This window comes from Oncorhynchus mykiss, chromosome 28 (assembly GCF_013265735.2).
Source record: "Oncorhynchus mykiss isolate Arlee chromosome 28, USDA_OmykA_1.1, whole genome shotgun sequence".
Classification (NCBI taxonomy): domain Eukaryota; kingdom Metazoa; phylum Chordata; class Actinopteri; order Salmoniformes; family Salmonidae; genus Oncorhynchus; species Oncorhynchus mykiss.
The window spans coordinates 467,104-710,896 of record NC_048592.1 but is presented as its reverse complement, the minus strand read 5'-3'; the positions used below and the strand labels follow the sequence as shown (position 1 = coordinate 710,896).

The following is a 243,793-nucleotide window of genomic DNA, read 5'->3' as shown; positions in this document are numbered from 1 at the left end:
TGCACAAATCTGGCCTTTATGGAAGAGTGGCAAGAAGAAAGCCATTTCTTAAAGATATCCATAAAAAGTGTTGTTTAAAGTTTGCCACAAGCCACCTGGGAGACACACCAAACATGTGGAAGAAGGTGCTCTGGTCAGATGAAACCAAAATTGAACTTTTTGGCAACAATGCAAAACGTTATGTTTGTCGTAAAAGCAACACAGCTCATCACCCTGAACACACCATGCCCACTGTCAAACATGGTGGTGGCAGCATCATGGTTTGGGCCTGCTTTTCTTCAGCGGGGACAGGGAAGATGGTTAAAATTGATGGGAAGATGGATGGAGCCAAATACAGGACCATTCTGGAAGAAAACCTGATGGAGTCTGCAAAAGACCTGAGACTGGGACGGAGATTTGTCTTCCAACAAGACAATGATCCAAAACATAAAGCAAAATCTACAATGGAATGGTTCAAAAATAAACATATCCAGGTGTTAGAATGGCCAAGTCAAAGTCCAGACCTGAATCTAATCGAGAATCTGTGGAAAGAACTGAAAACTGCTGTTCACAAATGCTCTCCATCCAACCTCACTGCGCTTGAGCTGTTTTGCAAGGAGGAATGGGAAAAAATTTCAGTCTCTCGATGTGCAAAACTGATAGAGACATACCCCAAGCGACTTACAGCTGTAATCGCAGCAAAAGGTGGCGCTACAAAGTATTAACTTAAGGGGGCTGAATAATTTTGCACGCCCAATTTTTCAGTTTTTGATTTGTTAAAAAAGTTTGAAATATCCAATAAATGTCGTTCCACTTCATGATTGTGTCCCGCTTGTTGTTGATTCTTCACAAAAAAATACAGTTTTATATCTTTGTGTTTGAAGCCTGAAATGTGGCAAAAGGTTGCAAAGTTCAAGGGGGCCGAATACTTTCGCAAGGCACTGTATATACATTTTACAGATCCCGTATGCTTTACATTGTTTATCTTGTTATTAGTCCCACCCTTCAGCTCCACTCAACCCCTCACATCTGTCTCTCAACATCATCCATTTCGGATTTCTACTTGCCATATATTTTTCAACTGTGCTGTGATGCTTCACAAAATAATTGAACCTTCCTATTCTCATAGCTTCTAAAGATTGTAAATTAAAAATAAACACTTTTGCTAAAATAATTATTATATTATTGTTTGGACTATGGCTTTTCAAATCACCCAGTATTGCTATCTGTAGTGTTAGTTCTAGGCAAATGTTGCAATTGTTCAGCCATTCCTGGACCTGTGACCAAAAATGAGCTACAAATGGACAATACCAAAATAAATGATCTAATGATTCTGCCTCCTCACAGCAGAATCTGCAGAGCTGGGAAGATTGTATCCCCCATATATATAACATTCTATTAGTTGCAAGAATTTTGTATAGTAATTTATATTGAAAAATTTGAAGTTTTGAATCCGGCGTTGTTTTGCGTATCCATTCATAAACCATGTGCCATGGAATGGGTACATCGAAAATCTCTTCCCAACTATTTAGCAATTTATATGGCACAGCTGTCAGTTTTTTGGTCCTGAAATGAAATTGGTATATGTTTTTATTTATCCCACTTTTCTTTAACCATTTACGTTCTTTAATACAGGGCCGACATACAAGTTCCTTGGCTCCATTTATTTGAGGATTGTGTGTATTAAAGTAAATTCACAGTTAAAGCAACAGTTTGTTTTATTAGATATTTGAATGACAAAAAGGAAGTCGGCAGACCTGCAACCTTCTGGGACTGTGTGCAAGTTTTGTCATCTGGAGCTGAAACGGGGCCCCAACAGCCCTCACATGTGTACAGCGTTCCCAGGAGTGGCAAATATGTTTAAAAATAAAAATAATGTACCAAGGGCATTTCCTGGCTACCCATCCACATTGTTCAGGTCAAACTGATGTTTGTTCTCCACAGTGAATGTATGTAGCGACAAAAATCAGGGTGATTCATCAGGCAACCAAGGCCAAGGAATTGCAAGAGAGATGACCTGGAGGAAGTTCCAGACGTCAGCTTTTTATGTAGCAGAAAATCACAGATGGGTGGCTAACAAGAACAAATAAAACAGTCTGTAAGTACATTATAATTACTCATTCATTTTATGCATGCTCCAATTTACTTTAGGATTGGAGATATTTAGGCCTACAGATTGTGTTATCCATTTCCCCACAACAGATGTACAGTTGTGCTTACTCACAGTTGGTGGAGAGTGCATGTTTAGGAGAGATGGTGGCTGACAAGGAAAAATAAAACGCAACATGCACTCACACGGTCTCCCACACACGTATGTGAATATGTACAGTGCATTCGGAAATGATTCAGACCTCTACTTTTTCCACATTTTGTTATGTTACAGCCTTGTTCTAAAATTGATTAAATTGTTTTTTTTGCCTTCAATCTACATAATACCCCATAATGACAAAGCAAAACAATTTAAAAAAAAGTTTATTACAAATAAAAAAGTTAAATCACATTTACATAAGTATTCAGACACTTTACTCAGTATGTTGTTGAAGCCCCTCAAGTCTTCTTGGGTATGACGCTACAAGCTTGGCACACCTGTGTTTGGGGAGTTTCTCCCATTCTTCTCTGCAGATCCTCTCAAGCTCTGTCAGGTTAGATGGGGAGCATCGTTGCACACCTATTTTCAGGTCTCTCCAGAGATGTTCTATCGGGTTCAAGTCCAGGCTCTGGCTGGGCCAATCAAGGACATCCATTGTCTTGGCTGTGTGCCTAGGGTCGTTGTCCTGTTGGAAGGTGAACCTTCGCCCCAGTCTGAGGTCCTGAGAGCTCTGGAGCAGGTTTTCATCAAGGATCTCTCTGTACTTTGCTCCGTTCATCTTTCCCCTCAATCCCGACTAGTCTCAGATCCTGCCGCTGAAAAACATCTGATGCTACCACCACCATGCTTCACCGTAGGGAAAGGGGCATACCTAGTCAGGAGTACAGCTGAATGCATTCAACTGAAATGTGTCTTCCGCATTTAACCCAACCCCTCTGAATCAGAGAGGTGCGGGGGGCTGCCATCCACGTCTTAGTCGCCCGGGGAACAGAGGGTTAACTGCCTTGCTCAGGAGCAGAACAGATGGTGCCAGGTTTCCTCCAGGCGTGATGCTTGACATTCAGGCCAAAGAGTTCAATCTTGGTTTAATCAGACCAGAGAATCTTGTTTCTCATGTTCTGAGTCCTTTGGGTGCCTTTTGGCAAACTCTAAGCGGTCTGTCATGTGCCTTTTACTGAGGAGTGGCTTCCGTCTGCCCACTCTACGACGAAGGCCTGATTGTTGGAGAGTGGCAGAGATGGTTGTCCTTCTGGAAGGTTCTCCCATCTCCACAGAGTTACTCTGGAGCTCTGTCAGCGGGACCATCGGTTTCTTGGTCACCTCCCTGACCAAAGCCCTTCTCACCCGATTGCTCAGTTTGGCCGGCGGCAAGCTCTAGGAAGAGTCTTTGTGGTTCCAAACTTCTTCCAGTTAAGAATGATGGAGGCCACTGTGTTCTTGGGGCCCTTCAATGCCACACACATTTGTTGGTACCCTTCCCAATATCTGTGCCTCGACACAATCCTGTCTCGGCACTCTACGGACAATTCCTTCGACCTCCTGGCTTGGTTTCTGCTCTGACATGCACTGTCATCTGTGGGAGCTTATATAGACAGGTGTGTGCCTTTCCAAATTGTGTCCAATCAATTTAATTTACCACAGGTAAACTCCAATCAAGTTGTAGAAAAATCTCAGGGATGATGAATGGAAACATGGTGCACCTGAGCTCAATTTTTAGTCTCATAGCAAAGGCTCTGAATACTTATTTAAATAAGATATCTGTATTTTTTTGGAATAAATTCACAAACATTTCTAAAAACCTGTTTTCACTTTGTCATTATGGGGTAGTGTGTAGATTGATGAGGAAATGTTTTAATTTAATCAATTTTAGAATGTTTTAATTTAATAAATTTTAGAATAAAGGTATAACTTTCCGAATGCACTGTAAATAAATTGTAATTAGTTGTTTATTTTATGTAAGCTCCATTTCATATGTGGATAGTTTGTGGGGAAATTTAGTGCTTTTGTCTGAGTTACAAAACATGACTCTCACAGACCCAATGTAAATAAATAAAATAAACACGTTATGTATGTTCCATTTTATTTGAGGAAAATTTAATAATATAATATGCAATAAAGTACATTCACAGTTAAAGCAATGTCTTTGGTTTATTGGATATTTCTCCAAATAAAACTTGTGATCAAAAGGAAGTCGGCCGACCTGCAACCCTCAGAGCATGTGCAGGTTGTCATCTGGATCTGAAAAATAGAGAGATGGAGGGAGGGGAGGAAGAGTGGAGTTCAAATGTTTATCATTAATAACTGACAATAGAGTGATCACTAGTTACTGTTTTGTGATTGTTTAGTGTTTTACTTACTCAACAAGTAGTGCCCCAAGGTGGGATCGAACCGTGTCTCAAAAGCAGCAGAAAATGTCAAATAAGGTCACCAAAGTTTCCTTGAAGTCTGTACAGATCTGTCTTTTTAGTGCAGGCCGCCTTTAGTCTTGGTGAAATGGAAGAAGAAAGACTAACTATTGTGACCTCGAAGAAATAGAGAAATAAATTCAGTTCACACTCTATTGCCCTTTCTACCACGATATACACTTGTCCTTATTCCAGAAAGCTCACCACATATACTCTGGCATTAGGTGGCTGAGCGATGAGGAGAAACTGATTTTTTGTTGTTGTCCATGGTGTATTTCCTTTTGCAGAATTTGTAGTTAAAGCCTGCAATAAAAGATAAAGGGAGACCTATATAAAATATATATTTTTAGCTCCTCTATAGCAAATGCCATGTATGTATATTGTGTGTAGGCCTGTCTCACACTTGAATCTTCTCTTTGTGCCAGACTGGGTTCAAATGCCTTTCCATATATTTTTTTCAGCATTTATCTGTATTTTTTTATATATACAAATTTTTTACTGCTCTATGATTATAGTTATTGCTTGGATAACCTTATTTACTATTATGTATTGATTTCTTATTCACTGGAAGAATGATCACTGAATTATCATAGTGAATAATTGTAATCCTTGTTTGTGTCAATTAATGGGTTACCAACTGGTGATTTGACACAAAAATAAAATGTCATTAATTCCAGTTTGTCAACAAATTAATAATTGATATGTTGGATTGATATAAACCACACATCTAGGTTAAAGAATAGCACTAAATCAAATTTTGATTTAGTCATATTAACTTAGATTTTTGGTTGCGATGGAGACACAAATCCAACATATACATTATTAATTTGTAGACAAACTGAAATTAAGGCCCGACTAAGTCAGTGGAACAGATGGAACTATCCAAGCAGAAGATCCAAACATCTCCTTCAATATGTTGCTATTTGGTTGCTTTGACAACCAAACATAATTCAATATCCAGTTTGTCTTTAGGTTACCACTAGATAAACTGTCTAAACTAGCTAGCTAGCTGCAGTGTAAACCATGTAACTAGCTAACGTTAGCTAGATCAACAGGTAGGTCCACCGCAGCATCATAATAACAAGAGGCCTATTGCAACCATCGATGGCACTATATTATCGCCAATTGAGAGCTCGTTATGTGCCATCAATACCATCAATATGTGCTAAATTCACTCCCACAGCTGATCTCAACTGCAACCATTATTGGTCACCTCTAACGCTCCCTAAAATATGTCGGTTTCGCCTAAATCAGAGATCCATTTCTAATGACGAGATGATCATGTCTTAGCCCTAACCGTGAGAGTCGTCCCAAAGGCAGGAAAGCAGGCAACGAGTTTATATCTGCATATTAAACCTATAGAAACGCATTGGGCTTATTTTGGCGAGAGAGAGCCTTCTCGCTTTGCCTCTTTCTGTCTGCCTTAGTCCTGCTTGCAACCAAAGTCTTTCAATATATGTTCGCCCTCTGGTTGGCATTGTCTTCGAGCAATTTAGTCCTTTAAAAAAATAAAAAATCAGACTAAAGGCAATTTATCTATTTTTACAAGCATTCTGAACAACTCAACTTGTATTGGCCCTATTGTGTGAATTAGGGTTGTGTGTGTGTGTGTCCTGTCCTTCCTAGTCTCACATCGTCCGTGGGGTTGGATGAGGGATTGAGTGTGTATGTGTCCTGTCGTCACTGGTCTCACCTCGTCTGTGGGGTTGGCCATTTTGGGCTTGGGTTCTTTCCCAGGGCTGTCTACTGCGTCCAGATCAGTCAGCTAAGAGTAGGCTAGATCAACATTAGTTTTTAATTCGTAAACAAGGAAATAAGCCTACTTTATTTCAGTTATACGGAATGATTGTCAAATAGATAAAAATCGCCGTTAGTCCGCCCAAAAAGTAGGATTAAGTTGTTTCCGATGATAATACCCACCAGAGGGCAAAATTATTTAAAAAATGCTTGATACAGTAGCAAGCAGGATTAAGGTAACAGAGAGCGGTAATGAGGTGACCAATAAAGATTGCAATTGAGATAAGCTGTGCGGGTGAATTTAGCTCATATTGACGGTGTAACGAGAGATCTGCTGGCCATAATCTTGTGGCCATCGATGGTTGCAATAGACCCAAAGGCTTTATAGGGCATTCATAACACCTTCACAAGGACGAGATGAACGCTTCAGAAATCATTTATAAGCTCACCATTGGGGTTGAAATCTTTAGAGCAAGTAGCCTATACTATGCATTGTATATTATATAGACAAACATTTCAGATCTGAAAAAAATAGGGACAATTTCTGATTAGGGCAGTCTTATATTGGTATGTGGTCGTAGTAGCTCCCCCTGCTGGTCTGAGTCTGCGTTGCGAGACAGGATGGCACTAATAGCTGGGAAGGTGATGCTAGACACCGCTCCTGCTGCCCACATCATCCTAACGGGAGAGAGAAAACACAATTCCATTTTCCCGACCATTTGCATGTGTGTGTGTGCGCTGAGAGACACCTCAGCTCAAACCAAACAATCGCTGTAGAAAAATGTGGTTTTCATTTGAGGTAATTCTTTAACAAAGTATTTTCCAACTCCGGAGAGGAATCAGCAGGCAACAAATCAGACTGTACACACACAGTACACTGAAAAGGTCATATAGTCAGGAGGTGGAAACATGGAAATCCTCCTCACAGACTGATATCACAGAGACAGGATTAATCTGGCCTGTATTCAACCTCTCTTCAATGCATCTATCAGAGTCAACACTAACAACAGTAACCATAACAAGACAACATTCAGAGCATCAGGACTGCATCAGGACTACTTTCTTTCCCCTGTCCTCTCAGTCGCCTGGTTCAAACCATTAACAGTAGATTAGTGTTAAAGCCAGAACAATAACGTCAAATCAACTGTCCTCTGCTGACCCCATGATAAAGGATCCTCGCAGTGTGACCTGTTCAGTGCTGTGGATCATTGGGGTACACTAGATACAATGCTCTGGTCAGTGAACTGTATTCTTGTTGGTGTTCTGCTGCGCTCTAATGGCCTGACCAGGATAGCGCCGTTTAATGCAACACAATATACTTTGTCAACTCATGGAAATTGTATTCCCATTTCATTTTGAGTTGATTAGAAGAAAAGAAAGCCATGTCTGCTCACTGTCTGCTGACTGCTCCACAAAACGTGGTGCTTAAAGGGGTTATTGTGACCAATATGTTATTGTAAGGCCTGGGTCAAGATTAGTGATAGGGACAGTACATTAAAAGGTAGTTGGTACTGACCATGGTTGTGATCCGAAGCCGTACCAGGCCAGCTGTAATATCTGGAAGCCCAGGCCCAGTAGGATGGTGTTCTTATTCGCTATGGAGCGCATCAGGATCCCGAGAACCACCGTCTGACACAGAGAACACAGCAGGTAATCTATCGATCAATCATTTATTTATTACAGATATGTCAACAACTCTAGGACTTCCGAAAAGACATCACAACCTAAGTCAAAGAAAACTGTATAACAAGTATCAAAAGGTCACCAACCTGAGCCATGATGGAGAGGATGCCCACCACAGCGATGAAGGCTGCAACTGTCTCTGACCTGACCCTTATCACCTGGGGAGAATATACAGTTTAGAGGAGACATACAGTATATACACTGAACAAAAATATAAAACGCAACATGTAAAGTGTTGGTCCTATGTTTCATGAGCTGAAATAAAAGATCCCAAAAATGTTACATACGCACAAAAAGCTTATTTCTCAAATTTGTTTAAATCCCTGTTTGTGAGCATTTCTCCTTTGTCAAAATAATCCATCCACCTGACAGGTGTGGCATATCAAGGAGCTGATTAAATCAAATCAAATGTATTTATATAGCCCTTCGTACATCAGCTGATATCTCAAAGTGCTGTAGAGAAACCCAGCCTAAAACCCCAAACAGGGCTGTGCATTATCATGCTGGTGACGGCGATGGATGAATGGCACTACAATGGGCCTCAGTATCTCATCACGGTATGTCTGTGCATTCAAATTGCCATCGCTAAAATGTAATTGTGTTTGTTGTCCGTAGCTTATGCCGGTCCATACCATAACCCCACCGCCACCATGGGGCACCCTGTTCAATGTTGACATCAGCAAACCGCTCACCCACACAACGCCAAAAACGCTGTCTGCCATCTGCCCGGTACAGTTGAAACCGGGATTCATCTGTGAAGATCACACTTCTCCAGCATGCCAGTGGCCATCGAAGGTGAGCATTTGCCCACTGAAGTCAGTTACATGCCTAACTGCAGTCAGGTCAAGACCCTGGTGAGGACGACGAGCACACAGATGAGCTTCCCTTTCTGACAGTTTGTGCAGAAATTCTTCAGTCGTGCAAACCCACAGTTTCATCAGCTGTCTGGGGTGGCTGATCTAAGACGATTCCGCAGGTGAAGAAGCCGGATGTGGAGGTACTGGGATGGCTTGGTTACAGGTGATCTGAGTTTGTGAGGCCGGTTGGACGTACTGTCAAATTCTCTAAAACTACATTGGACTTATTGTAAAGAAATTAACATTCATTTCTCTGGCAACAGCTCTGGTGAACATTCCTGCACTCTCCCTCAAAACTTGAGACATCTGTGGCATTGTGTTGTGTTAATTTTCCCGAGCACAAGGTGCACCTGTGCACCTAATGATCACGCTGTTTAATCAGCTTCTTGATATGCCACACCTGTCAGGTGGATGGATTATCTTGGCAAAGGAGAAATGCTCACTAACAGGGATGTAAACAAATGTATCTGATCTCAACCCAATTGAGATGGTTTGGGATGAGTTGGACCGTGAAGGAAAAGCAGCCAACAAGTGCTCAGCATATGTGGGAACTCCTTCAAGACTGTTGGTGAAGCTGGTTGAGAATGCCAAGAGTGTGCAAAGCGATCATCAAGGCAAACGGTGGCTACTTCAAAGAATGGAATCACATGGAATCATGTAGTAACCAAAAGTGTTCAACAAATCAAAATATGTACGTATGTATGTAAATATACACATATATATGGCAGCTTCATTAAACCCACTAAACACCAGTCTCAACGTCAAAGTGACTCCGGGATGCTGGCCTTCTAGTCAGAGTTGCAAAGAAAAGATTTAGAAGAAAGTTCTTTGTTTCTGGCCATTATGAGCCTGTAATCGAACCCACAAATGCTAATGCTCCAGATACTCAACTAGTCCAAAGGCCAGTTGTATTGCTTCTTTAATCAGAACAACAGTTTTCAGCTGTGCTGACATAATTGCAAATGGGTTTTCTAATTATCAATTAGCCTTTTAAAATGATAAACTTGGATTAGCTAACACAACGTGGCATTGGAACACAGGAGTGATCGTTGATGATAATGGGCCTCTGTACGCCTATGTAGATATTCCATAAAAAATTAGCCGCTTCCAGCTACAATAGTCATTTACTACATTAAGAATGTCTACACTGTATTTCTGATCAATTTATTAAGTTATTTAAAAAATTGACAAAAAAAAAGAAGTGCTTTTCTTTGAAAAACAAGGACCTTTCTAAGTGACCCCAAACTTTCGCACACGCGCGCCCACGGTCAGTTCCAATACCATATTTACAATGTGCAGGGATTCTGGAGTGATAAGGATAGAAAGCTATGTACAATGTTACATACATATATTTAATAATTAATAAAAAATGAAAAGCTGGAATGTCTTGAGTAAATAAGCATTCAACCCCTTTGTTATAGCAAGACTAAATAAGTTCAGGAGTAAAAACGTGCTTAACAAGGCACATATAAGTTGTCAGCAATTTTGATGAGTCGTGCATTGCCACGCAATCGTGGGTGAACAGGGAGTACAGGAGGGGACTAAGCACACACCCCTGTCAGAGTTGTGGTGGTGATGTTGCCTACCCTCACCACCTGGGGTAGGCCTGTCAGGAAGTCCAAGATTAAGTTGCAGAGGGAGGTGTTCAGTCCCAGGTCCTAAGCTTGGTGACGAGCTTGGAGGGATCAATGTTGTTGAACGCTGAGCTGTAGTCAATGAACACCATTCTCACATAGGTATTCCTCTTATAAGGGTGGATGAAGGCAATGTGGAGTACAATTGGGATTGCGTCGTTTATGGATCTGTTGAGGCGGTACACAAATTGGAATGGGTCTAGGGTGTCTGGGATGATGTGTACCATAACCAGCCTTTCAAAGCACTTCATGATTACATATGTGAGTGCTACAGGGCGGAAGTCCTTGTGCCATGCTGCCTTAGAGTTCTTGGGAACAGTAATGGTGTTGGTCAGTTTAAAACGTGTGGGGATTACAGATTGGGACAAGGAGAGGTTGAAAATGACCTGCCCTGCGCATGCTGAGAATGCGCCCTAGATTACTGTTCGGCCCCCTGCCTTGACAGTGCTCACCTGATTAAAGACTTCACTCACATCGACCTCGGAGATCGAGAACATCCAGTCCTCCGGGTCGGTGGGGGCCCTCACGCACAGCGTTTTTATTGTCGAAGTGTGTATAAAATGCATTGAGTTCGTCTGGCAGATCACGGCTGGGTTTTCCTTTGTAATCAGTAATGGACAGAAGCTCCTGTTACAGGTGGTGGGCGTAGAAGCCTGTGTAATATGATTCCACTTTATTCCTACATGGTCCTTTTACTCGTTTTAGGACTCTGCGAAGGCCGTAGCGGGACTTCTTATACTTGTTCCTGTCCTCAGTCATAACCTTAGGGTTGTCTGCGATAGCCCTGTCCTTTAGTCTAGCACCAACCTCGGTGTTAATCCAGGGTTTTTTAATTGGGGAAGCAGCGAATCTTCAATGTGGGGACAACGTTGCGGAACGGATGTTCTTAGCTCGTCGATGTAATCGGTCGGAGTCTCAAAACATAATCCAATCAGCGCTAAAAAAGCAGTCCTGTAGCATAATCTCTGATTTTGATGACCATTTATTTTCTCAATGGAGCGAGTCACTGGTACTTCCTGTTTGAGCTCCTACTTGTAAACTGTAGTGCTTTTTGAGGTCGGTTCGGTCTCAGTTTGATTATTAAAAAATAATAGCGGTTTTCGATGTATTTTATTTTATTTTTTACATTAAAAGCACTATGAATTGTGGGTTGAATGCGGTAACACAGAATAAAACAATTAATAAAAGTCCCATGATGATTATTCACATTACTTTAATAAAATAGTTCAGTTGTTGTGTATACTACATTTGTTTTATTTGATGACTATTTAATTCAAAGTCATCTCATCTCTATAGAGCTGCTGCCTATGCTGTAGAGCTGCTGCCTTCAAAGTAAATAAGGCATACTTTTATGACCGTTGAATACCAACCATCATTCACTTAGATCATATATTTTCAGGTAGATACCTTGGGAAGCAACAGTTGCTCTCTATATCACCTCATGATTGCGCATTCTTCTCTCTTCTGTAGCAGGTGTAAAAGAAACAGACCAGACAAGTATATGCACAGTGGATTATGGTCATTGTAGTTAGTTTAGCTCAAAAAACGTAACTATTTAGAATATTGGTCTGTTGGTAACAACAACTCCCTACTACATGTGCGCATTGAGCTCACAGAGAAAAATAGAACGAAATGGAATTCAAATTATTGAACCAACGTTGGTCAATTCGTTGTTTAAAAAAAACCACAGCACTAGTAAACAGGAAGCAGGAGTCATGATCGGATTTGCAGAATGGGGGAAGAGTATATATACGTAAACCCATTGGGTCAAAAGTAGTGTCCTTTAAAGGGAATATTGTGCAATTTGAGACATAGACAGTGGGTCCGACTGGTCTTACTTGTTCTCTAACTGAGTAGTTCTCATTGGGACAGAACAGACCATGTTGTTGACACTAGAACAACAGTAGCCCAACTTGGCCACATTCTGAGGAAGTTAAGTTGGAAAAAGGAGTTGAGGCAATCCAACAAACTCCCCCAGTCAGTGAATTTACAGATATGACCACATTGTGGTATTTTTGTACTCTGAACTTTTGTGGGTGAAAACACAAGGTTTTCTCTCAACTAGAAATGTGCTAATGAATCACTGAATCTACTCACCAAAATATGCAATTCAAAACACCTGCTATCGCTGTGCATGCAAACATACTGCCGTTTACAACTTCTCCAACTGTCCCACTGGTTACAGAAATATAGGGGGTAGGGTTGAGACTAGGAGTTGGTTTGGTTCTGGTGAGTACCTGTCTACCTCTAGGAGGAGATGCCTAGGGGGTAGCAGTGCTTGACTTGGACTGCACTGTTTATATTTAGGTGCAGGAGCTCTATAATACCTTTGAGCTAATATTCTATAAGAACAGGAGCTCAAGCAGTAGAACATTTGAGGGGCTCAGCTCCGATGAGCTCTTGCCCAATTTGAGGCTTAAGGGTTAGAGGAAGAAGCTAGAGTACTGTTCGCCCTCAGGGAGGTAAGGCGTTAGGGTTTAGAGGATGAGGTTAGGGGGTAGGGTGTATTTGGGATCAGCACTTGTCTAAGATAGAGGAAGAAGCTGGAGTACTGTCCTGCCTCAGGCAGGTAAGACAGGAACTGTGATGCAGATGAGAAGCACCGTGGAGTCCTGGCCCACCTTACGCAAAGACTGGAGGGGAGACGAGAAACACAACACATTAGATTCACATTCATTTTATTGCCACACAAACACTGATTGGTTGTCCTGTTCCCAAGAGATGGGGGCTCCCCTCAGGCAGAGTAGTATCTAAGAGTACATTCTAGTATACTACAGGTCAATACTGAGAAGGGGTCTATCCGTGCCAAAGTGATAAGAGCTCCCCAGGAGGTCAAGTACAGTAGTATAATATAGTATAGTCAGTTATAGTACTATAGTATAGCATAGTACTCACAGTGACAGGGTCAGCCTGCTCCCAGGATATGGGTGCCCAGGATATGGGTGCTCCCCAGGAGGCAGTATAGTAAGCGTTAAGAATTCCCTTCACTGGAACTAGGGAGCCTAGCCCAAACCATGAAAAACAGCCCCAGACCATTATTGCTCCTCCACCAACCTTTACAGTTAGCACTATGCATTCGGGCAGGTAGCGTTGTTCTGGCATCCGCCAAACCCAGATGTGTCAGTCAGACCCAAATCCAGATAGCAGATGTTCTGAAAGAGCTGCAAAACCTGGACCCGTACAAATCAGCTGGGCTTGACAATCTGGACCCTCTATTTCTGAAACTATCCGCCGCCATTGTCGCAACCCCTATTACCAGCCTGTTCAACCTCTCTTTCATATCGTCTGAGATCCCCAAGGATTGGAAAGCTGCCGCAGTCATCCCCCTCTTCAAAGGGGGAGACACCCTGGACACAAACTGTTACAGACCTATATCCATCCTGCCCTGCCTATCTAAGGTCTTCGAAAGCCAAGTCAACAAACAGGTCACTGACCATCTCGAATCCCACCGTACCTTCTCCGCTGTGCAATCTGGTTTCCGAGCCGGTCGCGGGTGCACCTCAGCCACGCTCAAGGTACTAAACGATATCATAACCGCCATCGATAAAAGACAGTACTGTGCAGCCGTCTTCTTTGACCTTGCCAAGGCTTTCGACTCTGTCAATCACCATATTCTAATCGGCAGACTCAGTAGCCTCAGTTTTTCTGATGACTGCCTTGCCTGGTTCACCAACTACTTTGCAGACAGAGTTCAGTGTGTCAAATCGGAGGGCATGCTGTCCGGTCCTCTGGCAGTCTCTATGGGGGTGCCACAGGGTTCAATTCTCGGGCCGACTCTTTTCTCTGTATATATCAATGATGTTGCTCTTGCTGCGGGCGATTCCCTGATCCACCTCTACGCAGACAACACCATTCTATATACTTCCGGCCCGTCCTTGGACACTGTGCTATCTAACCTCCAAACGAGCTTCAATGCCATACAACACTCCTTCCGTGGCCTCAAACTGCTCTTAAACGCTAGTAAAACCAAATGCATGCTTTTCAACCGTTCGCTGCCTGCACCAGCACGCCTGACTAGCATCACCACCCTGGATGGTTCCGACCTTGAATATGTGGACATCTATAAGTACCTAGGTGTCTGGCTAGACTGTAAACTCTCCTTCCAGACTCATATCAAACATCTCCAATCTAAAATCAAATCTAGAGTCGGCTTTCTATTCCGCAACAAAGCCTCCTTCACTCACGCCGCCAAACTTACCCTAGTAAAACTGACTATCCTACCGATCCTCGACTTCGGCGATGTCATCTACAAAATTGCTTCCAACACTCTACTCAGCAAACTGGATGCAGTTTATCACAGTGCCATCCGTTTTGTCACTAAAGCACCTTATACCACCCACCACTGCAACCTGTATGCTCTAGTCGGCTGGCCCTTGCTACCCACTGGCTCCAGGTCATCTACAAGTCCATGCTAGGTAAAGCTCCGCCTTATCTCAGTTCACTGGTCACGATGGCAACACCCACCCGTAGCACTCGCTCCAGCAGGTGTATCTCACTGATCATCCCTAAAGCCAACACCTCATTTGGCCGCCTTTCGTTCCAGTTCTCTGCTGCCTGTGACTGGAACGAATTGCAAAAATCGCTGAAGTTTGAGACTTTTATCTCCCACACCAACTTCAAACATCTGCTATCTGAGCAGCTAACCGATCGCTGCAGCTGTACATAGTCTATCGGTAAATAGCCCACCCATTTTTACCTACCTCATCCCCATACTGTTTATATTTATTTACTTTTCTGCTCTTTTGCACACCAATATCTCTACCTGTACATGACCATCTGATCATTTATCACTCCAGTGTTAATCTGCAAAATTGTAATTATTCGCCTACCTCCTCATGCCTTTTGCACACAATGTATATAGACTCTCCTTTTTTTCTACTGTGTTATTGACTTGTTAATTGTTTACTCCATGTGTAACTCTGTTGTTGTCTGTTCACACTGCTATGCTTTATCTTGGCCAGGTCGCAGTTGCAAATGAGAACTTGTTCTCAACTAGCCTACCTGGTTAAATAAAGGTGAAATAAAATAAATAAAAAAGACTGCCAGATGGTGAAGTGTGGTTCATTGTTTACACTTCTCTAGAGTCCAATGGCAGCGAGCCTTACACCACTTCAGCTGACACAGGGCATTGTGCATGGTGATCTTATGCTTGTGTGCGGCTGCTCCACCATAGAAAACAATTTCATGAAGCTCCCGATGAACAGTTATTGTACTGATGTTGCTTCCAGAGCCAGTTTGGAACTCGGAATGAGCGGTGCAACCGAGCACAGACTTTTACGTGCAACGCGGTCCCGTTCTGTGAGTTTGTGTGGCCTACCACTTCACAATAACAGCACTTACAGTTGACCGGGGCAGCTCTAGCAGGGCAGAAATGTAACTGACTTGTTGGAAAGGTGGCATTCTATGATGGTGCCACGTTTAAAGTCACTGAGCTGTTCAGTAAGGCCATTCTATTGCCAATGTTTGTCTATGGAGATTACATGGCTGTGTGCTCAATGTTTTACGCCTGTCAGCAATGGCTGTGGCTGAAATAGCTGAATCCACTAATTTGGGGTGTCCAAATACTTTTGTATATAGACAGTGGCTTTTGTTGCCTTACAACGTGGAATTAAAATAGATTTTGGGGGGGTTTGCATCACTTGATTTACACAACATGCCTATCACTTTGAAGATGCAAAATATTTTTTATTGTGAAACACAAGAAATTACAAAAAAACTGAAAACCTGAGCGTGCATAACTATTCCCCCCTCCCAAAGTCAATACTTTGTAGAGCCACCTTTTGCAGCAATTACAGCTGCAAGTCTCTTGGAGTATGTCTCTACAAGCTTGGCACATCTAGCCACTGGGATATTTGCCCACTCTTCAAGGCAAAACTGCTCCAGCTCCTTCAAGTTGGGTGGGTTCCGCTGGTGTAGAGCAATCTTTAAGTCATACCACAGAGTTTCATTTGGATTGACGCCTGGGCTTTGACTAGGCCATTCCAAGACATGTAAATGTTTCCCCTTAATCCATTCGAGTGTTGCTTTAGCAGTATGCCTAGGGTCCTTGTCCTGCTGGAAAATGAACCGCCGTCTCAGTCTCAAATCTCTGGAAGACTGAAACAGGTTTTCCTCAAGAATTTCCCTGTATTTAGCGTAATCCATCATTCCTTTAATTCTGACCAGTTTCCCAGTCCCTGCCGATGAAAAACAGCCCCACAGCATGATGCTGTCACCGCCATGCTTCACTGTGGGGGTCGTGTTCTCAGGGTGATGAGCGATGTTTTCCTTGATGGCCAAAAAGCTCAATTTTAGTCTCATCTGACCAGAGTACCTTCTTCCATATGTTTGGGGAGTCTCCCACATGCCTTTTGGCGAACACCAAACGTGTTCGCTTATTTCTTTCTTTAAGCAATAGCTTTTTTTTCTGGCCACTCTTCCACAAAGCCCAGCTCTGTGGAGTGTATGGCTTAAAGTGGTATTTTCTTTTCATTTCCCTTCACCAATTTTGAATATTTTGTGTATGTCCATTACATGAAATCCCCCAAAAATCCATTTAAAATTACACTTCCTCCACCCAAAGGTCTGACAAAGCTCCAATCAGAGGAACGACAGCAGACCCTAGGGGAAGGAGGAAGAGGGGGGGGGGGGTGTGAAGAGAGGGCGGGAAGAGAGAGCGAGAGAGAGGGAGGAGGGCGAGAGGGAAAGAGGAGAGAGAAAGAGAAATAAAGAGGAGGGAGACAGAAAGAGGAGAAAGGAGCAATAAAAAGAGAGGGAGATAGAGGGAGAGAGGTAGGGACAGAAATAGAGGGGAGGGAGAGAGAGGAAAAATAAGAGGGATAAAAAGGAAAAATAAAAAGGAGAGAGAGAGAGAGAGGAAGAGAGGAGAAGGAGAGAGAGAGTAGAGGGAGAGAAATAAAGGGGGAGAGAGAGGAAAAGGGAGAGAGAGAGAAAGAGGAGAAAGGGGCAAGAGAGGGAGGGAGAGGGTGAGAAAAAGGGAGAGCGGTAAACAGAGAAATAAAGAGGGAGAGGGAAGGAGAGAGGGAGTGAGAAAGAGAGAGGAAAAAGTAGAGGGAGAGAGGAGGAGGGGGAGAGAAAGAGGGAGACGGAGCGAGAGAGAGGAAGACAGAAAGAGATGGAGAGAGGAAGAAAGAGAGGAGAGAGAAAAAAGGAGAGGAGAGAAAAAGAGGAGAGAGGGAGAGGAGAGAGACAAAGGGGTGAAAGAAATGAGACCTCATTGAGCTGTGCACTGAGCTACTGAGTAACTAACTACAGTTATGTAGTAGTCCATGCTCTACTTGCACATCATCATCTGCACATATATATCACTCCAGTGTCAATGCTAAATTGTAATTATTTCGCCACTATGGCCTATTTATTGCCTTACCTCCCTAATCTTACTACATTTGCACACACAGTATATATATATAAAATAAATGTAAAAAAACTGTTGTTATCCTACCTAAAGTGTCCTGGCTCCAGGCTCGAGAGAAACAGGCTAGGCTGCTGTTAACTGTTGTTATCCTACCTAAAGTGTCCTGGCTCCAGGCTCGAGAGAAACAGGCTAGGCTGCTGTTAACTGTTGTTATCCTACCTAAAGTGTCCTGGCTCCAGACTAGAGAGCAACAGGCTAGGCTGCTGTTAACTGTTGTTATCCTACCTAAAGTGTCCTGGCTCCAGGCTAGAGAGCAACAGGCTAGGCTGCTGTTAACTGTTGTTATCCTACCTAAAGTGTCCTGGCTCCAGGCTAGAGAGCAACAGGCTAGGCTGCTGTTAACTGTTGTTATCCTACCTAAAGTGTCCTGGCTCCAGGCTCAAGAGAAACAGGCTAGGCTGCTGTTAACTGTTGTTATCCTACCTAAAGTGTCCTGGCTCCAGGCTCGAGAGAAACAGGCTAGGCTGCTGTTAACTGTTGTCATCTTACCTTGACATCGTGAATAAGCCCATTCATCAGGAATGTGTGTTGAGGGAATGTTTCATGTAAGACCTGGGAAACAGACAAGACATCATCAACTGTTGTGTCCATACAGTAGCCTACAGTAAAGTGACCCACACAGTACAGTGACTGCTATACACTTCCGCGTTAATCAAACTAAAGCAAAGGAAAGCACACACCCCACGCCAGTATAAAGTGACACTGAGAAAACAGAACGGTTGTGTCCATATTAGTACAGTGTAACAGACCTATGTAATGACATACAGTGGCTCGTGTTGACTACAGTAACTTCAGTTAGTCAAACTACAGCACACTGACCTGGAGGTACCCATTAACAATATCCTCTCCATTACCTAATAGACCTTTCTGGGTCTGAGATCCCGAGGATACAAACTCTCAGTTAGATAATGGAAACTGATGTAGAAAGGTTGAGGGGAGAGACTCTAGCACACTGTGTAAATAACACACTTAAAGTGCACCTTTATTCCCTAACGAAATGTAGTCTGAAGCAAGCAGGCAGATGGTATAATTTCCCTCAAATTCACAAACAGAGGTCAGGCATGATGGTGAAAATTCAGCCTAAATCAATGTGATGCAGTTCAAAGTCTACAGACAGTATTGGTGAGGAACTCCGTTTGAGAGCAGATGAAGGAGGGGTCATTGACACCAGTACGATCATGACCACGTGAGTGTTTAGACAGGACTAAGAGAACAAACACATACAGGGTTTGACTATTGGTCAGGAGGACATGGACCAAACCAAATGCAAAATGGAGAGGAGAAGCCATTCAAGGCCCCTAAAACAGGGTTACCCAAACTCAGTCTTGGGGCCCCCCTTGGGTGCACATTTTGGTGTTTACCCTAGCACTACACAGCTGATTGAAATAATGAAAGTTGATCATAAGTTGGTTATTTGAAATCAGCTGTGTAGTGCTAGGGCAAAAAAACTAAAACGTGCACCATGGGGAGGCCACAGGACCGAGATTGGAAAACACGGCCCTGAGAGAGTTTTCCTGCACAGATGCAGAATATAGTGGGTTTGGTGAGGCTGAGAGAGGCTAAGGAAAGTGGGAACCTCAGTGGGTGCAGTGAGAGAGGGTGATACATGCGAGAGTACTGTAACAGGAACAAGTGAATAGATAGAGCACAGTGGGAGCTCACTGTGCACCTAACTAAGGAGGACCTGAGTGGAAACAGTGAAGCCAGCGTCTCTTTCCACTGCTCTCTGATTAACCCAACACGCAAATGTTAACCACCCCCTGGGATATCCAGTAAGTGGAACAGATTTTCTTAGTCAGAATAAGGTGCTTAGACTAACCCTCCACACAGACCAGGGTCGTGTTCAATAGGTGCGAAACCGAAGAAAACAGTCTGAAATGGAGTGAAATGAGGAGGTATCTGAACTTGTCCAGTAAGAAACACTCTAATGAACAACACATAGCACTGACTTCAAACAAATAATTTGAAACTGTCCATAATGTGGGCTGTAGATCTAGTTGATTTAGAAGGTTCTAGGAAATGGATGAAAAACAGATCTCATGGTCCTGAACACAAACAATGCATTTTCAATTCATATTCACCACTATATATTTTGTCTGATATGATTAGTCCCTCCATTGAGGGGAGTCGTGTGTGCCCGGATGTGTGTCTACAACATCTATAGTCGAACAACAACCACTCACTAACCTTCTCTCTCCCACTCCCTTTGAGAAGCCCTTTCAAAAGCAAAAGACACCTTGATACACTACTTGATTTATTTTTCATATTGCTCAGCCAAGTATCATCTGTCGACACTGAGCCTCTCATTCCCACAACAAAGACTGCATTATCAGGCCCTGAACATTTGATTATCAATTCAATTATTCATAGCTGTTTGTGGAGCTGTTTGTTGGGAAATGTCACTCCCTGGTAGTCTGGTTGGGCTTAGGAGAGCATTATGAAGGGGTGGGGTGGGAGGAATGAATGCATTATAACCAGTCATTATGAATGCATTATAATGCATTAAACAGTCCTGTTGGGGGGAGGGGATTATTCACATACATTTAGGTCATTTAGCAGACTCTCTTATCCAGATAAACGTATAATGAACTTGTGTTAAAGTAGGGATGGGAATTGCCAGAGGATTTACGATACAATATTATCATGATACTTTGGTGACAATACAATGTGTAACAAAACTCACAATTCTATATGTACTGTGATTTTATTGCGATTCAATGTTGCAAACACATTGCTCACCATATGTCTGCTGCAGAAGGATACGAGAGAGAAATGAGAAAACAAGTTTTGATCAGTCATGGAAATTAAGTGCTGAAAAAAATTTGGCTCCCTATTTAAAAAGAAGATGGAGAACCAGCTATGAAGGAAAAATAGTGGCTTTGGTGCAGGTACAACCAACTAGCGCAAAAATAATATTGTGATATTGTGAAAACGATACATCGTCAAAAATAATATCCCGATATGTAACTGTATGGATTTTTCCCCCTTCACTTGTGTTTAGTGGCAGGTGTGGCTCAGAGACTAAATCAGAGATCTGAGATATTGATGAAAGACATTACATCGTAATGTAAGGCTCTGCGGTAGGCTGTGTATGTGGTTTCTCATGAGCAGTCACACCTTATAGTTACAGTGCCTTGCGAAAGTATTCGGCCCCCTTGAACTTTGCAACCTTTTGCCACATTTCAGGCTTCAAACATAAAGATGTAAAACTTTATTTCTTTGTGAAGAATCAACAACAAGTGGGACACAATCATGAAGTGGAACGACATGCTGAAAGTTTAGAGGGACGGCCAGGTCTTGGTAGATTTGCAGTGGTGTGATACTCCTTCCATTTCAATATTATCGCTTGCACAGTGCTCCTTGGGATGTTTAAAGCTTGGGAAATCTTTTTGTATCCAAATCCGGCTTTAAACTTCTTCACAACAGTATCTCGGACCTGCCTGGTGTGTTCCTTGTTCTTCATGATGTTCTCTGCGCTTTTAACGGACCTCTGAGACTATCACAGTGCAGGTGCATTTATACGGAGACTTGATTACACAAAGGTGGATTGTATTTATCATCATTAGTCATTTAGGTCAACATTGGATCATTCAGAGATCCTCACTGAACTTCTGGAGAGAGTTTGCTGCACTGAAAGTAAAGGGGCTGAATAATTTTGCACGCCCAATTTTTCAGTTTTTGATTTGTTAAAAAAGTTTGAAATATCCAATTAATGTCGTTCCACTTCATGATTGTGTCCCACTTGTTGTTGATTCTTCACAAAAAAATACAGTTTTATATCTTTATGTTTGAAGCCTGAAATGTGGCAAAAGGTCGCAAAGTTCAAGGGGGCCGAATACTTTCGCAAGGCACTGTATGAGAGTAGAATTGAGTATTGCTTCATTAAACCCAATTTTTGATTTTTTTTTAAATCACAGCATGCATCATCAATAACAGGACACGCAACAATGACCAACACATGATGAAACATTTCAGTTGTAGTTTACCCTGATCATGGGCGGGGTGAGCAATGAGCATGTATTGTACAGGAAACTAACGAAGTGTCTTAATAGGGTGTTGGGCCACCACGAGCTGCCAGAACAGCTTCAATGGGCATTGGCATAAACTATCTGTAACTCTGTTGGAGGGATGTGACACCATTCTTCCACAAGAAATTCCATCATTTGGTGTGTTGTTGATGGTGGTGGAAAACGCTCTCAGGCACCGCTCCAAAATCTCCCAGAAGTGTTCAATTGGGTTGAGATCTGGTGAACTGACACAAAGAGGCGTCTCAAAGGACCAAAGTTACCGAGATCTCTCCTTCTAGCCATGGTAGCCAAAATAAATGGCAACTGGGCATTTTTATATGTGACCCTACGCATGATGGGATGTTTTAATTGCTTAATTAACTCAGGAACCACACCTGTGCGGAAACACCTGCTTTCAATACACCTTGTATCCCTCATTCACTCAAGTGTTTCCTTTATTTTGGCAGTCCCCGGTACATCCCAACTGTATGCATCCCTAAGTCACCGGTACATCCCAACTGTATGTATCCCTAAGTCACCGGTACATCCCAACTGTATGTATCCCTAAGTCACCGGTACATCCCAACTGTATGTATCCCTAAGCAAGGGAGGGGAGCAGTTGGGCTTAGGTGTGTGTGAGTCACACTTGAGCCCAGGTTGTGTTTAGTCTAGCATGAGGGGGTCATGCGCATGACGCTTGCAACGCCAGGGGTGTGGGCTGGATTCCCACAGGGACCAGTACAAAAAGTATGAAAAATGTATGCACTCTCTACTGCAGTTTCCCAAACTCGGTCCACGGGGCCCTAAGCAGTACACGTTTTGTTTTTTGCCCTAACACTACACAGCTGATTCAAATGATCAAATCTTGATGATTAGTTGATTATTTGAATCAGCTGTGTAGTGCTAGGGCAAAAACCAAAATGTGCACCCCCCGAGGTCTCTAGGACAGAGTTAACCCTGATCTACTGTAAGTCAATCTGGATAAGTGTGTCTGTTACATGACTCAAACGTAAACGCATGTGTTGTCTCTACAGTCTGTACATTATGTACCCTACTACAGTGGGGCAAAAAAGTATTTAGTCAGCCACCAATTGTGCAAGTTCTCCCACCTAAAAAGATGAGAGAGGCCTGTAATTTTCATCATAGGTACACTTCAACTATGACAGACAAAATGAGAAAAAAATCCTGAAAAATCACATTGTAGGATTTTTAACGAATTTATTATTATTTATATACAAAAACAGAAGTATATTATTTACATAAGTATTCAGAACCTTTGCTATGAGACTCGGAATTGAGCTCAGGTGCATCCTGTTTCCATTGATCATCCTTAAGATGTTTCTACAACTTGATTAGAGTCCACCTGTGATTAATTCAATTGATCAGACATGATTTGGAAAGGCATACACCTGTCTATATAAGGTCCTACAGTTGATAGTGCATGTCGGAGCAAAAACCAAGCCATGAGGTCAAAGGAATTGTCTGTAGAGCTCCGCGATCATGAGAAACAAGATTCTCTGGTCTGATGAAACCAAGGTTGGCCTGAATGCCAAGCGTCACGTCTGGAGGAAACCTGGCACCATCCCTACGGTGAAGAATGAGCAGGGCAGCATCATGCTGTTTTTCAGAGGCAGGGAGACTAGTCAGGATCGAGGGAAAGACGAAAGGAGCAAAGTACAGAGAGACACTTGATGAAAACCTGCTCCAGAGCGCTCAGGACCTCAGACTGGGGCGAAGGTTCACCTTCCAACAGGTCAACAACCCTAAGTACACAGCCAAGATAACGCTGGAGTGGCTTTGGGAAAAGTCTCAATGCCCAGCCAGAGCCCAGACTTGAATCCGATCAAACATCTCTGGAGACCTGAAAATACCTGTGCAGCAACGCTCTCTATCCAACCTGACAGCGCTCTAGAGGATCTGCAGAGAAGAGTGGGAGAAACCCGCCAAATACAAGTGTGCCAAGATTGTAGCATCATATCCAAGAAGACGTGCGGCTGTAATCGCTGCCAAGATGCTTCAACAACGTACTGAGTAAAAGGTCTGAATACTTAAGAAAATGTTGATTTCAGTTTTTGTTTCATGTATTTTTTGTATAATCCTGTTGATGAGGGGAAAAAACTATTTCAATCCATTTAAGAATAAGGCTGTAACGTAACAAAATGTGGACAAAGTTCCTGAATGCACTGAATATGCAGATATTACAGTAACAGCACATGAAGTGTTATAGGCAGTACTGGAACTGCAGTATTCCTGGAACATGTTTTAACTACTACTGTGCCCATCAAGAGAGAACTCTCTCTGCAAAAGTAAAACACTTTAGTGTGTCTAGTTTAAAAGTGCAGAAGCGTTAAAAAAAATGTCCCATTGAAGTGAATGGGACGTTGCAATTCACTAACTAATTAGCTAAATTCATAATTATTTAGTATTGCTTTAGGAAATTGTTACAAGCTCTCAGTTCTGCATAAAACATCAATGTATGTTAATATGACCACCTTACTTTAAATGAATTGCCTTAACATGCTTTTAATATTCCGTACATACAAATTAGTGTAAATACCTAATTTGCATAAAGTAGTATACGAAGTTGTGGTTCTTGCTGTTTAATCTGCCCACGAAAGATTGTTTGACCCCTAACACCCTCCAAAAAGGTCAGTGTTATCCGGTATCCTTGGGACCTCTGAAGGACCCTACCTTAACCATTTCACATTTCAATGGAGTAGGGAGTTTTTTGAAATTTTTATTAACAACAAATCAATACAGGAAGTACACGTGGGAACACAAGTATATATAAATAATATACAAAGGACAATTGGGCTAGGGGTTACAAGATCACATTACACAAGGACCTTAAGGGACATACATGCACTTATAATTCTAACAGCTTTTTTGTTAGTAGAGTAATTAATTGTCTTAAGATATAGTTCAATTTCAATTTCCTTATGAATACAATGCCAAAAAAGATGCAACACCGTTTCTGGGAGGTCATTACAAAAAGGTACAATTTGAGTTTGTTTTCCTTAAACTTTTTCATATAGTGGTTGGCAGGATAATATTTACGAACCATTTTAAAGGAAACTTCTTTAATTTTAAAGTAGGTATGTGTGTGGCAACATCAAAACTTTTTCCCAACAGATATTATCAATCAAACAATTCCAATAAGGCATGATATACAACATCCTGCTGAAACAAGGTCCGTATCGCTCTGTTGTTGAATGGACTAAAAGAGAAACAAATCTTTCCTACTGATGAGTCAACAGGGTTAATGGAATGTAAGCTCTGAGGGTCAGGTCTTGACACATTCCTGAATAATAAAGCAACACCTGAGGGAATGGCATCTAAAACAATTGCAAAATCTGTAGGTGTTACCTTGTAAAGTGATAAGAATTCCTTATAACTAAGTAAAAAACCCTCTGCATTTACAAGTAGGCTCATCAATAGGATATTATTTCGGAACATATATCCTAAAAACAATAATTATTTTTTAACAATATATCCCAATTATTCCATATATAATATCTGTGTGGAGAAATATTATGCTTATAAATTAAGGACCATGGCAAGTAGAGGTCAACCGATCGGCATGGCTGATTAACTAGGGACGATTTCAACTTTTCATAACAATCGGTAATTGGCATTTTTGGACACCAATTATGGCCGATTACATTGCATTCCACGAGGAAACTGCGTGGCAGGCTGACCACCTGTTACGCAAGTACAGCAATCAGCCAAGGTTGCTAGCTAGCATTAAACTTATCTTATAAAAACAATTAACCTTCACATAAATCACTAGTTAACTACACAATGGTTGATGATATTACTAGCTTAACTAGCTTGTCCTGCATTGCATATAATCAATGCGCTGCCTGTTAATTTATCATCGAATCACAGCCTACTCCGGCAAACAGGGGATGATTTAACAAAAGCACATTCGCAAAAAAAGCACAATCAATGCATGAATGTACCTAACCATAAACATCTATGCCTTTCTTAAAATCAATACACATAAGTATATTTAAAAAAAAACTGCATATGTAGTTAAATTAAATTAATGTGAGCAGGCATGATTAACTAGGGAAATTGTGTCACTTCTCTTACATACAGTGCAAGCAGAGTCGGGTATATGCAGCAGTTTGGGCCGCCTAGCTCGTTGCGAATTAATTTGGCAAAATTGTACATAATTATGACATAACATTGAAGGTTGTGCAATGTAACAGCAATATTTAGACCCAAACTGACTGCGTGCGTGCCATCGTGCACTATCGTGCATACATTTATTTTGTCCCCCTACACCAAACGCGATCACGACACGCAGGTTAAAATATCAAAACAAATTCTGAACCAATGACATTAATTTGGGGACAGGTCGAAAAGCATAAAACATGTAAGGCAATTTAGCTAGTTAGCATTTGTCCTAATTTGTCCTATTTAGTTAGCTTGCTGTTGCTAGCTAATTTGTCCTGAGATAAACATTGAGTTGTTATTTTATCTGAAATGCACAAGGTCCTCTACTCCGACAATTAATCCACACATAAAACGGGCAACCGGATCGTTTCTAGTAATCTCTCCTCCTTCCAGGCGTTTTCATCTTTGAACGTATATGGTGATCGGCATCTACACTTTCATAGTATTACCACAATGACCTGCAAAACAGTTCGTCTTTCAATCACCCACATGGGTATAACCAATGAGGAGATGGCAGGTGGGTACCAGCTTCTATAAACCAATGAGGAGATGGGAGAGGCAGGACTTTCAGCGCAATCTGTGTCAGAAATAGAAAGGAGTTCTATTTTAGCCCTTGGCAACGCAGACGCTCGTTGGCACGCGCAAGCAGTGTGGATGCAATAATTGAATAACATGGATTTCTAAATGTATTTTGTGACGCTAGCGCACGCGACGTGTCCGGTCTGGTCAGCATGTTAGGGTTGCCACCTGTTCCATAAAGTACGGAACAGTTCCGTTTTTCACTGAAAGAATAAACGTTTTGTTTTCAAAATTATTATTAGCAATGCTTGAAGCACAGAGCTGTTTATGACTTCAAGCCTATCAACTCCCAAGATTAAGCTGGCAATACTAAAGTGCCTATTAGAACATTTTATAGTCAAAGGTATATGAAATACAAATAGTATAGAGAGAAATAGTTGATGCATCATAATTCCTATAATAACTACAACCTAAAACTTCTTAACTGGGAATATTGAAGAACTAGGAATATTGAATGACCAGCTTTCATATGTTCTGAGCAAGGAACTTAAACGTTAGCCTTTTTACATGGCACATACTGAGCTTTTACTTTCTTCTCCAACACTGTGTTTTTGCATTATTTAAACCAAATTGAGCATGTTTCATTATTTATTTGAGACTAAATAGATTTATTATGTTAAGTTAAAATAAAAAATAAAAATGGTTCATTCAGTATTGTTGTAATTGTCATTACATAATTATTATATATATATATATATATATATATATATATATATATATATATATATATATATATATTTTTTTTTAATTCAGCCGATTAAAATCGGTATCATCCTTTTTGGTCCTCCAAGAAATCGGTATCGGCATTGAAAAATTCTAATTGGTCGACCTCTAATGACAAGAAAATCTGCCGATGAAAAGCAGTTTCACTGGAACTTTGTCAATATTATAATTGCAAACCAACATGAAGTTAAGGGCACCAAGAGTAGAGAAGACATGATGAGGAATAAAATTCCACATAGAAGTGGGTCTTCTTAGGAATTGTTCTATCCAATTGATCTTAAAAGTATTATTTAAGGTAGTAAAGTCCATAAAATTCAGCCCACCATACTCATACGTGTTCATTACAACAGTTTTCCTAATGTAATGGGTAGTTTCTCAACAGAAAGTTGAAAAGCACCTGGTCTATCTCCTTGCTTAAAAAGTAACATAGCCTACCATCAGTAACACACTACGCCACCAGGGACTCAAATCCTGCAGTGCCAGACGTGTCCCCCTGCTTAAGCCAGTACATGTCCAGGCCCGTCTGAAGTTTGCTAGAGAGCATTTGGATGATCCAGAAGAAGATTGGGAGAATGTCATATGGTCAGATGAAACCAAAATAGATCTCCAAACTCGTCGTGTTTGGAAGACAAAGAATGCTGAGTTGCATCCAAATGAATGGGGCCATGTATCGTGAGATTTTGAGTGAAAACCTCCTTCCATCAGCAAGGGCATTGAAGATGAAACGTGGCTGGGTCTTTCAGCATGACAATGATCCCAAACACACCGCCCAGGCAACGAAGGAATGGCTTCGTAAGAAGCATTTCAAGGTCCTGGAGTGGCCTAGCCAGTCTCTAGATCTCAACCCCATATAAAATCTTTGGAGGGAGTTGAAAGTCCGTGTTGCCCAGCACCAGCCCCAAAACATCACTGCTCTAGAGGAGATCTGCATGGAGGAATGGGCCAAAATACCAGCAACAGTGTGTGAAAACCTTGTGAAGACTTACAGAAAACATTTGACCTCTGTCATTGCCAACAAAGGGTATATAGCAAAGTATTGAGATAAACTTTTGTTATTGACCAAATACTTATTTTCCACCATAATTTGCAAATCAATTAATTAAAAATCCTACAATGTGATTTTCTGGATTTTTCTCCTCTCATTTTGTCTGTCAAAGTTGAAGTGTACCTATGATGAAAATTACAGGCCTCTCATCTTTTTAAGTGGGAGAACTTGCACAATTGGTGGCTGACTAAATACTTTTTTGCCCCACTGTACTTGACTACTCAGACCTAATAACCGAGGATAGCTTCATGTTATTTTTTTATTTTTATAAAGCATTTGACACAGTTAGAACATCAGTTCCTCTTCCACTCCCTTGAGGAATTTGGCTTTGTGGATTTTTTTCTTTAAGACTATTAAGACTTTATACAAGTGGTAACAGCTCTATCAAATTGAAATATGGCACCTCACCTAGATTTGAGTTAAAGAGAGGAATTAGGCAAGGCTGTCCTATCTCTCCGTATCTGTTTTTATTAATCACCCAACTTCTTACAAATTCTTTAAATAATAGTCCTGTACAAGTATTTCCATAACTGGTAAATAAATTATTATAAGCCAACTGGTGATACTACACTTTTTCTGAAAGATGCTAACCAAATTCCCATATCGATCAATGTGATACAATCCTTTTCCAAAGCGTCTGGTCTATATCTTAACATGAATAATTGTGAACTCATGGCTGTCAAAGATTGTGTGACACCTTCATATTATGGTATTCCAGTGAAAGAAGAACTTATATTCAGGCATAACCATTACTAAGGATCATAAGTCTAGAGGCGTACTAAATTTTAACCCTCTTATTAAAAAAAAAAACGATAAGAAGCTAAATCAATGGCTAAAGAGGGACTTATCTTTAAAAGGAAGAGTCCTAATCAAGGCTGAAGGTCTAGGCTAACATATGGCGCTCTATCTTTATATATTGACGGTAAAATAAGCAAAATCTCTCCAGAAGTTCAGTGAGGATCTCTGAATGATCCAATGTTGACCTAAATGACTAATGATGATAAATACAATCCACCTGTGTGTAATCAAGTCTCCGTATAAATGCACCTGCACTGTGATAGTCTCAGAGGTCCGTTAAAAGCGCAGAGAGCATCATGAAGAACAAGGAACACACCAGGCAGGTCCGAGATACTGTTGTGAAGAAGTTTAAAGCCGGATTTGGATACAAAAAGATTTCCCAAGCTTTAAACATCCCAAGGAGCACTGTGCAAGCGATAATATTGAAATGGAAGGAGTATCAGACCACTGCAAATCTACCAAGACCTGGCCGTCCCTCTAAACTTTCAGCTCATACAAGGAGAAGACTGATCAGAGATGCAGCCAAGAGGCCCATGATTACTCTGGATGAACTGCAGAGATCTACAGCTGAGGTGGGAGACTCTGTCCATAGGACAACAATCAGTTGTATATTGCACAAATCTGGCCTTTATGGAAGAGTGGCAAGAAGAAAGCCATTTCTTAAAGATATCCATAAAAAGTGTTTTTAAAGTTTGCCACAAGCCACCTGGGAGACACACCAAACATGTGGAAGAAGGTGCTCTGGTCAGATGAAACCAAAATTGAACTTTTTGGCAACAATGCAAAACGTTATGTTTGGCGTAAAAGCAACACAGCTGAACACACCATCCCCACTGTCAAACATGGTGGTGGCAGCATCATGGTTTGGGCCTGCTTTTCTTCAGCAGGGACAGGGAAGATGATTAAAATTGATGGGCAGATGGATGGAGCCAAATACAGGACCATTCTGGAAGAAAACCTGATGGAGTCTGCAAAAGACTGTGGTGTTAGAATGGCCAAGTCAAAGTCCAGACCTGAATCCAATCGAGAATCTGTGGAAAGAACTGAAAACTGCTGTTCACAAATGCTCTCCATCCAACCTCACTGAGCTTGAGCTGTTTGCAAGGAGGAATGGGAAAAAATTTCAGTCTCTCGATGTGCAAAACTGATAGAGACATACCCCAAGCGACTTACAGCTGTAATCGCAGCAAAAGGTGGCGCTACAAAGTATTAACTTAAGGGGGCTGAATAATTTTGCACACCCAATTTTTCAGTTTTTGTTTGTTAAAAAAGTTTGAAATATCCAATAAATGTCGTTCTACTTCATGATTGTGTCCCACTTGTTGTTGATTCTTCACAAAAAAATACAGTTTTATATCTTTATGTTTGAAGCCTGAAATGTGGCAAAAGGTCGCAAAGTTCAAGGGGGCCGAATACTTTCGCAAGGCACTGTATATCTGTTTGAATCACTTTCATTGCTGGAACTTTTAAAGTCAAACCACAAATTCCACTATTGTGGCTAGTTTTTTAAAAAAAAAAAAAACGTTATTTAACTAGGCAAGTCAGTTAAGAACAAATTCTTATTTGCAATGACGGCCTAGCAGGTAACTTAGCAGTTAAGTGGGTTAACTGCCTTGTTCAGGGGCAGAACGACAGATTTTTACCTTGTCAGCTCGGGGATTCAATCCAGCAACCTTTCAGTTACTGGCCCAATATTCTAACCACTAGGCTACCTGCGGCCCCATAATGGAGGTCTGCAAAAACAAATGTTAAAGGTGCATGCTGCCACCGACTGTACTGGAGCACATGATGAATACAGTTTACAGACTTCAGAATAAAAGAAAAACAAACATTTAAAAAAACCCATCCCAAAAATCCCTTCCAATCCTGTCCAACCTCAACCATTCCCTCTCCCACTTACTTGTTCCACTGATTCATCAACTATGGCTTCCGGACACAAACCATTCACATTCGCTTTTGAATCCCACCTCATTTGGATCCGTCTTCCTAAATAAAAAGAAACCCGCCTCTCCGGCATGAGACCTAGCCCTGATTGGCAGGCACTAGGAGGCAGAAGAGTAACCTCTAGATTTGATAGGTTCAGTAAAACGTTTGTATTATCGATCCAAAATGTATTTTGTAGCCATATGTATGTAGGGTTTGCCAGAACAAATAGGAAAGGGGGGTACCTCGTCAGTTGTACAACTGAATGCCTTCAACTGAAATGTGTCTTCCGCATTTAACCCAACCCCTGTGTTTACATGACTAATGCATACTCGGCCTACTGCAATTATCAGTTTAATATCAAATTATTAGTGAGCATGTAAACATACTCATTGACTCTCCCTTTTAACTGCCCTTAATTGACCCATTTATAGCAACAACTTCCGAATCCATTGGAGAGTATCTGCTTGAGCAAAAGTGAGGTGTACAATAGTATTCCCTGCCAAATAATAGTTTTTTTGCAATTCATATTCACAGACCTACGCCTCCCCTGAATCAGATGATCCCCCGCCAAACACACAGGCACAACCATACACATTGATTGGAGACAGCCTGTTTCAATTACAGAAGTTTCCCTAGGATTTTCTACCTGCAGCAACACTAGTGTAGGATAATGGTGGAAATACTGGTAAAGCACAGTGGCTTTATTTCCGCACCAAAAAGCAGGCCCTAGGCATATGACAGCAAAGCTGCATTTACACATACAGTCCACTTCTAATATTTTTCCCAAATATAGGCTAAATAGTTGATCTGATTGATCAAAATAATTATATATAAAAAAATAAAATATTGGAAATTGGCTGCCTGTGTAAACACAGCCCAAGGTGAAAATATCCCTCACTTTTACATAAACACCGTGGGGGAAAAAACATATACGCCCACTAATAACCCTAAATACAATCTTGCTTTCGTTTTATGTTAATAAAATAAAAATAAAATAACAATTTATTTCACACAGTACCAGAAGAAGCCAAGCTAAGTGGCATATTAGTAGTCCATTGCAAACAAGGCACTTGTATAAAATATGTAAATGATTTGGTCCTCGTTACAGTATTGTTCACAGGCAAGACGCATCCAAAATACTTGGCTTTAAAATAATATGAGATTGTATATGGCTAAAATGAAAGGCACATCTCTTTACTTGGGCTGTGTTCACACAAGCAGTACAGTTTTGGGATTAATGAGGAGAAAAATCTGAATTAGGCTGCCGGTGTAAACGGAGCCTTTGTGGTTCATGATGTATTGGTACAATAGACTGCACTGTGTCTTGTGTTATTCCATTATGTTTCCTCATTAGAAAACCACAACCACATTCAACATCCACGGCAGCTTTGGTCATTACACACACACACACACACGCACGCACGCACGCACGCACGCACACACGCACGCACACACGCACACACACACGCACACACACACGAAAATGTACAGAAAGTGCATGGTTCTTGTTTGTGTTGCCATAATACAGCTCTACTGATTACTCCTGTATTTTAGAGGTATTTCTAGTTCTCAAGTTGACCGCAATTGTTTGGAATGACAATTCAATATGGAACAAAAACAGACTGGCACCCAGACTAGTCCTCCTCATCTATGAAGGGGATGTCCAGGTCTGAGAGGTTCCTGCTCCTTGCCTTGGTGTTGGGCTGGGGGTTCTGTCCATCTGGTTGGTCTCTGGGGTCTGTAGCTGTAGTTCTTTGGGCCAGGTCAGCAGGCTTAGGAGGGCACTCCTGCCTGGTGGAGACACCAGTCTGGATTAGTCTAATAGTAGACAGCCTGGTAGAGATACTCTGGATTAGTCAAATAGTAGCTGATCCCAGATCAGTTTGTGCTGGGCATGACAATTATAGTCAGAGGAGTTAATATAATATTATACATGTAGGCAGTCCCGGGAATAGAAAACCCACTATCCTGGGGTTGCAAGCACCATGCTCTACCAACTGAGCTACAGAAGACTAGTTGGCTAAAGCGCATACAGATCTAGGACCAGATTAGTGTTATGATATGGGGGTCATTTAATGTTAGCACACAGTTAGGCAACACACTACCATGACACACACCCACACTCCATTCCCAGGTGGCAGCACCAACAGAATAGGGGCTGGAAGCCTTGATAAGTCCACATGTGTGAGCAATCAGTGGATTGGCTACCTTTTACCAGAGGCCTCTTGGCCTTTTTAGTTTAGGCTTACCTCTTCATAGTTTTGTTTTTGTATATCTTCTTTTGAATTGGTCACCCTTTTGAACAACAAACGATAATTTGCTTGGACTGGCCGATCTAAAGCTAATGACGGAGGTGATGCCGGTAAGTTTGCTGTCACCTGGGCACATGCACATACAACACAGTCCTCATATGCTGATTTGTCATTGTCCTGATTTGTCATTGTCCGATTTTTGAACTTCAACTCCTATTGAATAGTGAAATCCTAAGTATAAATATGTTTTGTGCAAATGTTTTTTGTTTTTTTTGTTGTTTACAATTGCAAACTTCAAAGAGTAGGGAATTCAAGTAGTTGGTTTGGTGATGTCATTGGCCTCATCACTTGGTTACAGACCAGTTAACTAGGCCTAAGATTGGCGCCGTCTTCTTGAAGAAGATGGCGCCGAAGAACATGGCTGACGTTTTACATTCTCCCAACCAATTGTGCTATTTTGTTATTTTTTTTGCATTGGTGTAACTTATTTTTTAACTTATTGTGCACATAATGTTGCTGCTACCGTCTCTTATGACCGAAAATAACTTCTGGACATCCGAAAAGCGATTACTCACCGCGGACTAGAAGAAACTTTTTCCTTTAACGAGTCCGACGAGAAGGATATCATGCTTTCACTGGAACAGGGCCAGATCCATGCCTTTTGCGTGAACAAAAGACGCCGGAGAAGAGGACGCAGATTGGGCATCCTGAGAATCCGGGGGCGAATGAGTAAACTCCCACTGCCTTCCATTATTTTTGCTAACGTGCAATCATTGGAAAATAAAATGTATTACCTACAATTAAGATTATCCTACCAACGGGACATTGAAAACTGTAACATCTTATGTTGTTTTACCAAGACGTGGCTGAATGAAGATACGGACAATATAAGAGCTAGCGGGATTTTACATGCACCGGCAGAACAGAGACACCTCTTACCAGAGGTAGCGAGGGTGTGTGTCTTTTTGTCAATAACAGCTGGCGCGCAATGTCTAATATCAAAGAAGTCTCGAGGCATTGCTCGCCTGAGGTACCTTATGATAAGTTGTAGACCACATTATCTACCAAAGAGAGTTCTCATCTGTATTATTCGTAGCAGTCTATTTACCACCACAAAACGAAGCTGGCACTAAGACTGCTCTCAACCAACTCTATAAGGCCTTAAGCAAAGAAGAAAATGCTCACCCAGAAGTGGCGCTCCCTAGTGGCCGGGGACTTTAATGCAGCAAAACTTAATCAGTTTTACCAAATTTGACCAAAATCCTAGATCTCCTTTACTCCACACACAGAGATGCATACAAAGCTCTCCCCCACCATCCATTTGGCAAATCTGACCATAATTCTATCCTCCTGATTCCTGCTTACAAGCAAAAACTAAAGCAGGAAGTACCAGTGACTCGCTCAATACGGAAATGGTCACATGACGCGGATGTTACACTACAGGACTGTTTTGCTAGCACAGACTGGAATATGTTCCGGGATTCATCCAATGGCATTGAGGAATATACCACCTCAATCATCGGCTTCATCAATAAGTGCTTTGATGATGTCGTCCCCACAATGACCGTACGTACCTATCCCAACCAGAAGCCATGGATTACAGGCAACATCCGCATCGAGCTAAAGGCTAGAGTTGCCGCTTTCAAGGAGCGGAAGACTAATCCGGACGCTTATAAGAAATCCCTCTATGCCCTCCAACGAACCATCAAACAAGCAAAGTGTCAATACAGGATTAAGATTGAATCAAACTACACCAGCTCTGACGCTCGTCGGATGTGGCAGGGCTTGAAAACTATTATGGACTACAAAGGGATACCCAGACGCGAGCTGCCCAGTGACGCGAGCCTACCAGACGAGCGAAATGCCTATTATCCTCGCTTCGAGGCAAGCAACACTGAAGCATGCACGAGAGCACCAGCTGCCTAAATGATTACCACCCCGTGGCACTCAAATCGGTAACCATTAAGTGCTTTGAAAGGCTGGCCATGGCTCACATCAACAGCATCCTCCCGGACACCACTCCAATTCACATACCGCCCCAACAGATCCACAGATGACACAATCTCAATCGCACACAACACTGCCCTTTCTCACTTGGACAAAAGGAACATCTATGTGAGAATGCTGTTCATTGACTACAGCTCAGCGTTCAACACCATAGTGCCCACAAAGCTCATCACAAAGCTAAAGACCCTGGGACTAAACACCTCCCTCTGCAACTGGATCCTGGACTTCCTGATGGGCCACCCCGAGGTGGTAAGAGTAGGCAACACCACGTCTGCCATGCTGATCCTTAAGACTGGGGCCCCTCAGGGGTGTGTACTTAGTGCCCTCCTGTATTCCCTGTTCACCCACGACTGTGTGGCCAAACATGACTCCACCATCATCCACCAACATTCACTGGTGTAACTTATTTTTTAACTTATTGTGCACATAATGTTGCTGCTACCGTCTCTTATGACCGAAAATAACTTCTGGACATCCGAAAAGCGATTACTCACCGCGGACTAGAAGAAACTTTTTCCTTTAACGAGTCCGACGAGAAGGATATCATGCTTTCACTGGAACAGGGCCAGATCCATGCCTTTTGCGTGAACAAAAGACGCCGGAGAAGAGGACGCAGATTGGGCATCCTGAGAATCCGGGGGCGAATGAGTAAACTCCCACTGCCTTCCATTATTTTTGCTAACGTGCAATCATTGGAAAATAAAATGTATTACCTACAATTAAGATTATCCTACCAACGGGACATTGAAAACTGTAACATCTTATGTTGTTTTACCAAGACGTGGCTGAATGAAGATACGGACAATATAAGAGCTAGCGGGATTTTACATGCACCGGCAGAACAGAGACACCTCTTACCAGAGGTAGCGAGGGTGTGTGTCTTTTTGTCAATAACAGCTGGCGCGCAATGTCTAATATCAAAGAAGTCTCGAGGCATTGCTCGCCTGAGGTACCTTATGATAAGTTGTAGACCACATTATCTACCAAAGAGAGTTCTCATCTGTATTATTCGTAGCAGTCTATTTACCACCACAAAACGAAGCTGGCACTAAGACTGCTCTCAACCAACTCTATAAGGCCTTAAGCAAAGAAGAAAATGCTCACCCAGAAGTGGCGCTCCCTAGTGGCCGGGGACTTTAATGCAGCAAAACTTAATCAGTTTTACCAAATTTGACCAAAATCCTAGATCTCCTTTACTCCACACACAGAGATGCATACAAAGCTCTCCCCCACCATCCATTTGGCAAATCTGACCATAATTCTATCCTCCTGATTCCTGCTTACAAGCAAAAACTAAAGCAGGAAGTACCAGTGACTCGCTCAATACGGAAATGGTCACATGACGCGGATGTTACACTACAGGACTGTTTTGCTAGCACAGACTGGAATATGTTCCGGGATTCATCCAATGGCATTGAGGAATATACCACCTCAATCATCGGCTTCATCAATAAGTGCTTTGATGATGTCGTCCCCACAATGACCGTACGTACCTATCCCAACCAGAAGCCATGGATTACAGGCAACATCCGCATCGAGCTAAAGGCTAGAGTTGCCGCTTTCAAGGAGCGGAAGACTAATCCGGACGCTTATAAGAAATCCCTCTATGCCCTCCAACGAACCATCAAACAAGCAAAGTGTCAATACAGGATTAAGATTGAATCAAACTACACCAGCTCTGACGCTCGTCGGATGTGGCAGGGCTTGAAAACTATTATGGACTACAAAGGGATACCCAGACGCGAGCTGCCCAGTGACGCGAGCCTACCAGACGAGCGAAATGCCTATTATCCTCGCTTCGAGGCAAGCAACACTGAAGCATGCACGAGAGCACCAGCTGCCTAAATGATTACCACCCCGTGGCACTCAAATCGGTAACCATTAAGTGCTTTGAAAGGCTGGCCATGGCTCACATCAACAGCATCCTCCCGGACACCACTCCAATTCACATACCGCCCCAACAGATCCACAGATGACACAATCTCAATCGCACACAACACTGCCCTTTCTCACTTGGACAAAAGGAACATCTATGTGAGAATGCTGTTCATTGACTACAGCTCAGCGTTCAACACCATAGTGCCCACAAAGCTCATCACAAAGCTAAAGACCCTGGGACTAAACACCTCCCTCTGCAACTGGATCCTGGACTTCCTGATGGGCCACCCCGAGGTGGTAAGAGTAGGCAACACCACGTCTGCCATGCTGATCCTTAAGACTGGGGCCCCTCAGGGGTGTGTACTTAGTGCCCTCCTGTATTCCCTGTTCACCCACGACTGTGTGGCCAAACATGACTCCACCATCATTAAGTTTGCTGATGACACAACAGTGGTAGGCCTGATCACCGACAACGACGAGATGGCCTATAGGGAGGAGGTCAGAGAACTGGCAGTGTGGTGCCAGGACAACAACCTCTTCCTCAATGTGAGCACGACGAAGGAGCTGATCGTGGACTACAGGAAAAGGAGGGCCGAACAGGCCCCCATTAACATCAACGGGGCTGGAGTGGAGCGGGTTGAGAGTTTAAGTTCCTTGGTGTCCACATCACCAACGAACTATCATGGTCCAACACACCAAGACAGTCATGAAGAGGGCACGACAAAACCTTTTTCCCCCCTCAGGAGACTGAAAAGATTTGGCATGGTCCCCGGTTCCTCAAAAGGTTCTACAGCTACACCATTGAGAGCATCCTGACCGGTTGCATCACCACCTGGTATGGCAACTACTCGGCATCTGAGCGTAAGGCGCTACAGAGGGTAGTGGGAACAGCCCAGTACATCACTGGGTCTAAGCTTCCTGCCATCCAGGACCTATATAATAGGCAGTGTCAGAGGAAAGCCCATAAAATTGTCAGAGATTCCAGTCACCTATAGACTGTTTTCTTTGCTACCGCACGGCAAGCGGTAACGGAGTGCCAAGTCTAGGACCAAAAGGCTCCTCAACAGCTTCTATCCCCAAGCCATAAGACTGCTGAACAATTGTGGCGGAAGAATCAGAATAAGTTGTGTAACATAGATAATTAAGATGACTTATCTGCATAATATGCTTATGTGATATACTTGTTATTAGAATGTATCCCTTCGGACTCTGGTGTTGGCAGTTGCACTTCTTCCCTACGCTGGGGCTCAGTCACCAGGGGCCCAGAGAGGGGAGAGGTCAGACTGGTCTTTCACATATCCCTGGTGCTATGCAGAATATCAGAAAGGGAAGAGGACAGGGGGGACATTGTCTTCATATGTAAATGTGTCTTTACCTATCCTAAACCATGTGAAGGGATGGCGTGATTAATGGGGAACCAATTACTTGTCTCCACAATGTCTGTGCGCCAGTCACTCCCTCCGTTGGTATTGAGGGATGTGTGTGGTAGTGTCTGGAACCATTGTATGTCATCTCTGATGTTGCACTTATCCTGGGGTAGTGTATGACCTAGAGGCTCACTCCCCTCAGTGAGCTTGTCCAGGTGTGTGGTCAAGAAGGGGTTTTACTTGAGATGGGAGTATCTGTAGTTGACAATTAATTTATGCCATTGGTCGAGTTGGTGTTTATGTTTTATGAGTACCTGGAACGAGATTGGAACCTAGTCTTAGGGGCCAAACTGAACGATAAACTGAACGAATGCTATCTGGCTATGGGATACTCCTTTTTCATTTAAAAAGTATCACCCTGTGACCCGTTCCAAACATCTGTGGTTTGTTATGTAGACTAGGGGGTGGATCTTTGCTATAAAAGATCTCAGTAGCCTTTGTGTTGGCGCTCTCATCAGAGACGGTGATTCGTCGACCAGCCATCGCTATTGCAAAGCTCTCACTATTAAATATTTAGTTTAAGTAAAACTCTGACTTGTGTGATAAATTTGTCTCTCCTCATTTGATAGTAAAGAAATTAACCACCAAACAATTCATAAAATCGCCACCGGACAAGTTACATTGACCCCCCCCCCTCCCTTTTGTACACTGCTGCTACTCGCTGGTTGTTTGTTACCTATGCATAGTCACTTCGCCCCCACCTACACGTACAGATTACCTCAACTAGCCTGTACTGAGAGCCTTATTGAAGCTAGTAGTTGAGTACAATTTGCTAAAGACCAAGTGGCAATAACGTTTTTGCAGATAGATTTGGACCCATGCAAAGCGTTAAGATGGTCTGCGGTAACAATGACTGTCTATTTTATAAATTAATTAGAGAAGTGTTTTGCAAGTGCAGTTCCATTGGGATTTCACTAAAACAATTTAAGAAATTATTAATTTGCAATTGCACACCGACTCGGTACCGGTGCCCCCTGTATATAGCCTTGTTATTGTTATTCTTATTGTGTTACTTTTTATTATTACTTCTTATTTTAGTCTACTTGGTAAATATTTTCTTATTGAACTGCAATGTTGGTTAAGGTCTTGTAAGTAAGCATTTCATGGTAAAGTCTACAGTTGTTGTATTCGGCGCATGTGACAAATAAAGTTTGATTTGATTAAGACCCTTAGACTTAGCAGGTGGAACAATAATAGCAAGCTAGTTTCGTAACACTTGTACAACAGGGACTGGCTGAAAAAAAACAACAACAAAAAACAGGGACTGGCTAATAGTCGGCCTGCTTGTGATACAAATACAAAAGGTCAGTCAGAAATGCAATAGATTGAGCAAGCACACACCCTGAAATACCATTGTAAACTGCAAATCCTTTTCCTGGTTACACAAAACCGGCGCCAAAAAGCATGCAGACCCACTTTACAACTAGCTACTGTAGAAGGTGGCATCTTAAAAGGGAATCCCCCACTTGTTTCTTAAAAAATCTCTCCCCTAATATAGCCAGGAGTTCGCTAGCAGGAGTTGGGTAAAACACAAACGGATATGTCAACCATGCTACTTCCAATGCACCAGAGGTAGAAAACAATACTTTTTTTTACAGCCTGGTTTAAGAATGCAAGTGCAATCACAACACAATTATTTTCACAAGTAATTTCTAAGTAACTACCTGGGCTGTAAAATAAAGTGTAGGCTGTAAAATAATGTGTTACCGAAAACAAAGAGTTGAAGTGAATGAAGGCAGAGGATGGTGAAGGCCTACCGTACCTCTCTACTGACCTTCTGACTCTAGGCTTCTCACTCTATCCTCCAGCAGGCTCTCTGAGCTGATAGACAACGACAATCTGGACTCTGAGTCGTCAAAGTTCTCCTGCTCCAACTCTGGCAACCTGCACGCCAGCTCCTCCCTGCGCGCACACACACACACACACACACACACACACACACACACACACACACACACACACACACACACACACACACACACACACACACACACACACACACACACACACACACACACACACACACACACACACACACACACACACACACACACACAGTATATAGTGCTGAGGCAAATGCCAAGAACTCCTATTGTACCACTAAGACAGTGTCTCTTTATATATTCCTGGGACTGCACCTTTTTGTTCTAGTCCAGCACTATAACACACCTGATTCAACTAACAAGGGCTCAGTGATTGTTTGAATCAAGTGAGTTCGTGCTGGGTTTAACAAAATTGTGCACCCCTCTGAAGGTCCAGGAATGTATTGAGAAATGCTGAGCTGTATGGTATATATACACCGCTTACCCCTTCAAAGTAGGAGGATACATTATTGGTCAGAGTAATTACATCAGATTGTGAATTCATGATCTGGGCAAAAAACTCCCACCTGAACAGGCTGAAATTCCAGGCATTTTTTTTAAACAGCTGTTACACAAAAAGGGCATTATCATAATTTTCACTTGCGGATTGCTATTTCGACCTCCCTGAAACATCTTTAAAAAAATTGAAAATCACATTTTTAACCACTGCCCCTTTAACACTGACAGCTTCTACTGAGATAGTGTTCCTCTTTAACACATCTGATTCATTGGTGATTATTTCAGTCAGATGTGTTAGTGCTGGGTTAGAACAAGATTTTGTACCCCATAACAGAGAACTAGGAGTCAGTCTCTTCACTCACTTCTCCTCTTTGATGGATTTGATCCTCTCGATGAGGGTCCTCTCTGACTCCATGTCTATATCCGACCGGTTAAGATCATCCATTTGAGGTACGTCCAGCTCTGATGAAGATTTCTCTAGGATCTGCAGATATATAGTATGAGTCAATATACCAGACAAGACAACTCTTTTTGGGAACGTGGGAACCATATTTCCAAAGTGAAATTCCCAGTGGGAATTGGTATTTGGATCACCAGGTTTACATATTCTCAGATGTATTACACACAAGAGCATACCAAACATTAGGACCACCTGCCTAATATTGAGTTGCACCCACCCCCCTTTTGCCATCAGAACAGCCTCAATTCTTCGGGGAATGGACTCTACAAGGTGTCGAAAGTGTTCCACTGGGATGCTGTCCCATGTAGGCTCCAATGCTTCCACAGAAGATTATAAAGTATGTTGTAAACATGTCATTGATCTAGGGTTGCAAAATTCCAGCTTTCCCCAAGCTAGTTTGTTTTTCCTGGACGATTTCTCAGAAACCTGAAAACGTTTCCAGAATTTTGCAACCCAATGTTATGGTGGAACCAAAGTGTTCTTCCAGTGTCCTGTCTACAGTGTGGAATGGTAGCGACAGTTATTCGTTATTGTATTAGTAGGATCCCTATTAGCTGTTGCTAATGCAGTAGCTACTTTTACTGGGGTCCCACACAAAACATGACATAATACAGAACATTAATAGACCGGAACAGCTCAAGGATAGAACTACATACATTGTAAATACAAATAACAGAAATAAAAAAAGGTCCTGTACTAATGTAATGTACTTACAGTGTTCTGTCTCTTGAGCATCAGTTTGTTGACGGCCAGGGCCTCAGCGAACTCCAGCTCTGTGATCTCCTGCATCTTCTCATTGTACCGTCTAAACTGTTCTAAGATCAGGATCTCCACACACCTGGTGGGAGAGAAAGGAGAGGGCTTCTTACAGCAAAATACACACAAAATGCTTACTAAAGACTACATCTTAACTTGAGGGATATGCGTATGTAACTACATTTTAAGTGCAAACATCACATCAGTGCATTGGCTGTACATGAAAGTGAGTTTACAGGCGTTTCTCACATTAGAATGCCACTAACAATAAAATGTGTTTAAAGAAAACGCCCTAAAATAACTACATCAGCCCTCTTTGTTAACATTATTACTACTGTAGTAATGTAGTGTAGTCTCACGTGGTTGTCTTGGAGATGTCCTTCATGCTAAGGAAAGGGTCTGTGGTGTCAGGGGATCGCAGGATGCAGGGGGCAAACACTATGGCCAGGGAGTTAGCAGACATCCGGTTGTGCTCTTCCTCCTTTGCCACTCTAGAGGAAGGAAATATCCATCAATCTGACACAACATCCTAATACATACTGTAACATGGTTAACCTGTCATGTGGCATAATCAGGGACCAAAGTTTTTCCTGGTCTAGTGTGATTAGGACACACTCCGGGACCGAAGTAAAAACTCAAGGCCCAAAGCATAGCATATGAAAGCCTTTGTATGGAAGATGGTGGATTGCTATTATCAGTCAAGATGAATGGCGATGTACTGTACAGGTTATTGAGTGATGTGAAAACGAGTGATAAGTAGAAAGACCATTATACCCATGTACTGTAGATAAAACTGATCAATCGGTCTGCTGCTATCTACCTGACCAGGTGAAAGACCAGCCTCTCCAGCGTGTTGAAGTTAGAAGGGGGGAGGTCGTCCAGTTTCTGGTAGACCGCACGCAGCTGTTCAGATTGCTCTGGCAACTCTGCAGATTAAATGAACAGTGTCAAATACTTTGACATACTGTACTAGTAAAGTACTTCAGGTGGCTAATTTAGCTTGATTGGTGTGCAGGGTGGACAAAGGACTATTCAATTGAATCCAGTGTATGGGGCTAAATCTAGTGCACCACAAGTATTTGAAACTGATTTCTCTGGCATTTCTTAATGAAAAACAAATGGAAAAATACTTATTGAACTCAATTTATTATTTTGCTACATTGTGCCCTACTGAACATAGCCCACCAGACAAACTCACCCACAGCGTGCAGGAAGTCGTTGTAGAGGCTAAAGGTAAGGAGGGGCTCAGGCAGCTCTCTGAGCCAGCGTTTCACCAGACCTGTCACCGTGTGGATGGAGTATTTCTCAAGAGTTGCCCTCTCTGGGTCTGACAACAAATACAATTGTCTTGTGTTTTTTTTGTGATAAGAATTGTACAAATAAATTGATGAATGTATAAATGAAAAACAGAAACATGACTTTATGGTAAATGCTGTAACTACCAGTATACTACAATAGTGTGTGAATGTAGTGCTTTTATTGATTGACCAACAATTAGTACAGTTTAATACAGTAAAAAGGTTTTGTTGATTTTGGTTTAGTACAAAGGACATTCAGGGTTAAGCTAGCGGTCTTACTGGTCTCCAGTAGCTGGTGCAGTTCCCTGGCGTGGCAGGCAGAACCAGACTTGCGGTAGATGCCCTCTGTGTACAGGCCATTCATCTCCACATGCTCCAGCATCATCTGTACCACCATAGGGATTGGGTAGGTCTTACTGGTCAGAACACACACCTGTACCCCAAAGTGCAGATGGCCAGGTACCCCATCGTCCTAACACACAGACATAGGAAGCACACTGGATCAAACAATAGTCCTGACAAACTACTTGACAAACTGTAAAAACACTTGACTCATGTAGTGCTGCTTACCAGCCTGGCGCATCGTGTTGAGCAAGCGTTGATGATTTTGGAGAGGCATTTCTTGTGACATATCAATTTGCAAGCTAAAGGACCGAACAAGGCAGACAAGAACAGAATGGTAAGAAATGTGGAGTCTGTTCTAATGTTACAATTAGGGGTGCTGGCAGCGAAGCTCCAACAAACCTATTGTTTTTGATGGAATTCAATTTCTTCCTCCACCTTTGTCACAATATCTCAATGCCCAATTGGTTAAAAAAAATGTATACTTTGGCAATACACGTGCAAGTGACACTTTCTTACGGCATAATTCCATATTCATGTCCCTGGTCTTTTCAATGGGCTTGACGATTATATCATAACATTGGAATAATTTATTTCTGCCGGCTGCAGAAATTTTTGCCCATTGAATACCATTCAAAGCCTATAGAACCAACAAGCCAACAACTGCTACTCAGACATCAAAAACAGCACAAATTCCCCCATAGGTGGCGCTCTAATAAGCATTCAATGTCCAAGGCTCAGCCCCGCTGCCCAGTTTAACGTACAACAACAAAACTATAGGAGAGGAGGAAGAATATTTAAGATACTTTTTCAGAAGATGGGCAAGGACTCTGTTGTCCTGGCATCCTCATGCTGTTGCCTAGGTAAGCACCATGGTCTGGTAGTGGATGCGAGCTTTGACTGGAAGCCAGTGGAGATTGTGGAGGACCGGGTGACATGAGAGGACTTGGGAAGGTTAAAAACCAGGCGGGCTGCAGCATTTTGGATAAGTTGCAGGGGTTTGGTGGCACATGCGGGTAGCCCAGCCAACAGCAAGTTGCAGTAGACGGGAGAGGACAAGTCCCTTGACTAGGAACTGCGCTGCTTCCTGTGTGAGTTAGGGTCTTACTCTACCAATGTTGTAGAGCATATGAACCTGCAGGAGCTAGTCACTGCTTTTGATGTTTGCAGAGAACGAAAGGGTGTTGTCCAGGGTCACACCAAGGTTCTTTGTACTTTGGGAGGGCGACACTTTGAAGTTGTCAACTGTGAGAGGTCTTTGAGTGGGCAGAGCTTCCCCGGAAGGAAGAGCAGTTCCGTCCTGTCGAGTTTGAGGTGGTGTGCCGACATCTAAGTTGAGAGGCAAGTGGAGTGTCCATGGGCAATGTTACCTGTAATCTTTTCAGCACTTAGCAAATTTCAGGTCTGTTGAAAGCAAACTTCAACATTGTGAAAATTGTGTGGGCTGAATTTACTGTGAACAACTAGAGTCGCTCACTCCATATATCAACTCCCAGAAATGTATTGGCTAAATCACCAGAGAGACTTGCATCAAAAACAATGGAGAAAAATGCATCCCATAACATTTTAATATGGAAATAGCTGTTTTATCATTCAGTAGTAGCAAATGTGTGGTGTTCAATGTAGGCCTACATTCCATGAGACATTTGAGAAAAAAAACATGCAGGGCTTGACATTAACCTGTTAATCCACTTGTCCTTCAGACAAGGTGACAATGTTGTTTGATAAAAGAAACCACCATACAAAATACAATTCATTATTATTCCCATACCATTACATACAATCAGACAAATTATGCTACCCTCTGCCTATTGGCTACTTAGTTTTGTTGGGGAATAATCAGAATTGGTTGGTAAAATAGGTAAGATGTTTTATATTCATCATATGTTTGTAAGTTACTTCTCATCAGAATGTTATTTTTGTATAATACTGTGGCCGGGTTGCAGTATCTGTTCTATGTCAAGACTAAGTTGTTTGGGCCGGAGAGAGGGGAGAGGTCAAGCGTGTATCTCTTGGCTCCACAATGTCTGTGTGCCAGTCAGTGTGTCTCTGTGATCTTGTCAAGATAGGATGGATTTGATATACAGTGCCTTGCGAAAGTATTCGGCCCCCTTGAACTTTGCGACCTTTGCCACATTTCAGGCTTCAAACATAAAGATATAAAACTGTATTTTTTGTGAAGAATCAACAACAAGTGGGACACAATCATGAAGTGGAACGACATTTATTGGATATTTCAAACTTTTTTAACAAATCAAAAACTGAAAAATTGGGCGTGCAAAATTATTCAGCCCCTTTACTTTCAGTGCAGCAAACTCTCTCCAGAAGTTCAGTGAGGATCTCTGAATGATCCAATGTTGACCTTAATGACTAATGATGATAAATACAATCCACCTGTGTGTAATCAAGTCTCCGTATAAATGCACCTGCACTGTGATAGTCTCAGAGGTCCGTTAAAAGTGCAGAGAGCATCATGAAGAACAAGGAACACACCAGGCAGGTCCGAGATACTGTTGTGAAGAAGTTTAAAGCCGGATTTAGATACAAAAAGATTTCCCAAGCTTTAAACATCCCAAGGAGCACTGTGCAAGCGATAATATTGAAATGGAAGGAGTATCAGACCACTGCAAATCTACCAAGACCTGGCCGTCCCTCTAAACTTTCAGCTCATACAAGGAGAAGACTGATCAGAGATGCAGCCAAGAGGCCCATGATCACTCTGGATGAACTGCAGAGATCTACAGCTGAGGTGGGAGACTCTGTCCATAGGACAACAATCAGTTGTATATTGCACAAATCTGGCCTTTATGGAAGAGTGGCAAGAAGAAAGCCATTTCTTAAAGATATCCATAAAATGTGTTGTTTAAAGTTTGCCACAAGCCACCTGGGAGACACACCAAACATGTGGAAGAAGGTGCTCTGGTCAGATGAAACCAAAATTGAACTTTTTGGCAACAATGCAAAACGTTATGTTTGGCGTAAAAGCAACACAGCTCATCACCCTGAACACACCATCACCACTGTCAAACATGGTGGTGGCAGCATCATGGTTTGGGCCTGCTTTTCTTCAGCAGGGAGAGGGAAGATGGTTAAAATTGATGGGAAGATGGGTGGAGCCAAATACAGGACCATTCTGGAAGAAAACCTGATGGAGTCTGCAAAAGACCTGAGACTGGGACGGAGATTTGTCTTCCAACAAGACAATGATCCAAAACATAAAGCAAAATCTACAATGGAATGGTTCAAAAATAAACATATCCAGGTGTTAGAATGGCCAAGTCAAAGTCCAGACCTGAATCCAATCGAGAATCTGTGGAAAGAACTGAAAACTGCTGTTCACAAATGCTCTCCATCCAACCTCACTGAGCTCGAGCTGTTTTGCAAGGAGGAATGGGAAAAAATTTCAGTCTCTCGATGAGCAAAACTGATAGAGACATACCCAAGCGACTTACAGCTGTAATCGCAGCAAAAGGTGGCGCTACAAAGTATTAACTTAAGGGGGCTGAATAATTTTGCACGCCCAATTTTTCAGTTTTTGATTTGTTAAAAAAGTTTGAAATATCCAATAAATGTCGTTCCACTTCATGATTGTGTCCCACTTGTTGTTGATTCTTCACAAAAAAATACAGTTTTATATCTTTGTTTGAAGCCTGGAATGTGGCAAAAGGTCGCAAAGTTCAAGGGGGCCGAATACTTTCGCAAGGCACTGTAAATTACATATTTCTGTATTTCATTTGCAAAAATGTCTAAAGTTGCCATTATGGGGTATTGTGTAAGCGGTGCGTAACTGACTGCAGGAAGTCAGGCGCAAGAGAGCAGAAATGGGTAACAACTGGAGCAATTTAATAATGCAAAAACAAGATGTACCCAGAACAACAAAATACTGGTAAAATAACCTGTCGTAAAACCAGTCAGAAGTGCACATGCACTTACAACAAACAATCTCACACAAAGACATGGGGGGGAACAGAGGGTTAAATACACGACAAGTAATGAGGGAATGTAAACCAGGTGTGTGGGAAAACAAGACAAAACAAATGAAAAATGAAAGGTGGATGGCTAGAATGGCTAGAAGACCAGTGACGTCGACCGCCAAACGCCGCCCGAACAAGGGGAGGAACCGAGTGTAGATGGGTGAAATTTGTATTTATTTGATCAGTCTAACATAATTTGGAATACAGTCATGGGGTATAAATACTTTCTAAAGGCACTGTATGTGTAGGATATGCTGTGTTGCCTAATTTGCATATGCAGCTGTAGAATCGCCATTCTAGCACACACATCTTTCTGATAATGTGCTTTTAATTGGTTTCTATGCAAAGTATATGATTAAATGTTTCCTTAAGGCTGCAGCTAGTTACTTGAAATAAGACAATCATGCCAAAACAATTTTAATTCAAAGACAAGAGATAGCTAATGTAACACTAGCTTCCTTAGCAGACAAATTGACATTAACAGCTCAAGTTTTCAAGTGAGGCTGTGTTTACATCGTAGAAAAGAAGCAGGCCATTGGATGCCTTCATCACGAGGGGTATGTACGGGAGTTCTGATTGGTTCCAAGTTTAGCAGTTTGGCAAATTTGCCTGAGCTGACAGTGTTGAAATATACTTTTTATGAGAAAATGTTCAAGAATTGAAGGTGCTAACAAATGTTAGTCATCATAAGAATGTATTACTGTCATATACAAAAAATCTGCTCCTCCCTTGATGGGGATCGTTCAGCTTCACGTTTTTTGGCTTTTGGCACACCACCTAATTTTCCTAAAACGAGTGCTTATTACAGCGCCACCTAATTGCCATTGACTTTCATCCTTTGACATATTACTTAGATATTTTCATAATTAGTAGACACAGGCATGATTTTTACACATTCTGCATTTCAAGTCAATCAAATGTTCGGTTCTTGAGAAGATTTGAAAATATTAAAAATCCAATATCCAATGAATCCAATATCCAATGAATTTTTCATATTTTCAAATCTTCTCAAGAACCGAACATTTGCTTGACTTGAAATGCAGAATGTGTAAAAATCATGCCTGTGTCTACTAATTATGAAAATAGCTAAGTAATATGTCAAACGATGAAAGTCAATGGCAATTAGGTGGCGCTGTAATAAGCATTCTAAGGCTCAGCTTCACCACCCCGGTTGACATACAACCATGAAACTTGGTAAATAAGTGCTTCTCATAGTAAGGAACAGAGTTGCCTCAAGACCCATGAATTCCGGCATAGTGGATTTTCTGCCATCTTTAAATGTTTCATAAAATCTTCTTCTCATCAACCGTAAAATCCGATTGACTCGAAACTCAGAATGTATGTTCATCATGCCAGTCTTTACTAAGTTGGAAAAAGCTAAGTGGTACAAATTGGCCCATTGGTGATTCTGTAATAAGCATTCAAAGTCTAAGGCCCCACACCCGTTCGACATACAACCACGAAACAGTGTATATACATTTTTCTAATCATAAGGAACACATTTTCCTACGTACTAGAGATAGACATGATTAACATACATTCTGAGTTTGGAGTCCATCAAACGTACAATGTTTTGATGAATCCAAAATGGCTGAAAATTCTATGGTGGATCCGCGCTGAATTGAATATTCTGCCATTTAGGATTTATCAAAATATACATTGGATGGACTCAACACAGAATGTATGTTAATCATGTCTATCTCTAGTACGTTTAAGAAAAGCTAAGCAATATGTCAAGATCAGAGAAAATGTAATCTTTGTAAAAAAAAAAATTGCATACACAATTAAACACTAAACTCACTTTTCGCTCTATCAACTTAACTTGCACAGTGTTTTCAATTGTTACATGTACACGAGGGATGATGAGGTATAATGCTTCCATGCTTCAAGCCTGCTCATAAGCCAGAACTCTTTTCATAGCTGCTTGCAGCTACACTACATGACCAAATGTATGTGTGCACCTACTCGTCGAACATCTCATTCCAAAATCATGGGCATTATAGAGTTGCCCCCCCCCCTATGCTGCTCTAACAGCGTTCACTCTTCTGGAATGGCTTTCCACAAGATGTTGGAACATTGCTGCAGGGACTTGCTTCAATTCAGCCATGAGCATTAGTGAGGTCGGGCAGTGATGATGGGCGATTAGGCCTGGTTAGCAGTTGGGGTTCCAATTCATCCCAAAGGTGTTCGATGGGGTTGAGGTCAGGGCTCTGTTCAAGCCAGTCAAGTTCTTCCACACTGATACAACACATCATTTCTGTATGGACCTTGCTTTATGGACGGGGGTATTGTCATGCTGAAACAGGAAAGGGCCTACCCTAAACTGTTGCCACAAAGGTGGAAGCACAGAATCGTCTAGAATATGATATAGCATTAAGATTTCCCTTCACTGGAACTAAGGGGCTTAAGGAACCATTAAAAACATTATTCCTCCTCCACCAAACTTTACTGTTGGCACTATGCATTCAGGCAGATAGCGTTCTTTTGGCATCAGAGATTTGTCCGTCGGACTGCCAGATGGTGAAGCGTGATTCATCATTCCAGAGGTTGCCAGTGCTCCAGCATCCAATGGCGGTGAGCTTTACACCACTCCAGCCGACGCTTGGCATGTTGATCTTAGGCTTGTGTGCGGCTGCTCTGCCACGGAAACATATTTCATGAAGCTCCCAACGAACAGTTCTTGTGCTGGAATTCGGTAGTGAGTGTTGCAACCAAGGACAGACTATTGTTATGCGCTACACGCTTCAGCACTCGGCGGTCCCGTTCTGTGAGATTGTGTGTGGCCTACCACTTCGCGGCTTAGCCATTGTTGCTCCTAGATGTTTCCACTTCACAATAACAGCACTTACAGTTGACGGGGCAGCTTAGCAGGGCAGAAATTTCTTGGAAACGTGGCATCCTATGACGGTGCCACTTTGAAAGTCACTGAGCTCTTCAGTTCTTCCATTCTACTGCCAATGTTTGTTTATGGAGATTACATGGCTGTGTGCTCGATTTTATACATGTCAGCAACAGGTGTGGTGGAAACACCCGAATTCACTAATTTGAAGGGGTGTCCACATGTGTATATATAGTGTATATTTCTGTTGTAATGTTCTCATCTCTGTTATAAATATACACTCGCCGGCCAGTTTATTAGGTACACCACCTCGTCCACAAAAATGTATCGCTCCTACAGATTGTCAGGTGGCCGTGGCTTGCTATATAAAGCAGGCAGACAGGCATAAAGTTACTGTTTGATTAAACATTAGAATGGGCAAAACGAGTGATCTAAGCGACTGAGCAAGGTATGATCATCGTTGCCAGGAGCGCCAGATCCAGAAACGGCCGCCCTCCTGGGCTTTTCACGCACGGCAGTGTCTAGGGTTTATTGAGAATGGTGCACAAACAGACATAACTACGCATTACAACAGTGGTGTACTGTTGTCACGGATGGGTTATTGCAGCAGACGACCACACCAGATTCCACTCCTATCAGTGGCGGCTCCAGTGGGCACGCAATCACCAAAACTTGACAATTGAGGAGTCGGAAAATATTGCCTGGTCTGACGAATGCTGTTGCGTCATGCTGATGGCAGAGTCAGGATTTGGCGTACGCAGCATGAGTCCATGGACCAATCCTGCCTGGTGTCAACGGTACAGGCTGGTGGCGGTGGTCTTGGCACACGTTAGGTCCCTTGATACTAATTCAGCAACAAACATTTCCAACACTTTGTAATCCAAAGAATTCAGGCTGTTCTGGAGGCAAAGAGGGATGTCTGACCCAGTACGAGATGGGTGTAAATAATAAACTGGTTATTCTATGTTCTAGTTTTATGTTTTAAGATGGTGAACAACAGACAGTGTTATCTGTAGGCTACTCACCACTGCACATGTAGGCCTTCTCCATGCCCCAGATGAAGGAACCACACAGGTCACAGGACTGCATGATGTTCACCTGGTACGTACTGAACATGTGATCTAGAGGGCTGTTGGGCTTGAAACAGTATAACACACATTAGATAGGGAGAATGACAGGCAACCTGGGACCTTACTTATCAAAGTTGCGTGCAACAAAAAATGATAAACCTTGCGTGCGCCAGTTTCCCCACAAAGGTTAGTATTTATCCATTTTGAACTTGACAGGAAAGTGTGCATATCTCCATGCAAATCTCAGACCTTGCATACGAACAACTTCTAATGGTTGATCAACTGTATTGGAAGCAAATATTATTCTTTGCGGGAAATGTTGGTGTTTGATGCACAGGAATTATAATAATGGTAGGCTAATAAAAACATTACAACGTAGCCCTAATGATAAAAGATGAATTTTCCGTTGGTAAGATAATCGCATAGCAGCATGTCGCCTAATATATTTATTTTACTTTTATTATATGCAGTGTGTTCGGAAAATATTCAGACACCTTGACTTTTTCCACATTTTGTTACGTTACAGCCTTATTTTAAAATTGATTCAATAATATTTTTTACTCAGTCTACACACAATACCCCATAATGACAAATCGAAAACAGGTTTTTAGAAATTTGAGCACATTTATAAAAAAAAGATACCATATTTACATAACTATTCAGACCCTTTGCTATGAGACTTGAAATTGAGCTCATGTGCATCCTGTTTCCATTGGTCATCCTTGAGATGTTTCTACAACTCGATTCAAATCCACCTGTGATAAATTCAATTGATTGGACATGATTTGGAAAAGCACACACCTGTCTATATAAGGTCCCATAGTTGACATTGTATGTCAGAGTAAAAACCAAGCCATGGAAGTCGTAGGAATTGTCCGTAGAGCTCCGAGACAGGATTGTGTCGAGGCACAGATCTGGGGAAGGGTAACAACACATTTCTGGAGCATTGAAGGTCTCCAAGAACACAGTGGCCTCCATCATTCTTAAATGGATGAAGTTTGGAACCACCAAGGCTCTTCCTAGAGCTGGCCGACCAGCCAGTCACTCTGACAGAGCTCCAGAGTTCCTCTGCAGAGGTGGGAGAACCTTCCAGAAGGACAACCATCTCTGCATCACTCAACCAATCAGGCCTTTATGGTAGTATCAGACGGAAAAAAAGGCACATGACAGCCTGCTTGGAGTTGCCAAAAGGCACCAAAAGGACACTCTGACCTTGAGAAACTAGATTTTCTGATCTGATAAAACCAAGTTGAACTCTATGGCTTGAATGCCAAGCGTCACATCTGGAGGAAACCTGGCCCCATCCCTGTTTTTTAGCGGCAGGACTGGGAGACTAGTCAGTATCGAGGGAAAGATGAATAGAGCAAAATACAGAGATCCTTAATGAAAACCTGCTCCAGAGCGCTCAGGACCTCAGACTGGGGCGAAGGTTCACCTTCCAACAGGACAATGACCCTAAGCACACAGCCAAGACAACGCAGTAATGGCTTCGGGACAAGACTCAATGTCCAGCCAGAGCCCAGACTTGAACCCGATCGAACATCTCTGGAGAGACCTAAAAAAAGCTGTGCAGAGACGCTCCCCATACAACCTGACAGAGCTTGAAAGGATCTGCAGAGAAGGGGAGAAACTCCCCAAATACAGGTGTGCCAAGCTTGTAGCGTCATACCCAAGAAGACTTGAGGCTGTAATTGCTGCCAAAGGTGCTTCAACAAAGTACAGAGTAAAAGGTCTAAATACTTATGTAAATGAGATATTTCAGTTAAAAAAAACGAAACTTTCTAAACCTGTTTTTGCTTCGTCATTATGGGGTATTGCGTGTAGATTGAGGGGGGGGAAAATGTAATTACAAGGCTGTAAAGTAATAAAATGTGGAAAAGGTCAAGGAGTCTGAACACTTTCCGAATGCACAGTAGGCCTAAATCATACTCATATTGCAGGGCATGTCTCTCCTTTTTTGACATGATTGGTTTATTCCCGCTACACCACAAATATTAGGCTAACATTTATCCATCGCTCATTCAATAGCCAACCAATGCTTGAAAGTAAATAGACTGTTAGCAGTATGGGTAGGCTACAGTACTGCTGTGAGATAGGAGTGTGACATAATAGCCTATTTAATCTCAGAGCCTATACTAAGGCAGGAAATAGAAACACAATCATGTATTGATAAACAAAATATTGAACAATTCGTATTTTTCATGGAAATGTGGGCTGTAGGCAGCATTTACTTTTAAATGGTTCAATAGACAATCAATCTTACAGAATGCACAGCCAGTGTTTGGCACTGCAAAATATGAAAAACATTCTGGCCACACCTCTACAGAAAAGTGATCAAATTTGCCATTTGTCATGTCCCAGTTCCAACATCTCCAAATCATACAGAAAATGATTTTGTTACCATAAAAGGTGAATGGAGGGAGTTACAGGCGGGTTGTAAACGCTTGTTCAAGAGCGTAGAAATCAGTGTTGGAAAAAGTACTCAGTTGTCATAATTGAGTAAAAGTAAAAGATACCTTAATAGAAAATGACTCAAGTAAAAGTCACCCAGTAAAATACTACTTGAGTAAAAGTCTAAAAGTATTTGGTTTTACATTTACTTATGATCCTTAAGTATATTTGAGCAATTAAATATACTGAAGTATCAAAAGTAAAAGGATAAATCATTTCAAATTCCTTAGAGTAAGCAAACCAGATGGCACACTTTTCTTTTTTCAATTTATGGACATCTAGGGGCACACTCCAACACGCCATTTACAAAAAAAGCATTTGTGTTTAGTGAGTCCGCCAGATCAGAGGCAGTCGATATGACCAGGGATGTTCTCTTGATAAGTGTGTGAATTGGACCATTTTCCTGTCCTGCTAAACATTCTAAATGTAATAAGTACTTTTTGGTGTCAGGGAAAATGTATGGAGTAAAAGGTAAATCATTTTCTTAAGGAATGTAGTGAAGTAAGTTGTCAAAAATATAAAAAGTAACTACTTAAGTAGCACTTTAAAGTATCTTTACTCCACTACTAGAAATATAGTATGGCTCTGATTTATCAATGAAAATGTGTATATGTTGCGTGCGACAGTTTGAAAAATCCCAATCATTTGTTGTGCATGAAAATCCTATGATCTCCACATATGCCAGAATTGAGTGAGAAATCCATGCACTGTTAACAAATGTGGTCCCCGGACCATTAACCTGGGTTTACTTTAGACAGTGCTATTCAGAGGTTATTATCATACAAATTAACTTACACATTTGCTCTTTTTCCCTCTCATCTTTGTCTTTTTCATGGTCTGCAACACATTGAAAAGTAGACATGAAACAACTGCACCTCTTAAAATTACATACACAGCTCTTAAACTTTCATAAGTGTATTCTGCTCACAAACAAATGTAAAAAAAACTGTTGCGAGTGTGAGTGAGTGCATGTGTATGTCTTTGTTGGTGTTTAATGAGCGTTTGTCGGACTCTATTCAGAACTACCTTGACCGGCCCAGCCTCCGCTCGTTTGATCTCTCCCCGTATGAAGCCATCCAGAACGGACTGGAACAGGTTGACCACTGACTGGACCTCAGTCTGCTGCTTGGCTTCGGCAAGACTGGACACCCGGTTCTGGTAGCCCTTCATCAAGCCCTTGTAGCTGATGTGGGGCTTCTGTTTGGAGAGTACATATGGGAGAGGAGGACAGGGTTCATGAAGAGTGTGGCGGTGATTTGATGTACAGTATAGCACAACCCAAATCTTTACATCCGTCTCAGGCAGTGAACACCAATCTATTTTAAAACCTGTTTCAAGACACCCTTTTTAACTTGGTTAATTACCCCCATGCATAGTTCCTTATCAAAATACCTAGAGCTCCATAAAACGATATCTGTGTTCAAGGTGCCCAGATCAGTCCGGTGGATAGACTTGGATACTCACCGAGATGGAGTACATGCCCTTGATGGTCTCTCTGAACTGCATGGTGGCTGTGAGGAAGATGCTCTCTGTCGCTGACAGCTTCTTCGCCCTTGTACGCAGCTCATTTACCTGGAGAGATGGTGGGTATGAAGTTACATGGATTTTTTTTTACATAAAAAAAAATTATATATATTTAACTAAGTCAGTTTAAGAACAAATTCTTATTTATGGATCTCTACATGTATCATTATCTATCATTAAAAATGGCCTTGACTACACGTTCAGATTCTCTGACCAGAACTGGTAAGTCGGTATGTTATAAAGATGCACTGCAAGAACATGCAAGTAACCAAGCACGTGAAGGAAAATGTCTATAGACGCCTATGGCGCCATGTCTCAGAGTTATTAGTACACATGTGAGTGTGTCAATGAGTGAGAAAGAAAGATGGTGAATGAATGACAGGGCGATCTTAGTCAGTCAATAACTGCTCTTGAAAAACTCTGAAGACTAAAACACATCCTAATAAACCAATAGGCAATACAATACTGATTTTTTAATAAAACAATTTGCAGTTGCAATAGGGCTAACTCCTAAGCCTGATGTGAATACCAGGTGAGTGAGAGACACGTGAGTGCGAGACAGGTATCCCACCTGGTTCCCCAGGAACTCGTCCAGGTTTCGGAGCTCGTTGATGTTGGTGATCTCCCGTTCCAGAGAAGCATTCCACTTCTCAGAAACTCTCGCGGCTCGGCTGATCCTGATGGAGGGGTTATGAGGCTGCCCGCTGCCCTCGCTCGACAAGGGGTATGGAGAGATGGCTGTAGGTAAGGGAAGGATGTGTGTGTGTGCTTTTAGATAGAGGGGACATGTGGTTGAGATTATACCATTGACCACTAGATGGTAGTAAAGAGACACATTTTTAGTGCCTTTCAAATCGTATCAGTCATAGGGCCCTATTTTAACAAACCTAATGCAATGTTAAATCTAAATGGTAACCCTACAGGTCCAGGGGTGTGTGAGAAATAAAAAAACGTTGCTATCACAATTATCGGTGCACTTGCTGGCGATGGCACGAAAGGGCTGGGTTTCGATTAATAAACAAGGTGTGAGTGTGTCGAGGCTTGGCCCCTCACTGGCCAATCAGAACGTGCTCCATGGCAAAATATGTGGTTGTTTCAGATTGTGTGTTTACAATCTTTTATATATTGCCTTGGAATCAACTCCAATTTCAATGTAAGTCGGTTATAGTTTGTTAAATGGCTTACAGAAACTAAATGTAGACCAATCCCCTCATTGCTTAACAAGTTAACTTGAACCCATTTGCAGACCATATTGTTCTAAGTAACTGTCTTCAATAGCATTCACACTGATATAGGGTCTAGGCTTACTGTATATTTCATTATGGCTGAGCATGGACATGCCAAACATTGTCAATAAGCAAGATTAAATTAATTATTGTTACGGCCTAAAAATAACTAATTCTAATCAAAACAACAACTTGTTTTAAATACCCTATGTCACACTTACAGGCACCATTATTTCTCCCCGTGGGCAATATTAAAAACAACACACTATGGAGGGTTTTTACGCACATCCAAAATGGACCTGCATGGCTAAAATAAATATAAAGGTTCATTTCAGCTCACTGTTTAATTCCTCTCAAACGTGATATTTTAATAAAGCTTTGGTGATTAAGATTTACTTCCAAGTGGTCTCAGGAGTTAAACCCTTTATCATCAGTCTTGACTACTTCCAGATTACATTGGGCAGACAAAAACAACCTTAATTGAGAGGAGGGGAGGCTATGCTTGTTTTTTTATCAAATAAACCTGAAAATGGGGAAAAAACATTTTTGTTTCTAAATACAAAATCTACAGGCATCAAAAGCACATTGGTCTACTCTCGTTTCATGCGCATATGGGCAGTGTGCGTCACAGCTGGATAGGCTGAGTTTTCGCTGTCAAAATTCATGCCATAGCCAACTTTGTTTACCGCTAGAACCAGCTTTTGGTTGGCCTTAAATATCCCTATCAGCGCAGCCTGAAATTAGCACTTTGGATCATGTTTTTAAGGACACACCTCAAATATTTCCACCCTGCCCATCTGAGCGAAAGCGAGCTGATATAAGACAGGTAAATTGCCAAACCTGGAATTCAGCCTGGAAAATGCAGGGCTCCAGTTTTTACATGATGAAATTGCAAACTAATGTGCGTTTGACACTAGTGCCACCTTAACGCCAGCCTAAAATAGAGCCCTAAAGCTGGAAGGCACAGTGAGCAGTTTGCTGTAGGGGGCAGGACTACAGTACCTCCTTTTTCAGATTGTGTATTCTCATTAGTCCGTTTCCCGTACTCAGGTGGCTGAGAGTCTCTATTGGGCCATTTCTTCATAATCTTACTGAAAAAGCCAAGCCTGTGGAACACAAAATGCTAACATTTAACCATGACAAAGAACATAGTATCATCTCCATTCAATATACAGGAAAAAACAAATCAATTATGGTTTACAGCCTCCTTACTCCTCCCGCCTTTACCTCTCAGGTGTGGTTGGCTGGGATTGGCTGTAGTCTTTGATAATTGAGCTCTCATTGGTACTCCTGGCTGGGAGGCTGAACCTTCCAATATCCGTGGTAATATCTGAAGATTCCTGAAACTGAGGGAAAACAATACTGAACATCTAAGATTGACATGACATGAGACAACAACCATGCTGGGGAAAAATTAGATACATCATTATTAACTGGTAACATGTGGGGAATGATTGTGCCTAGAAAGTAAGAAAATATTGAGAACAGATGTCATGCCATTTCCCCAGTGTCTGTAGGTGTAGTACTAGTGCAAAACTCCCAGGCCCAGCCACACCAGTTAGTTAGTTAGTTAGTTAGTTCCAATTATGTGTATAAACCCTAGATGACTGTTGGGAGTGATGTTTTGAAGCCAGAGTGCAGCCATTTTTGTGCAGCCATTTTTCCTCCATTGTAAAAAAAGATTTTTGAAGTTATAGAAATGCCTTTAATGTCTACATTCGTTTTTGAGAATCCTTAGTTGCTACATACATTTTTGGACATACAAATTAATGATAAACCCATTGATTCATGATGTTTTTTGTTGTTGAAGAATATACCTTATAAATGCCTCCTTGAGCTTAGTTCAACTGTCCTACCCCATCAGAACCCAACATAAGCTTTTTTCTTCTTACTTCAATGTTTGTAAACAAGTTAAATGTAAACAAACACTGTACATCCCCAAAACATGGTTAAAAAAATTATTACCTCAATGATCAGTCATTGCATTCATAGCATCGATCCCTCCGCTTCTTTACCAAAACAAAGGCCGGGTGGCCGCTTACTTATTGTTTTAACTGTGGATGTCTAGCGTTAAAGCATTCTTTAAAATTATCTTATGTGAAATGAACATAAAAATAAACTACAAATATATTTCAACCTTTTCCTTAAAGTATCATTTTTAGAGAGTACTAATGCTAATGTCCCCACTACAACAAAGAAATACTTAAATACAGGTATTTTGTCCTTGAAACATTTGATTGAAATACTGTAGAATTCCATTCGTTCCTATGGAGGACTGCTCCTTCTGAGGAGTGCCAATATGGCGGCCAATGGCTTCAAAGCCACTCATTTGGCCAATACATAGCATAATAAATCAAGGGTGTATATACATCATTGGTTAGTACCCAATTCCCCAGCAGAAATGCCTGTCTGCTTGCAGCCACCACACCCATAGCCGAGTTCAGTCTCTCCCCCTTCCTGCTCCCCGAAGAGTGCTCTCTTACAGTAATCTCCCACCATGGACATCAAAGCAATGGACTGAGATAAAGGAACATGGTGGACACTCCCTCTTAACCCATGTTTAAACCTTCAGCAGCATCATGAGCCTAACCTCCGCCTGACCTATGACCTTTTTTGCTGTAGTCAATTGAGGGCAGCAATGAACATCACAGACTAAAATATTAGTTATCATTGTGTATCTTGATTGCCACAAACCTGTGTGCTATATGAGAGGCTATAGTTTGTAGAACAAAACAATTATTATCTCTCTTTACCAACAGAGAATACACACAAGGACAACTGGGGAAATAATCCCATTACTACTCCCATAACATTGAACTTGTATCACTGGGATGTGAACTGTACATGGTTTTGATGGTGTTGCCTAAACATTATGACAAAAAAGGTCAGAAACAAGCTGCAGCAACCAGAGAGCCATCCAGCCACTGTGTTTAGGTGGCAGAGGATGGCTCATGGTTGTGACTAGCTCTGTTTTCTGGGTCTTTCCCTGGCCTGAAGAAGAGAAGCCAGTATATAGAACCCGCAGAACACTGTAGAACATTGCAGACCCATCCAGCCAGGGACTGTGAGACGAGCGGAGTGCATGCACAGCAAGAGTCAGTCAGCGTGCAGTGCCAGGGCCCGTAGTAGTTTTCCATAGTCAGGCCGGTTGGTACCTGGACCTCAGGTTTGCGTGGACGGATGTGGACCTCTGGTTGGTTGGACTGGCCCATGCCACTGACCCCCGGTGAGGGGCTCATGGGTGGGAGGGGGAAGCTCCAAAACTCGCTCTCCTGGGAACCCTTAAGGTTAAACATCAGCCCGCTTCGGGCGTAGGCTAACCGCCGCTTGTGATTGGGCCGCTTGCGGGAGCGCACCCTGACCTATGGTGGCCAGGAAAGGTCAAGAGGCACTGGTGAGTTGAGGGACTGAGAGACCCCTCACTGTCCAAGGTTCAGTAGGAACAAAATGGGAAAATACATTTTGAAACAGATGGCATGTAGAATTTTCTTAAAAGTTAGAAAGTGGCTATATCTACTTTTAATCCGACTATTTCAAGACTATTTCAAGACATGGCATATGAGGGTGCAGTGGGTTGGACCATTTTTTTGTCATCAGTAATTTCGGGAAAAAACGTTACCTAATTGGAAATATTATTATTTATTTTTTTACTTCATATGTTGGTGGTGCTGGAGATGATGAATATGAAGTAGACATTTTTTTTAAAATTTCACTTTAAAACCTGGAAATCACATGATCATTAAGACAGTGGATGAATCAAACGCATTATTATTGAAGTATTGAAAAAACGTGGGCTACAGATAAAATAGAACAATTGGCAAAAAGTATAACAAGCCCTAGAAATATCCAAATGATAAATTAGATTTTTTTTAAAAATTGAGAACAAACAATATGGGTATGGATACTGCGGGAACATGTAGGTTTGGGCAAGTATGAAATCATTAATGTTTGTAATCTTTATTCGTCTTTATGTCAAAAGTTGGAAAGTCCCAGTCATCATCATGTCTAGTTTAGTGGTTCCATTTCTGTGAAATGTTAAGTCGTCTTAAACTAAATTTTATACCCCCCAAACAAAGAATGCTGAATTTTTTCGGTTCTAAAATGTTTTCGTGCCTACTGACCAGCTGAAGAGTGGGATCCATCCACGTGTGTGTCAGCAGCAGCAGGGGGTTAGGAAATACAGTAACAACATGTCATATAGCATCTTAGCTACAGTTGAAGTCGGAAGTTTACATACATTAAAACTCATTTTTCAACCACTCCAAAAATGTCTTGTTAAAACTATAGTTTTGGCAAGTCGGTTAGGACATCTACTTTGTGCATAACAAGTAATTTTTCCAACAATTGTTTACAAACAGATTATTTCACTTAATCACAATTCCAGTGGGTCAGAAGTTTCCACGAGTCCTATATCGACATAACCTGAAACGCCACTCAGCAAGGAAGATGCCACTGCTCCAAAACCGCCATAAAAAAGCCAGACTACGGTTTGCACATGGGGACAAAGATCGTACTATTTGGAGAAATATCCTCTGGTCTGATGAAACAAAAATAGAACAGTTTGGCCATAATGACCATCGTTAAGTTAGTTTGGAGGTAAAAGGGGGAGGCTTGCAAGCCAAAGAACACCATCCCAACCGTGAAGCATGGGGGTGTCAGCATCACGTTGTGGGGGTGCTTTGCTGCAGGAGGGACTGGTGCACTTCACAAAGTAGATGGCATCATTAGGAAGGAAATGTATTTGGATATGTTGAAGCAACATCTCAAGACATCAGTCAGGAAGTTAAAGCTTGGTCGCAATTGGGTCTTCCAAATGGATAATGACCCCAAGCATTCTTCCAAAGTTGTGGCAAAATGGCTTAAGGACAACAAAGTCAAGGTATTGGAGTGGCCATCACAAAGCCCTGACCTCAATCCTATAGAAAATGTGTGGGCAGAACTGAAAAAGCGTGTACAAACCTGACTCAGTTACACCAGGTCTGTCAGGATGAATGGGTAAAAATTCACCCATCTTATTGTGGGAAGATTGTGGAAGGCTACCCAAAACGTTTGACCCAAGTTAAACAATTTAAAGGCAATGCTACCAAATACTAATTGAGTGTATGTAAATGTCTGACCCACTGGGAATGTGATGAAAGAAATAAAAGCTGAAAGAAATAATTCTCTCTACTATTATTCTGATATTTCATTCTTAAAATAAAGTGGTGATCCTAACTAACCCAAGACAGGGAATCTTTTCCAGGATTAATGTCCGGAATTGTGAAAAACTGAGTTTAAATGTATTTGGCTAAGGTGTATGTAAACTTCCGACATCAACTCTAACTGTGTGTGTGATAAGTAATGAGGCAATAGAATAACATTAATGACAGTCACATACAGTATGAGACCAGTACCTCAGTGACAGAGGGAGAGCTGTGATATGTAATGGTGTAATAGTAATAATTACATTACGAGAGAAGAATACCTCAGTAGTACATATCTAAGGTGTATGAAGGAACAATAGTAGAGTAGTAGTACCTCAGTAATGGAGGAAGAGCTGTCTGAGCCTGACCCTGAGGAGCTGAGTTTGGACACGTTGTCCAGCGAGATAGACTTCCCTCGGTTCCTGAGGTAAGAGATAGAAATATGTCAACTGTAAACTCTGTTAGAATTCAAGACATTGCTATAAGATATTGATGAAAGATAAATCAGAGAATGGGGAAAGAAACAACTTGATGTAAATCTACCTAGTGATCCAAGATCATATTGAGGGGACATTGAAGGGTCTTAACAGGTATGGTTGAGAGAAACACTAAGACATGACCTAACCAGGGATGTAGAGGTAAGAAAATAGGTGGGTAAATGATATTCGCAGTGAGTAACGCTCCCTATACTTTCAATGCCTTTTTCCGCAAAAGATGAGTCAACACCGGTGCATAAATGGTGTTTACTCTCCACTTCACCACTGGACATAACATTGTGATAACATCACATAATAATATGTCATACAGCAGCAACCCCTCCATGCGTTTATCCCTGGGCCGCTGGATCTCAGGGCTGGAGTCTTCCGGATGTCTTCCCTCCCTCCTGCTCTTCCACCTCTTTGCATGCTCCTTGATATCCTCCAAGTGGGAGTAGCGCTCCAGGGTGCCTGTGTGAGGGGACAGGCTGGTGAGCGCCCCTTCTCTGTCCCTGTTAAAAAATATAATATGGATTGGATTTACAGTACCAGTCAAAAGTTGACACCTACTCATTCAAGGGTTTTTCTTTATTTTTGCTATTTTCTACATTGTAGAATAATAATGAAGACATCAAAACTATGGAATAACACATATGGAATCATGTAGTAACCAAAAAAAATTGTTAAACAAATCAAAATATATTTTAGATTCTTCAAAGTAGCCACCCTTTGCTATGACAGTTTTGAACACTCTTGGCATTCTCTCAACCATGAGGTAGGTCACCTGGAATGCATTTAAATTAACAGGTGTGCCTTGTTAAGTTAATTTGTGGAATTCATTTCCTTCTTAATGGGTTTGAGCCAATCAGTTGTGTTGTGACAAGGTAGGGATGGTGTACAGAAGACTATTTGGACTATTTGTAAAAGACCTAGTCCATATTATGGCAAGAACAGCTCAAATAAGCAAAGAGAAACAACAGTCCGTCATTACTTTAAGACATAAAGATCAGTCAATCTGGAAAATGTCAATAACTTTGAAAGTTTCTTCAAGTGCAGTTGCAAAAACCATCAAGCTCTATGATGAAAATGGCTCTCATGAGGACCGCCACAGGAAAGGAAGACCCAGAGTTACCTCGGCTGCAGAGGATAAATTCATTAGAGTTACCAGCCTCAGATTGCAGCCATATAAATGCTTCACAGAGTTCAAGTAACAGACACATCTCAACATCAACTCTCCAGAGGAGACTGCGTGAATCAGGCCTTCATGGTCGAATTGCTGCAAATAAACCACTACCAAAGGACACCAATAATAAGAAGAGACTTGCTTGGAACAAGAAAAAAGAGCAATGAACATTAGACCGGTGGAAATCTGTCCTTTGGTCTGATGAGTCCAAATTTGAGATTTTTTGTTCCAACTGCCGTGTCATTGTGAGACGCAGAGTAGGTGAACGGATAATCTAAGAATGTGTGGTTCCCACCGTGAAGCATGGAGATGGTGTGATGGTGTGGGAGTGCCTAGCTGGTGACACTGATTTATTTATTTAGAATTCAAGACACACTTAACTAGCATGGTAACCACAGCATTCTGAAGCCATACGTCATCCCATCTGGTTTGCACTTAGTGGGACTATCATTTGTTTTTCAACAGGACAATGACCCAACACACCTCCAGGCTGTGTAAGGGCTATTTGACCAAGAAGGAGAGTGATGGGGTGCTTCATTAGATGGCCTCCATAATTACCCAACCTTAACCCAATTGAGATGGTTTGGACCGCAGAGTGAAGGAAAAGCATCCAACAAGTGCCCTTCAAGACTGTTGGCAAAGCATTCCAGGTGAAGCTGGTTGAGAGAATGCCAAGAGTGTGCAAAGATTTCACCAATACAAAAAGGTGGCTACTTTGTAGAACCTCAAATATAAAATATATTTTGATTTGTTTAAAAAAATGTTGGTTACTACATGATTCCATATGTGTTATTCCACAGTTTTGATGTCTTCACTATTATTCTACAAAGTAGAACATAGTAAAATAAAGAAAAACCCTTAAATGAGTAGGTGTCCAAATGTTTGAATGGTACCGTATATGGTGCTTTTCCACCTAACAAAACACTTTACACTGAATAATAACAGATGTATATAATATTTTTCAGCAGGTGCTAAAAACACTTCATTTGCATTGAGGTGGGTGGGAGACTGGGCACTCACTTCATCCACTACCAATAGTTGATGAATAAGTTCAAAGTTCTATATCCACCTGGGGGATGCCACCTAATCTGCCACTGCACACATCAGCTATCACAGTGGATAGGTCAGAGGTGAAGGATGGGGTGAGCGGTAGAGAGGTGAGGGATGGGAGAGAATCGTACCTGCCAACCTTGGGGTCATGGGGAAGGGAGAGAGGTCTGTTGAGAGGAGGTGGAGAGCCTCTACCCTCTCTCTTCTCCGATTCTGTGTTCCTTTGGGTAGCCTCCTGTCTGTTAACCTCTGGGCCTGGTTGGAGGCTCCTATTGGGGCTTGGTTCCAAACTGTGCTGCCTCCTCAGCTCCTTCCTCTCCAGGCTTCTCTGGTGCTGGGTTTGGTGCTTGGGCGAGGGCTGGTTCTGGTGCTTGGGCTGAAGCTTGGGCAGGGGCTGGGGCATGGACTGGGTCTTGGAAGGGAGCTGGGGAGGCATGGGCTTCTCTACCTCAGCCTTTGAGCTAGAAGTAGGGTCAGATTTGTGCTGGTCAGAAAAACTCAGGGCCCTGAAGTTCAAAGTTCTATAACTTTATTGTACATTTTTAGGATATAAAAAGATGAGTCTTAGTACCTGTTTAGATCTGGTTTGTTCCTGAACAGTGTCTGCATCTTCTTGATGCTGTTCCTCTTTCTCAGGTAGTCTTTCCTCTTCTGAGAGCCTCGCCACGCTGCCTGGATCACTGTGGCCGCACGGCATCTGGTGTCCGCCCGGAACGCACGCCAACATCGCTATAGGAGAAGATGAGATCAACTTTATTATCCCTGAGGGGAAATTTGGCTAGGACACAGTAGCACAGCTGTAAAAATACATGAATCTTACCCTACCACACAGGGGCTTTTTATACAGTGCTCCCTGAAAAATATATTACAAGGGCTGGGATAGGTCTTGTACACATTGTTGTGATTTTAAGCAATAGTTACCAGTGGGATCATGGTTTCTGCCATATAGGTACAAACCTGTATTCTGATGGCGGCGTCTTTCTTGTAGAGGAAGTGGCTCCTGCTGAGACAGGCCCTGAACCAGCGCTGGAGGATGACGATGTGACGCATCACTTCCTTGTTCAGGGTGTCCTGGAGATGCTGCTTCTCCCTCTCTTTCAGGAACACCTGGGAGAAAAATGACATTTAGATGGGACTACATGTTTAATATGAAGTCAAATTATGCTTTTAGTTGTTTAAGCAAGAATTACTAAATCCCTTTTCAGCTTTTCTATGGAGGCTATAATGGCTATAATGTAAAGTGTTACCTTGGTTTTCCCAATCTGGTACGTGCTCTGTCCTAGGCCCATCTTCTGCAGCAGGTTAGCTATGTCCTCTGGTGCTGTGGTGGCTTCTTTAGGCAGCAACACTTTGAACTGCTCTAGGAACTCTGTGAAGGTGAACTTGGCGTTGTAGCCAGACTTCTGGATGCGTACCGTCTCCAACATGCCTGTGTACCTCAGCTGCTGTTGCACCAGAGCATTATCAAACAGCATCTCCTTCTACAAGGAACACAAAGAGTTGCATCACTGAATGCATTAAACAGAGAAATTCTGTCATCAATACTGATTAACCGTCTGCTAAATCAGGTGTTTTCAAACCGTTCCTTGGGGACCCCAGACGTTCCATGTATTTTAACTATTCCAGAGCAAGCTAACCTGATTCAACTTGTCAAGTAATCATCAAGCCATTGACTCTGTGAATCAGGTGTGCTAGTTTAGGGATACAAAATTGTGATATGTCTGTCTGGGGGTCCCGGAGGAAATTTGAACACCACTGTGCTAAATTGCCAAAATGCAAATAAATATAAGGGTTGGGGTCAATTCAGGAAGTACACAAAAATTCAAATTCAAATTCTCTTCAATGCATTTCAATTAGAAAAATTCTGAATTGATATTTGGTTTACTTTCTTAATTTAAATGGAATTGACCCCAACCCTGGTAACTACTGTATCGTCCTAGGTATTCCCTTACGGAAAAACAACATGAATTTCACGTGATCACATTTTGGAAAACATTTTTTCACATGTGAAATTTCAGGTGAAATGATGTGACCTTTTCTTTAAGGGATAGACATAGACAATCTTTATACAGTACATGTAATCCTACCTTCTCAGCATTGGAACGGATACAGCGGATGAAGAAAGGCTCTGCTTTCCCCACAGTCTCCAGCAGCTTATTGAGAGACGCCTACAGAATAACATTACAATATATCACATCAGTTAGCTGAGGTAATGCTGTTTACAGCCCCCGTTAGTAATCTTTAATGGAGTTTTAATGAAATACACACAATGCTAAGACAAGCTCATTTTTCTGGTCAGCTCTCAGTGGGAGGAGGCTGGTGTGTGTGCCTGCATGTGTGTGTGTTGGGAAAGCAGACCTGGAACTGAGCGCTGATGCTGGGTGGTTTCTTCCTCTGATGTGGGTGGAGCAGAGAGCGGGAGGCTCGGTCATGGAGCGTCAGGCCTACGATGTGCTTCAGGGACCGAGAGTTCATCAGATTCTGTAGGACGTACCACACCAATCATCATCACACATTGTTACACAACTACAATGACACAGTATTGTAAAGTGATTATACATAGGGCCAGGAGACTGTCCTGTCTATGTGAACTGTAAAGACAGTACAGAAGTAACATAAACCAATAAAAAGACCCAAGAAATCACTTCTTTGATAATGGCAACTACTAATACATTACCGTAGGAATGAGCTGCTTGTGCTTGCTGGCCTTGCTCTTCCTATGGGGAGAAAAGACAGAGATGGTGGTGACCTGGATTTTACAGGCAAGATGGATGACAATTATTATGTATTCATGGCTTGACAATGATAAAGTTGGCTAGAGCAGGCTAGCTTTCAGCATAGTTTCTTGTTGATAATGTGCAGTATGTAACATCCCATCAACAACCTGGCTCCTGCTTTTCCCTCCAGCCCACTTACTTCTTTTTCTCATAGTTGGCAAAGATGTCCTCAAACACCTCCAGAGGATTGTCATCGGACCGATCGAACGAGAAGTCCAGTAGGGAGCTGTGGCTGGAGAAAAATGTTAGTTGAATTGGATGACGCAATCTCTATTGCACTCCACACTGTCTTTTCCCACCTGGACAAAAGGAACACCTACGTGAGATTGCAGTTCACGTACAACACCATAGTGTCCTCCAAACTCATCACTAAGCTGCTAAGAACCCTGGGACTAAACACATCCCTCTGAAAACGGATCCTGACGGGCCACCTCAGGTGGTGAGGGTAGGCAACAACACATCCGTCACGCTGACCCTCAACACGGGGGCTCCCTCAGGGGTGCGTGCTCAGTTCCCTCCTGTACTCCCACGACTGTGGCCACACACGACTCCAACACCATCATTAGGTTTGCAGACGACACGAGTGGTAGGCTTGATCACTGACAACGATGAGACAGCCTATAGGAAGTAGGTCAGAGACCTGGCAGTGTGGTGCCAGGACCACATCCTCTCCCTCAACGTGGGAAGGACCAAGGAGCTCGTTGTGGATTACAAGAAACAAAGGGCTGAACATGCCCCACTCACATCGACGGAGCAGTTCGAGAGCTTCAAGTTCCTCGGTGTCCACATCAATCAGAACCTATCATGGTCCAAACACACCAGCACAGTCGTGAAGGAGCCTGAAAAGATTTGGCATGAGCCGTCAGATCCTCAAAAGGTTCTACAGCTGCACCATTGAAAGCATCTTGACTTGCTGCATCACCGCTTTCTATGGCAAGACACTACAGAATGTACAACCCAGTACATCACTGGGGCCAACTCCCTGCCATCCAGGACCTCTATATCAGGCGGTGTCAGAGGAAGGCCCAAAAAATTGTCAAAGACTCCAGCCACTGAAGTCATAGACTGTTCTCTCTGCTACCACATGGCAAGCGGTGCAAGAATGCCAAGTCTGGGACCAAAAGGCTCCTGAACTGCTTCTACCCCCAAGCCATAAGACTGTTAAACCGGTAATCAAATGGCTACTCGGACTGTTTACATTGACCCCCTTAATTATTTATTTCTACATTGACACTCCCACACACATGAAGACACACGCTGTAAAGTTGTATTTGGCACATCTGACCAACAAACTTTGATTTGATGCATTTGGCTGGAACAAAAACCTGCCCCTACCTCAGCACTCTGTGGATACGATAGCACACCCCTGGACTAAGGCCTTCTGTCTCTTCTCCTTCGATGAAGGTGAAACATGCTCAACTATAACGTTGCAACTGTAACGAGTGGCAGCATAGTCTCTCTCTCCTCTTACCTGGACAGTCTCTGCAGAGCCGAGCTCGGTCTCCTCTTCAGTTCCCCTATAGACTGACGGGAGGTGCGTTTCACCAGACCTGTAGAGTAAACAGGCCTTGCCATGTTAGTAATCTTATCATCATCGTCGCCACCAAAGTGTAGCAAGTCATATCTTAAGAGACTCATAACCTGACCAGAAAAAAAAACGAAAAACTCTTGACCAATTACAGTTATATGCTAATAAAAAGTGCACCGTTTTCTCTTGCCTGGTCAGTTCATGTAAACGTGAAATACCCTGATTGGACAGGTCTAGGAGAGAGGGTATCTAAAGTGAAGCCTACCTGGGACTGCCCGGCGGCTTCCGGCCTCGTTGAAGGCCGCTATGATGCGTATGGTGGCCCGGAGGATGCCCCATCGGAACACTGCCACCGGGTCTGACCCAATCAGCTGACGCATGAATGCCCGCTCGCTGCTACGTAGCAACGCCACGATGTCCGGACGCATGTGATCCGTGTTCTTCTTCCGGAAATCCTGATCGTGATAAGGAGTAGAGGGGAAGAGGAGAGGTAGAGAGATGGAATGAGAGGATATGACGAGGGTTAGGGGTTGAGAAGGGAGAGCGAGACACAGGGAGGTAGAGATGAAGAGGAGACGGATGGAGGAAGGAGGAGAGGAAGGAGATGCAGAGGGACACAATGAGAGGAGGAAGACAGGATAAAGAAAGGGTTGGAAGCAGGACAGTTAGCTGTGTGATGTCCTTTCGACTGACAGCGTAGACTAATAGGTTGCTCCCCTTGCCCTTTCTCTACCTTGATCTGGTATTTGACCTTCCCAGCGAAGTGTTGGATGACGAAGGCTGGTAACATCACTGTGGTGGGGACGAAGTATGGGTTGTCTTGATGCTGCTGCTTGAACTTGTTCAGCAGAGTGTCATCCGTGGCCTGAGGGAGACTAAGGTCACAAAGACTGGGTTAGGAAAAAGCAATAGAGGAAGCCAACCAGTAAGCTTCTTTTCATCTGTCCACTTCCTCTAAATCAGTGGTGATAAAGGTATAAGACAAGAAGTAACTACAGACTACTGAGATACAGCCCTTGCAGACAGGGCCAGGAGATTTTCCTGACCATGTGACCTGACTAGAAACACTCTAGGCCCTAGTTTTAGGTTAAAACTCTAGGCCCTCCCAGACTTACTTGCTCTCCTCATCCAGTAGGTGGAAAAGCCCAGTGGGTTTCTGGCTGATCAGGTGGATACAGCCCAGGTTGTCCGTGTAGTCTATGGTACTCCAGCTGATCCCCTCTGCCTGGTACTCCTTCTGGAATAGATGGATGGACAGATGGATGCGTGAATAAATGGGTGGATGAATGAATAAATTACTATTGATTCCCAATTAGAGATGATTTAACTTCACATGAAGGTAACCTTTTATGGGGTGAAGGGTTTATAATGCATTCAGCAGTGCAACTGACTCCTTATCCCCCTTTAATTTCCCTTATAGAGCTCACCTGCTCCAGCTTGAAGATGTGCTGGTTGAAGTAATACTGTAGTTTCTCATTGGCGTAGTTGATGCAGAACTGTTCAAAGCTATTCGTCTGGAAATCCTCAAAACCAAATATATCCAGGATACCTATGGACAAACACTAAAAATAATCTGAATATAAATCCCTTTTTACTGCTTACTTAACAATGCAGAGAAAGACAATTGAGAAAATTGAAAAGTTAAATGTGTAATAATAAAAGTAATAAAAGTAAAACTAATACTTCTAAAGCTGTGTTGAAAGGTTGTCAAACAAATGCAGGGGCATCACTTTTTACTGGAAGTGAAAGTTACAGATGGCTTTAACACTGCAGTGAAAGGGTTAGGTTAGGGTTAGTACAGTGACAAGCTGTCTCCGGGTTAGGGTTAGTACAGTGACAAGCTGTCTCCGGGTTAGGGTTAGTACAGTGACAAGCTGTCTCCGGGTTAGGGTTAGTACAGTGACAAGCTGTCTCCGGGTTAGGGTTAGTACAGTGACAAGCTGTCTCCGGGTTAGGGTTAGTACAGTGACAAGCTGTCTCCGGGTTAGGGTTAGTACAGAGACAAGCTGTCTCCGGGTTAGGGTTAGTACAGTGACAAGCTGTCTCCGGGTTAGGGTTAGTACAGTGACAAGCTGTCTCCGGGTTAGAGTTAGTACAGTGACAAGTTGTCTCCGGGTTAGGGTTAGTACAGTGACAAGCTGTCTCCGGGTTAGGGTTAGTACAGTGACAAGCTGTCTCCGGGTTAGGGTTAGTACAGTGACAAGCTGTCTCTGGGTTAGGGTTAGTACAGTGACAAGCTGTCTCTGGGTTAGGGTTAGTACAGTGACAAGCTGTCTCTGGGTTAGGGTTAGTACAGTGACAAGCTGTCTCTGGGTTAGGGTTAGTACAGTGACAAACTGTCTCTGGGTTAGGGTTAGTACAGTGAATGGTTGTCTTACAGAGACGGCCTCCTCCATGTCTCGTCTGTTGAGCAGAGCGTGGTTGATGTGCAGGACAATCCAGTCAAACAGAGAGCTGTACAGAGACTTGGCCATGGAGTCCCGTGCTGTCACTGCCTAGGAAGGACAATAAGACAATGATTGTAGTAACCGGAAGGTTGCAAGTTCAAATCCCCGAGCTGACAAGGTACAAATCTGTCGTTCTGCCCCTGAACAGGCAGTTAACCCACTGTTCCTAGGCCGTCATTGAAAATAAGAATTTGTTCTTAACTGACTTGCCTAGTTAAATAAAGGTAAAATAAAAATAAAATTGTCACAGCCTGGGTAGGACAACGACAAGACAACAGTAGTCACGGCCTGGGTAAGACAACGACAAGACAACAGTAGTCACAGCCTGGGTAGGACAACGACAAGACAACAGTAGTCACAGCCTGGGTAGGACAACGACAAGACAACAGTAGTTACAGCCTGGGTAGGACAACGACAAGACAACAGTAGTCACAGCCTGGGTAGGACAACGACAAGACAACAATAGTCACAGCCTGGGTAGGACAACGACAAGACAACAGTAGTCACAGCCTGGGTAGGACAATGACAAGACAACAATAGTCACAGCCTGGGTAGGACAATGACAAGACAACAATTGTTATGGCCTATAGGATAACAGCAAGAAACACCACAAAAAAAGGCTGCAAAGCTAACAAGAGCCATATAAGTCCACAATACCAGGGCACCAATGTTTTTCTGACCACACGTGACATGACAAGGAAAATATCCAGGTCCTGGCTATATAACTACATTCTGGAGTTTTCCCTCATGTCACGTGAGGAAGAAAAATTCAAATAAATGTAACTGGTGTTAGAACCCCTACTTCTTTGAGAGTGTAGTGTAACACTAATTTGTCATTGGCTGTTGTTTGTTTCCTCTTGGTCAAAGCCTCCACCAGCAACTCCTGTTTGACCTATGAGAACAGAGCAGATTGTCAGTTAACGCTGTGTACAGGTGTTCCTCTAAGCAGGTGAGACTAAAGATATTGATTGATTGAATGATTACACAATAAATATATTGACTGATTGATTGATTCCTCTACCTTGAGCAGGTCAGACAGGGTTGAGAGGACATCTGCTGGCCCCGCTTCCAGCGCCTGGCCGTCTTCTGATTGGGTGTACGTCACGTTGCCCAGATACAGGATGGCAGAGAGCATGGAAAATATCCTACACAGAAACACACGATTATTATACAATACACCAGGATTACTGATTATATCCTGCACAAGAAAACATAGGGCAGAATACACCTGGACAGTTTCACACACCATGAGCGCCTCTCACTGGCTAGTGGTATGAGTTATGGCATCATCCTTATTTCAAGGATACAATACATATATACATGCATTATCGTTTACAAGCTACCATATAATTACATTGAGAAACCGCCACAGTAGGCCACTAGGTGAGCAACTAAGTTCTACTGTTCCACCTGCCACACCCCAAGGCCATGATCAGACGTCTGCAGCTGAAATGTTCCCTGCATTATTCTCCTGCTAGGACTGACAAGCTCTAACCTGCTGCGGAAATGGGAGAGAGCGGTGGAGATCTTGGAGAGCTGCAGTGTTACATACAGACTATTTTAGTTCCATCAGGTGTGACTGTGGCAGAAACCTCTTCATGAAAAAGATAATATCAGGGATCATGACAGATGACAAGAGTATGGTACAGGGGATGTAAAGAGGAGAGGATAAGGTATCTGAGATATCTCTATAAACTATAGTTTGTCTCCCTCTGTCTCCTTCACCCTTTCTCTCTTCGTCGCACACACTCTGTCTCGCTCGCCTGAAGAGTTAACCCTAGAAGTATCCATACGTACTGTTTCTTAGTGGAGGGCAGGAATCCAACCATCTCCATGGCCTGATGAAGCCTCTCGAACTCATGTCTGAGATCCTCAGCGTCTTCTAAATGAAAGTACTCCTGAGCAGAGTGACAGAGTATTTTAATTAAAACAAAAAATTTTAAATCTCAATACACTTAGACAGAAAAAAAGAGAAAATAGAGAGACAATTGACAGAAAGTAAAGAGAAAATATGAAGACATGCTTTTCGCATCTGTATTGCTGGAGTTCAGGCTTATGGACTTTAATGGGTTACAGAGTTAATGTTTACAGTTAATTCATGGAGCTGCATCTAAAGATATTTTATTTTACAGTTATTGTAAGAGTACTTGTATTAAAATCCATGTGATGGAGAGAAGAACTATGTACATATTTCTGTTGTATTGGATTACGCTATTGACACAATTACCAGAATGCCTTGCGTCAGAAATTAAGAAAAACAAGAACGCGCCAGTTATGTACAAGTGATTATCCCGGCTTTCACTAGCAACTATCTTTTATTGTTTTGTAGAATCTAAAGTGATTAAATGTCATGTGAACAAGTATTATTACTAAAAACAAGCCTACATCTCACAACCAAAGTCCCGAGTCATTACTTTGATAGTTATTCTATACACAGACAGGTATTTCCCTGATGACAGATAGACGTGCACTAACACATCATAATGTAACAATCAGAGCCACATGATAGGGCAATTTAGACTAGAGATTAACTCTGTTTGACACTAACATGCTGACCACACCGCTGGCATCGCGTGCGAGAGTGTTGCAAAATAAATGTACACATACACGTTATTCAATCATTACACCCACACTGCTCACGCGCCTCAGCGAGCTCCTGCGTGGCCAGGCGCTAAAATAGAAGGTTATATAGGTTATATTTGTGACACTCAATGCGCTGCAAGTCTGGCCTCTCTCATCTCCTCATTTGTGTATAGGAGCATATGCCCACGTGAGTGATTGAAAGATTAACTGACATCCGCACTCGAGTCGGTTGTAGTAATGCACAGTAAAGTTGGTTGCCAACCACCATATTAAAGTCCAAAGAAGTAAAAAAAGAAGCCTGTGGAAGGAGGCGAGATGACGAGAAAGGAATTCGGTTTACCGTTTTATCTGTGGATTAATTGTAGGAGTAGAGGACCTTGTGCATTTCATTTAAAATAACAACCCAATGTTAATATCACAGGACAAATTAGCTAGCAACAGCAAGCTAGCTAGCTACATTGCCATGAATGTTAAACGCTTTTCGACCTGTCCCCAAATTAATATGGTTCAGAGTTTGTTTTGATATTTCAACCTGCGTGTCCTGATAGTGTCTGGTATGGGGGTACAAAATCAACATGTGAACGTGTGCATTCGGTTTGGTCAGCATGTAATGTTCGTCCCAAATGTCACCATATTACCTACATAGTGCATTACTTTTGATCAGGGCCAATGGCACTCTATTCCATACATAGTTTGCACTACTTTTGACAAGGATCCTATGGGCCCTGTTCAAAGGTACATACAGCAATACGGTAGAGCTCTCCAGACCAGGCTTTCTATGAAAAGTTATAAAGTTATAACTATAACTTTTCATAGAAAGCCTGGTCTGGAGAGCTCTACCGTAGCTGTATTTATTATTAAAATGTGTCCCATACGGAGAGGCCGTATTGACTTCCATACATGCTCCACATCTTTTTTTATCTTAAATAATAAACATAGATTTCTGCATATTTCTCACAGATATACTGCACTGTATCAATATTGCTCAGATGGATTTATAGCACAATGTATATCATATACACACATCTGAGAATAAAGATCACTATGGGAACGATGTTCTCAGTGGAACACCCTGCACTCTCAGTTGATTACAGCCCCAGGATGTGTGTAATAGGGTTTAATATTTTCCCTGTCTTTTACACAAAATGTTCCCTCCCGAGAATTAATCACTTTTCTCCCGGGTAACCTGGGATTTCCTGCCTAAACTGGAAGTGATAGCTTTGATCGGCATGAAAATTCAGGCCTGACGCTACCGGAGCCAGATAACTACATTAAAAATACATTTTATGAGACCAAGCCCAAATGATTGTGCCGTTATGCAATACATCAAATGGGCTATAGGCTACCGCACATTACGCACAACAGAAAAAGGTCCATAGATGTATGCTCTCTTGGGTAAATAAATGAAACACGCTCCAGTAATCATTTTGAGTGTGTACTGTATTACTGTACTGTGATGCTGGTGCAGGACATGCGGTCTGCAAAGTTACAATTGTAGGCTAGGGAATTTGACTAAAAAAATGTTGAAATCTAATAGGGCTTTTTTTAAATAATTAGTAGGCTGACGCATATAGCCTACCTTTCATAATATTTCCCCTAATGTTGTGCAACGTGTTTGAGAGCAAAGTCTTGCATCTTGCTCATTTCAATATCTGTGGTGCCGCTACTGGCAACGTATATCCCTTGAGTCTACCTTTAACTTAAATAAGATTAGTTGTTCTTATCTTCATCACTGTAATGACATGCTTGAATAATATAGGACTAGAATAAGATGCAGAAGGCTTTCACTTCTCTTCACAAAGATTGATTGGTTATGGGTCTGACATTAATAAATAACTGCTATAGCCTATTGCTGTCGCACATTCTCTTCTTTCAAACTCCCAACGAGTTTGAAAGAATGTATTTAACAAACAAGAGCAAGCTTGCATCCCTGCTCAAAAAAATGTCCAACAAGCTATTCTAGTTATTCAAGGCCAGAGGAGAGCAGGTGTGTATTGTGCAAGAGAACATGATGACAAAGGCTATAAGTTAGAAGCGTATGCATATTAACCCATCATTCCTTAGGTAAATACACTGGGTGTACAAAACATTAGGAACCCTTGCTCTTTCCATGAAATAGACTGACTAGGTGAATCAAGGTGAAAGCTATTGATGTCACTTGTTAAATCCACTTCAATCAGTGTAGATGAAGGGGAGGAGACACGTTAGAAACCTCTAAGATCGTACCCTTTTTTTCAAATTTCGCCTAAAATGACATACCCAAATCTAACTGCCTGTAGCTCAGGACCTGAAGCAAGGATATGCATATTATTGATACCATTTGAAAGGAAACACGTTGAAGTTTGTGGAAATGTGAAATGAATGTAGGAGAACAATACATTAGATTTGGTAAAAGATAATACAAACAAAAAAATATGCGTTTAAATATATATTTTTTATCATCTTTAAAATGCAAGAGAAAAGCCATACTTTCAGGTAGGAGTCTAGGTTTAATTTAGATTTTGGCCACCAGATGGCAGCAGTGTGTGTGTGCAAAGTTTCAGACTGATCCAGTGAAGAATTACATTACTGCACAATATCAAGTCTGCCAGGAGTTTGCCCAAATGTGCCAAATTGGTCAATTTATACATTTTCAAGTACATAACTATAGAGAACATACAAAAATGCTATGGTAATAAAAAATATAAGTTAACACACTCCCAGGAATGTCATACATGATGGATCATTAGCTTATACACTAACTTTCACACATCTCAATGGCCGGGCAGGGTGGGTGTGGAGCTAGAGACAGCAGTGGGATCAAACTGTAGACCCCAGTTCCTACATTTGAACAAACATTTATTTTAAAACTATGCTACATTTTATCTATGGGACCCTCAGGATGACAAATCAGAGCAAGATTACTGAATGTAAGTACATTATTTACCTTCAGAGGTGAATGTATCAAACCAGTTCCCGTGATAAAAGTTGTTGTTGTGCACTCTCAAACAATAGCATTATATTTTTTCACTGTAATAACTACTGTTAATTGGACACTGCAGAAAACTTAAATTCTTGTTAATCTTTCTGCCCATATAAGACATGTCTATGTCCCAGAAAGTTGGCTGTTGTATACAACGCCATTCTAGTCACTTTGGCGCACTTTAGCAACAACCTTCCCTGTTTAGGGACACCCATCCAGTAGAGGTTAAATCATTATTTTTAAGCCTTGAGACATGGATTGTGTATGTGTGCCATTCAGAGAGTGAATGGGCAAGACAAATTATTTAAGTGCCTTTGAACAGGTTATGGTAGTGGGTGCCAGGTACATCAGTTTGTGTTCAAGAACTGCAATGCTGTTGGTTTTTTCATGCTCAACAGTTTCCCATGTGTATCAAAAATGGTCCACCACCCAAAGGACATAAAGCCCACTTGACACAACTGTGGGAAGAATTGGAGTCAGCATGGGCCAGCATCCCCGTGGAACACTTTCGACACCTTGTAGAGTCCATGCCCCGATGAATTGAGGCTGTTTTGAGGGCAAATGAGGGGGTGCAACTCAATATTAGGAATGTGTGTGTTCTTACTGTTTTGTACACTCAGTGTACAAGGCTAATACGGCATTGAATGCATTACCTGAAAGGGGTAGATAGGACATCCATCCATCTTGAACAGGATTATCTATTTTGGATGCAATTTGAATGGGATGGATGGAGAGAGAGTAAGACTGAGAAAGTGCTCATGTGCGCACTGATTTAAAGCAACAATATTCGAGTGATTGACTGTATTAAAACTCTGCAGTTGCAATAAATAAAAACATCTTTACAGTACAAAAATAAGGCGACCCCCAAAACCCAGATGGAGATATGTAAATTAGACGCGCATTCAGTCCTAATATTAAGCTACTGTAGGCCAACTCGTCACAAGAAAAAAAGTTACCAGCTGATGAGATGATACATGCATTGTGAACTGCGCTCCATACTGACATGCACTGTCTGTTCCCACCCTGAGCGTTGATGATTGATCATGTAGATAGCAGAGCAGAGAAGGCCATAGAGAAGACAGATTTAGACATTGCATATCATTTTAACAGTTCTATTTCACGTCATGCTGTTCAAATAAATCATTTATTATAATTGACCAGTTTCTCGCAGTTATTTATCCTGGGAAATGGTAGTGGGTTTGGTTGGGAAATCTCAGTAACCCGGTTCCCGCAATTAAACCCTAATGTGTAATGATTATGACGTTAATGAACTCAACTGAACTGGTGTTTGTTTACCCTGTGTTAGTGTGTATGTGAGTGAATGTGTGTGCGTGTGAGAGTGAGTGAATGTGTGTGTGTGTGTGTGAGAGTGTGAATGTGTGTGTGTGAGTGAGTGAGTGAGTGAGTGAGTGAGTGAGTGAGTACCTGTTGTAGATATGTGTAGTCTTCAGGCTGCAGCAGACTGAACTCTCTCTGCTCCTCCTTGGATGCTCCCACCAGCAGGTAGTAGAACACATGGTAGTTCCTAGAGGTCAAGGGTCAGAGGTCATACTGTGTGTGTTTCAGTCAGAAGCCCCCACCAGCAGGTACTAGAGAAGACGTAGTAGTTCCTAAAGGTCAGATGTTAGAGGTTATACTGTACTGTAGAGAGGGCAAGGAGTTTTTTTCTGACTGCATGACCTGACCAGGAAAAATTCCAAGCCTTAGTTATAGGCAACAACTACTGTAAGGCTCTGGTTATTCCCTGGTCAGGAAAAACATAGGTCCCCAGTCAGACTGTTAATCATTAGTGTGTATATATAGTACAGTAATCTGTAATAAACGTTGTAACGTGATTCAAATGGTGTGATTGTGTGATTTGTATCATATTGTACAATAGCTGATGAAACTAACACTAAACTTTAAAAAAATGTATTTATCAGTGTTATTACCTAATCGTTGCTGGTTGAAAAAACAATCTACACAGGACCATCTAATCAGCAGGTTTGCATGGGCGGGAGTTTCAGCTTGCCTGGTGACAACACCAGGTGGTAAATTGGTTAATAGACCAATAAAAAAAGTTCCACTCCTAGACAGTCCTAGTAAAATTTTGCTAAAAAGCTATTTTTGTCAATTTTAATGGAAAACTATTACAGTAAGGTACTTAACTGTTACCCAGAAAATATTTGATATCTATATAAAAACGCTGCACTGGGCATTTAAAGCTGGAATCCTAAATAGTGAAACCGCAACGTCTGTTTGAGATATTACAACAACAAAGAAGTGACAGGATTATTATTATTTTTTACACCCCTCAGACGACATAAAACAGCAGAATATGTACTGCAATATCTTTTACCATGCTGCTCACCTGTTTAGTCAACAAAACAAAAACAAAGGCGCTGGGGGGCGTTTCCCCAAATGTGGAGTCCATCTTTAAGTGTTTCCATCATTAGTTTCCATTTTGCAGCAAGAGAGTAATGTAGTGGTGCTATCACTTATACCTTCTCTATGCTTTTCCGCATGATTTGAATTAAAGTCTACTTCACTTTCTTATTAACTTGCACTTCAGAGCAGGGTTCAACTTTAAATAAGAGAAGCTAATAAAGTAACACGCCTTTTATGCACTACAGTCGCAGGAGCACATGTTGTTTGTGTGGCATTCACCCTACAGCCTGTGAAAGTAAAAAGCAGAAAATTGCTTCATAGAATAGTTGATGTGATGCTGCTATGACAAATGAAAAGCTTCTGTACAATTCACGATCTGAGCGTGAATTTCCTGAATTAGTGTTGACACCTTCATAAAAAAAAATTCTTGGATGCACTCATTTCAATATCCCAAACAAGGACTCATTCAGTAAGGGACAGAGTCAAAATTTAGATAAGCCAGAGTTGCACCTGCTTTCACTTGAATCATTAATTTACGCCAATAGCGGGAAAATGTTTGTCAAGCGCCAGTTCTTCCCTTCTACTCCATCTATACCTGTGTGTGTGTGTGTGTGTGCGTCAGATCTCTGCTAGTCCAGCCATACCTTTCATTCTTAGCTCTGAACACCAGTCGACACTTCTCCAGCAAGTACTTCTCAACTACCGCCCTGCAAGGGAGACACACAGATCAATCAATTCAAAATCGATACCAACAACTGATAGAAGTGTGGTTTGTGCACAAATGTTTGATTTATGTACTTATGTCTGATTTTTAAAATAAAGCCAAATGAGTGTACTGCGAACAAAAAAGAAAGGTTATGACAGCAGTCATGTTTGAGAGACAGGCTCCCTTCACTGTGAGTGACACTGGCAGCTAGGAACTACATACAGTGGGGCAAAAAAATATTTAGTCAGCCACCAATTGTGCAAGTTCTCCCACTTAAAAAGATGAGAGAGGCCTGTAATTTTCATCATAGGTACACTTCAAATATGACAGATAAAATGAGAAAAACATCCAGAAAATCACATTGTAGGATTTTTAATGAATTTATTTGCAAAATATGGTGGGAAATAAGTATTTGGTCACCTACAAACAAGCAAGATTTCTGGCTCTCACAGACCTATAACTTCTTCTTTAAGAAGCTCCTCTGTCCTCCACTCGTTACCTGTATTAATGGCACCTGTTTGAACTTGTTATTAGTATAAAAGACACTTGTCCACAATCTCAAACAGTCACACTCCAAACTCCACTATGGCCAAGACCAAGGAGCTGTCAAAGGACACCAGAAACAAAATTGTAGACCTGCACCAGGCTGAGAAGACTGAATCTGCAATAGGTAAGCAGCTTGGTTTGAAGAAATCAACTGCAGTGCCAGACGTGTCCCCCTGCTTAAGCCAGTACATGTCCAGGCCCGTCTGAAGTTTGCTAGAGAGCATTTGGATGATCCAGAAGAAGATTGGGAGAATGTCATATGGTCAGATGAAACCAAAATATAACTTTTTGGTAAAAACTCAACTGGTCGTGTTTGGAGGACAAAGAATGCTGAGTTGCATCCAAAGAACACCATACCTACTGTGAAGCATGGGGGTGGAAACATCATGCTTTGGGGCTGTTTTTCTGCAAAGGGACCAGGACGACGGATCCGTGTAAAGGAAAGAATGAATGGGGCCATGTATCGTGAGATTTTGAGTGAAAACCTCCTTCCATCAGAAAGGGCATTGAAGATAAAACGTGGCTGGGTCTTTCAGCATGACAATGATCCCAAACACACCGCCCGGGCAACGAAGGAGTGGCTTCGTAAGAAGCATTTCAAGGTCCTGGAGTGGCCTAGCCAGTCTCCAGATCTCAACCCCATAGAAAATCTTTGGAGAGAGTTGAAAGTCCGTGTTGCCCAGCAACAGCCCCAAAACATCACTGCTCTAGAGGAGATCTGCATGGAGGAATGGGCCAAAATACCAGCAACAGTGTGTGAAAACCTTGTGAAGACTTACAGAAAACATTTGACCTCTGTCATTGCCAACAAAGAGTATATAACAAAGTATTGAGATAAACTTTTGTTATTGACCAAATACTTATTTTCCTCCATAATTTGCAAATAAATTCATTAAAAATCCTACAATGTGATTTTCTGGATTTTTTTTCTCATTTTGTCTGTCATAGTTGAAGTGTACCTATGATGAAAATTACAGGCCTCTCTCATCTTTTGAAGTGGGAGAACTTGCACAATTGGTGGCTGACTAAATACTTTTTTGCCCCACTGTAAATAAACCAATTAAATTTTACCCAGAAACTCACTGATGAAAATGTGGTTGCCATTCAGTGAGAAAATATAGCCTGGTCCCAGATCTGTTTGTGCACTTGCTATAAGACGTTGGCAAGAAAGCAGAAACAAACAGGCACCCAGGCAAGCCTAAAAAAAATGAACCATCGCACTGATTTAAAAGTGAACGGTATCTTGTTTCTGTGATGATACAGCCATCATGCAGCGACAGGTGTTGCTATGGTATGAAATATGTCATGCAATACATGATAACACAAACACACTGCCTCACCCTCTCACCACCCCACTCTTTAGATAGTTGACCCGGATGAACTTCCCAAAGCGGCTGGAGTTATTGTTCTGTGCCGTCTTCGCGTTGCCAAATGCCTATTTAAAAACAGAGCGAAAGGAGATATTATTTACAGTTACAAAAACTGATGAGGTACTGTAAACACTACAAATACAGTGCCTTCAGAAAGTATTCATACCCCTCAACTTATTCCACATTTTCCTGTGTTACAGCCTGAATTCAAAATGGATGAAATATATTTTCTCATCCATCTACACACAATACCCCATAATGACAAAGTGAAAACATGTTTAGAAATTTTGGCAAATTGATTTAAAATGAAATACAGAAATATCTAATTCACACCCCTGAGTCAATACATGTCAGAATCACCTTTGCCAGTGATTACAGCTGTGAGTCTCTGGGTAAATCCAAGAGCTTTGCACACCTGGATTGTACAATAGTTGCACATTCTTTTTTAAATTCATCAAGTTAGTTGTTTATCATTGATAGAAAGCCATTTTCAAGTCTTGCTATATATTTTCAAGCCAATTTAAGTGAGAACTGTAACCAGGCCACTCAGGAATACATATCGTTTTGGTAAGCAACATATCGTTTTGGGAAGGGTCACTCTGACAGAGCTCCAGAGTTCCTCTCTGGAGATGGGAGAACCTTCCAGGAGGACAACCATCTCTGCAGCACTCCACCAATCAGGCCTTTATGGTAGAGTGGCCAGACGGAAGACACACCTCAGAAAGAAAAGGACATGACAGTCCACTTGGAGTTTGCCAAAAGGCACATGAAGGACTTTCAGACCATGAGAAACAAGATTCTCTGGTCAGATGAAACCAAGATTGAAATATTCACCCTCCCTATGGTGAAGCATGGTGGTGGCAGCATCATTCTGTGGGGATGTTTTTCAGCGGCAGAAACTGGGAGACTAGTCAGGATTGAGGGAAAGATGAATGGCGCAAAGTACTGAAAGATCCTTGATGAAAACCTGCTCCAGAGCGCTCGGGACCTCAGACTGGGGCAAAGGTTCACCTTCCCACAGGACAACGACCCTAAAGCACACAGCCAAGACAACGCAGGAGTGGCTTCGGGACAAGTCTCTGAATGTCCTTGAGTGGCCCAGCCAGAGGCCGGACTTGAACCAGATGGAACATCTCTTGAGATACCTGAAAATTGCTGTGCAGCAACGCTCCCCCATCCAGCCTGACAGAGCTTGAGAAGATCTGCAGACAAGTGGAGAAACTCGCCAAATACAGCTGTGCAAAGCTTGTAGCGTCATACCCAAAAAGACGCAAGGCTGCAATCGCTGCCAAAGATGCTTCAACAAAGTACTGAGTAAAGAGTCTGAATGCAATATGTTGATTTTTTATCAAATGTGCAAAAATTCTAAAAAGCTGTTTTTGCTTTGTCAGTATTGGTATTGTGATGTCATTATGGGGTATTGTGATGTCATTATGGGGTATTGTGTGTCTATTGATGAGGAAAACAATATATTTAATCAATTTTAGAATAAGGCTGTAATGGAACAAAATGTGGAAAAAGTAAAAGGGGTCTGAATACTTTCCGAATGCACTGTATACATATATTTGGCCTTGTGTTTTAGGTTATTGTCCTGCTGAAAGGTGAATTTGTCTCCCAGCGTCTGTTGGAAAGCAGACTGAAGCAGGTTTTCCAGCTCTACTCCTTGCCGGTTACAAGCATACCCATAACATGATGCAGCCACCACCATGCTTGAAAATATGAAGAGTGGTACTCAGTGATGTGCTGTGTATGCTCCAAACATAAAGTTTTGTATTCACGATATAGGTTATTTCTTTGCCAATATGTTTTGGAATATTTGTATTCTGTACAGGCTTCCTTCTTATCACTCTGCCACTTAGGTTAGTATTGTGGAGTAGCTACAATGTTGTTTATCCATCCTCAATTCTCATATCACAGCCATTAAACTCTAACTGTTTTAAAGTCACCATTGGCCTCTGTGAAATCCCTGAGCAGTTTCCTTCCACTTAAGAAGGACACCAGTATTGTTGTAGTGATTTGGTGTATTGATACAGTATTAATTACACTTTGAATGGTGTAACTTCACCATGCTCAAAGGGATATTCAGTGTCTGCTTTTTGTTGTTGTTTACCAATCTACCAATAGGTGTCCTTCTTTGCGAGGCATTGGAAAATCTCCCTCATCTTTGTGGTTGAATCTGCTTGAAATTCACTTCTCAACCGATGGACCTTACAGAGAATTCTATGTGGGGTACAGAAATGCTGTAGTCATTAAAAAAAATCATGTGAAACACTATTGTTGCACACAGATTGAGTCCATGCAACCTATTACGTGACTTGTTAAGCAAATGTTTACTTCTAAACTGATTTAGGCTTGCCATAACAAAAGGGTTGAGTATATATTGACTTAAGACATTTCAGCTTTTCATTTCAAATAACATTTCCATAATTCCACTTTGACATTATGGGGTATTGTGTGTAGGCCAAAGAAACAAAAAGCGCAATTTAATAAATGTTATATTCAGGCTGTAACACAACAATATGTGGGAAAAGACAAGGGGTGTCAATACTTTCTGACGGCACTGTAAATGCTTCACCATTTACAAAAAGTGAAATTAGCTGAAGAAGATATCATAGAACCAAACGTATAAGATCTCCTAAGCCTGAGTTTACCACATACGGAACTCTGCTATTCAACCAGAAGACTTCTTCATATTCCGTATATATCGAACGGCGGCTTCTGGTAAGAGTTGAGGGGGAGGGGTGTGTTTCCCTATAAACAATTCCTGTTGTACCAAAATTGAAAACAAAATGTCCACTTTGACATTGTGGTGTATTGTGTGTAGGCCAGTGACACACAATCATCATTTTATACATGTTAAAAGGCTGTAACAACAAAATGTTGAAAAAGTCAAGGGGTGTGAATACTTTCTGAAGGCACTGTACTGTATGTGTTGCTGTGAGACATTAACTAAATCTGTTTGACGAGCGGATACTGTATGTTTAAAAAGGTCCAATGCAGCATTTTTTATTATCTCAATATCAAATCATTTCTGGGTAACAATTACCTGGGAGCGGTTTGAGTGGGGAGGTGAAAAGGGAAAATTTGCTGTTATCGGCAGAGAGGTTTAGAACTGGTCTATTAACTTTTTACCGCATGGTTAGATCACCATGAAAGGCCAACACCGACACCGTGATGGTTTTCAGAAGGATGTTGTGATTATGACACCATGTCAATTATGAAAACAGTCCTTCTCAGATTACCACGTTAGTCAGAGAGAGTCATAAGCACAGTCACAATCAGAGTCCTGATTGATAAGATGATTTTGTATGCGATTTGTAGGAAATACGCACCAGTTACTGAGAATAAAACTGGATTTTCAGGACTTTTTGTTTCCATTCAAAATCCTATTTTCACTATACCTTAATCCCAAAGCCTAAAATAGAAGTTGAACAAATTCAGGATTTTAAAAATAATAATAAAAATAAAAAAAATCCTGACTTTCCACATTCTTTCTTGTTTTCATACCTTGTCAGGACGTTCTGGTCCTGATAATGTAGGAAAACACGCACGCACGCACACGCACACACACACGCACACACACCTCCAAAAGTATTGGGACAGTGAACATGTTGTTGTTGTTTTGGCTCTGTCGTCCAGCACTTTGGATTTGAAATTATACATATTGGGTGAACCATTTAGAAATTACAGCACTTTTTGTACATAGTCCCCCCCCCCCCTTATTTTAGGGGACCAAAAGCAATAGAAATCAAATGGTAAATTATGTATTGTGTCATTCTGGAGAAACTATTTTTTGTAAATAAAAATAGAATGAATTGTGAATAATGATGAGTGAGACAGTTATAAAATGCTAACCTCCCCTGTTATTGTAATGGTGAGAGGTTAACATGTCTTGGGGGTATGATATTTGTGCATCTAACTTTCTCATCATTATTTATGATTCCTTCAGGACTATCCGTAATCATTGTAGTGACTCAGACGGCATCCTTAGCCATTCTCAGAGCATTTTCAGACCAGCTGGCTGGTGTGTTTACGGACATATTCAATCTCTCCCTATCCCAGTCTGTTGTCCCCCACATGCTTCAAGATGGCCACCATTGTTCCTGTACTCAAGATGGCAAAGGTAACTGAACTAAATGACTATTGCCCTTTAGCACTCATGTCGGTCATCATGAAGAGCTTTGAGAGACTAGACAAGGATCACACCTTATCTGTCACCCTAGACCCACTTCAATTTGCGTACCACCCCAATAGGTCCACAGACGATGCAATCACCATCACACTGCACAATCCCATCTGGACAAGAGGAATACCTATGTAAGAATGCTGTTCATTGACTACAGCTCAGCATTCAACACCATAGTACCCTCCAAGCTCATCATCAAGCTGGAGGCCCTGGGCCTCAACCCGCCCTGTGCAATTGTGTCCTGGATTTCCTGACGGGCCACCCCAGGTGGTGAAGGTAGGAAACAACATCTCCACTTCGCTGATCCTCAACACTGGGGACCCGCAATGGTGTGTGCTCAGCCCCCTCCTGTACTCCCTGTTCACCCATGACTGCGTGGCCATGCACGCCTCCAACTCAATCATCAAGTTTGCAGATGACACGACAGTAGTAGGCTTGATTACCAACAATGACGAGTCAGCCTATAGGGAGGAGGTGAGGGCTCCGAGTGTGGTGTCAGGAAAACAACCTCTCATTCAACGACAACAAATGAGATTATGGATGCACCGATATGACATTTTTGGCCGATACTGATATCCAATATTTTCCAATAAAAACGATGCCGACAACAATATAAAAAAAAATTTGCAGCCTTTTAAACATTCTAGTACACTTAAATAGTTGAACCCACACACACACTGACCAAAAAGTTGTTGGCATTTACCTATGTCCCAATTACCAGTAAAACATAATCAAAACCTATTTCTTTCACTGTGCTGTTTCATTGTTAATTTGTTCAGTCTCAACCAGGATTTCATCATTTGTCAAGCAGTGAAGTTTCAGCTCTGTCTGTCCGTGGCGCCTCTTCCTCGGTGCGCACTGTCACTGTGTCCATTTCCATCTTGTCCAGCTGTGTCTAACATTCCACGTAAACCCTGTTTCTTGTCTGCATCGAAGTAGCGGTCCTTGTACCTAGCATCGAGCATAGTGGTGACACAGTAGAGGCTCAGTGAGAATGCCACCGAATCACTTGTTCACAGCCTCTAGTAGAGTACTTTTCTAAGTTATGCCAACACAGACCGTCGGGTTGTTGAGCAGGTGTTTCAATACCATGACAGGGTATCACGTCTGCTGCAGACACAGTTGAGCTTACTTCTCAAGTCAGTTGTTTGAATGGCCCTAGGAGTGTTCATGTTTCCAAGCTACAAACATATTCTCAAATTCCATTGAAATGGCAGCAGTGGTATGGGAGCAAGCCCATTCTTGAGCATGCAACACGGCTTTCCTCAGTACGAAATCCTCGTTGACCCTATGTGCTGTCAGACACAGCATGCTCATGGGGCTGACATCGTTGATCCTAAATGTCAGTCGTGAAGCAAATAGCAGTCACGCCCATAGATGTGCACTTCAACAATACTGTAACTCCGGTAGGGTAACATCAAAAATAGCGCTTACTTGGGAGTCTGTACTGGTGCTCGCCAGTCGGCGAAAGCCAACATCATCCATGACAGAGAACGGTTGATTGTCAAGGGCATGAATTCCATTATCTTGGGAGTTAATGGATTTCGCCTTTTGAGTTGCTACGCTGAAATTCTTGCTCTTTCAAATGACTGCTCGACTTGTTGAATGCTCGATCCACACAGCAGACATTGTGGGCTATGTTAGGAGTGCTGTATTGCACGTGTAGTGCTATATTTTTAGTGGCGTCATTACGTCATTTACCTACATTATATAGGTATGCACCTCAGCTTTCGGTTTTGCACATAGGCATTAAACTAGACATCGGGCTGATGAAGATGTTGGCATTTTTAGCTAATATCGTTCGATTCCGATATGCTTACCGATATATCGTGCATCCCTAAAGGAGGTGATCGTGGACTTCAGGAAACAGCAGAGGGAGCACCCCCCCCACATCGACGAGTGGACAAGGTGAAAAGTTCCTCAGCGTACACATCACGGACAAACTGAAATGGTCCACCCACACAGACAGTGTGGCAAAGAAGGCTCAGGAGGCTGAAGAAACTTGGCTTGTCACCTAAAACCCTCAAACCTTTACCGATGCACAAGTGAGAGCATCCTGTCGGGCTGTACGGCAACTACGCAGCCCATAACTGCAGGGCTCTCCAGAGGGTGGTGCGGTCGGCACAAAGCATCACTGGGGGCAAACTACCTGCCCTCCAGGACACTTACAGCACCCGATGTCACAGGAAGGCCAAAAAGATAAAAGACAACAACCACCCGAGCCACTGCCTTTTCACCCCGCTACCATCCAGAAGGCAAGGTCAGTATAGGTGCATCAAAGCTGGGACTGAGAGACTGAAACACAGCTTCTATCTCAAGGCCAGACTGGTAAACAGCCATCACTAACACAGAGAGGCTGCTGCCTACGTACATACAGACTTGAAATCATTGCCCACTTTAATAAATGGATCACTAGTGACTTTAATAATGGCACTTTAATAAAAATTTCACATATCTTGCATTGCTCATGTAACGGATGTGAAACGGCTAGCTAGTTAGTGGTTCTGCGCGCTAAATAGCGTTTCAATCGGTGACGTCACTTGCTCTGAGACCTTGAAGTAGTGGATCGGACGGTCTAAAGTTATACTGTTACACTCATCTCATATGTATATACTGTATTTTATACCATCTTGCCTATGCCGCTCGGTCATTGCTCGTCTATATATTTATATATATTCTTATTCAGTTCCTTTACTTAGATTTGTGTGTATTTAGGTAGTTGTTATGGGATTGTTAGATTACTTGTTAAGATATTGCTGCACTGTCGGAACTGGAAGCACAAGCATTTCGCTACACTCGTAATAACATCTGCTAACCATGTATGTGACCAATAACATTTGATTTTGATTTGATCCACGTGTTTAGAAACAATATATTCTTATTTACAATAAAAGCGCACCAAAATGACAATACATTATTTACTTTTAATTTCTATTAGGCACAAAATAATCTGAAACATCCATACAAACAGCAAATGCATCCAACAAGTTTGTAGATTCACAAGATTAATGTGTGGAGAATTTTCTTTGTTTGGGGACCTAAACCCCTCCCACAGCTGTTTGGCTCTGGTTAATAGATGCATTCAGATAACACATGTTACAGTTGTGTGAAGACATCAGGGTCGTGTTAAGTAGGCTAACACCGTAGCAAAACATTTACTAACAGCAAAATGAAAATGACCATCTTTTTCCTCAAACAATATATATTCAACAGATGACAGAAAATGACCCTCTAACTGGACATGTTTAGGTAGTTACCTCTGTTTCAAAAAATATTTTCACAATTTTGGGCCCACTGAACATGACCCAGACTCCACCCCTACAGGAGAACAGTATTTGGGTTGAGGTGGTGGTGTTGTATTGTAGGATTCCAATGAGGGCTACAGTACAGTAGGGGATCCTGTCTTGACGGGTCAGGGCTGTGCCTTCACAGGCCTCTCTCTATACAGCCTCCGTACACACAGTATTACTTTGAACACCCTGATCCTATCTCTCCCCCCAATCTGTCTGTGTTTCACATTTTTCCAATTTCTCTTTTCCCCCCTCTTCCCATGTCCTCTGTCTCACTCTTGTTCTCTTTCTACCCCTCTCTCTCTCCTTTCCCTCCGAATCTGACTCTTCGATATCTCGCTCCCTCCCCCTCGAACAGCCAAGTGTGCCAGTAAAACTGACTGCTAGCCTGAGGAATGTTCCTCCCTCCTCTCCACAGTGAAGTAAACACCATGAGTTATCATCCTCTTTCAAACACAGCTTTTACTTTCCAACAAGAAATAAGTCTTGGCTTGTTCTGGTTTCTCCACTCCTCTTTCCCCCTCTCTCGGTCTCTCCACCTCTCCTCTCACTCTGTCTCCTCTAGCCAACGCCCCAACACAGCCTCCATAATACACTCTCCCCTATGGAGCTGTAGGGCCTGAACAGAGCAGCAACCAACCCCTCCCTCACACAATAACCAGCCAATCAGCTACTCTCTGATTGGCATGTGAGGGACAGAGGAATTCCCCATAGAAGTTTGAGTCATTACGAGGGGAAAAAAAGGAAAATTAAGAAGTAGACCCTAAACATAGGGACCTAGAAATAGTCAACAGCTCTTGGTCTTGTGTGTTTATTAAAAATAGTACCAAAGAACAATACACAGAGGAAAAAGTTCCAGCTCTAAATGATCACTGCCTGAGGGTTTGCTGTAGGCCAACTCTGGAAAGACAAGTTTATAGTGTAGGCCTATGTTTCCTAACCATGTGAAGTGACTGTAGTTTTGGGCATGCTCTCAGATAGAGGGAAGTGGGGCCTAGGTCCCTGCAATCATAGCATTAACTCTCATAATGGGGAGTCCATCAGGACACCAGAGATTTGTCCAAAACACTGTAGATAATCTGGGCCTGTTTTAATAAAATCTCTCAGAGTAGGAGTGCTAGCCTGACGACTCACACTAAATGATTCCGCTGCTCTGTTGTTCGCTACATACTTTAATCTGAGACTGCCATCATTGAAGTTGTTTGTGGTGATGAGGGGCCTTTTACAAAACAAAGTAATCATCGATGGGTTCATCTCTAACCAATCACAGTATCAAAGTCTATTACGAACTTTCAAACTGCCGCTATACCTACTTGTGTTCTGGCTCTGGCCAAATCAGACGGCCCCGAATGTGTTTGCATTTGGTGAAGGGTCGGGGAGGTAACTCAGATCCAGGCTCATTGCGGATAAGAAACTAACGTCCGTGAGCGTGCCGTAGCATTTGGCCGGAGCAAGAAGCCTGGGTAGCCAGGCAATAGGAGTGCTGGTCTAGGATCAGTTTAGCCTTTTAGATCATAATGAATAAGATTGGAGGGGGACTCAGAGTAAATCACATTACTTCCAAAATACTATAGTTTACTACATAGCCTAAAAATACAAATGTATCACTCATATGTCTCCCGCTCCTAAAAGGTAGGCCATAGCTCAAGATAAAGTGCAAGTCTCTCCAACTCTGCCCTCTTCAAACTAAGTCAAGCCTATTGGCTGATTATAGCCAAGTAATACTGATAGCTTAATATAAATGCACCATGGGAGAATCTCGTAGTTTAACCTATGCTATTTCTTATGTTATTTTGATATTGCCTATAGGGCGCAAAATTGCTGGGACCATGGCTGTCAAGTGAGCTGCGTCACATATGCCTAAAATAACATTGAGGGACTTGGGCTTGGGACCAGTTATTGCGGTAGTGGGTGGGAGTCGGACAGAAAGTCAAAGGGTGCAGTATGAAAAGCTACGGGTGCAGGAGGGATGAAGAAATCAGTCCCATGCAGACCTTGTTGCTTATTAGTGCCAACTGCAGAGGCACACCTCAACAAGGCACACCTGTTAATTGAAATGCATTCCAGGTGACTACCTCATGAAGGTGGTTGAGAGAATGCCAAGAGTATGCAAAGCTGTCATCAAGGCAAAGGGTGTCTACTTTGAAGAATATTTTGATTATTTTACTTTGAAGAATCTTTGATTCGGGAACAGACTATCTTGGGAAGAGGTGGGAGTGTGGGGCACAGCGCTACTTTGTGCCTTATGTAAGTCGTTACTAATGACAGTACTGCACTTATACAGTAATAACAGAACAGTGGTCTAAGCCATCCATCTACACACAATACCTCATAATGACAAAGTGAAAAAATGTTTGCAAATTTATTGAACATGAAATACAGAAATATCTAATTTATATAAGTATCCACACCCCTGAGTCAATACATTGTAGAAGCACCTTTGGCAGTGATTACAGCTGTGAGTTTAAGAGCTTTCCACATCTGAATTGTGCAACATTTACCTGTTATTCAAGCTCTGTCAAATTGGTTGTTGATCATTGCTAGACAACCATTTTCAGTTTTGACTTAAATTGGCTTGAAAATCTAACTCGGCCACTCAGGAACATTCACTGTCTTCTTGGTAAGCAACTCCAGTGTATATTTGGCCTTGTGTTTTAGGTTATGGTTCTGCTGAAAGGTGAATTCATCTCCCAGTGTCTGGTGGAAAGCAGGTATTCCTCTAGGATTGTTCCTGTGCTTAGCTCCATTTCGTTTCTTTGTTATCCTGACAAACTCCCCTGTCCTTAACGATTACAAGCGTACCAATAAGATGATGCAGCCACCCCTATGCTTGAAAATATGGCGATGTACTCAGTAATGTGTTGTATTGAATTTTCCCCAAAATTGACACTTTGTATTCAGATAAAAAGTGAATTGCTTTGACCATTTTTTTGCAATTTTACTTTAGTGCCTTATGCAAACAGGATGCATGTTTTGGAATATTTTTTCTTTTTTTTCTTCCTTCTTTTCACTCTGTCAATTCGGTTCGTTTTGTGGAGTAACTACAATGTTGTTGATCCATCCTAAATTCGATCACAGCCATTAAACTCTAACTGTTTAAAGTCACCATTGGCTTCATGGTGAAATCCCTGAGCTGTTTCCTTCCTCGCCGGCAACGGAGTAAGAAAGGATGCCTGTATATTTGTAGTGACTGGGTGTATTGATACACCATCCAAAGTGTAATTAATAACTTCACCATGGCCAAAGGGATATGGGAATGTCAGCTTTTTATTTGATTTTTTACCCATCTACCAATAGGTGCCCTTCTTTGCAAGGCAATGGAAAACCTCCCTAGTCTTTGTGGTTGAATCTGTGTATGAAATTCACTGCAAGACTGACGGACCTTACAGATAATTATATGTGTGGGGTACAGAGATGAGGTAGTCTTTCAAAAATCATGTTAAAAACTTTGCACGCAAACTTGCTTGTTTGTAGGTGACCAAATACTTATTTTCCACCATAATTTGCAAATAAATTCATAAAAAATCTTAGTGTGATTTTCTGGATTTTTTTCCCTCATTTTGTCTGTCATAGTTGAAGTGTACGTATGATGAAAATTACAGGCCTCTCTAATCTTTTTAAGTGGGAGAACTTGCACAATTGGTGGCTGACTAAATACGTTTTTGCCCCACTGTATGTGACTTGTTCAAGACATTTTTACACTTTAGAATTGCCATAACAAAGGGGTTGAATACTTATTGACTCAAGACATTTCAGCTTTTCATTTAGAATTAATAAAAATACATCTCTAAAAAATATTCTACTTCGACATTATGGGGTATTGTGTGTAGGCCAGTGACACAAAATCTCAATTTAATCCATAAAAAAAAAATCAGGCTGTAACAACAGAAATTAAAAAAGTTAAGGGGTGTGATAGTTTCTGAAGGCACTGTAATAGAGTCAAGATCAAGTCAACAAGATATTTGTATCTAAAAGAAACAATGCTAAAGTAGTGTGTAGGTTAGTAAAGAAGCAGGACTATAAATGAGAATGGCACCGGCACAACAATTATATGGAAAACTACACACAGATTTCTACTGAAAGAGAACCAATGGCTCTCATTAAGCTTTTTGTCATAATTTTGTACAACTTCCGGCACACATTAACTGTGAACACAGGCTGTATGTTACAGTTTCAGACAGTGGTCTACGGGCTATTGTGGCTAGTTGAGCATAATGTAGGCCTATCAACAAAACCAATGGACCAAATGCCATAACCTCACTGGGCAAAAACTGGTTGAATCAATGTTGTTTTCACATCATTTCAACCCCAAAATGCAATGTGATGACGTTGAATCAAAGTGGAAAACCCATTAGATTAGAAAAAAGTTAGCATAAGGGAATTTCATATTTTTTTTCCACCCATCTTCTAACCAAAATCCAATAACATGGTGAAACTTTGTAAATTTCACGTTAGTTGACAACTCAAAACAAATGTAAATCAAAACTAGACGTTGAACTGACGTCTGTGTCGTGGGACATTTTCACATGGCTATAACTGTTGACTTCTATGATATCGCCTACAATAGCCAATATGTGGTGTTCAATGTAGGCCAACATTCCATGAGACTTTATCAAAACATTATGCTTGGCATTAACCATTTTAGGAATGATGTTTAACTTGTCACAATTGGCCAAAAAGGTGACTGAAAGTGGCATTATATTGTGCTATGATGCAAGAAACCGCTATAAATGAAGTGTTATCATTATTATTACCTTTAAGAGAATCATACAGAAATGTGTGCTACCCTCTGCCCATTGGCTTATTTGCATTTTCAAGCCTGTCTCAAAATAGGACACTTTCCCTTTAAGACAAAAAAGCTCACCTGACTTGCTTTTCAAAGACAGTTAGACATGTACAAGTTTTGTGCTCTTGTAGGAAACAATCACTCCCCCATTGCTGAGCAAAATTAGCTATAACTGGGCTAGTCACTCACAAGCTAGGAAAGAATATCGACATATGTGCACACGCGGCTCTGTTCTGTGATCTCAAATGTCCATATAGGCTACTCTACAACTGCTCATGCATGCCTGTGAAATAGAACAAGGCTACTCCGACGCACTCTTCAACCTACAACAAAATAACCATATATCCACTGTAGATGGTGTACATTTTAGTGAAGTTCAATCTCGTGCATCTCTGATTGGGCTTGCAATTCTTCTGCACGGGACTGCTCCAGGAGCTTTGTGGTTGCACATGTACGTAGCTTAGAGGGAACACTGGCCGGAGCATAACTGAGACAGAGTGACTAGCTGGCTGACTGGCTGTTACAGAAGAAATCACTGTCGTTTTCTGTGGTAAAGAGACAAGTGGTATTCATTTCACTGAAAAGGTGTTCCCCCATCAAACCTGACTGAGCACTATTCACTCAGCAGCTGGAATGCAGCTCTGGCAGAACTGTTTTGCTCACTAGCCCTGAAAACTGAATAGGAAACAAACCGGAGAGACAACAGCTGTTTGTCGGGTTACTCATTGCTACTCATCCAGTTGTAAATAGCAGTGATAAACAAACAGAGGAACAACAATGTCTTATTCAATGAAACATGAAATATTGTTTGTGATGTGGTTGCAGTGGGTAGGTTGGAGGTCACACTTCCAGGCGCAAACAGTAAGCTCTGTGTGTGTGTGTGTGTGTATTTTCTACTCACGTACATAGTTTCCTGTCTGCCCTAGAGTGCCTCGTTTATTGCATAATGAGCTGAGTTCTCATCTGAAGACTGTTCACACAAAGAGAAACTCAAACTACTGCAGCTCTGACCGGGATCTCGCCTCTGCATACAAGTCTAGCTCAGTAACACTTCTCACTTTATTATGAAGTCTTCTTATGCTTTATTAACATTAATAGTACTGATGTGACAAATAGACAACTGCCTTCTTATTTTTAAATCGTTTTTTACGTTAAAACAATAAGAATAAAATCACAAAATTCCACCTCAATTCACAATGCAGTATAATGGTCTTATTATGTACGGTATGTATTAGAGGTCGACCGATTAAATCGGAATGACCATTTAATTAGGGCCGATTTCAAGTTTTCATAACAATCGGTAATCTGCATTTTTGGACACAGATTATGGCCGATTACATTGCACTCCACGAGGAGACTGCGTGGCAGGCTGACTACCTGTTATGCGAGTGCAGCAAGGAGCCACGGTAAGGTGCTAGCTAGCATTAAATTTATCTTATAAAAAAACAATCAATCTTAACATAATCACTAGTTTAACTACACATGGTTGATGATATTACTAGTTTCTCTAGCTTGTCCTGCGTTGCATATAATCGATGCGGTGCCTGTTAATTTATCATTGAATCACAGCCTACTTCACCAAACGGGTGATGATTTAACAAGCGCATTTGTGAAAAAAGCACTGTCGTTGCACTAATGTGTACCTAACCATAAATGCCTTTCTTACAATCAATACACAAGTATATATTTTTAAACCTGCATATTTAGATAATATTGCCTGCTAACATGAATTTCTTTTAACTAGGGAAATTGTGTCACTTCTCTTGCGTTCTGTGAAAGAGTCAGGGTATATGCAGCAGTTTGGGCCGCCTGGCTCGTTGCAAACTAATTTGCCAGAATTGTACATAATTATGACATAACATTGAAGGTTGTGCAATGTAACAGCAATATTTAGACTTATGGATTCCACCCGTTAGATGAAATATGGAACGGTTCCGTATTTCACTGAAAGAATAAACGTTTTGTTTTCTAAATTATAGTTTCCGGATTTGACCATATTAATGACCTAATTGTCGTATTTCTGTGGGTTATTATATTATAATTAAGTCTATGATTAATCGTTAGGTTTTTTTACATGGCACATATTGCACTTTTACTTTCTTCTCCAACACTTTGGTTTTGAATTATTTAAACCAATTTTAACATGTTTCATTATTTATTTGAGACTAAATTGATTTTATTGATGTATTAAGTTAAAACAAGTGTTCATTCAGTATGGTTGTAATTGTCATTAATACAAATTAAAATATATATATATATATATATATATATATTATTATTATTTTTTATTTTTTTATTCGGCCGATTAATCAGTATTGGCATTTTTTGGTCCTCCAATAATCGGTATTGGCGTTGAAAAATCATAAAATTGGTCGACCTCTAGTATGCATGACCGCTAGGGCTGGGCAAGGAAATTACACTATATATACAAAAGTATGTGGACAACCTTTCAAATTAGTAGATTCGGCTATTTCAGCCACACCCGTTGCTGACAGTTGTATAAAAGTCAGTTCGTCAAATTTCTGCCCTGGTAGAGCTGCTCAGGTCAACTGTAAGTGCTGTTATTGTGAAGTGGAAATGTCTAGGAGAAACAATGGCTCAGACGTAGGCCACACAAGCTCACAGAATGGGACCGCCGTGTGCTGAAACGCTCAAAAATCATCTGTCCTCGGTTGGAACGCTCACTAGAGTTGCAAACTGCCTCTGGAAGCAACGTCAGCACAAGAACTGCTCATTGGGAACTTCATGAAATTGGTTTACATGGACGAACAGCCGCACACAAGCCTAAGATCACCATGTACAATGCAAAGCGTCGGCTTGAGTGGCATAAAGCTCGCCGCCATTGGACTCTGGAGCAGTGGAAACGCATTCTCTGGAGTGATGAATCACGCTTCATCTGGCAGTTCGAAGGACGAATCTGGGTTTGGCGGATGCCAAGAGAACGATATCTGCCCGAATGCATACTGCCAACTGTAAAGTTTGGTGGAGGAGGCTGGGGCTGTTCTTCATGGTTTGGGTGAAGGGAAATCTTAAGGCTACAGCATACAATGACATTCTAGACGATTCTGTGCTTCCAACTTTGTGGCAACAGTTTGGGGAAGGCATTTCCTGTTTCAGCATGACAATGCCCCAATGCACAAAGCGAGGTCCTTAAGAAATGGTTTGTCAAGATCGGCGTGGAAGAACTAGACTGGCCTGCACAGACCCCTGACCTTGAACACCTTTGGGATGAATCGCAGCAATGTTCTAACATCTAGTGTAATGCCTTCCTAGAAGAGTGGAGGCTGTTATAACAGCAAAAGGGGGGACCAACTCCATATTAATGCCCATGATTTTGGAATGAGATGTTTGACGAGCAGGTATCCACATACTTTTGTTCATGTAGTGTATATCTACTGCAGTCACATACCCTTGAAAGCACCTCGGCACGTTTCTTGGTTTTTTTGGCTACACTACAGCTTTTTACACGCAGACACAAAACCTTCTCTGGAGATAGAAACTATGCACCACTGAACAGGCCTTTTACTTGTCTGCAAAGGAATGCTGCTTCTGAAGCAGGCCTAACACCCCACACACACACACACTTACCTCCAGCACAGGCCCAGCTCCCAGTATGGTCCTCTTCACCCCGCTGCTGTAGCCCTTCTGACTCAACGCCGTCAGACAGTGAATCAGGAAGTTGGTGCTCTGGGTCTTCCCTGATCCGCTCTCCCCTGATATCACCACACACTGGTTCTCCTGCTGCTTCAGCATGGTGTGGTATGCCACATCCGCCACTGCAAAGATGTGAGGGCTTAATTTTCCAAGTGGCTGGTTGTTGTACATCATGACATACTTAGGGTTGTAGATGGGCAGGAACTTGAAGGGGTTAATTGCCACCAGGATGCCCCTGGCGTACGTGTAGATGTTGTGTTTGTAGAAGCGCAGTCGCAAGGCGGCCAGGATAGTGTCCTCGGTCAGGGTGGAGAGGCTGCACAAGTCATCATATTCCTCTAATGAAGGTACACCACCACCGTCCATCTCTGACCCCAGAGCCCCTTCACCTCCCTGGGCTTGGAGGATGAAGTAATACCCCTTCTCCTGGGGATGCCGTTTTCTAGCCCCTGGGGGCCAAAGCAACACCCTCTCCACAGGCATCTCAGTGTCCCCTAGCCTCCTCTCCTCCCCTTCAGCCTGCCTGACTTCCAGCAGGGCATACGGACTGGTCATGTCCAGGCCCAGAGTGGCCCCTGCTTTCTGGATAACCATAGCCGCTGTGGCCCCTGGGCTGACCTGGAGAGTACAACATGCTGCTTTGTCCTGGGACAGGCGTGGGTAGATCTGGAGGAAGACGGCCTGCGGCTGCTGTTGTTGTTGTTGATCTACGTCCAGGCTGGCCGCTCCTACCACACCGTCAGACACACTCATCCTGCTGGCTGACACACAAACAGGACCTCTTCAGCATACCTCACTAGCACTGCCCTCTCCCAATCAGGATGTAACCACTGGGTAGGGAGAGAGGGAAAAGAATGCGGTAGAGTCAGGGAGGAGTATGGGAGATACAGTGGAGTCGGAAAGCATTCAGACCTTTTCACTTTTTTCACATTTTGTTAAGTTACAGCCTTATTCTAAAACAGATACAATTGCTGTTTTTTCTCATTAAATCTACACACAATACACCATAATGACGAAGCAAAAACTGGTTTTTAGAAATGTTTGTAAATGTAAAAAAATAATAATAATAATACATTTACATAAATGTTCAGACCCTTTACTCAGTACTTTGTTGAAGCAACTTTCACGCTCTGGCTGGGCCCCTCAAGGACATTCAGAGACTTGTCCCGAAGCCACTCCTGCGTTGTCTTAGCTGTGTGCTTAGGGTTGTTGTTCTGTTGGAAGGTGAACCTTTGCCCCAATCTGAGGTCCTGAGCACTCTGGAGAAGGTTTCCATCAAGGATCTCACTGTAATTTGCTCCCTTCATCTTTCCCTTGTTCCTGACTAGTCTCCCAGTCCCTGCCGCTGAAAAACATCCCCATAGCATGATGCTTCATCCACCATGCTTCACCGTAGGGATGGTGCCAGGTTATCTCCATCTAAAATGTATTGAATTAATTGTTTTCCTCATCAATCTACACAATACCCCATAATGACAAAGCAAAAACTGTTGTTGTTTAAAAAAAAAATATGTGCAACATGTATTCAATATAAAAGACAATACCTTACATAAGTATTCAGACCCTTTGCTGTGAGACTCGATTTCGAGTTCAGGTGCATCCAGGTTCAGCTGATGATCCTTGAGATGTTTCTACAACTGGATTGAAGTCCACATGTGGTAAATTCAATTAATTGGAAATGATTCGGAAAGGCACACACCTGTCTATATAAGGTCTCATAGTTGACAGTGCATGTCAGCGCAAAAAACAAGTTATGAGGTCAAAGGAATTGTCCGTAGAGCTCCGAGACAGGATTGTGTCGAGGCACAGATCTGGGGAAGGGTATCCAACATTTCTGCAGCATTGAGCAGCATGCGTCATGCATGGCATTGAGGCAAAAGAGTTCCCATGTTGGTTTCATCAGACCAGAGAATCTTGTTTCTCATGGTCAGAGTCCTTTAGGTGCATTTTGGCGAACTACAAGTGGGCTGTCATGTGCCTTTTACTGTAGAGTGGCTTCTGTCTGGCCACTCTACCATGAAGGCCTGACTGGTGGAGTGCTGCAGAGATGGTTCTCCACAGTGGAACTCTGGAGCTCTATTAGAGTGACCATCGGGTTCTTGGTCAACTCCCTGACCAAGGCCATCCTACCCAATTGCAAAGTTTGCCCACTGTGTTCTTGGGGACCTTCAATGCTGCAGAAATGTTTGATACCCTTCCCCAGATCTGTGCCTCGACACAATCCTGTCTCGGAGCTCTACGGACAATTCCTTTGACCTCATAACTTGTTTTTTGCGCTGACATGCACTGTCAACTATGAGACCTTATATAGACAGGTGTGTGCCTTTCCGAATCATTTCCAATTAATTGAATTTACCACATGTGGACTTCAATCCAGTTGTAGAAACATCTCAAGGATCATCAGCTGAACCTGGATGCACCTGAACTCGAAATCGAGTCTCACAGCAAAGGGTCTGAATACTTATGTAAGGTATTGTCTTTTATATTGAATACATGTTGCACATATTTTTTTTTAAAACAACAACAGTTTTTGCTTTGTCATTATGGGGTATTGTGTAGATTGATGAGGAAAACAATTAATTCAATACATTTTAGATTAAGGCTGTAACGTAACGAAATGTGGAAAAAGTGAAGGGGTCTCTATACTTTCTGAATGCACTGTAAACATTACAAATGACATTAGACTGGCAATCTAAGTAAAGTATTTACATGACAGTAAATACTTCTTTATCAGAACTTATTACAATAATTCTCCCCTTTAATTTAAGAATAAATCTGTTTAGCCATTGATAGTTGCAGAGATTTAATAGGATATTGTATATATACAGTATAGACACAACAAATTAGCCCAGCTTCTAAGAGAAGTGAGTGCATAGTTGTCTGTCGAGCCTGTATGCATGCAGACACCAGAAAAGGGAACAAATGTTGCTACAGTATTTGTTCCACTAAGACAATAGCCTCTATTCCCTCCAAGCAACCAACTTTCCCACAACTTCCCTAACCTCCATTCCATACAATATAATATTTTGTCCAATGACAATGAGATTCAACAGCTGAGTCATTCTTACTCTCAGGTGACATTTTGGACCTCATAACTTGAAGGAAAAAATAATTCATTTTTGGGGTATTCTATCAGAAAAGGGTTATGTTTGACTTTCAGAAGAACATATAGGTCAAGCTCAGGCACTTAAATCCTAATAATTATAGGCAGATTGTTCACACAATCAAATTGCAACACTGTTAGGGACATACACATAAAACTGTTTGAAAGTGCATGCATGTACAGTGCCAGTCGAAAGTTAATAAGAAGAGACTTGCTTGGGCCAAGAAACATGAGCAATGGACATTAGACTGGTGGAATTGTGTCCTTTGGTCTAATATATCCAAATGATACATTTTTCATGTCTTTGTAAGATGCAGAGTAGGTGAACGGAGGACCTCCGAATGTGTGGTTCCCACGTGAAGGATGAAGGAGGAGGTGTGATGGTGCTTTGCTGGTGACACTGTCTGTGATTGATTTAGAATTCAAGACACACTTTACCAGCATGGCTACCACAGCAATACGCATCTGGTTTGCGCTTAGTGGAACTGTCATTTGTTTTTCAACAGGTCAATGACCCACACACCTCCAGGCTGTGTAAGGGCTATTTAACCCAATTGAGACGGTTTGGAATGAGTTGGACCACAGAGTGAAGGAAATGCAGCCAACAAGTGCTCAGCGTATGTTGGAACTCCTTCAAGACAGTTGGAAACGCATTCCAGGTGAAGGTAGTTGAGAGAATGCCAAGAGTGTACAACGCTGTCATCAAGGCAACGGGTGGCTAATTTGAAAAATCTCAAATATAAAATATATTTTGATTTGTTTTTTGGTTACTACATGATTCCATATGTGTCATTTCATAGTTTTGGTGTCTTCACTATTATTACAATGTAGAAAATAGTAAAAATAAAGGAATGGCTATACGGACACACCTGGTGCCAAAATTGAAGATGTATGTCACACAGCTTAATTGAGTGGAGACGGATTTGTTGCAGTCAGTTGCTGCGGAACCCTTCCGAACTAGCTAGTTTAATGCTGGCAACAGAAGCATTGTGGTAGTTAACTTGTAAAATAAAGTTGTTTATTTCGATGGGCGAGGGAGAAATAACTTGCAGTATATATCACCATCTGTATGTCACCTTGACATGCCAATTAGCAAACGTAATGACAAGCTCGTGTGAATGACCGGTGCAACGGTGTTGTGTCTAGGTGCTTCCTACTCCACTGTTGCTTCCCACTGGGCAGTAGTTCCTTCACCGAGCAGCTGTATTATGTCGCTGGCAGTAGCTAACGTGGCCAATTTGTTCCATCCCACTTGATTATATTTCGAGTAGGATGGCAGCCTACACAATAAATAACTTGTGATATTGGTACTAGTGCCAGGGGTTGGAACCGGTTCAAGGAACAGAACAGAAAAATAAGTAAATTTTTACAGGAAAAGAATCAGGACCGGGAACAAAAGTGATCTATACCGTTCTGAACAGTACTGATATTTTGAAAACATGGGAACCAGTTAAGTACTAACGTTATTTTACGTTCCAAGCATTTTTTCCAGTCCCACAACAAACGCAACAAAGCGCCTATGCAAAGCACTCGCTCGGTCACGCAGAAACATATTCCAGTGTCTGTCTGCCTGCTTGCCATCTGAAAATCTTTGCCAGTATGTGCGTGTCTCGGCTTCAAGCCCCTCCCTCTCCGGAGCATAGTCTACTAGCTTATTGACTGTACAAGCGTGATTCAGAAATTATAGATATTTTTAATTACAGAAGAATGGGTCCATTTTTTCAATGCTCGTTAAGGATACTATAGTTATCATGTTTCACATTGGATTTAATAATGACAAAAAGGTAAGACATGTTTTTAATTCTGGTGCTGATCTGCACACACAGCTAGCTCTGGTCCAACATTAAGCAAACACTCTGAAGTTCAAAGACATTCAATGTTTCTTCATTGAAGCTGTTCTTCCGTAGGTATAATTGGGAGCCCAAGTCAGATAATGTATGTCATAAGATGGCCGGCTCTTCAAGCCAAGCCTCCACCCTCTCCCCACCCACAAAATCAGTCGCATCTTGCGTCCTACACCTGTCTGTCTGGATATACAGTAAGTCATGCATTTTGGTAACATTGTCACTCCTGATGATCTGTATCCCATAACCCTGTCTGTTTGGCTCTAATGATCCTTTTAGTTGACTATTGTTTTAGCACTTGGTAAAAATTTGTATTAGTGAATTGTTTTAAACTTGAGTTGAATTACCATTTTTATTTTATTTTAATGTATGTAAACAAATTGCCTGCCCGCTCCATATAGCAAGCTTCTCTACCCGCACTGATTGGTGAAGAAATTTAATGTCGAGCTAAAAGGAGAAAACAAACAATGTGATTTCAGATGTTTAAAAAGGAACAATATCAACTAACTTTTTTTTTGATTCAAACTGGTTTAGAACTTTATTTTGCTGGTTGGAACAGTGGAACGGAACAAAAAATGATGTTTCCATTCAGATAGAACGATTGGAAAATATTTCAGTTCCAACCCCTGATTGGTACTAACCATATGGATTTCATTGTACAGTAGGGATGAATATTTTCAGACAATTTAACAACTTTCAATACCGGGAATAATTCATATTTATCTGAGAGTCCCGGGAAATACAGCAAAAATCAGGAGTGCCCATTTAAAGCTTTTAAAATCTAGATATGGCCACTATGCCAGGGTTCTCCCAAAATAAGATTGTGGCTGCAACACATTGCCGGCTTGGCTGCGCCACTATATAAAAATTTCACAGCAAGTGAAACTGGTATTTAGTAATGATGATAGAGCAATGTTGTTAACAATGATATCATTGTCAATTGCAAAACAGGCCAATATTTTCACCATTCAGTTGATCATAACTAAGGTGAGTTTTCCTTTCTCTGCTCTTTTTCTTGGCCCAATGGAAGTTTCCTCCTCTCCTCACTCCACTGTCGCCAGCCTCTGCCGCGTTGTTCTCGACACCAGTTTAAAATCAATTTAGTCGACTGTTTTCTAGAAACCTGGCTTTTGTGAAAAGTGGTCATGGGATCCCGATTACAGGTTTTAATCCCTACCGTAGTCTACTGCTGTGACATCTGCTACCTAGCATAAGGATGAAATAGGCAGTTTTCAGGAAAAACGAGCAGTTGTTTATTCTTCTCGTTGTAACAGTTGGAATAATGGGACAATTCAGAGAAAAATACATTGTAGGCTACATACTAGCCAACAGTCGCCAACACTGTTCCGTACAGATTTTGCGTACTACGGCATTCAAACGAGGATGCGAAAAAGAAAAAAAAACGCAATTGTAGACTGTTGGCATTAAAATACATAGTGTAAACGAAGTTTCTATTCAAGTGTTGATTGACATGGTAATAGACCAATAGTATTTGAGAAAAGTTGAAAAATACGGACCCCTCTGACGCTGTATGATATATTGTGACGTATCAGGACGTATCGTACGCGCTTCGCTTGCAGATTAGATACAAGAAAGTGAAAAGGACAGGGAAATACTCTTATCACTTTAGAAGGTCCCTGTAACACCTAAAGATTTTGCAATTGTTTTAGACGCCATTCCCTCAGGTGTTGCTCTGTTATTCAGGAACTTGTCAAGACCTGACCCTCATAGCCTACCTTCTATTGACCCTGTTGACTCATCAGTAGGAAAGATTTGTTTCTCTTTTGGTCCATTCAACACACAGAGCGATACGAACCTTGTTTCAGCAGGATGTTTGTATGTCATGCCTTATTGGAATGGATTTATTGATAATATCTGTTGGAAAAAAGTTAGGATGTTGCCACACATATACCTACTTGTTAACAAAATTAAGGAAGTTTCCTTTAAAATTATTCATAAATATTATCCTGCCAACCACTATATGAAGAAGTTCAAGGAAAACATCAACTCAAATTGCTCCTTTCGTAATGACCACCCAGAAACAGTGTTGCATCTTTTTTGGCATTGTATTCATGCAAGACATCAGTAGATTTATAATTGAACAATTTATGTAATTAAGTTCATTATTCTTTTGGCCAAATTTCATATACACAAATGTAAATTTACAAACAAAAAAACAAATGTTCTTACCCTACAAAATAAATTGAACTGTATTTTAAGACAGTTAAATACTCTACTAACAAAAAAGCTGTTAGAATTGTAAGTGTATGTATGTTCCTCAAGGTCCTTGTGTAATTGTAATGTGATACAGAAAGTACATGAGGGAACACAAGTATATATAGATTATAAACAATGGACAATCGAGCTAGGGGGTAGCTCGATTGTCCCCCTAGCTCGATTGTCCATTGTTTATAATCTATATATACTTGTGTTCCCTCATGTACTTTCTGTATTGGTTGTTAATAAAAAATGTTAAAAAATAAAAATAGGTAATGATCTCAAAAAAAAAAAAAAAAAAAAAACTTCATCACTGCAAGCCATCATGATTCGCAAAGCCAGTTTAATGTGTGATTATTATTATCTCCACCCTAAAAACCCTATTCAAATTCGACACAAACCTTCAAATAGGTATGTAATGACACAATATATAAAAACTCTTCATAGTATTTCATAAACATTTTTTGGCCAAATCGAGTAAAAAAAAAAAATCCCCACACGACATATCTCCCCTTTCTCTATTACTCAGTAACCTTCGCTTCCCCCTTCGCCATTTTTTAAAAGAACAGGCGGAGATCCATTGCCTTCTTCAAACATGCAGAGAGACGGGCAAGCATGAAGGTCGCGTCGTCAATGATTTAGCTGGAAAGCGGAGAAGTTTGTATTCATAATACAGTTGACCTGGAAGTATACATGTTTAGGGGGGCTAAAATACGGTCACATGTACGGGACACGGTCAAGTACGGAAGTTTGTTAGGGATACCTCGTCAGTTGTACAATGCTTCAACTGAAATGTGAAATGCATTTAACCCAACCCCTCTGAATCAGAGAGGTGAGGTGCCATAATCAACATCCACGTCAGTTTGCGAGCTAACATACGGTGTCGCCCCTGCCTCCCGTCTGCTGTGTACCAGAGTCCTCCTTAGGGCTAGCACAGTGTCCTTTGTTAACTCGACACTGCCTCCTAGTGTACAGCTAGCTACCGTTGTCATCCCGCCCCTTCTCTGTGGTGTTTATCGGTGGCTGGCATCCAACGTTATTGTGCATTAGCGCCACCTACTGCACTGGAGCGCCCCCGCCTCCCAACTGGCCCAATTTAAAAATGGTCCAATAGAAGTATAAAAAGGGGTTCCTGCAGATACAGGAATGCCCCTAATTGCAGGAGGCAATTGCACCCTTCTCAACAAAACTACCCCTGCCAGAAGATAGACGACTATAGTCACTGCGCTATAAGTGGTTAGCATCTATGAATGGGCTAAGTCTAGGAATGTTCCCGCTATGTAATAACAAACACTAATCAAATGTTATTACTCACCTGGCATTATGGTCCATTTATTTGTATCCTGTACATAAGAACATTGACGACAAGGAACTCCCTTTTTCCACCAGTAGTACAAAACTAGTTGATAAGAAAATAAATAGCTCAACTGCGCAACCGAAAGGTGAGCGAAAAAAGGTGTTCCCGTCCTTATTGCAAAATATACAAATAAACGCAACAATGCTTTAGTCGGTTGGCAGTGACTGGACGCGTAATGTAACTGTAATGGTAATCGAAAATCTTCTTGACAAGTTCTTGTGAATTGTAACTTCCTATATCTTATGTCCACGCGCTTTCATCGATGGGTTGGGTGCGGGTGACATGCTGAGTTTAAGCACAATTCGAAATTTGGAAACTCGAAAAGTTTGGACTCGTTATCTGGTTGTAGTTATTCAAGTGCCGCGTTCAACAAGTTAGCACAGTGGTTCCCAACCTTTTCCGGTTACTGTACCTAACAACTGCATTTTGCTCTGGTCGGAGTACCCCATGTGCATTTTACTAGTAGAATAATGGCCTCATGAGGCTTCTCCTAGTACCGCTGTTAGGGAACCACTGAGTAAGCGAGTCAAACATTCCGATCAGGACGTGAACGCGGTATCATTCCCTTTCAATAAAACAGAAATGGCAACAAACTCGGTCAACTAAAGTTCTATCAACGTTAACCGACCTAAAGGCTACTACTTACATTGCCAAACAGAATGACAACAGGCGTTGTTTTTCTTTACCATAGGCCTATGCGTTTTAACAGCTATTACATTCTCTTTGGGATTGAAAGATTTTATTTGCATGTAAGAGTTTAGGCCATCTGGTGGCCATATGAAGTACTGTTTAGTTTTCTATACCTGTGGAATTCACCTGGGAAGAGGTGGGACTCCATTAGTTTGACTACAGTAGTATTGTGTGAGTATTGGCATTCACCAGACTCCATTGCATACAGTAGCCTATACACCCACAAATTCACTTAACACCTAAACATAAATACTAATCAAATGTTATTCCTCACCTGGCATAACGATCCATTTATTTGAATCCTGTAGTAACGTTACACATGAACATTATTGACAAAAGGGAAGCTCCCTTATCCACCAGCATTACAAAACAAGTTGATAAGAAAAAAACTGGTTAGGTACGGCTGACATGCTGCGTTGACGTAATTTGGAAACTCGAAAATATTAGACTTGCTAACTGGTTGTAGTTATTCACGCGCCGCTTTCAACCAGTTAGTTAGTCGGACATTTTCGAGTGACCTAGTTACAACCAGCACTTGAAAGCGGCATCATACCCTTTTGATCATGAGCGCGTCTGCTTCGTCAATAAAACAGAAAAACATGGAGTGTGTGTGCATTTTATTTTAGTCAGATTAACTGAAACTGAAACTATTTATTGTAGAAGATAACATCCTGTTTTAAACTCTAAGAACACCCACAGTATGTTTTATCAGTGGGTTAGTGAGAATGACATAACTAGCCTAGGCCTACAGCAAATATTATCATTCATTCATAAATGTATGCAATGAAATAAAAAGTGAGATATGACTTAATTTCAGTATCATTTTACGTACTTCCACTGCTCCTCTAGTAATCAAATACTGAATTTAGACACAGAATCTGATGTATTTTCCCACAAAGATATGTTTAATTTCAATTCAACCCTGGTGTGCTAGAAAATGCTAAGTGACATAATTCAGTATGATGTCATAGCTTTCTTGGAACCCGCCAAGTCCTTTTGTGTGTAATAACAATCAGTTTAATCTCTGGTTGTTGTGTTCTGTGGATTAGCTTCCTTGCCGGTGTAACACTATACCGTTTATTGGACATTTGACTCTTTGTTATGCCTTGCACTGACTGGCAACAGTTACTTAAAGGACACATATGCAGACACTTTCTTTACAACTGTATTCTATTATAACTGTGTTGACGCTGTGCTTCACAATCAAGATGAGAAGGTTTTTTAAATCCATTTGGTATACTGTAGTCTCGCTAGATGGATGGGTTGCCTGGGATACTGTGCAGAACAAGACAAGACAGGTGTTGGCATATTTATTACATAAGTCTATTGTGTTGGTATATTTATCACATGTTTATAGCTGTTTCATGCATTGTTGAACAATGCACAACATGATGATAATAACATGATGATGAAGATGGTGATGATGATAATGATGATGTCACATTGGATGCCACTCCTGTTCCTGCTGAACTGAGCCAGCAGTCAAAAGACACACACTGATTCCAGATCAGTAGGCACCGGAGTACACAGCCCTGTACTACACATTCTATAACAAACACACACACACGCACACACACACACACGCACACACACACACACACACACACACACACACACACACACACACACACACACACACACACACACACACACACACACACACACACACACACACACACGTGTTCCAGGCACCGGAGTGAAGAAAAAAATCTATAATGCTCTGGAGTGTGATCTAGGGTAATCTTCCCTGTGTGTCGGAACATGCAAGTCTTTTAAAGAACATTCCTGCTAATTTTACAGGTGGCCTGTCCTTTCCATAATTGGATCTGCGCTCCTAGAGTGTATGGCTCTCCTTTTATTTTTCAAGTGTTCTACTCCAATAGCCAGCACCTCTCCTAAACAGGTGTGTGTTTCTTTTGCCACCAAATTGTCTTTTCCAACCTCTGGATTCTGTCCTCTTCTCGTCCCTTCTTTCCCATCTCCAAAGTATTAGGCAAGACACCCTGGTATGCTATAAAATTGTTTTCATTCCAGACACTGAACTTAGCCACTGTGAACAAATCATTTTAGCTCAATGCTCATCAATAAGCTAAGTTCTGTATCTTCAGAAAGTATAGCACCAGTTTGCTATAGCCTATAGAGGAAAAGAGAGATTCCCCATCATTCACATCATACACAAAGACAATATCAGAAAGGAGTTATAGTGTTATAGTCAGTGCTGTAGTAAAGGATACATAGACCATTTAACCCCGTATTACAAATGGTTAACATAAAACCAATTTAATCCATTACACTAACCTTTCAGTAATGGTTTTGGATGAACACAGATTTCACAACTTGATGCAGGTATTCAATAAAATCTTGGATAATGTAATCCCAGAAAAAAAGTTATTTTCCAAAAGTGGAGGGAGGGATTAGATGTAAATATGCATCTTCTGTCTTTTCACTGGGTGGGTATTTTCCCTGTGCCCTGGGACCTGGGTGTGAGGAGGACAGAGTCTCCTAGCTGAGTGTTTGTTCTCAGATTGTGTGCCTGAGCCTCAGGACAGGAGGATGTGCTTACAGACCAAGGTAACTTTCCAAATGGTACCCTATTCCTTATATAGTGCACTACTTTTGACCAGGGTCCTATGGTCCCTGGTTTAAAGAAGTGCACAAGGTAAGGAATATGGTGCCATTTGGGATGCAACCTGATACACTATTAACCAGCCAAATAGAGATGATATGACATCACCGTATTGCTTCACTGGAACAACAACTCTCATGTTGAAGTTCTTTTAACTGGAGCCCAAGACACACTCTCGCTCACTCATGCTGAGCTGGTGTCAGTCAAACACACAAGCTAGCACATGTACGCACACACACGCAGATGTACGTATGCACACACACATATACACGCACACACACATATGCGCTAAGCTGGTTTTGGTCAAACACACCAGGGGAGGGGACTTTGTCAAAATAATATACGCAGCAGGAATGTTATACTACTCCCACAGATCCACCACGCCCATTAAGATGTCATAATACTTTGAGAGCAGGTGTAATATACCTGTAACAATCCTATTCTTATTGATGCCTTTGTGGTCATACTGCCTATAGTGAGTGATAAGCCATGTGGGAAGATGTATAGATGACATGATTACAGTTGGCTTCTATTGGCATTTTCTTCTATTCATCTTTGTTTCTTTATGTAAAAAAATTGTTAAATAAGTTCATTTGGTTTCAATGCAACAATATAAACATTGTTGGCATGATTCAGACTTGGAGTTGGATTAGTTTCAATAGTATCCATGTCAGAAGTCAGTTACCTGTCCGACTGTCATTATGTCACTGCTGCTCCTCTCAGGAGAAGAAAAGACTGCTGCCATCTTTGTGAGGAAAGATCCTGATATTGAAGCTAAGTAAATAGGTATAACTGTCTCTGCTCAATAGACAGTAGTATTACAAAGATATGGAACAATTATAAATACTACGTTTGTGCTGTTGCTGTAGTGCGTTGACAGTAATTGTATTCTGCTTTAGTGACAAATTCTTCAGAAATTCTATACTGCATGAATGTACTATTTGTCATTGCTTGCAATATTTTTTATATTATTACATAACTCTGAGCTGAATTGGTCTCATTCCGTTGGTAAAGACATCAGACCTACTGTATTTAGTGATACAGATAAGGTATTGGATAAGAAAGGAATGGAATAAAAACTCACCTGGTGTGGATCAGGACAGTGTCAAACCTCAGATGTATTACCTCTGTATCCTATTGCATGGAAAAATTATGCTCCTTAAAGCGCTGCCTTATGACGTATGTGTGAGGGTGTGTTAAAGAGTCTGTGTGTGAGAAAGAGATAGAAGGTGCAAGAGAGAGGGAAAGAGATGAGAAGCAGAAGAGAGAGGGAGCGAGGGAGGGCGGATGGGATGGGATGGGACAGGTGTAGAATTTACACACCCCGCTAGCAGTACAGATTTGATGTAACGTGATAAGCCTCTCCTCCACCGCAGCACGACACAGACTGAGAGAGAGAGAGAGTAAAGATGCAGAGAAAAAGAGCAGAGGGAGAGAGAGGGAGAGAATGGGTGAGTGAGTTAGAGAGACTCAGATAAACAAGGGAGAAACATTATCAGGCATCAAAGGTATTTTTCAGGACCATTACTCTATGTAGAGATGGAAGACTTTCATCCTTTCTTCTCTGCCTGTAAATTACTGCCATCAGAGGAGCATACTCCTTTCACACTCACCAGTCCAGATATGTGTTTTGTTTTCAAGTCTAGAACTTGATAGGTGGCACTTCCATGCAAGTATTGTTGGATGCCTGTCACTGTCCCTCTACACCAGGGCAGACAGCTGACAATGGGGAAGCTGTCTTGTGTTTATAACATTGTATACCTCCCAAATGGCACTCTATTCCCTATATAGTGTGCTACTTTTGGCCATAGACCTATGGGCCCTGGTCAAAAGTAGTGCAATATATAGGGTATAGGGTGCCATTTGGGACATATTCTGGGTTTTCATGTTGCCTTTTAAGACTAGTCTGATACAAGCTCCTCTCCAGCCCTAATGCATCCAGTCCACTTAGCAGAGAGGAGCCAGTGAAACCAAAGATAACAGATGAGGTAGAAAACACTTTCACCCACAGATTGAGTCAATGTCCACTTCAGGACTTTGAAATACAGACACCCTGTATTGATTACTGTGTGCGTCTGTCTAGGGTCCATTACACCTGTTACCTGATCATAATTTCAGAGTTTTACTTCTGGATGTTCTGCAAGGATAAACAGTTCCCTCATAGCTTCATGGAAAGTGTATCTTGATGGTATTGAGGAGTGGAGTGGGGAGGAGAGGAGAGGAAAGAGAGAGGAGAGAGGAGTTGGGAGGAGAGGATAGAGAAAAGGAGAGGAGAGAGGAAAGGAAAAGAGCTGGGAGAGGGCGGCAGGTAGCCTAGCGGTAAAAGCGTTTTGGGCCAGTAACAAAAAGATTGCTGGTTTGAATTCTCGACCCAACTAGGTGAAAAATCTGCTGATATGCCCTTGAGCAAGGCACTTAACCCTAATTGCTATAAGAGCATCTGCTAAACGACTAAAATGTAAATGTAAGAGCAAAGAGAAGAGAATAAAGAAGACGTGAAGAGAGGAGTGGAGTTGGGAGAGTAGATACAAAAAGAAAGAAGAGGAGGGGAACCAGAGACGAGAGGAGAAGAGAGGAACTGTATGAAATCAGATCCAGTATAAAGTGATGGCAGTACTGTAGGGTCAGGGTGTCCTGGCTGGCTGGATGCATTAACAGCTAATGGGCTAGTTGGCACAGCTGGACCTCTTTGGTCATTATCTGTGGCTCTGGCTTCAATGTAGGCATTCCCATGTGGTTGTGTTGTCTGTAGTTTCAGTCTTTGTATAGTCCATATAATTTGTCCACTAGACTAGAGGGCGCTCACTATATGTTGGGTCATGGGAGAGAGAATAAAGTAGACGGCACGGGTCAAAATATAGATTTATGACCCTGTGTCCATGATGACGTGTACATGTCCAAATATGGGCCTCCGGCCAGGCCATCCTGTTCCTGTGGTCACGTGTTAGAGGGTGTGTTATTTTATATCTATATTGCATCCTTTGAAGTAGTCATGCTGATTGATGTCTAGGGACCTGGTTGAACTGGGGGGGTTCAGTGTTTGAACTTTTGAAAGTGTATGGCCCCCCACCCCCAGTTTTATTGCCCTGCTGTGATGACTGTAACAACGGAAGCAGGACCGCGGCTGAAACATAGAGAAAGGGCCAAGTATAATGCCGCAATATACGATGCTCCAAAAAAATGGTTTCTACGTGTGTATAGAACCCAGGTACCGCCCGCAACTGCGCTGAAAGATCAAGTGCTGATGTCTAATGGACAGCAATTGGGGTATCTGTTTGATTACTTGGCCTGTAGAGTGAACCTCTATATGGTAGCCGAAGGAGAAGAATATACCGACCAGACATTATGGGGTTGAAGACTGGACGGTTTTTCGCCAGGTTTTGTGTCCCGAACTGAGACTTATCACCAAGGGGTATAGCTTGTTCAGAGGCTACGAGACCCGTTGGGAAGGTACCCCTGACTCCTCAGGAAGAGTATTTCACAGGGTGAAAATACAAAGAAAGAATGGACTTCCATGTGGCTGCGTGGAGTTCTATATCAGCAACGAGGAAATCCGCAGCCAAAACATTCGTGATGGAGGCCTGGCCGGGGATTTTAGGTTGCACATGCTTATTCCTTTTAAAAGTTGGGATTTAATGGAATTGAAAATGTTGGAGTTGTTGGACGCTCTGTTTGTACAGAGCCAACAGCGACAGAGCATTGTTCGGCTAAAGAAGTGCATAATATATACGAATCCCGAGGATTATGATTCAAAGGAGCCCCAAGAAGGTACATCGTCAGAAGGGTCACCCCCCGAAGAAAACTACAGTGCCTTGCGAAAGTATTCGGTCCCCTTGAACTTTGCGACCTTTTGCCACATTTCAGGCTTCAAGCATAAAGATATAAAACTGTATTTTTTTGTGAAGAATCAACAACAAGTGGGACACAATCATGAAGTGGAACGACATTTATTGGATATTTCAAACTTTTTTAACAAATCTAAAACTGAAAAATTGGGCGTGTAAAATTATTCAGCCCCTTTACTTTCAGTGCAGCAAACTCTCTCCAGAAGTTCAGTGAGGATCTCTGAATGATCCAATGTTGACCTAAATGACTAATGATGATAAATACAATCCACCTGTGTGTAATCAAGTCTCCGTATAAATGCACCTGCACTGTAATAGTCTCAGAGGTCCGTTAAAAGCGCAGAGAGCATCATGAAGAACAAGGAACACACCAGGCAGGTCCGAGATACTGTTGTGAAGAAGTTTAAAGCCGGATTTGGATACAAAAAGATTTCCCAAGCTTTAAACATCCCAAGGAGCACTGTGCAAGCGATAATATTGAAATGGAAGGAGTATCAGACCACTGCAAATCTACCAAGACCTGGCCGTCCCTCTAAACTTTCAGCTCATACAAGGAGAAGACTGATCAGAGATGCAGCCAAGAGGCCCATGATCACTCTGGATGAGCTGCAGAGATCTACAGCTGAGGTGGGAGACTCTGTCCATAGGACAACAATCAGTCGTATATTTCACAAATCTGGCCTTTATGGAAGAGTGGCAAGAAGAAAGCCATTTCTTAAAGATATCCATAAAAAGTGTCGTTTAAAGTTTGCCACAAGCCACCTGGGAGACACACCAAACATGTGGAAGAAGGTGCTCTGGTCAGATGAAACCAAAATTGAACTTTTTGGCAACAATGCAAAACGTTATGTTTGGCGTCAAAGCAACACAGCTCATCACCCTGAACACACCATCCCCACTGTCAAACATGGTGGTGGCAGCATCATGGTTTGGGCCTGCTTTTCTTCAGCAGGGACAGGGAAGATGGTTAAAATTGATGGGAAGATGGATGGAGCCAAATACAGGACCATTCTGGAAGAAAACCTGATGGAGTCTGCAAAAGACCTGAGACTGGGACGGAGATTTGTCTTCCAACAAGACAATGATCCAAAACATAAAGCAAAATCTACAATGGAATGGTTCAAAAATAAACATATCCAGGTGTTAGAATGGCCAAGTCAAAGTCCAGACCTGAATCCAATCGAGAATCTGTGGAAAGAACTGAAAACTGCTGTTCACAAATGCTCTCCATCCAACCTCACTGAGCTCGAGCTGTTTTGCAAGGAGGAATGGGAAAAAACTTCAGTCTCTCGATGTGCAAAACTGATAGAGACATACCCCAAACGACTTACAGCTGTAATCGCAGCAAAAGGTGGCGCTACAAAGTTGTCACGACTTCTACCGAGGGTGACTTCTCTCCCTGTTCGGGCGGCGCTCGGCGCTCGGCGTCGCCGGTCTACTAGCCACTACCGATCCCTTTTTCTTTTTCTGGTTGTTTTGTCTGTGTTCCTTTTCACACCTGGTTTTCAATTGCTTTGATTTCTGTGGGTATATAGGGCAGCTGTTACCTGCCGTAATTCGTGCAGGATTAGACTTGTGTGTATTGCGTTCGATGGTATTTGATGTTTGTTGTTTTTTTCGCATTTACGCACGTGTATGTAAAGTGTCGGAACTGTGTTAGTTCCTCCGTGGGTTTGCACGATTATTCGAGAGCGTAGTTTTGGGATTTTTGTTCTGTGCCATTTGCATTGCTGGACTATTATTAAACACGCTCCTCAGACATCCCTGCTCTCCTGCGCCTGACTCCTACACCTCTCACCAAGACGCATGTTATCACAGAATCCTGCAACCAATATAATTATGGAGTCAGCAGGAGCGGACGCACTTCCAGGGTCCGTGGAGGAGCGAGTTCAACACCACACGGCAGTGTTACACCGACTGGGGACCGCCATGGATCAGGTGATGGTGACGATGGAGAGATGGGAGAGAGGTGGCCTTCCCACACCGTTATCAGCTACACCCCAACCAGTACCACTACCCTCTCCTTCATTGCCTGAGCACAGTGGAATTCGACTCGCCCTCCCGAGGGAGTATGATGGGACGGCGGCCGGGTGCCAGGGCTTCTTACTCCAGATGGACCTATACCTGGCGACCGTTCGTCCGGCTCCTTCGGGGGGTGAGAGCGTGAACGCCCTCGTCTCCTGCCTCGCAGGTAAAGCCCTGGAGTGGGCCAACGCGGTGTGGAACGATCCTGACTCGGCGAGGGACCACTACCCAGAGTTCACCCGCCGCTTTCGGGCCGTGTTTGATCACCCACCTGAGGGTCGAGCGGCGGGTGAACGGCTGTTCCATCTGAGGCAGGAGAGGAGGAGTGCTCAGGACTTTGCTCTAGAGTTCCGGACCTTGGCCGCTGGCGCGGAATGGAACGACAGGGCCTTGATCGATCACTATAGGTGTAGTTTGCGTGAGGACGTCCGTAGGGAGCTGGCCTGTAGAGACACCACCCTGTCCTTGGACCAATTGATCGACATGTCCATTCGGTTGGACAACTTGCTGGCGACCCGCGGACGTCCAGATCGGGCTCTGTCAGTTCCATCTCCCAGCTCCACCACTCCAACACCCATGGAGCTAGGAGGTGCTTCAGCGAGGGCGACCGGAGGAGGGGGCCTTTCCTGTGCCAGCTGTGGTCGCAGAGGGCACACTGCTGACCGGTGCTGGGGGGGTCCCCCCGGGAGTCGAGACGCCAGGCCGAGCACTGCCCGGACACCTCAGGTGAGTCGGCACCAGGCTCACCCAGAGCCCCCTGTTGGTCACGTGTATGTATGGATTGTTTTTCCTAAATTTTCCCCTCTTTCCCGGCATAAGGCGCTAGTAGATTCAGGCGCGGCGGGGAATTTTATTGACCGCGGTTTAGCGAACAGGTTAGGGATTCCCCTTGTTCAGCTGGATAAACCCTTCCCAGTGCACGCCTTAGATAGCCGACCATTAGGGTCAGGGCTAGTCAGGGAGGCCACGGCTCCACTGGATATGGTTACGCAGGAGGGTCATGAGGAGAGAATTAGTCTCTTCCTCATTGATTCTCCTGCGTTTCCGGTGGTGTTGGGGATCCCCTGGTTGGCCCGTCACAACCCCAGGATTTCGTGGCAACAGAGGGCTCTACAGGGGTGGTCGGAGGAGTGCTCAGGCAGGTGTGTAGGAGTTTCCATCGGTGCTACAACGGTGGAGAGTCCAGACCAAGTCTCCACCGTGCACATTCCCTCAGAATATGCCGATTTGGCTATCGCCTTCTGTAAAAAGAAGGCGACCCAATTACCACCTCATCGACGAGGGGATTGTGCGATAAATCTCCTGGTAGGCGCTGCACTTCCCAGGAGTCACGTGTATCCCCTGTCACAGGAGGAGACGGTGGCTATGGAGACATACATATCGGAATCTCTGGGGCAGGGGTTCATTCAGCCCTCCATCTCACCTGCCTCCTCGAGTTTCTTTTTTGTGAAGAAGAAGGAGGGTGGTCTGCGTCCGTGCATTGACTATAGAGGTCTAAATTCCATCACGGTGGGGTATAGTTACCCGCTACCTCTCATTGCCACGGCGATTGAGTCATTTCACGGAGCACGGTTTTTCACAAAACTGGATCTCAGGAGTGCATATAACTTGGTGCGTATCCGGAAGGGAGATGAGTGGAAGACGGCGTTTAGTACCACATCCGGCCATTATGAGTACCTCGTCATGCCGTACGGTTTGAAGAATGCTCCAGCAGTCTTCCAATCTTTTGTGGATGAGATTCTCAGGGATCTGCACGGTCAGGGTGTGGTGGTTTACATCGATGATATTCTGGTCTATTCCGCTACACGGGCCGCGCATGTGTCTCTGGTGCGCAGGGTACTTGGGAGACTGTTGGAGCATGACCTGTACGTCAAGGCTGAGAAATGCTCGTTCTTCCAACAGGCCGTCTCCTTCCTTGGATATCGCATTTCCACATCGGGGTTGGTGATGGAGGATGACCGCATTGCAGCCGTGAGTAATTGGCCGACTCCAACCACGGTAAAGGAGGTGCAGCGGTTCTTAGGGTTTGCCAACTACTACCGGAGGTTTATCCGGGGTTTTGGGCAGGTGGCTGCGCCCATTACGTCACTGCTGAAGGGGGGGCCGACGCGTCTGGGGTGGTCGGCTGAGGCGGACAGGGCTTTTGGTCGCCTGAAGGCTCTTTTTACCTCGGCTCCCGTGCTGGCGCATCCGGACCCCTCTTTGGCATTTATAGTGGAGGTGGACGCATCCGAGGCTGGGGTTGGAGCCGTGCTCTCCCAGCGCTCGGGTGCGCCACCGAAGCTCCGCCCCTGTGCTTTCTTTTCTCAGAAGCTCAGCCCGGCGGAGCGAAACTATGACGTGGGGGATCGGGAGCTGCTAGCTGTTGTCAGAGCCCTGAAGGTGTGGAGACATTGGCTTGAGGGGGCCCAGCACCCTTTCCTCATCTGGACTGACCACCGTAATCTAGAGTACATTCGGGCAGCGAGGAGACTGAACCCTCGTCAGGCAAGGTGGGCCATGTTTTTCACCCGATTTAGGTTTACCATCTCCTATAGACCAGGCTCCCAGAACACTAAGGCAGACGCACTGTCCCGACTATATGATACGGAGGAGCGGGCCATTGATCCTGCGCCCATCCTCCCGGCTTCTTGTCTAGTGGCACCTGTAAGGTGGGAGGTGGACGCAGACATTGAGCGAGCATCGCGTGTTGAGCCCACTCCACCACAATGTCCAGCGGGACGGGTGTATGTTCCGCTGGAGGTTAGAGACAGGTTAATTTGGTGGGCTCACACATCCCCCTCCTCTGGTCATCCGGGGATTGGGAGGACGGTGCGATGTCTTAGTGGGAAGTACTGGTGGACCACTTTAGCCAAGGACGTGAGGGTTTATGTGTCCTCCTGCTCAGTGTGCGCTCAGTGCAAGGCTCCTAGGCACCTGCCCAGAGGGAAGTTACAACCCCTTACCGTTCCACAGCGGCCTTGGTCACACCTGTCGGTTGACTTCTTGACCGATCTGCCACCGTCACAGGGCAACACCACAATCCTGGTCGTTGTGGATCGGTTTTCTAAGTCCTGTCGTCTCCTCCCTTTGCCCGGTCTCCCTACGGCCCTACAGACGGCGGAGGCCCTGTTTACTCACGTCTTCCGGCACTACGGGGTGCCTGAGGATATTGTTTCTGATCGGGGTCCCCAGTTCACGTCCAGGGTGTGGAAGGCATTCATGGAACGTTTGGGGGTCTCGGTCAGCCTGACCTCTGGGTTTCACCCCGAGAGTAATGGGCAGGTGGAAAGAGTGAACCAGGATGTGGGTAGGTTTCTGCGGTCGTATTGCCAGGACCGGCCAGGGGAGTGGGCGAAGTACATCCCCTGGGCGGAGATGGCCCAGAACTCACTCCCCCACTCCTCTACGAACCTGTCGCCCTTCCAATGTGTGTTGGGCTATCAGCCGGTCCTGGTACCATGGCATCAGAGCCAGACCGAGGCTCCTGCGGTGGACGATTGGGTGAAACGCTCAAGGGAAACCTGGGAGGCCGCCCATGGGTACCTTAAACGGGCCGAAGCACGGCAGAAGGCCAGTGCCGACCGCCATCGCAGCGAGGCCCCGGTGTACACACCGGGGGACCGGGTCTGGCTCTCGACCCGAAACCTGCCCCTCCACCTGCCCTGCCGGAAGCTGGGTCCGCGGTTTGTGGGGCCATTCAAAGTCCTGAGGAGAATAAACGAGGTGTGTTATAGGTTACAGCTCCCCCCGTATTACCGTATTAACCCCTCGTTTCATGTGTCTCTCCTCAGGCCGGTGGTGGCTGGTCCGCTTCAAGAAGATGAGGTGCGGGAGGTCCCTCCGCCCCCGCTGGACATCGGGGGGGCGCCGGCGTATGCAGTTCGGTCCATACTGGACTCGAGGCGTCGGGTGGGGGGTCTTCAGTACCTCGTGGACTGGGAGGGGTACGGTCCGGAGGAGAGATGCTGGGTGCCGGTGGAGGACGTACTGGATCCTCCTATGCTAAGGGAGTTTCACCGCCTCCATCCGGATCGCCCTGCGCCTCGTCCTCCGGGTCGTCCTCGAGGCCGGCGTCGTCGCGCTGCGTGAGCCGCGCGTCAGGGGGGGGGTACTGTCACGACTTCTACCGAGGGTGACTTCTCTCCCTGTTCGGGCGGCGCTCGGCGCTCGGCGTCGCCGGTCTACTAGCCACTACCGATCCCTTTTTCTTTTTCTGGTTGTTTTGTCTGTGTTCCTTTTCACACCTGGTTTTCAATTGCTTTGATTTCTGTGGGTATATAGGGCAGCTGTTACCTGCCGTAATTCGTGCAGGATTAGACTTGTGTGTATTGCGTTCGATGGTATTTGATGTTTGTTGTTTTTTTCGCATTTACGCACGTGTATGTAAAGTGTCGGAACTGTGTTAGTTCCTCCGTGGGTTTGCACGATTATTCGAGAGCGTAGTTTTGGGATTTTTGTTCTGTGCCATTTGCATTGCTGGACTATTATTAAACACGCTCCTCAGACATCCCTGCTCTCCTGCGCCTGACTCCTACACCTCTCACCAAGACGCATGTTATCACAAAAGTATTAACTTAAGGGGGCTGAATAATTTTGCACGCCCAATTTTTCAGTTTTTGATTTGTTAAAAAAGTTTGAAATATCCAATAAATGTCGTTCCACTTCATGATTGTGTCCCACTTGTTGTTGATTCTTCACAAATAAATACCATTTTATATCTTTATGTTTGAAGCCTGAAATGTGGCAAAGGGTCGCAAAGTTCAAGGGGGCCGAATACTTTCGCAAGGCACTGTATGACAGAAACATTTGTTTGAATGGTAACAGCTCTTCAATTCCTGTTTCATATAGTAAGCTGAACGAAGACTATGATAGTAAGCTTGTGGGTGTTCATTCGGAGATTGTTTGACAGTGTTAGCCAGTGAGCTGTCGTGTTTGTGAGTCGCAAAACCATTGAATTCTAATTTCAAAGCTGTGGCAAGTTTAGCGTAGTAGTTTTGCATGTGTTGCTGTTATAGACGAATGGAACTTGTCACGTGTCTATTCGATGTATGCTTCAACAGGTAAAGCCTGTCAGAACACGTATTGTTTCTGTAGCCATCCTGTGCGTCCTCTATGTCTGCTAGGAACGTCTCAGTGTCGTTTGGCTGACCTGGAACGAGGTCAAAGATGAGGAAGGTTTTGACGAGTGTTTCAAGGCATTCCGTGCGAAGCGGGCGGAGAGGTTTGTCTTCATTCTGTGGGGATATTGGGGCCGAAAGGACAAGACGAGAAGCTAAGCTTTGGCACGATGGTGCAGAGTACATAAAAGCCCTTTTACCAAATTCAGATCGGACATTTGGAATAGTCAGCAGGATTAAGTCCAGCGAACGAAGAGAGTACTCACCACATTTCTGAACAATAAAAATGGCCAAATAAAAAGTTTGTAAACCCAAAATGGCTTTGTAAATAAAGGTATACCAGTGCCTGAGCCTACGAGTGACTAGAGAAGGCCAGCCAACCCTGGTATACAAAGTGAGGTGGTGCGTAAGGGTTTTGCAGTTTAAAATCAATCTCAAAGTGCCATGGTAAAGGGTGTCAATTGATCTCAAACACTGAGCGGAAGCATTCATATATAAAATATCCCCATAGTCTAGTAAAGGCATAAATGTAGCTTATACTAGCCTCCTTCTGGCTTCAAAGGAAAAGCAGGCCTTATTCCTAAAATAAAATCCTAATTTCAGCCTCAATTTTTTTGTAAATGGTTAAATATGCATTTTTTTCACCTTTATTTAACCAGGTAAGCTAGTTGAGAACAAGTTCTCATTTGCAACTGCGACCTGGCCAAGATAAAGTATATCAGTTCGACACATACAACAACACAGAGTTACACATGGAATGAACAAAACATACAGTCAATAATACAGTAGAAAAAAAGAAAACAAAGCCTATATACAGTGAGTGCAAATAAGGTCAAATAAGGGAGTTAAGCCAATAAATAGGCCATGGTGGCGAAGTAATTACAATATGGCAGTTAAACACTGGAATGGTAGATTTACAAAAGATGGATGTGCAAGTGGAGATACTGTGGTGCAAAAGGAGCAAAATAAATAAATACAGTATGGGAATGAGGTAGATAGACGGGCTGTACACAGATGGGCTATGAACAGGTGCAGTGATCTGTGAGCTGCTCTGACAGCTGGTTCTTAAAGCTAGTGAGGGAGATGGGAATCTCCAGCTTCAGTGATTTTTGCAATTCGTTCCAGTCAGTGGCAGCAGAGAACTGGAAGGAAAGGCGACCAAAGGAGGAATTGGCTTTGGGGGTGACCAGTGAGATATACCTGCTGGAGCGTGTGCTACGAGTGGGTGCTGCTATGGTGACCAGCGAGCTGAGATAGGGCGGGGCTTTACCTAGCAGAGACTTGTAGATAACCTGTAGCCAGTGGGTTTGGCACCTAGGTATTTGTAGTTATCCACGTATTCTAAGTCAGAGCCGTCCAGAGTAGTGATGCTGCATGGGCGGGCAGGTGCGGGCAATGATCGGTTGAATAGCATGCATTTAGTTTTATTTGCATTTAAGAGCAGTTGGAGGCCACGGAAGGAGAGTTGTATGGCATAGAAGCTCGTCTCGAGGTTAGTTAACACAGTGTCCAAAGAAGAGCCAGAAGCATACAGAATACTGTCGTCTGGGTAGAGGTGGATCAGAGAATCACCAGCAGCAAGAGTGACATCATTGATGTATACAGAGAAGAGAGTCGGCCCGAGAATTGAACCCTGTGGCACCCCCAAGGAGACTGCCAGAGGTCCGGACAACAGGCCCTCCGATTTGACACACTGAGCTCTATCAGAGAATTAGTTGGTGAACTAGGTGAGCCATCATTTGAGAAACCAAGGCTGTTGAGTCTGCCAATAAGAATGTGGTGATTGACAGAGTCGAAAGCCTTGGCCAGGTCGATAAATACATCTGCACAGTAATGTCTCTTATCGATGGCGGTTATGATATCGTTTAGGACCTTGAGCGTGGCTGAGGTGCACCCATGACCAGCTCGGAAACCAGATTGCATAGTGGAGAAGGTACGATGTGATTCAAAATGGTCAGTAATCTGTTTGTTAACTTGGCTTTCGAAGACCTTAGAAAGGCAGGGTAGGATAGATATAGGGCTGTAGCAGTTTGGGTCTAGAGTGTCTCCCCCTTTGAAGAGGGGGATGACCGCGGCAGCTTTCCAATCTTTGGGAATCTCAGACGATACGAAAGAGAGGTTGAACAGGCTAGTAATAGGGGTTGCAACAATTTCGGCAGATAATTTAAGAAAGAGAGGGTCCAGATTGTCTAGCTCGGCTGATTTGTAGGGGTCAAGATTTTGCAGCTCTTTCAGAACATCAGATATCTGGATATGGGTGAAGGAGAAATGGTGCGGGCTTGGGCTGGTTGCTGTGGAGGGTGCCGGGCAGTTGACCGGGGTAGGGGTAGCCAGGTGGAAAGCATGGCCAGCCGTAGAGAAATGCTTATTGAAATTCTCAATTATAGTGGATTTGTCGGTTGTAACAGTGTTTCCTAGCCTCAGAGCAGTGGGTAGCTGGGATGAGTTGCTCTTATTCTCCATGGACTTTACAGTGTCCCAGAACTTTTTTGAGTTTGTACTGCAGGATGCAAATTTCTTTTTGAAAACGCTAGCCTTAGCTTTCCTAACTGCCTGTGTATATTGGTTCTTAACTTCCCTGAAAAGTTGCATATCACGGGGGCTATTCGATGCTAATGCAGTACGCTACAGGATGTTTTTGTGCTGGTCAAGGGCAGACAGGTCTGGAGTGAACCAAGGGCTATATCTATTCCTGGTTCTACATTTTTTGAATGGGGCATGCCTATTTAAGATGATGAGGAAGGCACTTTTAAAGAATAACCAGGCATCTTCTAGGGGGTCAATGTCGTTCCAGGATACCCCGGCCAGGTCGATTAGAAAGGCCTGCTCGTAGAAGTGTTTTAGGGAGTGTTTGACAGTGATGAGGGGTGGTCGTTTGCTCGCAGGCACATTACGGATGCAGGCAATGAGGCAGTGATCGCTGAGATCTTGGTTGAAAACAGCAGAGGTGTATTTGGAGGGTGAGTTAGTTCGAATGATATCTATGAGGGTGCCCGTGTTTACGGATTTGGGGTTATATCTGGTAGGCTTATTGATAAATTGTGTGAGATTGAGGGCATCAAGCTTAGATTGTAGGATGGCCGGGGTGTTAAGCATGTCCCAGTTTAGGTCACCTAGCAGCACGAGCTCAGAAGATAGATGAGGGGCAATCAAATCACATATGGAGTCCAGGGCACAGCAGGGGGCAGAGGGTTGTCTATAGCAAGCGGCAACGGTGAGAGACTTGTTTCTGAAATTTTTAGAAGAAGAAGCTCAAATTGTTTGGGTACAGACCTGAATAGTAAGACAGAACTCTGCAGGTTATCTTTGTAGTAAATTGCAACACCGCCCCCTTTGGCAGTTCTACCTTGTCGGAAAATGTTATAGTTAGGAATGGAAATTTCAAGGTTTTTGGTTGTCTTCCTAAGCCAGGATTCAGACACGGCTAGGACATCCAGATTGGTGGAGTGTGCTAGGGCAGTGAATAAAACAAATTTAGGGAGGAGGTTTCTAATGTTAACAAGCATGAAACCAAGGCTTTTACGGTTGCAGAAGTCAACAAATGAGAGAGCCTGGGGGATGAAAGTGGAGGTAGACACTGCAGGGCCTGGATTAACCTCTACATCACCAGAGGAACAGAGGAGGAGTAGGATAAGGGTACGGCTAAAGGCTAACAGAACTGGACGCCTAGTTCATTCAGAACAGAGAGTAAAAGGAGCAGATTTCTGGGCACGGTAGAATATATTTAAGGCATAATGTACAGACAAAGGTTTAGTATGATGTGAATACAGTGGGGGTAAACCTGTGCATATAGTGATAATGAAAGAGATATTGTCTCTAGAAATAGCATTTAAACCAGGTGATGTCACTGCGTTTGTGGGGTGTGGAACTAAATTGTTTGCCGAGGCGTGTTGAGCAGTGCTAGAGGCTCTACAGTGAAATAAAACAATAGTTACAAACCAGAACAGCAATCTACACGGCATGGTGACGTTAGGGAAAGGCATGCGTAGCCGGGTGATCATACAAGTCCAGTGCGTGGCTTCAGGCAGCTAGCGGCACGGGGCTAACAATATACAAACTGGAGATGTTTTTGAAGGAGGCTTTTTGTCAGTCACAAAATTTGCATATCTATACTTACTCAGCTTTCAAATAATAATGTCTGTTGCAATGTTGTCTTTTTCCAGTTTCGTACAACTCACACAGAGAGAGAGAAAAGTTATTGTTGAGAGAATTGTGTGCATACTGTAGCTGAAAGCAATTGGGGTTTAGCTCAGCCCCACAGACTGCAGTTGACCATAGATGTTGGCAATAGATGTAAGGCCTATGGTATGTAAGTGAAGTCAAGGTAGGGCTGAGGCGGTCATAACATTTTGTCAGCCGGTGAATGTCAAGCAAATAACTGCCGGTCTTATGGTAATTGCTCATTAATTAGCATAAACACGTTTAGCATCTCCACGCATAGCCTACAAGCCACTGATTCAGACCTTTGGATCATCTTCATTTTAAAAAGTCTAATAAATCAATTTAGTATTGCCGACACCATCAAAATATATCCATTATTTATTTTAGACAGGTCTAAAGAAACATGATATGAAAAAATGTAGTCTATTTCAGAAGAACAGAATAGCATGCTCTGAGTTGTCCTTATGTTAGGCCCTGATATGGCTGTGGGCTACACTAGTTAATTTAGCAGACAATATTTGCATAATTTTTCATTATTTTATAGTATGAAGAATACAATTGAACATAGCTGAATAAAATAGAAAGGATATTTTCTCTAAGCGATTTACTGGAAAGTGCGCACATGCAGCTAGTTTGTGTTGAGTGGTCAACAAAGAAACATGTCCTCCTATATGCTTAAGAGTTATTTATGCAACATTAGTTGTGATACAAATGTTGGGCTATATGTTTTGATTTGCAATACATTCTAAGGCTGCAGGATGCGACTCTTATGATAATTTGCATGAAAGAAATGAGCTCTGTTTTGTTTCTTGTGCAGGCTGCACACACTTCATCAGTCCCTCAGTCACAAATTGAATAGCACTTGATAATATTCTCTCAGGCCTCAAATTTCCTTGCGGCATCCCCTTGTGTGGCCGTTACGCCCCCTAAAAAATCCATGCCTTTTGCGGCCAAAGTGACTTTTAATTATAATTATAATTCCCTTCTCCCGGCTGCCGTGCTACAAAGCATCTCTCACTCACATGGTTCTCTCATGTATCTCAATTCTTATTAGCCAATGCCGTCACGTGATCAATTCCTTCTCACAGGCATCTCAGCAAGGAAGTAGACTAAGTGAAGACAGACACAATGGGGATGCAACTGCGCATGTCCCTTTTATCAAAATTTGAGGCACATATTGAAGATGTTAGAGGAACTGTCCATATTTAGCCTACTTTGTCAGCCAACAAGATGAGTAGGCCTAACGAACAGCAAAAGCACTAGACTACATCAATCTACTATTCCCCATAGTATAAAAGTTTACCTATTCTATTGGAATGCAGGCTTCCTGTCTCTCTCCCTCACTTGGCTTCAAATGTTCAACTATTAGGCAATTTCTCCACATTATAAGCGCAGCAATGCGCACACGGCTATAGGCTATAAGCGTGAATGTACTGTTCTCAAAAGTGACCGCAAATGCGATTATTGTTGTCATGCTTTATTATAAAGGTGCATTTTTATAGTGAAATGTATATTCCCCATACTTGAAACTCACGCACCGCCTATGTATGCCAGTTAGGCTCTACACCCGTTGTAAAGCGGATTAATGCGCTTCATTTTAAGAAGTTATTTGGCCACTTTTTTTGTGATACAAACCTTATCAAAACATATAGGCCTATGGGCTAGGCTACATGAGACGTGTGACTATGATTTGAAAAAGTCAAAACAAAAAAGGCATGTGCTGTTTCTTGCCTGACTGCACACTCTGGGCAAGTGATAGGCTAATATGGTCACCCATCAGAATATTCTTAATTTAATGTTGTCTTTACATATTCTAAAATGAATGGACCATTATCAGTCACCTGTCTCAGAACAAGGGCATAAAAAAGATATGTATTCTATGCACTTAAATAGCGAATGGAGGACAGTTTTTCAGTGGTTAATTTTTAAAGCCAGCCAGGTAGGCTATACTCCTGTTGTAAAGCAAAGCAATGCTATAGAAAACTGATGAGATCCTCCTCTTTTTAATAGAGACCATCAAAAATCTGTTTTCTCATGCAATTGTTACGCAACATGGGCTCTCATGAAGTGTTTGATTTGATTTTTGAAAACATTTGCATTGATATCAGAGTGATTCGAGGGACAATTGAGTGCTAAGTACCAGGCTGTTAGCAAGTTTGGTGGGCTACTAATAACCATCAACAGCATCAGAGCTTGGAAAAGCCTAGTTACCATGACTTAACGGTCACATGGAATGTGACTGCGGTCATGACTCGTCAACGCCGTTATGGCGGTAATATGGTCACCGTAACAGCCCTAAGTCAACACCATATGTTTCAAAAAGAGTTTCATTTAGTTTAACTGTGAAGATGTACAACCTTATTGCTTTATTGTAAACTCAGACCAGAGAGAGCAAGAGAGAAAGAGAGAGAAATAAATAATTGGAGAGAGAGAGAGAGAGAAGAAGAAAAGGGAGCGAGAGGTAGAGTCTGAGAGTTGAAACCCTCCCTCTACAGGGCAGTGCTTCAGTCTCTCTAGTCAGAGGCGTCCGTCGGGTCTGTTCAGCCATGCAGTCTGTGGCTGCTGAAACCCCTCTTCTCTTACTCCTCTCTCACTGGCTGAGGATACTGGCTTTATCCAAGCTGCATTTAATTGAAGGGTGCCAGGTTGTAACCACCTAGCAAGCAGGGCTAATTAGCTCAGAAAGCTGTACTGGAGCAGGAGACTCACACAGCTACACCGCTGTCTAACGGACTGACTGGACGATAGAAACACACAGAACTAGATCTCCGGTGGAGGAAAGAGAGAGGGTGAGAGAGGGAGAGGAGACATTTACAGGGGACTGTGTGAGAGAATGAGAGAGAAGAGAGAGAGTTAGAAACAGCAGCAAGACTCAGAGTGTGAGAGGTGGAGCAATAGGAGGAGGGGAGGGGAAGGGAGGAAACGGGAAATGCAAAGCCAAGTGAGGGAGAGCGACGGGAAGCCTGCAGCAACAAATAAGACTGAGGAACGAAACAGGAGAGGTAAAGAGAGAGAAGGAGAGAGAGAAGGGATAGGGGGAGGGAGGGAGGTGGAAAAGAGGGGCCACGAGCAGGAGAGAGGGCTGCAGGGTGAAGGAGTGAGAGAAAAGTTAGAAAAGTGAGAGAGGGGGTCAGGGGAAAGAAAGAAAAGAGCATGGAGAAAAACAAGTATAGAAGAGAAGGGGAAACAAGAGGCAGGAAGAAAGGGGGAGGGAAGTCTTAGGTAAGAAAAAAAGAGCAGAGCTGAAAAAAAGTTTTGTTTTGCGGTGGAGTCAGTCATAGATGAGGAAAACAGCTTGAGTGAATGGCTAGTTTGGAGTTGGAGAGCAGCGTGGAGGAGGAGGGGAGGAGGAGGGGAGGAGAAGGAAACCAGTTGTTGTTTAAGGCGTTTTCCACAGCAGCCTCTACTCTAGACGGACTGTTTTCATTCTGACATGTACTCAGACAGCACACGGATGGGACACTATAGATTCATTCATCAAAACACAGACGACTACTGCTACTGCCTTCACTGTGTCCAATACGGACCCACGCTGTACCAGGGAGGACCAGGGGGGTACAGACCACCACCCACACACCCAGACCACCCAGAGTTGGACCTCAGAGGAGACATCAGCCTTCCTCCTTTCCCTGTGGAGCCAGAGGATATAGAACCTGGACTAGAGAAGTGTGAGAGAGGAGGTGAAGGAAGAGGAGATGGTGGAGGGGGAGAAGGTGGAGAAGGAGAAGGTGAAGGAAGTGGTGCTGAAGCTGGAGCTGGATGGGGTGTAAGTGGTCACTGTGCCCCACAGAGGAGGCCAGTGTTCACCGGGCCGGGTCAGCATGGTCAACCTCAGCCAGGCCAGTTTAGCCCCAGCCACCCCTGGAACTACAACCCTGCCCAGTGGACCTGCCCAGTGGAGTCTGGCCTGGGTCTGTTCTACTCCCCTATGAAAGAACAGTGTGGCTATGTGGGACAGGGTGGAGGTGGCACTGCTGGGACAGGGATCGGGACAGACCCATTCAACAGCAATAGAAACGCGTCAGCCTCATCACTCCCCCTGGACCCGGCAAACACACAGTTCAGGGGTCAGCGGACCAAACACAGACAGGCTAGCTACAGCTACGGTCCTGAGAAACCGATCTGGGATCAGTCAAAATACAGACTAGAAAGACAGGCTAGCTATAGTCCACAGGAGCAACACAGACAGGCTAGTCTCGGTTTAGAAAAGCAGGTCTGGGGTCAGTCGAACCACAGGCTAGAAAGACAGAATAACTTCAGTCCACAAGAAATATACAGCCAGGTTAGCTACATTTACAGTCCAGAAGACAAGCTGACACAACGACAGCTAGTCAGCTACAGTCCAGAACAAAAGGTCTGGGGTCAGTTGAAACACAGGCAGACTAGCTACAGCTACAGTCCAGAAGACAAGCTGACACAACGACAGCTAGTCAGCTACGGTCCAGAACAAAAGGTCTGGGGTCAGTTGAAACACAGACAGACTAGCTACAGCTACAGTCCAGAGGAACAGGTCTGGGGATATGCTGGAGATGAACATGATCATTTGGACAGGTGTGTACCGCTTGAACAAAGAGAATTACACCCTCACATGCCAAATGGACATAGTGGTGGTGGTGGTCCCAGCCCCAGGCATGTGTACTCTCAGGGCGTGGGAGATAGAACTAACTACCAGGAGAGGACTACTAGATTAATGGCTGGGGGAGCTGTAGGTGGGGCAGGAGTGGACAGCTGTAATGGACAACATGTCCCTGCTGGCTCGGGCTCTGTTCAGAAGACTTTCTTTTCCACTGAAGTCCCCCAGAAACAGTTGGTCAGCCAGCCCAGGCAGAGGAGTCATTGTGGGCCTGGCCTTGGCCATAGAACCCCAAGTCATGGAGCTACTGGACCAGTGCATGGAGCCACTATAGGCAGGGAAGAGAGATTCAACCAAAGGGCCAAACAGCCAGCAAGCCAGGGAGTCAACCAGAACCAGGGAGGAGACCCAGACGTAGACCCCCAGAGACAGAGGGTGAAGCATAAGGATGGTCAGGGTTCAGTCCGGAAAAGCCAGTGTTCGGTCTGGGAGAACCAGTGTCATGTCCGGGAAAACAAGGGTTCTGTCCGGCAGAAGGAGGGCTTGGTTCGGGAGCAGATCAGACAGGTGGTGTCAGACCTGGAGGGGGTCCTGGCAGGTCTCAAACAGGTCCACGTGGAGATGAAGGAGGTAAGAACCCTTTGCTGTAGACAGCCTGGTTAATCCAGAAAAAATGAAATTGAAAGCATCCCAGTGTTGTCTAATTTTTCATACCTTAGCTTGTCCATTGAGCTTTTGTCAATACTGTATGTTTAACCTAGCAGTTAGTCTGGTCCCAGATCTGTGTGGGGCCAAACATGGGAACTTTTGCTTAGACCATGGTTTAAACCATTGGTGAGAAATGGCTTGCTGCTAGCTTTTCTCATCCGATGCTAAGGGCGGCCAGCTGATTAGATAATTATATCCGTTAACAAATTCCATCTCAGCCAATTAAAACGACTCCAGTAATCCACTAGGTGAAGTCTAGCATCCTCCTGGCTTCACTACTTATGAAACTGATGCAGTAAAAGACACAAAATCTGATTGTGCTTTCCTGTCAATTCTGTTACACATGCTATTGATTGACTGGCCTAGCCTTTATAGACATTCAGATCAACAATAGAGCTATCATCATTGTCATGGATGTGTTATTAGCTGGGTTAGCATATATCAGCACCATTTTTCTTCAATGTTGATATAGGCAAGCCTAGCCCACTATAGGCAAACACGTAGTAAATTAATAATATGAATTGAGCTTCTTGGAGTCACTCAGACCAAAATACAGGCTATAGTATAGGCCTAATATAGAAATATGAATCACTACAATGAATATAGGTGAAGATACATAAACGTATACACTTAATTGTACAAGGATTTACATGCATTTTGATAATCGGTTACTTCGTCACATTTGCACTATTTTTACTTGAGTACACATGGTAAATTACTATTGGGTAAATGACTGCTATTTGACCACACCACAAGACTTTTACAATGTCTGAATATAAACTTACATGTTATAAAATCCTCCTACTTTTTTTCAGTCAAAGTACATGGATGTTTGTTAAATGGATGAGCAAAAACTTTGGTCATATACCGTATCAGTCAAAAGTTTGGAGGGGTTTTCTTTATTTTTACTATTTTCCACATTGTAGAATAATAGTGAAGATATCACAACTATGAAATAACACATATGGAATCACGTAATAAACACTAAAGTGTTAAGAAAATCTAAATGTATTTTATATGTTAGATTCTTCAAAGTACCCACCCTTTGGCTAGATGACAGCTTTGCACACTCTTGGCATTCTCCTAACCAGCTTCATGAGGTACTCACCTGGAATGCATTTCAATTCACAGGTGTGCCTTGTTAAAAGTTCATTTGTGTCATTTCTTTCCTTGTTAATGCATTTGAGCATATCAGTTGTATTGTGACAATGTAGGGGTGGTATACAGAAAATAGCCCTATTTGGGGAAAGATCAAGTCCATATTATGGCAAGAACAGCTCAAATAAGCAAAGAGAAACAACAGTCCGTCATTACTTTAAGACATGAAGGTCAGTCAATATGGAAAATGTCAAGAACTTTTAACTTTTCTTCAAGTGCAGTCGCAAAAACCATCAAGTGCTATGACTAAACTGGCTCTCATGAGGACCGCCACAGGAAAGGAAGACCCAGAGTTACCTCTGCTGCAGAGGAAAAGTTCATTAGCGTTACCAGCCTCAGAAATTGCAGCCCAAATATATGCTTCACAGACTTCAAGTAACAGACACATCTCAACAGCAACTCTTCAGAGGAGACTTAGTGAATCATGCGATCAAATTGCTGCAAAGAAACCACTACTAAAGGACACCAATCAGAAGAAGAGACTTTCTTGGGCCAAGAAACTTGAGCAATGGACATTAGACCGGTGGAAATCTGCACTTTGGTATGATGAGTTAAAATTTGAGATTTTTGGTTCCAAATACTGTCTTTGTGAGACGCAGAGTAGGTGAACAGATGATCTCCGCACGTGTGGTTCCCACCGTGAAGCATGGAGGGAGGAGGGATGTTTGTGTGGGGGTGTTTTGCTGGTGAAGCTGTCTGTGAATTATTTAGAATTGAAGGCCACTTAACTGCCATGGCTACCACAGCATTCTGCAGTGATACGCCATCCAATCTGGTTTGCACTTAGTGGGACTATAATTTGTTTTTCAACAGGACAATGACCCAACACACCTCCAGGCTGTGTAAGGGCTATTTAACCAAGAAGGAGAGTGATGGAGTGCTGCATCAGATAACCTTGCCTCCACAATCACCCAACCTCAACCCAATTGAGATGGTTTGGGATGAGTTGGACCGCAGAGTGAAGGAAAAGCAGCCAACAAATGCTCAGCATATGTGGGAACTCCTTCAAGACTGTTGGAAAAGCATTCCTCATGAAGCTGGTTGAGAGAATGCCAAAATTGTGCAAAGTGGTCATCAATGCAAAGGGTTTCTACTTTGATGAATCTAAAATATATTTTGATTTGTTAACACATTTTTGGTTACAACATGATTCCATATGTGTTATTTCATAGTGTTGATGTCTTCACTTTTATTCTACAATGTAGAAAATAGTAAAAATAAAAACCCTTGGATGTGTAGGTGTGTCCAAACGTTTGACTAGTACTGTATTCAAAAGCCGTTTTGAATCTTGTATGTCAGGAGCCTAGTCAAGGAAGTATATTGTCACACTCCACTTAGACCATGGGTAACAAATTAAACCAAGCAGTTAGCCACATGGGCAGATTGTTAAATCAACAATCTGCCTCTGGTGGCTAAATTGGATGGTTGCTTTATCATTTAAGGTCTCTGATAGGTTGTTTCGTTATTTTGTTGCAATATATAATTATCTGATCAGCTGGCCATCCTCAGGATCGTGTTGAAATTATTAAGGCTTATCATTTTGAGTTCCGTCCATCTCATTTTCCATTGACTGTACTTACCAAGCCCTTGAAGTGTTCCAAAAACACATGTGATCTCACACTGAGTATACATTAAGAACAACTGCTCTTTCCATGACATAAACTGACCAGGTGAATCCATGTGAAAGCTATGATCCCTTATTGATGTTACTTGTTAAATCCACTTAAATTAGTGTAAATGAATGGGATGAGACAGCTTAAAGAAGGATTTTTAAGCCTTGTGACAATTGAGACATGAATTGTGTGTGTCTGCCATTCAGAGGGCGATTGGGCAAGACAAAAGATTTAAGTGCCTTTGGAATTGTAGTAGGTGTCAGGCGCACCGGTTTGTGTCAGGAACTGTAATACTGCTGGGTTTTTCATGCTCAATAGTTTCCAATGTTTATCAAGAATGGTCCACCACCCAAAGGATATTAACTCATTATTAGGAAGGTGTTACTAATGTTTGGTATATTCAGTGTATGTGAAATGAATGTGATCACTTGTGAAGTGTTCCAAAAACATGTTATTTTCACATGATTCCACATGTGAAATCATGTGATTCATCTGTAAGTGAGGACCCAGCAATCATTTTGATGGATATGTTATCATTAATGTGTTTATTATGAATTGTAATAAATTCATGTTATGAGTAAAATAGACATAGGGAGAGGAGTTGACTGAAATGTACTCAGAGATCAGAGGACGAGGCTATGTAACCTTAAGTCTATGTATACATTTCAGCAGGGTCTATGCTTACATTGACATCTGAGACAAAGCAGACACAGATCAATGGATATCCTCTCTTTCTGTTTATGTAATGGTACATGACATTTAAATTACATTTGCATTCAGCTTTGCAGAAAAAAGTACATTGCAGGCAAGTATGGAACAAGATAGCATTGCTTGTGTTTCACATCATTTCTTGTAGTTGCATTGATTTAAAGCTATTTACATGAACCTTTTGGCTAAAACCTGCTGCTGAAATTGGCAGAGACACAAGCAACACTTTAAAGAGCCTGCCTTGAGACAGGTTCTGAATTATGGTTTGCTTTTATGGTGTCCATGTGCAATAGGGCTGTAATATACTGTACGCTGTAAAACACAATCTACATCTCATAACTCTTAGCTCTTAAGCGGCAATCAACTGACATGTCATATCATAATGTAGTATAATGTAGTGTTAATTAATGTAGTATAATGTATTAATATACAGTATTTTAGTAATGTAGTATATTGACTATGTATTGTCATTTAGGTGGTTGAACAGATTGATCTGCTGACAGCTAACATTGACCTGGAAGAGGGATCATGTAACAGTTCCCCTCATGGTGGTGACGCCATCCCCAACCCCAGAGACTGCAGAGTCCTGATGTATAATCAGAAGACTAGTACTGGAGAGCAGATGTATACCCACAAGATCAGGACTGTTGACCTGAAGACTAATGGAGACCAGGGATTACTGTACAGAGACCCTGACCATACTGTCACCATACAAACTACCACTCCGTCCCATGTCCTCACCGCATCAGTCATCAAAACCAACCGGGTTGGCGTCACAGCCCTGAGCCCCCTGAGCCCGAGCCCTTCCAAAGACTCCAAACAGGAAAGACGCGGGCTCAACAAAGACCCTCCTATACCTGGCCCTTCCAGAGACATAAACCATGTGACCCAGACCCCTGGGCTAGAACAGATTCCCTCCCTACCCCTACTATTACCGACCCACACCCCTATCCCCACAGCCATGGTTGGATACAGTGTCCCATCTCGTAGGAGCCAGAAACCACCACTGTACCCCCACCCCAACGGACGGATGGAGAGGCTTAATAAGGGTCTGGCTCCACCACCCTACCCGGCCCAGTCAGCCCTGCCGGTCCTGCCCCACCTGGCCCAGCCACCCTACCCTACCCACCCTAACCACCCTGCCCTGCCTCCCAGTGCCCTGAAGACACCCCCATACCTGGAGAAAAGCAGACCGAGCTCCAGCATGGTGTGAGGGGACAGCCTCACTTCCGTGGGGGCCGGGAACATATATGACAAGGACAGACCTACACTGAGAGGTAGTCTGAGAGGGACTGACCAGGGACATGGTAAGTGTGTTTGTGTGTGTGTCTGCTTATGTTGTCAGTTGGGTGCTGGTGATGGGGGAAAAACTCTATAAAGTTATATATTGGGATATTATTTTTTATTTCTTAGTATTTTTTTTTACCCCTTTTTCTCCCCAATTTCATGGTATCCAATTGATAGTTACAGTCTTGTCCCATCGCTGCAACTCCTGCACGGACTCGGGAGGCTCCTGTACGGACTCGGTCGAGAGTCGCGCATCCTCCGAAACACAATCCAGCGAAGCCACACTGCTTCTTGACAATGTGCTAGCAGCACAGCTAGCACTGCGATGCAGTGCCTTAAACCTCTGCGCCATTTGGGAGGCCTCTGGGATATTATTTTTGATTATTGATCGTATTGTTTTGACTATATCACAATATAATTTTAGATTGCTGTACCTGCACTAAAACTCCAGGATTTTTTCTTCATAGCTTGTTCTCCATCTTCTTTTTAATAAAGTAGCCAATTCGTTTTCAGCACTTTTTTATTTCCATGAATGATCAAAACTTGTTTTATCATGGCTCTCTCTTCTCCCTCTGCAGAAGACATAGGTGAGCAATAAAATCACAGTATTGAATTGAAATGCATATAGAATCGTGAGAATTGCAATAGATATCATATCGGCACCTAAGTATTGTGAGAATATCATATCGTGAGATCCCTAGCAATTCCAGCCTTAATGGGTTTCTTTGTGAGATCCCTGGCAATTCCCAGCCTTAATGGGTTCCTTCCTAATGGTTCTGACTCATGACTTCAAAGAAATAGAGAGCAGGCAGCTTGTGGTTTACACAACCTGGCTGCTGATGTACAGATGTAGGATCTTAATTTGATCACTTTCCTGCAATGCAGGAAATGTAAAACTAGTAGTTTTGTTGAGATCTAAAAAGGCTTCTGTAGTTTGTAATTCCCACTTGGAAATGTCCAACTTAATTTTCCCTTACCAAAAATGTATCAACCCCTACAAATATGTAAATGTATTATAATCCACAACACATAACTGGCTCAAATTAAGATCCTTCATCGATCCGATATACAGTATGTACGTGATGCATGTACTTCATGATGGTGGTATAACAATTTGATTATACAAAATAATATTTGAGCAGCTATATTTGTGAAAATGCAAGATGATTGCTTGTATGTGTGTGTGTGTATGTGTATCTGTGTGTCTGCTAATGTTGATGTCACATGAGTTCCCACTTCTCGTTATATCTTAGTCATCATGACTTCAGAGAAGTGGAGAGTAGGCTGGAGTTCAATCATTTCTTGTAACGAGACACTGACATCTGAGATTGATAGTGGAAACGAATGTCACTAAGTATTTATAGTATAACAGTCATGAGTCAATATATATCTGAGCATTGCGGGACTACAAAATAACTCCCTGACACATTTATCTTACTATCATTCACAGATATAATATTTATAAAGATTGTGTCACACATGAAAGATCTAATTGACCACCATCAAACATCACAAATTAAGAATTCCAGAACACGTGTCTAAATGGCTGCAGAGATTTACACCACCACGTATAAATATTTGAGTAGATAAGGTCCCAAAAAATACAATATTGTTCGATTTGGTAAAGAAGCGTGAAAATTGGCACACTTTTATAATTTTTAACACTTAACAACACCTGATATAATGCCATTCATCAAAGCCCTGGGTCGGTATATAACGCCCCCTGTAGGCCAATTGTGAAAATGTTCGACACAATCCATTATGTACAAATGCACCTAATATTATTTGAATTATGCAAGATTTAAAACCCAGCAGTCTTTAAAAATGATTTTCAGGATCAAAAGGTTTTCAATAGTTGGAATATAATATTGGAATGGAATATAACCAAAACTATTAAATGACATTGGAATATAACATTTCATACAATAACTTAACTAATTAACTCAGTGTAACATTGATGTGGCAACTTTCTTATGCTCTGCTATTGCACAATTCTAAATTGTACATAGGTCCCAAATAAAGCTATCCCCAGTAAAATTGGAGCACCCCTCATGAGCCCACCAATCCAGTCCCCACCTGTGACTGAAAACAGGGGGAGAGATGCCAATTGAAAAGCTCTCTTAAAAACATAGCTAGCTATCTACCTACATAACATAAAATGCTGTGTAAAATAGCTAAAAGGTTATAAAGTAACATCAACTGTGAAGCTATCAGTCACTAGTGTAAACATTTACAACTGCAATTAAGTTATGTTATCTTTTGAATTACCTCAGACGATCTGATAGTAAGGTTGCTAGCTAGCACTCCTAGCAGCTTAGGCTAACTAGCTAGCTGGCTAGCATTTTCTGCTAGTGAAGTTGCTAGCTAGCAAGCTAGCATAAACTAGCAATAACTGGGCCAGTCATTTTCTAAAAGACAGGTAGAAACACATTCGTAACATTTTGGGGGTGTATATCATGGCTCCCCCCTCTCTCACTCTCCCCACCACAAATGTTATGACTTTACGACAGGTCATAAATACCTGGTAGAAACTGCCATGCAGTATTGAGGGAGAGAGTCTACCACAGGGCTGCCCAACAATTATTATCAGTTAAACATAGTGGCAGGTAATTTTTTACCCTTTCGACAACACAAGGGTTAAATGTGAAGACTTATTTTATCAAATCAATCCTCTATGTGTAATTATTATTACGTGATTAAACTAATCATGTAAACTTTAATTAACTAGGAAGTCTCTATTTCCCGAATTGACTCTTCAGATATTTTCATATCTTATCAAAACAGTCACTTATTAATGAATTATTATTATTACCTCATCAGTTCTTATTAGTGAACAGTGCAAACCCTTGGACATCTGCACAAACCCTAGTTTCCATAATGAATCAGCAATATACATGTTGACCTAATGATTTATTTACTAGCTAACTAAATAATCACACAGTATTACATAACAAACAAACAGTAGATATTTGGGTTCTACATGATACAAAGAAAAAGTCCCCGCGGACGAAGCCGATATGGCAGCTTGGTAGACGAAGGAAAAGGGTGGGGACTGAGAGAGCGAGACAGAGAAAACGGATTCACTACACCAAGTGGATAATTATAATCATTGAAATGCTAATCCTTTGCACATGAACGGCCGCTTATTCGAGAATAATTTAAATGTATATATTTACACCATGTCGTTGTTGTCTCTCCGTAGAAAACAGTCGCTTGTCCTGTAGAGTTCATCAGAGTCTCTGGTAAACTTTCCCAGAAGACACAATGTCTTTCGTAGTTGTAGGTGGTTAGAATGGGTACTTCAGAGTACATTTCGGAAATGTTCTTATAGAATCGATGCTTCGGCGGTTGTCGGTATTCTCGTTCTAGACTTACGTAATTTCTAGCTGCAGACCAGTAATTGTATGTCTAAGATTTGCTCTTATTCTGTAGTGATCGATAGTCTCCGAGTTGAACCATTTCCAGACGAGTAGCCAAAACTACAGCTGTATGGTCTCCGATGGCCTATAAAATTGTAGCCGTTCCAACGTGGGGACTCTGTCCCGGCATTCTCTGACTTAAAACCTCTTAGAGCCCACCCCTACTTTTTTCAACTTCTGCCTGAAAACATACCCAAATCTAACTGCCTGTAGCTCAGGCACAGAACCAAGGATATGCATATTCTTGGTACCATTTGAAAGAAAACACTCTGAAGTTTGTGTAAATGTGAATTGAATGTAACACAATAGATCTGGTTTAGATAATACAATGAAAAAAACATACGTTTTTTATTTTTATTGTTGTATCATCATCTTTAAAATGAACAAGATAAAACAAACATTCAGATAGGATGATGCGGACAATTTTAGTGAAAAACATAAGAGGGCAACAGTACTTGTGCAAAGTTTCAGAATGATAACTTCCAAAATGAGTGTGCTACATGACATTTATCATGAAGTCACCCCGGTGTCCCACACAAGTAGCCCAAATGTACCCAAGTGGCCAAATTGGTGAAGTTATACATTTTGAATGGAATAACTATATACAAAATACCAAAATGTTATTCTAACACCCCCCCCCCAAAAAAAATGGAGAAAAAAAAAATGAAAAAAATAGATACATTTAAAAAATAACAATTTCAATATTTGGAAGACCCTCAGTCCTCTACACAATATTGTGCTGCTGATGCCAGGAGCCATAGCAGTCTCTTTCTGCTGTAAAGCAGAGGGTCACCAAGCATGTAGTGCAGGTGATGGGGGACCTCATTCTGCAAAGAACACAGCGACGCCTCCATGCTGTGCCCTTTTGGCCCTGAGGCACATCCATGCCTGCATAAATAAATTTGGGCAGATGAACACCACTTGTGGCAGGACCTGGATGAACCAGCTTCAGTGGGGGATGGACACCTTGGCACTGGGGGCTCCCATTCGGAGTCAGTGTCACTGTGAAAAAAAAATTTCAGTAAGAATAGTTTCACATATGAGCCCTGTATCAACAGGTATAATAAACAGATATATATAGAGTACAGTGAACATAAGGTTGAATATATTATTATAGACCTGCTAGATCTACTGTCTCATTTATATTATGACATTTCAGCTAGATCTACTGTCTCTATTATAATACAACAGACCAGCTGTATCTACTGTCTCCATTTCACTTTGGCCATTGTTGTGGGCCTGCCCTCCCCTCAACAGCCTCAAATAGGCTATTTCATTTAACAAATAATATTTAATATTATTAATTTCAAATGATGGCATTAGCATGAGAAGAACTTACCAGTCCAACACGATGTTCTCTCCATTCAAACAATATTCCTCCATTTGGGAATGAATCATCTGGGATGCAGAGAGTGGAATGGCAATTTTCTGTGCCACGATGCCACCGAAAGCCTTTCACACTTTCTCAAGAATGCAACAATTTGATAACCGTGAGTCAAGACCTGCAAGACGTGTGAGAGACAAACTGGCAGCCATAAGAGGTCTGGGAGAAGTGGGTGGAGTGTCTGTCATGCCTCTACAACCTTGGGCCTGAAGAAACAGGAGCAGCAACTGGTTCCATTCAAAGGTACATTTTTATTTTCATATCTGTAATGTAAGTGATTTTCACTGTTCATTTTATTATGTATTGCTGTAATATAATTGATTTATGTGATTGTTTTCTGTGACACTGATAGTAATCTATTTTGTCAAAAAGTCGCTGTCCTTTCCGACAGTATATGCCCAGCAAGCCAGCAAAGTATGGCATCAAGATATGGGTGACCTGTGATGCACAATCCAGCTACGCTTGGAAGATGCAAGTCTACACAGGGAGGCCATTCAGAGGAGGCCCAGAGAAGAACCAGGGGATGCGCGTCGTGCTTGATGTGACAGATGGACCGAGGGGGCAAAATGTCACGTGTGACAATTTCTTCACCTCTTATGAACTCAGCCAGCAGCTCCGGAAGAGGAAGATCACAAGGTTGGCACAGTTAGAAAAAACAAGCCTGAGCTCCCCCCTGCACTCCTCACAACAAGGGGGAGAGATGCCTTCTCATCAAAGTTTGCCTTCACCTCCTCCACCACTCTAGTTTCTTACCTCCCAAAGAGGAACAAGAATGTGGTCCTCCTGAGCACACTGCACAAAACGGCTGAGATCAATGATCGTGAGGGCAGCCATCATCCTGGACTACAACCACAACCAAGGAGGAGTGGACAACCGGGACAAGGCGATTGGAATTTACAGCTTCAGGAGGATGACTGCCCGCTGGCCCCTGGTTATCTTCCATAACATAATTGAAGTGTCCTCATACAATGCCTTCGTGATATGGAACAAGATCAACCCTACCTGGATGCCTGATAAGCGGAACAAGAGGAGAGTGTTCATGGAGCAGCTGGGAAAGGCACTTATAACCCCACACATTCAAAGAAGGGAGTGTCTCCCCCCACAGCAGCCTCTGCAGCGCTTGTGAAAGCTGTTCAGGGGACTGAATCCTGTCCTGATCCACCTGAGGCTGCAGCTGGGACAGGCTAGAGGAGGAGTTGCCAATTCTGCCCCTAAAGAATGACTGTAAAACAAATACTATGTGCTGCACATGTTAGAAATACATATGCAAAGTCCATGCACACACACTTGCATACTGTCCTACATGTGCTAATTAGAGTTGACCTATGCAGTACCTTTAGCAATAATAATAATAATTGTAAACCTCTACTTTAGTAAAGAAAACAAATATGACAGGTGTGTTGTAATAAAAACGAGGAGTGTCCACTGACTAAATGCAGTCTTTCTGCATTGTGAAGAGGGAAAACCCAGATATTCACCAAGTTTGTGATGAATGACAGGACATTTCTTCATGCAAAATCGATTTGTGGTTTAAAATTCATTTAAGCGCTTTATTTTAGGGGTTGAGCGAAGGCGGGTCATTTTTTACCCTTCGGACAAGGGGAGTTTACAGAATGTTAAGACTACACAATGATAGTCACAGACACGACACACTCATCCAACATTTTACTAATTTTACATTTTACTAATTTACAAGTGGATTATTTATCATTCCTACTTGTATATTTAAAAACAAATTATAGATCTTACTTCATTGGAATATATCGATAACTTTTTCAAAATGTAAAAAAATTTGATAAACTTATCACAAAATTATTTTGTTGAAATATCTCCAAAAGCTATGATGACACAGAGGACATTTTTTGTTGAGCAAAAGCAGTGGCAGCCAGGGAAAGTGATCTTAATATGAATTACAGTGGTGCGAGCAGTTACCCCAGGGGGCTAGTTACCCCCTAGTACCCTAAATTTATTGATGTTTGGGTCAACGCTTCCCCTGTGTTGGGTCTACATGGCCCCAAAATAGCTTGAAAGTGTTGTATTGGTTTGGGGAACACATTCCATAAACCAACACCATAAGGCCTTTTTATGTAATTTTTTACTTATGATCGCAACTGATTTAAAAAACATAAAAAATTGTAGTAAGATTTTTATATTTTCACTGTCAGGTGTGCTCCCTCTCCGGCCTCTAGGTTACCAGGCTGCTCGTTATGGCGCACACTTGTCACCATCGTTACGCGAATCAGCGCATATTGACACTCACCTGGACTTCATATAACTGCCCTATATATGTCACTCCCTTTGGTCCCTTCCCAAGGCGTCATTGTTTCAGTTCTTGGGTCATGTCTATGCGTTGTTTGTGTTACGTGTTTGTTTCATTTATTTATAAAAAAACTCACTCCCTGAATTTGCTTCTCGACTCTCATTCACTTTCAAAGTTGTGTATTAAATACAAAGTCACCTTTTACACTTTTACACCCATGGAGCTGGTTGGCCATTTTGTAAAACTGTTATCCTAGAGTGTAATTGGTTAAATATGTACACTGTAGCTGGATATATTTATTTGAACATATACTGGCTTTTTGTAAAAGTTTTGTGATCTTAACATAAAGGGACATCAGATTTCATGTCACATTTCTTAAAAGTGCCATGGTATATATAATATATAAGCAGTATGAAACTTTGTATTTAACACACCACTTTAAAAGTGAAAATATCAACATTATACTGAGTTTTCTGATGGTTTTTCATAATTGTTGCGATCATGAAGGAAAAAACAAAGGCCATATGCTGTTGGTTGATTGAATGTGTTCCCCAAACCAATACAAACATTTAAAGCTATTGTTGGGGCCATGTAGACTCAACATGTCAATACAGGTAAATGTATATGTATAAATGTATATTCACAAATGGTGCTACAAGCCAACCTGAGGCTTGGCTAAAATGGCACAATATGAGTTTTTTTCAGCATGAAAAGTTATGTGTCAGTTTTCACGCTTCTATACCACATTGAACAATTTTCTAGCTTATCAACTGGAACCAAAAATAAAATAATGAGAGAGAAAGAGAGAGTGAGCGTTCCCTTTTGTGAAGATACTGTACTTCCCTCTTGTGCAGAATGTGTGTAACTGCAATCTATTTTTTTCTGGCCTGTACCTTGTGTCTGTGAGTTGGGCAAGCACAATCTGGTTTTAATCATAAAGCCTTTGGACAGATATCAGAGCAGAATGAGGCAAACCAAAAGCTAGCTTGTTATATTTGAGATGGTCACATAAACATGAGCAGTTCTAGACTTGTTCAACATGGCGAGAGTCAAAGACGGTGTGGATATAAAGAACAGCTTCCAGGGAGAAAAGGCCTGTGACTTCTGGTTAAAGCTTTGAAAATAGGCTTTGAAATAATGGAGAAGTAGATCGACTTTTTTTGTAGAAATTGTTTCTTGTAAATCGCTTGTAAGTACACAACTATGGTTATTTTCTACGCAATACATTTTGCAGTGTTAAACTTACACTTACAGTAAAGAGTGCATTCACCATCTCAGGCAACATATGGTGCTAGTCTACAGTATTCTGATTATAGTGTTAATATTGAGTGTTAACGTAAAACTCTGCAATGTAAAAAATTAACACTGCAGTACACTTGCCAGTGTTACTGAAATGTAACACTATGGGGTAAGTAACACTCACAATGTTATTTATATTCAACACTAGTGTTGATCTAAAGTTAACTGCTATTAGTGTTAAACAAAACACTGTTGCAGCAAGTCATTTTGGATGTTGTTTTAACAATGTATGGTGTAAATCCTAAATTGCATATTTCATATGGTGCCTTTTCTTTTTGAGTGAATTGTGAAGTTACCACCCATGACTAAATTGTTAGTAAGAGGGACATGGTTGTTTAATTCATTATTTTTAAAGTCCTGTGGCTTTCACCAAATAAGTATCTAGGTGAAGGTTTTCTTTAAAATGTTACTTTATGACAATTCATTTGTTGTCCTTAATTAAGCCATTTTGCCACAACTTTGGAAGTATGTTTGGGGTCATTGTCCATTTGGAAGACCCATTTGAGACCAAGTATTAACTTCCTGACTGATGTCTTGAGATGCTGCTTCAATATATCCACATAATTTTAGTTCCTCATGATGCCATCTATTTTGTGAAGTGCACCAGTCCCTCCTGCAGCAAAGCACCCCTACAACATGATGCTGCCACCCATGTGCTTCACGGTTGGGATGGTGTTCTTCAGATTGCAAGCCTCCCCATTTTTCCTCCAAACATAACGATGGTCATTATGGCCAAACAGTTCTATTTTTGTTTCAACAGACCAGAGGACATTTCTCCCAAAAGTACAATCTTTGCCCCCATGTGCAGTTGCCAACCGTAGTCTGGCTTTTTTGTGGCCGTTTTTTTGGAGCAGTGGCTTCGTCCTTGCTGAGTGGCCTTTCAGGTTATATCGATATAGGACTCATTTTACTATAGATATTTTCTTTTTTATCTATTATCGCTCCTCTTCTCTGCTGTCCTCAAAAGCACATTGTTACGGTGCGTGAATGAGGACCCAAAAGCGAATTAACGTAAACAGAACTTCTTTAATAACAAAACATAGGTAGGCTCAGATGGACCGGCAGATTCCGACAGGACAGGACAAGGTTGCAGCAAACATGACGATAGTCTGGTTCAGGCATGAAAAACACAAACAAGAATCCGACAAAGACAGGAACAAAAACAGAGAGAGATATAGAGGACTAATCAGAGGGAAAAAGGGAACAGGTGGGAAAAGGGGTGACGAGGTAGTTAGGAGGAGACAAGGAACAGCTGGGGGAAAGAGGGGGAGAAAAGGTAACCTAATAACGACCAGCAGAGGGAGACAGGGTGAAGGGAGAGGACAGAAACAAGACACAACATGACAATACATGACAGTACCCCCCCACTCACCGAGCGCCTCCTGGCGCACTCGAGGAGGAAACCTGGCGGCAACGGAGGAAATCATCGATCAGCGCACGGTCCAGCACGTCCCGAGAGGGAACCCAACTCCTCTCCTCAGGACCGTACCCCTCCCAATCTACTAGGTACTGATGACCACGGCCCCGAGGACGCATGTCCAAAATCCTACGGACCCTGTAGATGGGTGCGCCCTCGACAAGGATGGGGGGGGGGGGGGAAGACGAGCGGGGGCGCGAAGAACGGGCTTGACACAGGAGACATGGAAGACCGGGTGGACGCGACGAAGATATCGCGGAAGAAGAAGTCGCACTGCGACAGGATTAATGATCCGAGAAATACGGAACGGACCAATGAACCGCGGGGTCAACTTGCGAGAAGCGGTCTTAAGGGGAAGGTTCTGAGTGGAGAGCCAAACTCTCTGACCGCGACAATATCTAGGACTCTTAGTTCTACGCTTATTAGCAGCTCTCACAGTCTGCGCCCTATAACGGCAAAGTGCAGACCTGACCCTCTTCCAGGTGCGCTCGCAACGTTGGACAAAAGCCTGAGCGGAGGGGACGCTGGACTCGGCGAACTGAGATGAGAACAGCGGAGGCTGGTACCCGAGGCTACTCTGAAAAGGAGATAGCCCGGTCGCAGACGAAGGAAGCGAGTTGTGGGCGTATTCTGCCCAGGGGAGCTGTTCTGACCAAGACGCAGGGTTGCGAAAAGAAAGACTGCGTAAGATGCGACCAATAGTCTGATTGGCCCGTTCTGCTTGACCGTTAGACTGGGGGTGAAAGCCGGAAGAGAGACTGACGGAAGCCCCAATCAAACGGCAAAACTCCCTCCAAAATTGAGACGTGAATTGCGGACCTCTGTCCGAAACGACGTCTGACGGAAGGCCATGAATTCTGAAAACATTCTCGATGATGATTTGTGCCGTCTCTTTAGCAGAAGGAAGCTTAGCAAGGGGAATAAAATGAGCCGCCTTAGAGAACCTGTCGACAACCGTAAGAATAACAGTCTTCCCCGCTGACGAAGGCAGTCCGGTGACAAAATCTAAGGCGATGTGAGACCACGGTCGAGAGGGAATGGGAAGCGGCCTGAGACGGCCGGCAGGAGGGGAGTTACCGGACTTAGTCTGCGCGCAGACCGAACAAGCAGCCACGAAGCGACGCGTGTCATGCTCCCGGGTGGGCCACCAAAAACGCTGGCGAATGGAAGCAAGCGTACCCCGAACGCCAGGATGGCCGGCTAACTTGGCAGAGTGAGCCCACTGAAGAACGGCCAGACGAGTAGGAACGGGAACGAAAAGAAGGTTCCTAGGACAAGCGCGCGGCGACGGAGTTTGAGTGAGTGCTTGCTTTACCTGCCTCTCAATTCCCCAGACAGTCAACCCGACAACACGCCCCTCAGGGAGAATCCCCTCGGGGTCAGTGGAGGCTACTGAAGAACTGAAGAGACGAGATAAAGCATCAGGCTTGGTGTTCTTAGAGCCCGGACGATAAGAAATCACGAACTCGAAACGAGCGAAAAACAGCGCCCAGCGCGCCTGACGCGCATTAAGTCGTTTGGCAGAACGGATGTACTCAAGGTTCCTATGGTCAGTCCAAACGACAAAAGGAACGGTCGCCCCCTCCAACCACTGTCGCCATTCGCCTAGGGCTAAGCGGATGGCGAGCAGTTCGCGGTTTCCCACATCATAGTTACGTTCCGACGGCGACAGGCGATGAGAAAAATACGCGCAAGGGTGGACCTTGTCGTCAGAGAGGGAGCGCTGAGAAAGAATGGCTCCCACGCCCACCTCTGACGCGTCAACCTCGACAACGAACTGTCTAGTGACGTCAGGTGTAACAAGGATAGGTGCGGATGTAAAACGATTCTTGAGGAGATCAAAAGCTCCCTGGGCGGAAACGGACCACTTAAAGCACGTCTTGACAGAAGTAAGGGCTGTGAGAGGAGCTGCCACCTGACCGAAATTACGGATGAAACGACGATAGAAGTTCGCGAAGCCGAGAAAGCGCTGCAGCTCGACGCGTGACTTAGGGACGGGCCAATCAATGACAGCTTGAACCTTAGCGGGATCCATCTTAATGCCTTCAGCGGAAATAACAGAACCGAGAAATGTGACGGAGGAGGCATGAAAAGAGCACTTCTCAGCCTTCACAAAAAGACAATTCTCTAAAAGGCGCTGGAGGACACGTCGAACGTGCTGAACATGAATCTGGAGTGACGGTGAAAAAATCAGGATATCGTCAAGGTAAACGAAAACAAAGATGTTCAGCATGTCTCTCAGGACATCATTGACTAATGCCTGAAAGACAGCTGGAGCGTTAGCGAGGCCGAAAGGAAGAACCCGGTATTCAAAGTGCCCTAACGGAGTGTTAAACGCCGTCTTCCACTCGTCCCCCTCCTTGATGCGCACGAGATGGTAAGCGTTACGAAGGTCCAACTTAGTGAAAAACCTGGCTCCCTGCAGGATCTCGAAGGCTGAAGACATAAGAGGAAGCGGATAACGATTCTTCACTGTTATGTCATTCAGCCCTCGATAATCTATGCAGGGGCGCAGGGACCCGTCCTTCTTCTTAACAAAAAAAAACCCCCGCTCCGGCGGGAGAGGAGGAGGGGACTATGGTACCGGCGGCAAGAGCTACAGACAAATAATCTTCGAGAGCCTTACGTTCGGGAGCCGACAGAGAGTATAGTCTACCCCGGGGGGGAGTGGTTCCCGGAAGGAGATCAATACTACAATCATACGACCGGTGTGGGGGAAGAGAGGTGGCCCTGGACCGACTGAACACCGTGCGCAGATCGTGATATTCCTCCGGCACCCCTGTCAAATCACCAGGCTCCTCCTGTGAAGAAGAGACAGAGGAAACAGGAGGGATAGCAGACATTAAACATTTCACATGACAAGAGACGTTCCAGGAGAGGATAGAATTACTAGACCAATTAATGGAAGGATTATGACAAACTAGCCAGGGATGGCCCAAAACAACAGGTGTAAAAGGTGAACGAAAAATTAAAAAAGAAATGGTTTCGCTATGATTACCAGAAACAGTGAGGGTTAAAGGTAGCGTCTCACGCTGAATCCTGGGGAGAGGACTACCATCCAGGGCGAACAAGGCCGTGGACTCCCTTAACTGTCTGAGAGGAATGTCATGTTCCCGAGCCCAGGTCTCGTCCATAAAACAGCCCTCCGCCCCAGAGTCTATTAAGGCACTGCAGGAAGCTGACGAACCGGTCCAGCGTAGATGGACCGACAAGGTATTGCAGGATCTTGAAGGAGAGACAGGAGTAGTAGCGCTCACCAGTAGCCCTCCGCTTACTGATGAGCTCTGGCTTTTACTGGACATGAAGTGACAAAATGACCAGCAGAACCGCAATAGAGACAGAGGCGGTTGGTGATTCTCCGTTCCCTCTCCTTAGTCGAGATGCGGATACCTCCCAGCTGCATAGGCTCAGCACCCGAGCCGGCAGAGGAAGATGGTAGTGATGCGGAGAGGGGGGCAACGGAGAACGTGAGCTCCTTTCCACGAGCTCGGTGACGAAGATCAACCCGTCGCTCAATGCGAATAGCGAGTTCAATCAAGGAATCCACGCTGGAAGGAACCTCCCGGGAGAGAATCTCATCCTTTACCTCTGCGCGGAGACCCTCCAGAAAACGAGCGAGCAAAGCCGGCTCGTTCCAGCCACTGGAGGCAGCAAGAGTGCGAAACTCAATAGAGTAGTCTGTTATGGATCGATTACCTTGACATAGGGAAGACAGGGCCCTGGAAGCCTCCTCCCCAAAAACAGATCGATCAAAAACCCGTATCATCTCCTCCTTAAAGTCCTGATACTGGTTAGTACACGCAGCCCTTGCCTCCCAGATTGCCGTGCCCCACTCACGAGCCCGTCCAGTAAGGAGAGATATGACGTAGGCGACACGAGCAGTGCTCCTGGAGTAAGTGTTGGGCTGGAGAGAAAACACAATATCACACTGGGTGAGGAACGAGCGGCATTCAGTGGGCTCCCCAGAGTAACACGGCGGGTTATTGATTCTGGGCTCCGGAGATTCGAAAGCCCTGGAAGTGGCCGGTGGATCGAGGCGGAGATGGTGAACCTGTTCTGTGAGGTTGGAGACTTGGGTGGCCAGGGTCTCAACGGCATGTCGAGCAGCAGACAATTCCTGCTCGTGTCTGCCTAGCATCGCTCCCTGGATCTCAACGGCTGAGTGGAGAGGATCCGAAGTCGCTGGGTCCATTCTTGGTCGGATTCTTCTGTTACGGTGCGTGAATGAGGACCCAAAAGCGAATTAACGTAAACAGAACTTCTTTAATAACAAAACATAGGTAGGCTCAGATGGACCGGCAGATTCCGACAGGACAGGACAAGGTTGCAGCAAACATGACGATAGTCTGGTTCAGGCATGAAAAACACAAACAAGAATCCGACAAAGACAGGAACAAAAACAGAGAGAGATATAGAGGACTAATCAGAGGGAAAAAGGGAACAGGTGGGAAAAGGGGTGACGAGGTAGTTAGGAGGAGACAAGGAACAGCTGGGGGAAAGAGGGGGAGAAAAGGTAACCTAATAACGACCAGCAGAGGGAGACAGGGTGAAGGGAGAGGACAGAAACAAGACACAACATGACAATACATGACACACATATTGTATTTGTATGATTAGCCTTGGATGAAAGAAATAACAGGCAGAGATTTAATTGGACTCATATTGGATTTATACATTGCAGGCATGACCTTTTATCTTATATTCCTACTCCTCCATCTACAGTAGCAAGGCTGAACAACAAGGACACATACTTAACCTATGAGTTCATCCTCCTTGACACTATCTAGGTTTCCATCACTACTTAATTAAAGACTATACAATACAGAAATGCCTTTATGGAAGGAGAAATACATTCTTAAAAGTCTAAGGCGTTGGGAGGGGAAGTTCCAAGCTGACATACAGTGCCTTGCAAAAGTATTCGGCCCCCTTGAACTTTGCGACCTTTTGCCACATTTCAGGCTTCAAACATAAAGATATAAAACTATATTTTTTTGTGAAGAATCAACAACCAGTGGGACACAATCATGAAGTGGAACGACATTTATTGGATATTTCAAACTTTTTTAACAAATCAAAAACTGAAAAATTGGGCGTGCAAAGTTATTCAGCCCCCTTAAGTTAATACTTTGTAGCACCACCTTTTGCTGCAATTACAGCTGTAAGTCGCTTGGGGTATGTCTCTATCAGTTTTGCACATCGAGAGACTGACATTTTTTCCCATTCCTCCTTGCAAAACAGCTCGAGCTCAGTGAGGTTGGATGGAGAGCATTTGTGAACAGCAGTTTTCAGTTCTTTCCACAGATTCTCGATTGGATTCAGGTCTGGACTTTGACTTGGCCATTCTAACACCTGGATATGTTTATTTTTGAACCATTCCATTGTAGATTTTGCATTATGTTTTGGATCATTGTCTTGTTGGAAGACAAATCTCCGTCCCAGTCTCAGGTCTTTTGCAGACTCCATCAGGTTTTCTTCCAGAATGGTCCTGTATTTGGCTCCATCCATCTTCCCATCAATTTTAACCATCTTCCCTGTCCCTGCTGAAGAAAGGCAGGCCCAAACCATGATGCTGCCACCACCATGTTTGACAGTGGAGATGGTGTGTTCAGGGTGATGAGCTGTGTTGCTTTTACGCCAAACATAACGTTTTGCATTGTTGCCAAAAAGTTCAATTTTGGTTTCATCTGACCAGAGCACCTTCTTCCACATGTTTGGTGTGTCTCCCAGGTGGCTTGTGGCAAACTTTAAACGACACTTTTTATGGATATCTTTAAGAAATGGCTTTCTTCTTGCCACTCTTCCATAAAGGCCAGATTTGTGCAATATACGACTGATTGTTGTCCTATGGACAGAGTCTCCCACCTCAGCTGTAGATCTCTGCAGTTCATCCAGAGTGATCATGGGCCTCTTGGCTGCGTCTCTGATCAGTCTTCTCCTTGTATGAGCTGAAAGTTTAGAGGGACGGCCAGGTCTTGGTAGATTTGCAGTGGTCTGATACTCCTTCCATTTCAACATTATCGCTTGCACAGTGCTCCTTGGGATGTTTAAAGCTTGGGAAATCTTTTTGTGTCCAACTCCGGCTTTAAACTTCTTCACAACAGTATCTCGGACCTGCCTGGTGTGTTTCTTGTTCTTCATGATGCTCTCTGCGCTTTTAACGGACACTGTATTAGTGTGTAGGCTAAACCTTTCGGATGCTACAGACATTTTCATGAGAAGACCGATTTTTGGAATCTCCTAGTCTGACAAACAGAGCTGTAAACTGCCACTTTCCACCACAGATGCAGAAGGGCGACATAGGTGGATGCTGTGGATTGAGTAGCAGCCCATGCAAAAACATGACAGCTCTAGCTTAAACTGACGGATTTTGATGTTAATTTTTTTATTATGTTACATAGATTTGTGCACTCGTGTGTCAATAGACTCTAGGGGGTTAAATGTATATCAATTTATTGGCTTCACTGGGGAACAGGGTCAATTCAATTCAGCAGGTAAGCTGAAATTGTAAGAATTTAAATGGAATTGACCTCAACCCTTCTGGGCAGATGCTCTTGATACAGAATGTAAAGCCACAATTGGTAATTTGTTATGTTTTTAACCAAAACAGTGCCTTCAGAAAGTATTAACACCCCTTGACTTTTTCCACATTTTATTGTTACAGCCTGAATTTAAAATTGATTAAATGTCAATTTTTTTGTCACTGGCCTACACACAATACCCCATAATGTCAAAGTGGAATTATGTTTAATAATTTTTACTAATTCATAAATAATGAAAGGCTGAAATGTCTTGAGTCATTAAGTATCCTTTCTTATGGCAAGCCTTAATAAGTTCAGGGAGTAACAGTTTGCTTAACAAGTCACATAATAAGTTGCATGAACTCTGTGTGCATTAATAGTGTTTAACATGATTTTTTGAATGACTACCTCATCTCTGTACCCCCACACATACAATTGTCCCTTAGTCGAGCAGTGAATTTCAAACACAGATTCAACCATAAAGACCAGGAAGGTTTTCCAATCCCTCACAATGAAGGGCCTACCTATTGGTTGATGGGTAAAAAAAGAAAAAGCAGTTATATCCGTTTGAGCATGGTGAAGTGATTAATTACACTTTGAATAGTGTAACAATACACCCATTCACCACAAAGATTAATTTTACAGCGTTTAATGGCTGTGATAGGAGAAACCTTGTTGTTTCTCCACAATAAATCAAATCAAATCAAATGTATTTATATAGCCCTTTGACATCAGCTGATATCTCAAAGTGCTGTACAGAACCCCAGCCTAAAACCCAAAAGAGCAAGCAATGCAGGTGTAGAAGCACGGTGGCTAGGAAAAACTCCCTAGAAAGGCCAAAGCCTAGGAAGAAACCTAGAGAGGAACCAGGCTATGAGGGGTGGCCAGTCCTCTTCTGGCTGTGCCGGGTGGAGATTTTAACCGAACATGGCCAAGATGTTCAAATGTTCATAAATGACAAGCATGGTCAAATAATAATAATCACAGTAGTTGTCGAGGGTGCAGCAAGTCAGCACCTCAGGAGTAAATGTCAGTTGGCTTTTCATAGCCGATCATTAAGAGTATCTCTACCACTCCTGCTGCCTATAGAGATTTGAAAACAGCAGGCCTGGGACAGGTAGCACGTCCGGTGAACAGGTCAGGATTCCATAGCCGCAGGCAGAACAGTTGAAACTGGAGCAGCAGCACGGCCAGGTGGACTGGGGACAGCAAGGAGTCATCATGCCAGGTAGTCCTGAGGCTACCTAGGTCCCAGGTCCTCCGAGAGAGAGAAAGAAAGAGAGAAAGAGAGAATTAGACAGAGCATACTTAAATTAATTTGGGACACCGGATAAGACAGGAGAAGTACTCCAGATATAACAAACTGACCCTAGCCCCCAGACACATAAACTGCTGCAGCATAAATACCGGAGGCTAAGACAGGAGGGGTCAGGAGACACTGTGGCCCCATCCGATGATACTCCCGGACAGGGCCAAACAGGAAGGATATAACCCCACCCACTTTGCCGAAGCACAGCCCCCACACCACTAGAGGGATATCTTCAACCACCAACTTACCATCCTGAGACAAGGCCAAGTATAGCCCACAAAGATCTCCGCCACGGCACAAACCAAGGGGGGGCTATACTAACCTAGATGGCAGAGTGAAAAGAAGGAAGCCTGTCCAGAATATTCCAAAACATGCATTCTGTTTGCAATAAGGCACTAAAGTAAAACTGCAAGAATGTAGAACTGAAATTAACTTTATGTACTGAATACAAAGCATTATGTTTTGGGAAAATCCAACACAGCACATCACTGAGTACCATTCTACATATTTTCAAGCATTGTGGTGGTTGCATCATGTTATGGGTATGCTTGTCATCGGCAAGGACTAGGGGGTTGTCTAGGATAAAAATAAACTTAATAAATTTAAGCACAGGCAAAATTCTAGAGCAAAACCTGGTTTAGGCACTGTATATCATTAATTTAAATTACCATTGACCATTAGTTGTATTGTAGATTGCAATTTTAAGTGCTGTGTTGTTGTCTTCCTCAGGAGCCCTGACGTGGTGAAGAGATTACTTCAGTCAGTGGTGGACACAGAGACAGAGTTTGGCCTGAAGATGGGGTTATTTCCAAGGGTGAACGCTCTAGACAGACAGGAGGGGAAGGGGATTCCACATTACAGAATGAGATGCACGGACCCGAGACACAGTATGCAGCAAGCACTTCAACCTAACATATATAACTTAAAGCAGCAAAAAGACACATTTCTGATACAAGTTGGACAATAAAGTATTATATTCATAACTCAACCCTACTTGAATTATACAACGAAGGTTATCAACCAAAGAATCTGTAGAAAAATGAGAATCGATGTTGGAAGTTATATGATTATAGTATCTATATTCATGTTTATAAATATTTATTTTAAAATGTTCTGAGATATTAGAAAATTGTACTGTCTGAAACATCCAAATAGAAATACTTCCGATTGACAACTGAATGTCTTACATTTGTTACAATTGTGTATGGATTAAAAGACAACAATGACCTAATAATGGACATTGATTTTGATTTGAAATTATTTATGTTCTGGTTTGGCACCAATGGAAGACAGTAGTCTGTCTCAGTATGTTTCTTCTCCACTTGACTCTCTGAATTTCATGGCACTAGGGTCTAAACTGCCTTTGCCTACATCCCAAATTACACCCTATTCCCTATATAGTGCACTACTTTTGATCATAGCCCAATGATGGGAGTCATTTGGAACGCAACCTGTATGTCTCTTGCTGTCTTTATGCCATGGCACAGACTGCTGTGTGTTGGAGCCGTCTGCACGTAGGCCTGCTAACCTCTCTGTCTCTCTGTTTATTTAAGTCTTGTCTGAGAGCTTCACCAATTCTCTCCCAGATACTCTGCCCCTACTTTTAGGTTTCTACAGTACATACGGTCAAGCTCTGTGTCTCAATATCAGACCTAGGTTCAAATGCTACTTGCAATCTTTCAAATACTTCTTTAGATATTTCCTCTAGCCTGGCTAAAGTTCCAGATGGACGGGTTTTACAGTTTTGAAACTATTCTATTGGGCCCAGTAAGCCACGCAAGCTCAATCAAGCACAGATAAAGTGTTTGAAATAATTTCAAATAGTATTTGAATCCAAGTCTGCTCAGTGTCCAGCTCTCTCTGTGGTTTACAAACCCTGTTTCCTCCTGTCACTCCAGTCTCCTCCACCCTCACCACAGCTCTCTTTCTCCTCTGTTGACGTCAAGCCCTGTTGACCGATGACGAATGTACTGAGTGTGTACCACTACAAACTGTTAGTCACACCCGCAGAAACGCCACACGGCACAGTAGTTACGTGTCTCTGGCCGTGTCTCAGACGCTGTGTCCAAAATGGCACCCTATTTATTCCATATGTAGTGCACTACTTTTGACCAGGGATGCAGGCTCAGACTGTCCTGGAAAGAGTAATTGTGTGGTGATGGGGCGAGAGGGGAGAGGTTGTGAGTAGACCCTAAGCCACTGAGGATTAGGGAGAGCCACAAGGTCAAAGACGCACACACATCTGTTCTAAGGTTCCCTTAGCAGAGGTAGCCTACTTTTAGTCACTTGCGGGAAAACCTTTTGGATGTTCAAATTAGTTCGAAACTAATGTGCACTGTTCAACCACATTCTATATGGTTTCCTTATCATTCAAGCACTTATGCAAAAAAATAATTACAATGTAGAAATCTTCCAAATGATGAGAAACCACCTCTCATCCTATTCAATAGCTAAGCATGTTTGGTCATTAAGTTGCTCTCATACTTCAAAATTGTGTGACTTTTCTAGTTCTCCTATTCTTTTGCATTGTTTTACACAAATACATATTTTGATTTGTAAAGACAGGCCATGGAGGCCCAGGTCAGAATAAAACATTTAAATCTCTTCTTCAAAGCCAAGTTGACTGACTTCTCTGCAGTGCTGGTACAGGATCTTGATCCGCTTGATCTAGATCAAGATCTATATAGATCTCTATAGATCTATATAAAAAAAGTATTATTCACCTCAAATCTGAAATCCACAAAAGAAGCTAGCCAGAAGCAAGCCAAAAGCTAGCCAGAAGCTAGCCAGTTTACTGGCTAAGGTTAGTATTCAGCTAACCACGGTTGGCGGTCATCAGCTAACCTTTAGCTCTTTGGAAGTATGTTTGGGGTCATTGTCCATTTGGAAGACCCATTTGAGACCAAGTTTTAACTGATGTCTTGAGATGTTGCTTCTGTCACACCCTGACCATAGTTTGCTCTGTATGTTTCTATGTTTTGGTTGGTCAGGATGTGATCTGAGTGGGCATTCTATGTTACATGTCTAGTTTGTCTAGTTCTATGTTTGGCCTGATATGGTTCTCAATCAGAGGCAGGTGTTAGTCATTGTCTCTGATTGGGAACCATATTTAGGTAGCCTGTTTGGTGTTGGGTTTTTGTGGGTGATTGTTCCTGTCTCTGTGTTTGCACCAGATAGGGCTGTTTAGGTTTTCGCACGTTTATTGTTTTGTTAGTTTATTCATGTATAGTGTCTTTATAAATTAAACATGAATAACCACCACGCTGCATTTTGGTCCGCCTCTACTTCACCACAAGAAAACCGTTACAGCTTCAATATATCCACATAATTTTACTCCCTCATGATGCTGGAATCTAGAATTGTCTCTCCAGACCTGACTACCCTTAACCAACACAAAAACATCCTATGGCTTTCTGCATTAGCATCGAACAGCCCCCGTGATATGCAACTTTTCAGGGAAGTTAGAAACCAATGTACACAGGCAGTTAGAAAAGCCAAGGCTAGCTTTTTCAAGCAGACATTTGCTTCCTGCAACACAAACTCAAAAAGGTTTTGGGACACTGTAAAGTCCATGGAGAGTAAGAACACCTCCTCCCAGCTGCCCACTGCACGGAGGATAGAAAACTCTGTCACCACCGATAAATCCACTATAATTGAGAATTTCAATAAGCATTTTTCTACACCTGGACATGCTTTCCACCTGGCTACCCCTACCCCAGCACTGCAACCCCCACAGCAACTCGCCCAGGCCCGCACCATTTCTCCTTCTCCCAAATCCAGTCAGCTGATGTTCTGAAAAACCTGCAAAATCTGGACCCATACAAATCAGCCGGGCTAGACAATCTGGACTCTTTCTTTCTAAAACTGTCTGCCGAAATTGTTGCAACCCCTATTACTAGCCTGTTCAACCTCTCTTCGTGTCATCTGAGATTCTGAAAGATTGGAAAGCTGCCGTGGTCATCCCCCTCTTCAAAGGGGGTGACACTCTAGACCCAAACTGCTACAGACCTATATCTTTCCTACCCTGCCTTTCTAAGGTCTTCGAAAGCCAAGTTAACAAACAGATTACCGACCATTTCGAATCGCACCGTACCTTCTCCGCTATGCAATCTGGTTTCAGAGCTGGTCATGGGTGCACCTCAGCCACGCTCAAGGTCCTAAACAACATCATAACCGCCATCGATAAGAGACATTACTGTGCAGCCATATTTATCGACCTGGCCAAGGCTTGGGGACTCTGTCAATCACCACATCCTCATCGGCAGACTCGATAGCCTTGGTTTCTCAAATGATTGCCTCGCCTGGTACACCAACTACTTCTCTGAAAGAGTTCAGTGTGTCAAATCGGAGGGCCAATTGTCCGGGCCTCTGGCAGCCTCTATAGGGGTGCCACAGGGTTCAATTCTTGGGCCGACTTTCTTCTCTGTATACATCAATGATGTCGCTCTTGCTGCTGGTGAGTCTCTGATCCACCTCTACGCAGATGACACCATTCTGTATACTTCTGGCCCTTCTTTGGACACTGTATTAACAACCCTCCAGACGAGCTTCAATGCCATACAACTCTCCTTCCGTTGCCTCCAACTGCTCTAAAATACAAGTAAATTTAAATGCATGCTTTTCAACCGATCACTGCCTGCACCTGCCCGCCCTTCCAGCATCACTACTGGACGGTTCTGACTTAGAATATGTGGACAACTACAAATACCTAGGTGTCTGGTTAGACTGTAAACTCTCTTTCCAGACTCACATCAAATATCTCCAATCCAAAGTTAAATCTAGAATTGGCTTCCTATTTGGCAACAAAGCATCCTTCACTCATGCTGCCAAACATACCCTCGTAAAACTGACCATCCTACCAATCCTCGACTTTGGCGATGTCATTTACAAAATAGCCTCCATTATCCTACTCAATAAATTGGATGCAGTCTATCACAGAGCCATCCGTCTTGTCACCAAAGCCCCATATACTACCCACCACTGCGACCTGTGCTTTCTCGTTGGCTGGCCCTCGCTTCATACTCATCGCCAAACCCACTGGCTCCAGGTCATCTATAAGACCCTGCTAGGTAAAGTCCCCCCTTATCTCAACTTGCTGGTCACCATAGCACCACCCACCTGTAGCACGCGCTCCAGCAGGTATATCTCTCTGGTCACCCCCAAAACCAATTCCTCCTTTGCCGCCTCTCCTTCCAGTTGACTGGAACGAACTACAAAAATCTCTGAAACTGGAAACACTTATCTCCCTCACTAGCTTTAAGCACCAGCTGTCAGAGCAGCTCACAGATTACTGCACCTGTACATAGCCCATCTATAATTTAGCCCAAACAACTACCTCTTTCCCAACTGTATTTAATTAATTTATTTATTTTGCTCCTTTGCACCCCATTATTTATATTTCTACTTTGCACATTCATCCACTGCAAATCTACCATTCCAGTGTTTAACTTGCTATATTGTATTTAATTCGCCACCTTGGCCTTTTTTTTGCCTTTACCTCCCTTATCTCACCTCATTTGCTGACATTGTATATAGACTTATTTTTCTATTGTATTATTGACTGTATGTTTGTTTTACTCCATGTGTAACTCTGTGTTGTTGTATGTGTCGAACTGCTTTGCTTTATCTTAGCCAGGTTGAAATTGTAAATGAGACTTGTTCTCAACTTGCCTACCTGGTTAAAAAAGGTGAAATAATAAAAATAAAAAGATAATACCACAGACAAATAAAGCCCCCGGAAGCTTTGAACAAATCACTCTACTTTGACCGCTCAGCCAAGGCTGTCTGCATACAGTATCTTTCCTCTATTCATCTCCTCAGACACATGGCACTAGCCGGGACGCTGTTGACTGTTGGCTGTGCCTCCTATGTAAACAATGAAATGACTCTGGTATGTCTGACAGTGGCTGGAACCAAGAACAACACTACTACACTGTGTCCTACTCCCAAATGGCGCCCTATTCCCTATAGTGCCCTACTTTAGACCAGAGCCCCAAAAGCAGTGCACTACATAGGGAATAGGAATAGGGTGACATTTGGGACACACACCTAGACTCTCTTCCTTAACAACTACTGACATCTCTGTTGGACTGTTGACTGATTCCACCCAGAACTAATACAGGAGTAGGATGGATAGGCATACCAGCATACCCTATAAGCTATTAATACTGCAGGTGTGGATAACCAGGAAGGTATTCTTATTTCTTACTGTTGGCTGTGTCTGGTGTCTGGTGAGGTTCCAGTCAGGGGGAAAAGTACAGACTTCCTGAGTAGTTCTGTGTGTCTGTGTGTCTGCCGGCTGGCCGGTTGGTCCGTCCGTCCGCCTGCCTTATAGAGTCAGTCCGACTGTCCGACTGCCTGTCTTATAGGATATGTCTGTCCTGAACAGCAGCTGGGTGCTAAAACCACAAGGTTTGACTATGGTATAGACTCTTCCACATATTGTTGTTTGTTTCACCTTGCATCTGGCCATTTAGTTCTGGAAATTAAGTTCATACTATTTAAAAAATGTTTTTAACAGATACTTTTTTTTAAAGGGAGGGAGCAAGCGAATAAAAAAATGTATATGAAAGTGGACCCCTTATGTAAAATCCTATTACATTTAAATGCTAGTCATTTAGCAGACACTCCTATCCAGAGAAACTTACATTAGTGCACTCATCTTAAGATAGCTAGGTGGGACAACAACATATTACAACCGTATAAAGTACGTTTCCTTCAACAAAGTAATTATCAACATAGCGACCTTTGTTCAAAACCTAGCGATCAAATCAAGAGATTTTAGCTTCTGCGGAGGCTAAAAGAGGGATCGTTCAGACATAATCCGGGAATAGGCTGTGTGTCTCTGTCCTGAAAGTTTGAGGACATTATTTTTGCTATAATCTTACAATTTTTCACTACTACTTTCTCATTTTTATATAATAAAAAAAAATGTATGGGTAACTCCATTATTTAGTTTATTATAGGTCAAATTCAGTCATTTTTATCTCAATATCAAAATATCTCTGGATAACAATTTAAGAGGATTTTCACCCTGGCTTTGCCATGGCATACAATCATTACTATATTAACAACATTAAGCTTTTGCATAAAGATCAACATTATCCAAACCACAAGCTAGAACGAGCACATTTTCATTTTACTGGTAGAATCGTGAAGTAGTTTCGACTTCAAATAAAATGTTATTTGTCAGATGCGTTGAATACAACAGGTTTAGTAGACCTTGATGAAATGCTTACTAACAAGCCCTTAACCAACAATGCAGTTTAAAGAAAAATAAGTGTTAAGTAAAAATATATAAGTAAAAAATAACAAATAATTAAAGAGCAGCAGTAAAATAACAGTAGCGAGGCTATATACAGGGGTTACCGGTACAGAGTCAATGTGCGGGGGCACAGGTTAGTCGAGGTAATTGAGGCAATATGTACATGTAGGTAGAGTTAAAGTGACTATGCATAGATAATAACCAGAGCGTAGCAGCAGCGTAAAAGAGTTGGTGGGTGAGGGGGGTGGGAGGGACAATGCAAATAGTCTGGGTAGCCATTTTATTAGCTGTTCAGGAGTCTTATGGCTTGGGGGTAGAAGCTGTTAAGAAGCCTTTTGGACCTAGACTTGGCGCTCTGGTACTGCTTGCCGTGCAGTAGCAGAGAGAACAGTTTATGACTAGGGTTGCTGGAGTTTTTGACAATTTTTAGGGCCTTCCTTTGACACCGCCTGGTATAGAGGTCCTGGATGGCAGGAAGCTTGTCCCCTGTGATGTACTGGGCCGTACGCACTACACTCTGTAGTCGGAGGCTGAGCAGTTGCCATACCAGGCAGTGATGCTCTCGATGGTGAAGGTGTAGAACTTTTTGAGTATTTGAGGACCCATAACAAATCTCTTCAGTCTCCTGAGGGGGAATAGGCATTCAATCTGGTTGTGCTAATTACAAAAAAGCTTGTGTTAACTAAGGCCAGTGTGCGTCCTTGTTGATATACCACACACACACTTTGGTTGAGGCAACTTGCCATACATAGCACTAAGTGCCCTAGCCCATCAATACTACATACACTGTGCTGTGGTATTCTGTGCCTGTGCATCTTCCACTTTATTAAACCACCTCAACTGGAGTCCTACCTGTCTGTCGTCTTTGCCCATACCAGCATACCGGAGCGAACACATAAAGTAAAACCTACCCTAAAGAATATACAGTCCACCAAGTCCTCACTTTCACACACTGTCAATCAATTTAGCCTATGCCATGGTTGTCACTGCTAGACATTTGGGGTGGCAGGTAGCCTAGAGGTTAGAGCGTTGGACTAGTAACCGCAAGGTTGCCAGATCAAATCCCAGAGCTGATAAGGTAAAAATAAATTGTTCTTCCCCTGACCAAGGCAGTTCACTGTTCCTAGGCTGTCAATGAAAATAAGAATTTGTTCTTAACTGACTTGCCAAGTAAAATAAAATAGCTACTGTACCTTTAGCAGAGTAAACATAAGCTAGCTAATGTTAGCAAATAAGAGTAACTCAATCTGGTAGTCATCTATTTCACCATTGTCTGGAAAACTCTCTGTTACTAAAAATAAAATTGTCGATATAGCTAACTCACTATAGGTGTGTTGGTAGTAATGATGAATGTGTATAAATAGTCTACGGTTGCTTAGCTGGTTAGAAATCTTGCTGCCAATTTAGTGATGCTAACTAGCTAACAGCAAGCTGACAGTATTGCAATGTCCATGTTAGGTGTGCAAAGATCAATACAATTAGAGTGGTGGTTAAATTCCCAGCTAGCAATGAGGCATTGTCCTAGGGGGCCGGAACTGATTGAATCGGCCCAAAATCGGTGTTGGACTCGGAATCAAAATGAATGATTGAATTGGTCCGGAATCAAAATGAATGACTGCCCAGAATCTGCCCAAGTGCATCAGGCCGTTTCCGTCTACCGGAATTCAGCCGACTCTGCCGGCATCTTTGCTGGCCCGGTACAAAATTACCCAGGTTAGTAATTGTAAATATTACTATTATACATTTATGCATACAAATTATACCCATCCACCCCCCAAAAATGTGCCCGTGTCAGTGTGCATGCGCCTGGCCCACTACAGGACAAGGACATCCCGGCCTGCCAAAACCTCTCCTAACTCGGACGACGCTGGGTCAATTGTGCGTCGCCTCATGGGTCTTTCGGTCGTTGCTGGCACAGGTATCATACTAGCATCTGTAGCAATACAGTTTGCACTGCAATGCAGTATCTTAGACCGCTGCGCCACTTGGGAGGCTCCATTCTCAAAGTTGAATTGCTTATCAATTGCTTTGCTCAAAGTATCAAAATACTATTACTTAAACAGGACTCTTAAAGAATTTAATTTACATGTTAATTGTATTCTTTGATCACAGAAACAATGAGAAAATATGGAAAAATAAATAAATAATTAAATGTTATATAAAGCAACCCGTGTAATCATCTGCCAGAGAGTAGCACCAATCGGCCCGAGCCCCAAGTAATACATTTGGGCCCGATAACTCACACTGGAATCGGCCCGAGCTCAATCCGCGCATCCTAGCCATAAGTAATACTGCCTAAGGCAGCCCAGACTCGGCCACACATGACTTCAGCCGAGTCAGATTCTCAGCCGAGTGCCCGGACTTTCAGCCGCAATCGGCCCAGATTCACTATGCTAGCTGGGTTGTATATTGTTGTTTGTTTTGTTCTAGGTGGTACATAATCTGATTCCACCAGCATGTTACCAAACCCAAGCTCTGCACAAAGTTAGAAAAAATATTCACAAGCTGAAGGCTAAGATAGCTCGATTTACAGTACGCATAGCATGAATTGGGTAGTGTTTGTATGTGTTTGTGTTAGTGTTATGGGGTTACAGGTGGTAGGTAGCCTGATGTCCACAGAGTACCTTCCAGACCATCTCATCAATTTAGTGTACCCCTTTTCTGTTTTTACCTTTTCTCTTTGTAAAACTATCTGGTGTCCTTGCTGAAAAATAGTCCCTGCTGGAGTCCCTGCTGAAAAATACCCCAATGTGGTGGCATTTTGGGTACACAAGCATGAGGGAGGGGAAACACCTTGCGATTATGGAGTACAACAAGTGGGACACAAACAAGCAAGGGACACTGCAAGGTTTAAAATCAAGACAACAGTAATGACACAACCACCTCATTGTTAGCTCTGCATATTCTCAAATTACAATACAAAGACAAAAATCCCCTGCTACTATTGATAAGAATTATCTGTCAAAGTTAATGGGCTGGGGGAGTTTTACAGGTAGGTCTTTGAGACAGTAAATGTATTGTTGTTTATTAGAATGATTCACAGCTGAGCTCTCCCAGTTTAGATGAACGCTGATTGGCTATTATTTTATTTAGGGAGGCCAAATGCTCACTGGCTTCCTTTTCATTCAATGTTACGGGCGAAAACATTGTCATACTCTTTCTGTCCACCAGATAGATCAGATAGATACACTATACATACTGAGACAGAGGGACGCTGTTTCATTCAGCCTCTGAAGGAAATTTATGAAACAGAGAGATGGGGAAGCCTTGGCATCAATAAATACATGCCACTGCACAAAAATACATACTGTGTAAGAACTGCCTTCCCAGCCAATTCACTTTGTTGACTGATCTTTTATCTAAAAAGCAGCTCCCAATGTCCCTAATTGTCCCTAAACAATACTCTCATCTGTCTCTATACACTTAGGTCCCACAGGTCGACACCTTTACCAAAAAAAAGCATATTTCCCTACATCCCTTACACAAAAAGTGTCAAATGTTAACACAACAACCATATTCTGCAAGAGCTCAAACAGGTGGTGGTTAAGGTCTGCGAGCCCTACACCACTTCTGGTAGTCTTATCCAACTTATCCAACAGAGAGTACAAGACCATTCGTCAGAAGCACTCTTCTTCCACAAACATATGTTAGACATTCAGATACATCCAAAGAATGTTTATCAAAGTCTAAAATACAGGGGAGTGTACAATATGTAATACTAACTCAAAAAGAGAACTGGGTATACAACAAGAATGTTATATGGTAAAAGTAACAAACAAAAAAAGACAGTATAAACAGTGTAGTACAGTTCAGTGTGTCACAGGTGTAGTAAAGTGCAGAGAACTGTAGCTACAGATTGTTACAAAAGATAATGTGATTTAATCAAATATTTTTGGTATCCATTACTGGGAGTAATAGGACAGGTATTGTTTGGTGTAGCACTGACCATTTTTGACCAACCTTAGCTTGGTGATGCTGTCATCATCCTCGATTTGTGGAAACAGGAGTCTTAAAATGTCCGTGTCAAGTTACAGGAGGTCTGTTTGAATTTAGAAAATGCTCCATTATTAAAACACTTTTTTGTTTCAATCAAGAAATCATCTTATCGATTTCAAGTCTTCCCTCATTGATCGAGACAGGTGAGTGTCCATCCCAAAGTGTCGCATGTCATGATGACAGACACTTGTCTCGATCAATGAGAGATGACTTGAAATAGACAAGATGATTTCTTGATTGAAACAAAAAAGTATTTATTTTAATAACTGAGCATTTTTTCTGAATTCAAACTAGTTGAACATACATGCATGTGCATAGGCATAGAGATTACTTTTAGAAAAATATCTAGCCCAATAGAAATAAATATGGCATAATCCTCAACTTTTGCACAGTGACCAGTCCATTCAAATGAACAGTTGAAGTTGGAAGACCCATTTGCGACCAAGCTTTAATGTCTTGAGATGTTGCTTCAATATATCCACATAATTTTACTTCTCATGATGCCATCTATTTTGTGAAGTGCACCAGTCCCTCCTGCAGCAAAGCACCCCCACAACATGATGCTGCCACCCCCGTGCTTCACGGTTGGGATGGTGTTCTTCGGCTTGCAAGCCTCCCCCTTATTCCTCCAAACATAACGATGGTCATTATGGCCAAACAGTTCTATTTTTGTTTCATCAGACCAGAGGACATTTCTTCAAAAAGTACGATCTTTGTCCCCATGTGCAGTTGCCAACGGTAGTCTGGCTTTTTTTATGGCGGTTTTGGACCAGTGGCTTCTTCCTTGCTGAGTGGCCTTTCAGGTTATGTCGATATAGGAGTCGTTTTTTACTGTTGATATATATACTTTTGTACCTGTTTCCTCCAGCATCTTCACAAGGTCCTTTGCTGTTGTTATGGAATTGATTTGCACTTTTGCACCAAAGTACGTTCATCTCTAGGAGACAGAACGCCTTCCTGAGCGGTATTACGGCTGTGTGGTCCCATGGTGTTTATACTTGCGTACTGTTGTTTGTACAGATGAACGTGGTACCTTCAGGCATTTGGAAATTGCTCCCAAGGACGAACCAGACTTGTAGAGGTCAACAATTTTTTTTCTGGTGTCTTGGCTGATTTCTTTTGATTTTCCCATGATGTCAAGCAAATAGGCACTGAGTTTGAAGGTAGGCCTTGAAATACATCCACAGGTACACCTCCAATTATGTCAATTATACTATCAGAAGCTTCTAAAGCCATGATATCATTTTCTGGAATTTTCCAAGCTGTTTAAAGGCACAGTCAACTTAGTGTATGTTAACTTCTGACCCACTGAAATTGTGATACAGTGAATTATAAGTGAAATAATCTGTCTGTAAACAATTGTTGGAAAAATGACTTGTGACATGCACAAAGTAGATGTCCTAACTGATTTGCCAAAACTATAGTTTGTTAACAAGAAATTTGTGGAGTGGTTGAAAAATGAGTTTTTGTTACTTTCCCCACTTTAAATGCAAAGACTGGTGGGTGTCAATGATTTTTTTTTTTTTTTACCACCAAACTTCAAACAGAATTCATCACCGGTCCTCCTCACACATGACTTTACTCAGAGGTGGATGAGGCATGCGAGTGTGTGTGTGACATGTCGTCTCACGGTTTAGTAAGTCTTCTGAGCTAGTGTTTATTTAATTCTGTATGTTAGTGGGGATGTCTGCATGTCCCTGCCTGCCTGCCAGTTGTACAACATCGCTGTAGGATACCGGCCCATAGCCCTGATGTATATTATGGCTGAACTCGGCTCTATTCCTCATCTCAATGAGATGACAGAGTAGCTGTGGAATTTCTCTGCTCAGTGCCTAAACCAACCTGCCTCGGGAGGCCAGCCCTGGACCCGGCTCCAGGCATGAATAGCACATTGCAGGACATCGCAGACCAGGAGCACTCTGTGTCTATACAACTGCATCCTGCCCCTGCCCCTTGCTCACATTGCCCATTTTTTGTCAAATCTGACCTGCAAATATCCAGCCAACCCTTAACACCGATTCCACACAGACGCAGTGGAGGGAACGTCTGTGTTTGCCAGAGCATTTTTGTGGATCAGCAGCATGGTTCATAGCTAGCAAATTAATCTGAAATATTTAGCTGCCAGTTAGCTAAGTAACGGGCTGTTCCTCATTGGAGTTTGTTAAGCAACAGCAACAGTTACTAACTACACTACAGAAGAACAAGCAGAAAGCTCAGGGACCTGTGTTAGCTTCTTTGAGCTTGTCAATGTTCTACTCTCTGTCTATTTCACCTGTATGTTCTCCCAATATGGAGTATGTGTCACAACTTGCTTCCTGTGCACTATATAGTACATTACTTTTGACCAGACCCTCATGGGCCCTCATCAAAAGTAGTGCAGTAGGCCTGTATAGGGAATTGGGTACCATTTGGGATACACATTAAAGGATTTTTCCTTCCTGCCAAGTTGCACCAACAATAGCTGGGTTGATGTGATTGTCTGAGGGATGTTAAGCAGAGGCTGCCAACCATCTCCATGTACTTTAGTTCCCCTTGAAAACCCTAGCCAGGAGAACCTCTCAGATGTCTGAGCTGGGTGCTAGCATTCTTCTTCATGCTGCATGGCTCACAGCTGAGCAAACAGACACTGTCTTCTCTTCAACATGGCATGTTTGAAATGACAGGCCTATCCAAAAAGGCACAGGCCCTTTCTAGAAGACCTCGCTGCCAGTAGATGTGTAAGAAACCAAGCACTGAGCATCTAATGTTCTTGTTCAAACCGTTTAAATGTTCAATGTTTGATGCTCTATTGAGTCTAGTCTACTGGCTTTTATTCAGATTGTCACTGACTGTCTGTAAATATTGGGCTGGAATTCCTAGACAGACGGGATGGAATGTAGTTGACTAAAGAGGAGGGGGATTTTCCAGGCAGACAATTTCAATAACATAGACAATCTATTCTGGCACAGACACACCTTAGAGGCGTCCAGTGTAAAACAGCTCATTTGCTGTTCGTTTTATATGTTCACTGTTCTTTCACAACAGAGTCTATGTCTGCTATGGTGACTTTAAATAGTACATATGCATGTTTTGTTCCCAAATTGGGTTATTTATTCAATGTTACATTTCTTTCAATTACGAAATGTGTTATAACAAGTTTGGCACATGGTGAAATAACCAACTCTTTCATTTCAGAATACACTTGATCTAAAAGGCTTGTAAAAATATCCTATCTGTCAAAATGTGTCAGGAATAATGTACAAAAACCTTAATAACATTAAGAGATGTGACCTCTACTCCTTATCCCTACCCTACCCTTTACCTCTTAACCCAATATAGGCCATGAGACTGCTACTAGAAGTCAAGGTGTGCTTGGTATTTACAAGTGGAGAGAGAAAAGGGCTTCATTCATCCCTCTGCATTGCGCGGTGCTTTAGTAGACAAGGCAGGGCCCTTTCACATCCTCTGGCCTCTGTCTTCACAGAGCCCTGTCAGCAAACACACCGCTACAGATCACACTGCCACAGTAGAGCAGCTTGCACTGTTTGGTTCTCTGTGTGTTTGGTTCTCTCTTAGCTTCAGGGCTTAGTATTTCAGCCAAGCCAAAATCTGCACACACTCATCTCCAATCATTACCAAGGTTGGGGTAAATTCCATTTAAATTCCAGTTAATTCAGAAAGTAAGCCAAATTTCAATTGCATATTTTACTTATTGAAATGCTTTGTAGAGAATTGGAATTTCAGCGTACTTCCTAAATTGTCTGGAATTGACCCCCAACCCTTCTCAGTACCAAGGTTTCCAGTCTCCATTCATCAGGTAAAATGAGACAATTTTAGTCTATACATACTGCAGTATTTACAAAGCAGCATAACAACATACCTCATTTCCCTCCTACACACTTTTTGTAACATATAGTTGGTATATTTATGATCAATTCCTTCCACAAAAATCTAACGGACACAAAGGTGCCCAATGTTTCATGCGACAAAAAGAATAGCCAGATGTGAACATATTTTTTATATTCTCACTCTTCACCATGTTTATTGTATCAACATTAACAAAAACAACTGGAATATTAACAGGTTTGAGCGTCATATAAACAACTTTTCATTACAATTTAAAATAAAACATGTCTTCATTCGCTCACACATGCATACACACTTACAAAGTGAATGGAAATATATTATTTAATTAATACTTAGCACATACAGGTCAGGCATTTGCAACGTATTAATTATGGCCACCAAGTGGTTACTCAACTGCATCTAACTATACAACTGCAGATCAAATATAAAAAATCTAAATAATATTATTCAAGCATAGTCTAATTCAAGCACAGTACTTTTTCCATTCCATTTTCAAGATCATGCTAAATAATACAAAAATATTCCTCTTCTTCAACGGATAATGTCATATCGATATAAATACATTGTCATGTAATAATGCTCAGTAAATGACTATGTTACAAAAGTTTTGGGTAAAAAAAATCCTCTTTTACAACTGATTTCCAAACATATAACACCCTAAATAACCCAAGGAACACATTAAGTTTCGAGGGGAATGCTGCACAATTTTATTAAAACGACTCCATCTACAACTGCAACAACTGGTTGAGATTGTTGTAGTTTACAGTACTTCAAGAGACAAGAGGAAAATACCTCAGAATCTTACATTCCAAGGCAAGATTTAACCCCTGTGGAGATAGGAAGAGAGAGATGAACATTAAGAAATATTTAGTGTCTCAAATCATATTTACAGTGTATTTGGAAAGTATTCAGACCCCTTCCCTTTTTCTACATTTTGTTAGGTTACATTTAAATTTATCAAATAAAATGTTCATCATCAATCTACACACAATGCCCCATAATGACAAAGAAAAAACAGATTTTTAGAAATGTATTTATTTATTTAAATGTATTTAAAAAAAACATATACCTTATTTAAATTAGTATTCAGACCCTTTGCTATGAGACTCTAGATTAAGCTCAGATGCATCTTGTTTCCATTGATCAATCTTGAGATGTTTCTACAACTTGATTCGAGTCCACCTGTGGTGAATTCAATTGATTGGACATGATTTGGAAAGCCACACACCTGCTATATAAGGTCCCACAGTTGACAATACATGTCAGAGCAAAAACCAAGCCGTGAGGTCGAAGGAATATTCCGTAGAGCTCCGAGACAGGATCATGTCGAGGCACAGATCTGGGAAAGGGGTACCAAAAAATCTCTGCAACATTGAAGGTCCCCAAGAACACAATGGTCTCCATCATTCTTAAATAGAAGAAGTTTGGAACTGGTCAGTGAGATGACCAAGAACCTGATGGTCACTCTGACAGAGCTGATGGTCACTCAGTTCCTCTGTGGAGATGGGAAAACCTTTCAGAAGGACAACCATCTCTGCTGCAGCCTCACCAATCAGGCCTTTATGGTAGAGTGGCCAGACGGAAGCCATTCCTCAGTAAAAGGCACGACAGCCCGCTTTGAGTTTTCCAAAAGGCACCTTGTCACGACTCCAACCAAAGGTGGGTCCCCTTCCCGTTCGGGTGGCGCTCGGCGGTCTGCCCGTTTCTTTGTGCGGGATTGATCATTGTAACCCTGGTGTTTGCTACAGACGAAAGTGTTTGTGTATTTAGTGCTAGACTGTTTTCGTTCCCTGTGTCTGGGGCATTTTGTTTGAGCACCCAAAAGTGGGGTGGCTGTGGTTAAAATGAGCACTTTATTGAACTATCTGCTTTCCTGCGCCTGATTTCACCCTCACGACACCCAGGACCTTACACACCCAAAGGACTCTCAGACCATGAGAAACAAGATTCTCTGGTCTGATAAAACCAAGATTGAACTCTTTGGCCTGAATGCCAATCGTCACGTCTGGAGGAACCCTGGCACCATCCATACTGTGAAGCATGGTGGTGGCAGCATCATGTTGTGGGGATGCTTCTCATCGGCAGGGACTGGGAGACTAGTCTGGATCAAGGGAAAGATGAACGGAGCAAAGAACAGAGAGATCCTTGATGAAAACCTGCTCCATAGTGCTCAGGACCTCAGACTGGAACGAAGGTTCACCTTCCAACAGGACAAAGACCCTAAGCAGACAGCCAAGACAACACAGTAGTCGCTTCAGGACAAGTCTCTGAATGTCCTTGAGTGGCCCAGCCAGAGCCTGGACTTGAACCCAATTTAAATTTCTGGAGAGACCTTTCAGGTCTGTACAGCGACACTCCCAATCCAACCTGACAGAGCTTGAGATGATCTGCAGAGAAGAATGGGAGAAACTCCCCAAGTACAGGTGTGTCAAGCTTGTAGCGTCATACCCAAGAAGACTTGAGGCTGTCATTGCTGCCAAAGGTGCTTCAACAAAGTACAAACAAAGAGTAAAGTGTCTGAATACTTAGGTGAATATGACATTTCAGTTGTTTCTTTTTAATACATTTTCAAGAATGTTTAAAAACCTGTTTTTGCTTTGTCATTATGGGGTATTGTGTGTAGATTGATGAGGAATTAAAAAAAACTATTTAATCCATTTTAGAATAATGCTGTAATGTAAAAAAAAATGTGGAGAAAGTCAAGGGGTCTGAATACTTTCCGGATGCACTGTATGCTATTATACTAATTGTAATGCTATTACAATTACGAAAAACATCTATATTTGACATTCAGACTCCATTTTCTGCACTTACAGTGCCTTGCGAAAGTATTCGCCCCCCTTGAACTTTGCGACCTTTTGCCACATTTCAGGCTTCAAACATAAAGATATAAAACTGTATTTTTTTGTGAAGAATCAACAACAAGTGGGACACAATTATGAAGTGGAACGACATTTATTGGATATTTCAAACTTTTTTAACAAATCAAAAACTGAAAAATTGGGCGTGCAAAATTATTCAGCCCCCTTAAGTTAATACTTTGTAGCGCCACATTTTGCTGCGATTACAGCTGTAAATCGCTTGGGGTATGTCTCTATCAGTTTTGCACATCGAGAGACTGAAATTTTTTCCCATTCCTCCTTGCAAAACAGCTCGAGCTCAGTGAGGTTGGATGGAGAGCATTTGTGAACAGCAGTTTTCAGTTCTTTCCACAGATTCTCGATTGGATTCAGGTCTGGACTTTGACTTGGCCATTCTAACAGCTGGATATGTTTATTTTTGAACCATTCCATTGTAGATTTTGCTTTATGTTTTGGATTATTGTCTTGTTGGAAGACAAATCTCCGTCCCAGTCTCAGGTCTTTTGCAGACTCCATCAGGTTTTCTTCCAGAATGGTCCTGTATTTGGCTCCATCCATCTTCCCATCAATTTTAACCATCTTCTCTGTCCCTGCTGAAGAAAAGCAGGCCCAAACCATGATGCTGCCACCACCATGTTTGACAGTGGGGATGGTGTGTTCAGGGTGATGAGCTGTGTTGCTTTTACGGCAAAAAGCAACACAGCTTTTTGGCGTAAAGTGGCGTTTGCATTGCTGCCAAAAAGTTCAATTTTGGTTTCATCTGACCAGAGCACCTTCTTCCACATGTTTGGTGTGTCTCCCAGGTGGCTTGTGGCAAACTTTAAACAACACTTTTTATGGATATCTTTAAGAAATGGCTTTCTTCTTGCCACTCTTCCATAAAGGCCAGATTTGTGCAATATACGACTGATTGTTGTCCTATGGACAGAGTCTCCCACCTCAGCTGTGGATCTCTGCAGTTCATCCAGAGTGATCATGGGCCTCTTGGCTGCATCTCTGATCAGTCTTCTCCTTGTATGAGCTGAAAGTTTAGAGGGACGGCCAGGTCTTGGTAGATTTGCAGTGGTCTGATACTCCTTCCATTTCAACATTATCGCTTGCACAGTGCTCCTTGGGATGTTTAAAGCTTGGGAAATCTTTTTGTATCCAAATCCGGCTTTAAACTTCTTCACAACAGTATCTCGGACCTGGGGCCGAATATTTTCGCAAGGCACTGTACATGCCCTTTGGGATGGTAAAAACTATGCAGGGCTGAGACCTTGATATATATCACATCATGGCCAATCACAGAGAATATATGATTACATTGGCCAATCACAGAGAATCTTACCTGGTTAGCCGACAGTTCCGTGTTTGAACCTGAGTACCTGTGTATGTGACATCACATCTCACCACGTTGTTGGAATAGTCTGACTCTTGCACATGATAACTGGGGTTGACTGTGACCTAAGAAAATAAAGATTTGGGTGAACAACACTGCTTCTGTGAGATGGCCAAAGCACATACAGATCGGACTAGGCTAAAAAAAATGCATTTAAAGTGAATCATTACCAAACAGAGAGTTCCTGTTGTAAGCTTTAGACAAATCAAATCAAATGTTTTATTTGTCACATGCGATCCAGACACAATAATCATATAATGTAGTTACCCTCAGGACGTAGTTTCCTGTAGGAACATCAGTGATGTCGATCCACTGACAGTCAATATTCGCAGCATATGTATCATGACATCCTGGACTCAGCCCCTGTTCAACACAAAACACAGTTAGAGCAAAATGTGGATCATATTCACCTTTTGTTACATCAGTAGGGGCCCTAAGCACTTTGTGCAGTACCCGTACCATACGTACCTGTGTATGGGCTGCAATTGTGGATTCACAAAATGGTATGATGTTGTGTTTGTAGTGCAGTACTCACCTGTGTATGTGCTGTGCATGCGTAGCGGCGTCTGAATCCAGCATCACAGCCGGTGTCCTCCAGACAAAAACTGGCCTTGTGTCCCTCTGCCACCTTCCTTCCTGTTGTGACCTCCAGCAGATCATAGTTACTGAAGGCATCCATACTGTGGTAGTGTCTAGGGCAGGAGAAAGGAGGGAGTTTTTACATACCGTATATACCATCGTTGTGCAGTAAAACCATGAAAAGTAGTGCACCTAAGCTGAAATCTGGTGTTTGGAGGGTGTTTGAATGTAAACCCAATGTAACTGTTATGATACGCAGAATGTATTTCAAAACAGAATGGATGTACTCTGAAACACCCAAAGTGGGTCTTCTTATTTTTAAGAAAGTGTTGTGAAAACACTATTTGGTGTTTCAGTTCATGTAAAAGGCAGGATCAAAACAAAAACAAAATATTTTGTCAGACTGTATCTCTCATTCAATCATTTATGCTATTGGTTTATAACACACATATTGATTGATGATTTTCATTCAATATTTTGATTAACATTTTAAAGAAGACACTGGGTCTCCTGCTTGTCAAAACACCGCCCGAGTCCAATCAGCCAGTCTTCAGGACAAAATAGTTGTGCTTAACCACCCTTGTTACACTGAGCACATGGGGCCTGATTCAAACTTGAGATAAGTAGACTTAACATGGGCTCAATGAAATATGGATTTAAGCCCATGTTAGATCAACTTATCTTAGGGCCTGGGGGTGAAATTACACCTTTTTTTCTGTGCTTTGTTTAGACATATTAAGAACAGGAGGAGAATGAAAAGGAGTGAAAGTTGGACAGGCGGAAGTGGGAATTTAACCCTGACTGCTGGGGGAGTAAGACAACAGCTTTCTTTGGAATTTGATCCCCCCATCCACACAGCCACGTACTCTGTGAGGAACTTAGGCCCCAATATCAGAACCAAAATGTGAACTTCAAACATTGTGCTGCCGTACTATTCAGAATTCACCCAGTCTGATGCATGGAGGTGGACAGAGGGCATGCATGGCAGGTGTGACCTCTAGCAAACTGTATGGTCAAGTATAAAGACGGCCCTTCAAAAACTCAGACAGGTGAGAGCACACCAAACACGCAGATGAAACTCTCCAAAACAATCTAAGAAAGTATGTAAATGAAAATGTGACTACAAAATGTTAGCACTAGTGATGGGAAAGTGAGGCTTTTTGAAGGCTCCGGCACTTTCACCAAATTGTGACGAAAAAACTGGTCATTACTCTGAACTTCATTATCTGTTCACAATGCACATTAGTGACATCTGCTGGTCAGCAATAAATAGCAGCATGTGATTATCAGAGACACTTTTTTCTCCTCTGTTTTCATGAAAACTCCTTCACTTAGGGCCCCCAAAAGGCTAGGACTGGCTCTGATTGCATGTGTCGGTATGGATTTGGGTACGTAGACCCGTGAGCCACTGTGACACCACATGATGAGTTCGGATTTTGTGGCTCCCACCCCCATCAAACTTGCCCATCCCGGCATTAGCATAATGGTTGACTGGTAGATCATATTGAGCCATGGGCTGGTTTGTATATGTGCTAACAAGTTTTGTATAAATACTACTGCTAACATTAGCAGTCATTAGGCAGGTTTCTATTGACCCAGGTTTATTCGACAAAATAAATAAATAATGATTGCTGAATCATTTTGAAGGTACGCGGGGAATGTGATGTCATCACATTACTCTAAAGCTCCACTCCACATTTAATTTGAAATGCATACTGCTTTCTAAATCTATTTGTCCACTATAAAAATGTTTCTTTTCAGGACAAGGTTTGTCAAGACTTCGAGAATGCCTGAACTGCTTCACCTTGCTTTTCTGGTTGGCTGTATGCAAGTTTCATCATCCAATTATTTCAGATTTACAGTTGTGTAGGTTTCACCATTGTACGGGCCCTGGCGATATGTTGGCACATGATAATGATTAGGATATGGCAAATATTTGTCAAATCTTACATTCTTTCCATGTTGGCTTTTGCGGATTATCTGAGACATGATAGGTGGGAGGGCTTACAGGATCTCGGGAATGTATTAATTAATGCGCAAATAGTCTAAGTGGATAATGGAAATACTCCAAACACTTTTTTCTTTATTCAACACACTTTTTTTGGGGTGTGACACCATTAAGCCCAACAGTTTTTATTCGACACAAGACAATTCAATGGAAACGCACCATAGCAGGCAATTGTCGTATCTGTTTGTCAACTTTCTAAATGTCGACAAAAAATGATTGTAAAAGTTAATGGAAACATAGCTAACGCATGTATTTATTTTCCATGAATGTTAAATATAATGTCATATCTACGGTGATTTTGAAGAATATTCAGGAATACATGCTTACACCTACAATGATTAAGAAACTACACAAGACAAACAAAACTATCACAGATATCACAAAAAATACAGCAGCAGATTGTTACATTCACACACAGGTTATTCCCCTAACAGCACAAGAACTTGTATTGCCTGTCAGGAGTGACTAATTCCTATGGAATGAGGGAGACCTGAGACAAATGGAGCTAGTTCTTTCTACTTCCTATATGCAATTTACTTGGATTTACTTACTGGTGACAGCTGTGCCATTCCCACTGGTGTCTTGGTTTGACCGGAAGGAAGTCAGTTGTGCCTTGGTTCTTGACCTTCTGGGGGAAGCGGAGCAGTACTCTGTAGTCTATGTCCCTGGCTGTGCTCGCTGACCTGGGAGAGATCACATATGGAAAGATACATTAACTGTCATTAACTGTCATCCTATCAGATCAAAATTAGTACATTTGACGTGTATTGGCTGTAGAAAACAACAGTAGCTAAGTGAGATCCTCTTTGCTGCTTATTGAGTCACAAATTACCAGTCTGAAGGCATCATTTATATTAACCACAAATAACAGCAGGAATTTAAGAGACAATGGGATAATGTTGATTTTTTTCTGAAAGTGTATGTATTGTGGATTAAGAGATAAACATAACATATAATATAAAATAAATTACACACAAAGCCAGTTGCATAGGCACTTATAACTTACCTCGCCAAACAGTTCTCCTCAGCTGCACAGCGCAGCGAGTACATCTGCATCCGCTGGATGTAGGCACCAGCCTGGATGGAATACGGGTCTGGGACGAGGTCTGGGAGCCCTTGGGAATGATATAAGGCATTAAATATGGCTTTATAATCGCTTATAATGATTGCACAAGGAACATTTAAAATTCTACACGTGCGACAATTAGCATACTCACCATTCTGGAAATATCTGGTTCCGTATCCAGTGCCAGGAGATGGCACCGGGGGACGCCGCGTGCGCACTACCGGAGTTCTGCCTCTGGAGGGGTACATGTTGTAGAAAACGGAATTCCGGTGGTTTTTAAAAGGGTTCCTAGGGTCGTCCGAGACCATGTCCTCGCCGTTACTCGCTGCCTCGATCGACGTCTCAGCACTGTTATCGGGTCTGGGTAGTGGAGGAGCATTGGGGACGACATAACCTGAGTTGGAATGTTCCATTTGTGCGGTTTGCCTGGAGATAGATGCTTCCGGCTCAGCGCGTATCTGTTGGTATTCTCCACCCGGAACAAGCACTGCCTCGCTTCCCCGGGGTGGAGAGGCATGAACCCCCGAGCGAGCATCCCCGGTAGCATCCTGAGTGACTGGCGTTCTTCTCCTCGGTATTCCGCTACCGGAGAACTCGGGGAGCAGCGTGGGGACTGATGCGTTGACTCGGTATGTGTACTCTGGAGAGTAGCGCCGTGCGCCAGGGGACCCCGCCACTCCCGCTCGGTATGGAACCGGAGGTTGCTGTCTGGCGCCTGAGTGCCGCCGAGCATTGGGCACCACGTACTGCTCATTGTCATGTCCTAGAGCTACAGATCCAGGATCTAGAACATTGTTGGTTTGGTCCCGTAAATGTTCTGCGCCTAAATTCGATTCCACTCGTCCAGATCTTATGTGAGCCACTCTGCCTTTCCGCGTTCCAGGCTGCGTCTGGCCGGTGCCATCCCTCCTAGTGCTCACGTATACCGTGGACTGGCTCCTTGGGCGCGCCAGTGGTTGATACTCTGACCCGGTGCTCATTAGACTGTACACCTGACCGTTATTCTTCCACTGAATCCTCTGCCGCCAAGGCCCCACTCGCTCACGCGATGGCTGCTGCTGTCCAGTAATAAGATGAGCCAGTCCTTGGAGGAGGTAAAATAGTAAAACCGACCATTTCGCCATAACTGTTAATTTAAACGTACTAACCCCACTCTAAAACCCACTACGACATTAAACAATAGGCCTTCTCTGTGACATGTAGGCCTATTTTGCAGAGAATAGGTTAATTAAGGTGTGTGTGTGGAGTAGATCAAAGTTCTGAGGAGGAGCGCGCGCACTATCCGTTTTAATGAGTAGGCCTACGCAATATAGCCTGGCAGTTTTCTCTGCGTGCGGCGCTATTGACAGTTGGAGAGAACAGGAAAATTGGAATTCTCAGACATTTTATGAAAACGGGCTAGTTTATTTACGCATGCACAGAAAGCCTGAGGTTCGAGAGAAACGCTTTAACTCTTTCCTCCCTGTGAAGTGCAGTTACACAAGACTTGTACTGTACTGTAGCTTACATAAGCATTGAGTTTACTCAGCGAACTTTACGCAGTGGTGTCGTTTGGGGTCATCTAAATAGTATCGTCATTTTTTTGTGTTTCTCATTATCAATTTGGGCAATACTTCAATAAAATGGATACAAATACAAGAACGTGTTTTATGTGTCACTGGTTTCCGCATTTTAGTACATTTGGCAAATGTTTTTCGTAAAAATGATCAAATAGCTAGCTACCCATTATAAGAAAGAAGAAGGACAACATAAACGTTTGTAATTATTGTCCCTCTCTTCTAAAGTAAGAAATATAAATTGTTCAATCTCATTACCACATGCTAAATAATGAAAATTGCTTGAGGAGAGACTAGGCCTATCTATTAAATGACTACTTCCTTGCTTTTATACACTATACCTTTCTTCAGTGAATATTGGTTGTTCAATCATAAAATAGGCCTAGCCAACTTGTCTACATATATTTAATTGTGAACAACACAGTGGGCTAATATACATATCCAAGTGCTGACATTTCTAAACCCTCTCTCATCCCTCTGTCTGTCTGTACGGACGAACAAGCCCTGGTATAGGAGAGCAGGCCATGGGGTGGCAGTGTAAATCTGTGTTTGAGATACTTGTCAGGACATGCTGTCACAGAGTTTCTGTTAGGCTAGTTGCATTGAAACATTATCACAATTCGACCGTGGACATTCCATATTGCTATTCATAATACAGCGTCTAATGACACATGAAGTTAATATTGAAATAGAATCAAATCAATCACACATATTCTGTTCATTTTGTTTGAGGCAGACATACTCACTACAATGATACAGTTGATACTGGGGTCTGTGGACACATTCTTATGTGGAAAATATTTTCATATGGTAGGCTACATCAGATCAATTGAATCGAATATCTCCTACAAAATGTGATTATTGGTCAGTTGGCACCTTGGAGAGACCAGGAGAAGTCAGTGCGTGAACACATGCGTAAGGGCATTTTATAGGCTGCTGGCCCAATAGCATGCTTTCTGGCAAAATAAATCTGTTGCAAAATGTGCAGCTGAGGAGAACAGTTTGGCAAGGTAAGCTGTAGGTGTCCATGCAACTGGCTTTGTGCGCTGTTTTTTCACAGTATATGTTCTTTATATATCTTCATCCACAATTCATACATTTTCAGAAATAATTCCTGCATTATCCCATTGTCTTGTAGATTCCGAGTGTTTAATAGTCACATGTACAGGGTTGCAGGTATGATTGCAGGGTACAGTGAACATCTTAGGATCGGAACTCCAACATGCAGGACTTAAGTTAAATCAAATAATGAAAATATCAATTTAAAAAAGTGCACTATATACATCATAACAACTGCAGCAGTGGTTAATGAAAAAAATGGCCATTGGGGTGGAGGCAGAATAAAGACTGTTGGAGGGGGGGGGGGGGGGGTGACCATAAGGGAAGCAGCATGACCAGTGAGGGGGTGTGGTGACCAAGATAAATAAAAAATAATGTTGTTGGGGTGGGGGCAGAGTAAAAGTCCAGTGGGGGGATATCCATATGGAGAGCAGCAGGTAAGGTAAGTGAACGTTGAGGGGGTGGGGTGGAGGGGGGTGTCCGTAGGGGGGGTAGCAGAGGAGGGGGGGTAGCAGACCAGTGGTGGCTAATCAGCAGCCTGATGGTCTGAAAATAGAAGCTATTGGCCAGTCTTTCAGTTTTTGCCATGATGCTTCTGTGCTGCCCGTGTCTGAGTGATCAAAGCTGGGAGAACAGGACATGGTTCAAATGGGGACAGGACGAATTTCTGCATTATCCTGATTTTTAAGAATCGCTGTCATGCCTTCTTCACCACTGTGTCCGTGTGGTTAGACCATTTCAACTTCTCTGAGATATGTATGCGAATTTGAAGTTATTGACCATCTCTTCGGCCAACACTATCACACTCAATTCGTGCAAATATGTACAAAAAGTATTTCAGCAGATTTCGTGCATTTTTGTGTGGCTTAATTCATGTGAAAAGACACGCATTTCTGTGTGACTTCATTTATGGGAAACTACATTTTTGTGAGGTAAACTTCAGAACAATCTTTTTGAAAGTTATTATAGCAATGCATGATGGGCAATGGTGTTCTACACTGCCTTTTGTTATGTTTATTTATTTATTTATTAATGCCAATACTGTTTTCTATGCTTGTTTTCGCTTAATACTTTGGGATACTGGTGCACTTGTAGTCAGAAAGGCCGTTTTTTCGTGTAGGTAACAGTAGGCCTACATGATTTTCTTCATAACACATTTCATATTTTGTCGTACCTAGATTGCACCATTTTCTTCTTAATGCATTTAACACAAGGCTCCACTTTTTCATGTACATTACACAATTTCTTTCAAATGAATTTTATACAAGGCTATGTCGAATTTTATGAGGGTTGCCAGATCTGAGAAAAATATTTTTTTTTATTAAACATTTTTGTGGGTATTGTTAAAAGTTGGGGAATGGGGATACACTTTTATGATGGGAAATTATAATACACACCATAATACACACACACAAACACTTACACACACTCACTTTGTTTGTAATATATTCATTTTATAGCCAACTCTTGATTTTTGTACGAATAGTTTTTTAAATCAAATATTTGTATCTAGTTGTCACATATTTATTATCTTTGTAGTTTGCATGCTTCAATAATGACTAACAGGGTTAAATAGTTGTAAATCTCTGCTTGAGTTAGCTTTTGGTATATTTGGCATTTTAATACATATTCTGTATTTCCACTGAAGAAAGCAGTAAGTAATCAACACACTAATGTAAATAAATGGACACTACCTTTTCTAAAGCGGAAATTGTTCTCCGTAAATACAGTACCAGTCAAAAGTTTGGACACACCTACTCATTCAAGGATTTTTCTTTATTTTTACTATTTCTACATTGTAGAATAACAGTGAAGACATCAAAACTATGAAATAACACACATGGAATCATGTAGTAACCAAAAAAGTGTTAAACAAATCAAAATATAGTTTAGATTTTAGATTCTTCAAAGTAGCCTTGATGACAGCTTTGAACACTTTTAGCATTCTCTATATCAGCTTCACCTGGAATGATTTTCCAACAGTCTTGAAGGAGGTCCCGATATAGGTGACCCGTTTTCAGGAAACTAGGCATATGTCGCAAGTCACGACATCACAGGAGAGCCGTTTGAACATAAAACAGTTTTTTTCAATAACAAACTTTTATTCCATCTGTAAATACAAATTAAGTTCTTAAATTATGAGCCTAGTTGGTTTAGCCAAAGAAAAAGGCAGGAACCTTCCCGCTAGCCATGATTGGCTGAGATAATGAGTGGGCTAGACATGCAGAGAGATGAGTTTCAGATTGGTCTGCGGTATAGCATCTTGTGTCTGTAAAATGAGCTGCTTGTTATGCATATATAATCCTTTCTACTGCAGTTTTTTCCGAAAGATATACCGTTAGCCATGGAGAACTGCAAATATGTTGCTACTGCTCTCAATAACATTGCTGCCTTCAATTTATCAGGCACTATCGACAAAGGTCAGTTGGAAAAAGTTGTGATGGACTACGTTCTGGAGGACGATCGTGCCATGCGGACTCTCTCTGACTCTGAAAATAAATCAGATGATGAGGAAATCCCTTATTTAGGTAAAAAGATTTTCATTGAAGAAGACATTGTAGAGTTTTCTGATGACAGTGACAGTGAGAGACAGAATAACAACAACAAAATCCAGAAAAACGCATGTCCAAAATTTTATAAATTGATTTGCATTTTAATGAGGGAAATAAGTATTTGACCCCTCTGCAAAACATGACTTAGTACTTGGTGGCAAAACGCTTGTTGGCAATCACAGAGGTCAGATGTTTCTTGTAGTTGGCCACCAGGTTTGCACACATCTCAGGAGGGATTTTGTCCCACTCCTCTTTGCAGATCTCCTCCAAATCATTAAGGTTGCGAGGCTGACGTTTGGCAACTCAAACCTTCAGCTCCCTCCAAAGATTTTCTATGGGATTAAGGTCTGGAGACTGGCTAGGCCACTCCGGGACCTTAATATGCTTCTTCTTGAGCCACTCCTATGTCGCCTTGGCTGTGTGTTTTGGGCCATTGTCATGCTGGAATACCCATCCACGACCCATTTTCAATGCCCTGGCTGAGGGAAGGAGGTTCTCACCCAAGATTTGATGCTACATGGCCCCGTCCATCGTCCCTTTGATACGGTGAAGTTGTCCTGTCCCCTTAGCAGAAGAACACCCCCAAAGCATAATGTTTCCACCTCCATGTTTGACGGTGGGGATGATGTTCTTGGGGTCATAGGCAGCATTCCTCCTCCTCCAAACACGGCGAGTTGAGTTGATGCCAAAGAGCTCCATTTTGGTCTCATCTGACCACAACACTTTCACCCAGTTGTCCTCTGAATCATTCAGATGTTCATTGGCAAACTTCAGACGGGCATGTATATGTGCTTTCTTGAGCAGGGGGACCTTGCGGGTGCTGCAGGAATTCAGTCCTTCATGGCGTAGTGTGTTACCAATTGTTTTCTTGGTGACTATGGTGCCAGCTGCCTTGAGATCATTGACAAGATCTGGGCTGATTCCTCACCGTTCTCATGATCATTGCAACTCCACGAGGTGAGATCTTGCATGGAGCCCAAGGCCGAGGGAGATTGACAGTTCTTTTGTGTTTCTTCCATTTGCAAATAATCGCACCAACTGTTGTCACCTTCTCACCAAGCTGCTTGGCAATGGTCTTGTAGCCCATTCCAGCCTTGTGTAGGTCTACAATCTTGTCCCTGACATCCTTGGAGAGCTCTTTGGTCTTGGCCATGGTGGAGAGTTTGGAATCTGATTGATTGATTGCTTCTGTGGACAGGTGTCTTTTATACAGGTAACACGCTGAGATTAGGAACACTCCCGTTAAGAGTGTGCTCCTAATCTCAGCTCGTTACCTGTATAAAAGACACCTGGGAGCCAGAACTCTTTCTGATTGAGAGGGGGTCAAATACTTATTTCCCTCATTAGAATGCAAATCAATTTATAACATTTTTGACTTGCGTTTTTCTGGATTTTGTTGTTGTTATTCTGTCTCTCACTGTTCAAATAAACCTACAATTAAAATTATAGACTGATAATGTTTTTGTCAGTGGGCAAACGTACAAAATCAGCAGGGGATCTAATACTTTTTTTCCCTCACTGTATGTGTGGTTACTGTAAATAATGCCTTTAATTGGTTATTTGTGACTCACTACGCAACATAAACAGGATTTCCCTTAGCTACTACTGTTTTGTACTGCTAAATAAACGCAAAACTTACTCATTTTGACAATTGCTCAATTTGAGCATCCCCCTCTTGACAGAGTTAATTTCCTGCAATTCTACACAATTTGCTGTGGGGCATAGCCAAAATGTTGCCGTTTTAATTCAAATTTTCTGCAATTCTACTCATTTTCCCAAGGGGTGGAGAGACAAACATGCTATTTTTAAATTATATCTGAGTGATAGTAACTAACAAAATCAATTGGGCCCCGGTCAGTAATTCGACCATGATTATTACAAGTTTGATAGTTGGCTAGACTAATTTACCAATCTAAAAAATGTCAGCTGACATTGACTTAATTGAATGATTGTCATTGACTGATACAATGAATATGAGGTTAAAGTGTAGACGGTCAGCTTCAATGTGAGGGTATTTTCATCCATAGACATTTTAGCAAATTTATTGAAAATGAAATACAGAAATATCTTTACATAAGTATTCACACCCCTGAGTCAATACTTTGTAAAAGCACCTTTGGCACCGATTACAGATGTGAGTCTTTTTGGGTAAGTCTCTATGTGCATTCCACTACCTAGATTGCCAATTTTTCTATTCATAATTTCTGAGGCTCTGTCAAATTTGTTGTATATCATTTCTAGACAACCATTTTCAGATCATGCCATAGATTTCCAAGTAGATTTTAAGTTAAAACTGTAACTCGGTCACTCGGGAACATTCACTGTCTTCTTGGTAAGCAATTCCCACATAGATTTGGCCTTGTGTTTTCGGTTATCTTCTTTTGCTGAAAGGTGTATTAACCTCCCAGTGTCTGGAGAAAAGCTGACTGAACCAGGTTTTCTTCTGGAATTTTCTTCACCCCACCCCCCCATTCGGTTTCTCTTTCATTCTGAAAAACTCCCCAGTCTTTAACGATTACAAGCACACCCATAACATAATGCTGCCACCACTATGCTTGAAAATATGGAGAGTAGTACTCAGTAATGTGTTGTGTTGGATTTTCCCCAAGAAAACACTTCGTATTCAGGACAAAAAGTTAATTGCTTTACCAATATTACATTAGTGCCATGTTGCAAATAAGATGCATGTTTTTTATTTTATTTTATTCTGTACATTTTTCCTTCTTATCACTCTGTCAATTAGGTAAATATTGTGGAGTAAGTACAATGTTGTTGATTCATCATCAGTTTTCTCTTATCACAGCCATTCAACTCTGTAACTTTTTTAAAGTCACCATTGGTCTCATGGTGAAATCCCTGAGTGGTTTCCTTCCACTCTGGCAAATTAGTCAGGAAGGACACCTGTATCTTTGTATCTAATAACTTCCCCATGCTGAAAGGGATATTCAATATCTGGCTTTTTTTATACCCATCTACCAATAGGTCCCCTTCTTTGCGAAGCATTGGAAAACCTCCCTGGTCTTTGTGGTTGAATCTGTGTTTGAAATTCACTGCGCGACTGAGGGACAGTGGTGGAAAAAGTACCCAATTGTCATACTTGAGTAAAAGTAAAGATACTTGAGTCAATTTCTATTGAGGTAAAAGTGAAAGTATTTGGTTATAAATATACTTAAGTATCAAAAGTACATGTAATTGCTAATATATACTTAAGTATCAAAAGTAAAAGTATAAATCATTTCAAATACCGTATAATAAGCAAACTATATGGCTCCAAACCATTTTCTTGTTTGAATTTTTATTTTACGGATAGCCAGGGGCATACTCCAACACTTAGACATTGATTATAAACAAACCATTTGTGTTTAGTGAGTCCACCAGATCTGATGCAGTAGGGTACTTTTGGGTGTCAAGGAAAATGTTTGGAGTAGAAAGTACATTATTTTCTTGAGGAATGTAGTGGAGTAAAAGTAAAAGTTGTCAAAACATATAAATAGTAAAGTACAGATACCCCCCAAAACTACTTAAGTAGTACTTTCAATAATTTTTTACTTAAGTACTTTACACCACTGCTGGGGGAACTTACAGACAATTGTATGTTTGGGGTACAGAGATGAAGTAGTCATTAAAAAATGATGTTAAACACTATTATTGCTCACAGAGGAAAGGGAAAGGGGAATACCTAATCAGTTGTATAACTGATTGCCTTAAACTGAAATGTCTTCCGCAATCAGAAAGGTGCCATCCACGAGAGTGAGTCCATGCACCTTATTATGTGACTTAAGCACATTTTCACTCCTGAACTTATTTAGGCTTGCCAAAACAAAGGGGTTGAATTCTTATTCACTCAAGATATTACAGATTCTAATTTTGTGTTCATTTGAAATAAAGTAGAAAAACATATTTCCATTTTGACATAATGGGGTATTGTACCTGTATGTAGGCCAATGACAATAAATCTCAATTTAATAAATGTTAAATTCAGACTGTGGAAAAAGTCACGGGGTGTGAGTTTAATCCTAGACACATGAAAAGTGGGATGTATACGGAGGGTACGTGGCAACAGAAGACGAACAGCAGAGGGGCGAATGATTTTAGAGATGGGGAAAGCAAACGACAGTGGCAGACAAATGTTCCTCTTGCTCCGGGAAGAGCGTGGGCTGATAACCCAGGGAACACTCGAAAGGTGAGAGCTGCGGTGGCAGAGCAGGGGAGGGTGTTGCGGGCGTATTCAACCCATGTTACTGGCTCCAGGTGGTGGGGTTGGCGGAGAAAAGGCAGCGAAGAGTTGTCTACAGGTCTGGATTTGCTCACTCTGACTGGCCGTTGGACTGAGGTGGAACCCAGAGGACAGGCTGGCCAACAACCCAATAAGTGTGCAGAACGCTTTCCAGAACCGGGACGAGAACTGAGGACCCTGGAGCTTGGGGAGAGGAATGAAATGGGCGGCTTTGGAAAACCAGTCCACCACTGACACCAGGGTACCATCCAAAAAACACTCATCTGCCCCAGAGTCAATGAGTACCCAGAGAGATTTTGACTGGTTCCCCAACAGCAGGATCGCATGGAAAGGGGTGTGAGTAAGGGGAGAGGAAAAGTTCTTCGCATGGCCCTCCAGAGTACTCACCCCTACCGGTGAGCCTGGAGAAGGACACGAAATGACCAGTAGTCCCGCAATACAGGCAACTCTTTGTGTGAATCCGGTGTAGACGTTATGCTGGTGACAGTCTAGCTCTGCCAAGTTGCATTGGCTCGGGAAGAGGTGAATCGGCAGACTTCGGAGACTCTCGGGAGAACTCGGGTAGCCTCGTGTCCTCTCGACAACGGAGACGTCGGGGACTTCCGGGATGCCTCGGAGGCAAGATGGAATCCTTGGGTGGGCGAGTGGAGTCGGACCTCTTCTCCTTCCTACATTCCCGTAGCCGCCCATCGATCCAAATGGTCAAGGCAAAGAGTGAGTCAAGATCTGTTGATAGTTCCCGGGATGCTAATTCGTCATTTACTTCCTCCGATAATCTGTGCAGGAATATATCGAACACCGCTTCTGGGTTCCAGGCACTCTCAGCTGCCAACGTGTGGAAATTCACAGCTTAGTCTGCGGGAGTCTTGCCGAAGCTAGAGTAACTTCTGGGCAGCCTCTCTCCTGGACAATGGAGAATCAAAAACCTTCTTCACCTCTGCCACGAACTCCTCCAGACTGAAGCATATGGCCAACTGTTGTTCCCACATGGCCGTAAACCAGGTTAGAGCCCTCCCGGACATCAGCGTGTTCAGGCACGCTATCTTTGTGCGGTCCAAGGGGAAGGAAGCGGGCTGCAGCTCGATGATGCGAGAACACTGCACAAGGTTCCCGACTTGCCAGCAAACCATTCCGGGGAGGTAAGTGGGGTTCTTGAGAAACCAGGGTGGCTAGGGAAGCCGTGCTGCTAACAGCTGGGTTTCTAAGGGCTGGGAGGTTACTGTCGTGGAAGGCTGCCTGACAGACAACGCACAGAATTTTCCCAGCAATATGTTCAATGCACAGTCATGGCGTTCGGCCAAGGACTGGAACCCTTCCATAAGCCCACAAAGCAACTCCTTGTGTCTTCCAATAGTGGCTCCTTGGGAGGAGACAGTGTTGTGGAGCTGGTCCGAGTCTGCTGGGTCTGTCATGGCCAGTTCGTACTATCACGCATCAGGAGAAGACCCAGATGCATACAGTTTCAAAGTAACAAAAGCTTATTACAATAACTGGGGGGCAGGCAACGACATGTCAAGGGCAGTCAGTAATCCAGAGCAGAGTCAGAAACGTACAGAACAGCAGTCGGTCTCAGGGTCAGGGCAGGCAGATATCAGTAATCCAGAGTGGTGTGAGAAGGTGCAGAACGACAGGCAGGCTCAGGGTCAGGGCAGGCAGAATGGTCAAAACTGGGAAAGCTAGAAAACAGGAACTAGAGAAAGACAGGAGCATGGGGAAAACGCCGTAGGCTTGACGAAACAAAACGAACTGGCAAAAGACAAACCGAGAACACAGGTATGAGATAAAGAGGAAGATGGGCAACACCTGGAGGGGGGTGGAGACAAGGACAAAGGACAAAGGCAGGTGAAACAGATCAGTTTTCTTAGAACTGCATTGTTGGTTAAGGGCTTGTGAGTAAGTATTTATCGGTAAGGTTTATTGTATTCTGTGCATGTGATGACTAACATTTGATTTGATATTGTCATTAAAACATTGTTGATTGGTTGACAAGATTAACTCTGCTCATTGGTCAACCATGCGTGGCAGCCACTCAAGACCTCAGCTTGTTTCATCTCGAGTGCCAAGCCTCTCACGGGAGCCAGCACCATGAACCGCTTGCTTGTGTTTTGCCGCCCGCCACCCTTCTCCCATTGAAGTCCATGACTGCCCATGTAGAGTATACAGCAGCAACTTGCCACGTGCCGCTTCGGCCGCCAAGACTGGCTTGCTTGTAGGCATGTTGACAGCATAGAGCAACACGTTTAGTTGTGCATCAAAAATGTTGCCTAGTTTGTATGACGGTCTGGTTATTAAATGGTTAAATAGTTTATTTCATATTCATTTCATTACTTTATTCACAGGTAAATAATTGAAGCTTTTTAAAATGATTAATATAAATGTATTTCATTGGTTATTTGAATATGATAGGCATATTAAAATGTTTAAAAAAAAAATCGTATTGACATGATGACACCGAATGAAATGTCTTCCCGCTAATATTTCCACACATCTCCATTTCATCATGAATCGCAAACAGGAAACTCCTGGCCATTGGCGTGTATGTCAAGGGAAACCAGGCTTCCACAAATATTTGACCCCAAAAAATAAATTATTATTATTTATATTTAGTCTCTCTGTGTCTTCATAACTGTCTGTCAATTCGCAAGTGGCAAAATCTCACCTAAGAAATCATCCGAGTGAGGGAGACAGCACCCCTCTGTCTCAGTATGTGTAGCCCATTTATCTGAAGCTGTCTGGAACAAAAAAGTATGACATGGTCCTCCTGAGTGGCGGTCCAAGGCACTGCATCGCAGTGTTTCGGCGTCACTACAGCCTGGGGTTCGGCTGTGTCATAACCGGCCGTGACCGGGATTCCCATTGTGCGGTGCACAATTGGGAACAATTTGACCATTTTTTTAGGAGAGGGTTTGGCCGGGGGGCTTTACTGGGCTCATTGCACTCTAGCGACTCCTTGTGGTGCGCCGGGCGCCTTAAGGCTGACTTCGGCAGACAGTTGAACAGTATTTCCTCTGACACTGGTGCAGCTGGCTTTCCGGTTAAGCGAGCAGGTGTTAAGAAGCTCTATCGAGCCAGTTGGGGAGTTGCATCGATGAGACAAGATTGTAATCAACAAATTGGGGAGAAAAAGGTGGTAAAAAAAAGTATGGCTGGTTTGAATTTGGCTTCCACCAATCAAATCACATCTTAAGCAACACATCATCATTGTCAGAAAAATGTGTCTGTTTCTGGTCTGCTTGTGTTAATGTCCTGCAGTAGCTACCTTGCTAAATCAATCCTTTCCTATGCCATGGATAGCGTTGGGAATTTGGACTTGTGGTTTTGACTTAATTCTTTGTACTGGCCATTGATTATGAAGGTGATTCTCATCATATATTGTATTGCCTGAGATGATTGAAGTTGACTATGTAGCCTAGATGTAGCCGAGTAGGTTCACGTTAACTAGCTAGCTAACTTAGCTGGTTCATTGTTGCTCATGCAAAGAAGTTAGGCTAGCAAGCATTTTAGCTAGGTAGTTTATGACAACAAAAACTAATAGCGTACTCTATGACTGAGCCATAGACCGTTTTGCCAACATGAAAGAGAGGATGGCATTGGCGTTTAACTAGTCTACTAGTAGGGTGAGTCAACGTATTATTATTTTTACTTGAGTGTACACACACACACACACACACACACACACACACACACACACACACACACACACACACACACACACACACACACACACACACACACACAGAAATCAGTACCATGGAAAGCCACGTTGATTTTACTAAATTGTTGTTTTTGGTATCTTTAAGTTTGTTTTCAGTGTATTTGTCACACCCTGACCTTAGTATTCTTTGTTTTCTTTATTGTTTTGGTTAGGTCAGGGTGTGACATGGGTGATGTATGTGTTTTTGTACTGTCTAGGGGTTTTGTAGGTTTATTGGGTCGTTTACTATCTAGGTGTTTATGTATGTCTATGGTTGCCTAGATTGGTTCTCAATTAGAGGCAGTTGTTTATCGTTGTCTCTAATTGGGAACCATATTTAGGCAGCCATCTTCTTTGGGTATTTCGTGGGTTATTGTCTATGTCTATGTCTAGTTGTCTGCACTAGTATTATATAGCTTCACGTTCGGTTTGTTGTTTTATATAGTTTGTTAAGTGTTCTTCGTCATTCATTAAAAAGCATGTATTCTAATCACGCTGCGCTTTGGTCTCCTCCGTACAATGAACGTGACAGTAACAAAATGTGTAAAAAATCAATGGGTCTGAAAATGTTTTATATATATCTTTCCGAAGGCACTATATATATATATATATACAGTGCCTTGCGAAAGTATTCGGCCCCCTTGAACTTTGCGACCTTTTGCCACATTTCAAACATAAAGATATAAAACTGTATTTTTTTGTGAAGAATCAACAACAAGTGGGACACAATCATGAAGTGGAACGACATTTATTGGATATTTCAAACTTTTTTAACAAATCAAAAACTGAAAAATTGGGCGTGCAAAATTATTCAGCCCCTTTACTTTCAGTGCAGCAAACTCTCTCCAGAAGTTCAGTGAGGATCTCTGAATGATCCAATGTTGACCTAAATGACTAATGATGATAAATACAATCCACCTGTGTGTAATCAAGTCTCCGTATAAATGCACCTGCACTGTGATAGTCTCAGAGGTCCGTTAAAAGCGCAGAGAGCATCATGAAGAACAAGGAACACACCAGGCAGGTCCGAGATACTGTTGTGAAGAAGTTTAAAGCCGGATTTGGATACAAAAAGATTTCCCAAGCTTTAAACATCCCAAGGAGCACTGTGCAAGCGATAATATTGAAATGGAAGGAGTATCAGACCACTGCAAATCTACCAAGACCTGGCCGTCCCTCTAAACTTTCAGCTCATACAAGGAGAAGACTGATCAGAGATGCAGCCAAGAGGCCCATGATCACTCTGGATGAACTGCAGAGATCTACAGCTGAGGTGGGAGACTCTGTCCATAGGACAACAATCAGTCGTATATTGCACAAATCTGGCCTTTATGGAAGAGTGGCAAGAAGAAAGCCATTTCTTAAAGATATCCATAAAAAGTGTAGTTTAAAGTTTGCCACAAGCCACCTGGGAGACACACCAAACAAGTGGAAGAAGGTGCTCTGGTCAGATGAAACCAAAATTGAACTTTTTGGCAACAATGCAAAACGTTATGTTTGGCGTAAAAGCAACACAGCTCATCACCCTGAACACACCATCCCCACTGTCAAACATGGTGGTGGCAGCATCATGGTTTGGGCCTGCTTTTCTTCAGCAGGGACAGGGAAGATGGTTAAAATTGATGGGAAGATGGATGGAGCCAAATACAGGACCATTCTGGAAGAAAACCTGATGGAGCTGTAATCGCAGCAAAAGGTGGCGCTACAAAGTATTAACTTAAGGGGGCTGAATAATTTTGCACGCCCAATTTTTCAGTTTTTGATTTGTTAAAAAAGTTTGAAATATCCAATAAATGTCGTTCCACTTCATGATTGTGTCCCAGTTGTTGTTGATTCTTCACAAAAAAATGCAGTTTTATATCTTTATGTTTGAAGCCTGAAATGTGGCAAAAGGTCGCAAAGTTCAAGGGGGCCGAATACTTTCGCAAGGCACTGTATATATATCATTATTTTTGCCCCTTGGGGCCCCCTATGGGCTTCAGCCCTGTAAGCCACTGTGTTTAACCTGCTCTGTACACAGTACCTGTTAACTTGATTACAATGTCATGTAATGTAATTAATATTGGTTTCCAGGGTCCTGGCTGACACCAAGCCAATAGGGAATCTGTCTAGAGGGCAGTAACGTAATTAACCTTGTTCCTAGGGGCCTGGCTGACACCAAGCAGACAGGAAAGCTGTCTAGAGAACAGTTCTCTCTGGCCATGTGGCTGATCCAGCAGACGGTCACCAATGGACTGGACAGTGTCGGCCCACAATCCTCCCCAGACCCTCACTCCAGAAATTATACCCCCATCTGAGAGGACCACCACCCCTGTGCCTGTAAGTCACTCCCTCATCTTTAGCTCCATATCCTCACCACTCTCCCCTCCTCAGACTCTTACTCCTGACATGATCACCCCCCCGTCCAAAAGGACCGCCACCACTACCCAGGCCCGGTCCTGGTCGTTCTGCCGTCCTAGGCGAGACAAAAAAATCCCAGCAAAACTAGAATAGAGGGCCTACAGTGTCGGCCCACAATGCAATTTTATGAATGTTTTTACCTTTGTAAAAACCAAAGCTTAAGATGTCATTTGGCTATTTAAGGTCTGTGTATCAGCTACCCAAGTTTATCTGGAGTTATTTTGAGCTTATTTGCAATGAGAATCAATGTGTTTATACAGCCGGAAATGCAGAAGTATTTTCTTCGCTATGATCAGCTTGTCAAACGAAAGTCCTACAACTGATTTATGTTTTAATTTAGCCCACGGAGTGAAACTGCCGGACAGCAGTCATTCCATATTGTCCATTTTATTTTGACCTGTCATGTTTTAAGGATATGGTGTTTGTTAACATGTCATATTCAAATCGTAGCGCATTTTTATTTGATAGGGGCGCCATTTAGGCTATTTCATTGGAGACCCAAGTTTGTCATAACTTTTTTTATTTAACAAGAACAAATTATTTTAATTAAGAACAAATTCTTATTTACAATGATTGCCTAGGAGCAGTGGGTTAACTGCCTTGTTCAGGGGCAGAACGACAGATTTTTACCTTGTCAGCTCTGGGATTCAATCCAGCAACCTTTCGGTTACTGGCCCAACGCTCTAACCACTAGGCTACCTGCCGCCCCCCAAATCAAATTGATTTATTTTATTTACATCAGCTGATATCTCAAAGTGCTGTATAGAAACCCAGCCTAAAACTACAAATAGCAAGCAATGCAGGTGTAGAAGCACGGTGGCTAGGAAAAACTCCCTAGAAAGGCCAGAACCTAGGAAGAAACCTAGAGAGGAACCAGGCTATGAGGGGTGACCAGTCCTCTTCTGGCTGTGCCAGGTGGAGATTATAACAGAACATGGCCAAGATGTTCATAGATGACCAGCAGGGTCAAATAATATTAATCACAGTGGTTGTCGAGGGTGCAACAAGTCAGCACCTCAGGAGTAAATGTCAGTTGGCTTTTCATAGCCGATCATTCAGAGTATCTCTACCGCTCCTGCCATCTCTAGAGAGTTGAAAACAGCAGGTCTGGGACAGGTAGCACGTCCGGTGAACAGCTGAGGGTTCCACGGCCGCAGGCAGAACAGTTGAAACTGGAGAAGCAGCACAGCCAGGTGGACTGGGGACAGCAAGGAGTCATCAGGCCAGATAGTCCTGAGGCATGGTCCTCGGGCTCAGGTCCTCCGAGAGAGAGAAAGAAAGAATTAGAGAGAGCATACTTAAATTCACACAGGACACCGCATAAGACAGGAGAAATACTCCAGATATGACAGATTAACCCTAGCCCCCCCCCCCCTTATAACATTGTCATTAATATTGTCTCAAGCCTGTAGGCTACTGTAGGCTACTACTCTTTCTACTGTAGGCTACATGATGTATGTTAGATGAATTGAGCCTTGGTGGAGCACCACAGCCCTGCTTCTTTTCACAGCACCCAGGAGAGGCAAGTTGGGCATGGACAAGATTCATATTTTGTCAGCCTTGATTTTGGCAAAGTGGTCACTGCTTATCCTTGGCAGCGCTCACCTAAATAGCCCATATGCGACTGAGTGAGAAAAGTTTTCATCGTTTTTGGGCAGAATTGTATAAGGTGTTATCTGCTGTTGGAAGTGTGCTTGGTCAGTTTAGCTCAGAAAATACCGCCCTCATCAATCTGCCACACTAGGTGGTCGCCTAATCCTGTTTAATGGGTGGGCTGGCCCTGACGCTATTCCTGTGAGTTACCCCTTCTCCCCAACCCCTCTCCCCTTTCTTGTCCTCATCCCTCACTCTGTACCATCTGCCCAGCTCCTCCTTTCTGTAGCATTACTGTACTGTATTTAAAACTCTCTCAAAAACCTTTACTTGCCCATTTGTGCTTTAGCCAACTCTATCTGTCATGTTTATAGGCCTGCTGCCTCCACTGATCATATTTGGGAATTGATGCTTTGCCTTGAATTATTGTCTGAGATTCATACCTGCAGTCGGCTGTATATTATTTTGGCCTATTTAGTTTTCTGCCTTCAACCTTTGCTTTTGTTATTTAGCCCTGACTGCTATGTCTTCAACCTTTCTCTATACCTCCCGTCTCTCAGAGATACACTGGGCTTATGGCTGGAGTTGGACCGGAACTCGCGGTATTAGCTCACATACGCAGAGTGAGTAGCTAGCTGCTCTGTGTGTGTTGTGTTGTATTAGTACCATTCTATGATTCCCGTTGTACAATACTAGATTTCTAAAATGTATTTCCTGTTGTCTATCATGACGTATTGTTTATTTATTACCTATGCCAAGGAAGGAACGAAATACTTCTCAGATTTCAAGCCTCACCTTTGATGTTACTGTTTACATGGTGAACACTGCCACCTTGTGGTAGTCTAGAGTGGTAACACCACTGTCTGCACCTCATAATGACCTCTGGCAGTAGGGCTGATTCAGTTCACTGTGGAGGCTCTCTCTCTCTCTGCTTGAGGTTCCCGCCTCTCTTCCTTTCTCTTACTGAGCTCTCTGTCCTTCTGAGCAGAACTGACCTCCTTGACACACTCGTTTCCCTTTCCTTACCTCTTATCCTCCCTCATTTTCTACCCCCTCTCATTATCCCATTATTTATCTACACTTCCTCACATATCCCTACCCTTCTTATCCCTTTACCCCTCTCCCTTGTCTTCCTCTTCTCTCTCTCTCCCTTCTTATTCCCTCTACCCTCCATTTCCCCTCTCTTACTCCCTCTCGCCATCCCTCTCGCCATGTGTGTGTGTGTGTGTGTGTGTGTGTGTGTGTGTGTGTGTGTGTGTGTGTGTGTGTGTGTGTGTGTGGTGTAGGGAGAAGTACACTCTGGAGCAGGACATCAGGGACAAGGAGGAAGGCATCAGACAGAAGAACAATGAGGTGCAGGTGAGACTCCAAGGAATTGACTGTCTTTAGAGATGTCCCATTTAATCCATGGTTCCAAAATCAAACCCTTGCTCCTACACCCTATGCATCCCTAGATCTAAGAGGATTGTATGCTGTTACCAATAACGTGACAATTCCACCTGGAATTGGGGATGAGCAGCTCTAGTCTTCAAGGGCCGCATTTGCATGATGCTTCCTTGATACTAGCTTAAAGGCCCAGTGCAGTCCAAACATGATTTTCTTATTTTTATATACACTGCTCAAAAAAATAAAGGGAACACTAAAATAACACATCCTAGATCTGAATGAATGAAATATTCTTATTAAATACTTTTTTCTTTACATAGTTGAATGTGCTGACAACAAAATCACACAAAAATGATCAATGGAAATCAAATTTATCAACCCATGGAGGTCTGGATTTGGAGTCACACTCAAAATTAAAGTGGAAAACCACACTACAGGCTGATCCAACTTTGATGTAATTTCCTTAAACAAGTCAAAATGAGGCTCAGTAGTGTGTGTGGCCTCCACGTGCCTGTATGACCTCCCTACAATGCCTGGGCATGCTCCTGATGAGGTTGTGGATGGTACCCTGAGGGATCTACTCCCAGACCTGGACTAAAGCATCCGCCAACTCCTGGACAGTCTGTGGTGGATGGAGCGAGACATGATGTCCCAGATGTGCTCAATTGGATTCAGGTCTGGGGAACGGGCGGGCCAGTCCATAGCATCAATGCCTTCCTCTTGCAGGAACTGCTGACACACTCCAGCCACATGAGGTCTAGCATTGTCTTGCATTAGGAGGAACCCAGGGCCAACCACACCAGCATATGGTCTCACAAGGGGTCTGAGGATCTCATCTCGGTACCTAATGGCAGTCAGGCTACCTCTGGCGAGCACGTGGAGGGCTGTGCTGCCCCCCAAAGAAATGCCACCTCACACCATGACTGACCCACCGCCAAACCGGTCATGCTGGAGGATGTTGCAGGCAGCAGAACGTTCTCCACGGCGTCTCCAGACTCTGTCACATCTGTCACATGTGCTCAGTGTGAACCTGCTTTCATCTGAAGAGCACAGGGCGCCAGTGGCAAATTTGCCAATCTTGGTGTTCTCTTGCAAATGCCAAACGTCCTGCACGGTGTTGGGCTGTAAGCACAACCCCCACCTGTGGACGTCGGGCCCTCATACCACCCTCATGGAGTCTGTTTCTGACCGTCTGAGCAGACACATGCACATTTGTAGCCTGCTGGAGGTCATTTTGCAGGGCTCTGGCAGTGCTCCTCCTGCTCCTCCTTGCACAAAGGCGGAGGCAGCGGTCCTGCTGCTGGGTTGTTTCCCTCCTACGGCCTCCTCCACGTCTCCTGATGTACTGGCCTGTCTCCTGGTAGCGCCTCCATACTCTGCACACTACGCTGACAGACACAGCAAACCTTCTTGCCACAGCTTGCATTGATGTGCCATCCTGGATGAGCTGCACTACCTGAGCCACTTGTGTGGGTTGTAGACTCCGTCTCATGCTACCACTAGAGTGAAAGCACCGCCAGCATTCAAAAGTGACCAAAACATCAGCCAGGAAGCATAGGAACTGAGAAGTGGTCTGTGGTCACTACCTGCAGAACATCTCCTTTATTGGGGGTGTCTTGCTAATTGCCTATAATTTCCACCTATTGTCTAAACCATTTGCACAACAGTGTTGCTTCCTAAGTGGACAGTTTGATTTCACAGAAGTGTGATTGACTTGGAGTTACATTGTGTTCCCTTTATTTTTTTGAGCAGTGTATATTTCCACACTGAGGTTGGAATAATATTGTGAAAATTATGATAATGCCATTTTAGTGTAAGATCTGTTAAGGCCACTTAACATTCAGCTTGTTTTGATGGGATGGAAGTTTGGCCTGCTTGGCAAGATCACTGCTCGATATAAGTTAATAGACCAACAACAGAGTTCCAAACCTCTCGGCCAATAACCACTAGTTTTCAGGTTACAGTTCCCTCCCAATTTAGGCCTCTCACTCAGACCAGTCCCAGACATTCTTAGCAAAATTCTTGCTTGAAAAATTGCTCTTTGGAAATAAGCTATTTTAGTTTCTTGTTGACCATTTTAATTTAAAACCATCACAAAAAGGTGTGTATTCTGGTGTGTCCATTCATCAGGAGATATAGGGTAACCTGGACCGGGAGAGCAGTCATCTGAATACTATCAATTACTTTTTACGCATTTTGATGTGTTACAGCCTGAATATTTTTTGCACTGGTCTACACACAATACCCCATAATGTAAAAGTAGAATTATGTTTTCTGCATTTTCACAAATTAATAAAAAATGGAAAGCTGAAATGTCTTGAATTAATAAGTATTCAACCCCTTTGTTATGGCAAGCTTAAATATGTTCAGAAGGAAATATATTTAACATATTCACATAATAAGTTGCATGGACTCAATTTGTGTGCAATAATAGTATTTAACATGATTTTTTTGAATGACTACCTCAGCTCTGTTCCTCATACGTGAGGAATATGTAAGGTCCCTCAGCTGAGCAGTGAATTTCAAATACAGATCAACCACAACGACCAGGGAGTTTTTCCAATGCCTCGCAAAGAAGGGCACCTATTGGTATATGGCACCTTTCCCTTTGAGCATGGTAAAGTTATTAATTACACCTTGGATGGAGTATCAGTGAACCAGTCACAACAAAGATACAGGCATTCTTCCTAACAGTTACTAAAGAGGAAGGAAACCGCTCTGGGATTTCTCCATGAGGCCAATGGTGACTTTAAAACAGTTGCAGAGTTTAATGGCTGTGATAGGAGAAAACTGAGATGAAGAAGGAAGCCTATACAGAGTAACAATATCCTAAAACATGCATCTTGTTTGCAACAAGGCACTAATGTTTTACTCCAAAAAATGTGGCAAAGTAATACATTTTTGTCCTGAATACAAATTGTTATGTTAGGGGCCAATTCAATACAACACATTACTGAGTACCACTCTCCATACTTTCAAGCATAGTGTTGGTTGCATGATGTTATGGGTAAGCTTGTAATCATTAAGGACTGGGGAGTTTTTCAGGATTAAAAAAAGAAATGGAACAGACTTAAGCACAGGCAAAATCCTAAAGGAAAACTTGGTTCAGTCAGCTTTCCACCAGACACTGGGACAGGAATTCACCTTTCAGCCGAACAATAACCAAAAACACAAGGCCAAAATGGTTGTCTGGTAAAGATCAACAACCAGCTTGAAGAATGTTGAAAATAATAAAGGGCAAATGTTGCACAATCTAGGTGTGGAGATTTACCCAGAAAGATTCACAGCTGTAATGTCTGCCGAAGGTGCTTCTAAAAAGTATTGACTTGTGAATACTTATGTAATTTGAATGTTTCAATAAATGTGAAAAAATTCTTAAAATATGTTTTAACTTTGTCATTATGGGGTATTGTGTGCAGATGTGTTAGAAAAAAACGGATATTTTAATTAATTTTGAATTCACACAGTCTTATGTTCAACAACATTGCTCAGAAAACTTGGGGGGCCAAATAAAATCACCCGTGGGCCACCTATTGGGGAACTCTGTATTAGGAGATTCACGGTGATCTGGACCGGGAGAGCCCTGAGCTAACTCCTCAGTTTTAATGATTGTCTCTATATAAATATATATGTCTCTGCTCTGGTGTTTGCCCTTCAGGAGATGCAGTGTGACCTGGACTGTGAGAGCAGTGGTCTGCAAGACCTGGAGTCCCAGAAGCAGGATGTCCAGGATAGGATGGAAGAGAAGGACCAACAGAGGAACAAGCTGGAGGGCATGCTCAACGACGTCAGGCAGAAGTGTCAGGACGAGTCCACACTGGTCAGTTAGCAACACACTTATATTATTATGGTCTGAACAGGAAAAACTATTGTCCCCACTTATAGAGGCTTATAACATCTAATTGATGTACTGTATGACTCCTGTTGCTGTCAGTTAGCAACAGGTTTGATCTCATCATTAGGGCCAGGAGTTTTTCCTGAACTCCTGGCAGGGCCAGGAAAAAGTAATGTCCCCAGTTTTAGGCTGTCACTAGCGCTTATCATATCTAATTTTCATGTGGTTCCTGAAGCTTGGATAGTGGTCTCTTTTTGAGCTGTCTTATGAGTAATTATGACACTTTCTGTGTCTGTCTTTCTCTCCCTGTCTCTCATCTCTCGTTTTCTCTCGACTTTTTCATTCTTCCTTACCCATCTTATATCTCTGCCTCCCCCTCTTTCTCAATCCCATACATTCTACTCTCCTCCTCTTTTCCCTCCTTCCAGATCTCATCCTTACAGACCCAGATCCACAGCCAGGAGTCTGACATTCATACTCAGGAGGACGAGCTAAACCGTACCAAGTCTGACCTGAACAGACTACAGCAGGACGAGACCCAGCTAGAACAGAGCCTGCAGGCTGGACGCATGCAGCTGGACAGCATAATCAAGGACGAGATAAACCAGGTACGGGGAAAGCTTGAGAGAAGAGAGAGAGAGCGCATCGGTCATTATCAGGATATAGTCTAGAAACTATGTTGGTATAATTTAATTTAGTGTTTAGATTAGGGTACAATATGACGCATGCAGCTAGACAGCATTATCAAGGCCCTCAAGGCCACGCAGAATGAGATCAACAAGGTACGGGGAAAGAGATACTATAACTCATGATCAGAAAATAGTCAAATGTTGTATTAAATGAAGGTAGTGTTAAGTTTGGAGTAGAATATACCTTTAATGTCCATCCAGAAAAAGGAAATGTTCCTTCTAATGCTATACAAACAAAATTATAAACACAACATCCAACAATTTCAACGAGTTACAGTTCATATAAGGAAATGTGTCGATTGAAATAAATTCATTAGACCCTAATCTATGGATTTCACATGACTGGGAATACTGAGATGCATATGTTTGTCACAGATACCTTAAAAAAGCAGGAGTGTGGATCAGAAAACCAGCCACTATCTGATGTGGCCACAATTTGCCTCTTGCAGCGCGGCACATCTCCTTCGCATAGTGTTGATCAGGCTGTTGTTTGTGGCCTGTGGAATATTGTCCCACTCCTTTTCAATGGCTGTGCGAAGTTGATGGATATTGGCTGGAACTGGAACACGCTGTCGTACACGTCGATCACAAACATACTCAATGGGTGACATGTCTGGTGAGTATGCAGGCCATAGAAGAACTGGGACATTTTCAGCATCCAGGAATTGTGTACAGATACTTGTGACATGGGGCCGGGCATTATCATGCTGGAACATGATGTGGTGGTGAAGGATGAATGGCACGATAATGGGCCTCAGGATCTCGTCACAGTTTCTCTGTGCGTTCAAATTGCCATCGATAAAATGCAATTATGTTCGTTGTCCGTAGCTTATGCCTGTCCATATCATAACCCTACCGCATCCATGGGGCACTCTGTTCACAGCGTTGACATCAGCAAACCGCTCGCCCACACAACGCCATACACGTGGTCTGCGGTTGTGAGGCCGGTTGGATGTACGGTAGATAATTTAATGATAATTTATCTGCCAACAGCTCTGGTGGACATTCCTGCATTCTATTTGCCTACTACTTCTAAAGTGTAGTGTTGTGTGACAAAACTGCACATTTTAGAGTGGCCTCTTATTGTCCCCCAGCACAAGGTGCACCTGTGTAATCATGCTGTTTAATCAACTTCTTGATAGGCCACACTTGTCAGGTGGATATCTTGGCGAAGGAGAAATGCTAACTAACAGGGGTGTAAACACTTTTGTGCACAACATTTGAGAGAAATTAGCTTTTTGGTATGTATGGACAATTTCAGGGATCTTTTATTTCAGCTCATGAAACATGGAACCAACACTTTAAATGTTGCGTTTATATTTTTGCTCAGTATAAATTAAATATTCCCCATATTGCTTATACCTATAGTGACTAGAAGGTAAAGCTTAGAGGTGTTTTCTAGATGGGACCCTTTCACAAGAAGGTCCAGTGCTGTTATATTGTAGTCCTGACAGTCTTTTGTCTGTGCAGGCTCGTTGTAAGCTGTCTCAGGAGGTGACTAAGACTATAGAGCAATACAACAACTCTCTGAACGGGACACACAGCCAGACACACGCTGGCAGCATGACCAACATGGCTGACATGAGTGAAGGAGGTTTCTCGAAGAGTGAAAAGGCTTTGAAGCCATGGTGAGTAGTGTTGTCCCAGTACCAGGGACTTGTTCATTAGGCACCAAACGGAAGAAAACTGACAATCAGGGAGGGACTACCTGAAGTCCAATAAGAAACGCTTTTTGTCCTTTTCTTTTGCAATACGTATTGCTATGATTTGCCTTATTAAGTAAATACCACCCAAGACAGGAAGGAGCTTGGCTTACTTAAATATATATTATATACAGGCTATTCATGTGGAATTCTCACTATGCGTTTAGTTTGACATCACATTCTGTTTCTCACACCTGACTGAAATGATACCTTTTTATTCAATGCTCGTATCAGAGTTGGAGATTGAGAAGTAATGTTTTGGTGCACTACCTACACATGTGTAAATTTAAAAAAAAAATCTTCCAGGAGGACTCTTTCAAATCGAAGCTAGCCACGTTTAGTAGCAACAAATCAACACCAGCAGCAGACCCCTTCCAGACAAAGGACCCCTTCAAATCAGACCCCTTCAAACTGCTGCAATAGTGCATTATCTTGATATGTTCTGAATGTTTGTGCTTATATTTCTAACACAACAAATAGTTATTGAATCCATAGCATGATTGGAACACAATATTGTTTTAACAATTCTGAAACTATTTTAATTATATGGCAAGGACTGTACACTCACTGGCCAGTCTATTAGGTATCCCCCTTTGCCTCCAGAACAGCCTGAATTATTTGGGCATGCAAATGTTGCTCAATTGGTATCAAGGAACCTAATGTTTTCCACAAAAACATTCCCCACACCATTACACCACCACCACCAGCCTGCACTGTTGACACCAGGCAAGATGGGACAATGGACTCACACTTCTTACACCAAATCCTGACTCTGCCATCAGCTAGGCGCAACATGAATCGGGATTCATCGGACCAGGCGATTTATTTGTCCAGTGTTGGTGATCGAGTGCCCACTGGAGACGCTTCTTCTTGTTTCTAGCTGATAAGAGCGGATCCCGGTGTGGTCGTCTGCTGCAATAGCACATCCGTGACAATATGAGTTGTCCGTTCCGTGATTCCGTTCTGCACACCACTGTTGTACTTCGCCGTTATTTTCCTGTTTGTAGCCCTCTTGTTCAATTTTGGACATTTTCCTTCAACCTCTCATTAACAAGCTGTTTTCACCCACAGGACTGCCACTGACTCAATGTTTTTTGTTTGTTGCACCATTTTCAGGAAACCCTAGATACTATTGTGAGTGAAAAGCCCAGAAGGCCGGCTGTTTCTAATACTGGAACCGGCGCGTTTGGCGATGACGATCATACCACGCTCAGAGTTGCTTAGGTCACTTGTTTTGCCTATTCTAATGTTCAATTGAGCAGTAACTGAATGTCTCTGCCTGTCTCCCTGCTTTATATATCAAGCCACAGCCACGTGACTCATTGTCTTTAGGAGCGAACCATTTTCCTGAACGTGGTGGTCTACCTAAGTTTGACACTGAGTTTGTTCCAGAGGCTCAACATTCTATACCTGTATGCCACACATTCAGATTCAGCTAAGCCCCTAAAAGACTTCTCCATTCTCCCCTCTGATCTTTTTGGTGTAGATGCTGCCTTCACAGAGAGTGATCCATTCAAGGATGCTGCGTCTGAAGACTTCTTCAAGAAGATGACCAAGACAGAACTGTTTTCATCAGCAGACCCCTTCAGGAAAAACCTACCATCAAGGTAAAAACTAACAGAATTATTCAATATATTATATGCAATGGTAATTTATATCATTTGTTTTTTATTGTAATTCTTAAATATGTTGGTACTGAAATGACATCTTCCTGTTATCAGTTTCATCTATTTTGATGATATTAAAGGTCCAATGCAGCTCTTTTTATCTCAATATAAAATAATTTCTGGGTAACCATTAAGTACCTTACTGTGATTGTTTTCAATTAAAATGGTCAAAAAGACACAAAAATATCTTCTTAGCGAAGAGCATATTCCCAGGCAATAATTTTGCTAGGACTGTCTGGGAGTGGTCGGAGTGGGGAGGGAAAAACTAGCTATTATTGGCAGAGATGTTTGGAACTCTCTTTCGTATTGGTCTATTAACCAATTTACCACCTGTTGATGGTGGTAAATTGGCAGAAATTTCAAGCGGTCTTTTCATACAGCTCCTACACTAAGGACATTATCACAGGACTGCTGACTGCCACTGAATGGATGTTTTTTGTTTGTTGCACCATTCTCATGTAAACCCTAGACATTGTCGCGCGGGAAAAGCCCAGGAGGGCGGACGTTTCTGAGAGACTAGATCCACCGCGCCTACCACCGACAATCACACCTAGGGCTGTTACAGTGACCATATTACCTCCACACCAGCGGTCACGATTCAAATTCCACGTGACCGTTTAGTCACGGTAACTAGGCTTCTCCAAAACTGTGCTCTGATGACGCAGATGGTAACTAGTAGTCTTACCGAACTTGCTAACTGCCAGTCAATAATGGCGTGGTACTCAGCACTCTATTTACTCTGACATCAATGTACACACTTCATGAGATCCCATCGGCTCATGTTGCACAACATTTCTATTGGGGGGATTAGTAAGGCCATACCAAGGATCATTTTGCTATTTGATTTAGAATTTAAACCCCTTCAAGTATATAAAAAAAGAATCAAATCAAATTCAAATCAAATTTTATTTGTCACATACACATGGTTAGCAGATGTTAATGCGAGTGTAGCGAAATGCTTGTGCTTCTGGTTCCGACAGTGCAGTAATATGTAATCTAAGAGTTCCCCAACAACTACACAAGTGTAAAAGGGTGAAGGAGAGTATGTACATTGGGGCGGCGGGGTAGCCTAGTGGTTAGGGCGTTGGACAAGTAACCGGAAGGTTACCTGAGCTGACAAGGTACAAATAAATAAAAAAAACACTCACCGGCCAGTCTATTAGGCATCCCCCTTTGCCTCCAGAACAGCCTGAATTATTTGGGCATGCAAATGTTGCTCAATTGGTATCAAGGAACCTAACGTCATTGAAAATAAGAATTTGTTCTTAACTCACTTGCCTAGTTAAATAAAGGTTAAATAAAAAACATACAGTGGGGAGAACAAGTATTTGATACACTGCCGATTTTGCAGGTTTTCCTACTTACAAAGCAGTGTAAAAAAAATCGGCAGAGTATCAAATACTTGTTCTCCCCACTGTATGTTTTTTATTTAACCTTTATTTAACTAGGCAAGTACACTTCAACTGTGAGAGACGGAATCTAAAACAATAATCCAGAAAATCATATTGTATGAATTTTAAGAAATTAATTTGCATTTTATTGCATGACATAAGTATTTGATACATCAGAAAAGCAGAACTTAATATGTGGTACAGAAACCTTTGTTTGCAATTACAGAGATCATACGTTTCCTGTAGTTCTTGACCAGGTTTTCACACACTGCTGTAGGGATTTTGTCCCACTCCTCCATACAGACCGTCTCCAGATCCTTCAGGTTTTGGGGCTGTCGTTGGGCAAAACGGACTTTCAGCTCCCTCCAAAGATTTTCTATTGGGTTCAGGTCTGGAGACTGGCTAGGCCACTCCAGGACCTTGAGATGCTTCTTACGGAGCTACTCCTTAGTTGCCCTGGCTGTGTGTTTCAGGTCATTGTCATGCTGGAAGACCCAGCCACGACCCATCTTCAATGCTCTTACTGAGGAAGGGAGGTTGTTGGCCAAGATCTCGCGATACATGGCCCCATCCATCCTCCCCTCAATATGGCGCAGTCGTCCTGTCCCCTTTGCAGAAAAGCATCCCCAAAGAATGATGTTTCCACCTCCATGCTTCACGGTTGGGATGGTGTTCTTGGGGTTGTACTCATCCTTCTTCTTCCTCCAAACACGGCGAGTGGAGTTTAGACCAAAAAGCTCTATTTTTGTCTCATCAGACCACATGACCTTCTCCCATTCCTCCTCTGGATCATCCAGATGGTCATTGGCAAACTTCAGACGGGCCTGGACATGCGCTGACTTGAGCAGGGGGACCTTGCGTGCGCTGCAGGATTTTAATCCATGACGGCGTAGTGTGTTACTAATGGTTTTCTTTGAGACTGTGGTCCCAGCTCTCTTCAGGTCATTGACCAGGTCCTGCCGTGTAGTTCTGGGCTGACCCTCACCTTCCTCCTGATCATTGATGCCCCACGAGGTGAGATCTTGCATGGAGCCCCAGACCGAGGGTGATTGACCATCATCTTGAACTTCTTCCATTTTCTAATAATTGCGCCAACAGTTGTTGCCTTGTGCAGGTCTACAATTTTATTCCTGATGTCCTTACACAGCTCTCTGGTCTTGGCCATTGTGGAGAGGTTGGAGTCTGTTTGATCGAGTGTGTGGACAGGTGTCTTTTATACAGGTAACGAGTTCAAACAGGTGCTGTTAATACAGGTAATAGTCATTTAGTTCAGTTATCTTTGCCTTCTTGGGTACAGGAACAATGGTGGCCATCTTGCAGCATGTGGAGACAGCAGACTGGGATAGGGAGCTAATGAATATGTCTGTAAACACACCAGCCAGCTGGTCTGATCATGTTCTGAGGACGCGGCTAGGGATGCCTTGCGAGGGTTAACAACAACATTTAAATGTTTTACTCATGTCAGCCATGGAGAGGGAGGGGGGACAGTTCTTGTTATTGGCACTTTATTATCCTCAAAGCGGGCAAAGAAGGTGTTTAGTTTGTCTGGAAATGTGACGTCGGTGACCGTGACATGGATGGTTTTCTTTTTGAAGTCCGTGATTTCCTGTTCACCCTGCCACATATGTCTCATGTCTGAGCCATTGAATTGCGACTCCACTCTGTCCCTGTACCAGTATTTTTCTTGTTTGATTGCCTTGCAGAGGGAATAACTACACAATTGTACTATTCAGCCATATTCCCAGACCTCTTTCCATGGTTAAATGCGATGGTTCGCGCTTTCAGTTGTGCGCGAATGCCGCCCTCCATCCACGGTTTATGGTTAGGGTAGGTTTTAATAGTCACAGTGGGTACAATATCTCCCATGTACTTCCTTATAAATTCACTCACCGAGTCAGTGCATAGGTCAGACCAGCGTTGAATGGTTCTAATCACTGGTATATCCTGTTTGAGTTTCTCCCTATAAGACGGAAGGCGAAAGATGGCGTTGTGGTCAGATTTGTCAAAGGGAGGGCGGGGGAGGGCTTTATATGCATCGCTGAAGTTAGAGTAGCAGTGGTCGAGTGTATTACACCCATGGGTAGTGCAATCAGTATGCTGATAGAATTTAGTTAACCTTGTTCTCCAATTTGCTTTGTTAAAATCCCCAGCTACTATAAACGCAGCCTCAGGATATTTGGTTTCCATATTACATAGAGGCAGGTGAAGTCCCTTTTGGGCCATCTTGGTGTCTGCTTGAGGGGGAATGTACACAGCTATGACGATAACAATAATTATCTTGGAAGATAATATGGCTGGCATTTGATTGTGAGGAATTCTAGGTCGGGTGAACAGAAGGACTTGAGTTCCTGTGTGCTGTTATGATTACACCATGAGTCGTTAATCATGAAGCATACACCTCTTCCTCTTCCCAGAGAGGTGTTTATCTCTGTCGGCGCGATGCATGGAGAAGTCCGGTGGCTGAACCGATACCAACAACATATCCCCAGAGAGCCATGTTTTCGTGAAACAGAGAATGTTACAATCTCTGATGTCTCTCTGGAAGGCGACCCTTGCTCAAATTTTGTCGACCTTATTGTCAACAGACTGGACTTTGGCTAGTAGTCTTCTCGGGAGCAGTGTGCGATGTTTACGTCTACGGAGCCTGACCAGGAGGCCTCTCCGTCTGCCCCTCCTGCGTCGCCGTCGACTACTGGGATTAGATCCATTGTTCTGGGTAGTGGTCCAAACAGAGGTTCCACTTTGGGAAAGTCGTATTCCCGGTTGTAAAGTTGACGTCGCTCTTACAGTTGAAGTCGGAAGTTTACATACACTTAGGTTGGAGTCATTAAAACAATTTTTTTCAACCACTCCACACATTTTTTTGTAAACAAACTATAGTTTTGGCAAGTCGGTTAGAACATCTACCTTGTGCAAGTAATTTTTCCAACAATTGTTTACAGACAGATTATTTCACTGTATCACAATTCCAATGGGTCAGAAGTTTACATACACTAAATGATGTCATGGCTTTAGAAGCTTCTGATAGGCTAATTGACATCATTTGAGTCAATTGGAGGTGTACCTGTGGATGTATTTCAAGGCCTACCTTCAAACTCAGTGCCTATTTGCTTGACATCATGGGGAAATCAAAAGAAATCAGCCAAGACCTCAGAGAAAAAATGTAGACCTCCACAAGTCTGGTTCATCCTTGGGAGCAATTTCCAAATGCCTGAAGGTACCACATTCATCTGTACAAACAATAGTACACAAGTGTAAACACCATGGGACCATGCAATCATCATAGCGCTCAGGAAGAAGACGCGTTGTATATTATCACTTGTCTCTCTATTATGCATGCGAATAGTTGGGAAGAGATTTCTTAAATTAAAATAACTTGGAGCTGATTTCCTGGTGTTTTTACAATCTTTTATATCCAACAATGGGTACCCCCCTCCACCAATTTTTTTGCCAGTTGACGACCCCTGATGTATAGAGTAGAGTAAGCCTAGGCTATAGGCCATGTTTCCCCAACTGGTGGCCCAAGGGTCGAATTTGGCCCAGAGGTGGTTTTATCTAGCCACCCAAATTTTCTGAACATTTGAATTCCCCAAAAAATATTCTCCAAAAATGTATTTTTTATTGTTGTACATAATAGACTGTAAAAACACCAGGAAATCAGCTTCAAGTGGTTTTAATTTAGGATATCTGTTCCCAAGTATTCCCACACACAACAGAGATTGTATACAAATGTAAGCATCATTTGAAATGATTATGTTTTAGTCAAATATTATTTCTTTTTGGGCTTCTTGCTGAGGTCAATTTGCAGTCTACAAATTATTTTGAGTTATGTTCCGGTCCCCCGACTATCCAGACAAGAAAAAAAACGGCCTGTGGCTATCCCTGCGATAGGCTAAATTGGATAAGTTTCTTCTTTCTTTTCATGGGAAAAATGTGACCTTATTTAAACACATTTCATGCAATATGACTGGAAACATTAGTAGAATATTTTTTAATATGACAAATTAAAGGGTAGCCTACTCTGCTGACACTGACACTGACACATAGATCAATAAAAACAACGTTGTCCATATCCAATGTTGTCCAGACCGATGAGATGGGGAGACACAAATAGAATATGACGTCCATCTAAACCGGAGAAGGAATTTATTTTCCCAAAACTTTTAAGTAGCACTGATCCAACAATAATAAATAGTGAATATGTGCAGTGTGCACACTGAGGATATTGCTGATGCTCTCTACTGGTGCCAATAAGATATGCTATAATGTTGTTTGTGCAGTTAAATTGAGAATTTTCATAACTAAAAGACTGGTTATTTGTTTGATTTGCATTCTCTTTACAGCAATAACCATTTGCTTTCAAAACTATGTTTTTCCGCGATTGTATTTTGAAATATTGCAAAATGCTTGGCATGGCCTCTTTACTTTTCAGAGACAGTCACAACTCAACAATAATCTGCCCAAATTGCACGCGCTGCCTTTTCTTTCACTGTAGGCAATGTGATTTAAAACATTTCACAACTTATTTAAAAATAAAATAAGCTTATCATGCTTTAGTAGCCTATTTTGAATTATTTGAATTATGTCTGTATAGACAGGAGTAGGTGATTGCATGCCATTTTTATCTAATTTACTTTAGGGAAAGTTCCCCTAGCCTTATAGACGCGGTGCCTATGCTTGCATATTAAAAACGCAAATGCATGTAACCTCCAATCGCTATTCAAGTGCAGGCTACAGATGACATTTAGTTTTTGTGGGAAATTCAACGTAAATATATATATATATATATATATATATAGTAGGCAATATGTATAGTAGGCAATATGTAAAGACTAGATCAAATTAAGAATAGTCTGATGGATAAGAATTTTATTAAATGCTTGTCAAATTGTGAATGAGATGAAATATTTTCAGCCTGCGCAAGAAACAGATCTCATGCCTTTCGTGCGACTTTTTGTCAAATCATCATTTATTGCATCATGTATTAAAAATCTAAACGTATAGCCTAATGCTTGTATCAAAACTAAAGTTGCATAAATAACTCTAAATTAAGCATATAGGGAAGACCTGTTTCTTTGTTAACTGCTCAACACACAATTGCCCATGTGAGCACTCCCTCTGAAATCGTTTGGGGGAAATTTCCTTTCAATTTTATTCAGCTTTGTTCAATTGTATTCTTCATACTATAAAATAATGCCACGTTATTCTAAGCAAATTTTGTCTGCTAAATGAACTAGTGTAGCCCATGGCATAGCCAGATCAGGGCCGAACATAAGGACAATTCAGAATATGCTCTTCTGCTCTTCTGAAATAGGCTACATTTTCTTCATATCATGTTTCTTTACACCTGTCCTAAAATAAATAATAGATTTATTGTGATGGTGTAGGCTATATTAAATGACTTTATTTCTTTTTTAAATGTAGATGTTCCAAAGGTTTGCATCAGTGGCTTTTGGGCTATGCATGGAAACCAGGAGATGCTAAACGAGGTTATGTTAATAGACCGGTCAGTTACCATGAGACCTGCAGTTATTTGCATGGCAATCACCAGTTGACAAAATGCATGACCACCACAGCCCTAATCATACCACGCTCAAAGTTGCTTAGGTCATTTTACGTTCAATCGGACTGTAACTGAATGCCTTGATGCCTGTCTGCTTGCTTTAAATAGCAAACCACATATGTAGGAGCGATCCATTTTTGTGAATGGGCTGGTGTACCTAATAAGCTGGCGGGTGAGTGTTTATAACACACAGGATAATCACATTTTTGGGCCTTTAAGTGTTTTTATCTTCCTTTCGTTGTCTCTGTCTCAGCCCAGTGGCAGTCCGTTTGATAGCAGTGATCTCTTCATCTCCCTCAGCTCCTGGCTCAGTCCCAAGCCTACAGGTAAGCAGTGTTGGATATAGGGTGGGAAATGTACTTTTTGGCCCAGCAGCCACTGTGGCCGGTAGATGTTTACCAGCCAAAATATGTTTTGCCATAAATACACCAAAAATCACAAATAATGGATGAGCATGCTTTATGTTTCTAAAATAATAGATGTATTTGTAGTTTCTGGTAATGTTGTTCAATTCAAAAACATATATTTTTTTACAGGACTCCAATGTTAAAAGTAAATAATTTAGATAATAGATTCTTTTTTTTATTTTTTTGAATTTTTACCCCTTTTTCATGGTATCCAATTGTTAGTAGTATCTTGTCTCATCGCTACAACTCCCGTACGGGCTCAAGAGAGACGAAGGTTGAATGTCATGCGTCCTCCGATACACGACCCAACCAGCCGCACTGCTTCTTAACACAGCGCATCCAACCCGGAAGCCAGCCGCACCAATGTGGCGCACTGCACCCGGCCCGCCACAGGATTCGCTGGTGTGCGATGAGACAAGGACATCCCTACTGACCAAGCCCTCCCTAACCCGGACGACGCTAGGCCAATTGTGCGTCGCCCCACGGACCTCCCGGTCGCGGCCGGTTACGACAGAGCCTGGGCGCGAACCCAGGGACTCTGATGGCACAGCTGGCGCTGCAGTACAGCGCCCTTAACCACTGCACCACCCGGGAGGCCGATAATAGATTCTTGAAAAAAGATGGGACAACCTGTACATTTTTCCCACAAATATTTTTCTTAGTATTAACATTTTAAATATACACTGCTCAAAAAATAAAGGGAACACTAAAATAACACATCCTAGATCTGAATGAATGAAATATTCTTATTAAATACTTTTTTCTTTACATAGTTGAATGTGCTGACAAAAAAATCACACAAAAATGATCAATGGAAATCAAATTTATCAACCTATGGAGGATTTGGAGTCACACTCAAAATTAAATTGGAAAACCACACTGATCCAACTTTGATGTAATGTCCTTAAAACAAGTCAAAATGAGGCTCAGTAGTGTCTGTGGCCTCCACGTGCCTCTATGACCTCCCTACAATGCCTGGGCATGCTCCTGGTGAGGTTGTGGATGGTACCCTGAGGGATCTCCTCCCAGAACTGGACTAAAGCATCCGCCAACTCCTGGACAGTCTGTGGTGCAACGTGGTGGATGGAGCGAGACATGATGTCCCAGATGTGCTCAATTGGATTCAGGTCTGGGGAATGGGCGGGCCAGTCCATAGCATCAATGCCTTCCTCTTGTAGGAACTGCTGACACACTCCAGCCACATGAGGTCTAGCATTGTTTTGCATTAGGAGGAACCCAGGGCCAACCGCACCAGCATATGGTCTCACAAGGGGTCTGAGGATCTCATCTCGGTACCTAATGGCAGTCAGGCTACCTATGGCGAGCACATGGAGGGCTGTGCGGCCCCCCAAAGAAATGCCACCCCACACCATGACTGACCCACCTCCAAACCGGTCATGCTGGAGGATGTTGCAGGCAGCAGAACGTTCTCCACGGCGTCTCCAGACTGTCACGTCTGTCACATGTGCTCAGTGTGAACCTGCTTTCATTTGTGAAGAGCACAGGGCGCCAGTGGCGAATTTGGCAATCTTGGTGTTCTCTGGCAAATGCCAAACGTCCTGCACGGTGTTGGGCTGTAAGCACAACCCCCACCTGTGGACGTCGGGCCATCATACCACCCTCATGGAGTCTGTTTCTGACCGTTTGAGCAGACACATGCACATTTGTGGCCTGGAGGTCATTTTGCAGGGCTCTGGCAGTGCTCCTCCTGCTCCTCCTTGCACAAAGGCGGAGGTAGCGGTCCTGCTGCTGGGTTGTTGCCCTCCTACGGCCTCCTCCACATCTCCTGATGTACTGGCCTGTCTCCTGGTAGCGCCTCCATGCTCTGGACACTACACTGACAGACACAGCAAACCTTCTTGCCACAGCTCGCATTGATGTGCCATCCTGGATGAGCTGCACTACCTGAGCCACTTGTGTGGGTTGTAGACTCCGTCTCATGCTACCACTAGAGTGAAAGCACCGCCAGCATTCAAAAGTGACCAAAACATCAGCCAGGAAGCATAGGAACTGAGAAGTGGTCTGTGGTCACCACCTGCAGAACCACTCCTTTATTGGGGGTGTCTTGCTAATTGCCTATAATTTCCACCTGTTGTCTATTCCATTTGCACAACAGTATGTGAAAGGTATTGTCAATCAGTGTTGCTTCCTAAGTGGACAGTTTGATTTCACAGAAGTGTGATTGACTTGGAGTTACATTGTGTTGTTTAAGTGTTCCCTTTATTTTTTTGAGCAGTGTATATTTTCATAGACCAAAGTGTCAGCTATCACACCATGTAAAGAAGAAACCTTTTCATTCTTAAATCTTTCCATAAAATGCAACACAATGAATTGATGTTGCCTCTAACATCAACTCTCCAGAGGAGACCTTCGTGAATCATGCCTTCATGGTTGAATTGCTGCAAAGAAACCACTGCTAAAGGACACCAATAATAAGAAGAGACTTGTTTGGGACAAGAAACACGAGCAATGGATATTAGACCGGTGGAAATATGTCCCTTGGTCTGATGAATCCAAATTTTAGATTTTTGGTTCCAACCGCCGTGTCTTTGTAAGACGCAGAGTAGGTGAACGGAAAATCTCCACGTGTTGTTCCCACCGTGAAGCATGGAGGAGGAGGTGTGATGGTGTGGGGTGCTATTTGCTGGTGACACTTTAGCTTTAATGATCTGGTGTAAGGTAAATTACATTTAGATTGAAAACTAACTAGATAAAACTGACATTTCAGCACACTATCATTATAGAGATCATGTTCCGTGTTTTACAACAAGCTGTCAAAATATCACAACAGTAATTCAGGGGGAATTTCACAAGATTTAGAAGCAGAACAGAATAATCATACCCTTATCTCTAGATCATTAAGTGAGAGAGAGAAAGTCAGTTGAATTGTGCAAGATTTCTGAAGAAAAGCTCTCGTTCATTCCTGCCCTGGTGACATGTTGGTTACATTTAGTCTTTATTTCTTGGCATTAGTTAGTGTAATACAATTTAAACTCAGTGGCTTCATATTTTCCTGTGGCTTGGTCTATATTTAGTAGGCTACCAACGCATTTAACTGCTGGCCAACTAAAAATAACCCTGGAAAAACAGGAGGCTGAACATAACAGAAACTGTGTTGTGTGTGTCCAGCACACCAGAACACTGGCACCACTGCTTTAACCACTTCAGCTCTCCTCCGCCCTCTCTCTCCTCCTCTCTATCCCCTGCACATTCCCTTGATCCCCAACTGGTGGGCCTTATGGATAAATCTCCGCCAGATTCGCATAGTAAATCATGATGAAATTGGCCATTTTAGGCATTTAGGCATTTTTTCTATACATGCCTCCTGTAAGACTCTATGATCTGTGAACCGGACATGATGCAGAACATTTGGTTTTCCCTCAAATATGGAGTATGTCAATATTCTGAAATATATATTTTCACATTAATTTGTTCAACATAAAAATATATTATTACTAATATCTCAAAACTACCCTTATTGATTTAGCCTGCAAAAAGACACTGAGTACACATTAGGAACACCTTCCTAATATTGAGTTGCTTCCCACAGCTGTGTGAAGTTGGCTGGATTTCCTTTGGGTGATGGACCATTCCTGATAGACACGGGAAACTGTTGAGTGTGGAAAAACGCAGCAGCGTTGCAGTTCTTGTCACAATCAAACCCTGTTCAAAGGCACTTTAATATTTTGTCTTGTCCGATGTGAGACCACGGTCGAGAGGGAATAGGAAGCGGCCTGAGACGGCCGGCAGGAGGAGAGTTACCGGACTTAGTCTGCGCGCAGACCGAACAAGCAGCCACGAAACGACGCGTGTCATGCTCCCGGGTGGGCCACCAAAAACGCTGGCGAATGGAAGCAAGCGTACCCCGAACGCCAGGGTGGCCGGCTAACTTGGCAGAGTGAGCCCACTGAAGAACGGCCAGACGAGTAGGAACGGGAACGAAAAGAAGGTTCCTAGGACAAGCGCGCGGCGACGGAGTGTGAGTGAGCGCTTGTTTTACCTGCCTCTCAATTCCCCAGACAGTCAACCCGACAACACGCCCCTCAGGGAGAATCCCCTCGGGGTCAGTGGAGGCTACTGAAGAACTGAAGAGACGAGACAAAGCATCAGGCTTGGTGTTCTTAGAGCCCGGACGATAAGAAATCACGAACTCGAAACGAGCGAAAAACAGCGCCCAACGCGCCTGACGCGCATTAAGTCGTTTGGCAGAACGGATGTACTCAAGGTTCCTATGGTCAGTCCAAACGACAAAAGGAACGGTCGCCCCCTCCAACCACTGTCGCCATTCGCCTAGGGCTAACCGGATGGCGAGCAGTTCGCGGTTACCCACATCATAGTTACGTTCCGACGGCGACAGGCGATGAGAAAAATACGCGCATGGGTGGACCTTGTCGTCAGAGAGGGAGCGCTGAGAAAGAATGGCTCCCACGCCCACCTCTGACGCGTCAACCTCGACAACGAACTGTCTAGAGACGTCAGGTGTAACAAGGATAGGAGCGGATGTAAAACGATTCTTGAGGAGATCAAAAGCTGAGAGGAGCTGCCACCTGACCGAAATTACGGATGAAACGACGATAGAAGTTCGAAGCCGAGAAAGCGCTGCAGCTCGACGCGTGACTTAGGGACGGGCCAATCAATGACAGCTTGGACTTTAGCGGGATCCATCTTAATGCCTTCAGCGGAAATAACAGAACCGAGAAATGTGACGGAGGAGGCATGAAAAGTGCACTTCTCAGCCTTCACAAAAAGACAATTCTCTAAAAGGCGCTGGAGGACACGTCGAACGTGCTGAACATGAATCTGGAGTGACGGTGAAAAAAATCAGGATATCGTCAAGGTAAACGAAAACAAAGATGTTCAGCATGTCTCTCAGGACATCATTGACTAATGCCTGAAAGACAGCTGGAGCGTTAGCGAGGCCGAAAGGAAGAACCCGGTATTCAAAGTGCCCTAACGGAGTGTTAAACGCCGTCTTCCACTCGTCCCCCTCCCTGATGCGCACGAGATGGTAAGCGTTACGAAGGTCCAACTTAGTGAAAAACCTGGCTCCCTGCAGGATCTCGAAGGCTGAAGACATAAGAGGAAGCGGATAACGATTCTTCACTGTTATGTCATTCAGCCCTCGATAATCTATGCAGGGACGCAGAGACCCGTCCTTCTTCTTGACAAAAAAAACCCCCGCTCCGGCGGGAGAGGAGGAGGGGACTATGGTACCGGCGTCAAGAGCTACAGACAAATAATCTTCGAGAGCCTTACGTTCGGGAGCCGACAGAGAGTATAGTCTACCCCGGGGGGGGGTGGTTCCCGGAAGGAGATCAATACTACAATCATACGACCGGTGTGGAGGAAGAGAGGTGGCCCTGGACCGACTGAACACCGTGCGCAGATCGTGATATTCCTCCGGCACCCCTGTCAAATCACCAGGCTCCTCCTGTGAAGAAGAGACAGAGGAAACAGGAGGGATAGCAGACATTAAACATTTCACATGACAAGAGACGTTCCAGGAGAGGATAGAATTACTAGACCAATTAATGGAAGGATTATGACAAACTAGCCAGGGATGGCCCAAAACAACAGGTGTAAAAGGTGAACGAAAAATTAAAAAAGAAATGGTTTCACTATGATTACCAGAAACAGTGAGGGTTAAAGGTAGCGTCTCACGCTGAATCCTGGGGAGAGGACTACCATCCAGGGCGAACAAGGCCGTGGGTTCCTTTAACTGTCTGAGAGGAATGTCATGTTCCCGAGCCCAGGTCTCGTCCATAAAACAGCCCTCCGCCCCAGAGTCTATTAAGGCACTGCAGGAAGCTGACGAACCGGTCCAGCGTAGATGGACCGACAAGGTAGTGCAGGATCTTGAAGGAGAGACAGGAGTAGTAGCGCTCACCAGTAGCCCTCCGCTTACTGACGAGCTCTGGCCTTTTACTGGACATGAAGTGACAAAATGACCAGCGGAACCGCAATAGAGACAGAGGCGGTTGGTGATTCTCCGTTCCCTCTCCTTAGTCGAGATGCGGATACCTCCCAGCTGCATGGGCTCAGCACCCGAGCCGGCAGAGGAAGATGGTAGTGATGCGGAGAGGGGGGCGACGGAGAGCGCGAGCTCCTTTCCACGAGCTCGGTGACGAAGATCAACCCGTCGCTCAATGCGAATAGCGAGTTCAATCAAGGAATCCACGCTGGAAGGAACCTCCTGGGAGAGAATCTCATCCTTTACCTCTGCGCGGAGACCCTCCAGAAGACGAGCGAGCAAGGCCGGCTCGTTCCAGCCACTGGAGACAGCAAGAGTGCGAAACTCAATAGAGTAGTCTGTTATGGATCGATTGCCTTGACATAGGGAAGACAGGGCCCTGGAAGCCTCCTCCCCAAAAACAGATCGATCAAAAACCCGTATCATCTCCTCCTTAAAGTCCTGATACTGGTTAGTACACTCAGCCCTTGCCTCCCAGATTGCCGTGCCCCACTCACGAGCCCGTCCAATAAGGAGAGATATGACGTAGGCGACACGAGCAGTGCTCCTGGAGTAAGTGTTGGGCTGGAGAGAAAACACAATATCACACTGGGTGAGGAACGAGCGGCATTCAGTGGGCTCCCCAGAGTAACACGGCGGGTTATTGATTCTGGGCTCCGGAGATTCGAAAGCCCTGGAAGTGGCCGGTGGATCGAGGCGGAGATGGTGAACCTGTTCTGTGAGGTTGGAGACTTGGGTGGCCAGGGTCTCAACGGCATGTCGAGCAGCAGACACTTCCTGCTCGTGTCTGCCTAGCATCGCTCCCTGGATCCCGACGGCTGAGTGGAGAGGATCCGAAGTCGCTGGGTCCATTCTTGGTCGGATTCTTCTGTTACGGTGCGTGAATGAGGACCCAAAAGCGAATTAACTTAAACAGAGCTTCTTTAATTACCAAACATAGGTAGGCTCAGACGGACCGGCAGATTCCGACAGGACAAGACAAGGTTACAGCAAACATGACGACAGTCTGGTTCAGGCATGAAACACAACAAACAAGAATCCGACAAAGACAGGAGCAGAAACAGAGAGAGATATAGGGACCTAATCAGAGGGAAAAAGGGAACAGGTGGGAAAAGGGGTGGATGAGGTAGTCAGAGGAGACAAGGAACAGCTGGGGGAAAGCGGGGGAGAAAAGGTAACCTAACAACGACCAGCAGAGGGAGACAGGGTGAAGGGAAAGGACAGAGACAAGACACAACATGACAGTACATGACACATTTACCCTCTGAATGGCACACATACATGATCCATGTCTCAATTGTCCCAAGGCTTAAAAATCCTTATTTAACCTGTCTCCTCCCGTTCATCTACACTGATTGATGTGAATTTAAGTGACATCAATAAGGGATCATAGCTTTCACCTGGATTTACCTGGTCAGTCTATGTCATAGAAAGAGCAGGTGTTCTTAATGATTTGAAAACTGAGCCTACTCTGGAAATGTGAAGAGTACACTATCTGGTAATTTTAATAATATAACCCATTTTATACATAGAAATTGACATTATAAGTCATAAACCAATCACAGCCCTCCATTAGGATTTGACATTCAAACAGTCACCAGCAGAGGGAGTTCCCTTTTAATAATTTTTTTCCATTCACCGTGTTGGTGGCGCTCATAAAATTGATCATACCTTCAGACTTAGAAGAGAGTCCACTCTGCAAATTTGATGTACTTGTAGAGTATGTTGTTCTAAACAATGTCTTAAAATGAACAAAATCAAAAACGGTAGTTTTTAGATATTTATTTTAATATTTTTAATGTTGAATAAATTAATAGGATTTTTTATATTTCAAAATCAAGTCATGCTCCATATTTTAGAGCACACTATAAGGAATATATTATAATGACACCAATATGTTGTCTGTATCATGTCCGGTTCACAGATCATAGGGTATTACAGGAGGCATGTATAGGTCTAAAATGGGCCTAAAATGGCCACTTTCATCATGATGATCTAAAACATGGATTGTGATTACAAATATAAAAAGCATTTCAAGCATACTTCCTCCCTAATGAAGTTTCTATGTGACAATTGCCAGAACAATCTGAGATTCCAACAATATTTCAGCTCCCGCTGGCATGGAATCGCCCTTATGCCTTATTCACTGAAAGAGGAGAAAGTTGGTTTAAATTAGGGGTAACACACTTCTACGCACCTGTTAAACGACAGACCTCCTCAGGAATAAGGCACACTGGGGGAGGGGGGGGGGACTAAGAGCTATGCCACGGGAAGGAAAACACTGTGTAACACAGTAACACACATGAATGTGCTCCTTTATTGTCACAATAGCTCCAAGTAAAAACAAACATATTTTGTTACAATATGTTCTTTTTTTGTCAATTTTTTTCCCTGGTATACCACAGTGTTTTGAAAACAACTCCATCACAATGCTGCTAACAGTAATCCACCTCAGTTCTGTAATTACTTTGTAATCAGATGAATACGTCAGTCTTCAGGCTATGCTTTTCAGGTTTGGCAAGTCATGGAAACTTAAACAGTCACGCAACATACCCCCTGTTCTGGAAATAGCACCTAAGCCTTTTTAGAAAAAGCTAAATGCTCAAATGATTGTGAATGTGTAGTTTCAGGCTCAGGGAGCGTTTAGTAGCTAGTTTGTTCACAATATGTTTCCACATTAAGTGTGTGTCGGTTGTTTTCACAAGTGTGTTTATGGCTGTAATGTTCTTGTAGATGGCTTTGGAACAGTGGACCCTTTTTGATGGCGATGCTTTTGGAGGAAAGGGTGGATTTGCAGACTTTAGTCAAATGTCAAACATTGTGCTTTGTGAATGTAAGTAATGTATAAGTATATCGAACTCTCGCAACTTCCTTTGAATGATCTAATAATCCCAGCATCTCTGGAAAACCTGTTTTCCACAGCTGATATGCGTGAGGCTCAGATAAATTTATTACCACTCTTTACCGAGCCCAGGAACAGGCGACGCGGGGCCAAACAGCTGTTATACCTCATTTCCCTCCTTCAGGGACCTTTTAGTTGTAGCCATAACGTTATGTTCTCTTTCAGTCAGTCAATTTTGGTACAACATACTATGGAGAAAGATAATCACTCCCCAAGCCTACCCCAACAAATACTAAATGAAATGGTCCATAGCAGACCACCCAGAACTGGCCCCGCCAGATGCGTCAGTTTGGATATTACGTGCACTGCCTAGTGACATTTAGCCAAAGCCATGAGCAGGGAGGTTTCATAGGAGAGGATCTTCAGATCTAGAGGCTCAAAGGGGGCTGTACGCAGTGCCTCCAAAACCAGTGCGGGGCAATAGGTTTAGAGACTGGTCTGAGACGACGTACACCTTCCAGGAACCGCACAGCCAGGTGGAGGGCCCCCAGTGAGGCTCCGTCAATTCCTACGTGACACCCTGGGATAGCGGCCATGTACAATTTTAAGTAGAGAATGCCTGCCCCTGCTCAAAAAACTCCTGTAGGAACATAAGGATGTCCCTCACAGAGCATGTGCTCTGAATACAACAGGTGTAGCCCAGCCTCTCACCTGACTATGAAATGCTAACAAGCCCTAACCAACAGTGCAATTGTTTATATAATATAGACCTGGCAGGATTTTCCATGAACCGGCAGAACAGAGAAGCTACAGTTGAAGTCAAATGTTTTTCGGGTAGCCTTCCACTAGCTTCCCACAATAAGTTGGGTGAAATTTTGGCCCATTCCTCCTGACAGAGCTGGTGTAACTGAGTCAGGTTTGTAGGCCTCCTTGCTCTCATTGCTCTCACACACTTTTTTCAGTTCTGCCCACAAATGTTTTACAGGCTTGAGGTAGGCTTGAGGTCAGGGCTTTGTGATGGCCTTGACTTTGTTGTCCTTAAGCCATTTTTCCACAACTTTGGAAGTATGGTTGGGATCATTGTCCATTTGGAAGACCCATTTGCGACCAAGCTTTAACTTCCTGACTGATGTCTTGAGATGTTGCTTCAATATAGCCACATAATTTTCCTCCCTCATAATGCCATGTATTTTGTGAAGTGCACCAGTCCCTCCTGCAGCAAAGCACCCCCAGAACATGATGCTGCCACCCCTGTGCTTCACGGTTGGAATGGTGTTCTTCGGCTTGCAAGCCTCCCCCTTTTTCCTCTAAACATAATGATGGTCGTTATGGCCCAACAGTTCTATTTTTGTTTCATCAGACCAAAGGACATTTCTCCAAAAAGTACGATCTTTGTCCCCATGTGCAGTTGCAAACCGTAGTCTGGCTTTTTTTATGGCAGTTTTGGAGCAGTGGCTTCTTCTTTGCTGAGCCTTTCAGGTTCTGTCGATATAGGACTTGTTTTACTGTGGATATAGGTACTTTTGTACCTGTTTCCTACAGCATCTTCACAAGGTCCTTTGCTGCTGTTCTGGGATTTATTTGCACTTTTCGCACCGAAGTACGTTCATCTCTAGGAGACAGAATGCATCTTCTTCCTGAGCGGTATGACGGCTGCGTGGTCCCATGGTGTTTATACTATTTTACTACTATAATACTGTTGTTTGTACAGATGAACGTTGTACCTTCAGGCATTTGGAAATTGCTCCCAAGGACGAACCAGACTTTTGGAGGTCTACGATTTATCAGAAGCTTCTAAAGCCATGATATCACTTACTGGAAATCTCTAAGCTGTTTAAAGTCTTCTTACCCCCTGTAAACTTCTTACCCCCTGGAATTGTGATACAGTGAATTATAAGTGAAATAATCTGTCTGTAAACAGTTGTTGGAAAATTTACTTGTGTCATGCACAAAGTATATGTCCTAACCGACTTGCCAAAACTATAGTTTGTTAACAAGGAATTTTTGGAGTGGTTGAACATTTTGTTTTAATGACTCCAACCTAAGTGTATTTAAACTTCTGACTTCAACTGTACATTTGGTAAAAGGAGGGGTGGGGGGGTCTATTTGCCAATAACAGCTGGTGTGCGCTGTCTAAGAAGTCTCGAGGTATTGCTCGCCTGAGGTAGAGTACCTTATGATAAGCTGTAGACCACACTATCTATATTATTCGTAGCCATCTATTTACCGCCACAGAACGAAGCTGGCACTAAGACCGCTCTCAACCAACTCTATAAGGCCATAAGAAAACAAGAAAATGCTCACCCAGTAGCAGCGCTCCTAGTGGCCGGGGACTTTAATACAGGCAAACTTAAATCATTTTTACAAAAATGTTACCAGCATGTCACATGTGCAACGAAAGGGAAAGAAATCCTTGACTGCCTTTATTCAGCTCACAGAGATGCATCATTTTCCATGGACATTTCTCAACATGTTTGAGGAACTATTCTAATTTTAGCAAACAGGAAATGGTGGAGCGATTTCTGCATAGTGCACCTTTTAACTTAATTATTTTGTAAACAGACCTCCCGTTTGGGCGTAGTGGTTTTGGAATTATTAGAAACTCCATCGCCCTCCATTTGTCAAATTTGACCATAATTCTCACCTCCTGATTTGGAAAGCAGGAAGCACGAAAGCAGGAAGTACCAGTGACTCGCTCAATACGGAAGTGGTCAGATGACGCAGATGCTACACTACAGGACTGTTTTGCTAGCACAGACTAGAATGTGTTCCAGGATTCATCCAATGGCATTGAGGAGTACAGCACCTCAGTCATAGATTTCATCAATAAGTGCATTGACGACATCGTCTCCACAGTGACCGTACGCACATATCCCAACCAGAAGCCATGGAATACAGGCAACATCTGCATTGAGCTGAAGGCTAGAGTTGCCGCTTTCAAGGAGCGGGAGACTAGTCCGGACACTTATAAGAAATCCCGCTATGCCCTCAGATGAATCATCAAACAAGCAAAGCATCAATACAGGATTAAGATTGAATCAAACTACTCCTGCTCTGACGACCATCGGATGTGGCAGGGCTTGAAAACTATTACGGACTGTACAAAGGGAAACCCAGATATGAGTTACCCAGTGACGTGAGCCTACCAGACGAGCTAAATGCCTTTGTATGCTTGCTTCGAGGCAAGCAACACAGAAGCATGCACGAGAGTACTAGCTGTTCTGGATGACTTTGTGATAACACTCTCGGTAGCCGATGTGAACAAAACCTTTAAACAGGTCAACATTCACAAAGCCGCTGGACCAGACGGATAACCAGGACATGTACTCAAAGAATGCACGGACCAACTATCAAGTGTCTTCACTGATATTTTCAACCTCTCTCTGACCGAGTCTGTAATACCTACATGTTTCAAGCAGACCACCATAGTCCCTGTGCCCAAGGAAGCGAAGGTAACCTGCCTAAATTATTACTGCCCCGTACCATCACGTCTGTAGCCATGAAGTGCTTTGAAAGGTTGGTCATGGCTCACATCAACAGCATCCTCCCAGACACCCTAGACCCACTCCAATTCGCATACCACCCCAACAGATCCACAGATGACGCAATCTCAATCTCACTCTACACAGCCCTTTCCCACCTGGACAAAAGGAACACCTATGTGAGAATGCTGTTCATTGACTACAGCTCAGCATTCAACACCATAGTGCCCACAAAGCTCATCACTAAGCTAAGGACTCTGGGACTAAAGACCTCCCTCTGCAAATGGATCCTGGACTTCCTGACGGGCTGCCCCCATGTGGTGAGGGTAGGTAGCAACACATCTGCCACGCTGATCCTCAACACTGAAGCCCCTCAGGGGTGCGTGCTCAGTCCCCTCCTTTACTCCCTGTTCACCTACGACTGCGTGGCCATACACGACTCCAACACCATCATTAAGTTTGCTGACAACGTTTATCTTTACACATTGCAAGAGAACACAGTGTCGTCTATCTTCCCTTGATGAGGGACCGGAGTGCACTGTCGGGAACAGATGCTCTGGCGCACCATTGACCCTCTAAACGTTTTTGCCAGGGGTTCTGACTCAGCCCACATTGAAGAGGGTTCGCCTGGAGGGCTTACTATTGGTTCTTGTGGCTCGCCGTTAGCCCAGGTAGCCTTGGTTCGCGGAGATCATTCACCTTTAAGGCGGGCAACCGTGGCAACTCCCATATCGTAGGCAAGTGAGGCAGGAGATTTGGTTCCTATGGGCCTTGCCCCTGGGAGGGCCAATCTGATAAATAGGGAAGCACAGCCGCAAGCTGCCCAGTGACACGAGCCTACCAGACGAGCTAAATCACTGATATGCTGGCTTCGAGGCAAACAGCACAGCTTTTCCGGACGACTGTGTGATCACGCTCTCCGTAGATGACGTGAGTAAGACCTTTAAACAGGTCAACATTCACAAAGCTGCTCTCCTGAGAGAGAGGGTCCCAACTGGATTAAAGATCTGCTCCCAAGTTGAGGCAACCGTGGACATGCATCGCCAAAGCGAGACCATGTGCACACTGCTCCCCGGCAATAGGGAGCGAGCTAAGGTTAGGAGGGATAGTCTCTCCCCGTCTGTTGATACAGGCCACCGCTGACATATTGTCATTTCCGACGAGCATAAGCTGGCCCGACAAAAGCAGGGGGAAGTGCCAGAGCGCCAGCTATACCTTTAGTAGCTCCGGGTAACTGATATGCAGTACGTTCCTCAGGGAACGTGAGCACCTTGCGGGATACAACTTGGCCTATGGGAGCCTCCTGACATTAGCAGAAGGTCCCACCATTGAGCAATGACCCAATGGCCTGACAGGGACACCCAAAGCGACTGGCTTAGGCTAGCCAGGTAAGTGGCTAGCACTCAGCGCTGGAAGGGCCACATTAACAATAGCCCCAGGGGAAGGACTTCCATCACCTCCAGTAGATGTAGGCTCTGGCAAAAATGCACTGTGTGACCCAGCCGAAAATATGCTAGGCAGAGCCGCTGGAAACCGGAAACGCACCGTGGGGATAGAAAGCACATATGCGAATTAGTCTATCTCGAGACACAGAAATGTAGTGCATAGAGATGGAGTCAGACAGCTCTTTTTCATTTTTTATATGAAGCCTAGCCCTAGAGACTGAATACGGGACAGTAGCATGGATATGTGTAACACTGCTTGCCTCCCCGCCACCAGCCAATCGGCTGTAATAGCCAGAGGCTCGTGAGTTCTTTACACTCTTAGGTGCTTGCTGAGGCCATGTAGATCAACAATGGGATGCAAAGTCCCGTCCCTTTTCGAAACCAGGAAATAACGTCTGTACCAGCCGTCCTGGATCTCCGACATAACAACCACTCGGGTTGACTGCTTCTGGAGACAGGAGGATATAACCCTTGAAAATGGGCACTGAGGCCTCGGGAACAGTCTGTAGTTACATTGGGGGACACACAACAAATTGCAACCTGCATCCTGACGTTACTGTTCGCATGATCCAAGGCGATACTGCGCATGTGCGCCATTAGTAAGAGCAGACAGCGAGCCTCCCGTGAGGTGCTGTCTGACATGACGGGGAGCAACATTGTGGGCTGGGACATTTTGGAGTTCATTTGAACCACAGAGACTTTGTATGGGATAATAGCATGGTTGTGTCCAACTCTGCTTGTTCCTTCGACTTCGCTACTAACCATCAATTGCCCACAGGGCCCATAACCTGTGTCACTAAACACCTCATAGGGACTAGTGAGCTTACAGGCAGGAATTAGCAATGAATCTCAATAGTGTGCCACCTATGGGGCAGGGGTGCACCCTTGTAGACAGAGAGCAAATCATACAACTTATTACTCCCACCCTGTGGAGATTGATATACCCATTTAATCATGTGAACACCATGGAATGTGGGGTACCAGAGGGACTTTAAACATGGAAAAGCTTCCAGCACATGTTGTGCTTCCGTGAGACTGTACAGGCTGCATGAAGCCCAGCCCCCTTATGTGCACAGAGGGCCCCGGCAATGGCTGACATAGTACCCCTTTTGTTGTAACAAAACGTGGGGGCACTGGTGTCACAGTAATGTTTTTGTGGAGCGGTGCAGCTGCTTGGGGACTACTTCCTCATTAGAGGAGCATGCAAGCCCCGTTTTCTCCAATCCCTCCAACTCCAGGAATTTTAAGTAGGAATGGGGTTGCCATTGCGCCGGAGGAACACTAGTAAGCTTCATTCCCAGGAAGCTATGCATGCAATCCGACGATATTCAGGAGGCTCTTTAGCCTAAGCTAGGCTAGCTAACCTCTTTGACCGCAGCACGGTCCGTTTAGAATAACCAAGTGACTTAATGCTACGTATACTAAACAAGAAAGCTACCCAAGCAACACCACTGTGGGGAGGCAGGAATAGCTAGTATGCAGCGCTTGTTAGCTAGCCTGGTCTCAAAAGTCTATGTAGGACCAGATCACCGAGGTGGTACCCGGACTGTTTTGGGAAGAGAGGCAAGAGGTGCATAACTAAGGCAGACACAGGGAGCGGGGGGATACCCACAGAACCTGGTTGCCCTCTCTCCTCGAGTAGCCGGCGACAGAGCGCACAGGAGCCGGGAGACATTCAATCCGACCAACGACCCAAACCATCTCCACCTTCCGCAACTCAGGAAGTCACTATCGGAACCACCAAGACATGGTCACAAACCCGAACCCAGCTTGTTAGACGTTGTTGTTCGGTCGCGTTAGCCATCTTATTGATATAGCCAGGCCAAGCAATTTGAAGAATAGGTAATTGTTTGTGATTAAGAAACTTATGAGAACCTTATGAACTAAGGGACAGTTTATTTGGCACAATGTAAGACACCCTCTTGTTCCAATTGTTTGTTTTAGTAGCGTGAATTGTTCCTGTTCACACTTAGCGGAATAAATTCAAATTAAGGAATGAATCCGGCTTCACGCTTATCACCTTTGGAACGCGGGGCTCCCAGCAAGGTGGGGATTTCATTGGCCTTGTCAGGTGTGATTGTAGAACCTTCAACCGAAGTCGCCACCCCCATAGTAAACTCAGCAACAAAAAAAAAGAAACGTCAACTGTGCATTAAGTACTGCAGTGCATCTCCTCCTCGTGGACTGCACCAGATTTACCATGTCTTGCTGTGAGATGTTACCCCACTCTTCCACCAAGGCACCTGCAAGTTCCCGGACATTTCTGGGGGGAATGGCCCTAGCCCCCACCCTCCGATCCAACAGGTCCCAGAAGTGCTCAATAGGATTGAGATCCTGGCTCTTTGCTGGCCATGGCAGAACACTAACATTCCTATCGTGCAGGAAATCACGCACAGAACGAGCAGTATGGCTGGTGGCATTGTCATGCTGGATGAGCCTGCAGGAAGGGTATCACATGAGGGAGGAGGATGTCTTCCCTGTAACGCACAGCATTGAGATTGCCTGCAATGACAACAAGCTCAGTCCGATGATGCTGTGACACAGTGCCACAGACCATGAAGGACCCTCCACTTCCAAATCGATCCCGCTCCTGAGTACAGGCTCATTCCTTCGACAATAAACGTGAATCCGACCATCACCCCTGGTGAGACAAAACTGTGACCGTCAGTGAAGAGCACTTTTTGCCAGTCCTGTCTGATCCAGGGACGGTGGGTTTGTGCCCATAGGCGATGTTGTTGCCGGTGATGTCTGGTGAGGACCTGCATTACAACAGGCTTTACAAGCCCTCAGTCCAGCCTCTCTCAGCCTATTGCGGACAGTCTGAGCACTGATCGAGGGATTGTGCGTTCCTGGTGTAGCTCGGGCAGTTGTTGTTGCCATCCTGTACCTGTCCCGCAGGTGTGATGTTCAGATGTACCGATCCTGTGCAGGTGCTGTTACACGTGGTCTGCCACTGTGAGGATGATCAGCTGTCTGTCCTGTCTCCCTGTAGTGTCTCACAGTACGGACATTGTACTTTATTGCCCTGGCCACATCTGCAGTCCTCATGCCTTCTTGCAGCATGCCTAAGGCACGTTCAGGCAGATGAGCATGTACCCTGGACATCTTTCTTTTGGTGTTTTTCAGAGTCAGTAGAAAGGCCTCTCTAGTGTCCTAAGTTTTCATAGCTGTTGGCTTAATTGCTTACCGTCTGTAAGCTGTTAGTGTCTTGTTCATGTTCATTAATTGTTTAAGCATGGGAAACAGTGTTTAAACCCTTTACAATGAAGATCTGTGAAGTTATTTGGATTTTTATGAATTATCATTGAAAGATGGGGTCCTGAAAAAAGGACGTTTCTTTTTTTTGCTGAGTTTATGTTGTACCAAAGTTGTCTGACTGAAAGAGAATCACTGTATGACTGTCTAGACAACATGTAGTCTCTTTAAAGCTTCTGTTGAATAACTATGTTTTAAAGTGTTCATTTTGGATGTGTGCTTTGTTTTTTTTCTTATCCTGGGATTTTGAGCAGAAACCAGACAATCCTGTTATGCATCCCAAGAAAAACATGCCTGACAGACCTGCACCTCCCTATGGTAAATGTGTGTGTGTGTGCACGTGTGCAGATTAATACAACCTACAACTCACTGTAATAGTTGGCATAATACACAGTTCATCCTTAAGTCAGCAAAAAAATACTTTTTACTCTTGTTACATCAAAGGAACAAAACAGATACTGAAGACTGAGGGGCGTAAGTTCACAAAAAAGACAAGATAAAACAATATATATATTTTATATATTTTATTTGACTTTTTATCCCTTTTTCTCCCCAATTGGTAGTTACAGTCTTGTCCCATCGCTGCAATTCCTGTACGGACTCGGCAGAGGCGATGGTCAAGAGCCATGCATCCTCAGAAATACGACCCCCGCCAAGCCGCTCTGCTTGTTGACACACTGCTCGCTTAACCCCGAAGCCAGCCGCACCAATGTGTCGGAGGAAACACCGTACAACATGCAACCGTGTCAGCGTGCATGTGCCCTGCCTGCCACAAGGAGTCTCTAGAGGTCGATGGGACAAGGACATCCCGGCTGCCCAAACCTGGATGACGCTGGACCAATTGTGCGCCACCTGGGCTGACGCCTCTAGCACTGCGACGCCTCTAGCACTGCATTGCAGTGTCTTAGACTGCTGCCCCACTCGGGAAACCCCTTAAAAAAGGGTGATTTTTTTCCCCCCATGGGTCAAAATGCCACAAGACAACAAAAAAAATGCTTCTAATTTTAAATCTGTTTATCTAACTATTTTTTTTAAATTATTTTTTTAATCTCAGTAGTCACTTAGTTAATTGTGTCTGTGTGTACTTGGGGAAATGTCAGTTAGGTAGACACAGGAGAGGTTTTGATGTGTCAGCATTGCAGAGCAACTCATTTTTGGTCTAACACTGTCTTATTAAACTTGTGTGTGCTCGCCTTGTTAGTACTTCCCTTTTCTCTCCCCCTCTGTCGTTCTATAGTGAATGTGCAGAGCACCCGGTTTCTTCTTCTTTAGAAGTAGGTAGTAAACAGGAAAGCTGTTGGTACAGATAAGGCCTGTTTTTGCTTGAGCACTGATTACCATATTGTTTACCAACCAAACCATCTACTAAGGTGGTGTCCAGATTAAGATGTGCATTAACCAGTGCCTAGAAAATATGTTAATTTTCGTGGAGGGAATGGGTAGTTAGAATGGGCAAAATTGTTCAGGCCTATTTTTAGGCTTAATTTCACACAGCATTCCAAAAGGAGATTGAGCTAAATTAAATGTGTCAAAATTTAAATATACCCAAATTTTGCCCACATTTCCCTCAGTGTGTGTACCCTGTACCTCTCTTCCTCTGTGAGGTCTCTGTCACTCCACTGGCAGCAGCCACATTTCAGATGTGGTGATGTGTCAACTATTCACCTTCATCATTGCCCTAGAATCTAATCTGTTCATCTCTCAGAGAGGAGCAGTGAAGGGTAGACTAGCTACTACAGCTGCCCCTTTTGTCACCCTGCTGTGCCTTCAGCTGTTCAGCATGTTCCAAATGTATTTAAATGAATCCTAATTTACCCATTAGTTTCACACACACTCACACACACACTTTACAGTGCTTGATGCACCATCAAGCAAAGCCCACCCCAACAATTTTATAGTTGCATTAGCTAGTGAACCCAATAATGTATATCTGTTTTTCTAAATACACACTTCTGACATCCAGTAATATTGAGTCCATTAGAACTGTTCGGTCAAGGCTCATCACCTATGGCTGTTGTCATTAGTAAACAAACAGTAAGTAGTGTATGTCAGGACAACAATAGAGAGACAGTCATATTATATTAAATTAACATTGTTACAAACACACAGATAATAGTTAGAACAATGAAGATCTGTTAACACAATTCATGGACATCCCTCCATTTTCCATACATACATTATTTTGTACATTATCAAGTGAATTTAAATGAGAGAAACCAGTGGCTGGAGGATGTCGTTGTCGTTATGTAAAATGTGTTAAGAATGTAAACTGTAGTCAAGGGCGTTGTCACTATGCTGCTACTGCCAATGTGTTGCTGAATGAGGAAAGGAGACTAGAGAGGAGAATAGAAACCTTTATCATCCTGGAAGGGCAATTTGCTTCTCAGCAGGTAATCAAAATACATACATTAAAAGAAAAGGAATAGCCACACACTCCGATGCAGTAATTTATTCACCAACATTTCGACAGCAAGCTGTCTTTGTCAGGGTTTCCTGAATACATACAAACAACATTTAGACAAATGAGAGCGAATTTGAAGAGACATGATATGTAAAATATGTCAAATACGAAAGAAAGTGCTAAACTAGTGCCATTGACAGGACTGAGAGCCCTGCTACTACAGTCACAGAGCACAGAGAAAGTGATGGTGTTTTCTACAGCTTTCGAGTCAGAGTCTACATCCCAAATGCCATCCTATTCCCTATACAGTGCAGTACTTTTGACCACAGCCCTTAAAACCCCATAGCACCAAAGTTTTTTGGTGCAGGATTCTTTATATAACAAGACATGATTTTATTTTGCAACATCAATCTGTCATCAATCAATTGACACCAAATATGTTTTGTGTAGCGCATGTGACAAATATATTATTGTCACAAAGTTTAAACCATAGCCTGGCCTAATGTGAGAATTTGTAAGTCATTTTCAAGTATGGTACTCTTTACATATTCAAGAAGAATGGCAACTTCAATAGTATATTTATGATGTGTCCTTCTCCAAACCTTCCAGGTAAGAGTTCTCATTTAGGCCATCTTGGGTTGGGTAGTAGTGTTCTTCCTCATTTCTCCAATAATGCTGCTTCTAGAGGCTCACTCTAAGGGTTTGATTATGTACGTTTGAGCTTAGTGGTCCAGTCCCAGCCACTGTTGTTGCTTTCTGCTTGTAGTGGCCATCTCAGAACATCTAGAGCAGAATACCTCTTGGGCTTATCTCAATGTACAGGATTTTTATTTTACGTTGCTGAGTGCTCACTCTGCTGTGCTGAGTGCTCTGATGCTGCTCCCCCCTCCTTGATCGAACTTTGTCTGGTCACTGGTGTAGCCTAGACATGACATGTTCTACACAAAACTGTTCAGACTATTACATTCCATGCCTCAGTAAGCATAAGTGCGATTTCCTATTTTTTTTTTTAGGAAGGGAGTAGGCTACATGCAGCTATTTATGTGTTTTACACAAAATACGTTATCGACATGTTCAAACAAACTTTGTTGTCAGTATTGCAATAATAAGCATGACACAAACAAGCAGTCTAGTGAGTTCATGTTATTCTTAGCTGCTGAATTACATGCAGCTATTTACTCTTGCCATGATATCAGTATATATGGCATAACTAGGGCACCTGGCTATGCAAAATTAACTCTCCCTTTGGTTCAGACAATTTTTACAGGTCGGGATACACGCTCGGCTTCCTAGATCTTTTGGCGTCACAGAGGTGGAATGCAGCAAGACACAGGTGAGCAGTTTAATTAGTGATTGAATGTTATTCTTTCATCATCATTGCAAACACTGGCAAAGCTGCGCAGGACGCAGAAAGGCACAAAGTAGTGTTATTTCTTCAGAAACTATGATGTGTCAGAAACTATAAAGATTAGCCTACATCACCACACAAAATGTGTCCAAAGTTTAATATCCGTTACATTTAACTGTTTAGCCACCTTTCCTTTGGACAAGTAGGACAGATTTTTTGGTTTGTATCTCAATGGGCCAAAAAGGTGACTGAAAATGTTGTATGATGCAAGGAACCATACATTCATTATTATCACTGGTATTGACAATGGATTTCTGCTGGTCTTTGATCCCATGTATTATAAATCCTGCCGTTGTGGCCTTGAGCAAGGCACTTAAGCCCTCACAAAGTAAAATATTGCACTGATAGGCTACTGTATAAAACATGTGGTCTGTCAACCCTCCATCTGGAGAGCTACTGGGTGTGCAGGCTCTTGACCCAAACTTGCTCAAACACACCAGTCAGCTTATCAAGGTCCTGTAATTCCTTCACTCAATTCCTTCACTCAATAATTCCTTCACTCAATGAACCAGGGATCAAATGGCTAAGGTTGGCGAGGTAGCTAACTAGGATGTTTATCTATTTGTAAGGCTAAAATATTCAGTGTTCAGGCCAGGGAGATATTGACAGCATATGAGTTAGGCTACTTGTCAATTAGACTATTCTAATAATATATACTTTTTACTTTGTCAGAATGACATGGCCAGTATTGAATAAAGGAGAACCATTGCCAATTTTGTGTGCTTGAGAGACGGTTTTACCACCGGAGTATGCAGCATTGGTTTCATCAACTGCACACCTGTATCAACTGCATGTAGGCCTACATTTGCTGTTATAGCCACGGTTATAGTCATTTGTGATATCCAAACTACTGTGTATTGTATTTGCTATCGAGTTAGTCTGTTGTAGGCTATATATTATTTTACCTGCTGCGCAATGTCTCTCTCTCACTCACGCAGGATTAGTATTGCTGAAATTAGTAACTTGGCAAAAAACTCACTCACTCAACTGGCAATGAATATCAACAAATATGCACATGCAGCTCCCTTTGATCTCAAAAGCATTTCACAACTGCATGATTGAAAGGCCACTCATGCCTGTCAATGCAGGCCTACAATAATTATACTCCAATGCGCTGTGAGATCTGTCACTGCAGGCCTACAATAATTATACTCCATTGAGTTCTGCAGAGATAGGGAGGTAAGTGCAAAATACCTTGATATACAGTGCATTTGTAAAGTATTCAGACCCCTTGACTTTTTTCACATTTTGTACCTTACAACCTTATTCTAAGATGCATTAAATAGTTTTTTCCTAATCAATTTACACAGGAAAAAACAAAAATATCACATTTACCTAAGTATTCAGACCCTTTACTCTGTACTTTGTTGAAGCACCATTGACAGCTTAGAGTCTTACGCTACAAGCTTGGCACACCTGTATTTGGGGAGTTTCTCCCCTTCTTCTCTGCAGATCCTCTCAAGCTCTGTCAGGTTGGATGGGGAGTGTCGATGCACAGCTATTTTCAGGTCTCTCCAGAGATGTTAGATCGGGTTCGATCTGGGCTCTGGCTGGGCCACTCAAGGACATTGAGACTTGTCCCGAAGCCACTCATGCCTTGACTTGGCTGTGTGTTTAGGGTCGTTGTTTTGTTGGAAGGTGAACCTTCATCCCAGTCTGAAGTTCTGAGCGCTCTGGAGCAGGTTTTCATTAAGGATCTCTCTATACTTTGTTCCGTTGATCTTTCCCTCTGTACTGACTAGTCTCCTACCGCTGAAAAAGGCCTGATTGGTCGAGTGTTGCAGAGAGGGCTGTCTTTCTGGAACATTCTCCCATCTCCAGAGAGGAAATATGGAGCTCTGTCAGAGTGACCATTGGGTTCTTGGTCACCTCCCTGACCAAGGCCCTTCTCCTCCAATTTCTCAGTTTGGCCTGGGTGGCCAGCTCCTGGGTGGCCATCTCTCAACCTTCTTCCATTTAAGAATGACCTTCAATGCTGCAGAAATGTTTTGGTACCCTTCCCCAGATCTGTGCCTCGACACAATCCTGTTTCGGCACTCTACGGACAATTCTTTCGACCTCATGGCTTGGTTTTTGCTCTGACATGTACTGTCAACTGTGGGACCTAATATAAACAGGTGTGTGACTTTCCAAATCAATTCCAATCAATTTAATTTACCACAGGTTGACTCCAATCAAGTTGTAGAAACATCTCAAGGATGATCCTGAGCTCAATTTCAAGTCTCATAGCAAAGGGTCTGATTACTTATGTCAAGTCGGTATTTCTGTTTTTTTTTTTTTATATATAAATGTGCAAATAATTCTAAAAACCTGTTTATTTTTGTCATTATGGGATATTGTGTGATTGATGAGGATTTTTTTTTAAAAATGTCATACATTTTAGCATAAGGCTTTAAACTTAACTGAATTTGGACAAAGTCAAGGGGTCTGAATACTTCCAAATGCACTGTATATACAGTTGAAGTCGGAAGTTTACATACACCTCAGCCAAATACTTTTAAACTCAGTTTTTCACAATTCCTGACATTTAATCCTAGTAAAAATTCCCTGTCTTAGGTCCATTAGTATCACCACTTTATTTTAAGAATGTGAAATGTCAGAATAATAGTAGAGAGAATGGTTTATTTCAGCTTTTATTTATTTCATCACATTCCCAGTGGGTCAGAAGTTTACATACACTCAATTAGTATTTGGTAGCATTGCCTTTAAATTGTTTAACTTGGGGCAAACTTTTCGGGTAGCCTTCCACAAGCTTCCCTCAATAAGTTGGGTGAATTTTGGCCTATTCCTCCTGTCAGAGCTGGTGTAACTGAGTCAGGTTTGTAGGCCTCCTTGCTTGCACACGCATTTTCAGTTCCTCCCACAAATGTTCTATAGGATTGAGGTCAGGGCTTTGTGATGGCCACTCCAATACCTTGACTTTGTTCTCCTTAAGCCATTTTGCCACAACTTTGGAAGTATGCTTGAGATCATTGTCCATTTGGAAAACGCATTTGCAACCAAGATTTAACTTCCTGACTGATGTCTTGAGATGTTGCTTCAATATCCACATAATTTTTCATTCCTCATGAAGCCATCTATTTTGTGAAGTGCACCAGTCCTTCCTTGTATTATTTGATTTGATGAACTTTTCATACTTTTTGGAGAAATGCCCTCTGGTCTGATGAAACAAAAATAGAACAGTTTGTCCATAATGACCATCGTTATGTTTGGAGGAAAAAGGGGGAGGCTTGCAAGCCAAAGAACACCATCCCAACCGTGAAGCATGTGGGTTGTATTATTTTTTCTTAGCCAGGAAACAATGCTGAGGTTTTTCCGAATGATAACCTGAGTGACAATGAACTTGACTCTCACCCTGAGTACATGAAAACGAAAAATACATATTTTATTGGAAAAGCACATTTTTACCAACCAGAAATCCCTCTCTTGAAACATATTGCCGCCTAGTTGAGAAAGATGTACATAATCTCCTGGATAAGAAAATATAATTAAAGATATTCCACAATATGTCCAAAGCAGTGAAAGAATCTCTAATGGAACTGAAAAATGCCTCCAGTATCATTATAAAACCTGCTGACAAAGGAGGTGCAATAGTGATACTAAATGCATCAGACCTCTCCCCTCCTCTGTTCTGGTCCTGTTGCTACCATGTTGAGGCAGCGGGAAGCGCACCAGTGTAAATGCGCACATACTCTGTATGAGAGCATATTCTTGCATCGCTCTCATCTCAATGGGCACGTTCCTCTGCTCAGATGGTATTTGCTTAACAAGTTGCATAATTAGTTGCATGGACTTGCTCTGTGTGCAAAAATAGAGTTTAACATGAGTTTTGAATGACTACCTCATCTCTGTACCCCACACATGCAATTTTCTGTAAGGTCCTGTAACGGTTTTCCTCCTCTTCTGACGAGGAGTATGAAGGATCGGACCAATGTGCCGCGTCGTAAGTGTTCATGTTATTTATTGGAACAGAAACACTAAACAAAATAACAAAGAGAGAGAAACGAAAACGAAACAGTCCTGTAAAGTGGACGTGACAGGTCCCTCAGTTGAGCAGTGAATTTCAAACACATATTCAACTACAAAGGCCAGGGAGGTTTCCCAATGCCTCGCAAAGAAGGGCACCTATTGGTAGATGGATTAAAGCAGACAATGAATATCCCTTTGAGCATGGTGAAGTTATCAATTACACTTTGGATTGTGTATCAATACACATAGTCACTACGAAGATACAGGCGTCCTTCCCAACTCAGTTGCCGGAGAGGAAGGAAACCACTCAGGGATTTCACCATGAGGCCAATGGTGACTTTAAAACAGTTACAGAGTTAAATGGCTGTGATAGGAGAAAACTGAGGATGGATCAACAACATTGTAGTTACTCCACAATACTAACCTAAATTACAGAGTGAATAGAAGGAAGCCCGTACAGAATAAAAAAACATTCCAAAACATGCATCCTGTTTGCAACAAGGCACTAAAGTAATAACAAAAAGGGTGGCAAAGCAATTCACTTTTTGTCCTGAATACAAAGTATTATTTTTGGGGCAACACATTACTGAGTACCACTCTCCATATTTTCAAACATAGTGGTGGCTGTATCATGTTATGGGTATGCTTGTAATCCTTAAGGACTAGGGAGAAATAAGGATTCTAGCTTTATTACCTCCAATGTTTTTATGTGTGTGCCTACATTTTTAACCTTGTAAAAAAGGTCAGTGTAGAGCCCTGGTTCCCCTGCTCAGACATTGCATGCATCAACCAATGGTTGCTTGCCAAATCATTGACTGTGCAGTTGGGCACCAGACTGCTATACCATATTATGTGGTTAGCTGATGTGTATAATACCTATCTAGGGGTTGTAAGATCTGGCATTCGTTAGCAACGTCTGAGAAGAGGAACCCAAACCGACTTGCTTATAGCAATCTGGTGCCCGACTGCACAGCCGATGATGTGGTACGCAATCATTAGTTGATGCAATCAATGTCTGATCAAGAGAAAGCGAACAATGTCTGTGGTGCTACTCGTGGCAACGTAATCTTCCTGACTCTAGGGGCAGCGGGTAGCCTAGAGGTTAAGATTGTTGGGTCAGTAACCAAAAGGGTGCTGCTTCAAATCCCCGAGATGACTAGAGGAAAAATCTGTTGATGTGCCCTTGAGCAAGGCACTCAATTCTAATTGCTCCTTTAAATTATGTCTGCTAAGTGACTAAAATGTCAATTCAAGTCAGTCTCAATGTGACCCATCAGATTCAGAAGCTTGAAAACCCAATTAGAAAAAAAGCTTGAAAACTGCATTACATTTTTGCCCAAGAAGTCAAACTCAAACTAAACATAATTCATCATCTTTTTTTGGAGTCAAACATGACAGTTTTAGTTTTCCAAACAGGTTTGTTAAAACTGTTTAGTGATCCCTTTGCGCGCTAACGGGATAGATTTGACAACACCCAGTGAAATAGTGCGACAAATTCAAAAACAGAAAGACTCATAATAATAATTCATAAATCATACAAGTGTTATACATGGGTTTAAATATGAACTTCTTTTTAATCCTGCCACAGTGTCAGATTTCAAAAAAGCTTTACGGCAAAAGCAAACCATGGAGCGTGCGTTCAGGTCACGCGCCTCTAACAAACAGTACACTTCACTCGACCCTCGTTCTGAACAGGGCTACTTCTTCATTTCTCAAAGGAAAAACATCAACCAATGTCTAAAGACTGTTAACATCTAGTGGAAGCGATAGGAACTGCAAGCGCAACTGCCTTAGAATTCTAGTTTCCCATAGAAAACCCATTGAAAAGAGAGTGACCTCAATTTATTTTTCCTGGATGGTTTGTCCTCGGGGTTTCGCCAGCCAAATAAGTTCTGTAATACTCACAGACATAATTTTAACAGTTTTAGAAACTTTTGTGTTTTCTATCTAAATCTATCAATTATATGCATATCCTTGCTTCTGGGCCTGAGTAGCAGACAGTTTACTTTGGGCACACTTTTCATCCGGATGTGAAAATAGTGCCCCCTAGCCTTAAGAAGTTTTTTATTTTTTTATTTGATGACTTTTTTCAAATCAAATCAATTTATATAGCCCTTCTTACATCAGCTGATACATCAAAGTGCTGTACAGAAACCCAGCCTAAAACCAGAAACAGCAAGCAATGCAGGTGTAGAAGCATGGTGGCTAGGAAAAACTCCCTAGAAAGGCCAAAACCTAGGAAGAAACCTAGAGAGGAACCAGGCTATGAGGGGTGGCCAGTCCACTTCTGGCTGTGCCGGGTGGAGATTATAACAGAACATGACCAAGATGTTAAAATGTTCATAAATGACCAGCATGGTCAAATAATAGTAATCACAGTGAACAGGTCAGACAGGAAGACCACGTCAGTGACTCAACCCACTCAAGTGACACACCCCTCCTAGGGACGGCATGGAAGAGCACCAGTAAGCCAGTGACTCAGCCCCTGTAATAGGGTTTAGAGGCAGAGAATCCCAGTGGAGAGAGGGGAACCAGCCAGGCAGAGACAGCAAGGGTGGTTTGTTGCTCCAGTGCTTTTCAGTTCACTTTCACACTCATTGGCCAGACTACAATCAATCATAGGACCTACTGAAGAGATGAGTCTTCAATAAAGACTTGGAGTTTGAGACCGAGGTTGCATCTCTCACATGGGTAGGCAGACCATTCCATAAAAATTTAGCTCTATAGGAGAAAGCCCTGACTCCACCTCTAACAGGAAGCCAGTGTAGAGAAGCTAGCACTGGAGAAATATGATCAAATTTTTTGGTTCTAGTCAGGATTCTAGCAGCCGTATTTGGCACTAACTGAAGTTTATTTAGTGCTTTATCTGGGTCGCCGGAAAGTAGAGAATTGCAGTAGTCTAACCTAGATGTAACAAAAGCATGGATGAATTGTTCTGCATAATGTTTGGACAGAACATTTCTGATTTTTGCAATGTTACGTAAATGAATAAAAGCTGTCCTTGAAACAGTCTTGATATGTTCGTCAAAAGAGAGATCAGGGTCCAGAGTAACGCCAAGGTCCTTCACAGTTTTATTTGAGACGACTGTACAACCATCAAGATTAATTGTCAGATTCAACAGAAGATCTCTTTGTTTCTTGGGACCTAGAACAAGCCTCTCTGCTTTGTCCGAGTTTTAAATTCGACATTTTGCAGCCATCCACTTCCTTATGTCTGAAACACAGGCTTCCAGCAAGGGCAATTTTGGAGCTTCACCATGTTTCATTGAAATGTACAGCTGTGTGTCATCCGCATAGCAGTGAAAGTTTACATTATGTTTTCGAATGAAATCCCCAAGAGGTAAGATATATAGTGAAAACAATAGTGGTCCTAAAACGGAACCTTGAGGAACACCGGAATTTACAGTTGATTTGTCAGAGGACAAACCACTCACAGAGCCAAACTGATATCTTTCCGACAGATAAGATCTAAACCAGGCCAGAACTTGTCCGTGTAGACCAATTTGGGTTTCCAATCTCTCCAAAAGTATGTGGTGATCGATGGTATCAAAAGCAGCACTAAGGTCTAGGAGCACGAGGACAGATGCAGAGCCTCGGTCTGACGCCATTAAAAGGTAATTTACCACCTTCACGAGTGCAGTCTCAGTGCTATGATGGGGTCTAAAACCAGACTGAAGCATTTTGTGTAAAGTGTTTGTCTTCCGGATGCAGTGAGTTGCTGCGCAACAGATTTTTCAAAATTCTTTCAGAGGAATGGGAAATTCTATATAGGCCGATTTAGTTTTAAAAATATTTTCTGGGTCAAGGTTTGGCTTTTTCAAGAGAGGCATTATTACTGCCACTTTTAGTGAGTTTGGTACGCATCCGGTGGATAGAGAGCCGTTTATTATGTTCAACATAGGAGGGCCAAGCACAAGAACCACCTCTTTCAGTAGTTTAGTTGGAATTAGGGTCCAGTATGCAGCTTGAAGGTTTAGAGGCCATGATTATTTTCATCATTGTGTCAAGAGATATAGTACTAAAACACTTGAGTGTCTCCCTTGATCCTAGGTCCTGGCAGAGTTGTGCAGACTCAGGACAACTGAGCTTTGGAGGAATACGCAGATTTAAAGAGGCGTCCATAATTTGCTTTCTAATAATCATGATATTTTCCTCAAAGAAGTTCATACATTTTTTACTGCTGAAGTGAAAGCCATCCTCTATTCGGGAATGCTACTTTTTAGTTAGCTTTGCGAGAGTATCACATTTTTGGGGGGGATTGTTCTTATTTTCCTCAATTAAGTTGGAAAAATAGGATGGTCGAGCAGCAGTGAGGGCTCTTCGATACTGCACGGTCCTGTCTTTCCCAGCTAGTCAGAAGAGTTTGGTGTGGCGCCATTTCCGTTCCAATTTACTGGAAACTTGCTTCAGAGCTCTGTATTTTCCGTATACCAGGGAGCTAGTTTCTTACGACAAATGTTTTTAGTTTTAAGGGGTGCAACTGCATCTAGGGTATTGCACAAGGTTTGAGTTCCTCAGTTAGGTGGTTAACTGATTTTTGTTCTCTGACGTCCTTGGTTAGGCAGAGGGAGTCTGGAAGAGCATCAAGGAATCTTGATGCTCTTTGGTTGGGGTCTGAGCAGATTATTTGTTGTGTTTACAAACGTAGTAAAATAGTGGTCCGATAGTCCAGGATTAAGAGGAAAAACATTAAGATCCACAACATTTATTCCATGGGACACAATTAGGTCCAGAGTATGACTGTGGCAGTGAGTAGGTCTGGAGACATGTTGGACAAAACCCATTGTCAATGATGGCTCTGAAAGCCTTTTGGAGTGGGTCTGTGGACTTTTCCATGTGAATATTAAAGTCACCAAAAATTTGAATGGTATCTGCTATGACTACAAGGTCTGATGGGAACTCAGTGAGGAACGCTGTATATGGCCCAGGAGGCCTGTAAACAGTAGCTATAAAAAGTGATTGAGTAGGCTGCATAGATTTCATGACTAGAAGCTGAAAAGACGAAAACGTCTGGTTCTTTTTGTAAATTGAAATTTGCTATAGTAAATGTTAGCAACACTTCCGCCTTTGCGGGATGCTCAAAATTTCATTTGATCAATCCTGCCTTGCATCACTCATAAACACCAGTTTGATCATGGCCGCTACTCAGTGTGAGGATGTGGGGTTCTAATATGCCTTATAAAGCGTCCATGTAAAATGGTATTGTTGTATTCATTGACGATGAGGGTTATTTGTGTGTTTATTCAAGGAACTCTTATATAGTGTCTCAAATGGCACCCTATTCCCTATGCACCCTGGTTAAAAGTAGTGCATTGAATAGGGTGACATTTGGGACAAAGCCACAATGTGTGTATATTCAACTATGTGCTGCAGCACCTTTCTCCAGTGTTGGCCTGAAGGTGTACGAAAGCAAAAATAATGTACCTGAATATGTATAAATGTGCTACAATGTATTTTTTATCCACAACCAAAATGGCTAATTTCATGTCTAACAATATATAATAATGTATATGATTATAAATATTCCTTCAAAATGTGGGATTTTCTTAAAATAATTGTAATCCTCTTTGTATCATTTAATATAAATGCAATTCATATAACATTCCAAGAAATGGTAGTGTCTTAGGTCTATTCTCTCTCTGTCTCTCTCTCTGTCGTAAAAGTCACTTTCACAAGAACAGAAAAGTGAAATGAAAATGTTAGATTTGCATTTCACTGCTCAATTAGTTATTATTAGCCTGACTTTTACTTCTCTTTTTTTAATTAATTTTTTTACTTGATCTATTCTAACAAGATGTTGGTAGATTGAACTAAAATACTATGATGGGCCTTGTTCTTCTGCAAATGTTAAAATCCTCTCCAAAATGGACTTAAGTTCAATGTTATTTTCTATTTTTTCTCTTAACAACCTACTGTATGTAAATTCAGTGTGTGAGACATATACACAATGTAAATGCAGAGGCATTGAGTGAGATGTACTAGGTGCAGCTGCCTGTTCCTACCTGTCCTGGACAGTACCATACATATTTATTTGATTAATCAGCATAGTGGGTTGTATTAAAAAGTGTCTCCTTCAGGGACAGAGTGGTGCCACTTAAAATGGAAGGTGTGGTTTTATTGGAGCTCATTTAACTTTTATAGTACTGAAACTGTATTTCTGTCAAACTTGTGTTTTGGTGTGATAAACTGTATTATAGCCTTTTCATTTTCCTCCCTCTGTCTTTGGTGATGATAGTCTTTGGCTTCTTTTAGTAAAGTCCACAGTTAAGTTCACGCCAGAAAGCTCTGTCAACGTCAAATGTTTTATAAATGGAAGTACACTCATAATATATTATCTTTATCCACCAAGAATGTTTTAAACTGTGATCTACTACTCCATGGACCAGTTTCCCAGGAACAGATTAAGCCTAGTCCTGAGTTAAGTAACATGCATAATGGAGAGTCTCCATTGAAAGTGTGTTTTAGTCCAGGAGGCTTAATATCAGTCCAGGAAACCTGCCCCATATGTATAATTGCAATATTAGTTAATTGTAAGACCCTTTGATGTCCATGTATAATTTAGCCATCAGAAACATATGCGTCCCAAATGGCACCCTATTCCATAAAAAAATACATACTTTGTTGTAAATATAGTGCCATTTGGGACTGTTGTGTTGTGCTGTGCCCCCTGTCTTGTCCTGTCCAGATGTCAGCCCAGCCACTCTCTCTCTCTGTAATTATGGAAATGTAATGTTTGTATTTATAGGCTTAACCCACAAGAAGCTGGCCTTGGCTGACTAACAGCTGGAAAATATCATTGTTTGAATTGAACCAAAGTCTCGAGGTTGAGAGGGGGTATATAGAGTAGCACTGTGTATACGCTTATAGTCTAATGGACTGTGTAATGGATTGTCTGTTGGATCTTAGGTCTGTTCTTCAGCATCAATTTTTTGTCTAAATATAAAGCCCATATTATGGGGGTGGATGTGGTTCACTAAGCTATAGTATAATGTGTGAACAACTTTGGAGTCTTTGGTGACTATGCGGTTAAATGCATAATTGCACACATCGAGAGGTCAGTCAAGGATGTAATACAAATAAAGAATACATTTAAATGTATTTAAATATTTACAATATATACACAATTTACAGTATAAAATGCATATAGACTTCAGTAAAAAATAATCACACACAGGACATCTAGCCCTGGTAGTGTACAAAGGGGCTGGACCCAAAAGTGTAAGATTTCCATGAAAACAGATCACAGTTGACTGTAAAGGCAAGTTAAAGAATTTGAGACATTCCAAAAAAACATTCAGGCAGTTTAAACATCAAAACATTGTATTTCATAGTAGACTAAGTAAACTTGTTTTGTTATTTTGGTGACCTTGTAGTTTTGCCATAGACAGTGTTTACAATAGCACACAGTCAGAATAACAGAAAGGCACTTGTGTCAATCACAGCACTAAAGTTTTGTAAAGGAAAGAAAATAAGTACAGGGCCAGCCCCACATAGGACTGTTTACTCAAAAACAAACACCCTACCAAGCGCTATAAAGCTTTAATATAACAAATATAACTAAGGTAGTACCAGCTACATTATTACAAAATAAGAACATTTTTTCAATATATTTATGGATAACAAAATGGCATGTTTAAATATTTAAATAAAATGACCGATAGGCCTAATCAAAATAGGCATGAAGGACACCCCTTAATAACTCCCAATCAGTCGTCGTGTACATCAATCACATCACATATGTCTCTTCATGTGAAGCGCGAGGTGGTCGGACCGGGAGAAGGCGCGATCACACAGGTGGCACTGGAAGGGCCGGTGACCGGTGTGTTTGCGGAAATGGCGGGTCAGTTCGTCGGAGCGAGCGAATTTCCAGCCGCAGCCTTCCCAGCCGCAATTGTATGGCTTTTCACCTGAGGAGACAGAACAAAAGAAACATAAGCTCTTGAGTAGGCCTACATTTATTCTCCATGAATATGGCCCTGTAATATTGTACGGTGACGCGTAAAGGTGTGTAATGTTATGGTGCATAATGTGCTAAAAATGTGCTAAAAAAGCAAAGATATTTATCTTACCAGTGTGCGTTCTGTGATGCGCCTTCAGATGCGAGCTCTTGGTGTAGGTCTTTCCGCACCCACCGAATGTGCAGGTGTGCGTCGCCGTGCGCTTCCTTGGCCAGGTGCGGCGACCTCTCTTTGGTTTGGTCTCCAGCAGCTCCAGCGGTGAAGATGGGGGCGTCAGCAGTACCCTCTGTGTGTTTGGTTGCATGCTGAGTCCCTCCTCGTACACTCCGAACTGGTGAGCACCTTGGTATGGTCCAATCGGCATTTGGCTGGCTTGAGGCGCCCCGGGGCGGTGGTGTGCGTACGCCGCTGAGGAGTGGTAGTTATGTGGGAATCTCATGGAGTGACACATCGGGTCCTGCTGGGAGCACTCGGAGCTCCCCTGATCGTTGGGGCTGAGCGGTGGCGTCATGTTTCTGGCTGCCCGCGGGGAGATGGCTACTCTCGGCTGCTCGAAAGACATCATGCACAACACGTTGCCCTCTTGCTTGATTTTTGGACACCTCTGGGGAACCATGCCCATAACAGGTCCATAACCGTCCATGGAAGGTTCTACTTTGATGTTATCTAAAATGTCCTCTCTGAGAAACGGCGTAGAGTTCACATACAACCTTCCTTGGATGCTGGAGGTGTTGCGCGTAATACCGACCACGTAGCTGTTCTCCCCTTCGTACCTGAGAAGCTCCGCCATCAGGCTGGTGCTGTAGGGGGGAGGCGGGGAGCTGTGCTCACTGGACGGGTAGGATGGCATGGGGTTCTCAGTGGTGAACAGGTTACCTGGATGATCCGTCGAGGACATGTAATACTCCGCTAAACCTGCTCCCAGCGCAGCAGTAGTCATGCTGTCTGAGCCAGTGGTGTTGGCCAGAATAAAATCCAGATCTAAGTAATTACAAAGATCCCCGTCGTCCTTTCTCCCGATACTGCGACAGTCCATGTTCTGTACCATATCAAGAATGGAGCAGCTGGAAGAAATGGGTTTGTCCATCTCGCTTTTCCACTTCTGCAACAACCAAGAGGATCACAGCATTAGACATAAAACACACAGCTGAATCTCAAACAGAAGGCTATGAACATAACACTTTTAGAGGTCTGTAGGCTTACTTACATGTTCACAACTTTTGGTTTGGTTTGCAAATGTCGAGATGGATGGCAAAATCACCCCGGAAAAAGACATTTAAAAAAAGATGATACCTTATTATATGCCAAAGTTGATTCAGTGAGTGAGTGCCCTTTTGCGCTCACCTCGCACCAGAATCAGTGCGTTCTATCTAACTGTTGCTCTTCCAAAGTTGCGCTTCAAAGTCATGAGCAAGTTTGAATGGTAGTAGGAGGTTCTCCAAGCTTATAAATATGACAGCCGAGTAGCTGGACCAATTGTGTGCAGCCGAGGAAATACGTTCAGGATGATGGTAAATTTAGCCCCGGTATATAAAGCAGTCCTCCAATGAGCTAAGTTATTGCGCTCTGTCAATTCAATTCAAGGGACTTGAAACATATGCTAACATTGCCAAAGCAAGTGAAGTAGATAATATACAAATGTGAAATAAACAATAAAAATGGACAGTAAACATCACAGAAGTTCCAAAATAATAAAGACATTACAAATGTCATATTATGTATATATACAGTG

At 42.7% G+C, this 243,793-nt stretch overlaps 5 protein-coding genes across 13 annotated transcripts; 1 reads left to right on the top strand and 4 right to left on the bottom strand.

The window, feature by feature from the left end:
- Nucleotides 1–6,630: 6,630 nt before the first annotated feature.
- On the bottom strand, nt 6,631–32,872 carry LOC118944813 (hippocampus abundant transcript 1 protein-like). Its single transcript, XM_036965942.1, has 5 exons — nt 32,750–32,872; nt 18,288–18,350; nt 7,980–8,051; nt 7,727–7,839; nt 6,631–6,888 (listed from the first exon to the last, which is right to left on the bottom strand). The coding sequence occupies exons 2-5, from the start codon at nt 18,312–18,314 to the stop codon at nt 6,759–6,761; spliced, it is 342 nt and encodes a 113-aa protein (XP_036821837.1). The 5' UTR covers nt 18,315–18,350; nt 32,750–32,872; the 3' UTR covers nt 6,631–6,758.
- Nucleotides 30,454–107,580, bottom strand: LOC110508307 (unconventional myosin-IXb). Of its 8 annotated transcripts, none has more exons than XM_036965936.1 (41): nt 107,463–107,580; nt 97,912–98,807; nt 82,032–82,126; nt 80,084–80,146; nt 78,498–78,597; nt 73,325–73,425; nt 72,549–72,672; nt 72,330–72,419; nt 71,459–71,575; nt 70,508–70,642; nt 70,196–70,317; nt 69,814–69,955; nt 69,346–69,535; nt 69,024–69,102; nt 67,692–67,784; nt 67,453–67,492; nt 67,134–67,256; nt 66,863–66,943; nt 66,023–66,256; nt 65,733–65,882; nt 65,347–65,504; nt 64,907–65,236; nt 62,872–63,054; nt 62,401–62,488; nt 60,039–60,245; nt 58,111–58,229; nt 57,886–57,989; nt 56,229–56,395; nt 55,598–55,705; nt 55,160–55,330; nt 54,929–54,970; nt 51,638–51,749; nt 44,028–44,101; nt 43,737–43,929; nt 43,358–43,486; nt 42,980–43,085; nt 42,519–42,650; nt 42,118–42,241; nt 41,306–41,427; nt 40,397–40,524; nt 30,454–32,849 (listed from the first exon to the last, which is right to left on the bottom strand). In XM_036965936.1, exons 2-41 carry the CDS (start codon nt 98,728–98,730, stop codon nt 32,707–32,709), a joined length of 5,838 nt encoding a protein of 1,945 aa, XP_036821831.1. In that variant the 5' UTR covers nt 98,731–98,807; nt 107,463–107,580; the 3' UTR covers nt 30,454–32,706. The 8 variants fall into 8 exon arrangements, with proteins under 8 accessions (XP_036821831.1, XP_036821828.1, XP_036821832.1 ...); XM_036965933.1 differs by lacking the exon at nt 107,463–107,580 and adding an exon at nt 107,145–107,254 and having other exon boundaries at nt 97,912–98,738; XM_036965937.1 differs by lacking the exon at nt 107,463–107,580 and adding an exon at nt 107,145–107,207.
- A 19,892-nt stretch (nt 107,581–127,472) lies between these two features.
- On the top strand, nt 127,473–155,210 carry LOC110508306. 2 transcript variants are annotated; one of them, XM_021588720.2, is made up of 3 exons: nt 127,473–130,147; nt 134,180–135,011; nt 153,327–155,210. In XM_021588720.2, the coding sequence occupies exons 1-2, from the start codon at nt 128,378–128,380 to the stop codon at nt 134,915–134,917; spliced, it is 2,508 nt and encodes an 835-aa protein (XP_021444395.2). In that variant the 5' UTR covers nt 127,473–128,377; the 3' UTR covers nt 134,918–135,011; nt 153,327–155,210. The 2 variants fall into 2 exon arrangements, with proteins under 2 accessions (XP_021444395.2, XP_021444396.2); XM_021588721.2 differs by lacking the exon at nt 153,327–155,210 and adding an exon at nt 135,169–135,503.
- Nucleotides 155,211–167,849: 12,639 nt separating this feature from the next.
- LOC110508305 (protein-lysine 6-oxidase) lies at nt 167,850–177,029 on the bottom strand. Its single transcript, XM_021588719.2, has 7 exons — nt 175,750–177,029; nt 175,539–175,647; nt 175,084–175,215; nt 172,481–172,637; nt 172,213–172,308; nt 171,895–172,010; nt 167,850–168,530 (listed from the first exon to the last, which is right to left on the bottom strand). Exons 1-7 carry the CDS (start codon nt 176,720–176,722, stop codon nt 168,524–168,526), a joined length of 1,590 nt encoding a protein of 529 aa, XP_021444394.1. The 5' UTR covers nt 176,723–177,029; the 3' UTR covers nt 167,850–168,523.
- A 64,140-nt stretch (nt 177,030–241,169) lies between these two features.
- LOC110508303 (Krueppel-like factor 2) lies at nt 241,170–243,490 on the bottom strand. The gene is made up of 3 exons (XM_021588718.2): nt 243,269–243,490; nt 242,173–243,163; nt 241,170–242,010 (listed from the first exon to the last, which is right to left on the bottom strand). The coding sequence occupies exons 1-3, from the start codon at nt 243,335–243,337 to the stop codon at nt 241,835–241,837; spliced, it is 1,236 nt and encodes a 411-aa protein (XP_021444393.2). The 5' UTR covers nt 243,338–243,490; the 3' UTR covers nt 241,170–241,834.
- Nucleotides 243,491–243,793: the final 303 nt, after the last annotated feature.

Bases quoted from the DNA above. Each gene is read 5' to 3' on its own strand.
- LOC118944813 (XM_036965942.1), bottom strand. From the start codon at position 18,314: ATGAATGGGCTTATTCACGATGTCAAG. The intron at 8,052-18,287 runs GTAAGATGACAA...TATTCTCCCCAG, and splicing joins GGCTTATTCACGATGTCAAG to GTGATAAGGGTCAGGTCAGA. The intron at 7,840-7,979 runs GTTGGTGACCTT...TCTCTGTGTCAG, and splicing joins TCCTCTCCATCATGGCTCAG to ACGGTGGTTCTCGGGATCCT.
- LOC110508307 (XM_036965933.1), bottom strand. From the start codon at position 107,247: ATGCAAATAAAATCTTTCAATCCCAAAGAGAATGTAATAGCTGTTAAA. The intron at 70,643-71,458 runs GTAAGACAACCA...GATTATTTTTAG, and splicing joins ACATGGAGGAGGCCGTCTCT to TGTTTGTCCATAGGTATCCT. The intron at 66,944-67,133 runs GTCTGCTTTCCC...GTTATTCTGTAG, and splicing joins GCATCAGCGCTCAGTTCCAG to GCGTCTCTCAATAAGCTGCT.
- LOC110508306 (XM_021588720.2), top strand. From the start codon at position 128,378: ATGTACTCAGACAGCACACGGATGGGACACTATAGATTCATTCATCAA. The intron at 130,148-134,179 runs GTAAGAACCCTT...ATTGTCATTTAG, and splicing joins TCCACGTGGAGATGAAGGAG to GTGGTTGAACAGATTGATCT.
- LOC110508305 (XM_021588719.2), bottom strand. From the start codon at position 176,722: ATGGCGAAATGGTCGGTTTTACTATTTTACCTCCTCCAAGGACTGGCT. The intron at 175,216-175,538 runs GTAAGTTATAAG...GATCTCTCCCAG, and splicing joins GAGGAGAACTGTTTGGCGAG to GTCAGCGAGCACAGCCAGGG. The intron at 172,011-172,212 runs GTAACTACATTA...TTATTTTCTTAG, and splicing joins CAGGAAACTACGTCCTGAGG to GTCACAGTCAACCCCAGTTA.
- LOC110508303 (XM_021588718.2), bottom strand. From the start codon at position 243,337: ATGTCTTTTTCCGGGGTGATTTTGCCATCCATCTCGACATTTGCAAAC. The intron at 243,164-243,268 runs GTAAGTAAGCCT...TGGTTGTTGCAG, and splicing joins AAACCAAAAGTTGTGAACAT to AAGTGGAAAAGCGAGATGGA. The intron at 242,011-242,172 runs GTAAGATAAATA...CTGTCTCCTCAG, and splicing joins GCATCACAGAACGCACACTG to GTGAAAAGCCATACAATTGC.